The sequence below is a fragment of the Dromaius novaehollandiae genome, chromosome 18 (assembly GCF_036370855.1).
Source record: "Dromaius novaehollandiae isolate bDroNov1 chromosome 18, bDroNov1.hap1, whole genome shotgun sequence".
In the NCBI taxonomy this organism is placed as follows: Eukaryota; Metazoa; Chordata; class Aves; order Casuariiformes; family Dromaiidae; genus Dromaius; species Dromaius novaehollandiae.
In genome coordinates, this window is record NC_088115.1 from 4,973,591 (window position 1) to 5,259,171 (window position 285,581).

The window sequence follows — 285,581 nt, forward strand, 5'->3', positions numbered from 1 at the left end:
GGACCCTCATGAGGTGAAACAACAGCCTCAGTTCAGTGTCTGCCAGCCACATCAACGCTGGACAGCCTTGAGCACTTGGCACCACCAGCCCATTGCTGGCATCCTGGTGGGACAGCTGAAGCAAACAACCCTCCCTCTGCTGCTGCGAGCCACCTCCGTGCTGCTGCGGCTTACACACAGCCTATCACAGGGATGGGGACAGCACGTCCCCACCAAGCAAAGCCAACTCCTTGGAGACCTCCAGGCAGCTGTGGCGATGAGAGCTACACTCTGGCTAAAGAGAAGAGGAAAGAGCTGACATCCTGGTGCCCCTGCCCAGGCACCCTCCCTGGGGCCTGTCCTTCTCAGGCACGTATTCTCCAGTGCTGGGCCCTGACAGAGCCAGGAGGAGGTGGTCATGGTTTGGGATGGTGCTGCTGCTCTTCCCCGTACAGCAGCCGTGAGACCAAGGCAGGCTGTAAAGAGCCTTGGGAGCTGGAGAGGGCAGGGTCTGCTTGGTCTGTGATTGCCCAAGGATGGGAATACACATTTCTGAAGAGCAAGCTGGAAGGGAAGGCCCAAGAATCCCAACCTGGGCATCTGCAGCATGCAGAACCATGGAGCACCCAACCTCCCACATCAAGACAGCTCCCTAACTACAGGCTATGCGCACAAGGACCGGTGCTGCTCAGCACTGTGTCCCACTGTACTTGAGGGGTCTGTCTGGGAGAAACACACAGCAGCAGCAGCCAGAACCTACAAACTGGTCCTTTCCTCTGAGCAAGAGTCCAGCCTGCCTAATAGCCCAGGGCCTGAACTAAGACCCCCTCAAAGCTGACAGTGGGATCTTGAGCTGGTGACAGCTTCTGTGGTTCAGGCATTTGGGCCTCCTATAACTCTCCAGGGTCATTCCCCAACGCATGAGAGATGCTTTAGCCAAGCCACCTTAAGTATGCCAGGACACCTACCTCTGCTGGGTTTCTCAGCTGCCTACAGTTCCTGGCCTCTTTTCTGAAGGGTTAAACATTCACGTCCACAGGGCACCACACTCTCCAGGCTGAAGGTCTGCCCTACTTGAGACAGCCATGCATGGTCAGGGCATGCTAGTCACCACAGCCACAGTAAGCTATAAAGCAATGCGGCTGGAGTTCTGCCTGCCCACCTCTGAAATTCCCAGCCACGAAGGACCTGGTTTGCATTTGCAGCTTTCTTTACTGGGGGACACACACTGGAGTGTGCTGTATTCCTGTTCAGGCTGCCAGCTCCACATCGGCCATGCAGACCATCGCAAGGAGTATGGCAGCCACATGGCTCCCATGCCACATGTCCTGGTACCCTCCTCTGTCCCACCATGCAGAAAATCTCTTGCGAAAAGACTCAGGAAGCAGGCACTTCTTAGAAACTCTGCTCAGGGCCTTGTTTCCCTCTTGCTTCAAGCTGCCAGAATTCTTGTAATAAATCATAGGATTTTCCCAGCACAGCACTCCTGCTGCCAGACCACAGTGCTGTGCTTTTGCCTTTGTTTCTCATTCCCGATTACTTCTCTCCTGTTTGTTTAGCTGTGGCCTTTGCCCTGGAATTACCCCCCTCTTTTTGTCAGGGATACACTGTCAGTGTGTTCTCGCTGCCCTGATCCCCACATCTCCCTTCCTTGCATGTAGATTTGCACAGCTGAGGATGGAAAATGACAGAAGGGAGACAGAAGCTGCACCCATGGGCATGCACATCTGGTTCTTAGTGGCCAGCCTAGGGACAGGCATCAGATGTGCAGGTTCAGCAATGGCAGCTGGAGTATCCACTTTTGATTTCTATTCCCTGGAGTTTTTCACCTCCCTGGATTCGAGGCATTCAGGGTCATCCTGCACATCCAGCTTAGTGTGTCTGACAACACCATGGTGGGATGCCAGGGCTCTGCTCCCACCACTAAGGAATGCTGCTCCAGGCAGGACAGCTGGCCAGCAGAGAGGCCTGGACTTCACAGAGGCTGCCCCACAGCTTGGCAGATAAATGAACCACTGCACTGGGGTGCAATGCTCCTCTTCATCTTCACCTCTGAAAATTATTAGGGAGCATCCAAGTGGCATTTGCAGCTCCAAAGCCCCAGGTATACAGCACAGGTCTACTGCAGTAGTGGAGACAGCACTTCCTTCCCTGATGGGAAGGATCCCATCGGGTTATGTGTCACCCCTGGGCACTAAAGGACAGAGCAGTCTGGGCCATAGCACCTCTGCTGTCCTGCATCCCCAGCCAGGGTCCCAGAGGCAGTGTGGAGACAGAGAGGGACCCAAGAGGTTCGGGAACATCTTCCTCCTTCCAGTTCCAGAGATAAAAAAAGGAGGGCAACTGTGACAAGTTCCTCTGAGATCAGCCATAGCTTGAAACTGTCCAAAATGTACACTAACACTGCTTCTGGGATCCCCTGGGGAGATTTGGCCTGCTCTGAGTATCTATTCGCTTGTCCTCCTGAGGTCTAGAGAGAAGCCAGGCATTTGAGAAGTGGGAGGCCTGGCTCCAGGTGACTCCTCGGTCCATCAGTAACAAGCCAGGCTTTCCTGTGGCCCCCAGACCAGCATGGCCTGGCTGCTAAGAGCTCCTGGCTGGAGGCTCACACTGGCACTGTACAGGGTTGAGGTGACATTTCTGCTCCATAAGCATGGAGGAGGAGACCTATTCACTCATTTCATATGCAGGGGCAGAATTTTTCTCCATGTTTCCATGCTCGTAGGAAGGGAGTTCATCATGAAACATTCCAGGGAGAAATCCTCGCTGTGAGCTGCATGCTTACCCAGAACCTGCTCCAGCATCACAGTGCACAAGACATTAGAGGAAATATTTGCTCCCAGCTTACTGTTACAGCAAGCTTACAAGTCAACCCAGGAGACACTTTGTACACAAGCATTCCCTCCTCCAGAGGTTAACCATTGGAGAGAAAAATCAAAGATTAAGGAAGGAGATCACTATAGCTCCCCCCCCCCCTTTTTTTTTTTTTTTTTTTATGAGGATCTGGGGCATAAGAGGAAAGTTTGGAACAAAACTCTCAATCAGTGCAGAACTGCCATGTCCCTTCCAAAAACCAAACTTCTTTAGCAACAGAGCAATGCAGGTAAGAAAAGATGGGTGGCTCCAGCAGTTCTTCTACAGGAGAATGGCTTTACAAAGTCAAGGGTTTGCCATGAATGGCTGTATTCTGCTCTGATATGCAGCTGTTTCCACTATCTGCCAGGATTTGTGACAAGAGGAGACAAGAAAATCAAGACAGATGGAAAACAATCTGCTGTCCAAGGTTCCTCCCACTAGAGGGGAAGGATAGAGAAGTCTCTTCACCCTTGAGAAGTGCTCTGACACAGCATGACAGAAGCCAGAGCTGCCCTGGATTTTGCATGTGTGGATGGGAACAGGCTTATTCTTCACTCTTCATCTCCAGGCCAGCAAACAGGTACTGCTCTTAGTAGAGGGGAGGATATGGCTCTCCCATCCCTGTGTTCAGTTAATATCCCAGCAGAGGAGGTGGCTCGCAGGTGCCCGGGGCTTGCATGCCTTGTTCTCTTGCAGTGTGTCAACCAAGCCTGGGCAGCCCGATCCAGTCTTTACCAGTTGACGTGTTCATGAGCAGATCTGCTAACCCCTTCCCTTTCCCTGGGCTGGAGGATGCCTGCTCTCACTGCCCAGTGAAATAGTGTTTCTGGGGTGGCTGACAAGACAGGATTCCTGCTCACCCTGACCAGGGCCTCTCCCTTGCTGCTGCTCTGCAATTTTGGCTTGAATAAAGCCCATGTGGCAACATCCCAGGAAACCTAGACACCTCATGGGAGTAACAGAACAAGGGGCCCTGTGCAGCAAGCTGCGTGGACATAGCCATGAGCCCCTTCAGCAGAGAGGAGAAAAAAACACTGCAGGCTCCAAAACAGCTTCAGACTCTTGGAAAGCTGGCAAGATAGAAAAGGAAATAGAGATGCAAGCAAGGAGGGTGTGCTGGATTCTTGCTATTAAATAGCAAAGCAAAGCAAAACAGATAGTGTTTCCATTCCACTCTGTCCTGCTCATTTGGCATTGCTTTTCATCTCAAACTGAGATGAAAACAAGACTTTTTGCTGCAGGACTTCTCAAAGTCTTCTCACAGGAAAACTGTTGAAACTTATCAATGATGAACTGGTTCACAGCAAACCACCCCTGCTGCCCTTCCACAGAGGAGGTGTCTTCTGACACCAGGCCTGTGCCCTGGTCCCCTCTGGACTGATGTCTTTGTTGGCTGATGCCCGCTGTGGTGCTGTGCACTCCCGTGGTTCCCAAGAGACACCATACACACAGCTGAGGAAGACTGGAGGGCATCAAGAGAGGCAGATAATTGTTCCTCTCTGTTTGGCACTTGCGAGGCCACTTCTGAATCACTGTGTTCAGCTCTGGGCCCCTCAGCACAAGAATGACGTTGACAAACAGAAGAAAGTTCAGCAGTGGGCCCCTGAAATGATTAGGGACCTGGAACATAAGACACAGAGGTTCAGAGAGTTGGGTTTGTTCAGCCTGAGGAGGAGAAGACAAAGGGGAATCTTACAGCTGTCTTTAAATACCTAATGGGAGGATATAAAGAACACAGAGATGGTCTCTTCTCAGAGGGGCACTGCAACAGGATAAAAGGCAACAGACACAAGCTACAACCAGGGAAATTACCATGGGACATAATGAAAAAGCCTTTCACTATGAGGGTGGTCAAACCCAGGAACAGGAACACAGAGAAGCTGAGGGATATCTATCTTTGGATATATTCAGAGCTTTCCTGAACATGGTTCTCAGCTGCCTGATCTAGGTTGGCCCTGCCTGGAGTGGAGGATGGGCCAGACACCTCCAGAGGTCCTTCCGGACCTCAAGCTTTTCTTGTTTCAAGTGCACCAGTCGCGGGGCCTGTCTCCTGGAAGGATGTGGCTCTCCCAGCTGCAATCAAGGCCTCTGAATCTCACAGAGCCCAGTCTCCCATAGGGGGGCATGGCAAGGAATCCTGCCTGGGAACTTCTGACCAGCAGTCTTTTGGCGGAAGAGTCCAGACTAATGCCACCTCACCTGGAGATGTCTGAGTCAAGACTCCCAAGTCCTTTGTCTGGCTAGTTAGAACCACAGCTCAAGACAAGATCCTGGCCTTAAGACTGGAAAAACAGTTGAATATGTTCATGTTACTCATCCTAGAGAAAAGGGACCAGAGCCCAGGAGTCCCATTTAGCTAAGTGTCCTAGTTGCTGGACTACAGCCAAGCCCTTCCTCAGTTTCCCAATGGCTTTACCCTGTGTGTTTGCAGCTGCTTTTTTGGTGTCTTTGCTGCCCACTGGCTGGTTCTTACCAGGAGGTTCTCCTCAGGTAGAAAAGGGATTGAACTTGGGTTTTACCTGCTTCCTAATCCCAGTTTTTAACCAGGAGAGATGGCAACACCCGACTCGTTGAGCCTGACTGGAAATTTGACCCAGGCTTTTTCTTAAGATAGTGCCAGCTGGGTTCCTGTTCCCCCCTTACCTCATTCAAAGGATTTGTCTCGGAAAAGACATGACATTCCTTCATTTAGAGGATTTATGGTGTAACATTGTCCCTGCAAAATAGTCCCTTTATGTCCCTTTAGGTGTGACTGCACTCTGCTTTTATTCCCTGTCGGAGGCACTCATGCAGCCAGGGCACCACAGCCAACAGCCAGACAGCACAGCTCATGCACCAGGGCTCCAGGTTTGCAGCTTAATCCTCATGCACAGGCTGAGAAGGGCCTTGAGAGGTCTTCCTGTCTATCCCCGTGCTGGTGCTTGATCCTGCTCTGTCCTCTGGACATTGGGAATCTGACAGTCATTGGCAGGGGTCCGGCTCATGAGGGGAGGGGGATGACAGCCAGGCAAGGAAAAGACAGAGACTCAACAAGGATAAGCTGTAAATAGGGTTATATCCTCCCATCCTGCTCACACCTGGCATCTTCCTGCCTACCTGCAGAGCACCACGTCCTGCACACAGCTGGCCGCTCTCTGCAAGGCCTCATCCCTCCCCAGGAGGGCTTATGTCGTGCCACAAGGTAGCCAAACCTGCTGCGGCCTCAGACGGGCCTTTGAGCTCAGCTTTCCTCCCTGGAGGTACAGCACCAAACAAGCCACAGGAGAGGGTGAGAGTCAATGTCCAGACATGTCCAGCTCACTGGAGGTCAGCCGCTGTCTCCAATTGCAAAAGTGAAGCCCCAATACACAGCGTCATAGTAGGAACCACTTTTAACCGGCAAATGGCTGTTCACAGATGTAGAGAGACAGGAAACATCTGGATTGTCATAGCTGGCAGGTCCTCTATAAACACAGGATACATTCGTTAAACAATTTATTTCCCTTCCCTGCCTGCTGGTAGACACCAAGTCGGCCTTTGACCAGATGGGATGAGCAAAGTGCTGCTCACTGGCTTAGTGTGAGCCCCGGCACTGGCTCTCCTCCACCTTTGCACCGTGGGGTCATGCACGCCTTGGCAAAGAGGGTCAGCCACACGTATGTCCCCACACCAAGACCATCACCCCACCACACAGCTGCAAGGCATCAGAGACCCAGGCACATGGGATGCTCTAAGCGCCCTCATTCTCCGCCCTGGGAGACAAAATTTTGGTAAGGTTGGGCTCTGGAGGTGATGCCCTCCAGTGGGGACATGGTTGCTGATGCATGACGAATGCTTGCCAGCACGCAGAGGGACAGAAGTCCACATCATTCCTACATGCCCAGGCCTCTGCCTGCCTACACTGGCCCACAATATCATGAGCCCAGTGCAGCTCATTCCATACAGTCATTCAGAAAGGAGACAGCAAATGCTGGTACAACCATCTGCAGCTGGGCCTGAAAGAGGCTGTACCAGAAAAAGGCATTGTGTTTACTTTTTTTCCGTGGTCTTGCTTGGTCTTCGGGGGAGCAGAAAATCATTCCAATAAAAAGCACTGAAACAGCTCCTGCAAATGTTTCTTTTTCCGAACAAGGATAGTTATTGCTATCTTTAATACTATCTGGGTGTTTGTCAGACAGGGAGATTTGCTTATAGAAACTCTTTATGGCTAAAAGGAAATGGGACAAGGGAGGTGTACAGGAAAATTTTGCTTAACACTTTACATTTCAGACACTGCTTTCCCCAGTTGTTCCGTCAGTTCAGATAAATGGTTAAGAGGAGTTTTGAAGAAATTATTCACCTCTAGACAAAGCAAGGCCGATGCATGCAGCAAGCAAAAATTGAGCTGACCAGCAGGTCACCATGCAGAATCGTACCAACACTTTGCATCCTCTGGGCTGTGGTTCCCTGTCCCAGCTCAGAGCACTCCCGCTTGGCAGTCCATGAGCATGCGCCAAATTTTAATTCCTCATGCTGGATTGTCTGTCCACAGCGAAGAAATGCAGCAGTGGAATGGCTTTGTGGGGTGTGTGGTTCATGTGTGGTTCACTGTCTTTGGAGGTAAATGGAGAACTCCCAGTGCTAAACGAAATTAACCTTGAAAAATTCATGTCAGAACCGACTGCAGCAATTAGTTGCTTTTAATGAGCTGTTTCACCCAGGCTGATGTGTGAAGGTCCTGGAGGAAATCAGCATGTACCGCACGTGCCCTAGACAACTGATAGCTAATAGGAAATAGGAGCCCCTCTCCCACTGGCTTCCCAGTAAGATATTCCCATATCCAAGGCTCCAGTTCTCTGCACATAGGTTTATAAGCCCAAGTGCTTAAATGAAGGCTCTTGAGCCCATTTGCTTTTGCTGATGTGTCAATGATAAATAGGAGAACAGGGAAAGGCAGTCTTTTTTTTTTTGTTTTTTTACAGATGCTGGGGAAGGACAAAATGAAACAGCATTTTTGTGTCAAATCCCCAGGAAAAGAGCAAAGCAACAGTGTAGCAGCCACAGCCTGATGCAAGGACATGTGACAGCTTCCTGGCTCTGCTGCGGTGCAGACCCTGTCCGAGGAGGGTCAATCACTGAACCAGGGACTCATCCCCATAGCACACAGTGCTGTGACCCTCCATGGGACTTCACCAAGGAAGGAAAGCATAGTCCTGATGGGCCCTGAGGTGGTTTGGCTTGGAGCAGGTTCCTTACCCCTCGCTGCACAGCAGGGCCTGCCACTGCTTTTTTCATCTCTCATTTGATCTGCTGAAGAGCTGACCGAGAGCAGGCAGCTCTGGATATGCTTCTCTCGCCTCATGGCAGGCCCAGTCCACCTCTTCCAAGGCCAACCATGCCTGATCTGCGAGGATCCTATCTGCTTGGTGTATCTGGGTCTAGGTCTCCGTCTTCCAGAGCAGGCTCCTGCTCTGATAGTATCACCAGAAGGACCAGGGCTGTGAAGGCCCTCAGCCCTTTGCAGATCAGGACACCTTAGACCTGGTCAGGAGAAGAACAGAGAGCTGAAAATAGGGGCAGAAATCAGGCAAACTTCCCTCTGTTCCTAGTGCAGCACAAGGCTAATGCACTGCCTAATTACCCACGGGGTTCGAGAGCTCATGAGTGTTGCCAAGGCCCTCCACTGAAGCAGGTTTCCCTCCAGGCACAGAGCAAAGCCCGGGGGAGGAAACCCCTGACGCCCCACAGGCAGCTCCAGGGACAGTCCCCAGCATTACAGGAGGCTGGCTTGGCTGCCGCTCTGGTTTAATATCTTCCTCTGCCCCTCGCTGCCACCGGGTACAGGATGCAGCTGGCCATCCTGGTCCCCAGCAGCAGCCCGAGCGACATGACCTGCTGCGTGAGAGCTCTCGCGGCCACGAGAGGCGCTGGGAAAATCACTCTGGAAAAGCAGAGCCGGGCTGCAATTCTGCAGTGACCCATTAATCCATCCCCAGGGGCAGCTTAAAGTGACATATTTGGAAGCAGGCAAAACTCACAAATGAGCTGCTGTAAGAGCTGACCCCACAGAGGCCCTGGGCAGTCCCATGACACGCTCCTCTGCAAAGAGGATATGATGAGACAGGCTCTGCCCTGACACAGGAGCAAGCTGGGAACATCGGCAAGGGGCTCTGGTCGTGCCTGGGCTACACAGCCTGGGGATAAGCCCCTTCTGGCATGCTGGCTCTCCCCACCCCCTGTGCGTGCTGCATCAGCCATCTCCTCCTTGGTGCCTGCAGTGGCCCAAGCACATTCTTCAGGATTTAATCACCCTGTTGATGGGGGCCAGTTTCCCAGGGCAGTGAGACAGGCCAGCATATGCAGAAGGAGAACAGAACAGAGCAGAACAGAACTGCGCTCTGGGAGCAGGCAAAACAAACTGTTTTAGGTCCTCTACATGGCACTGGTTGGGTTATTTATAAGGTCTGAGGTCAGGATCTCTGGATCTAAACACGCTCATTTCTCTCTCATGTGCTAATGGATCTACGCTCCAGGGCGCTGAGCTAAACTTCCAAATACGCCCTGGTCCCCAGAGGCACTGAGCCACCCCATGAGCCTGGGCTTACCTCCTTCCTGCTCTCTGGGACTCGTACATAAAGGGGCCTTAGAGACAGCCCTGGATTAGACCAGCTCACAGGGCACTGGGATAGAGGCCAGGGTCTTGGCCCTGGCTGCCCTGTTCTCACTACTGACACGATGCTGCCCGCAGGGATGGAAATCCCATTCCCCAAATGATTTTCTCGATGGTTCCCTTCCCTAGCAGGAGAGGCGAAAGGAGATCCAGTGTCCCTTTGACCTATTTGGGACTTGGCCATTCGGTGAGGAGCAGCTATGCCTCACCTCCGCTGCACGATGCGTGTTTGCTGCCCTCCTCCAGGCCAGTCTTCTGGCAATCCCAGCTTTAAGGCACCGGGGCTGGCAACTGAACCAGCCTCCCCCAGCAATGCTGCGGCTCCTCATCACTCTCCCAAATGGATTGCTTCAGTGGCCAAGGTACAGCCCCTATATGCCAGGCAGCGAGACTCCCAGCTCCCACTCACCCATCCGCTTGCTCTGCCCAAGAAAAGGCAGGTGTGGGTGAGACAAAGCAGAGCACAAACACTGTGTTAATACCGGCTGGCGCTAATCAAAAGCTGATGTTGCACAGCCTGGGCAACAAACATTGCTGGGGATCTGTGGGAAAAATGGGATCCACATGGCAACTCACACTCCAGCTGCTGCCTTATCTCCTGGAAATGTTATCTCGTGAAAACTTGGGCTGGAGTTATTTTATTTTCAGCTGAGTAAAAATGTGTCAGTTATACATTTATATATTAAGGCACAATCTCCTGGGAAATTAATTTGCCTAACAGCAGAAATTCTGTCATCACAGACATCAGTAAGTCTGGGAATGGGGATCTCCAGACCAGGGCCCTGAAATCAGGGGAGTGGCTTAAAATAATAATCACAAGAGGATGCACAAGACTGAGCAAATTACCAGAATTTCTTCCCAACTGTAGCTGTATTTAAAGGCATTTCATGGTTGATACATAAATGCAAAGTCAGAATCTTGGCAGGACTCCCATCTCAGTGGATTACCCCACAGAGAGGAATGGGTTCAGCCCACGCATGCAGCGCGCTCCAAGAGTGGGGCTGGCAGCCCAGCCACGTAGCATCCTCCAGGGGCCATGTTCGCTGTGCAGGAATGTGGGATGGGAAGGGACCACTCTGGCCAAGGTGGGTACAGTCCCCTGCTATTGCCCAGGCAGCCCCAGCACAGACTCCATCCTAATGGCAGCGAGCTCTGGCTGCAAGCCCTCATCCTCACTGCTCTGGCTGTGAGGCTGTGCCAGAACCACATGACTGCAGTGGTCAGAAACCTTCTAATTTCCAGCCTAAATGTACCCGGGCTAGTTGTTCCCTTCTGTCCCAGTGCCAACATTGTCTTTTCACTTCATTAGGTCTCCTCTTCCCCGGTCTTTATCCCTGGTGTTTATACATGTGATTTGGGCCCCTTTTGGTCTCCTTTTGCCTAGGCTAACCCATTCCAGTCAGTCTAGTCTCTGTCCTGAATTAGGGTCTCCACCTCCTGCTAGCCCAAAACTCCCAGGGACCTGTGTAACACAAACTGAAGGCTGAATCCTGTCTATCGTTACATCACCACCATTTGGTGAGGCTCAATCCCCTCTGCCACCACCTCTACCACTCTGACTCCAGCACCACGAGGGTATGGGCCCACGAGCTCCAGGGATGTGCTTCTCCCTGCACTGCTGACTCCCTCTGCATCACTCGCCTGCGTATCCTGAGAGTCCTTCTCAGCAGATGGTCCGTGTTTGTGCAGAGAGGGGGATGTGCGTCTCTGCTTCAGCGTGACAGCTCCAGGCATCTATAATAAACAGGAGAGTTCCTTGGGGAGACCCTTCAGTGCTTGGTTTCAGAGCACAATCCCTGGAGCGGCCCGGGAAATGCTCCTCTGCTCCTTGCCTTGGCATCCATGCCGCGTTTCCAAAGCTGACTGCAGACCCCAACCCTGACAATGTGTCATCAAAACACGCAGGAACGTGCCTCGCCTGATCTTCCAGCAGTTCCATTGCTTGCTAGCAGAGCCAAAAGTCCCCCTGACTGCTTGTGTCAGTGTGACCCACCGGTCAACGTGTGTCACAGCATAGGGCTTGGGCTCAAGTCTCGGGGAAGGCCGTGGCTCTGGCTGGAGCCAGTGCAGCTCTCACTGGGTCAGCTGGAGCACTGCACTCCCAGAAGTCACCCTGAGCCTGCCGGCACCTTTGAGCCAGGGGCGCTCATGGCAGGAGGGCGTGAGCAGTCCCTGCAGAAACGGGGCACGGGACAGAAGCAAAGCCTAATCCTCCCCTCTGCAGTGTGGCCTGGCAGGCACACTGAGTGGGAACCACGGGCTCACGCACCTAGGGCACTGCAGAGCCTGGTGAGCCCCAAAAATCCAGCTCCTCTTGTACGTGCTCTACAGAACCAGGTGCAGATCATCTCCCATTTGGCCCAACCAACTGGTTACCACCTTGGATCTACAACATCGTGCCAACCCCAGGCTGGAGGCCGAAAAGCAACTGAGACCTTGATGGGCCCAAGCCCCTCCAAAACTGGGGAGGCCGTACTGGCTCTACGGGCAGGCACAGGGGCGCCTGTCACTCCCCAGCCTGGCTCGCGGCGCCCAGGAATTCCCTGCAGGCCGATTCACGTGTCCGGGGAGCCTGTCCAAGCCAGGGGGGCGTTCAGCGCCTGGCCTCGGAGCTGCCTCTCTGCGATTTGGCAGCCCGGATGGCCTGCCTGATGGCTGCCAAGTCACGTGGTGGCCTTTGCTGCCCAGACGGATATGTTTGCGTGGAGGGAGCAGAGGGGCGTGCAGACTGGGGGTGGCTGAGGAAAGAGCCCAGCAGATCAGCAGGACATTTTAAGGTTTTCTCCCTGATTTTTCTTTCAGAAAGCAGAGAGCACAGGATCTCACTGCAATATTGGCCCTGCTCCCTTCGGGTCTGAGGAAGAGAGGGCAGTTTGGAGCCTGTTTATTGACGCAGGGAGAGCATCAACATGCTTCTCAAGCACCCTGGCCAGCAGGGTTGGAGCTGGGGATGCCCAGGAGCAAAGAGCCAGGCCCAACAGGGATGTGGCAGGGCCACAGACCCCCAGTGCTGCCCAGGGAGACAGAGGCTCCAGTCCCAGCAGTGCCTGGGTGCTGGCACCCATCATCACCGCACTCCCCACAGGCCGCTCCTGGCACCCAGCACCACGCAGCACCCACAGCCGCAAGCACCTGCGCAGGAACCCCTAACGCCTTGCTCAGCACGGGTCACCTTTCTGCAGTGATGGCTCTCGCTCTCGGGCCAGCCTGAGCCAGAGGAGCTGGGCCTGCCTTCACGCCTCACCACCAATAGTAGGAAAGTAGCTCCTATTTATAGGTGCGTTGGAAGGGTGCCAGGAGGAGGATCACGCACTCGGCTTTCTGGTGGACAGGGAGAGGGCTGAGCCCTGTGGGGAGAGAGCGGTGCGGGTGGGGGTGGCCACTCACCGAGGGTGGGTTCCCTGCAGCAGGCCCGGGAAGGGAGTCCCGCCATGGGGCCACTGTTTGCAGTGGCTCTGGTCCAGCGGTGAAGGGCAACACAGAGTGTCCCAGATGCACTGCTGGGAGCAGAGAAGGGCCGAGGCTGCAAGTCAGAAAGTGCACGCACAGTGGTAGGCCCGGTCCTAGGAACGTTTTGCCCTTGTCCCAAAGGGGAACGGTGCCTGTTTCGCCACAGCAGCAGAGCCAGGAGCCTTGGTAGGCCCAGGCGTTTTCCAGGCAGGGCGATGGGGCAGGGCTGGATGACAGGAGGATGCAGCAGCAGAGGGGTGATTTGAGGTGTCCAGGGAGGAACACACAGGGAAGGGTCTGTGGCCTCAAGTAGGTTAGGGAAGCTGCAAAACTCAAAGTACATTGACACATCCCAGGACTGGAAAGGTGGAGCCTTAGGCCAGGAGCAGGTTTAGGGAGCTGCGAAAGATACATGGCAAGGCAAGATGAAGGTGGAAGGGTGTTGCCTGGCCCTGAGCTGCCCCACTGGAGCAGGGGAGACCAGTGCATCTACCCATGCAGGGGAATGGGGCTGCAGCGAGGCCTGCTGCCCAAGTGGGCACTGCGATGCGCCCATGGTTCTGTGAGCAGCAGACGGGTGTTGCAAAATCCATGCAGCTTCAGCTCTGAGTTTCGACTTGCTGGTCTTTCAAGATGGCTTGGGTTTTGCTGAGTGCTGCATTCAGCTTTACCAGGGCTTGTTGCTCAAGTGCTCACAGATTCCTGTGGTTTCTGCCCTCCTCTGTCATTGCCTGCCTCCATCGGGGAGCACAGCCCCGAGCCCTCCGCTTTTCAGCAGGCTAGCACTGCCCCTTGCAGAGCATGGGGCAGCCAGCGGAGCTGGTGGCCCAGCAAAGGGCCAGGGCCTGTCCTGGGAAAGCTGCAGCCCCGAACAGCAGCTCACACCCTGCTGCCCACACAAGCGCTCACCCAGCGATGAATGCCCTGACACAGGCCAGACGCTGGGTGCCGTCACCTGCAATTCGGATTACGACAGCGGCGGAGCTGGCAGGTGCAGGCAGGCCCCGCACACGAGGCTGACACAGGCAGGGAGGGGCAGCTGCACACCGTGCTGGCGACGGTGCTCACCCATCCAAAGCCTTCCACTCCCACCACCTCCCTGCTGAGGGCGGAAAGTCGCCTCAGTGTGACTCACACGGCCAGGGAGCCCACGGCTGCTGTGCGGTCCCCGAAGAAATGATGGGGTCCTCGACTGGGCTAGCATCCCTCGTATCTGCTCCTCCGGCCCCTCTCACACTCTGCAGCTGATGGGGATGCGGCACCAGTCAGAGCAGCAGGGGCTCCATGGGGACTTGTCTGCCTCCTGCATCAGCCAGGGAAAGCTTCTCCCAGCCTCAAACTGTCGGTTTGACACAGCCCCAGTCTTCTCCAAAGCCTCATCCTTCCTCAAGCCAAGCTGGAAAGCAGGGCAAAGCAATTGGTCCTGCATGTCCCCACTGTGCAGTGACCCCTCACAGCCTACGCCCCGCTCCAACCTTGCTACCTGGCATGGTCATGGCCCGGCCAGCATCACAGTGTGGCAGCTTTTGGGGCAAAACTCTAGGCTGGCAGCCTTTCAGCCCTCTCCCATCACATCAGCCCATGGTAGGACTCTGGTGGTGAAGGCATCAGCTGCCCCAAGCAGGAGCTGTCTCCTCGTTATGCTGCATACAGCACCTAGCGCAGTCAGCCCATGAAGTTCAGGACACGGCTGCTGTGCTCCCTGCCGCACTGGCAGGATGGGGCATGGAGGGGCAACGGCAGTGCTTGGGGATGATAGAAACCTGCCTCGCCAGCTCCTTGTCCCCAGGGTGTATAGGAAAAGCACTAGGCAAGTGGAGCGTCGCTATTGCTGTGCTGAGCGGCAGCGGTCATTCGCCAGGACAAACGCTGGGCCTGACTCCGGGCATTAGTCACTGGCCTGCGGAGCCACTGCCCAGCCTTGGGAAGGGACAGATTTCCCAGAGTCATCCCCCAAGGCTTACACCTGCCTGCACAGAGGTGAAGAAGAGGTCAGGGCCTAAATCCCTCCATGGACTGGCCTGAGTCAGAAGGACTCTTTGGTCTCCCAAGCATTCAATGAATTGTCTGCATGCAATTCAGCCTGGCCTGGCTCCACAGAGGCGGCCAGCAGTGGAAATCGAGCATCTGAATGCCTCTCTGCTGGTGTTAAGTGTCAGCATCCCAGCCCCAGCAGCACCTCGGTGCCAGCCACACAACAGCCACGCTGTGCCGCTGGGTGCTGACGGGGCTACAGCCCACTTAGACCCCACATCACCACCAGCTTCCACCCAAGTGACTTTATTTTTCTGTATCTCAGTGTGACACAGGCTCTGATGTCCCTTGGGCAGCAGAGTTCCCCGGGACGGTGTTGTTCTCCCAGGCAGAGGCCGCCAAGGTCCATGGCACGGGGACGCAGGGCTGGCCGCGGTCAGAGTTCAGATTATTTGTGGGCTGTCTGCCAGTCTCCCCGCAATGGCCCAGGTAGGAATCCAGTGGCTGGGTCCCTGCTTGGCTCATGAATTTATGCACCCAGCATCAATGCTTGGGAAAAGACATGGGTGGGAAAAGAGCCTGGACATCTCCCCAGGCCCTCATGCCTTGCCACAGTTTCCCCAGCAAAGCACTTGCTGCCAGGCCAGGCCCTTTAGCCCCAGTCAAAACCATCCTACTCTTTTATCCGACAAGTAACCTCTGAGAGCAAGACCTCCCTTCAGCAGCCATGCTACCCCCAGAAACCTCAGTTGCTCCCTCTCCACCCAGATCTTCCCTTGCAACCCATCCTTAAGCCCAAAACACCCTCCAAAGGAAGAGCAATAGTTCCCACTCCTTATCCAGAGCTCCCACTGCCAGTGCAGCTGGATCTGGTAACCGCAGGGGCCGTCTGGTCCCCAGCCAGGATCAGCTGAACGACAGAACCACCTCCTTTGGAGACAGCTCTCCCGCGGTGCCATCACTGCCTTTCTCTGCTTCCCAGCACTGCAAATAAATTGCACCTCTTTCTCCAAATCTCTAGGCTTCCTTTAAGCCTCCAAATGTTTTTGAGAGTTTTTATCCTTTCCTCTCTGCTCCAGCCCCAATTGCTAGCACGTATTTACAGTGCTCACTGCAGCTGTGCAGAGTGCGCAGGTTGGGTTCGGGCATTATTATCTAGCCGAGTAATAATGCAGCCGAATCCCCCCGGGTTTAACGAATAAATTCAGCCTGTTTTCTCATGGAGACACTCCCACCATTGAAAGCACCCGAACTGAGTTGTTGGCAGCCTGATTTACAGCCAAAAACACCAAGGCCACGCCAGCCTCTTCTCCTTTCCTTAAGTGCAAAACCATTTGGCGGGCTAAAGGAGGATTTACACAGAGGAAGGCTGAGATGGGCAGATGCTGCTGGAAATCACGGGGCTTTGTCGTACCCAGAAGTTCAAGTTTCACACGGTAAATAGAGACTTGCAGAAGCGCGAGGCCCGAGCAGAGCTGGGAAGTGTGCTCCCGAGCAGCTCCAAGGGCTGATGTAATAGCAGCCTTGGAGCTGGCTTGCTTGCCACATACCTAATTTTCCCATATAAGGCCAAGGAGAGCAATAATTCTCCTGGCAAGCAGATCAATAAAAACAGATGGTGGGCTTACAATTAGAGATTAAGCACATACCAATCCAGAACAAACAGGCCATAAATCATACGTGAAGGAGGGTATTTATAGTTTAGATCGCATTCCTTAATTAATTCAAAATGGCCCAGAAAAGAAAATAATATAAAACTGCTCTTTTCTGCTTTGTTCTTGCCTTGATTTTGCAAAGCTGCATTCTTTTCTCAGGACAAGGGAGGAGAGGTGGATGGGGTAGCCACAGGAAATATGCTGGTGAGATGATCCATCCCTGGCTGCTGGGAGAGGAAGGTGAAGGCTGAGGATCTGGAGGGGCTGAGGAAGGAGAGACCTGGAGCAGGCAGAAGAGCCCTGGTGCAGGATGAGAGCTGCGAGATTCAGAACAGTGTGTGGGGAGGGGGATTGGCTGGAGCATCGAATTCATCCACTCGCCTTCGCCTTCGCAACACGCCTTCCTGCAGGCGCGTATCACCCGTGACACGGAGCCGGGGCTGAGCAGTGGGACAGGATGCTTTCACGGGCCCCTGGGATGAGATGCAGGGGCTTCCCGTGCTGTGGCCCTGGGGGTGTCTCCTTGGGGCAGATGCTGTTAGGCCTTGAACGATGATGTCCTGAGCCCAGCTGGGATGATTTGTGCCAGTACCTCCTTGTGTCGGCATCTCCTTGTGCCTCATTAGCTGAAAACGCAGCTCCCTGGTGCCTCAGCGGCTGCAGGCTCTGGTAGTGCATCCCTCACCAGCAGGACTGACCTCCCCCGGGCCCCTGTCCCCTGTCTGCTGGACAGCAAAGAGCTGGCTGGAGATGGCACTGCCTGGGGCACCTCTGGGGCGTCCTGCCTCAGCCCCCAGGGCCTGTTTCCAGCCTGTTTCCACCATCCTCCCCTGCCGCAGCTCAGGCCCTGCCTCGAGGACTTGCCCCACCTCCGCGGTGCTCAGCAGAAACCCCGGGGGCTTGGAGAGCTGTGTGGCCTGGGGAAGGACATCGGCACCTGGCTGCTTGAGTGCGAGGGACAACATGTGCCTGGTGGCCTCACGGTGTCCCCAGGAGACACGTGTGCTGCCTTCCCACGGCTCTCTGGTGTCCGTCACCGGCTGCTTCCCCTCGGGGGAGGACAGGGCTAACAGGGCATTTGACATTTACAGGAATGACCAAGGACATATTTCTCTCAGAAATTACCCCACTAACTTAACCCACTCTGTAAGAATATAACAAACTCCTCCTCTCCTGAGGCTGCCCACAGAAGGTGAATGCAAAATGATGGAGAGAAAGACCAAGGCAAACTGATCACCTCTTAAAAGAGGAAGGGTCCTGTGCTTTTGAAAACACCTCCATGGCTTTAAGCCAAACCTCCAGGATATTTAGAAATTGTCATTAATTTTAATGGCAACAAGGTCCCCAAGGCCCCTGGGAGGCCTGGGCTTTAGGAACACATATGTCACTGCAAGTCTCACTATTCAGTCTCAAAGTTATGTTGAGAGGATGGAGAGAGGCTATTTTTTCGTGAAATTGAAGGACTTCTCTGCCTGGATGTGGAAAGAGTCATGTTGAACAGAGGGTGACATGAGGTGATGGCAGGCTGGGGGAAAGCTGCACAGCTCAGCTGTGCCCAGAGGGGGATGTCTCATCTCCCCTGCCTCCTCTTCCTCTCCTCCGTCCTCCATCCTCTCTCCCAGCATGGCCCCTTCCTCCCTTCCTTCCAGCCCTGGTGATTAGCGCTTTCCACATCCAGTCCTGCTAACTGAACCACCAGAAAACTACCCACATCTGTGTCGGCCAGGTTAGTTTTCTACCAGGTTTCTATTTTGAACAGGCCTGCAGAGGGATCTGATGGGTGCCGGCGCTGATCCAGGCTGCCTCCAGCCACATCCTGAAGCCCTGCTCTGCTTTTTCTCATTGCTTTTTTCAATGCACTGAACTGCTCAGGGCTCTGAGGATCCCATGAAGGCCAGCAGCAGGGGCCAAGCAGCGTCCTCAGCGCGTGGTGCAGCTCAGGGAGAACAGGCGTCCTGGCACCCTGCAGACACAGAGCAGAGAAGGTAACGGTAGCACTGAGCCCTAGGCAGCCCACCAGGAAAGGGATGTCTCATTGCTACAATCTGCTCCACTCTGTCACAGGCAGGGGAGAAGGGAGCCAGGACAGCCATAACTATAAGGCAAGCACTTTGAAGACTGTCCTTCCCTCCCTGTTGTCTGCAGCAGGGCATGAAAGAGATTTCTGAGCTGCTAGAGCTGGAGACCCCAGAGGACAAGGAGCTGAGGAGGAGCCCAGCAACCGAACACGGTGCCAACATGCGGAGGAGCAGAGAGCACCCAACCATCAGCCAGCTGTCCCTCACCTTCGGCATCTCCCTCTCAGCAGCTCCTCTTCCCCGCAAATCGTGAAACAGGGATAAGGGGGCTGTGCTGGCCAGAGCTGAAGGTGGTCACTCACTGACCAGAAGTGATTTGGGAGAAAGGCCTGGAGCTGGAGGAGTGCTGGCTAACTGGTACAGGATGGGAGTCCGTGTTTGTTTGCTTAAACCACTAGTTGCACAAAGCAACCCCATTAGCACTGCATGTACTGGGGATGTCGCAAGCAGACTTTGAGGGTCAGTCCCAGAGGACAAAAGGGGTCTGACACCACCACAGTGCAGTGCAGTGCAGACTGGATGCAAACATTTCTGTGCCATTTAAAATCCCCCACTGAACACTACTATTTTGGAGGCGTTTCCTTTGCACCCTCCTCCCATGTTTTCTCATGTGGGAAGCCTGCTGGCCCCTTCCATAGGGCACCATGCCATCCCATTACACAAATGATAGCATTACAGATTGCCACAGGGTTTTGTTTTACTTCCACACACCTGGATTTGGTGGGTTTGGAGGGGGATTGCAGACTTGAAGAGATGAGAAGTGATCCCAGCCATGAAGCCCATCTCATGATAGTGATCATGCAAGCATTCACTGAAAAGAAAGTACAATCAGCATGCAAAATAGGTTGTTAGCTGCCCTCTATCATAACCAATCTGTTGACAACCTAGGCTCATGTAATAAATCAGAAGTTCAGATTATGAAGCTAAAATAACCATCTCCAAACTGTCTTTCTAGACCTGTACACAAAGACACAGTACTGAGCCTGCTGCAAGAGTGGTGATCAGAGCAGGCTGTGGCAGGCTGAGTGATGGGGTGCCACCAGCTCGTCTTTGGGTTGTGCTCTTCGGTTCTGTGCTGTGTTTCAGAGGGCTGCGAGCTGGAGAGGCTCCATCAGATACAGAGTGGGGTCCCCACACAGGACCTCCACAGTGGCACTGGGGGCCATTCTAGCAGCATTCACATCTAGGCTCAGTAATATCTCTGCTATAAAGGCACTGGTCAGGTCCAAGGTGCATTTGGATCCCAGTTGCCTACAAAGGGTATCTCCTGCATAAGGGCTGCAGAGCATGTGGGCATGGGGAGGGAACAACCCATTTGCAGCCCATTTGCAGATAGATGGGAAGGTTTTTGTGGGAGCTCTGCCATCTCCTTACCACATTTTAAAGGCCCCAAGGATGAGGGAAACATCTGTCAGGGCCTGTGCCAAGGATGTAACATGAGCAACCAAGCTGCAAAGCCCGGGAGCTTTTCCAGGAACTGCTTAGCTTACCAGCAAAGCTGTAACCATATGCCCACCCAGCCTGTATAGAGATGTCATTTGGGGGACTTTCTTCCAGCAGAGATAGGGCCCATAATTGCTACTGCTGTCCTGGTTCAGGCACCATTTGCTGCCTGTAGGACAGCTGCTCCCCAGCTGCTTCGGCTCCCCACCTTGAGCAGCCACCACTGCAACCATGTCACGCACACAAACGTACACACCTGCTCAAATTGTTAGCTTCACAGACGAAATGCACCAAAGGATGCCTCTGTGTTTCTGCTGAATGGAAGTGGAAACGGTTTAACATTGGTTTTTGCCTCTGATCAAAAGTTGGTACATTTTTGCCGCCAGACCAAATCTTTTCTATGCCCTGAACCATTTTACCATCATTTGCATTTTGCTATTCAAAGCAAAAGGGCACTGAAGTCTTTTATGCAAAGTGATCAAAAAAGTTAACACTATCAACGGAGATTTTTCCCAAAGGTAAAATTTCCCCTGATCATCCCTGTGGCTGGGACAAGTCCCTATAAATGAGGAGCCTGCCAGACCAGTTGTTGAGGGGAACATTGGTCTCATAGCCTTGAAGCGAAAACAGTCCAGAATTGTGCTCAGTGCTGTACAGATGCCTGCCCCAAGGAGCCTCTGGTCCAAGGAATACCACGTGCACTTCACAACTGCGAAAGAGATGCCCCAGGTGCTGCCACAGTATCGTGGGGAACCGTTGTCACACGTAGGAATCAAACTGGGCCTGCTGAGACCTGGCAGAGATGTAGCAGCAGAGGGAGGACAGAGCCAGCCCTCCCCACTGGGGCTCTCAAAGCCTCCAAGCTCCCCGCAGGGCCAAGCATATGGGTTCATGCACGCTCAGCAGCAGCTTACAGTGGTCCACGCTCACCTTTCAGCTCTGAGCACCCCAGAGCACACAGAGACGAGTAGGTCAAATACGTCCCAATAAACCAAAATCACAAGTTTGTCTGTGCTCAACTCAAACCACTCCTTTGCTTTTGCTGCTGATGGCTACAACCTGGACACGGAGTCCTTTTTTGATGTAGAAGGATTTTGTTGCACCTTGAGAGCAAATGCCTGGTGCTGGATGTTTCCCCCATGACTTTTTTTCCATGAGCCTCATCCCACCTGTGTGCCATCCCTGAGACCTCACAGGACCCGAAGTATGTTCACAGCCTCGGTAGCAGGGCCGCCAGCAGACTTGGGGCTCTGAATGCCAGCAGGGTCAAGTGTCCTGTCCACTTGCTGGTGGGGAGCCAAGACTACTATCTGACTGCTTTCATCTGATATTAAATCACCCCAGGAATCCTCCTCCAGCAGTTAGTCAGCTTCCTCCTCCCTCCTGGGAAAAAAGCTGTTTTGTCAGTAAATGTGATAAAAATCTCCCCTTTATCTAGATTCAAGGAGAAGCTAAGGAAAATATTTACACAAGCCTCATGATATTGCACTCACTGGGGCTTTCATAGTGTCCTGATTGCAGCAGGTCCCCTTGAGCATCACCCTGGCCCAGAGGGGGAAATCCGCATGCCTGGGAGCCTCTTGTATTCCCCACAGCAGCTGCTTTCCTGGGCTTGCCGTCACTGTCCTACCCTGCGCTACCTGCTGCGAGAAGCCACATCTGCCAAGCAGCCGAAAGCCTTTCACATCTGCAGGAGTGGGGCTGGGAAGTGTGTTCACTCTCTCATCTGGCTGGGTTTGAGCAATTGAAAACAGCACGTTAAAACCTGCTGGTGCGTACAGTCCCAGACAGGCTATAGCATCTCAGACAAAACCCGACTGTGGTCTGCCTGTCCGAATGTGGCCAGCATGGGTCCAAGCTGCCCACTCGGCTGCAGATCTGCTTTTGCACATCCCAAAGCCTGAGGCTGCCTTGCTGTGCTGAACCCCATGCCGTCTTGCTCAGGGCATGTGAATACCCAGCAGCTAGCACCCATCTGGGTGGATGTCAAAATTTTACATTGCAGCTTCCCTTAGGTAGGCACACAGGAGTTTTTTTCCACTTTCGTTCACACTGCAAGATCCAGAGTGATGAAGAGCCATGTTGCTCAGCTAGAGCCATTTAGAGGTAGTGCAGCCCACATCCCTGCTCATGAACAACACTCACGTAACAGAGACTGGCAGTCGTACCAAACCTGGAGAAATGGGCAGTGCCTGAGGGGCCTCCCCATTGCACAGACCTGCTTGTCCTCTCCCAGCCACCAGCCTACCGCAGTCTGACAGATCTCCATCCATCCCACCTGGTCCAACAGATCTCCATCCATCCCACCTGATCCCACCCCACCCAAAGGTTCAGCTGCTTCTGCCAGCTGTGGTTCTTGCCAGAGACCCCCCTGCATAAAATGACTGATGTAACTGCCCCTTCTTCTTGGATTTGCAGAAGCACTTGGTTAGTTTTCCAGGTCGTCCTTCCAGAGGAAGTGAATGCAGGCTGCCCCTTGCAGCACCCTCCAGATGGGCACCGTTGTCCCCACGTAGAATGCCCAGAGAGGTTTTTTGTGAAGCAGTAGCAAATCCTGACTGAGATCAGACTCAGATCTTGGTTTTCATTCATTAATGAATTCACACACCTCCATGCCCCCCACAGCATCCAGTTCTGGTAACATATGTTAACAGATGGCAACTGACTTCGCTGGTACCGGTCTGTGATTTAACCGTGCGGATTGCAGTCTGGCTCCTCATTTTGCATCCGTTTATGAGACTGCGGTAACGGAGATTAGATGTTACATCTCTAATTTCACCTTTCACTGCAATTTGCTTAAATATATTTGCACTGACACGTGGCCCTTCCCCTGCTTGGCCAGGTGAGCCACATGTGCCAGAAATGCATTTCATTTGCATCCTTAGTAGCTGTGGTGGATCTGGGAAGGCTGTTTTAGGCAAGCGAGAATAAATATCTAGAACAAGGACATCTTTTAGTTTTGTTTTTCTAGACAGTATAAAGAAATCTGTGCTACTTTGCTCCAGGAGATAAGCTTTTCCTGTGCCATTGTTACAGGTTTTTTTCCTTGATGTACTCTATTTTTGGCATATTCAATAAGCCTTAACATCCTTCCCTATCTCAGTGTTCACTGCAGGCCAGTTTAAAATACTTTTGGCCTTTATCTTAGCTTTTCCAGTGCTGAAATGATACCATATATCCTTTAGGCCTTATTTTTTCTCTTATGAATCACCAACTTTTAAGCAAGATCCTATTGGGTATAAAGAGCCTCTGTTAAACAACTAACAGTGTTGGGCTAATGACACAGTGACTCCCTGCAGTCTCCTCTCCAGCAGTAGCTCTGGCACTCACAGTTTGCATCCTGTTGGAGTCTAGATGAGACTTTTTTATCGAATGGAGAAGTATTAGTTCAAGCTCCGGACTTTGCTCCCCTGCATTTTTATCAAATGCTCTGGAGGTGGATTTGAAACCACTAAATCTTCCCCTGTTAGCAGCCCATTTGCAGATGCAAAAGGTATTTCTGCAATCTTGTGGGGGTAGTTTGTCATGCAGGTTTCACCAACATTGGTTTCCTGTAAATAAAGACATGAAACATTCATGCTATTTTCTCCTCCTCTGAGGATTTTGGCACCCCAGTGTAAGCCACTGCTCTCTGCTTTTTTACCACGCTGTTGCAGAGAAGGGTATCCATGTCCTCCTGGGGTCTCACTGACTGATTGCTCATGGGGGCATTTGGCCCTGCTGCCAGAAGAACAAATGGGTTTGAACTGGACATGGAAAAATTCCCACTGGGAAGTTAAAGGAGGTCCCAGCTCCCAGGACAGAGTGGATCTGATAAACAGCATAGCAAGACAAAATTATCAAGTACTTGGATGTCTCAGCTCTGCCATCAGTCTTGCTGCAAATTAAGAGCTTTGTCACCAAAGCCTAGTCCGGCACTGGCTGGAGACTGCCTCCCTGCAGACCTACGTCGTGATCCCTGAGCATTGCTCTCGCTGTTGCTTGTGTGCGGCAGCTGTAGTCGATACTCCAAGCTCCTCAGAGTCCCTTTTCCCCAGACCGGATCCTCTGCGTGTGGGATCCCTGCCTCTTTCCAGGCTCTCCATCTCCGACCTCTGCAATGGGGCGGTAGGGACTTCATGGCCCAGGAGGTCTCTTTCAGTCTTACTCTCCTTTGTAGTTTTGTGCTTGTGTCATATCTTCTGGGGAATGAGGCAGCTCTAATTAACTTTTGAGGGAGGCTTGTACCTTGTGCCTGTTGCGCATCTTTGTGTTTCAAACCACTAGACTGGAGATGTGGTTCCCAACACTGCTCACCACACCAAGGCTCTTTGTATCTCTCCCTCATCAGACAGGGCTGCTGCCATACCCTCATCCTTATCCTTTACACCTTCTTGAAATAACTTCTCACTCAGGCACATTATTTCCATTATAGAAGATTTATTCTGTTGTCTTTGTAATTTTGATTTAGCCTTAGCCCAGCAGCTCTGGCTGCTTTAAGGGTGGCTCATACCCATGAATCACACTCTTCTACGGTTTCTTTCCAACTCAAAACATCACCTGTATAAAACCAAGTTCCCCCAACACCATTAGAAACTGTTTTATTTTTCTTTGCCACCCCCAAGTGCTGCCTACCACCCAAATGGCAATGAGGTCAGTGTATCCTATAGGAGATCTCACTGCATAGGGAGGTTGCTGATGTTTTTCCAAGCATACCTGCCAGAGCCCTGCTAATGCATGAAACGTAAAAATACTTGGCATGAGTCACCTCTCCCAGAATTTTTCCCCTTGAAAGCAGTGGAAATATTCCTCCTACATACTTAGTTCTTCAGGTCTGGGTGTGAGTGGAGAGTTGTGTCAGCTGCTTTCCCGTGGTGATCACCGCACACATCCACCCTTGCGTGGGCGTCCACAGCGACAAGTCGCCTGGCTCTTCGCTCAGCCCTTCCTAGGGGGATTGGCTGCGTCACCACTGGGCTATTCTATCTCTTTGCACGAAGCTGGGTGTTCCTCTGTTCTGGGAAAGATGTCTTCAAACTCCTCCTTTACAATTGTGGTATCTTCACTCTCCATCTAGCAAATGCTCTGCTGTGAAATCTTTGCTCTTAACACTTTTAGCTGACTTATAGATACTCTTCTCCCTTATAATACTCTCGGCTGTATATTTTTCAGTGAGAAAAAAAAACACAAAACCCTGAAAGACATCAGGGTCCAGAGTAAGTAATGGCCATCCATATAGGCTTCATTTGTGGTGTCCTGAGGAGCTCAGATTCAGAGATGGCAGAGCTTTCTTCCTTGGGCCTCCTTCCTTGCAGTGGTTCATGATCATTCTCCGTTTAGGAGACCCCCATCCATCCAGAAGGTTCAGTGAGGACTGAAAATATTTGCTTGCCCAAGGACAACTCTGGGGGTTGGATTTTTGCCCCAGTCTCTACCACAGTCTGATTTCATGCTGGGGACTTGCTTTGCTTCCTTGCCAGACTACAAGACTGGCTGTCAGCCCCAGCCTGGTCATTACCTTCTTGCCTTTGCTGTTTTAAAAGAATCTCCCCGAGTTCAGGATACCTGAGACTTCTGCAGGAGTTTCGTTGTTGGCTTTCGCTGAGTTGCATGAAACCTGTTAAGTGTCAGGTGCTGAAATCAGGCTGCCAAAGCCTCTCCCTTCCTGCTGGTCTCCATCACTTGCAGACACAGAAGGAAGCAGTGTTTAAACTTCCCAGTACCCTCTGCACTCACAGATTTTCTCCCCCTGGGCTTTATCTGCTCCATTCTTCCACTCCGAGTATTTTCTTAGCTTGTTTTCTCCTGATCCCATGGGAGGCTCAGCAGCCTCAGAGCCAAGGACTGTGGCAGAGAGCTGCTTTGGCCTGACGGCTCTGCTCTCGTGCATTGGTACCGTGCAACCAGAGAGCATCTTCAGCAGCCCGGAGACTGTGGGCACTGTTTCACCACCGTGCAGGCCTGTGTGAGGAGTGAGGCACCGTGTGTGGGTGCCTCTCCAGCACAACCGCAGCAGGAGCAGCCTGGCAGTGCCCTGGGTGCTCTGATGTGCTGGGCACGTGCAGCTCGGACGTGCTGGCCTTGGGCTGCTTGGGCACCCCGGACCTGCTGGGGGCCAGTAGCCGCATCCCAGCAGCCTTTGTCTGGAGACAGTGCTCAGCAACGTGGACATCCCTACAGCATAATGGCAGGGCCAGTCCAAAAACTCTTGGATACCCATGACACTCTGGCCTCCTCCACTCACCTGGCTCAGACCCAACACCTCCACGTCCCTTGGCCACATCCTGCAGAGCAAAGGGTACAGTCAGACCCTGCCCTACCCTTCCCGCGGACTGGCCCTTTCCCAACACCACCTCTGCCCCTTGGCAGCTGCAGAGTGAGCAGCGGGACTGTCCCCTGCGAGCAGCCTTTGGTCCTAGAAACACCTCAAGCTGGGATCTGGCTAGGAGTCAGCACAGATTCCCAGACAAAATGCTTCCCGCGCCTTCCCATGTTGCGATGAAATCACCCATCAAAAGGCAACAGCAGTGCTTCCACCATCAGCCAGACATCTGCCGTGGGCTGCAGGAGGGGAAAGAGCTGGGAAAATAAACATTTCTTCCTGCGCACATCCCCCAGCTGCCGGGAGGTTGCCGTCCCTCCTAAACCAAACCTATCTTAATGATCCCAGCTGTGAGCTAGGCAAGCTCAGCTCCTGGGCTGTCAAATAAGCCCATGTCCCCAGTTACTAGGTAACAGATTCAGCTCCCAGGTAGTGACTTGGAAGGCTGCGGGCACAACTTGCTTTGCCTAATTCTGAACATACTCGAAATAGGAGTTTGTCAAGGGCTGAGAATGAGGAGAGAGAGAGAAATTCCTGGGAAACCCAAGGAGAGTATGACCAGAAAACCACAGAGCCCAGGAAGATAAATAGGAAAAAGGGAGAAAAAGCACAAAAGAGTTATAAGATTTGGTCCACCAGTACATGGACATCCCTTCCTGGCAAGGCCCAGGGCAAGATAGCACAGAGGAGGCCCTGTCCAGCAAAATGATGAGAAGCAGACGAGGCAGCTCCCCTCCCTGCCCATGCTAAAACTCCTTAGCAAGGAGAGGCCAGAATAGTACCATAACATGGCGGGGAATCACTTCCAAGGACCCTCCTTCCCAAGGACACTTGGGGTCATTGGTCTCATCCAGACACAACCTTTGGATTTCAGCTCTGCCCCTGCCCTCCCATCTGCCCAAAGATCACCCAGCTCCTACCGCCCAGGAAGACCTATCACCTCCCACGTACAATGTCTCTTTGTTTAAGGAACAGTTTCAGCTCCTGGAAGACACAAGTCTGCTCCTTAATATATTACAATTTAACAAGCTTGGACAAAGCAGCTTCAAGTTTCCCTCAGGGGGATTCAGCGAAAGCTGTGATTTATCACGTTCTGCATGTAGCACTTCCTGAGGCCTAACTCGAGTCTTGTGTCAAGTGTCGGCTCCAAACGATGCTAAAAATGTTCCCCTCTCTGTGGTCACTGAACTGAGTGTGACTCACTGAGCAGAGGGAGGGCCGCAGCATTTCACAGGGATTTTATGCCTTCATCCAGGACCCCCAAAGCCCTTTGCAAACATTCATCACCACTCCAAAACACTGCTGCCATTTTAGAGAAGGAGAAAATGAGTCATGGGACAATGAAGTGACTTGTCCATATTCATACCGGAATGGGTCCAGAGCGCCCTATGGTATGGGAATTTTGGGGCCCTCCCCACTTCTGAGGTAGGAGATGAACGGATTTTTCCACAATTTCCAAAGGATTTCCAGTAACGGAGTACTTTTAACAAGGCAGACAGCAATAAACTAATTGCATTTTCAAGCCAGAGAGTTATCTGAAACCCCTACTGCAGCTTCCAGGTATTTTTCTTGCTGATCCTGTACTTGTCTCAGAACTCCCAGGATGAACCAGCGATGCACAGTGAAATACACTAATTACTGACCTGGAACTGGTTATGTTTAGGATCATGAATTTATGCCGCAGGGTCCTTTCAAGTTAACTGTAACAGCCTTGATTAATCCTTTATTTATGGAGAGCAAACCTGGATAGTAACGGAGACGAGGAGGAGTCAGGATTCCTAGGTTCAATTCCTAGCTCTTTAGCTCTGCCATTGACCCTAGACACGACTTAGCAGGAGAAGGCAGGCCTGGTGGTTAAGATATTAAACTGGGAGTTAGGAGATCTACATCCGTTTCCTGGCTTTGTTGCAAATTCCCTGAGTGACTTCAAGTGTCTCAAGCCACCACCCCAGTCCCACAGCAGTCAGCAGGAACAGACGCCTGCTTAAATCTAAACCCACACAGCAGCATTTCCAGGATCAGGGTGATCTCTCTCATCAGAGATGGGGCCACTGCTCTGCCTTCCTAGCATTAGCGTGAGTCTGTTTTGGCTGTGCCAGCGCAGAACCTGAGTCCCAGCTGTGTGCAGAGTGGGCTGAGCATCCTTTGGTTGAGCATCCCGGGCCTCAGTCACTGGAAGCAGAAGAGTGTGGAGCTCTTCCAGGGCTACCACGCACATGAGACAATGCCGTTACAGGGCTACGTGGACCAGGACATTCCCAGTGCTCAAGAAGTGGTTGTTACTGATGAGAAGGCCTTGTCCCTCTCTGGCTGCACGACCACGTAGTTGTGTGAACACAGCAACCCCCCCCAACCACCCCCACCCCCCCGCCCAGTCCCAGGCTGTGTAGTGCTACGATGTACAAGCAGATCAGCCAGCATGCTCATCCCACATTAAAGCTGCTGCAAGTAAAACCAGAAAATACAATTGTCTCACCAGCAACCAGCAAGACAACAGCCAAACCAGCCAAGCTTGATAGAAACCGGTCAGGTAGCACCACTCTCCCCAGTTAGGCTGGGCTGGGAGCGAAGCAACGGGCAGGTTTAGGAACCACCTGTCAAGCTGCTTCCAGACGCCTCCGTTTGTGCATCCAAAAGTCACTTTTGAAGGTGCTGGCTACAGGCTAAGGAACAATGTATGTGACCCCTTGCTCCTGGCTTCCAGCAGGACTGACTGCAGCTCCTTGAGACATTGGAAGTCAAGATTTCTTCAGCTGAGGGATGCCACTTCTTGAGGTGGTGGTTGCTCAGGGGTTCAAAGAAGGTGTAGGAGTTTGGCTGGTAGGGCTGCAGGGTGAGGCACAGCAGGAATCCCCTAGATGCTACAGACAACGACTGAGGAAAACCTACAGCCTCTGTCTTACAGAAGTGTTGGTGTAGAAGCTTTGCTCACAGGGCCTGCTCAAGCACCTCTTGGCTAGACTTCTTCCCATTTTGGTGTATGATGCCTCAGCTTCAGTTATTTGCTCCTTCAGCTCCTCTGAGCTTATTCTGCAATAGGAGCAATGCCAGCTGGAACCACTGAGCCTGGATTAGAGGTGTATCAGAGGTCTGGAGAACCCAGAGGTCCCCCCAAAAAGTGGAGAGGATCTGCTGTTCGCCACCTCCTCCCCTGTAAGACCTTTGGGCTTTTGGAAGGACCTAGCAGAAGCCAAATGTGGGTGTGGGCGAAACGAAGGTGTGGCTCATCCTGCGAGGGCTGGTAGATCTGGGGAACTCCTGGGCAAAGGAAGCTGTAGCTGCAGAAGGGTTTTATGAATTCAAGGAGAAAGTGAATAAATACTTGGAAAAGCGATCTGTTGAGATTTACTAAATAAACAAACCTCATCTGGCTCAGGAAAACCCACATGCCAGAAACAGTTGGAAGCTGGAAAGTATCTAGGGGACAAAATATATCTGATTATCCTAACCTTGCTCTTCCCTTGTCACTTCCAGCCACTGTTTCTACTGCATTTCACCTGAAGGCTGGATGTCAGCCCCTCTCCTGCAGCCATTAATTCCTCCTCTCTTCTCTAAAGCAGATCTTCAGAAAGATAGAAAAACAAACAAACAAAAAAACCCCCCAAACCATGCGATTATGGGAGTTAATAGAGAAAGGGAGAAGCCAATTATCAGAACCGTTAAACTAGGGACCTGGGGTGGAGGGAACTCAAGCTGAGCAGCCTGACAGCACCCACCACTCTCTGAAAGCAGTGAAGGCTCTGCCGGGTGATGTGACAGAGACAGGGATGGAAATAGTCCCCCACAGTCAGCAGGATCAGCCTGCTGAGCTCCCTTCTCCTGCTCCTGGGGGTGGCCAGCGTGGCCAGGGCTTGGAGGAGGCAGAGAAGGAGGATCTCATGGCATGGTGGGGACTTCTACAGGGAAGGTGCAAATGAAAGGGTGGGAAGAGCTGCTAGAACCTCGGCAAGAGGCTCTGGAGGAGCTGTGACACTGCTGGAGACAAGACACAGACAAATGAGACACTTGGTCTGAACCAGCGTAGCTGTTCTCGTGCTCTGTGAGTGCATAAGATGGTGGGAGGAACTCTTCAGGAAGAAAAAAAACATCCCACATCTTCTGTTTGATCAGCAAAAAATAACATCTTGCACCTGCCTTTTCTCAGTGAAAAACATGGCAAGATCATGTTGAAAACAACCTAGTCAACCGGCATGCATCCTCCTGGGGAGATGGGCAAACATGCAGCTCAGGGCAGGTGCCAGCAGCAGCATTCACTGCCAGGCTAGGAGGTGAGTGGCACTGAATGTGCCAGTCCACTTCTGCGCCATGGAGAACAGGGAAAGGCTTGGCTGAGAGCACGCTTGCAGTGGTGGAGGAACCCACCGACCTGGGAAACTCCTGTCCTCTGGCAGGGCACTTGCTGCAGTGCAGATCAGTCGAAGTGGGTCTCCAAGAAAGAGCTGAAATATCAGGCGAGTGTTAGACATGAAGTCTTTCATCTTTAATTTATTTGCTTGTTTTGTCAGTGTGTGACCGTGGCTAATGGGAACCACCCATGAAAACTACTCCTTCCCCCTTTAATCTTTCTTTACTCAAGAAAGTGTTGTGACCTGTAATATATTACAATATGTTACAACAAAAAATGCACATCCGCACACAGCCTTGTACAGCTGGGTGAACTGGTAGAAGCAGAGCCTTCAAGGACGGAGAGTAGGACCCACTCATCCCTGCTCCCCGCAGCAGCAGCAGTGAGAAGGGATTTGGCACAACAAAGGTGCAGAAAGGGCAATTTTCAACCAGCAAGGTTGCTGAACTTCCCTCATATTGTCTGCCAGCTACAGCATAGACAATCGGGGCCACAAAACCAAGTTTTAATCATTTGTTTACTTTCCCTTCAGCAGAAGAAGAGGGCAAATCTGGCAGGTTGCACCCCTGGACCCCCTGCTGCTGCCCTCTGGCTCGTGAGGTTGTCTCTCTTGCAACCGTTACCCCCACCTGAGGTGCAGGAGCTCAGCGTCCCCCTCTAGCTTGAACCTGCCCCTCATTTCCTGACGGCACTAGATGTTCTTCTGGGTCTCCGTGGGACCCAGACAATGAGCTACCTAGCACCGGGGTGTTAGCGGGAGGGGGCAGGAGGCAAGCTGCACGCCCGTACCTCGTGATGCTGAGCCAGGAGGCATGGTCAAAGGCCCCGCACAAGATGCACGTGGAAGCGTGCCCCAGCTGGCAGGAAGCGCAGGGGCCCTGAGCCAGGAGCCAAGCAGCTCAGGAATGATTCTGCTTCTCCTTGAGGGATAATTTTACCTCTTGGTGTTTGTTTTTTACAAAAATCTGAAACCCAGAACATTTTCTGTAAGAGGAAACAAAGGAAAAAATCCCTGTTTTTTGGACAAAACTATTTTCAGTGGAAAAGATTTTGTTCATCTCTGGCCCTGAGGAAACTGGAGACACAGCACAGCTGGAGCAAACACGTTTGATAGGGAGTAACAGGGCACAGAGGGAAGGTGAAAATAAGCAGGCAGCGAAGTCACCATCTAGGGGACAGAGATCTCTGTTCCACCTCGACCTGGTGAGCAAGTCGTAACTCTGGCACTGTAGTCTGGGCTAGCCTGCTCCAGCAGAAGGTGTATAACGTCCACATCCAGGAATCCCAGCTTCTTATCTGTGGCCATGTCAGTCAAGCAGCTGTTTTTCAGCCTGGTAAACGTGGCCAGCTGTGGGGGTCAGACCAGACGGATGCTGGATGAACCATGCTCCTCTGCCGTCCTCCCTTCACGTGGTCCCTGGGGATTCAAACTCCTCACTGCAGCCACAGGCTGTCAGAGCTGGCAAAGTTGTGCTGGTCTTTAGGCCTGCAAATGAAATCAGCTCTGCTCAGTCACCTGTGGCTTGCCTCACAAATGATTCCTATTTCGGACTTGGCTGCAAACTGTGGTTCTTGGGTAGGAGAAGACATCTCATGGCTGCAAAATGAGGGGGGAGGAAAGGGAATGCCGAGCCACCAAGGTGGAGTACAAGGAGCAACACAGGAGGGAGAAAGAAGCATTGACAGGCCAGCGTGAGACTGTCAGACTGCTGAGAAACAGCTGCTCTGCTATATCCTGCTGAAACCTGTCCAGGAGAAGGCCAGAGCCCCTCCCCAGAGCACATTTGAGGGGTGCTAGCTGGCCATGGCTGGACAGTTTGACTGACAGCTGAGAGCCCAAGCCAGGTCTAACCTGGCTGGGCCAGATGCTGCTCAGGTTCCCTCTGTGGAGTCCCGTCCTGGGAGCTGAGCACAGCTCTGAGGTCTCAGTCACGGAGATGGGGTGTGTGGCATGTGGGGGGCCAAACAGCTGGGCTGGAGGAGGCTGGAGACAGCCGCTGGCTGGTGGCCATCGTGACACCGGGAGAGCTCTGACAAGGCTTGAGCACAGGGTATCCGGGACCTCCTGTTGCCAGGGTGGTCTTGCTAACCACAAGCATTCAAATAATCATCAGTTCAGCGTAAAAATAAACAGGAGGATCTTTACTTTCCAAGCCTTTAGGCTGCACCCGCTTCTCATTTTCTAGATGGCAAAGCAAAGGGCTTTTTGTCAGAGAGAGGTGAGAGGCTAGTGTGGTTCCTCTACCGGGACTCAGGACAGTTGGCATCAAGGCTTTTCTCTGCAGGGCACACGGTCCTAGTGGCATAGCTCAGCAGAGCATGGTATTTCACAGCGTGCGTCCTCTGAGCTATCCCATCCCACCCCAGGGATCTGCACGAGCACTGGGATCATCGGAAGGTGGCTGTCTGAGGTCGTCCACCATGGGAGCCCTGCCAGAAAGACGAGTCCTTGGGGCTGGATGCTTGCTGGGGCCAAGCGACGGGGAAGGTTTTACAGGGCAGAATTGGCTGTGGAGGTGGCTGTGGACTGTGGCCACACCAGAAATATCTGATCAACTTTGACCGGCCTGTTTTCAAGGCTGGGCAGAACTTAGCCAAACAAGACCTTGGGCTAATCCTCCCACCCCTCTCCTGTTTGAGTAGTCTCCCAACCTACTCAGGGCCTCTGTTAAGGCCCTTTGGCCATATGTGAAGAAGCTTGGTCCAATTAGCCCATGCAGGGCCTTGGAGGCCCCCCCGCAGGCCTGCCTGCAGGCAAAGACAGTAATAACCAGGTGTGAAGTGGCAGTTGAACGGTATCCATTCGCCAGTGCAGGTCTCTCCCTACACTTCCGTTTGCTCTTCTGCTCCCCTACAGCATGCCTCCAGGATGGGTTTTGTACAAGACTTCTGCATCTGAAGCACACAGGGAAGAGTCACACTTGGTTCTTATCTGCAGCCCTCCACCTAAGGAGGTCAAACACTGCGAGCAAGGATCATGTCTCCCGATGTACCTGCGTTTTTTTATCATTGCCGTGTATCTGGTCTCATGCAGAACCGTACCACAAGCCAAAAATGGAGCCTCACCAGAGCCGGTGAACAGAGAGGATGCTCACACCCTGTGAATTTTGGCTAGCCACCTCGGCCGATCCTCCCTGTAGGCGAAGGCAGTGTGGAGAAAGGGTTGCCCAAGTCTAAAGCCAGCGAGTGCTGGATTAGCAGCCCTGAATCACCCACAGAAGGTGCCCAGGTCTCTGCCGCAGTGAGGCCATGCGCTGGCCGCGCTCGGTCACCTCCTGTCTCCCCGTCGGCCTGGGGAGGTCACCACTGCAGAACGCATCAGCCTTTTCTTTGCCTCCTCGCCATCCTCGCTAGGTGAGGATTATCGCTTGGTTCCCACGTGCTGGTTCCCACCGGGATGTGCCAAAGGAGGGACCTGCCTGCTGTCTTCTAACCAAACCCAGCCTGCCTGCTTTTATTGACCTTCTGGAGCTCCAGTTCAGTAAAACATGACACTTTGGAGAGAGCGGAAGAAGATGAGCTGGAAACAGGCGGCTGGCTGGGTTGCCGGCGGAGGAGCGGCTGCTCAGACTTGCCGTGTGCTGTTTATCTCCAGCAGCTCCCTCAAAGGCGAAGCGATCTTAGGGCAGATAGGAAACCGCTGAGTGTGCAGAGGCAGGGTATGGGGCAGGTAGTACAATGCTGTGACTCAGTCCTGATCTCACTTACATTGGTTTTCCACTCAGTTAACCCAGCTGAGCTCAGTGCGGTTACTCTTGATTTTGGATAAGGGCAGGACTCAGCCCCTCGTTCCTGTCCTGGAGATAAATTGCAGTTTGGCTCCCATGCCGGCAGGCCAGCCCTGGAAAACCCCTCTCTGCTTGGCTGCCTGTGGGGAGAAGAGATGGAAAGCACCTCATTACTGCTCCTCCCCACTGCCTTTTGCCTTCCCCTCCGTGCCTGCAGGCACACAGGCTTCGCGTCCTCCCGCCTCCGTGGGCACTCGTGCAGCCAGCCAGCGAAGAGCCACCAGCACTTCTCCCGGCACGTCCCTGGGAAGGAAGATGAACCACATAGTAAAACACACACACAGACATTTGCCTTCCAGGGCCTTTCAGGCTTTAACCCTTTGCCACCAGCTCTGCAATTATTACCAGGAAAGACAACTTCTTCAGGTTATAAGGGCCAGATTTATAGCTGTTGTAAAGCGATACCCCCCAGGGGAGTCTCTGGAGCTGCACTGATTTACACCAATGGGCAGCGTGGCCCATAAACTGGTATTTTTTGAGGGCGGAAAAGCTCTGCGCTGCAACTCAGCAGTTTAAAAATATTTCGGGAACTTCTTGCTAGCAGTGCTGAGACGGAGATAGCTGATGACTGGGCGTCAGGCCTGGCGGCGCTTGGGGAAAGCAGCAAGCGATGCAAACGGTCCTCCCGCCAGTGCCTGCTCGGCAGGCGCAGGCCGCTGATGCGGGTGCTCAGAGCTGTGGGAGGAGAGGCGCAGGAACGCCGGAGGGCGACGGGAGGATGCTCAGATGCATTTCGAGCCTGAATTCCACCAAGCTTAGAGTGTGTGTGCGAAAGAGAGATTTCTGATGGAGGCCGATCTTTTTAAAGCTACCTCCATCTGGGATATCAGCTCAGTTTTAATAGAAACAGAAACCTGAAATTCTTGAGGCAGCTTTGGCAGGCCTAACAAATATATACATTACATGCACGGAACGATATTAAGCTGGAATTATGGGGGAGCTCAGATATCAGTAGTCTGGGGTGAATAATATTACAAGGTCATTGCTATTAACCTAAAACCAAATGTTATAAATCCAGGAAATTCAGAGCTGAGGTTAAGCGTCAGGGAATCTCAGGCATGTCAAGAATGCAGGGTTCAGGCACAAAACACCTGTAGCGAAACCAGGGAGAGGAAAAATGAAACATGCCTTTAGAAGCGGGTTAAATCTAATTCAGCCCCAAATGAATGTATCATTCCCATGCCACCACTGCCCTGTGTCACTGCTGAGTAAGTAAAAGTACCTTCAGCAATGCAGGAAAAAGGAAGGGGGGGTATGTTCATGAATTAACAAAATACTTTTAAATATAGCTTCTGCACAAGATTTAGTGAGGTTTAGCCCGCTTGCACATGTTCCTCCCACTGCATGTGAAGATTTTGCTTATTCTTAACTGGGAGTGAGGATGTTTTAGAGAACCAGAGACCCAGGGGGCTAAAAAGAGGGAAAAGCTAACCTTTTTGCCTATGAAGGGAAGGCTGAAAATGTGAACGGCTGAGCAGGACTGTCCGAGTTTGCGGAGAGCTGGAGACGGGAGCTCCAGGCGATGGAGTGGCAGCATCCCCTTGACCAGGGGGATATGGAGGGATGGTGGGGGGGGGGGGGAGGTGGGGATGGGGCAGATCTCGATGGTCGGGGGGGTTGCCTCTGCCCCATGGGCCAGGGTGGGTGCACAGAGACTGAGTGCTGGGCTGCAACGTGCCATCACTTTTCAGAGGGGCAGGGAAGCAGGCAGTGGGTCACAGAGCGGTGGCCCCAGCCACTGTACTCCCCATGCCAGGCCAGGACCAAGATCCCCAGAGAGGCTGGTGGCTCATCTGAACCCTTCCTGCTCCAGAGCGATGGGCTTTGCAGGGTGCAAATAAATCTGCTGCATCCATCCACCTCCTCCTCCTGGAGTCCTCCAGGGGCTGCCGGGGCCGGACTCAGCCCTGCATGGAGCAGTAGCAGGGATCTGCGGACAACCAGAGCAAACCCTTGTAGCAAGACCAAACCACGTGGGCTTCAAAGTGACCGGATCCATGCCCTTTCCCATATACCTTTCTGCTAGGGATGCTGCCTAGCATGGGGAGGAGCATTTCTGCAGCAAGAACACATTTGGCCACAGCAGTGCTGGAAAAGTGGGGACCAGCCTGATAACAGCCAGTGGGACCTGGGACCAGGCAGCCTGTTTCGGACACCAAGCCTAGAGAAAATGAATGGGGGTTGGCAGGGCATTACCTGTGCTGATGAGGTGGAGGTGGTATGCGGGTCTGTCTGCAAGCCTTGTGCCCAACCTTTAGGGACATGGGGGCAAGCAAACAGGTTGGGATAGGTGCACAGGAAAGCCAGGCTCTGCTACTGGACTTCTGCTGAACAGCCATTCGGGGGGCATTGCCAACACACGCTGGTGCCCCGGGCAGTGATGCCAGGAGTGAAGGAGTTGGTCCAGGCAACAAGACACAACTTCAGCCCTCTCGGGGCAGGAGACAAAACCAGCAGTTCCCAAACGCTGCCGGGGAAGCAACCAGCCGGCAGCACTCCTGCAAAGGGGCTTCGCTCAAGGACACCTCCCCGCTTCCAGCTGTCACTCACTGTTTGCATTGAGCCGCTGCTGCTAGAGCCCCCCACAATGCTTCTGGACTTGCAATTAATCCCTGGCGACAGTTTGCTCCCTAGACGCACGAGCGTTAACCCCTTCGGCGCTGCCGGCACGGCGCCTGCCGCGCGCGGGAGGCTGCGCGGGCGGGCGGACGCGGAAGGGTTAAGCAGGCAGAGCCGCGCAGCAGTTCATCAGATTGGAATCCGGTTTAATTGCAGGTTGCCTGCGATCCTTGATGCCTGCTCTTACAAAGTGATGGAAAATGACAAATATTTATCCCCACTCTGGCAGCAGCCCTTTATCTTCCCACACTGTCACCAGGCTTTTCCAGCCGGGCTTTCAGTAGGGAGAGTGTAAGCAGATACTATATAAGGGTAAAAGCTGGTTTGGGCAGCTGTCAGCTTTTGCATTTGCAGCATTCCTCGGAGGAGAGGCTGGGGGAGGAGGATCCGAGACGTGGAGGTAGCTCATGTGCGCCCAGGTACTGCAGAAAGGGCTTCCCAGGGACTCCACTGCCCAGGCAGAGAAAGCACCAGGTTGGGTGAACCCAGCAAAACATGGTCCTCTGGCAGGGCCAAGAAGAGGGGCATGTGCTCGCTGTTAGACCCTGCAGGCTGGCCAGGGAGACATGCGTGAACCCCGTATTGCCTGTATTCGGTATGGGATAATCTGTAGTTATCCCTGATCATCTCCTGGCTTTTCTCACTGAAACACAGAGGCCTAAAGGGGTGAAGTGCGATGCTGAGTTGCAGTCGTTCTGGGGGGGACACGGCTCCTTCCCAGACCCCTGACACCCCCTGCGCTGTGCGCCCCGGGAGCAGCACCGCCGACGCTGCCCATGGGCAAGCAGCGCTAGGGAAAACACCTTGAAGGAGATCTGCTGGTGGCATCGGTGGGGGAAAGCGAGGTAGCAAGCATCTGCGGCAGCCACGCAAGGCTGCACTGCTTTGGGTGCAGTTATGTCGTCACCGTGGTGGTGGCTACGGGCTCTGATCGAGGGCTGAGCCCTCACCAAATAAACCAGAATTCCCCCAGAGGATTCACAGTGCTGCAAAGAGGCAGAGCAAGCAACTGCAGCGGGTGAGCGGAGAAGCGCGCTGCCCACTCCTGCACGTGCATCGTGTCCCACGGGTCCGCCGGGTTTCTTCGTGCTCCAGTCCCCGGCGCTCCGGGATGACCATCGCAGCCCAGGCTGCAGTTAAAAGGGGGCCATTTCCGACCTTTGCTGTGGCGCAGAAAGTTTGCCAATCTTGCACAAACGCGTCCTGCAAATATATGGAGGTGAAATATAAATCGATGCGGGTTGCACGGGCCTGGGCATGGTTTTGAATTCAGAGCTGGCTGTGCGTTTCGTCTGGCAGCCGGGAGCCGCGTCCCGGGCTCTCCCTTTGCTGCAGCCTGGTGCTCCGAGCTGCCGGAGACGGCTGGATTTCAAGGACATGCGAGGAGCCGTTCCCGCAAACGCTGGGGGAAACAGGAGCTCAGAGCGGCCGGTGACCTGGCCCCCGCTTCGCAGGCAGGGCAGGCAGGGAGGCCCCGCGATGCGGATCCCTGGGAGCCGTGATTTCGAGGTGGGGGGCCCAACGGGAGCCCTGGGTGCCGGCATTTCCCCCAGCAGCCCCAACACTCCTGAAAGTTGTCTCGTTTTCTCTCCGGCTCCCCAAAACTCGCGTGGTTGAGAGGCCGTGCCCTGACCCCCCTGCAAAGCAGCAACCCTCTGCCCTGCTCCCGGCACCGCCCTTCGGGGACGCAGGAGCCAGGCTTGCACGGCGGCTTGGCTCTGTGGGCACCACGCGAGCGGCGCGAGCCGCTTGGCTGCTGAACTGGGTGCCCGCGGGCCGGCCGGGTCCGGGGACTTGCGCTGGGCTCGGTTGAACCAGCACAGCTAATTCAGCGCACCCACAGCCCACGCGGATGGGTCTCCACATGGATCCAGCTCGAGGGGCCGCTGGAAACCTCCCTTTCCGGCCTTTTTCGCCTCCTGTTTTGGGAAACCTGGGCTGGGAGCGCGGAGCTATAACATTGTCCCCCACCGGCGGGAGCAGGACCTGCCGGCCACAGCCGCAGCCAGCTCGCGGATCCGCTGCCCTGTCTCGGGCTTTCAAGAAAAGGGCTGTTTCCAAAAGAAAAGAGGGAGAGATCTGAGTGTAACTGCTCTCTCCCTTTGCCAGAAGACTTTGGGGCAGGGCATTTTTAAATATTGGAAACAAATAAATGATTTTCCACCTCCTGGGCTGTCAGATGTTCCTTTGGCTACGACGGAGGGTAATTGCTCATCAGCCTCTCGCTGTTTATGGATTACCTTGCTACCGGGGACTGCAATATTATCCTGAACGGGTTTGTCTCCCAGACATCCTGCAATATCTTAACTTCTGTCAAAAGCTGCTTTTTTTTTTTTCCCCTCCGTAGCGAACTCAGTTTGGACAGCCGCCAGGGCCCTTTTTAAACATTACCAGAAGAGCTGGCAGGAATTCAGCACTAACTCATTACAGGTCCTGCGTACGTTCAGCTGGGGGTGATGGTTGGCCTCTTTTGGGACCCTGACAGAAAATTTAAATTAAAAGGGGAGGAGGGAGGGGGAAGAGCCCTACAGGAAAATAAAATTCCTGACAAGGAAATGTATATTAATCCCTCTGCCCCCCCCATCAGCCACATCTCCCGTTGCAAATCGATAGCACCATCCCCTGCAGCATGGGCTGACTCCATTGAAAACGTCTCTGGTAATTGCACAGACATGCTGATGACATGGATATCTCATGTGTGCTCGAGTCAGGGACAGCGGGGTTTTATGCATCCTGAAATAACAGCTTTGCTCCCCCAGCATTGCTCCATCCCCTCCGCTAATGCACCACAGCTGGGAGTGTCCCCTGGGTGCGATGGCCCCAGTATTTATTGCTGGGGAGTCACTTAGCCCTTGCTGCCTGCTGTGGGGCTGAGGTCAGGGGCTTTCCTCAGATCAAAAACTCTGCCCTTCTCTTCTGTGCTGTTTCCTCCCCTCTGCTTTTTTTTTTTTTTTGCTTTTTTTTTTCTTTTCACCATGCAAAGCCATCGCCTCTTGACACTATTTAAACACAGTCCCTGTTTGAGCACTTGCTGCCACAGCTGAGCTTGCATGGCCCCACGCTGATTTCCAGCTGATTTCACACTGAAAAATCTCTCAGCTTCAGCAGAGCCACTGGAGAGGGATGGCAGCCCTTGCAGAAGCTGTCCAGGTGGAAAACAAGGCAAAAAAGGAGGTACTTTATTTTTCTCAGAATCAGGTTTCATTTCTGCCTGGTAATAAGATCTGTTAGTGATCAAATAATAGGTGTAGACAATTACAATCAATAAAGAATAAATTTATAAAAATGACAAAAATTTGAGCTACCATAAGAGCAGAAGATTCTTATCAGGCTCTTAAACCCTCAGATATAAATACATGTGGAGGAAGGATGTTATTTGTTAAATATTCAGCACCCAAAATACCTCAACGGAGGTGGGAGAGGTTGCAGTGGCTTTTTCCAGATTGCATTAAATTCATTTTCCAGGTAGGTTTGTTAAACTGTTGTAGCTGAGCTGTGTGGACTCTGTTCAGTCAGCTTGAGGATGGTTAAGTGAAGGTGGTTGTAATTACTCTTAGGCTGACATGAGAATAGCTGCACCAGGAACTGTACCATGTTAAGTAAACCTGACAGGAGGTCATTTAGAAAGAACAGACCTTCCTACGGTGCCTGCCAGCAAATTCAAAGAATACCAAAGTTAACATTTAGGATAATTAATAATTTGTTTGTTTGCTTTACAAACAATCTCTTCAAAAGCTCAGACCAATCTCACCCATGTTAAATAGCTGACAATTACAAATAAAATCATTTCATTGTTTGCAAATTACTTTTATCTTCATCTGCATCCTAAGGCTCTAAAAAGCATGATCGCTATGGTACTTGGCCCTTCTCTGCATCTGTAAGCTGGGAGCAATTATTGAGGAGCACGCGTTTGTCCCTGGTTTCTCAATGCTGCTGATAAGGGGCTGCCCCGAACCCGAGGTGGGAAGTGTGAAGGGTGATGATCATGGGAATGGAGCGATGGTCATGGAAATGAGGCAGTGATCATGGAAACAGAGTGAGGATCACAGGAATGGGGCAACGATCTCGGAAACAAGGCAATGATCTAAGGAGTGGGGACATGATCAGGGAACAGACCGATAATCCCAGGAATGAGGTGATGATCATGGGAAAGGGGTGATGGTCATGGGAATGGAGAAGTGATCTCAGGAACAGGACAATGATCTTGGGAATGGGGCGATGATCCACTACTGGAGAGGGCACACAAAGTCACTATGCTGCGGCCAAGAGACTACACCGTTCCCTTCTTATCACCTCCAGGTGAAAATGATGCTGGTTGACGGAAATACCCTACTTACCACGATGCTCTGCTGTTTCAGCCCCCAGTGCCATGTGGTATGAGAGAACAGTACTTTTGTACCTCTAGGAGCCTTTTCTATGGTGCTCAAAAGCCTTGTAGTCTTCCCTGTGGTTGCCTCCTACTCTTCCCATGCAGTGCCCATGTTTTCAGCCCACACGACTCACAACAGAGCCTTTCAGAGGGTGTGCAAGCAAGGGAGGTATTTTAAAACTCATCACATGACTGAACACAAGCTGAGTTGTCCCTGGTGAGATTGGCTTGCGCACTCAGTGTGCTGGTCCAGCCCTTTGCAGATGCAGATTGTCAGCAGGGTGTAGGGGAGGCTGAAGCTTTCATTACCCGGTTCAGGTGCTGCTTCAAGCAATGCAGCGCACAAGGGTCCCTGTCGACCAGCTGGGGACAGCCACCCCTCAGTAGGCTTTAGCCACCTCATCATCCTGCTCCCTCATCCTTCGGGGGGTGTGACTTGAGGACAAACTACACCTGTGCAGCACCTGAAGGGGACTAGACTCTGCTTGCAGAATCCCAGCCCTCAGGCCAGCACTAGTGCTGCAAAGGGACAACTGCCCTGTCCCTTTATGAGTCTGGGTGACCTCAGTTTCCCTCTTATATCAAGGACAATGTAGGTGCCCACCTGCCCATGGAGCTGGCCTCCATCATGCTATGCAGGCTGTTCCAGGGGTTAATGGTTCATAACCCTGCTGATCTTCATTTCCCTGAGGGAGTTCAATCGTCAGGCTGGGAAGCAGAGATCAATTCTGCCGTTTCCCTCCCTCCGGCCCAGGGAAGGGGTTAGCACATGAGCTGAACCATTACAAAGTCAGTGACGAGCTGATAGCTGAATATTGGCTTGCTAATTAAACTGGTAGGGTTCAGTCAATCATTAAATTGGATTGAATTAATTTGAATTAAATTGTAGCTGTGGGCTAACATCCCAGGGTGAGCACGGCTGCCAGAACCGTGATCAGAATTCCCTGCACAGTGTCTATGGACAGACCCGGGAGACCAGGAGCCTCATACACTGGAGTGCTGAGATACGCAGGGATATGGATGGATATGAAGTTTATTAACTGCTCCTCCTTGCGGGAACATCCCCCAGGAGTAATTTATCTCCCAGCTCATAGGCACTGGGCTCAGCTGCTGGGTTTTCTAGGGAAGGGGTCTGACTGGCCTGTAACCAGGGTCAGGAAGCTGGTGTCCATGAGACCTGACGTCCCCTGCTTTGAAGTCGAAGATAAAACGCTCATGGAAAAGGACTGCAAAAACCAACCGTGTCCTTTGAATGTAATGTGATAACACATACTGTGCCTGATTATTGATAAAGGCAGGAGAATCCCCTCCCCTTTTAGGCATGCTGTTGTGCCCCTTGCGCAGGGGCACAGAGGAACTGGACCAAGGGCAGGGATCCGTTGTACTTGCAAAACAAACAAGCAAATGTGAGTTAATCATCAGTGTGAACAGAAAGGGCTAGCTGCAGCACAAGAGGTGTATCACACAGTAACTGCATCCCTCACGGTCTCTGCTGGACATGGGAGGGTGGCAGAGGTTGGGACATAGCTGTTCCGCCCTTGTCTCCGCATTGTCCAGAGCCAGTGGGAGACAAGGACACGTCCAAGCCAGTCACCACTTCCACCTTGGACTGTAATCCCTGTTTTGAAGCAGAAGCTGCACTTGCACCCTGGGAGAAGCACTTGCACATCTGTGCCGGAGGAGAACTCCCTTGTTTGGGAGGGGGGTGGCCTCCACGTGGAGAACTCCAGCTGCGAGGCCATCCAGGGACACCTGTGACCACAGTCCAGCCTAGGCTGTCCCTAAACACAGCCCCAGCCTTACGGGACAGTAAAGTCTGTGGCCACCAAGCAAGCCCAAGTCTGCTCTTGCAGCTTAACGGAGACCAGCGGTGTTGGGAAGGATGGTGTTTGAGGAGGCCAGTGGCCATGCAGAAGAGGAACCAAGGCAGGGAATGGTTTTCAAGTTCCCTTGAAATGTGAACAAGACAACAAGTTCACAGGAAGGGAACGTCAGACATGATTAGGGGCTCCTGGGGCCTTTTATTTTTTTACAAGATGGAACATTTGTACTTTGCCAGAGTAAAATAGCTGTGGCTGAACTCCTCCTTCTGCACTATCCCTGAAGATGTTCAAGTCGAAGCTGGGGTGCCAGCTAGCACTTGGGATGCCAAGGGCACATATGTGCTGGTGATGCAGAGGCTCAAGTGGGCAGCAGCTCCCAAACGCCTGCTCCCATCCGTGGGTAGGCTCGGCAAGGAGCTGGAGTGTGGCTGTCCTGTCAGAGCCAGCGACCGGGAACGGCAGCTTCCACCTTCCTGACCTGCCGGGCTCAGAGACCCACATGCCCCAGCATTTGGGTCCTCAGGGATGGCTGGATGGGCTCCCGCCAGCCCAGATGCTGAGAATTATATATCTGAAGACAGGAGAGGGCATAACGTGCGTGCCGGCCTGCTCAAGGGAGCAGGCAGCAACTTCGCTATAAAAAGCATCATAATTGACTTCCAAACGGGTGATTCAATAACAAATGCAAAAGTAATATTAAAGCTGCCTGCTGTGCCAACTGCTGGCTGTCTGCAGCAATAAAAATGCCATAAATCAGCTCCAATTAAAGACTGCACAGAGTCTAACAGGCGGCTCCAGCTGAAGCCGGGAAACTCCTCCATATGCTGAAATTGCCAGGGCAACCCTGCAAGCCGTTACTTGCCACTTGCAGGTGACTGGAGATGGTTGGAGGATGCAGGCGCTGCAGGTTGGCCCCACGCATGCTCGTTTCTGAAGTACAACAGAGTTTTACAGCCAGTGTTAGGAGATTTGGAAGTGCCCATGTCTGATTTTCAAACCCGAGGCCGGATTTGGGAATGCTTTTCGAGGGTTTTCCTGTGAGACGCAAGCTCTTGGGGGTAAGATCTGAAGAAGTGCTGAGGTTGCTGATAGCCCTGGAGACTGCTGACAATCTCGTGATACCTGTCGGCAAGCTTCAGCACGCACATGCTTCCCCAGCCGGCCCCCTGGGCAGCCCACACCTCCTTGCAAGGCAAGAAGACTTACCAAATGCCTTATTAATCTTTAAAAATGGGCCTTAGGCTCCCAAACCACTCAAGAACTCATAAAATCTCTGCTCTTGGCAGAGGGTTCCTCCTCTGTGGTCTGTCAGATCCTATAGAGATGCCATCCTCAGCTCTTTTTTTGGCTGTTGGCTCCTCAGAACGGGCCCTGAAGAGTTTTTCTCCTCCGTGGCATGTTAGGGCATTCGAAAAGCCTAAGCGGGCAAGTGGGAGGCCGACACCAGGAGCTGAGATGTGCGAGTGCAAGCTCCCTTTCCGGTGCCCCTGCCGCGGGCTGGCTGCACGCGGCCATCGAGTGGGTGCTCTGCTGCCTGCCCGCCTGCCCCAGTGGCACTGCCCAGCGCCCGCCCGGCCTGGGGAAGCTCGGCCCGGGCATCACCCCACGTCTCAGCACCTCACCTGCCCCCGCGCAGCCCCAGTGTCACCCCATGCCCCACACAGGCAAGTTTCACCATGGCTTTGCTGCTTGGCTAAAGGGCGCAGTGAGAGCTCTCATCCAGGGCGCTGGTTATGCCCAGATGGGAACTTCTCAACACTGTTTTTTTCCCTGTTGGAATATGCTGATTTGATACTTTTTTTGTAGAAAAGGGATGCTCTTATTTAAAAATCTGCCAGAACAGAGCCTTTCATCTTGGATGGAAGTTCTGGTCCAAGAGAGAAAGGTTTGCCCTGTTCAGACTGGCTGAGACCCCCTGCCAGGGGGTGAGAAACCAGACCTGGGCAGCTGTGCTCTGCCGGCTTTCCGGCCAGGGCGTGAACTCAGTTCTCCCACCCTGTGGGTTTTGATACTGTGAATTAATTCAGGGTCAGCCCCTCAGTTTCTGCCCTGGAGCAGCATTCTGTAGAGACGAGAACTCTAAACTGGTGAGAGATGAGCCACATCCCAGCATGGCAGCCCCTGTGCTCACCCGCAGTGTCTGAATCAGGAGGTGCCACTGCCCCGGTCTCCTACAGCTCTGCAGAGGACTCCAGCCCTCGGGCCACGGCCGGGGACTCACGTTCCTTTGCTGCACTTCTGTATATGACACACGTCAAAAAATTACCAGGCTTGCTCAGCCATGAATGGGGTATTTAGTACAAATTAGAAAATGTTCTATGAGCCTTGACAGTGCGGGGCAGAGGGACAGGCAGGACAGACGACAGACAGTTAGGGGATAAACAGAATTTCCAACCAAGGTAGCGAAGGTGAGTGCTGTATCGGTAGTAATGCATGAGCCATGCCTATAGACTATGCGAATGGGGCATGAGAGAGCATGCTACAAATAAATCCTACATTTGAAACACAGAGGGGAATCTTTCTCATCTAGCGAGGTATGCGTGACGTGCTCATCCTGCCGGCATCTGAGCACCTAATCTTGCAGTTGTGCCGAGTAAAGTCCAGTTCTGGATGAGGTCGAGATCCCCAGGGAAATGTGCCCTTCACAAATGAACCCATGGGAAACCGCCACCGTTTTCTTTATTTTTTTGACGTTTGCAAAATCATAACTGACCCTGCTTTGAGCAGGAGGTTGGATTAGATGATCTCTTGAGGTTCCTTCCAGCCTGAATCACCCTACGATCCCCCAAAAATCTTTTTTCTGGCCTTCCTACTCGCCCACCTGCTAAATTCTGACCTCTTGAAAATGGTTCTGTAAGGGAGAAGTGCCTCTGTAGACCTCATAGCTGTTCCTGCAATGCAAACTGGTGTAAATGGGATAGGAATCCGGCCCAGTGAATCACAAGCTCTTGGCTAGCCAGAAGTAAAGGGGCTGCGCCCCAAACCTGCAGCACACGGTTTTCCCGGGGATGATTTCCGACCTAAGGGTGTGGTGAATGCGGCGGGGGAGGAAAGATCTCGCAGACAAGTTCCTGCTTCGAGGGGAAAGGGAGGTTCAGATTTCTGGCCGTTTTTAACAGAGGCCTGTGGATGAGCCCTCCTTTTCCTTGAGGGAGGAGAAACGTGTGCCAAACCCTGTACTGAGGGTGGAAGGTATGGTTGCAAAAATCCTGTTCTGCCTTCTCAGCCACTGCTTCTTCCAAGCATGACGAAAGGAGGAAAGGGGAAGGAAGGGAGAAAGCACGGAGCGGGCCGGCAAAGGTGGCCCACGCTGCAGCTTGCTCCAGAGGCTGGTGCGGCCGGCTGTCGCTCCTAGCGTGTTTGCAACAGGACGATCTGACCGAGATCTCATCCCAGGTCCTCCACTTTGGTCCTTCACGTTCAAAGGCGGCTAGCTGATGTTCTGCAAAGCGTATCTTCTTCCAGCACAACCTGGTAGCCAGTGGCCACGTGGCTGTCAGAGACTTGCTTGGGGGGAATGCAAACCTTTTACTCCACTGCTCAGATCTTGACTCATTTGCTGAAGAGGTGGCTATTTTTGCTGACCTGACATCAGTCTCACAGCAGCCTATCCAATGAACTATTGTGCAATCCCCCTTTTGTGAGTAAGAAGCAGACTTTCCATTCCTGATTTAGCTAACTTTTTAAACTATCCAGGACTAAAATATATAATGGGTGAGACAATGAAGCTCATATTTGGTGCTGATCCCTGCGAGGCACCCTGGAGAACACCTCCTATTTCAGAACGTTTCCTATTGACATACGAGATAAAATAAACAGTACAGTCCCAGTGGACTGCATGGTTCAAGAAATAAGTGTAACCTCATCTTACTGTAATTCATTATATCTCGGAAAGCTTTGAAACACAAGCATTAGGCACGAGGCTTGAACCTCCAATTCCTTTCAAGCCTCTCCCATAGAAATGTTTACTATAAAGTCATTTTATTGTGGAATGATTTTTCTTCTATTCTTACACTTCTCTGTGTTTTGATTCCATGCAACAAAAATTTTTTTACATGAGCAACTCTGCCTTTTCTTCACACCTTCCTTCTGAAGACACTGAATCATATTATAAATAAAACTTGATATCACCTCTGAAATGGCAAACTGGCATAAGCCTCTTACCTTCTCCCTTAGCAGGATAAGCTAGGGCAGGGGAAGGTACAGTGGCTCACCCAAAGTCACAGCAAGTGGAAACTGAATCCAAGTGAATTTTCTTCACCTGTCCCCTTGTCACCACGAAGCACAGCTGACCTGACCATATTCTCTTTCTGCATATAAAGCTCCTGTGTTTAAATATTTAATTCTAGATCCTGACTCTCAACACTGTTTGGTACTTGAGGTTATAAAGAACAATTTGACCCAGAAATTTGCTAAAATGCCCTGCTTAGCAGAGATGTGGGGCTCCTGAGGGAGGCCAGACCTGGGTCTTTAACTCCTGGAAACGTGCCCAAAGCCTGTCGTGTTCAGAAAGCAGGGCAGGGAGGAAAGGCACGAGTCTCTGCAGGAAGCAAAGATGTCAAATAAGCAAGGAATGGGGGTGTCTGGCTTATTCGTAGATGCCGGTAGGGACATGGGACAGGACAAGCATCTGCTGGATGTTGGTTGTGTGTTTTCCGCTTGCCACAACAACATCCAAAGCAATGCTGGGGATGCAGCTACACAAAGCCCATTAGTGGAAATTAGTTTTCATTAAATGCCAACAGTAGCAAAACCTCTAAATTAAAAGTGAATGAAGCATTTTTTGCCTAAATCCCCCACATTGTTTTGAAAATCTCAAGCACTGCTTTAAGCTTAAGTGGTATTTATTTATCTATCCGTGTTCCAGCTCTGGAAACACCCACGGGGACATGCTCTGCCTTCAGCAGATGAATGCCCTAGCAGGAGGAGTATCATTCATTATAGTTATATCATTATAGTTAATGTTAAGGAAATGATTTTAGGATTAGGGACTAGCTGAATTTTTATTTCAGATAAAAATCTTTAATAGAAGATGTTTCTGCTCTTTCCAGACTTCTGGGGAAGATTTTAAAAAAGTCATCTCTCCTTTTATGGGTTAAAGAGAGTCTGCGGATTTGGGGAATTCCTTCTTAGTACCGGCTTGGATAAAAATAATTGTGCGATAATAATAATAACTTAATGCTATAACCCTGACACGCTCCATGTGGCATCTATGGGATCCTCAAAGATTTTCCATGGAAATCATTTTCTAAAAGAAAGTAAAGTCTCCAGCCGGTTTGTCACTAAAACAATGTTTTCTGTGTGATGCTTCTATTTTTCTTTTAAGGAGCCTGCATGCCTAAAAATGGAAGTATTTTGCCCGGAGCCCGAAGCGGCGTGGAGCGGGAGTGCTGCCCCGGCGTGCGTCGGTGCTGCGGCCCCGATGCCGCGTGTCCCGAGCCGCCCCGAGGGGCAGCGGTGGCTGGCTTTCAGAACTCAGGGACATTTGCCACCATTTGAATACGTGGCTTTTCCACAGGGAGCGAAATCCTCCGCAGGCTGCTCCGCGGCAGAGCTCCGGCGTGCCGCCCCGTGAGCCCGTCCCGAGCACCCTGCGAAGGCCTGGTGGTTGAGCAAGGGAAAGCTGGAAACACCCGGAGGCGCGGCAGGCGGAGCACCCACGTCTAAGCCAGCCGAACCGCACGCCGTGCTGGCCTAGCACCGCTGCCTGCGGCTGCCCGGGAGCGGCCGTCCTCGTCCTCGCAGGGCAAGACCAGCCGGGGAGTAACCGGCCTTTCGGCTTTCATCCGCCTGCGCTTCCGAGTCAACACCCTCATTTCTCTGCGAAACAGGACGTACGAGACCTCCCACTGAAACGGCAATTAGGAGCGAGACTTTCATACGAATCCGGGTGCCAGGGGTTGCGCAGGAGCTGCTTCGTGCGCGCAGCTGAGCAGAGATGACGGAAGGATTTCTAGCTCCTTGCAAGGAGCCCGACTGCCCACGGGGAGGGGGAAGCCCTTAGGGCTCCCCTTTGTGAACACAGCATCGAGTCCAAAAATGATCAAAATCACAGGTGCACCTTCAAAATGCTTGCATGTATGCACTGAGTCTGCAGAAAGTCCTGCTTCCTAAACACGGGGGGGTCGGTAGACGTCAGAGAGAGTCTCCTCACTGCTGTCCCCAAGGGTTTCGGGCCGTGCCTGGCCCCCAGGCCTTGCCGGGCTCCCGGCTGCGGGTTCGTGCAGCTCTGTTTCCTGAGCCGCTCGCATTTGCCTTAGGTTTGGGTGGGGAGTCGAAGCTGCAGGTTGGGCAGTGGAAAGCCCCGGTGCTTTAGCTACCTGCTCCCGTGCAGGGCGCTGTGGCGGCGGTGAGGGGAGGGTTATGCCCGCTCCCAGGAGGTTCAGCGCACTGTGCCCAGTTCCAGGCCAGGGAACTCAACACGGGAAGACTTTGCAAAAAATGAGCAAAGCCCTCATGCTTTTGAAGCTCTTCGTCTCAAAACCTCAGGCCCACTCAAGCAGGAGCAGCAGATGAGTCTGCCGGCCGCAGCCACGGCGACATGTTAAATGTTAAACCCCCCCCCAGCGCTTTGGAAAGCCCACGCGAGCCGGCGGGCACGGAGAGCTGCCTTTGGAGACACTGAAAACGGTTTTTTCTCCCACTGCATGGTTTTTTTTGCCTACCCCCCCGATTCAGAGAAGGTGCTGGTAAATGGGAGAGAGCTCCAGGAAACCACCAGGATTGTGATTAAGGACCTGCAAAACATCCATCGGTTTCCCGTGCGGCCTGGGAAGGAGAAGGCCGCGGCTGCTCGGTCGCCGCCGAGCCGTCGCCGAGCCGTCGCCGAACCGCCCTCGGCCCAGGGGCTGCTGCTCCCGGCGCGGGGGAGCGAGCCAGGACCCGGGGGCTGGAGGTCTGGGTCAGACGCCTTCAGACGCGACATAAGGCGCCTTTTTAAAAAAAACAGCGGGGGTAATTAACCCTGGGAGCAACTACGGAGGTTTGCGGCAGGGTTTCTGGAATTGGGGACTTTGAACGGGGACGGGACGCTTCTCTGGCGACGAAGGGGGCAGCGCCGGCGGGGCGCGGGCCGGCACGCTGCGGCCACAGGGCCCGTCGTCCTCTCCCGATGCCGCTGGGGGCTTCGCCCTCCTCTGCCGCAGCCAGCCCGGCCGGGCCTGGGCCCGCTGCGCCGGCGGGGGTCTCCCCGGACACGGGAGGGTTGGGCACGTTTCTGCGGTAACTCGGGGCGCTGCACAGCCTCCCCGTCGGGCAGACGCCGGGAGGAGCGGGGAGCGCTGCCGGTTTCGGAGGCCCCCACGGGCCACGGCGTCCGTCGCCGGTCGCAGAGGCAGCAGCGGGGTTTTCCTGCAGCCGCGCTCCCCAGGGGGGCTGGGCGCTACTGGTCATGCACGACGTTACAGAGCGGGGCCGGGGCCATTTCTCGGCGTGCGAACGGCGAGCAGCCGCGCACCCCCGCTGCCGCGCACACGGGTGATCGGCGCAGGGCGCGCGGGGGCCCGGCAAGGCCCCGCCAGGGCGCTGCAGGCGGCGGCTGCGTGCGCGCAGCTCCCTGCAAGGACAAAGGCGCTGCGCGGGGCGGGGGGGCCGCGGCTCCCTGCGGGGGGGGGGGGGGGCCGCACCGTGAGGCCCCGCCGCCGCGCGCAGGGCGCGGGGAGCTGCGGGAACCGCGGGCCGCAGCCGCGCGCGCCCCGCGCTGCAGCACCGCGCGCGCCGCCCGCTGCGGCGCCGGGCACGCGCCGCGCCCCCCGCCCGGCGTGCTGCAGCGCGGGGCGGGGCCCGACCTGAGCGGCGCGGCGGCCGCCCACTGAGAGGGGCGCTCGGGGCTGACGGGCGGGCGGAGGCCGCCAATGAGCGCCGACAGGGCGGGGCGAAGGCGGAGGCGGGGTTTGGAGGGTAGCGTGTGGAGGTTGCTATGGCCGTGGCGGGAGAGAGGCCGCGCTGCGGGCCAATGGGCGAGCGCGCGGCGCCGGATGGACGGCGCCTGCGCCCAATGGGAGCGCCGTCGGCGGCGGCGGGGGGCGGGGCCGTCGGCGGCGGCGAGCGGGGGGCGGAGGGCTCGGTGTGGCGCTAAAGGAGCGCGGCGGGAGGGGGGCGGAGCGGCGCGAGTGCGGAGGAGCCGGGCGGGCGGCGCGAGCTCCGGGGCACGGCGGCGACCGGGCGCCACACAGGTGAGGCGGCGGGGGCCCGCGGCGGGCGGCCCTGCGGCGGGGCTTTGCCCCCCTCCTCCTCCCGGCGCGGGGGCGGCGGGCCCGCCACACAAAGACCCCTTGTGCCGCCGGGCCGTTGCGCCCGCCGCGCGCCCCCTCCCCCTGCGCCGCATCGCGCCGCTCCCGGGCGCACCGCGGGGAGAGGTGGCCATTTTCTCCCTCTCCCGCAGCCTCCGTGCGGGCGGGGCGGCGCATCCCGCCGCTCGGCCGGGGGTGTCGCCGCTGCTGCTGCGGCGGCGCGGGGCGGCGGGGGTCGGGCCGCGGCGGGGGCGGGCGGGCGCTGCCGGGCCGGGGGAGGCGGCCCCGGCGCCTCTTTTGTCCCTCGGGCGCGGGCGGCGGGGCCCGCGCGTGTCGGCGGGGCCTCAGGGCAGCGGCGCGGGGCGCGGGGCCGTTGCGGCGGCGGCGGGCTCCTCCGGGTGCCGCCGTCCTTGAGAGCGCCAGGGCTGCATTGAGGGATGCCACTCCCCATCCCTGCTGCTGGGGCTTCTCCCTCTCCTCCCCCTCCCCCTTTCCCCTTTTGTTTGGAAAGGCAGAATATGTGTAGGTTTCCTCTTTTTCTTTTCCTTGATACTAGCTTATTTGGGAGTGCTGGATTCCTGCGTGATGGATGTGCTCATCTGAGTATTTCCTTTAAATGCCATTGTTAGCAGAAGGGCCCTGCGTGGAGCAAAGGGCAACTTGCTTGGCTTTTGTGGAGGGTCTTTTGTGATGGGCTCTGGGGAGTTAAAAGGCGAAGTGGGAAAACGACCCTGTAGCTGTCTGTGGTCCCTCAACGCTAGATGTATTCTCCAGCAACTAATACAAAGTCAGTCCTTGCGTTTATTTCAGACCTCAGCCTTTCATTCTGCTGAGGAACAATGCTGATTAATTTCATTGTGTGAGGTTTTTCTCCTGACCTCCAGCTTTCACTGTATCTCAGTGTGTAAAACTGAGACCAGGCTTGCCATAAATGAGTGCGTTTATATGTTGTAGCTACCCAGGCAGCCTTTGCAGGCTTGACCCTGGGATGCGTTTGCACAGGAGGGAAGCAATGGTATTTCAGGCCTTTGTTGCAACTTAGGTTGCAATCTAGCATAACGGGGACAGCTAGCTTGCTGGACTGTGGTTCAAGGCTCTGATATTAAATTTTTGGGGTTTTATTGAGTTAGATGGCTAGTATTCCTTGAATAACTCTTCTTTCTTCTGGCTGTGGAGTCCAGCTATTATTTAAAGTGCCCCCTCAATATTTTCCTTTTGCTTTAGTGGATTTTTCTCATATAGAAGCTCTTTAGAGATACTTTAAGTGTTGAGTCATCACCTCTTGATTTGAATTGAACAGTCTATAGTAAACGGTCTGCTCCTCAAACCTCTGAAGGATTCGGTGACTTCATGCTTTCTTCTTGCTGAAGTCAGACAGCATAACAAACCCCCATGCTGTAGATGGAGACATAGCTATTGTACTTAATTATATGCTCTTCTGAGGGCGTGTGTGTTGCAAGACTTCCATCAGTGTGAATGCCATAGTATGAAGATGACAAATGCAGTTTGTGAAATCTTTCTTGCTTTTGAAGCTAACCTTTATATTGGGAAATGGTAGCCTCTTCCATGAGGTAATCTAACATTCTTCAGCAGAGAAGATCTAATGAATGAATAAACAAGATATTTAAAGACCTCAGCAGTACGTATTTTGGCTTGACCTTCTGGATATGACAGCATTAGCTGAAGATGCAATAGCCCTTTAGGGGCAAATAGGTAAAATCAGTGTGCAAGAGCTCTTGTCAGCAGGTTCCCCACCTCCCTTCAAATTACCTGTGAAGCTGTTGAAAAAAATATGACTTCAGTGCTTGCTGCATCTTGAACCTCAAGATAAACTTGAGATCTGGAGATGCTTTTCTGGAACATGGTGTAGTGTCAATATTCAAAGCTGAGAACATAAGAGGCCTGTGAAAGTGCTAAGTCTAATATGTTTTCAGGAGGAATAAAAACAAAATTTGGCTCTACAGCCTGCAGAAACTCAAAATGTATAAAGTTCTTGTCTGTAATTGAAAATCCTCTTTTTATTTATTTATTTTTCTTTAACAAATGTTTTGTTCTCAGTTATCTAGTGTTAGCTATGTACTGAACATGGGGGTTTGTTTTTTGTCCCCTTCCCACCCCCCTGTTGTTCAGACTAAATTTAACAAAATCTTGCCAGTGTAATGTAATTGTGACATCTTTCTTATTTAAACACAGAAGACAGATAATTATTTTTCCTGCTAACAATTATCATATTTCTTGCAATGTCTCTTCCTAGTTAGTGCACAATTGGAATCAGTTCAAACTAATGAATTTCCTCTACTGGGTCTATGGTTATAAATGAAACATCACTTTGACTTTTGTACAGCAGTTCCTTTATTCAGAGGGTCATCCTGCAGATTGAGCCTATGAGTTGTATAGCAAACTTTTTTTTTTAATCTATACATGAAATTAACATTACTTCTTCAGTCAAGAGAAGATATTATTGATAAGCCATTTAATTGAAATTAATAGAGCTATGATAAATTACCAATACATTTTTAATCTAACACAGTTCTTGGTTCTCTTCTTCCCAATTTAACAGGGTAACTGTTAGTGGACACCTTCACTTCCTACAATGGCACAGAGATCTGGACAGGAAGATCCAGAGAGATACCTCTTTGTGGACAGGGCTGTAATCTACAACCCTGCCACCCAGGCTGATTGGACTGCTAAAAAGTTGGTGTGGATTCCTTCAGAGCGCCATGGTTTTGAGGCAGCCAGCATCAAGGAGGAAAAAGGGGATGAAGTGTTGGTTGAACTGGCAGAGAATGGAAAGAAAGCACTAGTCAACAAAGATGATATTCAGAAGATGAATCCCCCCAAGTTCTCTAAAGTGGAAGACATGGCAGAATTAACCTGTTTAAATGAAGCTTCTGTATTGCATAATTTAAAGGATCGGTATTACTCTGGGCTCATCTATGTAAGTACTACTAGAGTCTTTCCTGGTGCTAATTCAGCTAAAGCTTATCTGATTCCTGTTCTTTGTCTTATTTGAAATGGAGGAAGTGGGTCTTAGCTTTGTTTTTTGGTAACATAAATACATACATGTTCCCAGCAGTTAGATTAGGCCAGGATCTTTTTCTGTGCTGTGTCCAGGTCAAGAATTCTGTGTTGTCATTATACAAATAATAAAAAATTCTCCTATGGAAATAATTCTGCAAGCATCTTTCAAAAATAGAATGCTAAATGACAACTCTGGGTGCTTAGCTCATGCCACTAGTTAGAGCACTTGCCTCAGACATACTTAACTGATACAGTGAATAGTATGAAATAGCTTGTTTGAGCTGATGAGATATTACAAAATCTAATTTTGCTGAATTACTGTTGTTTAGTTGCTCATATGAATAAGCATGTAACTTGTTTTAACTTGCTGCATCTTAAAAATGGTAATAAGAGGGTATGCTATTATTTAAAAGTTGAAGTTGGAAAATGCTAGGAATGCAAAATGTCTTTTTGGAATCCAGTATCAACCTAGTGGGCCAGGAAAGAATGCATTCAAGTGCTTAAAATAAATCAATAAGATAAAGCTTTCTTTTTTTTCAGTGGTTTGGAAGTGCTAATTGAAACATCTGGCTTATCACCATCTTTCTATGGAGATAGAAATCACAAAGCCATTGATGCTTTTCTTTTGACCCTGTTACTTCCTTGAACAATGTTGAATGAATGTCTGTGGCATACAGTTAAGAGTAGCTCCTTGTTTCTTGGCAATCTGATTGCATAGTCACTTGTTGAGTCAGAGTGTCATTAAGAGCTACAAGTAGACTTTCTGTCTTAAAAGAAACTGTAACATCTGCCTAAATACTTGGCTCATCTTGGTAAACACTTGTTGTAAAGCTTAAATTCGCTTTGTCTGGTTCTGCTAGTTAGTTGGCTCATTTTTCCCTTCTGTCTAAGTATTCATGGGCAACCTTCTTTGTAGATTGGCCAGTGGAGGTATTTGGACTTACTAAAAACTATATGCGACTTCATAATATTCTTCATGCTGGTACTTCTGGGTCAATTTTCTATGTGAGGCCGTATACCTTCCCTCCCCCAGCTTCTGAGGGCTTCCATGAAGACCCTTAAAGTAGAACTCAGCAAAATACTTGTGGAATGCTTTCCACAAGCTTATAAGGAAAGTAGCTGGATAATTAGTAAGGATTGGATTGAAACTTAAAAGTAAACAAGTTGATAAGTCAAAAGTTCTCAGTATATGTATCATTCATAGCATTAGTTAAAAGCTGAAGACCATAAATGTCAAAGCAAGCTCTAATCTAAGGACTCATATGGCAAACATAGCCATGAGTGCTTCCGAGGATCAAGCTGAGAACCTGTCACTTCTCTATATACACAGATGGTACAGCACGTTGAAGCTTTGGACAACTGACAAATGAAGAGAAGGAGGAGGGGGAAAAAAAAAAAAGAAAAACCTCTGTGAAAGGCTGGCTTATCTATATGTAGTTCAAGTGATAATATAAAGCTGACTTACTCCTTCCCCCAAAAGTGCTTTCTTTAATTCTTTACAAACTGTGTCCTCGGCATTGAGATGCTACTGTCACAGAGGAGTATTACTGTATCGGTATATTACTAATGGCCTCCCCCACCCCCAAGCTGGAAAAAGTTTGGGATCAAGAAGCTAATGGATTTGTTGGCCTAAACTGGAGGCCTGAGTTACAGGAGCATTGCTGGAGGATGCTACCGTTACCAAGAATAGCGTCTCTACACAGCTGTATTAATGGCTTCTTAGCTGAAATCAAAATTCTGCTTACTTGGGGTGTAAGGCCACAGCAATTTTAATCAAGAACTGGAGATGACAATTTTTAGTGCAGCTCTGGATAGGGATCTTTGCTAGGGATCCCTAAGCTTCTTCCCAAATTGTGCACTATTGCTGTTGCTGATAGCAGAGCGCAGAGCAATTGCTATTGCTTGCTTAACTTGTTGATGTACACTTTGTGCAAGGGGGGGAAAAAAGGCAAAATTAGCAGAACTCAGTCGGCTAAAGGTGTGTCTTGAGTTCCAGGCAATATTGTCATAATAATTAACCTGAAATCTCTTATTTTGGAGCTGGTCTTGTGTGGTTAAGATAGAGGTGGTGAGTTAGTTAGATTTGGTTTCTCTGATTTACTGTAGACAATATACAGTGTTGCCTGCCTAGGAAATAGGAGGCAAGACTGTCAACTGAGTAGACACATGTTTCCCTTAAACCCCTAGAAAGGACACAACACAAGCTGAGGAATTTGGCCAGAAGGTTTAGTCATCTGTGTATAATCTACTGCCCCAAGAGAAGACTTAGGGGAACAGGGAAGACTAGTCAAAACTAGCTAGTGCCAGCCAGCATGATCTGGGTAGGGTATTCATGTCATCAAGAGGAGATTCATGGAACATCTAAAGAGGGATGATGATGAGTTTCTGGAACTTCTAGCACTTCTAGTATCTGCTAAGTGGCATGACCTCTGTCTCTTGAGTTGCATTGTTATTGTGCAATGAGAGATGAACACAAATGGAGGATCTGGAAGAGCAGTTGCTTGCAAAATTATGATGTCCCTGCTTGGTCCTGTCTGTTTATTACAGAACAAAAGATGAGAGGTAGCAGGGCTCTAAAAGTACTGCTGAGGGGGTGGGGGGTGGGAAAGGTTGGAGTATAGACTCCGAAGTCTCTTGCTTGCTCTGCTTTGGAGTGGCAGACTTTAATGCTAGCTCCATCATGTAGCTAGTAATATTCTTCATAGCTACAGATCAGAAGCTGCAGGAAGTTCAATATAAGGGTACCCAAGAGGAATACTAAAAGATTGGGCTCAATATGACTCTGCTTAGATTGGTGTGTTATGGTGGTTCTTTCATATCTTTAAGCCATGAAGAGTTATTTCTGCATATCTTTTTTTTTTTTAAAGTGCACCCTCCCCTCCTAAAAGACGATCTACTTCTTGTAACAAGTTTTGGATCACTGAGACCTGTAGTTTGAGGAAATGTCCTCATCTTTAAAAGGCATGCATGTAAAATGCCACAATGAAGCCTTCTAGATATAAGCCCTAGATCTTAGTATCTATCTAGTAAGCCTGAAACTTGTTATCAGATCTGTTAAGTCAGCTAGAGGTGGTCTTTATGGAAAAATAGAGAACATTTGAATTGGAACATGAAATGATAAAGAATATGTGAATCAGAATATGCAAAGGAGACCACTGGAAAGAGTGGATTTTAAGGGTCCATCAGTCCTGAATGCTTCAGAGTTCTCCAGATTGCTGTTGTCTTAACTTTTTGTGACGAGCTGTGATAGGAGGGATTACTGCTCTGGCCGTTCGTTTCATGATGCTCCTGGGTTTCTTGTGAACCAGCTTCTGAACATTTACCATCCAATATGGTGTCTTAACATAGAAAATCACTGACTCATTTCTTAAACTGCTGTGCTGTAAGCTGTGGTAGTTCAGAAGCTGTTTTACTAGTGGCTCAGGCATTTGTGGTGTCAGCTTGCTGTTTGTGGCGGGTGTGAAGCCTAGCTGAAGCAGTAACTTTGGCAGTCCGAGCTGTAGCTGTCTCTTTCAATTGGAGCACTAGGAAAAGGCAGACATCTGAAATGGGTCCTTAGTTTTGGTGGGAAGGTATGTGGGTGCTAGGGGAAATGAACGAAGAGGAGGATTTAGTCTGAAAACAAAATAGAAGGAAAGAAGGAGAGACGTAGCACTTAATATGGAGGGGGAAATACTTAGTTTCTGCTTTGATGGAAAGCAACAAATAAGGTCCAAAAGCTGAAATGGAATTTTCTTGTGTAGGAAGAAGTGTTTTGTCCCATCTTGATCTTTCCATGTGTTTCAGTATGGACAACTTACAAGCTTTCTGAATTGACTTTAAGGTTTAACATGTTGGCATGTTGGTTTTGTTTGGAACTAGGCTCCTATTCAAAGTTTACTACCAAGTGTGATGAAACAGCTGATCTGAAGGAAATAGCTGAATCCTGTTGTTTTCCTGTTTTTCCTTTTTTTTTTTTTTTTTTTTTTCCAGTTCAGAACAAGATGACTTAAAAAAATGAAAGTAAAGTTTGAGAACATGTACTATGCTGTCTCTAGAACTGCGAAAGGCAGAGTAATCAAGACTTTTCAAATGTTTTCAATAATGGGTTTCAGCTCTTCATTATGCAGTGTTCTGGATATAATTTTCTGAGTGTTTGGAATTTTAAAGTTGCTTAAAAGCATTTAATGCAGCTAACTACAGATCAAGAATGTATATGCCTTTTTTTCCTAAATGAGAGATAACTGCAATTACAAACATTCTGAGCTGGAACGTGCAGGGTAGTGACTTCCTGCTTCTAGCATAGAACTAGATGAAATTTCTTTCAGTAACTTAAAGCTCTGTTTTTGTCAGTACATCATTTTGATGGGAAATGGAAGGGGATCTTTCCTACTTTTTTTTTTTTTTTTTTTGGTACATTAGAAAAGTTTATATGTTCATACATACTTTAATAATTAAGGTAAAAATACAACCTGCTGCTCATCTTTTTAACAGAAATGTTTTGTTAAACAAAAATGGATCTTTTAAGCACACAAAACCAATCCTGCATATGTTTGACATGTTGTCTTGCTTTTCTGGAAAAGGTAGAAATCTTAGTATACTGTCCGAGTTGCAAGTGGTCGTATTTTAATGGTCTGAATGGTAAGTTCAGACTAGTATCTGAAAAATTTGTGTGTAAATGGCTAGTATTTAATGGCTTCATAAAAGTTACAGGTTTTGATGATCCTGTCTAACTGAAGGAAGATATCCCAGGACCAAAAATACTTAGTTTGTACATTCAACAGTTCCTGTTCCTGTCCCCAATAGTAAGATGGGATGAAGCAACTGAACACTCAAATGTAGGGAGTAATCTAACTCCAGTAAGGCATAGTATAATCAATATTTGATGGGCAAAAAAAAAAAAAAAAAAAAAAAAAAAAAAAAAAAAATCTATTTCAAGACTCGTTGCCCTGTGTCTCCATGTCTCCAGCTCTCCTGGAAGAAGAGTTCATTGCCCACAGTTGATTCTGTTTAGGTTATTGATGCTCACATAATCACTGCAATAACTACTTAACTGCTTCCTGACCTCATTCAGTCAAAAGAATTAAAGCTAATTTAATATTTCTCAAACTCTTGACTTCTAGTTAACCCATGCCATATGGCTTTTTGCACTGATTTGACTTAACATCAATAGAATAACCTATGTAACCTGTTGGCAGAGAGCCCATGACCTAGGTATGTGTGCTCAACTAAAAATTTTTAGCTGGGGACACATAGCCTGAAATGCACATGTACTGTAGTGAAGAGGTGACTGGTTCTGCTATTCCTTGAGATAGAAAAACAGTAAAGCAGTTTTGAGGAAAGGGCTGAATTCAACTCTAGCACTTGAAGGACTCTAATGAACTATGGATTAATTTTTCTCTCCCCTGTGTGTGTTTATTTTTCATTAGCAAAACTTCTTTGAAATGGTAGGAAATAATTTATGGCTATTAGAGCTTGTAGAACCTTACTGCTAATTCTGCTGTCAGCGTACGTGCTTACTTTTTTTAACCAGTAAAGGTAACATATATTGTTTTGCAATTATAAATATTTTTGCAGATTTCTCTGATTACAAATATTACTTCTGTAACTGGTCTGCAGCCCTGTGTTAGTCTCGGTTCTTGCTGTACACCCCACTCTTTTTTGGAGAGAAGAAGGAATGAATGTAGTCCACTCACAGCAGGCTCCAGAACTGGGGGAGGGCTTATAGCCAGCTAAACTGCAGTTTCATAAGCTGTTTCTTCTCTAGGTCTCCTCTAGGCCCTCTGGGGCCAGAGCATAACCTAGAACAATCGGTGTTATTTAATAAGCTTCTATGTTGTTGTTGCTTAGAGGACTATTGGTTTTGGAAGGGAGAGAACTTGTTATAATTTTCACGCTGGTATAGTCTGTGCATGTTCCTAATTCCTACATATAGAAGACAGTTTTTTAGCAGAACCTGTAAGACTCAAATAGGGGTTGTAATTGCCTGCTGCCGCAACCCCCCTGGCCTTGTAACACAAACCATTTGCTGGATCTAGTACCTAATATACAGCTGAAGAAATACTAGGGTTCAAACTGTAAGGGCTGCTTTGGCTGGAGAACTTGCATCTAGACCAACAAGAGTTATAGATGTGATCATCTTGGAAGCGTTCTGTCTGTTCTGCTAGAGAAGTCCCCTAAAACTGTCTTAGGGGTTTTAGGAAAGTGAGTCAATGTCCCCCTTGCCCTTAGACAAAACCAGGTATGATAGTGTGTGTTCTTGTCAGATGTTATCTCTGCTTCTGTTGAAAGTGGCAGCTTAGCAGCCTAAACAGTTGAAAGAATTTGGATTATGGACTCCCATTTAATCTCCTAGTTGAAGGAATGCACTGTATTGCAGGCATAAGGCTTGAAAGGACATCTTGCATCAGAAGTCGCAGGTAGCTTGTTCTAAGTCTTCTGTAGAATGGTCAAGCTCCAATATACAGCTAGACAAGAACCTTGTGAAGGGATATTGATATTTTTCTGGTTCTGGTGCAAATTAAGATCATGTTTTACTGCTTAGCAATGGCTGTGGCTGAAGGAATCGACCTGTGTTAGTGCCTGTGACACTGAGCCTGTCTGCCCCTAGTGAGAGAGATGCTGACTGAGCAGGAATATAACCTCCACTGCTGACTTAATTCTGGTTTTTCTCTCTTTAAACAGATAACTGAGGCTGTACAGTCCTGGGGAACCTCCTGTCTTCATTGATAACTGTAGAGAACATCTATAGCCAAGTCTCTTCTAAAGTTTGGGCTGTGCTTTTTTTAATAGCTTGTGTCCTGTGCTGTCCTGCTTTCCTTTCTCATCTACCTCATGCACAGAAGTTATTCAGCTGCCCTGAGTAGCAGTCAGTGGTGGTTGTCCCCTGCCCATCCTGCTCCAACCTCTGTCAGAGCAGGGTCTTCCACTACCCTGTAGTGGAGCTCTGTACCCTTGTCAACACTCTTGACCAGTACACATAAGGTTGCCACCAGGATTTTTTTATGCAGTTCTGCTAAAACTGTAAAGAGCTGTACTATAAAGCACTGCCTGCATTTCTATGGGACTTGAACTTAGAACTGGGTAACTGCCTCATTTAGGAGTAAAAAAAAAGTAGTACATAAGAAAAACATACTAAGCTCAGAGGCTGTATGTAGTAGGGCTTGGAGTATGGAAGGCAAGTTTATAACCTTGTAAGGTTAAATTAGACAAGAAAATCATGTAATAGTGCGATTTATTATATGGAGAATGTGCTCTACCCCGTACTAGTATACGGAAGACTGCTTAAAACAGGTTTTGTATTCTAGGCTGGAAACTACTTGTTTGTGCTACAGGTAACAATAGATGTCTAGGTGCTACCTCAATTTAATTATATATGTGGTAATAGAATAAATGTCTTTTTCTATTCTATATTTAAAGAACTGGAGATAGCTTACATCACCTGGTTACTGAGGTTCAAAATTATTTGTTACAAATTCCAAAAATTTACCTGCATCTTGCTAGTACACTCTGAAGTGACTCTTGGAGTCCCTTTTGGTGTTGCAGCAGGAGGTATCAACCTAACAGTCCTAACAATATATTCTGTAATGCAAGAACTGTAAAGCTGAACTATTAAACTAAGGAATCCTGCAAGGTTTTGGCACTCTTACCACCATGTGCATATACACAATGAAGGTCTGATATGGCTTTTAAGGGAAGATGAGCCATGGAAACCTTTTATTTTGGAGTGCCCACTCCAGCCAATGTGAATACCCTTGGAAATCTGCAATGTCACCCTAGCTGGAGCTGAGAAACTGAAACGTCAATTCTTTGGTATCTGAAGATTGCAGACATGAAGATAAGATGACTTGGTGTTTTTTCTTCTTATTTTTGTGGCACTAGTGAACTGCACTGTTAGAAACTAAATTCCTATGTGATAGCGCAATGGTATGATGAAATCTGTATTTGTCTGTAGATCACTTAGGTATACCTCTTTCTGGGGCTGTTTACTGCTAGAAATATAATATAGTTTACAAACAGGTCTGCGCCAGGAACCTGAACTCAGCATTCTGAGATAGCTTACCAAAGTCCAAATTACTAAATGATATGCTACTGGATAAAGGCTTGTAAGCATCTGGAAACATTCAGACTCCACAACTGGTGTCCTGAAGAACAGTTTGTTGTAGCTTCACCTAGAGAAGGTATGCTCCAACAATCCCTATTCCTATTGACTGATAATGTCTACATCCTACTCCTCAGTGAAGCAGAAGTGTATGCAGCTTGCACAGCTGGCTTATCTGGAAGCTGAGCACTTGCTCTCAAGGCAAACAAGCATCTTTACTTGACTTTAGCTTCTCAGTATATGTGCTTACCCATGTCAGCTGAAGCTGCAGCTGCTCTTCAGCTTCATGCAGTCTGGTTCCTCATCCAGACTGGCTAGTTACTATAGCTCATAAGATATTTGATCTTCATTCTAATGTAGTTTTGACAGTTTAGGCAGGGTTCATCTACTTAAGAATAGAGAGGCGGCACGGGGTATCACTATGCCCCTCTGCATGTCTGAAAGCTTTGGGCATCTTTAACAGGCCTGTTTTCTGGGCTTGGATTGGTGAGTTATTTAGATACCTCATGCTAGGTAGAGGAATAGTACTTTGCATTGGCAATGTTGAATAGATCTATTTTGGTCTCAGTTAGCAGTGTGCAGTTCAGTGCCCTGTATAGTCCTGAACCAAAACCACCATCTTACTGGAGGAGCACATAGGCTTGAGACTTCAAAGGAAACTCTTTCAGGTAGACAACAGAAACATTGAATAATTCTAATTGCTTTAATTACTGCAAGTGAATATGACAGTTTCACAGTAGTAGTATTTTTTCAGTAGGGTGTCCATTTTGCAGGCTAGTAATGCTGATATAAGCATTCCTGTTAGTATGTTTTATGGCTGGTCACTGAGAATCTTTTCAAGGTGTGTTACACAATCCAAAAGTGCTTTTCATCTCTCCAAGTTGTATGCAGAAAGCCCATACCTCCCTCTTTCTGACATCCTCTAACCTGCTCTCTTAAGTTCAGTAATATAATCACAGATTTTGCAATAGAAGTATAAAACAGCTGTGTAAAAGGCTTTTTTCTGTACTGTTTACGTTCCTCCCACTTAAATTTGACTGAATAAAAACACCTGCCCCTGCCCCATGTTTATATACCTACCAAACCAAAAAGAAAAGAAAAAACTTCAAGTACTACACATGTTGTTTTCCACAATAGATGAGAGTCAGAAAACTTGGAAGCCTCACAGAACTCAGTTTCATCTTCTCTCAAATAAATGAAGACTTTATAGTGTAGAGATATTTTGTGGAAAGTTCAATTTTAAATTTTGCAGGGAAACTGCAGGATGGGCAACTGAGTGAGAAATCTGCAGGAAACAGATGTTGAGGTGTTGCTGCATGTTAAGAGCTCTGCCAAGTTAAAGACTTAATGATCAGTGATTAAATCTAGAAGATATAATTCATTTATTTGAAATAAAAGAAGCCTAACATTAGTGAAATGATAGAAATACAAGGTATGAAACAAGCAATTCTACCTCTTTGACTGTACAGCCTCTTAAATTAACCCTTTGCTCTGCCTGGGACATCTCCTGGTCTTCCCCTAGATTGGCTGGGGTATGTTGGCATCTCTCTGGACTTCATTGATTATTGTCACACCAGTTTCACAGATCTATCGAGTTACTGCATTGGAAGATAGCCTAGAAAGGCTTCCAGCCTCAGGTTAGGTATCATCCATAAAGATCTGAAGCACTGTTAAACTCTTAAAATAAATTACAAATTCTTTGTTTATGTAGTTTATTTATTTCATGTCTATATTGGGGAAATAAACAGCAGATGTTACAGGAACTGGAGGGAAGAATAGCCTTTTAATGGCTGTTCTTTCCTCAGCCCTTAAGATCTTTTTACTGAGCTTATTAAACCAATTTGTTCCCATCTGGGGAGAGCAATGTAGTGATGATGCAGAAACTCTTCTTTTCGAGCCTAAAAGGGCCAAAATACCTGTGAAACTGATATAAGCTTTGGAGGAGTTTGCAGAGAATAGAGGTTGGCCTCAGAAGAGGGTAACTATTTGGAAGCTCCAGTTACATAGCTAGAGTATACACTAATGTCATTGCAGCTTAAATATCAAGCCATTGTTTTGAGAGTCCCATTCTCAGTAAGATGTAGACCAGGAGCCCATGAAGTTAAACTGCAAGTCCTTGGAGGGGAGTGGATAAAAAATAGAGAAGGGCTCAGGAGTGCTGCTGGGTTCATGCTTCTTCCTGAGCAGCCCTATATTGGTGAGAGGAAACGCTGGGACAGAACTGGAAGCTCACTGTAACTGTGTGAATTCCCTTGCTGATAACTGGTTTTCATCCAGTGATATGTTCATCTAGTGATAAACTAGACTTTATTTAATTAGATGTGGTCATAGCAGAGAAATAAGGTGTAGATACTGTTTAGTGATTTGGAGTTGGTGATCAGAAGAAGACTTGGTGAATGTGCGCCTTTCTTCTCATTGTCCTTATTTGAAGACTACAGTGAAAATCAGATTTGTGGTAATTCTTGATGCCTTTATGTCACTGGTACTAATTATAGATGGATGAGGGTGACCTCAGTAGAGGCTAAGACAGCTGGCTAAGAACACAGATCCATTTTTTTCTTAGTTGATTCTTTGGTCCATTGTACCATGCTATTAAAATAATTATCCTGCCTTCCCGCTCCCTTATGATATCACTAGTGACCATGAATAAATTTGATCAGGGAACTGATTCTACTACAAACCAATTCTTTTTTGAAATCTATCTTCAACAGGATCCAGCTTGGTGAGTTATTGCAAGAGCATCAATGCTGATGATAACAGGAATGTGTGGTTGGGCAGGGGGAGGAGCTGCCCCTCTTGCCAACAGTCATGTTAACTCAAAATGAGTACTGTATCTGTTAAGTTACTTTCTATGCTTGGGTCAATTGGCCTGATAACATCTGTTTCCTTTCTATTAAGAGCTAAGTACCTTATTACCAAAGATGTTTGGCTGGATCAGGCACTGAAGTTCTTACCATTCAGGAGACCTGACCAAATCAGACTTCAGATTATTTTCCTGTAAAGAAATCTGTCTTCAGACCAAGTTCTGTCTCTTTACTAATGTGCTCCTAACTCAAATCATGGAAATCATATTCTGCCTGTCTTTTCAGGATTCCTTGTAGGTACAAAAAGAACAGGGCTCCTTTTCTTCCAAATAAATTATTTTATATTTTTTTAAAAAAAGGGTGGCAGATTAGGAGTTCCAGCAGCTCTGTTCATACAAATGTAGCAGAAAGCTTTTTAAGTCAAAAAACAGTGTAAGAATCGTGAATAACCTGCTTACTGCTATTAGGCTCTCAACAGTAAGGAATGATGTTTGCTCACTATCTCCATTCCTTTTCTTCCCTTTGACTTGGAAAGGCAGGGGGAAAAACAGCTTCTTTTATCACATTCAGAAAGATATTCCATGTTTTTGTCAAAAGAAAATTAGTCTGTCTTGCTCGTATTCCTGTGCCAGTACAGGTGGTATACTGTTAATGGCTAAAACAATGCACAGTCAAAGCTTGCTATGAGATGGAGAATGGCAAGATTGTGTTTTGTGAAAATCCATCAGTTAAGGTTGACTGAGGAAAAAGGTGGGAGTCATCCAAATGTCTTGGTCCAGGGAAACACCGTGGATCACCTTAAATGTTTTTTGCATTACACAAGATTGTATTTTTGTGAGTTTAACACTTGATTCATAGTAAACCCTCTGCAGCCAGAGAACGCTAATCCATCCAACCCGATAGACAAAGTATGAGTGAGTGACCATGCATGTCTCTTTTAGTTCCTCCTCATATATATGATAACTTCTTGCCAAATAATTTTTACAGAGGATCGATTCAACTGTTTTGGAGTTGTCTTTGATACTTCATTCATAGAGGACCTATATGCATTGCTTGCGTTGTGTGTTCGATTTTAGAAGACTTGAGTTTTGATTTTTCTGAGTGAGTAAACGGAAGAAATTTCTCAGCAAGAGAGTCAATGAAATGAACACTGTAAAATTCATAATTGGATTTCTAGATACTGTAGTAGTCCTGAAAATTTCTCTTCAGTATCAGCTCTAAAGACAAACTGTGAAACTTTATCTGCAGTGCCAGCTCTCAGACTATTCCTTCACCTGGAACGGGAAAGTGTAGGGAGTGACTGCTACAGGAAGAAGTTGCTCTGGGATTGAGAGAGGCTGATGAGCAGGAAAGACAGGCAAATATAAAAAGAGAAATCAAATTTTCAAGGAGGACTATGGGAGGGGAATACCAGAAATAGCTGTGGCTGGAAATAGGCTTTTCCTTATCCAAAAAGTGACAGTAAATAGGGTTCATTACTTGCACAAAGCCACTGCTCTGTGTGTCTATCAATCATCATTAGTCCCAGCTGAAGAACTTAAATAGAAACAGGACATTATATTCTTTTTATTTTCTATTTTTTCCTTCCTCCTTTTAAAACTCTGGTCTGCCACAGATCATAGTTCAGTGTGGAATATATCCTTCTCTCAATGTGAGAACTCTTAAGCTGTTCAACAGTCTACTTTCATACTGCGTGATACAGAAAATGGCTGGCCCCTATTGTAAGTCTATTAATCTTTTTGTTTAACTTAACACTTTTCAAAAGAAGATTATGAAGATTATTAGATAACTTATCTGTTCACCCAAAAGTGAACAAATAACTTCGAATAGACATTTTAGTGAAGGAGTTAAACATAAAAAGATGCCCAGAATTCTGTAACTTTGTAAATGGAAGGGAAATTTAAATATCTGTGGGAGAGAGATCAGATGCTCCACCTCCTATTTATTCACATTTATTATCTTTAAATTAGTTTTTATGCAAGTAATTAAGGAGCCTTTTAAGAGAGCTGGAAACCAATAATTTGAGTGTAATGTGTACTTTGAGATGCTCAGCAAAAAGGATCTTAATTTATGTCTAAGATAAATGTTGTATAATTTGTGAAGAAACTTTTCTACTTTTTGTGGTTCTATTTCAATACTGTGTATACTGACATAAATCTATAAGGACAGATGGCTAAGAGTGTTAATATGGTGTCTTTGTGGTTTTTGTTTTGTTTTTTTTAGACCTATTCAGGGCTGTTCTGTGTAGTCATAAATCCCTACAAGAACCTCCCGATTTATTCAGAAAACATTATCGAGATGTACAGAGGGAAGAAGCGCCATGAAATGCCACCACACATTTATGCAATATCTGAATCTGCATATAGATGCATGTTACAAGGTAAGAATTTGTTAAATGTTACTTACAGTTAGTAAATGGCTGTACATGTTTAATGTTCCTAAATATAGGGATGTAATTATCCAAATACATGCTTTCTGACATAATCAGAATCTCTTTCTAATACTTTAAGGGGGAAAATGCTTTCTCATTTAGAACCCTAAACTTCAGAGTAGGAATAACTTAGGCTTTCATCCCTGTTGGCTTATTTCTTTCTGACTTGGTGTTAGTTTGCTTTTGTGGCTCAGTAATAGGCAGTATACTGTGCCAGTTGGTGGTACTGAAAGTTGTAGTAGAAATATGTTCTTAAAAAAAAAAAAAAAAAGAGAGAGAGATAAGTTGATGTCTGCAGAACAGAGAGTACTTTATGGTGGGTATGCAGTTGGGGTTTTGGCTGTAAGGCAGGGTTGGACAAATATCGAATTATGAACTTACGTGTTGTATTAAGTACATGCTATTGGATTTGCAAAATTGCACTTTCAACATAACATGTTGGAAACACAGCTGATATTATCCAATATTGGTTCATATTTAGGCAGCTGTTTGCTTTGAGGGTACGTTGTTGATCTAGAAATATCAGCATGCTTTATCTTGAAAAGTGTTTGTAATGAAAAGGCAGATCTGAAAAACTTTCTGTGTTTTCTGTTGTAGAGCTGGCATGGATGTGCTGAAAGTGGGTTAAAAGCTATTTGACCTAGTTCCCACAAACTAAGAAAACATTGTTTGTGCTACCAGGTTAACGAACCATTTAAATGTAAATCTTTTTAAAATGACATTTCTTCTCTTTAAATAAATCACTGTACATCCTTGTCTCTTTAATTATGCTTGTGCTTGTAGGGTTGCTTAATGATAAACTAGCAGGTTGGTTTTAGCTGGATTGCTTTCTGGAGGTTTTTTTACCCCAGAAGCAACTGTAATTGTACTCCCGAGAGGCGTGATGTGGGTACATGCACAAGCAACAAGTGCAGCAAATTGGTGCTACCAGAGTTCTCACATTTCTTAGGGATATTTTGGAGTCTGTTTTACATGATCTTGTGAAAGAAAAACTATGGCCTCTTGACCAGAACAACAGCCTGTAACAGCTCAGATCAAAGTACCCCTAACTGCACGTCTTAGGAAGAATAGAGCAAATTTGACGATTATCTTGAATTGTTCCTGGCAGTCTCTAATGGTTTGCAGATAAGGGCTTCCCACGCCAAAAGCACAATGTCCCTTGAAATTGTAGGTTCTTGAGAGAGAAATGTATTCTAATAAAGTGATTCGATGTCAATAGTTCTCAGACTTCAGATGCTGCGTTTACTTGTTCATGTATTATGCTAGTACTGATTTATGCCTTCAGAGATCCTGCCACATGTACAAATCTTATTGGATTTTTGAAGGTGAGATGGAAGTTTTTCCCAAGATGGTACTTTGATTACTATTTTATTTTCTTTCTACACTGGTATATGATATTTTGTATTTTGTATCAAGTCTTTATTTGTGTCTTTCTGTGCTTGCTTTCTTTTTGATAGTCCAAATTGTTTTTGCTTGAAAGAATGAAACCTTAGATTGGAATAAGAATAGCTGAAAGCCATGCAACAGAATCAATTTATTGTGGAGTAATTTCTTCGGGGTTGACTAAATCTGTGTGTTTCTAGTATCCTTTGCCTGTGTGGAGCTATTCCTTGTTTACTTAAGCAAGAGATTGCAACTGGTGTCAGCTACTGAACTTTCCATTGATGCTTCGCCTTCACAATTACATTGCCAAAGAAAAGTAAGAATTCAAGAACAGGCGTTAGCAGTTCTGCACTTGGCAAATATTTTACTTAGCAAACTGTTTTTGGCTGGATGGGTTAGATCAGAGAAAGGGAACTGCAGAGGAAGGGAAAAACAAGGCTTCCTCTGAATTTTTAATGGACTTCAGGAAAAAAGGCGATATACCGACTTCTTTTGGAGGCATGTTTGTCTGAAGTGTGTGACCCTCTCTGCTGTTATATTGGTTCGTATATTGGTTCGTTTCTCCAGCTTTACATAGTCTTGTGAAGCAGTGATTTGTCACAATGAGAATGACTAGCGAGTGTTTGTATAAGGTAGGGTAAGAGGAAGAGATGCATGGCGCTAACGCTGCTGGTCCTCTCTGCTTACCGAGCTTCTAGATGGGACCTGATGCAGAGAATCAAAAGTGGCATTTGAGGGAACAGTCCAAGTCTTCTGGTGCCCTAGTTGTAACTGCAAGATCTTTTTCCACTCTCTAGAGCATAAAATAGTACTTGTCTTAACAGTAGGAGACTTAAATAGCAGACAATATTCAGCTTGCACTCTAGTTGTCATTGGCAACACAAAGACAAGTAGAGTATGCCTAGAGTTTGGTAGGAAGGGCATCCCTGCCCCCCCTCCCCCCCAATTGCAAGTGCCTCTAAAAGATTGAACCTGGTACACAGAGCATCTCTATGCTGTTGACCAGAAAGCAAGTTTTAAGTATTCTTTATGTACATACTAGAACTTCAATCTTAAACTAGCAAAACTGTGTTAGAAAACTTTGGTTAGTAGAAATAAGTCTCTGTAACCATGAACTAACTGTTTGAATCAAAACATTTTGGATTAAGTCATCGGAGGCTTCTGTTAGCACTGTATTTGAAACACAATCCTCAACCATGATGCTTTTGCTGATAAGTCACTACATATGTAGTTATAATTATGAAATTGTTCTTCTACAGTACACGTCCAAATTCTTGCATGGAATTGCTTTGGGAGGTGAAGATGGAACGGTAGAGAGTAGGGCAGGGATGGAGAGCTGTTTTCCAGTATTACTGCAAAACATGGTTTTACTGTCTTGGTATATTCATAGTTTTCTTTCGATATGAATGGCTTCTGTCTTTTCAGTATTTGACATAAAGAGTTTAAGACTCAAAACTGAAATTGAAGCCATAGGAATGCAATTGCTTTGAATAATGTGATCATGCTCTTATAGAAATATCCTGACCACTAATTTAGGTCAGTGAAAGTGTTTGGCTATGTTTTCCTGACTTGTTCAGTAGTACTTTGTTCAGTTTAGTGGTGTTCGCTTTCTTTGTAGCTAATAGTTAACTGCTAATTTTCTGCATGTTTCAGACTTGCGTTTATTGATTAAAACAGGATACCTGGACCCAAGCCGTGACTCTGAACAATGTGGTTTCTTAAAAGGCAATTTTTCTGTGCTGGTTATCAAGCACAGTGAGTAAACTGTTACTTAGTATTTTAATGCTTTCATGCCTTTAAATCAGAGCACAGATCACTAGAGATCAACTTCAAACATCTGCTAATCTGAAGTTTCAGACATTTGAAAGAATATTTGAGCTTAAACAGATAAGTATAGATTTCTGGTTTAGAGTATAGAAGCAGAAAGGTTTTTTTGGTCAGCAGCAGCAGAATTGACCAATGCATATCTGAATATTATTTATTGTCTTGAATGTTGCTGGAAATACTCCATTTTGTTAAGCCAGTAATATAAACTGAGAACTGCACATCACAATGCTATCTCTGTTATAAGGAGGTTGTATAGAAGCATTGCTAACTGCCAGCAATCAAGCTGCTCCTCTGTTCTTATCCCCTTGATGAATTTCCTGTTTCGGGTGACCTTAAGCACTGCAGTCTTCACAGATCAGCTCTCATCATGCCCTTTAGTGAGAAAGAGAATGGGCTGAAGTCTATTTCAGTACTTGTTAAACATGGAGGAGGAAGGGGAGGGGGAAAAAAAGCCAGAAGAATGCAGAAAATATATTCAAGCAGCCCAGTTTGCCAATTTTGAAAGGAAATAGTATTCTGCAGAGATACGTACTGAATTAATGTAAGCTGTCGCAGCAAGGAGGGAGGTGGAGAATCTCTTAATGGCTAATGTGAATGTTGCTGATGAGCTGCTCAGTGGTGGTGTAGCTGTGATTCACTAAGGATTTGAGAGACAAGGCTGGCAAGGAAAAGCAAACCTCATCGGTTGCTTGATCTCATAAAAACATTGCTTTTTCTGCAAATCTTGCAGTAAAGATACAGTGTAAACACAGACTATTAAAAATGAGCAAGACTTTGGATGCATTGTGATTATGACAGTCTGGATTTCTGTTCCGGAACAGACTCATTACCTGGTGTCTTGACCTCACAAAGTAGTAAAGTGCAACTCAGCTTTGTGTACTGGATATCCTCTCTCTCTCCTGCTAATTTTTTTTCAGACTAATGTGTAGTAGGGTAAGTGTTACCTCACAGTCAGTTTAATGTATTTCTTCTATGCTTTCTCTTCATTCATTACTATATTTTTGAAACTGCAAGTACGTATAACTTGGGTTTCTAGATTTGCTGGAATTAGTTAGTCTAGACAGAAATCAAATGCATGAATACATAGGGTTGGAGTTAGTGTGCTTCGCATGAATCTAGACTGAGCTTCTGAAAGCTGCTGGACAGTTGACATGGTCATAAGAAATTGGTATCCTAATCCCTGTGACAACACTGACCTTAATTCTGTTTACTAATACAATTTGCAAAACTTGCAAAGAAAAAAAACCTGATTTTTTTGTACTCCTTAAAATTATGGTTAATAAGAAGCAAAAATTTTGACAGCGACTAGGATTTTCTTTAGAAAACTAAATCTGAAAGTCAAGTACTTCACGTATGATTAATTGTCTTTATTTTACTTGGGATGGAGTCTTTACCTGATTGTACGAAGGCAGCGCTAGCATGAATGTTTTCTAGTGCTTTTACCCTGCTTTGATTTCTCCTGCCTCCCCCCCTTCCCTTCCTAGTGTCCCACTTTATTTTTAGAGAAAGTATTGTATTGTTTTATTATGTCTCATTATTCATTGACTCTTAAAAATGTGTTAGAGGAAATATTAAGGACAATTTGTTTGCTTTAGGTTGCCAAAGGCCACTTCCCTACTAATATTACTCTAGTATAATGATTCATAGTCTTTCTTTTTTATCCTGTTTCCCTGAGGACATCTTGATGAGCACTAAATTAGCACTGATATTTTAGGACTGTCTTTAATCCTGTTGCAGGGAAGGTTTATCGGAAACAACGTAATACATGAAGTGAACGCTTGGTGTTGAAGAAGCCAGTATTGCCTACAGATCTAATTCTTGTACCTTAGAAGTACCTACATTTCTAGTTAATCTTGATTTGAATCCTTCCTTTAGGGAAGTGTGTTTTGCTGTAAAGGTATGGAAGAAAAGAATTAAAACTAAAATATGGGAACACTTTTCTGTAAAGGACTACTAAATATTCAGATGGAAAGGGTAAGGAGGAAAGCTATGAGACTGAAAAGTCTGGGAGTGATAACTAGCATTTTTTGTGTTATGTAAAGAATATATAAACCTATTTGTGCAATTAATATTCTTGATATTTTCATTATAAATCTTTTGACTTATCAAAAGATTCCCCAAAGCTTTTTAGCTTGGGGAATGTACATGTACCATGTACAGAATGGCAATCTAAGCAGAACCAGCTGCATGGTAAACCTAATGTGAAGGATTTGTAGGTCTCTCTCTCTCTCTCTCTCTCTCTCTCTCTCTCTCTCTCTCTTTTTTTTTTTTTTTGTTGTTGTTACACCAGTCTTTATCAAGCTGGCATAGAGCTAGAATACTTGAGTGGCAATAACATTAAAATCTTTAGTTCGTATACCAATAGGAGTGTGATATACAGCAATCCTAATGGGTGAATGGAGGGAAGGAGAATTTTGATGGAAGAAATGGAGTAGAATAACTGAAATCCATCATGCTGAAACAATCTTCCTCCTATTTTTTTTTTTTTTTGAATTTGAAGTAAAATGTGAAATGCTTGTCAGCTGAATCCATTGAACAATACCCTATTTTCTTCCCTTCACTCTTCAGTACTGTCTCTTGGTATCGAATCCCTCTGCTTCAGTGACTAGTGTGAGGTTATTTTGATGATTTAGATTGTGCTCTACTAGACTGTCTTTGAATGACATTAATAGCAATTATTTGTTCAACTTGCAACAAAACTCAATTGAAATTAGTTTCTAGAAAGAGCTTATTGCATACTACCATGTCTTTTTCCTTGATTTTTTTTGCTTTACTGTTTGAAAAATGTTAGTACTGATTTGACAACAATTCCTAAGCTTTGTCTTTCTCTGTGTCAAAATGTTTGGAACCCTGCACTTACTGGTATCCAAATTCAGGGTTGCAAACTTAATTAGGCGTAATGATATTTACAGTAAACTGTTTTTTTTTTTTTTCTTTTAGCCTGAGTTGCTTAGAAATATTACTTGACGTGGTTGACTTCCATTTTTTTTCTGCATAATTCAAGAAGCAACTTTCACGTACTTTAAAATAGACAGGAAAAGCAAATCTTAAACAGAGTTTTTCTTAGTTTCTTCAGTACCTTGACTTTTCGTCCCACTTCTGAAGTTAAGTGGTACAGCAGATTAGGCAGTTACATGGTCTTTTTAGTTGATATTCTCACCAAATAATGATATTTTTAAAATTAAAGCTTACTGTGCAAACTGGCCTTATAATTAAATTGTGACTGTGCTAACCTACAGACAGGAATTCAAGACTAAGTGCATACAACTTAGGAACTCATTCATGAGATGAATCATTTTGTGCATCTTACCTGACCAGCAGCTGTTTCTCTTGAAACCCTATTCTGAAGTTTGAATTAAACTCCATTTACTTCTATGTAGTTGTGAACTAGGTAATTAATATCTCCTTGCCTTTATCACTTGGCTTTTGTTTCCAGATGCCATAAATTAAGGTATTACTGCTTGTGCAACAAAAACTTCAATATATTCTAATCTTAACAGCATATTGCATTATAACAGGACTGATAGGTGTTGTGCATTCTGCACAACAATTTTTGTTGGTTATGTCTGCATTCCTCCAGACTGCTAAACTAAGCTTAACTATTCTGTAACTGCTATTTATAATGATTACATTAGCTCCTTTTTTCTTCCCCTTCTGCTTTACTAAATTCTCTTGTTGCAGGGGAATAGGAACAAGTGGGAGAGAGTGCTAGCCTTAACAAATGGAGAGAAATGGTGAGGGACTGGTGTTACTCTGCCTTTTGTCGTCTTCCTAACATGACAAAGCTCACAGCACTGATGCAGTTATCAACATGTATATCAGTGTTTTCCTAGCCTCCTATCCAGGAACGGTGGTATCATCTAGTATGCCCATTTAAATGCTCTTGACAGTGTACCTTCCTCATTTGTTCAGAGTTGTGAGCTTTTGTGCACCTCTTGAGTCTGCTTTTTCATAAAGCAAGGTGTTTTGCATGTGAATGGAAGTTCATGGCTTTCAGAATACTCCGAGGCATAAAAAAATCTTTTTTTTCCAGAGCCTTTTCAGAGTGGCTGATGGTGATGTGACAAAGGAAAACTCAGAAGAGAAAGCAGAGAAGAAAAGTGAGACTGACTTTTTCTTTCTGTGTTTGCTATGAAGGAGCTTGGGGAAGTTCTCAGGCTGGGAACACTCCTTTGAGAAAGGCATCAGAGGATCAATCTCAAGCTGAAGAGTTTTGATGCCTTTCTCTTCAGAGTTGTCCTTTGTCACATCACCATCAGTGACTCAGAGGTGGAATAGATGTTCACGTGCACCTGCAGTCAGTAGGTTGTTTTACGCAAGGCTGCCACAGTGCCAAAGGACCCCAAAGTTAGATGGAACCATCTTTTTCTTGATATTTCTTCAGAAATCTAAGAATATGAAGAGCAGTACGCTTGCCATCTATGTCAAATGTGTTGGCAGAAACTGTCTGGAAGTATAAAACCAGTGTCTGCATGAGCAGTTATCTATACAAATACATACTCAGTACTTATTTTCTAAGGAGAGGTCATGTCTCACAAAAACACTGATCTTTGAATAAGTGTGTGTGGACAAGGGAGAGCTAACTGATGTGATCTACATGGCTTTCCAGAAGTAATTTGTCATATTCTTAACCAGAGGCACTTAAGTAACTGCAATAAAAGGAAAGGTCTTCATATAGGTAAATAACGGGTTAAAGATTGACAAATCCTATCCTTTATTTTCTGCTTTTATGGTGTAACGGAGTCGCTGTTGAAAATCCAGTGGAACCTCTACTCATGTTTGTGCTTTTCATTTATAAATTTGTTGGCTAGAAAAATCCATGAAATGGAAGTCTGAGGATGATAGGTCACGAAGTTGCATGGCAGTTTGCTGGCTACCAGGAAAATGTTCTGGGGGAATCATCCTTACTTGCTAATTTTATTCTTTCTACAATGAATTTCAATATTGCATTCCAACTATCTACTGTTGGAACATGATACTGGTTTAGATGGTCTTTGGGCTAATTTGGTATATCAGTAAACTTACTTCATAAACCGCACATAAACGTACATCTAGGTTAAGTTCTAATAGTCTGTGTCTGGATAACACTTCTGGGTGTTATGGAGTGTGATGGATTAGTGGGGTCCTGACTGGATGGGCAGTGGTGGGAGTGCAGGAGTCTACCTAAAGCTGCCTTTGAAGACACTGATGAGACTATTAGTAACCATAGCACAGTTTAGTTTAACATGACTGCATGGAGCGCAGTTTGGTCAATTTAGACCAAATTAGTCTTTATTGTGGCTCTCTCCTTATTTCTTGTTATTCTAAAAAGTTCAAAGCTGTCCAAGAAGATACAATTAGTGAAACATCATTGTATTTTTTTTTTAAGCAGTAATCATTTGATTCATTCATTCAGGATGCATTCAGCATCTTAAATGTATTTGCTCCAGATGCTGGAGTAGATATATTTTTATGCTAAATGCGTTAGGCAAAACAGATCTATTCATGCTTTGGAGAAATAGGGCATTTAATTACTGCTTCTATCCCCTAGCCACTTCTCTCTCCTCCAAAAGACTTGATAAGATGTAAAAAGTTATTGTTCAGCTCAGGTGCCCTTCAACTTGGGAAGAACTAGTTCTTGAGTGTTTCCTCTGTGCCTCCTCTCGTTCTCTGCTGTCTGATCCTGATAGCACGGTAAGTTGCCAGCTGCTTGTAAAGAAGCTCGACTTGCTTGCCTACATCAACAACAGGAATGGACAGATGTTTTTGTTTAAAAACAAGACAATGCCTCTTCCTTCCCCCCCCCCCCCCAAAAAAAAAAATAACCCTAGAAAAACCTGCGCTGCTCTAACCCTATTTGAGAACAATAGACAGTAGCAGCCATTTTATAAGCAGGGATTGTTCATGAGTGTTTCTGATAGGGAAGGCTTGTTTTAAGTATCAGCAGATACAGTAAAATTTTCTCCAGATGAGCAGTAATCCTTTATACTTACAGGAAAAACTGTTTGTGACAGGTGTGTGTGCTCAAGGGAGAAAGGGATCCCCCCCCCCCGGTAAATAGCCTGAGGGCTATAGGATGCCCATGTGTAGAAAAATGACAGAGGGGAGGAGCATGGGAGTGTGTGCTGGTGTCGGGAGAAGTTCTTTTGGCCACAAAGAAATGAACGTTAATATCGTGATGGCTCTTTTATTTGGAGGACAGCAGATTTGAATATACCTGTAGGTCTATAAAAGTTGAAATTTCAGATTGCTATGTTGAAATAGATTTTACTGAGCAGTTATGGGTAACTTACATTAAAAAAGTTGTAGGGAAAGTGTGTTGTTTTTGTTCTGAATTTTCAGATTTCTTTAAAAGCAATTCACAATTAAATGTAAAAGTAATACATTTAAAATATAAGAAGGCAACATGGACTTGGGTCCCTTGAAGAAAGGATTTTAATGTCTGTTTGATAGTCTCTCACATTTAGTTCTTTCTCTTTCCCCTGTAAAATCTTAATCGTAGAGAAATGTTTATCTTACTGATTGCACAACATACAAAGTTGATTGCACCATATATTTTGATACTTGCATGGTATCCCACACAGTTTGCCACTTTTAAGTGGTGGAATGTCATGATTTTTTTTTTGGTCTCCTGAAATCTCTTTATGAGACTTTAAAAGGGGATTGTGTGTATTCTCGTGGGGCAATATCTTAGAATCTGTGCTGCTGTTCAGTGGAGGAAAGAAAGAACAGCTCAGCTTCACTGCTGAAGAACAGTGATGTAATATGTATATAAAGGAAATCTGAGACTAAAAATATTTTGTTTCATATGTACGTATTCATCAAAAGGCTTTTTTGAGGTCTTAAATCTATCAAAAGTGGCCTAACAATCAATAGGGGATGGCTTAAAATGTGTGTGTGGCTGATCTTAATGGGGGTGGGGCGATGTGCCAGATCTGTGTTCCTGTCCAGTTCTATTTGTGATAAACAAAAAATCCCAGACCACTGACCGTGTTGTGCCGAAGTCAGAAAGCCTAGCTGTGTGCTCTGTTACCGTGCTTGCTTTTCTCCAAGCTTACAAAGCTTAGGCATAATGAAATAACTTATGAACAGCCCACTAGAGTGAATATGGGTGCACAGCCGGTTTCATTAAGTGGTTTGTACTTGCTTATTTGCTTAGAAAGGAGAGGAGCTAAAGTAAATCTGTGGGCCTAAATGGCAGATATTGCTGTTGGAAGACCTCCTTGAGTCATTGTTTCGGGCGACAATGTAACCTTTGTCTAGACAAAACTGTACTCCATGGGAAGTGGAACAACGTACGCAGGGTTGATTGGGGTTGGAAATCACTCTTAGGTTGAATACTCTGTAGTCTAAATAAACCTTTTCCAGCCTGTGGCTTGCCAACCACTACTGCTCTTGGATTACTTCTAAGCAGTATGCAAATATAACTGAAAAATAAGCATAGGCACAGGCTATTTGGATTTAGGAGTTGCTCATTTCTACTGGGAAAAATCTTAGGGAGCCACAAATCAGAAAGGCTGTGAACTACCCATCTGTATCGTTTAAGGAACAATGAGCATAAACAAGCAAGTGCTTGCGGCTCTGGCTGGAGCAGTTTAAGAAGTTGCTGCCTTATGGATTGCTTGTTGCTGCCCTTCAGCTAAGTTGCATTAAACAACCGTGTGAGAACTAGTAGTCGGCTTCAACAGTAAATCAGTCTCATGAGTTGTTTGAGCTGGCCTGACTAGGAGCACTTTCACAGCCTAAGTGGTTGCTCTCCTTGGCTGACCTGTAACAGCCATTTGTACATCCTAGCCCTGGCACAAAGAATAGATGAGCTCTCAGACCTATGTGGCTTTTTCTGGTCTTCTTTTCCCCCCAAATTGAAGACTGACTCATATTCTTCATCTCTCAAGCTAGTGCAGTTACCCATTTCAAGAGGCTAAATCAATTTGGAATCAAAACACAGACTTGAGGTGTTTGCAGGTGGTATTATAAAACCATACCTCTTTGAATGAATTTATTAGGGAAGTAATGCATTCCCTATTAACATCTATTCAGAACTGTAGCAAATCTGTTTTAATTTCCAAGTTAGACTTACTGAAACTTCTACTAAGGATAGTTAATAAAGTTATTGAAAGACTGCATAAACCATGAAAAAGAAAAGAGCATAAACCACATTTGTGCTTTTTCAAACTGCATCAAACTTACTAAATGTAATGAGCATTAGAGCAAAAATATCATAGCTTGGCTTATTCCACCAGGTTTTGGTGATACTGTGGTAGGTTAGCCAGTTGTAGTATGTCTACACTCAACTGTACAGCAATTTGAGCTAGCAGCAGTGAGTAATGTATGTGGTCATGAAGTTTGCTGTAGACATGCAAGAAATACTTGTATGCAGTGCTGTGGTTCACCATAAACAAGTTGTAGGATGAATAAGCTGTTGTTTGACCTCTGCTATGCTTCGTTTAATAATAATTAACTGGATGGACTTGGCAGTCAGTCAGCAAGTAAAATCGAAGTATGGCTATTGTGATTTATCTAAAATCTTACACCTTTTAGAGTAAAGGATATAACCACTTTTTATTTTTATTTTTTTTAAGCAACTTCAGAAATAGTAAGAATATCTGTATGGTGTCTTAATCAACACCCCTACCCCCACAGTGAAGAGACACTTCAAAGATTCAGAGATAAACTTGAGCATGTCTTGGAGTAGCTAGATAAGCTACACACAAAAAGCAAGAATGAAATATTGATCTGTCAAAATGGGTTGTGACACTTTAACCTGATAGCTCTCTCAGATTGGGTCCTAGTCAAAGGAAACGTAGAAGACGCTGTCTGTGGGAAACTATTAGGTAAACAAAATCGGGGATTAGTAATTGACTTAAGAGAAAACAGCACTGATTTGTCTTTGAAGTGGATGATATTGGGCTGGAGGGAGACTTCTAATGTACCTCTTCAGGGATTGACATTTGAACTGGTGTTAGTGGCTTTCAGTATTTTGTGTGTGAAAAAGTGAGTGCTGATGGAAGAACACTGATAAGCATTAATATTCTGAAGTGTAAAACCACTGGGTAACCATGAGAAGTGGAGCATGCTTAAATTTGATCTCACTTCTAGCATACATCATAGCGCTATGCGCTTAAGGACAAAGTGAGACTTCCTGCAATTTCATCAGATGACAGTTTCAGAGAAGTAAGTCTTGGATGTAAAAACTGGCCAAAAGTGAATGAACCAATGAGGGCAAAGCCAAGAAGAAAAAGGTAAATGCAGTTTCAAGGTACATCAAGAGAGAAGTTTTCCCTGAAGATAAGAGTGCTGGTGTCCTTAATTATCTCTGACCTCTGGAGATCCCTTGCAGCTTTTAAAAGGATAGTTTCAACTATCCTGCTTGCTCTTCTTGAAGACAGATGTGATGTCTTCCTCATCCCAGTCCTCAGAAACCTCCTGAGGAGAGTAACCTCTCAAGGATGTCATCCAGCTCCCTTAGCACTGTTGGATGTATCTCATCTGATCCTGTGGGCTTGGGTATGTTCAATTTCCATCAGTAGACAGTGATGACTGATTAAATTCAGAAAGTGTTATAACTTGAAACATCAGCTTTATAGTTTTAGCAAATTATGTGCTTTCTGAAAAGTTCACTTAAATGTTTAATTAGTTGTTGCTGGCCAAATGTTGAATGTATTCCTATGAATTGCCTGTGTCCTTGTGAAGTTGCATAGTTTTTTACATTGAAGAATGAGTGACTAAATCATACTTTGCAAGGACTACTGCACAAATAAAGGTGGAGTAAGGGGTGGGATAAACTATGCTATTGTAGAAATCTTATGGTGAGACTATAAGCATATGTAATTGTGTCAGGGTATATTTGGTCTGCAGTAAGGCAGAGGTACTCAGCAAACAAACTTGTGCATGTCAGTCTTCCCATTACGCTTGTTAGAGATGTTTGTTGCAAGTCACTTCATAGTGTTAAGTGTTTGACGATAGTTTGTGGAGTAACTAGGCAACATTTTAAAGACAAACAAAAAAATATAAAGGCATACTTCATCTGTGTAACCAGATCTTTTTCCATGCTTATCAGTCCAGTAAGACTTTTTTTTTTTTTTGAACAATTTATTCAAAGTTTGAAATCATAATGGCAAATTATAAAGCAGACAGGTGTTTTGACAATATTTTGTATGGCCCTCATAACTGAATTCTGTGAATGCACTCTCTGCAGGAAAATCTGTACTCCGTGGGAAGGTTTCTCTGTCCCCTAATGACTGATTTACACAAACCTTGTTAAGAATTCATTTTTTAAATCTCTTTTGAAATTTGAGCCTTTGGTCTAGAGAAGAGAGTAAATATCCACAGATCATGCAAGCCTGGCACCCACAGCAAGCAAGGCTATCAACCCGAGAATTGGGCTTTTTTGTTGTTGTTGTTTTATAGGCTGTGGTACCCGAATATCAAGTACTGCCTAAAAATATAAGGGATTTCTCCTGTTTAAAAAATATCAAATAAGTTCACTACCCTACAAAAAAAACCACAACAAACCCTCCCTCCCACTTCTTGGGTCATGCCTTCTACGGAAACAAGGCTGGCAATTTATCACTGCTGAATAGGAACTTCATGCTGTAGAGAAATAATAGTCAAGGTTATGTCAAACTGGATAATCTGGAAGAGTCTTGCACTCAGCTTTCAGGAAGGGCTGCCCTTGAAATAAAAACCGTTTCCCTTTCAGTAACTGTTCCCCCTAGTTGAGGGTGGGGTGGGTAGTACCCCATAGCTTATCCTTTAACCTGATTTGGGAAAGCAGGTGTGTATTCAGATATGTCCTTTTTCAGTGTTTCTTCTTTTCTTTTTTTTCCTTTTCTTGGCATTAGCCTTTTTATCTTGACACATTTCTTCTGTATTTGTACCTAAATATTGGTACAATAAATGTTTGCATGAATGCTGCTGGCTTTTAACAGCAAGTAAAATTCTTGTCAAAGTAATCAGAGATGCTTTAAATCTGAAAGCAAATAATACAGCTGCGGAATCGTATTAATAAATTTGTATATTTGTTTTAATATAGTAGCTCAAAAATGGTATTCTAGTAGGGAAGTTCACAGGATAGCCACAAATGGCTTCTTTTATTCATTCTGAAGTTAATTGATTTATCAAGTCATTATTAGGGATAAATGCAGATCTGGGCAGCTACTATACTTAAAATGTCAGTGTAGTAAAAGCCAGCTAGAGCAAAGATAGTTGCTGAAGAGGGTGAACATCCAGTTATTTGCCTGCTGTGTTCTGTGATGCAAAAACTTCTGTGCTTACAGCTCTACTGCCTCTGAGTTTTGGTGGGAAACTTTAAGACATTCTGTCTTTTTTGTTTGATTATCTTGTATCAATTTATGAGTGATTATAGTGTGACAGAAGGAAGTTCTGCATTTTAGAAAAGCCGCTTTGTTAAAATACAGTAATTCTTTTGTAGACAGACTATAGCTTTGAGATACAACTTTTCAGAACATCCTGCCTGAACCAATTACCCAACAAATGTTTAATGTACATCTGGAACTTTCACCAGAATTAACGGGGCCTTTGTTGGATCTGCTAGTTTAAAAAAAAAAAAAAAAAAAAAAAACCAACAACAAACAAAAAATACCCTTAAAGCTTGGAGAGAGCCAGGATGGGGAGTAAAACTCTTTGTATTCTAGCGGCTGATCAGAACTTCCTGTGCATATATCTATACACATGTGCACACACAGAGGGATAAAAATATCAGGATGTAGTCTTAGTTTTTTCAGGCAGTAAAATGTGGCAACTATTTAAAAGCTAAGCGACGTGTTTCCTTGAGGAGCTGTTGATTTTTTTGTCCCCATAGGAGAGTCCTCTGGGGAGATGACAGTGAAGTCGGTTTAAGATGGTGTAGGGAAAAACAGCTTTCAGAACTGTGATTCCTCTTGTCCTTGTCTCCGTGTAATTCTTTCCTTCCTCAAGGAGTTTGTATTAGTTAGCACTGGGCCACTGGGTTTCCTAATGGGCACGTAGCTTGCATCAATATGTACTGCTGTAGAGCTGAAAGACATTAAACATAGCAGTTGATTCTTGCCTCAAGATGAGAGTGCTGTCCTTTGGAAGGAAGCAAAGTAAAGAGGAGAGCAGATAAGGAAAGAAATGCTTCAGTGTCTGATATTTCCAGATTCAAGGTGTATACCTTGATATAGCCTAAACCAGTCTAATGTGTAGCTACTGCCAGAAGAGTCAGACCCACTCTGGTTATGTGGTGCCACACCTCTTGTGCTGGCTGCTTTAAAAAAAAAAAAAAATCCCCTATATGTATCAATATCAGTAGGATTACTTTTCTGCCAGTATGACTCCCTGACCAGGCTCGCTGTAGGCTCAGGCGAGTACTGGTGCCAGCGCAAGGGAAGCTGTGGAACCATATGCTGGGGATGGAGGACGAGGCATCTGGTGGTGGTGGTGGCATCTGCTTGGGCATGGTTTGCCGGCTTACCTGAGCCAGTGAGCATGCTCTCACTGTAGCTCTGGGGTGACCAGGGTGGAGGTGGTTGATGCAAGAAGTGATTTTTCTGCTTCCTGTACAGTAATTCCCATGTTTCTGTGGCTATGTTATAAACTGGATCAGGGTGCTGATTGGCTGAAAACTAAATTTTGTTAGTTGGATCATCTTGCTTGAGATAGCATAACATGCATCTGCACAGTTATTTGCTGATGCAAAGGGAGGATTGGGATGGGGAAATTGGGCAGGGGAAGCGGAGACATCAGTTGCAGCTCAAGTTGATCTACAGCGGTGGTAGAACTTCAGCCTAAGGCTAATGTCAAATTGTGTGTATTGCCTTTCTTCTTCCTAATTCTTCCATTCAAAAGGACATATTGCTCTCTAGAAAGCTTATTTCATAAGCAGAAAATCAATTTTTGTTTCTTTATTTTTAAACTGTGTAATGGTGGGATATTCATTTTTTTTTTTTTTTTTATATTGGGAATATTACAGTAAGATCTGTGCAACTTGAGGAACATTATGGTCTGTAGTGTAATATTGAAGACCTTGGGATACATTCAAATCCAAAATGTATCCCTCTAAAGTGAAGTGATACAAATCCAATATAACATTTTTGTTGGCTTAATGTTAAAGGGTGGTCTTACGATAGTTTGAATTAACAGCTTGGTCCTCCTATTTCATCCCTTCCTACTATTTAACTTGATCAGATAAATACAAGCTTCTAGACAAGCTGACTTACTATGTTAAATGAGTGCTTTTGTTTGATCAGTGAGCTGAATTGCCTTAACCGGCAATCAGGCGAGCACCACAATCTGTTCAGAGGACAGGAACTGTGTGGTTGGGTATGACAAAAAGGTGCATGGTGAGGCCTTTCTCTTAGCAACTGAAATCTGCTAATTGGCTCAGGTATATAATGAAACTGTATTGGGTTGTATGGGAGTAACTTGTTAGATATTCATGCTGATTTGAAAAGCTGTGATACCTATACCTTCATGTAGGCGCTCTCCCCTCACCCCCAAACTGTGACCGCTTGCGTGCGGAAGATGTGACTCACCCCAGGTGACTTCGTCCAGAGCATCAACCATTCAAGACCCATACACTTTCTCACACACGGGTATAGAGTAATAGAGACAACAAATGCCGAATAAACTTACATGAATAAGTTATTTTCATGAATAGTATTTCCTATTTCAGTTGCTCTACAGGTTGGAGATGAGGATTATCTGCTAACTTGTTGTTCTGCTTTTTACTGCTGAAATTTGCTTACAAACTCAAAGGATTAAGTTCGTCTAGTCTCTTTATTAAATATTTAGTATATATTCCTGAGAATCTCTGTCATGATGAAGAGTGAGATGTTATCTCACAAAGACATTGCTAGAGAATGTTTTTGGTCTGTTTTTAAGAATCATGAGACTTATGCAGAAGCTTAAGTGTTTTTATAGCGTTTTTAAGTTTCTGTGAACAACTGCCTGAGAATTCTGTGGCTTTAATAAAATTGCTGTAAAATTAATGTGAAGGATAGCAGAGTTTTTATGTTAGGCTCAGAGGTGTTGTCTGTCGTAGAAATCGGTTTTGTGAACGGAATGCTACCCTTCAGGTTGAAGTTGAGAGTTTTTCAAAAGGATCATTCAGATAGATGTCCGTAGGTGAGAAATTTAGCGCTGCTTCTCTGCGCCAAATGACAGATATCCAAACAGCACCAGAAGAAATTGAATTATTTCAAAAATACAGATTAACAGATATGGAAGTAGTTGTCATAAGGAGGTTTCAGGAAAGAGACTAGGTGCTTTGAAATTAAAACTACAGATTTGGATAAACTGTATTATTTGGGGGAGGAGACAATCAAGGCAATCAAGCCATAATAACACTTATGGTAAACCTTTTGTCAGGATCTCTTTTTCAAAATGAATCCACAGAGATCAGCTGTTTTTTCCCTTTGGGACAAAAGACATCCGGCATTTGACAACATACAAAGCAGCATCCTGAGCTTCGAGCTATAACTTTCCGTTACTGTACAGTTGAGTCCTAGATGCTGGAACTGGCCATTAGCATAACTAAGTGAACAGAAGGCACAACTTGAAGCTTGCTGTTGTCTTACTTATTTTCCTTCCCCTTCAGTGTCAGTTTGGGAGGCTCAGAGTCTAGATGGACACAGAGCAATGTAATTGGAGTAACAGACTTGAGTACTTGATAACTTTTTTAAATCTGTGCCAGTTCAGGCTCCTGGACCTAGAAAATTGCCAGAAGCTCCAGCTAGTGCAGCAGAACTTTTTAATGATAAAATATACACAACCGTCTGGACTTGTAGGTTCTCTCTAGGACTAATCGGGTAAGAAAATACGTTCATACAGTGCATTGCATGTTATGGAACACTAACTTTGTGTAGCAAATTGAGATATAAAATATGTAGTGATACTAAACATAAACAAATGTACGTTGCCTTCAAGTAAACTACTTCATTTTCAAAGACTGTCTTTTCTGATTAAATTGAAGTGGCCGAGCTGGAATGCTAAAACTGCAGAGGGAGATGTTATTCTTGGGAAGTAAGAAAGGGAAAAGGGAGCTGCCATTTTAGAAAATGTGTTAATAAATATTAAAGCTATAAAATATTAACTTTCCACTCAACTTGTGGAACCAACTTGGCACTCATTCAGCAGTTTCTTCTAGAAGAACAAATGATTTGTGCTGTCCTATATAATCTTGATTTTTGTGAGCGTATGGAATTGCCTGCTGAAGTGCATGAGTGTCTGTTAGCCACCCCTGGAAACAGGTCAAGGTCAGAAAGTTGTGCTTTTTTTCTAGTTTATGCTCCCAATGGGGTGTAAGGTATGTCTGACTTCTGGAGTTCTGTTTTTTGTCTCCTGCTGGGACCAAAAGTTGTTTCTGATGGGACATTCAAGACCAGCTGCCTTTTCCTCCTACCTGAAAAACAGTGGAATATGGACTTTTTTAGAATATTCTTTTAACATTTGTGCTGTCATACTCCTGCTGCTGTTGGCTACTGCCAGCTTTTATTTTTTTCAATTTCAGGCTTCTCCCTTCCCTTTTTTGGAGTTTCTGTACACCATGCAGGACATAAGAGATGGTTTGTCTGCATTCTTGTCACGAATATCGTCAACTTTCTGATTTTTATTTTCATTCCCACTTTTAATAATTCAGCCAAAAAAATCCTCTGTTCTGCTACAATCATTCCACCCTGTGCAGATGTTTGTTATCCTGTAAGGTGTGTAGCGGATGACTTATGCTCCTTGTGAAGCACAGCCCGATGCAGTTTGAACATTGGTCTGTGTCTGTGCAGTGGGCAAGAGGCTCACTGATGGCGTTCCCGGTTTGGAGTAAGTTAGTACAAGGGGTTCAAAGTACAACTGTCCGCATGTTTTTAACACTTTCAGTATGAAAGCACCTCATACTTTTTTAATATATTATTAAAATGTAGTCTAAAAATTGCTAGCCGTACGGTCCACAAGTCTCTCTGGTTTATCTAGCTGTGGTAATATGCAGTGGCACCTGCCTGCTTTGAAAGACTTGAATTCATGTCCTTCAAACTTTTTATTTATGAGCTAATTAAAATAGCAATATTGTGCCGAGACCAGTGGGTTTTTTTTGTTTACATGTTTTTAGCTCTTTTAGATGCTTTGTGTCTGTACAAACATAGCCTTTTGATCTGATGTGAATTGGGGCTGCTGTGTACAAGAGTGGTCTCAGATCTCCCTTTTGCCAGTGTGAGTCTTTTTTACAGTTATGTAGTGAAAGGTAAGGGGGAGCTGATTCAGCTGAACACAGATCAAAAAACAGTTTGAGCCAGGTCACTTCTGCCTACTCCTTGTCTGCATTACGCTGATGACATTAGAGCCGGCACAGTGAGGGGCAAGGGGACAGGGCGTCATTGCCCCTTCAGCAGCAGCTTGTCTTTATTTTGGCTGTGTACCCAAGTCGTTAGGCTCCTGGCAGCATGCGCTGATCTAAATCCAGACCACTGCATTTCTGTCTCTCTCCTCCCCTCAGCAGTCCTGCCCTGTCTGCACTGAAACTTGTATTTCTGCTGCCGCGCAGCAAGCCTGTTCAGGGATTTGATGTGGGTGACCATGAGCTCTTTTCGAATCTGGGCTGTTCATCCAGGCAATGTAATGGGGAGAACATGGGTCACTGGCTGATTTTTGCATGTTAGCTAGCTAAGGCTTGAAATTCTTCTTCAATATTAATTGTTATGCAAAAGCTTTATGGACCTAGCTCATTACATAGGTAGAGTGACCAGTTTTATGTAGCCTTCAAATCTCTGCTGTAGTTTACGATTCAGTTTAGCAATAGCTTTTCTGGACCCATCTAGAAACCATGCAGAGTATTGCTTACCTTACTGTGCTTCTCAGAAATAGTCATAGTTGCATTGAGGTTGCATGTATGGATACATATCTGCTTCGAACCTATAGAGCATCTTGGGAAACAGTTTTGTAGCAACCTAAAACTGTCCCTTCATCTTGCTGGTACTGAACTCTGTATCCTAGAAAGAAGATCATAACTTTGCCAATGTCTCCCTTTTTCTGGTCCTTCAGAGGCTCGTGTTCAAGGAGAAGCAGTGTGTGCATGTGAGAAGGGTGAATGAAATGGAGTCTAATGTTTAGGTCCAAGCTTTACACTCAAAAAAAATTTTTTTTTTTTTTTTTAATAATGTAATCCCTTAGAAATTACCTATGGTGGAGAGGGGGTACTATTTAAAGTTCTAAATTTTCTAAAGGTGACTGTGTTCTTTTGGAGCAAGTAAGAAATAGATAAAGAATAAATGCCGTTAGTAAGGTTTTTGTGGTGCAAATTTATGAAAAAGATGCTGAATTTGTCAACAGCCCTGGATACAGTAGGGGTTGGAGAACAACTTTAACTGAAATGTTTATAAAAAAAATCACTTTGCACGCATATTTGAATGCTTTGGTTGTATGATTTTGTAATATATAGTGTATGATGTTGAATTATATCTTGTAAAGATCCTGTAAATTATGAAATGCCTCTTGCAGGATGTAATTGTCTTTTCAAAGTCATGAGCGCAGTAGTGGGTGTCACAAAGTGCTGAGCTGCACCGTATTGCGGAGTTCAGCTCTCCAATATTTCCCTGGGCATCCTTTTGGCAAGTCTCTAATGAACAAGCTAAATTATGGAAGTGTTAAGGTTTGCATGTGAAGAAGTAAAGACGACAGCTGCGGAGGAAAGCTCTTGTTTGTTGAGGATGTTCTTGCTGTATCCATGTATCTGGTCACTAGCATTTTGTTCTAGAAACTGTTTTTCTTGCTTAGAACTTAGCAGATACTTTTCACAGATACTTGTTTAAAAGTAGCAAGTATCTGTAAGAATTCTGTATCTGAAGTATCTAGGAAAGGTTTGTTCAGAACATAAGATGTTGGGCCAGCTTCGTCTGAAAATATGGTTAAAATATTACTGTAGGTTGTTATTACATTTAATCAAAATTTTGGTTTCGTTATATGATACGGCAGAACTTTCAGAAATGTCTAAGCTGTTTGCTTAGGAGAGAAAAAGGAGAAACAAAAACAATTAAGGCATCTTATTAAAAATAGTTTGAGACCGCCCTTAGAATTGGTAAGCTGAAAAAAGAAATTTTCTACATATTCTTTTAAAGGAAACTGCCCTCTGAATTGGGGAACAGTAGGAACAAAACTATAACCATGTCCATTTTTCTTTTTCTTTTGCAGACCGTGAGGACCAATCAATTCTCTGCACGTAAGTAAACAAAACCTTTTTTTTTCTCAGTTGGGCATTTTTGGAAGTTTATTGTGTGAAAGGGTAAGGTCTCGGGTTACTGGGGTCTTCAATACAGCTATAGCAGTCAGTTCCCAATATTTAACCTTTAGTAGCTGCCAGTCAAAATTAGAGCATGAAATGCTATTTAATGTGGGGAGATGTTGTCCCTTTAATAGTGTAATTCACCTTATTGAAAGTTTTAGAGGGTATGTGCCACTTAAGAAATGCAGTTTAAAAAGTGTCAGTCAAAAGATCTGAATTAGAAACAAAATTTTTAATATGTGCAGATTGTTCTGAAATGCTCTAATGTAACTACTCAATGTGTAGTGCCTGAGGAGGACACACATCAAAAGCTACAGCCTAGAAACTCTGCTGAGCAACAGCATAACATTGGATCTGCTTCAAACAGGAAAACTCTGAACAGGTTGACACTAAGAACTAGTCATAGAACTAATAATTCTGAAACTGTTTGCTGTTAGCAATCTCGGATAGAGTTTGTGTTCAATTATCCGAGCGAGAGATGGAAAGAAGTGGTAGCTTGAATGTTTTTTCTGACTTGATTGTTTGTGATCAGTTGACCATACTGTATGCCAGTGCATACCAATTGCATTGAGACCATAATTTGTGAGGATGCCTGCTTCCTGAAATAGCTCGATGGTTAGATTAATTGCGGGGAACAGACCTGGGTTTATTTTTCTCCTTGACATGAAGGGTATCAAATCTTCATCTCCAACTTCCTACAAGAGTGCCTTAACTTTCAGACTATAGACTAGACTGAAGAAAGATCCTTTCTAGCTATCCTTTTTTGAACTATGGAAACCATGAATACTAGGTTCACAGGGCCAGAGAACACTAAAGCAGGAAGCAAATACAATTTTGTAGCTTAAAAAAAAGTTTCCCTCAGATAACAGAGGCTTGTTGAGGGCTCTGGTATCTGTTCTTAGCAGGACTTCTGTTTTCATGTGATGACTATTTAATGTGCAATGTACAAAACAGACCTCAGAGCAGGATAGGATCCCAGGACAAAATGAAATGCTTTGTTCTTCATGTGTATGTGGCTGCTTCTATGGTATGTGCCAGCCTCAGGTGAACTGTTTTTTAAGTAGCTTTGTCTTGTGCCCGTACATGTACCTTGCACTCGTTCACTTGTTCATCAGATACCATGAAGGTTGGAATGGCAGTGCTACAGCATTTAGTGAGTGTCTGATCTGTTCATGCTTAAATTGGAAAGCGCTTTTCTCGTGAACTCTGTTATTACTTCACCTGTAAGAACACAATAAACTTTTTTGATCCATCTGGACCAAATACACAATTGAACTCTGATTTATATCTAGTATAGTACATACTTCAACATGAAATGTGTGGAACTTGTGATAGGGTCTGGCTGAGGGGTTGGATTTTTGTTTTGTTTTGTTTTTTCCTTTTCTGTTGAAGATAATGATACTGTCAGTAGCATAGTTCCATGCCTTGGCTGGATACTTAGTGAGTTGCTCGATCTGCATCCTTCTGCAGAGACAAGCTTGCTTCCAGATTGGGAGGGTGAGGGTAGGAGACTGGGGAGTGGATGCAGTTTCTTAAGCTCAGGCCTGAGAAGGACACAACTATATCCAGTACTGAAGTCTGGAAATTCTGGGAACTGCTCTGGATGCAGTCACAAGTTAAGATCCCCAGAACCATCGCTCTGTTGGACATGTAAAAAGTTTGGTGACAAAATCTATTGTTCCCTCTGAAGTTTCAAAACCTAGTACTAAGAAGCAGCGAGCAGTACATCTCAGAAGGACTTCAACACTGTCCTGGCATCGTACCACAAAATGAAGTATTGTAACTATTAATACTATGATACTGGACAAGTTTTACTACGTGTAATTCAGTATCTTGCTTGTACCAATGTTAAAGGCTGTACCTAGCAGAATATGACAAGAGTCTTAATGAAGCTTTGATTCTGAGCAACAGATTCCCAGGTTCTGTTGATCGTTTGCTACTTTAACTTGCATTAAGTAACTACACAGCAGCATAAAGAAAATAAAAATTAAGAAAGGTCAATGGCACTTAAGATGGTTTACAAGCAAGTATGAATCTCTCCAGTATATTGTGGGTGGATCTGTGGCCTCAGCATTATAACGTGTAAGGCTTCGTATCTCCCATCTGGACTTGCGGGGTCAAAAGACATCCAGTCAAGCTCTTACCTTTTGAGATACTTCATGTACTAGATGCTAGACTCCAAGGTGGTTCTGTGCTCTTGAAGTTGAATGCCACAGCTCCATCACAGCCCAGTGGACCTTGCAAATGGTGTCCAACTGCCAGTGCTATTTTGATGCCACCTACAAAACAGACAGTGGGCATTACTAGACTTTTGTTCAGATTATTACTTTTCTTTTGAGATACACTTGTCTTATGCTGCTTTCGAGATCCATGTCCAATTTGGGAAGAAGTACCAGCAGAACTAAGCTCATGTTTCCCTTCACATGTCTTTTGAAGAAATGGATTATAAAGTCAATTGTCTACTGCAGTACTATCCCTGAGGTTATTTTCCCCATGTGCTTTATGGGAGAGCTGTATTCTCTTGTCAGATTTGCATTATAATCTTATTACTTGACATCTGGTCAGCTGGGATGTTAAAGAACCTTCATGAACTTGCCTGTGTAGTAAACCAGAATGAAGTCTAATATATTTTGCTCAAGGGTGGGTCAGTGTCTAGGACTCCTCTCTGTTGCATTTCTGCTTTTGTGGTCAAAAGACCAACTGTATGTGTGTTGTCCTTCCATGCCACTAGTTTTACAGGTCTTAGAATAAGGCAGGAGTAAATAAGGTTGAAGGAGTGTGTCTTAATTGTGCTGGAGGTGGTTTCAGGAACTGCTTTGGCAATTCAGACTTGAGACATTTGTTTCTCCTCCCGGAACTGTCATCTCAGAATCTAGATCACCTGATTAAGCCCGATTTGAAGACTTTCAGCTCTGGATGGTGCTCTATTAAAGGATACTCTTTCTTTGGTATGAGTGATTCTAGTCAGGCAAAAGGAAAATGTCCCTTGACGTGTGCTCTCAAATGAGTGGACAATTGTGGTGTGCCTCTCATTCTGTTCTCTCCTATTGCCTTGATTGTCTTTATGTATGTCTTGGAGAAGGGTCTCTCCCATAGCTTGGTGAAGGTCCACCTGTCTAGCATCTGCGTATCTCTCCCTAGCTCTTGTTGGTCAGGTTTCCCAGGTTTTTACCCTCAACAGCCTTTACGATAGGGGGCCACATCAGCTCTCAAGTAATGGTATTTGAACAATGTATTATCAGGTGTGATTTGAACCTGTGGACTCCAGCCCCCTTTTCTTTACAATAACTGGGAATGCTTCTTTCATTGACATTCTTTGCTGTAAGACTAGCGGTATTTGAAGCCTTTAGGTTTGGTTTCAGTTCTTTCTCTTCAAAGAGTGCCTCTATGCTCTTACTAAATTCCTTCCTTGCTCAAGTTCTAACTTAATCAAGGAACTAACCACCTGATGTTCTTACCCTAGGCGTGAAAGTGCACAACTTGAATCTGGACTTGAGACTGTTCCATTGTCTTCACTGGTCCAGAACTTTGGAAATCTCAACCTTTATTTCCACTGTAAGGAAGTCTAATGATTCCCAAATATCTTCATGCAGTCACTGTTCAAATAAATAGCTAGCTGTGTCAAGATCTGTCATGAAGTTGCAAGGGTGATGTTTAGGGTATTTTCTAACATAGTTCGAACCACTTTGTAGCTTCATTGAAATGTCTTATCTGTCTATGTAGACACTTGGAGATCTGTTCATACTTTGGTTCAGGAATAGCAATGAGAATTCTGCTGGGGAATGACCTGCATTTCATTGAAATTGTCAATATGGCAGATACAGGCATTCAGCTATACTGACAGATGGTTCTCCAAGCATGCTTTCATCATATCTTGCTGTTTTGAAGATGGTGGGATTATTTGAAGGTTTCTTGTCCCAACTTAATCACCAGCTGAGAATCCATGAGAAGTTTGGGGTCTGACATCCACCGAAGAATAGGCGTCTTGTGTAAACTGGTGAGCTGAATTGGTGGTTTTTTCTCAAACTCAGGCTTAACACCAGGAGGGGAAAAAAGCCCTGCTGCTTTCTCTGGATGCTTCTTACCATCTCAGCAGAGCATCATGTCCTTCACCTAATATAAAAGTTGATTCTTCAGGAGAGTATTGCTCAAATGGCCAACTGATCGTGGCTGTCATTCCCTTCTCCAGTGCAGACTTGATGACTTGATGTCATCCATAACTTCCTTCTCTTGGCATAGAAATGAGAGATCTCTCAGAACAAGGAATGATGTGCTCCCCCCCCCCCCCAAACAAACAAACAAAATCAAAAAAGTTTCTGTTCCTTCCCCTCTTTTCTTTCCCCAGTGTTCAGTCTCCATCTTTTAAGGGCTTAGAGACAATTTTATATGTTGAAAGCAGCATTCCAGAGGAGGCTAGTGTTCAGGGCTTTATTCTGAGTCAATGGCATATGATCTTATGAATATTTATGTGCTCACTTCCTTATTTTTATTCTGGTCTGTTTCTTATTTGTTTCATTGCTTCCCTGGCCCCAAACACTTCTTTTCTTAATAAACTGGCTAGTACTTGAAGCCCAGGAACAAAGTTGGTAGGAGCAACTTTGAGTTTTGATGGAATTAGTTATTGCTTTTCTCAGAGTGGACTAAAAGCTGGTTTCCCATGTCCAAAAGGACCCTTATTTTCTCTGTGATTTAATCCTGACCTTCTCAGGAAGTGGTGATTTCTTGTTTCCTTCCCCCCCCCCCCCCTTTGGCCTTTGACTAATTAAATAACTCAAATAGATGCACAGACGCATACCTGCCGAGCACAATTCCTGAACCCATTGGCCAGTTTATCAAACACTGGTAAAGGCCACAGGTCTGAGACGCTATGTTACAATAGGTTTAATAAAAAATAATTATTTGCACTGAAAAGTGATGCCTTAGTAATGCTACCACTGAGGGGAATAGGGTGCAGCGTAAGTTCATGCCTTTCTGGACGAACGAGACTCCACATAGGTGACAGACCTGCCATAAGGCATGCCTGCCAAATAAGAATCACAGTATGTTAGTCGCTAGGAAACTAGACTACTTATTTATTTATTTATTTATTTATTTTATTCCAGTGGTCATGAAATAATTGATCTACTCTCTTTTCCAGCACAATAACTTTTTGGAGATCATTTAGTTACTAATCTAGCTTTGCTTCCTCTACTTCTTTTCTGTTCTGAAAAGTTCTAGAGGGTTTTAGGGAGCAATTGTTGCTTGATTAATGATGAGATGGAATGAGCTGAATGAACAATGATTATAGTCACTTCTTTGCTCTGCAGTTGGATGGTTTATTCTTGGCATGGTAACCACTAACAAAAGGTTAGTAAAGGTGCTAGAGCTCTCTTGCTTTGTAGTTTAGTTCATTAAGTTCTTAAATTTAAACAAACTTGTTTGGCAAGCTACACTTAACTATTTTTCATCTAATCACACCTCCTTGGTTGGAGTGAAAAATATTATTTAGGATTTTCTGACTGTAAATTCCTAGTTTGTTAAACAGCAAGAATGCATTTCCAACAACTGTATCGTTCTTACTAACTTTAAAAGTACACTTTAAGTCTGTGTTGACCCAGTATCCATAAAAAATCGATTACAGAAAAGTGGTGCTAATTTTACAATGTGCACACACTGAAATGAAAAAAAAAATTGTGAGGTAAGGCGTGAGAACTTAATGAGAAGTTCTGCAGACTTTTTTTCCCTCTTAAGTAGCTGCAGCTGCTGGAGCTAGTATGGTAGGTTTTCTTGTTTTTCTTTGATTATTACTGCATATTAATGTTAAATAGGAGAGCGTGCCAGGCTGCTCTAGGCAGATGACCAAGATGAAGAAACTTCTGTTATGGTATACTAGGAATCTGAGAAATATTCAAATCTCTACAGGATTTGTTGTCTTTAGCTGCAAGGCGTCTTTGGAAATTCAAATATGAAAATGTGGTGTACTTCACTATTTTTTTTTAAGGTAATGTTCTAAATTTGAGAATCTTACCACAAGTGTATGCTATTCTCAAAACTGAGACTAGTCTTGATAAACAGTCATTTAGCAGATGCTTGCAGCCATACAAGGATATCTAATCTGAACTGGCTTCAGTAGGAGTGGTGGGGTGTGGAGGGAATAGAGGCTGCTTATGAAAGGACAACAGCAGCAAATACCAAGCATTTTTGTATACAACCTCTGGCTAGGGTCCAACTTCTAACATTCCCTAGACAACTGGTGTGAGAAGACGTGAAGCATCTAAAGTGAAATGAAGGAGCTATAAAGCAGCCTTGTAAACAGTAAATCCAATTAATGACTTTCTATTCTAGTCCAAACTATCAGTTATACTTCTTTGCAGAACATTAGGCAAGTAATTAAGACATCCTTTTAATTACAGGTCTTGAGTCTAAATATCTGTTGTTTGTTTATAATTGGCAGAAGATCTACCCAGTTGCGTCTGAGAATAACTGTTTGTTCTTCGCAACCAGTCTTGTGAGAAGAACAAGAGACTATTGTTGGGGTTGTTACTTATGCAGTTACTTTCTCCTACAAACAATTTAAGCACATACTTTCATATTTTGCTTCCTGATGTGAGGAACCCCTTTGTATGAAACAAGGCATTTCTGGCCACAGGACTTCAGTGTGGTAGGTCGGGATTCCTTTGTCTTGTGAAATCAGTTGCTGAGAATTTGCAAAGGGCAGGTGTCAAGGTGCTGTTGCCGCTCTTCCTTCTGCAGTGTGTTTAGGTGCCAGAAGGACTTTCTGCTTCCAGGTAAACTCATCCCAGGGGATGTTCCTGGTCAGGAGTGACAAAAATAAGTTGACTGAAACCCCTAAGGCAGGGGGAAGGTTCACGTGTCCGATCCAGACTTCCAGCCTGGGAAATATTGGCTTGTATGGTTAGTTTATCAGTATTTTAAATCACTGAAAGATGATCTGCAGTGGGATGGACAAGGCTAACTTCATTTGAAGAACTACACTGACCACCCTAATATATTTCACATGCTTACCTTCACAGCTAACTGTGTGCTTGTAGCAGTTATTCTGTGCATGGGTAGCAAGATGAGGAGGAAAAAAGAAAAAAACTTCATTTGAATTTAAAAGTTTTCTTTGTAGATCTGTGATTTTGTACATCTCTGCCGTATGTGGGTCACAACACTGCATTTTGTAGGTCCTGTATGTCCCTGATCTAAGAGTGAAATTAATGGTTAGCTGGGGTAGCTAGCGGGGCACAAATCCTTGGAGTGGGCTTCAATAAGCAACTTGAAACTAATGTGACTTTTCTGAATGTCAGAAATCCATTTGCCACTTCAGAAAGATGTTGTGTTCTTGACTTTTTCTGCTGTGCTGGCAGTGCCATAAATGTCACAAGAAGATGTGTAGATGCTTCCAAACTGCTTGTCAATAAGACAATAAGCAACTGTTTTGCTCCTGTTTTCCATTAAAATAGTGTCATAGAATGCGTCTTTCGCAGACAGGAGTTTGACCTGGTATGCCATAATGTGGGAAGAGCATGCCGCCTTACTGGAAGTCAAAAGACCTGGCCTCTATTCCTTGTTGTTGTTGTCCATTTGCTCTGTGACCTGCAAGTCACCTCCCACTATGTTGCTTTTGCCTGTTTTCTAGATTATAATCTGCTGAACAGAGGATATAAATCTTACATAGAACTAAAAGGTAAAGTAGCTTGGGGGATAAAAATTGCAACTGGTTGAGAAGTTGATCACTAATTTTATGCTAACCAAATTGTTGCTGAGATAAATTAGCCTGAAGAGGCTTTCCTTTATTGAAAATGGTGCTATAGCTTTACATCCAGTGAGTTTAAAACCAAATAAAAACTTCAGAGTGCTGCTTTGCTAGCTAAGGATTTCCTATTTTAAGTGTTCATACAGAATGTACTTAATTAAGCTAAAGCAGCAGCTTTACTGCTCTATGGAAAAGCACTTTAATTTTAGATATTACATAAATTTACAGGTAATTCTCTGGCTTTCTTTGACCTGTCTTTGTAACAAGGTTTTGCAAGAGACAGATCCTTCAGGTGATGAGATGACTGTCTTGCATCCAGTTTAAGGCTCTTCCTAAAGATACTTTGCCTGCTTGGAAGATTCACCCTGATGTGCTGTTTGCAGAGCCTGTAGCTGGAGTTGCTATAGAATTTGAATTCAGTCTCCTCGAGTTCTGTTTCTGCCAGTAGTGGAATTGAGACTGAAATAGAAGAGGTGAAATTGTGACCCTACTGAAGTCATTAGCAAAGCTGCCATTGACTGAAGTAAGGCTAGGATCCCAGCCAAGGGTTTTAGTTGTTTAATTTATGGTAACACATTAATTGAGTTGTATTAAAACAAGGTTTTTAGAAAAGTTAATCTTCAGCTTCGTGATACCACTTCCATTTCATAAATATTGTACATAGTGTTACTGAAAGTTTACCTTTTTTGGGCAGTTTGATAATGGTAGAAGATTAATTTATTTTTGTAATTCATGTGTTTGCTCTCCTGGAAAAGAGCTAAAGTATGCAGATGTTCTTGTTTCTATAAATGAAAAGGACTTTATCCTAAATCTTCTAATTCTTTTAGAGTATATGGCAGCAGAGCTATCTAACACTGTATCCTGCAGGAAATATTTGGCATACTTGTAAGCTCCAGGGAGAGGAGAACTAGGATGATAACATCCATTAGTATTGCTTTTTGAATGAGAACTTACATAAAGACTTTCTCTTTAAAAAAAAAAAAAAAAAACACCATTAGATTTAAGGGATTTTCTACCGAAAGGAATGTATTGCAGGCTTTTGACCTTCCTGTGCTTTATGAAGCTTTACTGGTGTGTGTTCCTGAAAGGCCTGTTGATTAGTGGATTCTTCTGAAACTGTGTGCTTTCCTTTAGAAAGTTAACATCTGGACTGTATTTGTAGCATTTTCTTTTTGCCAGAAGAGTAGCTTTTCATCCTTAAAATTTAACAAAACTTTGTTTCTGTAATTTGACCAAAAAGATTGATTATTTTGTTTTAAAGGTGCAACTAATGATGTCTACCCGAGCTCTGACAATAAGAACAAACTGCATTGTTTTGTAACTGGGTGTTTTGGTGTTCTTTTTGTTCTCTTCCCTCTTACCTGCTGGAATGGTTTTAGAATTAGGCAGGTTTTAAAATACATTTAGAAACGCGCAAGCCTGCTAGGAAGAAACAAACTGGGAAGCAGGAATTGGCATCTGAGATCTGTTCTCTGCTTAACAATCTTCACCTTTGTTTGTTACAGTCTTCTAAGCTGTGACTCTACCAGGTGGAGAAATGTGATTTTAAGAGTTTGAAAAGTGCACGTTCCACTTGTAGCAATCCCAAAGTACACACAATTTCTGTGTTGCGTATTGATGATGCATCTGATCTTTGCAAAAAGCAAACAGAGTTATCCATTTGCTGATTCTCAAAGTAATCTTCTTTGCAACCAGCTCTTTAGGTAATATCTTTCCAAGTTTTGTGTGGGTTTTTTTTTTGTTTTTTGTTTTTTTTTTCCATGCAGCAAGCCATGCTAGTGTGGTCGACAAGTTTCAAGGCACCTAGCTTCTTTATAATCCTAAATTTTTTAAGAGATGCAGTATAGCGATTTCTAATCTTTCAGACTGTGTATTTTCAGATGATTGATTGTTTTCTGAGAACAGAATTAAAATAGTTCTGGACAGAATAATGCAGTTGTTGCTTCTGAGCAACACACTTCATCAATACCATCAGGGGCCTTGATTAATTCTCTGATATTGCAGACCACAATTTGGTAATTGAGGCCATGGCAAGCATCCCACAGCTTGTCTGCAGAACCATTTTGTTTAGTGTTCTCAATTAAAACTTTTCTTCCATGAAGCCTAGGGGCTAATAGTGTTCTGTCAGGCCAAACAGATCAGCCTTTTCATCTGAAGTGTGTAACCAGCTTTTGTAGACTCTTGTTAATCTTCCATAATGAATTTGCTAAGCTACTATGAATGAGCTTTTTCAGTCCCCATCATTTCTTGTTCATGTGTGTAGAGAGATGCACGTGTATGCACGCACTCCCATCTCTTAGCAAAAGCTCATCTCTTGCCCTGATGTGATTCCCATAACTTTAGGGGTTGGAAGGTAAGAAAAAACAGTGTTTGTTTTTTTTTTTTTTTTTTTTTTTTCTTTCTCAAGATTCCTATATATGCACAGTTCAGCTGCTATACTGTCCTGTTTTAGCAATGTGAAGTGTAATACAAGGATAGAGTTTTCTAAGTTATCTATCTGATCAAGAAGTGTGGGTTTAGAGATGCTAAATACCTAAGCAAATGCAGGGTAGATACAAAACTGGGATATGCAGTGTAGTAGAGGAAGGTATTTATGAAGACTCCAAAAGACAATGAAGAGTCCAAAAGACTGACAAGTATATATTCTAGGTGCTTGCAAACTTTTCCAGTTAAGATATTTGTAATGGAAATGTTAATTCACAGAGGAGAATTTAAGCATAAAGTAGTTGATAGTTTCCAAATCTTAACTTCTAAACAATTGTTGAATGATGGAAGCACTTTCACCCTTTCCCAGCAACTCAAGGTAATAAAAATCCTTTCTAATTTCATACACCTCATAAGTGCTAGTGGCAGTCCGGGTCTCACTTGAAGTGAGATCTTTTTGCAGTAGTTACTGCCATTAAATCATGGATAAGTTGAACTTGATAATCTCTTTGAAATGTGGATTTATTGTAACATTTGACCTAGATTAAAACTGTAGCATCATTTCTGACTGATGTGATGTGAACTTGGTCTGACTTCTTGCCTATACCATCCTTAGTCAGGGTAAGTGAGTCCCTTACTAAGTGTTTAGTGTCTCTCATAGGTAAATATTGCAATAGAGTTCATTTTTAAGACAGAGACAGATGTAAAGCAGAATGTAAGTTATGCATGCACTGTCTTTATTGATCTGTGTACTGTACTGCTTTGCAGTAATAGACATGATTTTCTTAAAATAAACAGAAATATCCCTGTGGTCATATATATATTTAAATCTAGCTAAGAATCTGAGATGAGCAGCATAAAGGATCTGTGTATTTAAAATGTGCTTTACTGTGTTTTGGAACTGACTTCTAAATATACTGCATGTTTCCATCAACTAGGTAGTTCTCATAACTGGGTCCTGGAATATGAAATTTGATAAAATAGTACTACATATATATCTGCACTCTGAAAAACCTGTCCCTGGCCTTGATCAGGACAAAGAGGCAGAGTCCATTTCTCATTACTTAAAGTAGCGTAAGAATTCAGACATACCGTCAAAAGCCTTTAATCCAACTGATGTTACACGTTGTATCAATAGCTAAATGCTAAGGAGATCATCTGGATGAGGAAAATATTTTAAACAAATACCTTTTAGTTCTGTGCAACACTAATACTTTTGGTTTCAGATGGTTAGTGGAGTTCTATTTGTTTAGTCTAAGCTATAAATGGAAAGAAATGAGGTAGTTATAAAGAAATGACTGATATGTTGTTGAAAATTAATTTTGAGGAAAATGTCTGAAATGTTTTGCAGAGGTGAATCTGGTGCTGGGAAGACAGAAAACACTAAGAAGGTTATCCAGTACCTTGCTCATGTTGCTTCCTCCCATAAGGGAAGAAAGGACCATAATATTCCTGTAAGTTGGGATTTTTTTCTTATTGCTTTTTTCTTCTTCTTTTTTTTTTTTTTGAAAAATACTCTCTTTACTAAAAAGTTGTTGCTTTTAACATTTTCTATTAAAGATCAGCTGTAATGTTATTCCTGTAATTTGGCTCAACTATTATCTCTTCTGTAGTGCTTGAAATGAGTAATTGCATCAGATATTCCAGACAGTGTGAGCTGTTTAACTTCCTCTGTGAAATTAAAAATTTTATGTAAAACCTGAAACTAGAAACTGTATCAAAACTTTCTGAAGCTGTAAACCTCAGTTTTCAAGCAAGATTTCACTAATTCAGACCATTCTTTTGCCACTAGATGCAGTTTTTAGTACTGATACTTGTGAACATGCTTTCTGCTCTTTCAAAAATTGAACTGTAGATGGGAAAAAGCATCAAGGTGAAAAACTGCCATATGCTTGCTATATCTAAAAGTCAGCACCTAATAAAGACCTCAGATTTTATCACTTTACAAACAAGAGGATATGAACGTAAATGCATACTTTGTCATATTGGAAAAAATTTATTGATAATTAGTCACTAACTCTGAACTGTTGCACATAGCTTTCTTTAGATTTACTCCTAGACTTCAGAAGAAAATTGACATACTGCAGTGAGTTAATTTTTAGCAATTAGTGCTTCAAAGCTATGAATGGGTTTGGGTGTCTATTACTATGAGCACTTGGAACACTTTACAGTGAAGTATTTATGCAATTTCATTACAAGCAAGTGGCTTGCTGTACTCAGTACTGAGTATGCATGCTTTTCTTCAGTATTACCACAGGCATTTGTGGTGGTTGGAAGCTTTCAAACTTTATCATCCAAATCTGTAGTAGCAGCTTCTGTAATTCATATTGCATGGCACTTAACATTGCTAAGACATGCAGTTGTCCCATAGACTGCTTGAAAGTGTCAGGACTTAAACTGCTGGGAATACAGATGACTTTTGATGAATGTGTGAAGAAAAAAAAGCCAAGGATTTGAAATAGGAGAAGCCCCCAAAAACCCTGATCTAAGGTAGATTTGGAAGGCTGTAAGTGCATGGGGAAACTCGGATCTAATTGAGAGCAAATAACCTGACTCTGTGAAGTGTTACTTGTTCAAACTGTTGTTGGTTTATTACCCCAAAAAGATCAATATAAGTCTCTCTAAATATATATGCTGCGGTCTGAGTGTGCTGCAGGTTGTGCGTGTGTATCAGTTACAGGTCTTCAAAGGAAGTTCTTGAGGTGGAGTGGGTGTAGCAATCCTCCATGGAGGTATTCGGTGCATCTTCACAGCATTGCATCACGTTAGGAAAATATGCGGCTTTGGAGAGTGCTATTTAGAGTGCCATAATCCATTAAACTTGGTTTTCTGTAGTTTTCGATTTATCGATATTCTTGGCTGTACCACTGTGCAGTCTTGAACAAACAACATCTTTTTTGATCCCTACATATGTTAAATTGTTAAATGTTTTTTGAAGGGAGAAGAGGTTAAGTATGCAGTGTGGGTGTGTACCAAATACTCTTAAATATACTATTGATACTTAGGATACTTTAGGTTGAAAGAGACTTCTGGCACAGTTGATCAAAGAAATACCCTGTTTTGAGCTTTGTCAGCATAACAATTCCTGTGGCCACTCGCTGGGCTTGGAAACTGATTAAAACTAGTCATTTAAAAAAGTCATTCTAGCTTTTTCTTGAACAAGCTTCCTCTGTCCTGTTTATCATGTGGCTACATGATTGGCATGAGGGGAGGAGGCAGGAGAAGAAGGGGACAGTGGAGGTGGAAAAAATTGATGAGGCTGAGTTGGATGATTAAAAAGGATGAGTTCTCCTTTTTAATGCAGAGTTGGCTTACTCCATTTAAATCACTGATGGAACTACAGTTTTGTTTTCTTCTCATCAGTGTAACCAAATGGATAGTGGTGGTAATCTCAAGAGTTTTGAAGATGGTTGTAGCCAGCTGATTCGTGAACTATTAATGACTGTCATGACAGATTGTGGAAAAGTTTTTTTTTTTTCTTTGCAAAACATGGCTCACCTTCAGTAAAGATTGGGATGGTGTCCTGAATGAAAGTTAGATACTTTGATCATGTTCTTCATTCACTGCGCTGCCATAATAAGCACTGGATTAAGCAAATATTTATGAAAAATGCAGGATATTTGTGTAACCAAAGTTGCTTTGCAAATAAAATGAGTCTCCCTTTTTCTTTAAAATTCATTTTTACTTATATATTGCAAACAAAGGTGGGTTGAACATTCTAACACTCAAAAGTTAAGGAGTGTCAGAACTGGGGTTATACATGCAACCCTAATTCATTCCTGTGTCCATGTGCATTAAAAAAACTGTAATGGTTTCTGTAGCATTTTTGCTTTATCCTGTGTGTAGACAAGATGCTAAATAGAGTGCTGGTCATGGTTTTATTTTTATCCGTCCTGTTAGAAGTGATAATCAGTCACACGCATATTACTGAAAGTGTTCTGAATGCAGCATGGATTTTTGTTTTACGAAACAGTTTTACACTGATGAATAAATAATAAAAATTTTCACAGTGCTGTTCTGAAGTCTAGAGTAAACTATGCCTGCTATGCCAGAGAGATAAAGACGGCAGTAAAACTATTACAGAAACCTAGTTTGACACCTCGGGCTGTCCCCAAAGTAGCAGTGATACTCTGCCATGTAAGGCAGTTAGTTACAGCTCTTCTGTATGAACGCTCACCAAGTATGTTCCTCAGAAGTACTGACTATGAAACCCTCGGCTCGTGTGAGGAGCATCACATAGGAAAGGAACTCGGTGCACCCCTTGGAGAACGTCATTGTCCTGTTCAGGATTCAGCTACTTTGTCCACGAGACTCTTTCTCAGCAGTCCTCTCTCTCTCTCTTTATTCGTACTAGTTAGTGACTGCATTCCTACAGATGAGTCCTGAGAAATCCCTGGCATGTGACGCTTCTGCAGGGGTCCTGGAGGAAATGTGGTTAATAACACATTGTAGCCACATGGGGTCGAATTACAGTTGAACAACCAGCATTTCTACTACTTCTACTAGCATTTCCTAATTTTCGAGTGTTTGAATCTATAGACACACAGTCTTATTTTCTGTATAATCTGAAAGAATGTTAAAGGTATTGTCTTGGAAACAGCACCAGAAAGTGTTAGGTTTAAAACAAAACAAAAAAAAAGTTTATAAGAAAAGAGAAGCATTATTAATTATGGGACTTGGCAGAGCTAGGTGGGACTGACATAGTCTCTTAAATTAGGAATAGAGACTAGGCTTTCTAAAGCCACATAAGAAAGGGGAGGGAGATGTACCCCACACTTAGTTATAAGCCTAGGCTGATCTGAAGATCTAAGATGGGATGAAAGTGAGACTGACTCCTTGCCTGCAGCATGCTTGGTTGATCTTCAGGACTGGTGCATGTACATTTTTTTGAAAACTTTAGCTTCACATTCAACAAATTTGAGCTCTAAAAATTTTTGAGGGGAGGGGGCACTTGTAACAAAATTTGCAAGTAAATGAGAACATTCTGCCTACACAATTCTTACCTGTTTTTGACTCTGGCATGTGTGGACCACTGTTAGAAGACGATCGACGTGCTTCAGCTCAGGGATCTCCGACCAGAAATGACCTACGCTGCTGCCTGTTGTTCATGTTAATTACCTCATGCTCCTAGGCTGCACGTAGCACCACCTTCACTATCAGCTACCCTTATATTCGCTCAGGAAGTATGGAGAACAAAAATGGATGTTTAGAATAACAGGAGAGCAAGAGAACAACTGATAAGTATACAGGGAGGAGGCTAATGTGGCTGGAGAGGATTTGGGGCGAATTAAATAAGCGGGTGCAGAAGATGAGGAGAATTCTTCCAGACTGTTTAGCTTTGTGCCTCATCAGTCGCCTAGGTACTGAGTGATGTGGGAATGAGAGAAAAGAATGAAATCAGTATGTATTATAATGTGTGTTACAGAGCTGCTTTAATATGGCTGATTAGTGAGCCTGAATTCTGACTCTTGTTCTATTTTACAAACTTAATGTTTTCAGGTGGGGAGAGAAGTTGGTGCAAAGTAAAGAAATAATAATAATTAAAAAAAAAAAATTCACATAATTTTTTCCAAAGAAAAAGTGCCGCTTGTCATTCCTTGCCCAAGAACTGCCAGGAACTTGCAGGTTTTGCAGGCTAAATGAAGTTGGGGGATTATCTTAACTGCAGTTCTAGATTGGATATATCTGGAACCCTATTCATGGTCAAATATATGACATCAGAAGATATTTGCAGCTATGGTCATATATAAAACAATTAAGTTCGTAAATAACTGCATTCATCCGCTACTGCTTGCTCCATGTCCAGTCGTCTGGTACTATCTAGATCTGTTTCAGATGAAAGGAATTAAATTGTTTTTTTTGGTCTTCCTTTCTCCTCTCCCTAATGCTTTCTCCTCTCCCTAATGCTTACCCCTCTCCCTGCCCCCCTCCCCCCAGAAAAAAGGAAAAGGCAAAAGAAATCCCCAAACACTGTTCTGACTAAAATCCAGCTCTTGTGACGGTGGCATTTTAAGCTTCATAAATGACTGTTGGCACTTGAAGGTTGACTGCTTTCAGCATGTGTCTGCATGTGTCTTTGTAGCTGAAATGCTGAACTGCTTAATTCTCTCGATTAATAAATTTCAAACGAAACTTAGCTGAGCTGTGAGTTTTGAGGTACAGGAGCTTGGGTGGGCCAGCCCAGGCTGCAGCTCCCCTTAGGCAGGATTGCCCAGATGGGCTTCAACGGCCCTGACTTAAATGCAGAAAAATTAAATGTCTGTTTATGCTAGGCTCTGTTTCCAGTGAGAATAGAATTAGGCACCCCCAAATGGTGTTTCATCTTGCCTAAAGATAAGCAAATGAAATGCCTTTTAGGTGTACCTATATTGCTCCATTGGTTACAGGAGGGGTGATTAGCTCACACTGAAACATCTAACTTTTTTTAGATGCCTGAGCTGTTTGCCAAGAAGGTATGATTCAGCTGTGCTAAATTCAAATTGCTTAGCTTAATGAGCAAACTTTTACCAGCTGCTTTAAAGATCTGTGTCAAAATCCATAATTCCTCACTGTAAAACTGTTTTAGTGTTTTAGAAATAATAGACATAAACAGAGCAAGCCTGCATTTAGTTTGATATGAAAGTTTCTTGGTGTGCATGTTTTATAGTATGTTCTCCTTAGGCTTTATGATAGGAAGCTTAGAATTAGAAAAAATTGCAGACTGAGTGAAGAATTTAATAATGGAATCGAAAACTTAAGTGTTTCTGCAGACACTGTGCAAAGCTGAATCTTTTTTTTTTTTTTTAATATTACTCATATTTGGTTTTCCTCCTTCCTGGCATAATTTAAATGTCTTCCAGTTTCCTAAGAGTTTGTTTCTTCACATCTGGAAGATCACTCTTAAGGAATAAAACATCTGTCTTCAGACTGTAGGTTTTGTATTTGCTAAACACCTGAAATGTACAGAAAGAAAGCCCTAGGCTCCTTAAGGATTTCTTTCCTTTCAGGTTCTTTCATTAGATTTTTGAGGAATACTGATTGTCTTAGCCATACAAAAACACCTTGCAGTGACTAAGGCTGTGGTGAAAAAAACTATTTAATGGTGGTTTTCTTTCTTTTTTTCTTAATTGCTTGGCAAAACTATGGAAAGCGATGCACAACCAATTATACTATTGCTCTTTTCCCTTGCTGCTCAAGGTCCATCTATCATCTTCTGTTTCATTTGGAATTAGTTCTGTGCATAAACACAGGTTTTAGCATTTTGCGCATGCAATGACAAGTGAATAACCTACAATTAATTTAAACAGTTTCTGTGGAGTAAGTATATAGTTGAACTAAACCTACTGACATTAATAATTTGGGATGTAACTTGCAGCTGGAATGCTTGCTTGCTAACATGTGCGTTTGTTTGTTTGCAATGAACAGCCCGAATCACCTAAACCCGTGAAACATCAGGCAAGTGTTTTTCTTTATGCTTCTAAAGTTATATAGGTGAACTTATATTTTTCTTATTTTCTGTCAGTTTGTCTGTATTTATAGTGTGGCAAGCTCGTACAGGTCTATATAAGTTTAACCGAGTTTGTTGAAGAGAAGGGACTAATGAAGAGATTACGTGTTCCTTAGCATGGCAAAGCACTTACCACGTTGAAGTGGTGTTCCCCTGTCCCGAAGCAAAAGCTTCACCTTCTCGCTAGCCAAGTTCTCCAGCTTGCTGTGTGTACTTGGTTAATGTGCTGCTGAGAGGGTACAAAACATCTTATTAATATTAAACAAAGCACTAAATAAATGATATAGATTAAGGGGAAACTACCACGTTCCTCTGAGTAACATGGTTTTGCCTGGATGTTTTTATAGCTGCTCAGATAACCTGATAAAGACTTTCTTCTCGACTGTGTAAGGCTTGGCACAACCAGTCATCTGAAAGCTATTGTTTCATGTTACTTTCCAAGATAGATGGAATAAACAGCGTGGCATCTATTCAGTTTTGCTGCCTGCATTAATGTTTTCTGATTTGAGCTTCAGCTGCTCTTTTTTCTCCGGCTGGCTGGAGCTGACACGCAGATAACAGTGCCGGTTTCCTGCTCCCCTAATCCTCCTCTTTCCATGGGAAGCAGTAGTTAGTCTGTAGCAGGCGTTGCAGTATTGCCAGCGGGGCTGAGTGCGGAGCCTACTCCGTTCCCGGAGGAGTGTAAAGAGGAGGGTTAGATGGAAGTTGAGGGTAAGACTGTGGAAAGGAACAAACAATTGCTGCCACGTTACACAAGATGCATGTTCCACTGTCTAACCTGAGATGGTAAGTGATGCCTTTTATCATGAGCATGAGCTCTTAAATAAAGAAAAAAAAGTCTCAAGCATACCATATGATGTAGCCAAAGTCTGGTAACTTAAGAAGCTGCCACAAGTTAGCTTAGCCAGTTGTATTCTTTCCCTTACATTTTCTGTGAGCTTGGATGTAATGCAAATTAACTTGCACCGGGGGAGGCTTAAAGTCTGCTTTGTTGGAGGCAGAGAAGTCACAGGGGCAGCTGTGATGCCTCTGCTGATGTGTGGTAACTTATTAAACCGCTGTAACCCAATCATGCGTCTGAGCCCGTGGTCTCGTTTTCAGAATTTACAGACATTCTTAGTGTTTAACCTAATCCTCCCTCCCTGCAAACCTCTGTCAAGTCTAAGGGGTTTTTTAACTCAAGTATTTCTTTGTTCCAAAAATAGATTGACCAGTGTCTAGTTCAACCCTCTTTTTGCTTAGAGTTGGTGCACCAAGGTCGAAATAAACTGTTTGTTAGCAAACACTTTAAATGTATCAGTAGAAATGTGCTAACCCAGAAATGTCGATATTGCACAAACCATAATCATTAACATTTGTTTCGATGTCATTTTGAACTACAGAGTGGATCCCTGTTGTATGTGAGTAGCGTGTAGTTTCCCCCTTGCCTCACACAGACCGCACAACGAACCAAATCACTGGGATGCTGGTTTTTCTGAAACTGAGACGATAATCTGTCCTTATCTTAATGCTGCCCTGCATGACATACTGCATGACTTCACTTTTTCCACAGTATTTAGACACTGCCTTTTCCAAGTTCTGTTTAGATGCCTATGTAGGAGATATGCCTATAAGCCAAATTTACTGTCTTTCCAAAACATTGAACGCTTCTAAAAAGGATAGTTGTTTTTTGAATGTAAAGTAACTTATCTAAAATCAGAACTACTAAATCCATTTTAATACTTACATCAGCTTTTCTTTTTTTCCCCAGAGGCTGTTTTATATTCTGCGAGAGGTTTACTCTCTCTCAGTGATAATTAGTAAAAGTCTCCTTGCTAATGAAGAACAGAGGCTTGCTAGGCTGTGATCACTTTGTTCTATCTCACTGTTTTCACCCCCATCTGAGGACCCAACTGAATATTTTCCTCAGATCCTCTGAGATCTTCATTAAAATGAGCTAGTAAGGACCTTCTGCATTCAGTCAGAGAATTGGAGTAAAATTATTTAAAAATACATGGCAGAAGTTCCAGCACACAAGACCAAATCCGTTCTGTAGCTCCAGTATGCCGAAACGCTTTAAAGCATGGGCAGAGTGCGCCTATGGTGAAATGCTTTCAAGTGGCGCAGTAATGTTCTGCAGTTGAGTCAAATTTTGCAGCCCGTGTGCTTTCTTTTCCAGAATAGCTAGAATTTGAAATGTAAGCTGTGAAATGCTTGCTGTGCTTAGCATACATAATGTGGCTTAGTTCAAGCTGTGCAGAGCATGGTAAGCAAGCTTCTCATTTTTATATCTGGTGTCTTAACAGAAACTGGGATAGCGTGGTCTGGGAGAGGGGAATGGGAAGAATAGTGTATTGGGTGCTTTCCCACTCCCTGATGTGTTTCACAGAAGACTTTTAGAATATGAGTTGCACACATGCATACAGTGGCTATCATGGTGATCTAGTTCTTTTACAATTGTGGATTTTCTTTATTGATTTAAAAGTGCTCCTGAGAACTGTAATGTTGGCAGACCTAACACACGGCGTTTAGGCACTGTGGCCTGAGCAGTGTTTAGTGTGCTCTGGGCTGAGGCTAACATATTTTTTTATTATTATTGTTATTTTTAGTTTAGATTCGGAGAATATGTAGTCCCAAAGGGAGTATATTTGGAACTAAACTATGTTTTCAGCAGATAACTTGAGGTTACATTAGAGAATGAATGACCATTAGTTTCCAGAAGAACTGGAAATATGCTCCAATATACAAATAAAAGCCTCTTTCAGGTGTTAACCGATGAATTTTTAGAATTCCTATGTAATAAGTGAGCTCATGTGGAAGTCTTAAGACTTACGTTTCCTGTTCTTAATTGTTCCTTCCTGGGCCTTTATTCATCTATGCTGTAAATGATTGGAAAAAGCAGATTTATGAACATGACCTTCTAGGTTTTTGTTTGTTTGTTTTGTTTTTTGACTGCATTCCAGAGACATAAAGCTTCTCTCTCGCACGCGCGTGCTCTCTCTCTCTTTCTCTCTCTCTCTCTCTTTTTTTTTTTTCCCCCCCTAAAAACCATCCTTCAGAGCAGGAAAACAGTATCATACTTTCCCATGTACGTACTTGCCTCCTGGGCTCATGGAAGTAGCACAGACTTTTGCATTAGCCAGACCTTCTTTTGAACAGCAATTGTACGAGCTGTTGTGCAATTTCCTTGAGATAAGTGTTTTATTTGATTTCTACATCCATTGGCTTAAACTTAAGGAAGCATTTAAAACAAGGCAATAACCATGCTGAGCTACATGGGCGGACTTGAGCAGTTTGAAAATGAGCTTCCTATTTGATGGCCTTGGTCCGTTTGGTATTCCTCAGTTCCCATTATGCTGTCCTAACATGATTCTCAGATGCATTCACTTCATCTTGGGTATGCTGAAATTATATGAATGTCTGGCTATTTAAAAATTAATATTTCACTGATTTGAAGGTAAATATGAAATAGCCATTCCAAAGTACTACCTTGTCAAATCACTAAAGAGGTAATTTATGAATAACTTTGCACTAAAACCTCAAAACTATACAGTTAAATTTGTTTTTCCCTCTTAAGAACTTGAAATCTGTGCCTAAGTTCATTAGCCCTAAATATGAATTTGCCTTTCCATGTTCGATGATTTTTCAGCACCAGTTCAGTCATATTCAATCACCGCTCTGCATGTGTGCGCGTGTGTTAAAAGTGTGTGTGTGTGTGTGTATATTCTTCACTGGATTGGAAGAAATCAGTGGATTTGACAGTAAGGGGGGGGGAAATGATGAAGCTCTTTGGAGGATAGTATCGCTACCACAACCAGGGTAAAATGACTATCAGGAAAAAGCAGAATATAGGAACCCTTAAGAACATGTGCACTGTGTTTATGTCAATTTGCTTTTCTGTTTTAGGGGGAGCTGGAGCGTCAGCTTCTTCAGGCAAATCCCATTCTGGAATCCTTTGGGAATGCAAAGACAGTGAAAAATGACAACTCTTCCCGTTTTGTGAGTTATTCCTTTTCTCTTTAGAGTCTGTAGATCTGGATTACTGTTTATGAGAAATGCCATTTTTAAGCGTTTAACTGGTATTGGAAGCTTTCTTTGCTCCTTTTCCCCCATGGATTCAGGTTCTCTTATAGTACTTTCTGCATTGTGTTAGAGTCACTGAAGATATGTCCCAAGTGGCTTTTGGCAAAGCTTGCTTTAATTTTGTCTGGTCTCTGACTTCATCCATCTCTGAATTAATAGTAGCATTTGTAGTATACCGTAGATAACTTTGCCACAGAGCTAAACTGGCTTGCATGCGCAAATTACCAGTGAACTATGATAAAGGATGAAAAGTTATGGCATCTAAATGGGGTGTTGTTAAATATGTAGCCTTCCTATCAATAGTTATGACTTTACAAATTGATTGGTTTGGAGAGAACATCCTTAATTTTTTTTTTTTTTAAAGCACAAAGCTTGTAGATAAAAACTGCTCTCTAAATTTACATGATCTTCTGTCTGACAGCTTTACTGAAGGAAAGACGATATGACTTATTAAAGGTGTTGAAAACTCATGTAGTTGGTTGATGTTTCTGTTCGGTCAGTGCCTTCTATTTCATGTACTGTTATAGTAGTAAATAACTGCTTTTTGAAGTGTTCCATTATTTTAAAACTAGTGGTGGAATTCAGGGTGAATACCCATTTACCACTTTTAAAAATATCCTTTAAGAAAAATCTGTCTCCTATTTCAGGGGAAAGATATTTTCAGTGCAACTTTAAAAATGTATAGGAGTTTGTAAATCTTTCCTCTTTTTAAAAAAAAACAAAAACAAAAACAAAAAACCCCCAAACCCCCCAAAAAACAGACAAACAAAAACCTAAACTAAAATTTACAGAAGAAATGAAAGATTTTTGGCTGCCTTGACATTTCAACAATTGCTTGAATTTATATGGATGAACTTAGCTCAGATGGTGACGACTCTGGGAAGCTGTATAGCTAAAACCTGTAGATAGTCCCTGTCAATCAAGAAAGGAAAGCACTGTAGAAACACAAGCTTAATTTTATAGCCATATTATTTACGATAATGATTGATGCTTATATACAGTGATTTATAATGTCAGCAGGTTTCACTGTCCAGTAATTCTACTTCATTCCATTTCTTGAATCAATCAAAGATTGCACTAATTTAGTGAAGATGCTTTTTTCCTGAAAGATGTTAGCATCTGTTCTGTATTATGTTGAAGTCTGCATTGCCATCATGAACATAATCAGTCAGATGGCTCCAGCTCTATTTTTATAAAGGAATATGTATAATGCACTCCAGATGGTGTCGTCTTTATTAAAAAAAAAAAAAAACCCTTTAGTAAGAAGCATTTTAAAATCAGACTAAAAGTTATATCCTCCCACAAATTGAGAAGTGCAGTTATTCAGCACATACAGGCTTTGACAGTCTTTACTACGCAGCATGAAGAGATCAGCCTGTTTGCTACTTGCTAATCATACTAGATAGCACTGTAATAGGTCTAATGTTAAGTCAACTTTTTTTCTACAAAATGCAGTGTTCTTTTTTTATATTTCAGGAAATAAAGACTTTTTAGTTTGCAGCGGATAGGGAAGTGGTCTTGTTGGGTTCATAATCCAAAACTAAATGCCGCTTTCCTTCCTATGCGGTTTTTAAAAAGCCATGTAGTTTAGTGCAATAATGGCAGTGTAGACAAACCTCTGTTAAACAGAGTGGTTGTCTAACTGTGATAATTTAAAGATTCATAGAAAGATTGGCCAGTGCTAGCTAAAAGGATGAATTAACACTTTGCTTTTAAGAAGATGAACTAGATAAATGACCTTTCTAGTTTAGACTTCAATGGTGAAAGAACTTCTAGGCTGAAAGCATGTTTCCCTCTCTTCTTGATGAATCAACTGGTTTAATGACTGCATTTCCTCTCAATTTCGTTCATGGAATTTGTAACTTGATAGCAGAAATTAAACGACTTTTAAGGGTGAAACTGAGTAAAGTGGTTCTGAAATATGTTAGAAAAAGCCACTGACTAGACCTTATGTAATGCTTCAGTTTTCATATGTTAACTGTGGCAAATTCAAGCCATGTCCTTCTAAAAGACGGTGGTGTGTTTTCCATTCTGGGGTAGAGAAAGTTGTCATATGCCGTTCTTGATATGCTAGTGCAGATGCATGCATTATGTATCTATTCTGTTGACTGAACGTTCAAAACATGTCAGTGTGTGCTTTTTAATCAGTGATAAATTTGGGTTTTTTTGGAATTGTTACAGAGCAAGAAAGTATAAAGCTTTAGTTACAAATTGAGGTTAGAGTATTCGGTGTCTTCATACTCAGAAATCTGAGTTCAAGTGCTGATCCCTGACAGTTAATACTTGAAAACAAGCCCTGTTTCTTGTAGTAGTCAGATCGGTGCCATTGGCTTTCCAAATAAACTGTAGATTAAGCAATATTGAACCCCTGAGGCCAGTGTAAAGAATTCCCTTAGTATTCTTAAAAATCAGACAGTTTTTTGCATTGAGGATGTAAAATTGCAGTCTCGGAGTGGTTATTTTGCTCTGAGACCAAGTCCAGGTGAGGCTGGTAGGTTATACCTTTCTCTAGACTCAATGGTATGGTTGGGGAGAGAAGATTGGCAAGTCTTGTGCACATGAACTTTTCTTTGACATAAACGTGCTTTATTGGGGAAGTTGGGGAGAAGAGCAGGGTTTTCTAGTAAGAAGTTAGAATGGCTCAAATGGCTGCAGTAACTTGCTTAAGTGTTGTAATTCTGCAGCGTGACAGTACATGCCAGAAGCTTTTACTAGATCAGACCCACGCTAGAACACATATACTCTACCTGTTTGTAGAGCAAAATATTTAATATGGAGATTAGTAGTTGAGTCCCTGAGCTGAATGGATTTGCCAAACAGGAATTCACTTTAATGTAGTAATAGTGCTAGGCTGCCAGATGTGACATATGAGAGGATGTGATACAGATGTGAGAGGATTTGGATACAGATTGCAAGAACAGCTTTCAGATGACCTCCACAAAACATGTGAGCAGGTGGCTTTTTGTGGATTCCATCAAAACAAGTGTTTAGATAGATGTTGGCAAATTGCTATGAAACTTCCTAATCCCCCAAACCTGTTCATATGTAGATAGAGAAGTAGAGAAACTGGAAGCAATGAAAGCAGAGATCTCGGTGTAGTCACCGGATATTACTACCGGCTCCTTTACACATTTGCAACTGGTGGGAGCACCTATAGTTTCATGAGCACAAACTTGAGATATGGTAGCAGTGCTGTTAGAAGTGCTCCAATTCCAAGCCAGACCATACTGTGCTGTTGTGAGTGTTTGTGACCAAGTGACAAAACAGGTTGGGGAACTGATGTGGCTTAAAATGGGTTTAATTGGTTTCAGCTCTGATACCCAATATAATACATACACTAGCAACTGTTTTCTTTCCAAGACCTGCTCTACATGTGGAAAGTCTGCTCTGTATTTGGTAATTTGTGGGTGAAAGGAGATGTGTGTGGAAGAAAAGTATAGTGGCTGCCTCCCAGTCCTCTTTTTACCAACCGCTAGAAAAAGTCCATGCAGATAGCAGCCATCCTGGTTTTGGAAGTGGGGAAAAAAAAGCATGGTGGTCTAGGCTGGGCAGCACACTGAAATTCAAGATTGCTGCAGATAAAGCAAGTGTACCGATGCCTAAAGATGCTGATATTTTATAGAAATGTGTACATTTAAAATCTAAGGGTTGCTATGCTCTTATCACCCCTAGACAGCACACTCAGTGTGGAAATTTGAGTTTCTCTTTTAAGAAAAAATAATCTTTCATGAGGCTGGATTACAGATATACCTAGAATAAGTATTCTTTGAGCTTTCTAAAGTGTGCATTTGCAGAATAGCATATTGTATTGAAATGATAATTGAATACATTGAATGGAAAAGATTGTATTTGAATGTGAAATATGCAAGCAGCACTGTTTTCATAAAGACAGTTTAATCTTCTCAATCTGAAAAAATACTTAAATGCAAAAAAAAAAAAAAATCTCTTTTCTTTGCAGGGCAAGTTTATTAGGATTAACTTTGATGTTACTGGTTACATTGTTGGGGCCAACATTGAGACATGTATCCTACTTGTGTTTTACACTGAGGTTGCATTGGCTTAAGTTTCCTGACTTTCTTCTTCAGCCTTGAATTCACTGGAACGCTCTGAAAGATGACCACACTTTTTTAGATTCTTTTAAAAACATCTCCCTCTTCCTTGCTTTCAATCAAATATCACAAAGTCAGCATGCTGCCTCATGCTTAGAAATCAGATATCACAAAGCTTAGCACTCCTGAAATCTGCTGAATTTGCTGACTAGCCTTGACAACAGGGTGGGTTCACTAGAGAAACCATTGAAAGTCAATTTGGTCTCTGAAAATTTCTTTAGAAAAGGCACTTTCCTTTTCAGAAGTTGAGCTCTTTTGTTTTTCTCTTGTGCCAAAAATTTGGATTTCCTCTCATCAGCGCTGCATAAGCAACGCTTGTCCTGGGAGGAGGTGGTACTTGCAATAGTGTTAGAAGTGGTAGTGCTGTCAGTGCTGGGTCAGCTGCTGTTCTTGGTTCTTCTAGATCCCAATGTGCATTCAGTATTAATTGCTCATAGATCTTGTGTTGCTGAAGCCTAATTCAGTTTTAGCTTTTATTTTAATAATAAAGGTCTGCTTTTATTTAGAATTGTTTAAGAACAGGAGAAAAAAAAAACCCACTTATATTGAAAACCTTCCTCTAAAGCTGCTTTATTTACATTATACTAGAAATACTGTGTGTGTATATACATATATATGTATATATGCCTATACACACACTTAATTTCTAGTCTTTTTAGCCTGTTTTCTGGGTGAATAGCAGTAGAGTGGTTATAACATTTTTATGAAATCAGAAGTCTTGGTAAACAAAATATCTTGTGAGTATTAATCGTGAACCACTAGTGCTACAATTAAGCTTTTTCATTCTATGCCTATGTCTTAAACTGCTTAATTTAATTTTGAATGCAGTGCTTATTTGGTACTGTCACAAAAGAAAATTTCCCAAAAGGCTGCAGAAGACCTATATTTATTCAAAATATGTTCTAATGTTAAGATATTTTTTCATTAAGTATTCAGCGTAGGAATGAATATACTTTTTGCTTTTATAAAAGTTCAGATGAACTGTTTTCCCAGAGTTTTTACTCTAAGAGGATTTTTTTCTTAAGAACTCACCCTTACCAGTAACCTGTGTCATCTCAAATAGCTATCCCATGTTTATCTTACAGTAGGGCATATCAAGAAATGAAAACATAAACAATGTTATAACTTATGGCAACTTTTTAGAAACTATCTGTTTCACAAATTTTAGAATAGTATGTTAAAATGCAAGGCTTAAAAGAAATGACAAAGGTGAAGTACTTTGGAGTTCAGCTGCTGCTGGGGTTTTGATACTTGAGGGTTCTGCTATGACCTTAACAGAAGTGCTTAGAAAAGAATGACCACCTCCCCCTCTCACTTGGACTTCAGTTGATCCATTGCAGACAATTGTCCACTGTATATTCTAGGGAAGCTCAAACAGCATCCGAGAAGTTAGTGTGCTGGAATTAGAGGTGGGCTTCTGTCTGTCTGATTTTGAAACCTTTCATTTAAGGTTACCAAAAGTTCATGCAAGACCAAATCTTGTCGTTATTATTAAAGTGCCTTTGGTCCTTAAGTGATTATATAGCTTTCTTTGGAATACAGTGGGTTTTTTTGTTTGTTTAAAAAATAAAAAAGTGTAAAATCCTTGACTAGCTATAATCAGACTTGTTGGAGAAGTCGCGTGCCGTTCGTCAGGCTAAAGATGAACGAACATTTCATATCTTCTATCAACTGCTAGCTGGAGCAGGAGAACACCTGAAGTGTAAGTTATCTCATTTTGTAAACCTTTTGCTTCTTCATTCAGGATTTGCTTATTTCAGTACTAATACACTCGAGTTTGAACTATTCTTTGCTCTTGAAATAGTAGGTTTTAAAAGGGGAATAGAAAGCCAGGTCTTCTATATTTTATCAAGTATGTTGTCAGGTAAATGTTGCGTTTCAAGCCAACGCTTCTACGTGGTGGAGTCCAACCTGGGCAGTCTGTAGTGTGTTCAGTCTCTGGGAATCAGTGGATTGAAGCTGCAGGACTCTCAGCTGATCAGTAACAAAGGAGCAACAGCCAGATCCGTTCTGGACCATGCCTTCAAACCGGGTAGAGTAACAGCCCGTTTGCCAAAACGTAATGAAATCCTGAGGCTTTCTTCAGCCTAGCAGGACTGTATTGGTTATCTTCTCCCCTTTTCCTTTGCTAACTAGGAACTCCTGTTAAGTTGTGATAAGTGCAGCTATTTGAAGGTACAGACTTCTGAGAAGCATTTCAGTTTTTCTCCTCCAATATTAGATAAATTTGTGATTAGCATCCTTGATGTGGTCATCATCAATACCCAACTGTCTTCTCCCTATTACCTTACAATATAGATAGTTGTTTAGGTACCCCAAATAGGGATTTGGGATTATGTTAGATCAGAGTCAGGTACTGTTCTGTTCACAAGTGTAATGCATTAAAGAGCTAACGTAGGTTGCTACAGATAGGGATTCTGTGACTCTAGCTTTAACTTTTAAGGTATACTCATATCTTTAGCATTTCAGAAGAAGGAATTACTAAGCTGGTATAATGTCTTGTAGCCTGTTTATTTGAGTAACTGATTTAGTAAACTGTAGTGTGCTTATTTAGTGAAAACTGAATCCAGTTGAGTGTGAACAGTATTTCTTTAGCTTTTTTTCCTTCTTCTCCCCCCTCCTCCCCAACACAGCTGACTTGCTGCTTGAAGGATTTAACAATTACAGATTTTTATCTAATGGTTACATCCCCATTCCTGGGCAACAAGACAAGGACAACTTTCAGGAGACTATGGAAGCCATGCATATCATGGGATTTTCGCATGACGAGATCTTGTGTAAGTTATTAAGCTTTCTGAATTTCTAAAGTGTACTTGCTTGACTCTTGGGCAGCCGCACATGTATGCGCTCGTGCATGCACGCACACTTGCTAATTTAATGCCACCAAATTTAATCTTTTGATGTCTTAGCCTGCGACAGATGCTTGTTTAACATAAAGTAGAGCAAATAAGGCCATTTGCCTACAAAGCACAGTATAAACTTTATTTCCTTTGTGAATTCGTGATTAAGATTTGGAAGGAAAGTGACGCATATAACGGAAGAAAACTTCATTATAACATTTATTTATTCATTTATTTTAAACACAGCCATGCTGAAAGTGGTATCTTCAGTGCTACAATTTGGAAATATTTCCTTTAAGAAGGAGAGAAATACTGATCAAGCTTCTATGCCAGAGAATACTGGTAAGTTGGTCACATTTGCATGGCTTAGTATAACTTGAGTTGTAGCTTTCTTTCTATTGTTTGTTTAGTGCATATCTTTGAAAGTATAGAGCAGTCTTCTGAGCTTCCTTGGTAAAGTTTTGTGCCAAAAAGAGGCCATGATTGTGATGGTAGTAGCCAACAGGCAATTATTAAAGCTCTCTTGTCTTCCCTTCTCTCTTAATGCAGACAGAAATTAAATAGCTATCAACAGAATTTATGCTGTTTGCGTTGCTTCTAAACTTTGAACAAGTATTTCAGCTGTAGTCTTGTTTATCTGCAAAGACTTAAGCACTAGGAAAAAGTGCATGCTTAAATACATTTGTTTTCTTTGGTTCTTGACAGCAGTTTTCTTGCCAATGATAAGAATTCTGAAGCCAAGCACAACTTCCAGAGTGAAATGGCTGAACATAAGCATGCTGTATTTAGAAAATCTGATTTCTGAAGTAGTGGCAGTGTGACTAAGGCTTAATTTATCAGTTAATACCTTAAAGCGCAATCAGCGTTTTGAGGAGTTTGTTCCTTCACAACGAATATGTTCCTTGAAGCAGTTTTCAGATTTTTAATTTAGTATTTCAGTTCCAGCCTTTAAATGCTGTCCTGGAAAAGAAGGTTGTAGAATTGATTTCAGTGCAAGGACCAGTCAAAATCACCATTCACAGAAGCTGCTGCACATACGATTCAATTCTTTTGTCTGTGGCTTGTTTCATATTTTCTTAAATTGCTCTGCAAGTATACTGCTTGCAGTGCCCATGATTTTTGCCATCGCTTACAGTGGTGGCCTTCTGCCCAAAGTGCTCCAGCTAGCAGGTATGGATTAAAGCTTGATAATCATTGACTTGACATTTGGCTGACCTTTGACAGGTTGCGTTTTGCAGGGAGTAAGAAATTTTTGGGGGAGTGGGAGAGGGTTGTTTTTTGGATTTTTTGCCAGCTGGGACAACTGTTGCCCCTTTAAAAGATATGATGGAGAAACCTGTGGCTTCTTCCTACTTTCAGACTGTCTTGACTTTTATTAGTGCAGGGGTTTTTGAATATTAAATTGTGAGTCTTTATGAAGAAAGATACCGAGAAGCTCATATCGTAGTTGAAACATGTTGGTGTTCTCTTGTATTTGAAAGTTACTTTATTTGGCTACCTGTTCTTTGCTCGTATACCCTTCTGAAAACAGAGGGTGACTGATCTCTCTCAGATTGTGTTGTCACATCTCAGTGTAGTGGCTTTCCCTAGCTTTACTCCAGAGAAATAGGTGTGCCTTGGTAGCAGTTCATCCTGTTTGGAGGTAGACGTCTCCAAAATAAGTGTCTCCATAGACTAGAATTTGCATGGGTAGTGAAAGTGTGAACTTAGACAACATGAAATCCAAACAGATGTGGAAAATAAATTCTATGCTGTAGAAGTAATCAACTAGTGCATCTGGCACAAATACCTGTTTCAATTATAGATAGAAGTGATGGCAAGAATCCACCTAGCATTCGAGGATGAAGGAAGGGGGGAGAAGCTGTTTTTACAGAACCGTTCCATAGTTAATACTTATTTTCAAAGCTGAGTAATACTAGATTTGGAAGAAGCCTTTCTGCTGAAAGGGCAGAGGTCTCAAGGCACTGAATTAGTAAGAAAGTTTATTAAAGTGCCTTTCTGAAACATTAGTCAACTTGGAGGGGCCAAATGACCCAGGCAGAATAAATCTTCCAAGTGTTTACAACCACCTCCCTCATGCTGTGTTGTTTTCCCTGCCTCCTCCAAACTTATAAAAAGCTAACAAATAATACAATTCGTAGACAAACAAGATAAATTGTTTTCTTTAGTAGAAGATTCATCAAGCTGAAAGTAGTGTGAAACAGCCCTATCTGTAGAAGTGGTGCACTTCACAAACAGAATTTTGGGCTTTAAATGGTTTCCTTTCCTCACAGTGAAAACTCTGAAATGCTGACTGCAGCTTCCTTTTGCACCTGAATCAGATGCAGTTTTAGTGCTACCTCCAAGTCAGTTGGTTGTTACTGTATTATGTTATATTACAAGCTCAGCAAAAGCCAGGGACAACAAAATCAGCCCTTCTTTCATGAATATGAAACTGTGAATGTGATGTCTGGAGTACTGCATGGGGGAAAAAAATTATCTTATTTCCTAAACTACAGTATCCATAATACGATATTCATTAGGCCATAGTACAAAGTTGATGGGACAGAGCTACTTAGTACTCTCAGCTTTGGTGTGTGTGTTTAAGATCCATAGGACATCTAGTACTAGACACCTAATGTTGTGGGTTTTATCTGATATGCTGATGTGTATGTTTATACTTAAAGCACAGAAGTGCTCCTCTATGTAGCTAAGATGACATCGGTGCTGGGTTTGTGATGGTACCCTAATTTCAATGATTGTGTTTTGATTTGATTCTAATAAATATATGGCCAGAGCGTCTCAGACATTGACAGCAAGTAATAGCGTTTTCAGTGCTAGCGCAGATGCTTCTGTGTGTTGGCATTAGGACCTGTTTTTCAAGGCCAATTTGTGAAAACAGCTTTGTTTCTTTTTGTCAGCAAATGAATGAGCTACCAAATTAGAAGGATACGGAGTTAGAGTGCTTGCAAGATCCAGCATGGAGGGCTTCCTGCTAAAGGGCACCACTTACCCGACCTAAAAATATCTTTAGCGTCATTTTCATTTTTAGAAATCTGAAGTCATAAACACCTTACCTATTGGAAAGTTTCCTTAGGAAAAGGGATTGATGCAGGAAGAATATGTAAAGATAGTGTGCGTAATACGTTGTTTTAAATAACCGTCATGAAACCAGAAAAGTTCATGCTGTCTAAAGAATGTGAGCTACTGTTTGTATTATTATTCTAAACAAAATATTATAAATGCATGCTGTAAATTGTTTAAATAAAGTGATCTGATATCTTCCCTAACAGAAATGTCCGTAACACTATACTGTTATACCTGCCTAAATTAAAACACAGCTTATTAGGCCACTTTAGTTGTAATGAAGTTGACATATGATGTGTTCCTACTGTGCTTTTTTTTCTGAAGATGTTAAAAATGAATGTGCTGTATCAAAATAACAAAATGAGCACTTGTGGCCAATAATCTGTTATGTGACCTCCCTGCAACTTTATGAAATCTAGTGTTTTCCCTGCCTTGTTAAGGAACTTTGATAGTGTATTTCTGTAAACGTTGACGTAGACCTTTGAGAAGAAAGTCTTTCCCAGATGCGGGCTGTATGATAGAGTAGGTCTGTTGTCCACAGGACAGAAATGCGTCTCCCTGACCTTATTTTTTGAATGGCTATTAAACTTTTAAGCTGGCACTTGACTGCCTTTGTTTGTAGCTTGTTTTCACGGATGTTGCTAGTTGCTGTGGAGAGTCGAGGATTTAAGTGCTTACATTTATTACTTTGATCTTCAGTTGCACAGAAACTCTGCCATCTGCTGGGAATGAATGTAATGGAGTTCACCCGAGCCATACTGACACCGCGCATCAAAGTCGGCAGAGACTACGTTCAGAAAGCCCAGACCAAAGAACAAGTAAGCTCTGGGGCTTTAAAGATGAAGTGAAACTATATCTAACTTTTAATAGAGCGAGTTGGGGTTAAATAGGTACTGCCACCAACTTTGTTTAAACTTACTGTCTAAGGTAAATGTTGTTGTATGGTAAAAATCAATAGTAAAGTAGAAGAAACCTTTCCTTTTCCTTGGCCTTCTGCTGGTCTCATCTTTTAATGTAGTTATTGTACATATCAAATGTCCAGAGAGCTTTTATTTTTATCTGACAGTTTAAAAACACATTTTCATAACATTAATCAAACTGCATACTGTTTCTACTGCTTGCTTTTGTTCCTCAGTGGTATTAACTGCCTTAAACTTCTTCTGTTACTTAGTTATTTTTTGATAACATTCATGTCTGTGTTCTTTTGATGACTTCTCCAGAAAAAATAAATTTTATGGGTTTGATTTTCAGGCAGACTTTGCAGTGGAAGCCTTGGCAAAGGCCACCTATGAACGCCTCTTCCGCTGGCTTGTTCACCGCATTAATAAAGCTTTGGACAGGACCAAACGACAGGGAGCATCTTTCATTGGAATTCTGGATATTGCTGGATTTGAAATCTTTGAGGTATTTTAAAAGATTGATAATTAGATATTTTTTCTTTCTTTCTTCTCTCCCTCTTATTGTGCATTCAGCCCTAGCTGTTGATCTAGAACCACTGAATGTGTACGTGTTCCAAGGCTGCAGAAAGGTTTCGTGTTCTGTAGCACATGAATGCTTTGAATACACTTAATTCTAGTGCCAAAAAGTCATACTGTAATCTAAGCCATTTTTTATAAGTGTTGGTTCTGCAACAGTGGGTTTTTTTCCTATTACGTGTCAGTTTACCATATGTAACAGGGAGCATAAGAGATTGAGTAACACGTTTGCCAGTTTTCTTTAAAATACGTGTTGCAGAGTTTGAGGGAATTGCCTTGTAAGGTCAGATTTTTTTGCTTCCACATACGTGATCGATCCTGTCATGGAGTTATTCATGCTTACTAATGTTGTTTTGTAGTTGAACTCCTTCGAGCAACTCTGCATTAACTATACTAATGAGAAGCTTCAGCAGTTATTCAACCACACAATGTTTATCCTGGAGCAAGAGGAGTACCAACGAGAGGGTATAGAGTGGAACTTCATTGACTTTGGACTGGATCTGCAGCCTTGCATTGACTTAATAGAAAGACCTGTAAGTTTGGGAGTTTATAATGCTCAGAGGAGAGGAAATTTGATATATGGGTTTGTCGTTTATTGCTTGCAAATATTAGGACTATGCTCAGATGTCTTATGGAGCTGTCACAAGAAATGACAGCCTAAATCCCAAGTCTAAAATACCGTATATTGGTAAAAGGATTTATCCTCAATGGATTTTATGTCCTGATGCTAGGGTATAAGAATGCCGAGCTAAAGATATTAAGCTACTATTTTTATACTTTTGCCTAGAACTAATGAAGTCTTTAGGCTTGTCACCTTCATATTAAACCATGGCATTGCATTACAGGAGCTTTAGTGTGCTCGCTCAGTTAGAAAGGTTTTCAAGACTTTGAGTAAAACTTCTCATTTGAAATCAATAGCAAAATTCCTGAAACTTAATTTAGAGTAGAATTTTCCCCATAAATCTGCCTTATAAATAGTATCTTAAAAGTTGTGTTATCACTGCACTACTTAATAAATTCTTCTAGTTGCTCGATGTGTGGAAGCCGAAGATGATTTCAAAGAGCAGAAGAGACAGTTAGTTTTTGACTCCTGAAAGAAGCAGCAAAAGTATGCCGTAGTCAAAATTACTTTGTGACCTGCTTTATTAAACCTAAGGTGTTAGTTACTACTGTTGTACATTCAGCTCTAGAATATATGTAAAGTACGTAAAGCGTCTTTGCTGCCTGTGGTGCTTTACATCCTGAAGAGCAGCAAAAGCCAATGAGGCTTTTTTGCCTTTTTTTCCTCTTATTTATTTAATTATTTTTTTTAGAGCAGGAAAAGGGAAATCTTGTTTCACTTGTCAAAGTTCTTCACTTTGTGTGTGGAACTTCAGTAAGTTCTGCCTCCTTTGAAGGTAAAAGTCTTTGCCAAAAAGCCTGAGGGGAGAGTTGTGGATGTTTTCAATATGCAGATGTTCAGATGAATATCCTAAAGTAATTACTTCAGCTTTTTTGAAAAGCAAGTGGCAGTACCTTCGTAATTGTTCTATGAATGAAGTTATAAGGGTATGTGATACCACGTAGTAGGCACATATAATCATCTCTCTTAAAATGTGTAAACTTCACATTCACAAGAAACTTCTGAAGTATAAATCATTCTAAACTATTTTTCTGTTGCTTTACTGTGTACTTCAGTTTGTCTGCCCTGAGGAAAATGATCCTGTCAAACAATTCTGCAGCTGTAAAATGCAGACATTTGTTCCCTACTTCGTTTAAAGAATAAACAAGCCTTCTAATGGAGTGCTTAAATTATATGGAGAGACTGCTGACTGCTCAATTTGAGCCTGCTGAATCTCTCTGGATGCTGCTACTGGATATCAATGCAGGGCTTGGCAAGGGGAGGCTTAGCAGCTGCCACAGGAATAATGAGTGGCTGGGAGGGACGATTGCCTTCAGCTTAGCCCACATTACAGCATAATGTTAGCTACTGTGGAAATGTGGATGAGTTGCTGTGCACGTATGTGTCATAGAAATGTTGGGTTATAGGGAACTCTGGAGGACACCTCTTCCAATCTCTGCTTAAAGCAGGGCTACTGGCAGCAGTAGATCAGGTCAGCTCCAGCTGGGTCCATATATACTGTCATTTATTGGTTTGAACCAGTTATTATGTCCGTCTTTTAACTGGACTCACCTAAAGCTGGTTTTAATTTAGATCAGAATGGAATCGATCTAAATACTATTTGCTTTGGCATTCAATGGTGTCTTGAATGCAATGGTGTTTTTCTTTTTAAATACTAAATATTGAAATACTACGTTTTAAATATTAACACAGATTTAATGCAACTGAATTTCAGGCAAATCCTCCTGGCGTGTTAGCTTTACTGGATGAAGAGTGCTGGTTCCCTAAAGCTACTGACAAAACATTTGTGGAAAAATTGGTCCAAGAGCAAGGAACCCACTCCAAATTCCAAAAGCCAAGACAACTGAAGGACAAAGCGGATTTCTGCATTATTCACTATGCAGGGAAGGTAAGGGTTAAATGTTGAATCCTTGGTTAGAAATGTTGCTTTTGGGAAAGTGTTATGAAGTATTAGCTATGAAATTTATAAGTACTTGTGCAGGAAGGGGGCCTTGTTTTATTTTCTTGGGCATATTCAGGAGTGCTGTGATGGAAAAGACAAAGCTGAAAAAATCTTAATTGGACTCTAAGCAAATACTTGATTTCAGTTTAGTTTTGGTGTCAGATCTTCTGTGTACCTTGCAAGTGAGTTTTTTGGGACTTGCAGTGAAAGAAATCTATCGTGAATTTGTGTGTTTCCAAGTTGATAGCATAACTGGCTACTTGAAGATGTGCTGAGTCAGTACCATCTTCTTTACTTTCATCCCACCAATTCACGTAATGACTTTGTGTATATCCCCTTTCATAGCTAAAGATGATATCTTTTTCTCTTTACTGTTAATTCGGTCTTTTTCTTGCTGAAGGGCTGAGCTCAGATATAGCATTGGACAGGACCATGAAGTAGCTGAAATTCTTGTCAGCCCTTTATGGAAATGTGGGACTGGATAGGACCATTAAGCCCATTCCATAAGGCTGTCCTATAATAAGTTTCATAGGACCAGTTTTTGCCCTGATATATAGAACAAAGTGACTTGCTAATGGTTAAGAGCTATCCTTTAATTTTGATTTAAAGTATTAATGGTCAATTGTTACCTATTCATTAATGTCAGTGGTGGCCACTACATAAGAGAATTGCAGCAAAAAGTGAAGTAAATATTTTGTGATATCAATACTTAAAACAGTAACTTAGGAATAGTAAACTCATCAATGTTACTGCAATTAATAGGTTAGTTGTGAATCAAAGACCTATTAAAACCTTTAGGTGAACAACATGGGGTGAAATAACTTGGTGCCTTACTGCTGAAAAGTAATCGTTTTAAAGAGCAGTTCACTTCTGTCAAACGGAGTGGGCATTTTTGTGATATTGGCATTACGTTGAATATCTTCCTCTGATCAGAAGACATTTTTCAGTTTTCCATCAGAATGTATCTTTCCTTCAAAACTGAAATGCTTTTTTAAAATTGCGTTTCCTGCAGAAGTACTAAGATGATCTGATCTGTTTTTGGATGGTGGAAATGTTTTAAATTTGGCTTTCCTTCCAAAGACAGTATTTAAAAATAAATAGATAACTTTCTGGTTGAAGCAAAAACATGCTAGTCTACACAGGAGAAGTTTTGTTGGACTTGAGAGGTTTTAGGGCTCTGTTTTGGGCTGGGATGAAATCCATGTCGGTAAACTTGTGTTTTCAACTGCTGAGCTGTACTTTTTTTTTTTTGCAAACCACGGTATTGGTTCTGTCAAGATAAGAGCATTGTTTTCGCTATGGAATGAATTTTTTAAGTATAACTGTTAGACTCAAATTAAAAATATTCATATTGCAGCACATTCTTAATTTACTATCCTATGATTTAGATAATTAGGTTCTTGGTACTGGAGCTGTTGTTACATCTCCACAGTGAATCCTCCTTTTTGGCAATAACACTAGATTGAAAATGTATACTAGCTATTAGTAAGAAAAAGGTCAGATTACTGATTTTTAAAAAATAAACTATTTCATTCACTCTTACAAAAGAATTATTTTAGTGGTAATCTGAGCTGTTCTGAGGAGATATAACTAAGAGCAAACAAACATCATGGAGAGAATAGGAGGAAGATTCAAATATTATTTTGAAACTTTTTTAGTTAGTAAATGTAAAACTAAAGATGATAGTCTCTTTAATCATGTCACTTTGCTGCTCTACAGGTAGACTACAAGGCAGATGAGTGGTTGATGAAGAACATGGACCCTCTGAATGACAACGTGGCTACACTCTTGCACCAGTCTTCTGACAAATTTGTTGCAGAGCTTTGGAAGGATGGTAAGAGATCATGCTCTAAGTACACAGGCTGTACAGATTTAACCTTTTTGGATGAGTTACAGTTTTTTGTGCATGTTTCCCACCTCCCTCACCCTTGAGTTGTAAATATCTACAGCATTTTCTCTATTGTTTAGCACCAAAAGTACTACAGGGGAGCTGGGTTGCTCCTGTGGTCCCCTGCACATGTACCATTTCTGATTAGCTGCTTTTCATGTTCATTATTTGAACTAATACTCACTTACTATTTGTTACTCTCTGTCAAATTTCATCTCTAGAATCATGTCCAATACTCTTTGACTTGTTGCAGTAAAGTCTTGAGCATATAAATAGCTGTAGTGATACTGCTGTTAATAAAATGTCATCTAATGTGAGCACCAGCACAATTATTTCTCATAAACAGCTGTACTAGTGCTTACAGGTGTTGCATATTAAAACTGAATCCAACATTACTGCTATTGAAAAGCACGCTACTAGTATCCCTGCACATCAGCTTAAAGTATTTCTCATCATTTTTACCAAAATACTCCAAGAAGCAGAAATTCCCTGATAAGTATTTATTAGGTTCTTTACGACCTTTAGGTTTTTTTTTTCCTTTACAGTATATTCATTGCAGACAGTATATTTACACGTCACACTGTGTTAATCCTGTAGTTTGTTACTCCAGGAGGAAATCAAGCTTATGATATAGATGATGCTGTAGGTTAATACTGAGTTGATAAGAGTTTCCCTCTTATTCTCGGGAATAGTTACTTGGTTCAGCTACAGAGAGCAGCTTTATTAAATATATACAACGAATATATACAATGTTTTGGTTGGGGATCTGCTTCTTTCCTTTTGAGTACAGGCATAGAGGCAAAAGAGTTTCAGTACAAATACTCCAAACCTGCTTCCACAGGTTATTGAAATGTGCATGGAATATGTTGTGGCCTAATTGCTTTTGTAGCACAATATAAAGTCTGCTTGCAATTGATAAACCTGTTCTGTATACTAACTGAAGTGTCTTGTGTATCTGCTCTTCTGTCTTTGTTTTCACTGTTTCTCTGCCTTAGAGATTCAGAATATTCAGAGAGCCTGTTTCTATGACAATATTACTGGTCTTCATGATCCACCAGGTGAATGGATATAAAAATCATAGGTCTCCTAAAGGCAGGGCTGTTGTATCTACAGGAAAACCGTTTTTGCTCGTAGGCTTGCATGAACTTTTCATTTCATGCTAACTTTAGGTATACCTCCACAAGGCAAATGTTTTTGAGTGCATACCTATTCAGTTGCTGCTGCATACATATAGCATTTATATTTTATGCATTGCATTTAAGCATTGCAGATGAAAAGGTCTCTTGCTTCCCAGTTCTATGTTGAGATGCAGAATCGCTTCTTAAATGATAACTCTTACAGCTCCAAGTATTTGAGACAGCGTATAGGCATTTTTAATATTATCAAGCCTCTTTCTGCAGTCCAACATTGACAAAACATTTCAGAGTTTTAGAATGTGGATGTATTTGGGGGGAGAAGACGTGAAGAATGTATTAAAAATTAGAATGAGTGCTACAGTTGCAGGGGAGTAGTAAATGAAATAGATTTCTTCCAGACTTCCTGGAATTGTTTTTATTTAAAAACCTCTTTTCAACATTTATATTTCCCTTTTTAGAAGCTGCACGCTTTTTTTTTTTAAAGGAATTAAGACATCAGCAAAAACATTTCTTATTTGAAATATTTATTTTGAAGACGCTTTAGATATTTTATCCAACCGCTTCCTCTTCCCTCCCTTTGTCCTCTCCCCAAGTTTTGAAATATGCGTTTGTGACCACATGGAGCTTGTACCTTCAAACTTTCCAATTTTTACTTGGGTTTATCCTCCAATACTTATGATACACTGCATACTTGTGGAAACTAGTGGTGTTTCCTAAGACAGTTATTAGAGGGCTTGAGATCAAAGACTTCAGCCAATGGCTGATAGTCCGGTCATACTGCTCAATGGCTGCTCTTAGCCTGTAGGAAAAGGTCATGCTTAACTTTAATATTCCTCATTTAAACGTTAGTAACCTTATTAGAAGTTGGAGGACAGACGGGAGAAGAACAAAAGATGAGCTATTAACTTCGATATCGTCACCAAAAAAAAAAAAAAATGTGGTCTTAGATAGCTGAATGATGTCCAGTCATTGGTGGTGTCTGTTGGATGCATGTTTCTAATACTTACAAAATGTTTTGTTTAACCTCTGTGAAATTCCAAGTAATTTTTATCCCATTTTCTTTAAACTACATTTGTGGGATACAATCTTATGAACCTTTACTATGTCCTTATCATTCTAACTTTAATAAGCAGCTTAGAGTCTTGCACTTAAAACTATGTGTATGTAGGATCTGGGCTCTGTTCTCTACTGCATGAAAGACTGTTACAAATGGCTATTCAAAGTTACTACCCTGTATTTTTCTTGGTTTTAATTTTCCTTTTTGTGTAGACCTATGAAAGACAGTTGGGTGCGAGCATGAAATAGTCACTTAACTCTTAAGTACAAAGCTTATTTTGGCAGTAAAGCTAATTCTGGCAGCAAAGTGTAATTCCCTTTGCTTTGGTTTGAGTGAACCGGAAGATGAATTGAAACTTTCCAAGTTTCAATTGTAGCCTATGTATAGTTGCTTGTTTCTGGCTGGCCAGCTTGGATTTCACGGAGAGCCAATACACGCTGTGTATCTGCTCAGTACTAAGAAATAGCAGCTCTTATGGTTAGGGTGTTAAGCTTTTTTATCTTTTTTTTTATCTTATTTTTCTTTCTCTTTGGAGAACTTTTTAATTGCTAAAATGTACATGGAATCGCATTCACTTTTTTTGGCCTAAAGGTCATATTGATAGCAGTAAGATTTTTCTATTTTGTGCTTGTGAAGAGGAAACCATAGAGGTCCTTACCCAAAATGTTTGCTATGTTCTAAAAATGAGGAGAAAAAAGCAAAAGACAAAAAAAGCCCTTCATCTCCATTCTGATGCTTTATGACAGCTTTGGTCTGCAGTTTTCCTACTTTGAAGCTGTTCTTTTGCCTAGGGAGGCTTTAGAAGTATATACACAATTTGAAAGAATTTTGAAGAATATCAGACTAGCAAGACTCTAGCAAATACTTTTTTTTTTTTTTTACTTGTCACTGAAATAACACTATTTCTAACTTTTCTGTAAATAGCCATGCTCTCAAATGATTTTGAGTATTTGATAAAACTTATTTAATCTATATAGTTATTCACTCCATTTTAATATGTGCAGATATCTAATTCCAAGCTTTCAACCTGGAAATATATGTCATTGTAAGAATTCAAATAATTGCTGGTTTCCAAGTCATTTTCTATCTTTTTAAATTTTACTTAAAACAAGGAAAATGGCTTTACTGGTCATGTAGAACTGCAAGTAAAGAGCTGGATATTTTAGTACGTATCTACTAAAGCTACACTATTCTGCTGTATAAGTTTGTGGCTTTTGGTTCCAATGCTTCTGCACAGTGTCCCTAGTACATGCTGACTGCCTTGCCCTACTGATGGCATCTTCTGTCATTTGTTCCACAAAGCTTCTGCTGCTGCACTATTGCTCCTCTTTCTGTATATCTTTATACCTAAAAAATATTAAGGTCCACTTAAATGTGTTTTTCTCGTCGTTCCCAGTGGATCGTATTGTGGGTCTGGATCAGGTTACTGGAATAACAGAGACAGCTTTTGGCTCTGCATACAAGACGAAGAAGGGCATGTTTCGTACTGTTGGGCAGCTGTACAAGGAATCTCTCACTAAGCTGATGGCAACGCTCCGAAACACTAATCCCAATTTTGTTCGCTGCATCATTCCAAATCATGAAAAGAGGGTATGTACTATAGACCACTTTTCTAAGTCTCTTTCTTTAAAAGAGTCTCTGCATGCATGTTCAGTTATGCATGCTTTTTGTGTCTTTTCAAAATTGGAAGTCGGGTTTTGCAAAGCTTTCACGCTGACCAGTTATCCTCTCAGTATTCCACATGCATCCCCTTGTTTAGACAGTTAACTTTGGAGAGGGCAGCCTGACAAAATAAAATAAAATAAATGGCAGTTTTCCATGCATACAAATTGAGAGTATGAAAATAATGCTTGTTTTGTTTGTTCAGGCTGGAAAACTGGATCCACATCTGGTTCTAGATCAGCTTCGTTGCAATGGTGTTTTGGAAGGAATTAGGATTTGTCGACAAGGATTTCCAAACAGGATAGTGTTCCAGGAATTTAGACAGAGGTAACGGCAATAAGTCTTTTGAATTTTTATTCTGAGATGAAGTTCGTTGTTGAATGATTGAAGATGGGGGGTGGGGTGGGGTGAAGCACACTCAATGCTATTGAGCATCCTTCATTCAGGTCTACAGAATCCGGACTTTGAAAAGTGATAATCAAAAACCACAGGTTTTGCCAAAAGCTCTTTAAAGGTGGGTATGTTTATAATAAGCCATGACAGTAAAAGCCACCAAAGTAAATACTTTGTTTCCTCCCCTTATTCCTTTTTGAGTCTAGAGGAAGAAAGTGAATTGAGGCTGGTCTTTTTTTGAATGACTGCTCTTGAGTTTTGGTGGTGTTCTTGTGTTTTTCCTTTGTATCCTGAAATTTCACCTTATCTGAATGTTTTATGATCAATTGTGTAGAGTTCTCCTTAACCTCAGGACATAGTATCTACGGCTATCACAACCTCTTTTTACTGCTTTGCATTAAAATTTTAAGTCAGAAGCCCCGCCATTCACATGTTTTTATTTAAGCAGTCCAATCTTGCAGGTTACTTAGTTTATAAAACAAAACCTAGTCTTTTAACTCACCCTAGCCTTTTATGAAAATATCACATCTTGGTTGGTCTAACAAAATGTGTAGGTTTAATATTTTTTTTTCTAAAGAGCAAAGAAGGGAAAAAATCTACAATGGACTGCTGGAAAAAACTTTTTCTGGGGAAGCTCCTTAACCATGCTTGGTGACTATAGCTTTATGGGTTTATAAAGATGTAGCTTGAGTGTAAAGATTTTTTTTTTTTTGACTTAAAGGTATGAGATCCTTACTCCCAATGCAATTCCAAAAGGTTTTATGGATGGTAAGCAAGCGTGTGAACGAATGGTAAGTGTTTACCTCTAAGCGTTTTTTAAAACATTAAAAAGAACTGAAGCAGAAAAATATTGTCATTTCTATGTGTGAAAACAATGTGCTTGCCTCCCGTTTAGATCAGAGCCTTAGAGCTGGACCCCAACTTGTACAGAATTGGACAGAGCAAGATCTTCTTCCGAGCTGGTGTCCTGGCACACTTGGAAGAAGAACGCGATCTGAAGATCACAGACATTATTATATTTTTCCAGGCAGTCTGTAGGGGATACCTGGCTAGAAAGTATGTGTGCTCTTATGATTGGTTCCTCTCATTGTCATCTTAAATGTCTTTAATAAGGAGCTATGCATCAAAACTTCCGTTTGAGATGAGTTTTTTTCTTATGAATGTTGTGGGATAAACGGTAGATGTGTCCAACATAAATAGGTAAATTTGCACCTTCATTTCATAATAATATTTCCTTTTCCCAATCTTGCCTTTGACATATGCTGCTATTTGCAGTATAGCTGTTAGCTGCAAAAAAATCTCATCTGCTCTGAGGGTCTTAAAGTTACTCTGTAAAACTGCTTTTCTGAAATGAAAAAGGGTTCAGTAACTGTAATCCATCCTTTTTATGTCTATTTGAGTAAAAAGACTGTTAATAGTAAGAACAAATACCATTTGTTATTATTGCAATGAAAATGGTGACTCCAGCTCTTGCTTTGTTTTCTCATGTAAGGAGTGAGCACTCATAAATCATTCTAGTCACTGAAACTTGAAAATAATTCTACTTATGGTCTGTGAGTTTTGTAGGGTTGGGTAATCTAAAAATTAAAAACAAAAATACACGTATGCACAGCTGTATTTAATATGAAGAAACGTTTTTTGCTGCATCTTCAGGGCCTTTGCAAAGAAACAACAGCAACTGAGCGCACTGAAAATCCTGCAGAGGAATTGTGCTGCATATTTAAAGCTTAGGCACTGGCAATGGTGGAGAGTCTTCACAAAGGTTTGTTATGTTCTGTCACTTTCTTTGACTCCTGCAAGTAGCTAGAATGCGATTTCTTATTCGTCTGTCCCAACTCTTTGCAGGTGAAGCCTCTTCTTCAGGTTACTCGCCAGGAAGAGGAACTTCAGGCCAAGGATGAGGAGCTAATGAAGGTGAAGGAAAAACAAACAAAAGTGGAGGCAGAACTTGAGGAAATGGAAAGGAAACATCAACAGGTTTGTGCCTGAGATCCGCTTTAAACATGTAGAACGTATTTTGCGCTTCATCCTGTGTGAGAACCCCTGTGAGCAAAAGCAGTATGAATCAAGTGAGTTACAAGTGAGTGCACTTGGCTAAAAGCTGAAATAGGAAGATACAACATGAGTCTTCCTCCAGGATCACAGAAACCTTATACTGAAAAATAAGTTTGAATCTGTTGCCCTTTCCTGTTCTCAGGAGAACATCAGTAAAAGCATTGTTTTGCTTTCCAGATGTGTGTTCAAGCTGGAATGCTTATGTGGCATGCCTGTGCTGCGTTTAAGAAATGTGAGGAAACACAGTTATGACAGTTAATGGACAACATTGGAATGCATTTATACTGATAAAGTAGAATCGATGTCAATTTCCAGAATAGCTGATGGACTGTCAATAAAGACAGATGTGTATTTATCACTATGGTGATTATGAGATACAATGAAATGGGGATGCAAATCTAGAAGGGGAAAACATTAATTCCTGTTGTCAAATTTACAAAGCAAGCAATAGTCTGTTTTAGTGCAATATCCCTGCAGTTGCTGTTCCAGTGGTTCTGAGTGGCAGCTTCTGTCCAGTTGCCTATGGCAGCACTCAGTCACTATGCAGGGATGAATGTGAGGGACAGTCTGGGAAACAGCCACTTCCCTCATCTTTTCACTGCTGGGAGAGCTGAGGAGGTGGGGTAGGCACAGTGGGAGCTGTTCTTTAAGGTGTGGGGACAAGTGAGTAAATGCCACTGTAGCCCTTCTCTTAGAGTTGGTGTCTTTTGGACTGCTAATAAAGCTCTCTGGTAAAAGTTTTCACTTTTGGATCCTGACCATGGAGTCTCAAATTGAAGCAGAACTTGGTCTCTTTATAGTTGTCATATGTAATCTCTGAGAGGCTTTGAAAAGTAAAGATTTTACTGTTTTCTTTTTGTGTAATATTTGCAGCTTTTAGAAGAAAAGAACATTCTTGCAGAGCAGTTACAGGCTGAGACAGAGCTCTTTGCAGAAGCTGAGGAGATGAGGGCTCGTCTGGCTGCAAAAAAACAAGAATTGGAAGAAATTCTTCATGACCTGGAGTCGAGAGTTGAGGAGGAAGAGGAGAGAAACCAAATACTGCAGAATGAGAAAAAGAAAATGCAGGGTCATATTCAGGTATGTGTCTTGATATACTGGAAATGGAAAAGTATGCAAACAGAACTGTTAAGGATTGAAAGCTGACTCAGCATCTCCAGAACATGGAGGAAGTTAGTTCCTTAGCATCATGTATGGAATAAAATCAGCTTGAATTCTTTCTCTTTGCTTCCTGTGTTCAGTATGATTAGCACTCTGTGGTCTCCAGTGATATGAGGATGAGGGAAAAAAGCAGAAAAGTCAAAATGGCCTGTTGTGAGCTATAGCATGTAGACAGAGGTTTGATGTCAGCAAGTGCTTTTGAGTAGGCAGGAGCTGGAAATTACTGCATGTGGCTTACCTGTTTTCCTGTAGAAACAGACTGATGGGATGATCTCATTTCTGAGAGAGAAATGTTTCATTTTCACTTAAATTCTGTGAGAATATCATGAAGAATATTCCTTCTTTGACTTCTATGAAACAGAAAGGAAGCTTCATCTGCTCCAAGTTACTAGTTTTCATGAAAATCGGAATTTAAATGTTTCATTTTGAATACATGGGCACCTTGAAAAATCCTTGTTATTTGAGGGAATGCATAAGAACTTAAATGTCTTTCAAAATACTTGAAGTACTTGAAGGAGGGGAAAAAAACCCACATCCCACAGTTTGATGCCTTTTAATAAATGTCTGTTAATAATGCACAGCTGAGAATATTATTGAAGACTGTGAATGAATAGAAGCACAACATACTATTACTTTCCTACTAGTATCTAACTAATTGTGTCAACCTCTGAACCATTCCAGCAGTAGTATTGAGATCTAGATTCATACTGAAATGAGGGGACTTGCTTCCTGTGGCAACTGTTCCCAGTCCCTGACATCTATGACATTCTTTGATCAAATATTGCAATATCTGTTTGCAACAGCTTCCTTCTTTGTCCACAACACTAGTACTTTGACACCTGGTGCCCTGTTCAGATGCACTATGCTAGGAAGCCCAATATAATGTCACTGTGGTTAAGTACAGTTGGGCCTTTTTTCTTCCTGTGGTGTATTTTTATTTTATATTCAAAATTAGGAAGGTGAAAGATTATAGCAGAGTGAGTGTATGTTTCCTAGACAGCAAGTTGTATATGCTTGCCAAAGCTGAAATAGAGTATAAAAAAATTCCATGCGTATCACATGGCTCTAAATCTCATTACCAGATCATTGATACTATAAATGAGTCTAATAAAGTGAAAGCATTTTTAGTGTCATTCAGGACAACTGCCTCTTCAAATAATACTTTCTTTTTCTTTTAATAAGCAAAAGAAAAAACTTAACAAGTGGATAATAAGAAAAATGCGCATATGCAACTATCTTTGTTTCTAGGACCTAGAGGAACAACTTGATGAGGAGGAGGGAGCTCGGCAGAAGTTGCAGCTTGAAAAAGTGACAGCTGAAGCAAAGATCAAGAAGATGGAAGAAGAGATCCTACTGTTGGAGGACCAAAATTCCAAATTTTTGAAGGTGAGATCAGTATGTATGGTGGAGATTCTGCTCATAAGGAATAGTAGTATCAAGTGACAGCTCTCAAAACGTTTAAGACTGGTGCTACCTTGTCTTTAGAGTTTATAACTGAAGACTTCTGACTTCTGGAGATTGTGAACACATTGTAGCTGAGGCACTTAAAACTTCCTTAGAACTAACCTTTGAAAGGGAGGGTTTTGTCCTACATTCTGACCAATTTCATGAGCCTTCCAAATCTAATTGCTGGGGATGGTGTTTGTCATAGCTACCCTGTTCTTTGCAAACTATAAAGATGTCTTTAGGCTTAGATAGTAAGGAAACATGACCTGGTTTTCAAAAAGCGTGGAGCAAATGCTGTCTGAAAATCAGGCCTCCATAACTAGTTTTGGATTAAATACTTATGTGTTAAATTCCAAATCTCAGTCTTAGAAAAGAAATCTTCATTTTTCTGTACTGTTTAAATGGATCCCTTACTATTCAAATAATACGTTGATGGTGACTTGAAATAAAATCTGTGTTAATATGCTGTATGAGGCCTTTATATGGATTTGATATGTTTAGTTATTTATGCTGCTTAGAGAGACTGAATAGTATTTTAACCGTTAGTCTCACCTGTTTTTCTCCTAACTAGGAAAAGAAGCTGATGGAGGATCGAATTGCTGAATGCACTTCTCAGCTGGCTGAGGAAGAAGAAAAGGCCAAAAACTTGGCCAAACTCAAGAATAAGCAAGAAATGATGATCACTGATTTAGAAGGTTTGATCTTACTAAATTTGCCTATTAACAACTTGGAAATCATGCTGGAAAGAAATGGATCACTAATTACAATAAATGCAGTTATCTGGTCTAGTCTGATAGATGAACCCTAATATGTAGATACCTTAATAGCTATTATTTGTTGCTTATCTAGATTTTTGTAAGATATTTGCTTTACTTGCATGACTTTGTTGCATCTGGTTGCTCCATCTCACTCTTCTCTATCTTGTTAGTTTTTCAGTTTTTGAGAATCTATTTCATTTACAAACACATTCAAAAATTCATGATGTTGCATAAATCCCTTAGTAACAAGGAAAAAAACTTGTTGCTACACTTTTCTATTATAACACGTTAGAATGGCATAATTCTGAAAGAATGTTATTAGCTATTTACTAGGCTTCTAAAATTTTTTTGAATAAGCAAATCTGAATCCTTTTGCTTTTCTTAATGCTTTGTTTATCTAAAATAGTTCCATTTCTTTGGCCATGTATTTCAGGCTGTTTTACTTGTAGTGACAGGCTAAATCAGCCCTATATAGAACCCTTCTTGATTTGTTAAAAAAATTACTTATGGCTGTAAAATAGCTGTTGCACAACAATAATAAATTGCCAAGTCAGAGTCGCACAAATATAAGGTGAAGTTGCTCTCTGCACCCTAACTTGGAAATAGTTTTTCACTTACTGTATTATGGCCAGTCTTCCTTCATATTTCAAAACCGACATGCTTATGGAAGAATATCAAAGTTTAATCTTCTTTGTTTTAATCTTCTGTACCTTTTCTTTGAAAGTGATACTCAGAGACCTTAAGATGGGCATAAGTAAACTTTACTAACTGGAAAATAATGCTTGAGTAGTTGTGTGCTTAAGTCAGCATTAGTGTTTTTGAAGATATTTGACAGATGTGTTCAGTTATGGTGCTATTCTGAGACCATGTGATGACCTTAGAAGTGGAAATTAAAGCTTAAATATAAGGCATGCAATTTTTTTGGCTAGTAAAGCACAGTAGAATGATATTTACTCTTGGAGATGGTTCAAGATGCCTTTAAGCTCTCTCTCCTAGGGTCTTGGCACAGTTAGGCACTGAAATTTGAACAATAATCTAGTTCAGTTTGCTATTAGCTTTCTCAGTTGCAAGATAGGCTCTCACGACAATCTTCTAACTTAAACTGCCAAGAAATGTAATGTAAAAACACAGAGAAAAATTGCTATTTTTGAGTGAGGAACTGTTTAGAGAAGAAAACCATTGTTAGTGTAGACTGCCTAGAAAATCCCGGATTGCCCTCAGGTTCTAAGGGGTGATTCTTGAGCATGCCTGTCTTTCCCCATGTAGAGATCTTGATCGAATAGCAGGCTCAAAAAGGGTGTGGGAGAAATCTGTGCATGGGTAACCCACAGAATATTGAATGACAAATCTGATATTTTATGTTTATGCTGATGCACATAGAATTAGCATGGTAGTAATGCTATGCTAAACGCTAGTGGTTTGGCAAAACATTTCTGTGACTGTGCACCTGGCCATTAGCTAACTGCTAAACAATGCAGTTAGTAACTATCTCAATCAGACAACAGTCAGATAAAGTAAACGAATTTGCTGCTATGGCACTGATACTTGGATGCTTTTCACATAAAGAAATGCCTCAGGGCAGGACTATCTCAGCTGCAAAATTAAATTACTGGAAGCTATTGATGTTGCGAGGTCTTCCTAAATCTCAGTGGGTTGTGAGTTCTGAAGTGGCACAGATATTTGCAAAAACATTTTATCCAAGGTTTTTTAAAGCTATATTATTTTCCAGTAGACTCTTGGAGCCTAGCCTAGTCCTTTAAAAACTGTGCAAACGATCATTTTTTCCAGTCCTTAGCTGATCTTAATTTCTGACTCCTGGTGTGTGATCATCTGGCCCAGCAGCTCAAAAACTGCTCTTCTGTTTGATCCCATTCCTTATTTTCCACCAAGATGAGGTTGTCTTTCTGTTACCTTACTTCAAACTGTTTTTCTCCAGCGTCTGTTACTTTTTCTTGACTTTGTCTAAATCATGTTGTTCTGCTTGGCTATTTTATCTTTCCCAGTTGACTTTCCAGCTGCAGACTAGAGAAAGAATAGATGCAGTATAAATTAAACTTCCTACGCTTCTTCCCACCCCACTCCCCTGCCCCCAGATCTTTTGAGGATGATTAGACAAGAAATTGCTTATAAATAAAATGTGTTGTCACTTGCCTAGAGCGATTAAAAAAGGAAGAGAAGACCCGTCAGGAATTAGAAAAAGCTAAGAGAAAACTCGATGGTGAAACAACAGACCTACAGGACCAAATAGCTGAGCTACAAGCCCAGATTGAAGAACTGAAGATCCAGCTGGCCAAGAAAGAGGAAGAGCTGCAGGCTGCTCTTGCTAGGTCAGAGCATGATGGGGCTTATGACTGCATAAATTTTCCCAGACTGAATTTCAGTTGACTACAGACACTATATTGATTAGAGTTGGTAATATTAAAGTAAAAAACCAGCTACTTAAGTTACCTTGAAACTTTTGGTGCCTGCTGTCTCGGGAAATTGCTCCCTTCTTAGGGTGATCGTATACTTTAAAGGTTTTGAAGCCAGTTAATGCTTGTAATGGGGCATCTCTAGAAGTGTGTGCGCTGTGTACTAAGTAGACTTGGCAAAATATGAGTTCGTTTTTTTTATCAGTGTCCTTGCTCTGTAAAGCCACTAAAAAGTTTCACCAGTGTATAAGTGTTTGGGCTCTGGAAGCTTTTTTGCTCTCCAGAGTTCAGCTTCAGAAGGGAAAAGCATGTAACTGTCGTCAGCCTTCTTACTGGTCAGAGTATTTTCAGTGATTGGGTAGAACATGTGTTTTCAAGCTTTGTGCCGTAGTCTTGCTGTCATGTAATATAATACAAATTAAACACTACTTGTATTTTTTGAGTAATTTGTAACTTCGTGGGTGGATAAAATTCTATGGACAGGCTGTGTTTGTGGGGCAGTATCTAATGAGATCTGCAAAATCAGAATACTTGAATACAAACATGAAAACTTGATCATTCTAATGGTATATCTATAGTACCTGTGGCACTGTGCAACTTAGGGTTTAGTAATGTGGGTGTGTGGGTTTTTTATGTATAAAGTTTCAGGAACTCTGTTCTATTCTAGTAGGAAAGCTAATGCCTTTCTTCTACAAGATATCACTTATGTACCTAATTTAAGTAACACTAGACTATTATGAGAATAGGGTTTGAAGCTATAAAGTATAATAGTATCAACTGCTATGTTCCTGTTTAATAGAGGTGATGAAGAAGCAGTTCAGAAAAACAATGCTCTGAAAGTGATAAGAGAGTTGCAAGCTCAAATTGCAGAACTCCAGGAGGATCTTGAATCTGAGAAAGCATCACGCAACAAGGCAGAAAAACAGAAAAGAGATTTAAGTGAGGAGCTGGAGGCTTTAAAAACTGAGCTGGAAGATACCTTGGATACTACTGCAGCACAGCAAGAGCTGAGGTACAGTCCCGTGTCTTTGTAAGAAGGCACTGTTGAAATCCGTCTTTAATTTACAAAAGACTAAAATGTTGATTTTGATAACCCTTGCCACTTTCTCTAGGACAAAGCGTGAACAAGAGGTCGCTGAACTAAAGAAAGCAATTGAAGAAGAAACCAAGAACCATGAAGCGCAGATCCAGGAAATCAGGCAGAGGCATGCTACTGCCCTGGAAGAGCTCTCTGAACAACTTGAACAGGCCAAAAGGGTAAGCAGAAAAAGAATTACAGAAATATATTTCCCTGCTTTAAGGTTTAATGTGAAGTAATATAACTGTTGTGGTTCTTTCCGGTGACATCTGCATGCAGAGCTAAATTGCCCTCCTCTATACATGCGTAACAATTGAGATTGGCTCAAATACATCACACTGATTTGTTGAACCTATGTGTAACTATTAGGCATTCTTGGCAACTGCCTGAAAAGCCTTCGTTAAACTTGGAAATAGTGCACCTAGAGATAAATCACGTAATGTTTTTATGTGAGTCCTTCAGCAGTCCACATGCTCATTTGGAGAAAAGCAGTTCTCATGGGTGAACTGCAGAATGCTTCCAAATAAGGTAATTATAATGTAGCGCTTGAAAAAACTAAGTTAAGAGCAGGTAGTGTAAAAGTTCTTCCAGCCACTCTTAACTTCACGCTTGTAGTATGAACTCCAGTGCTAGATATTTGTGGAACATGTTGCCAATTTGGACAGCTGTATTGAGTTCTGTGATCACCACCACCAGAACAGGTAGGAGGAAGCACACCCTTGTTTATTGTATCTAGGCAGTAATATTCCTTGTAGTGTAGCTTGAGTGTCTTGCTCAAAAGCGGAATTATTCCAACACTCCCACCACCCCATTTCCCCCCCCCAAAAAAAAAAAAATTCATAGTTTGTGAGATTGTAGTCTTGCTCATTCCACCTGCATTTATGGACAGTTAACATACTATAGTAACATTTTTACATTGCCTGTAGGGAATACTTTACAAACTTTCTTAAATTAAAATACTAAGTGAGAAATGTAGCAATTAAAGCTGGTGGAAAATTATAGTTTATTCACCTGAAGATCTTATGCATGTCTTTTGCTTCTTAGTTATTAAATACTCACAATAAAAATATGAAAAGCCTGGAAAAATACCCTGCAATCTTAAAGCTCCTGTTCATATTAAGATGATGTCAGTTTAAATGATACAGTAAGAAAGAATGAGACTTAAACATCACTAATGCTGATTATTACTTTTTAAAAAGATTTTTGGGGGAGGTGGGAAAAATGTGAGTGCAGTGCTGAAAAATGCCTTGTTATGCACTTCCAAGCTGCTATGCCTACTAAAATCAGGGCAGCTTTAGTTGATATCTTTCCTTTTATTTCTGTGAGATGAGCCATGCTGATCTGTTAATGGGCACATTCCTTCCTAATTACAGTGCTGCTCAAACAGTCATTTTACAGCACTGATGTTCCAGATCTTGTTCAAGTCATAGAATGTCTTCTGGTGCTCACTGCTACCTGTGATGTCTCAAAGTGGATCTTGCGTTAATTTATTGGTCTTTGACTAATGCACACAGAACGTTTAATGAAAATGTTTTAAACAATCCGTACTTACAACTTCCCAAGCACTTGTTTTATGCTTGAACTTTAAAGCCTGGTTTGCTGGAGTGAATGTTTTCTAGCAGAAAACTTTATTGATATGTAATGAAGTGTTAAATTTCTATCCTTTTGTGTCTTCTGTAGTTCAAAGCAAACCTTGAAAAGAACAAGCAAGGTCTAGAGTCTGACAACAAGGAGTTAGCCTGTGAAGTGAAGGTATTGCAGCAGGTCAAAGCAGAGTCTGAACATAAGAGGAAGAAGCTTGATGCTCAGGTACAAGAGCTAACTGCTAAAGTTGCAGAAGGCGAAAGATTGAGGGTGGAGCTGGCAGAGAAGGCCAACAAGCTGCAGGTAAGGCTGTATGGACTTGAACTCTTCCAAAGTCCTAAACTCCTGAAAAACAGACAAGAAAATAAAAGCAGTGAACATATGCAGAAACAGTTGGGAGAACTGTTCTTCAAAGATTAGGTCTGCAGGAATTATGCCTGTAGTGGACATGGGAGGTGACCTCAGTCATGCCTTCATGAGTACTTGAAGGGTCTCAAACTGGTGGCATGCCTTGGAAGGAGGTGGTTTGAGAAACCCAGGATTAATGTCATTCCTGCCCAGCTGTGTGAGAATTATAGTGTGGCTCCTAAGTGCATGGCTCCCTATCCTGGGGATCAAACTCTGTGAAGGCTCTACATACTCCAGCTTATGACAACTGGAATTCTGTTTTTTGGCTTGGATATGGGATTGAGTAGATGTGGCTGAACTCATTTGTATGTGTGAGCAAAATGGACTGATGATGGCCATTGGTTTCCTTTGTGCTTCAAAGTTGGGAGCTTGATGGATGGGGCTAGCAAGCAAAAGCCACATTCTTCCTGGATATGGAGCAAATGGGAGCCAGGACTGCCTTTCTAACCACAGCACGAAGTACTTCAAGTGAATCAACCTAAAGTACCTCAGAAAGAGAACAGCCCAGTTCTTTTCAGAGGAAGCTTTCAGGCAATCTCTTACAGTATCCCCAAGTAGCATAGCCTAAAATAGCAAGAGCTGGCACCTGGCAGTAACCTTTTCTGTTGCGGTGATGCTCCAAACCCAGCTGTCACCCTGATACTCCCTGAGTTAATGGGTCCCATAGGATGGCCCTATAATTAAAAATAGCATTTAAATATGAATGCAGATATTGGCATGCAGAGATTGAAATGACATGCTCTGCTAAATAGTGTGCCTGACTCTTGTGATGTTATACTGCTTAAATTGAAGATTGACATCCAACTTGAAAATTTGTAGCCAAACTTTTATATTTTTAGCGCTCTGGCATCTCTGTATTGGGAGCTGTTGTTGTCTTAGTTGCCGTGCCTGGAATTTGCTGAGGTTTTGTGCTCTGCACTTCCAGCCCCCTGTGGGATGTAATCTTTGCCGTGAGCCAGACGCATGATGTTACCTTTAGACTGCTTGCTTTGCAGAACGAGTTGGATAATGTCTCAAGTCTCCTGGAGGAAGCGGAGAAGAAAGGCATCAAGTTTGCCAAGGATGCGGCTAGTTTGGAATCTCAGCTTCAGGATACACAGGTGTGTGTGTGTGCAGTGGAGCCTGAACTTTTCATTGAAGCTTTGTTCCACATGAAAATGCTGACTGCAAACAGAAAATACTTTTTTTTTTTTGTTCATGATTTTGAAAGTCCCTTGGGTAGAAGCTGTACTTCCTGTTGAAGTCTAATGAAATGTGCTGCATAATGACAGCTCAGCTACATGTGGAGCCAGTTTATGGTTAGCTAAGCTTCACTACTTGATGGACTGTACACTCCCATTTCTCTTTTAATACTTATCCCCCACAGAGACTAAGAAATGAGTCAGAAAAAACTTTCCAAGTAGAATATTAATGTAAATAAGACCCTTGGGGTATAAGAAAGGGACAAGGGAGAATATTTTGTTTTACTGACAGCTTAAGTTCCTGAAACTGCCATTGTTTGTTTTTTGAGTTAAGTAATGCCACTATATTCATGTATTCAGTACTTAAATATGCTCTTTTCCCTGTATAAAATTGCTAATGGTAATGATTTGAATAATGTTAATGCTAATCACAATTAGAGCTAGAGGTCTGTGGAGAATAGGATGGAGTAGGAAGGGAGGGAGGCCTAGCTGTTAGAGCTTTCATTAGTTTCCATTATGACAGAAGTTCCCACTGCCAAATCACAGCTATCTTTAAACTGACCTTTATATTTATGCAATGCAGTAAAACTTGGAAACGTGCTGCTGTTGCAGGATTTATTGCCTTATTTTGTTCCCAGGTGGTTTAAAACAGGTACTCTATGCTTGTCTCAAAGAAGGAAAAAAAAAACTTTGAGCCTAACTTCTCTGCTTTTTCCTTTAAGAAAAGTATGATCTGGTAACTTGTAGAACAGATGACGACATGGGTTCCCTAGAAATTTGTTTTGTAAGGTTTAAGCATGCCTAGAATGAATGATCCGTGCTTTCTTGAAAAGCCAAATTACAGATGTTCTCATAACTACATCCCTCTTCAAAAATGCTGTGAGGAAAATTAATCAAATGCCAAAACTGGTGTGGGATCAAGTACTTCTGGGTATGTGTCCACTAGCATTTTTGTTCAAAAGGAAGGAGTATCTGAAACAACTCCCCAAGCTGTTCTTTGGTTCATGTTGGGAGCAGTCTCAAAGCATGTAACTTGAATCTTCTTTGAATGAAGCCTAACTGAAGATGTGTTCCGGACATGCTTAATGTGCGTAACTTGCTAAGTGGTGTTCATCCGACAGACCCAAGAAAAAGCTAATTTAAGATGAGACCCAGTGAAGAGCAAAGTGTGGACATGGTGTCCTCTGCATCAGCTACCGTGCTCTATAGGTCAACTTTTGATGGGTTGTGGAATTTGCTAAGGAGCCATCGCCTCAGATCAAAAATCACTTGAGATAAAATCTGGAAAGGAAAGTCTTTCCTCAGTCTTCACTGTGGCAAAACTGAATGGGGTATGGTCCCTTGTTACAAAACAGTATCAAATATTAAGAGTCTGCAATGGTTCTGAAGAAAAATGAGAGAATCTGCAGATGTTTAAAATAAACCAGGACTACAAAAGGCTTAAGATTTGAAGGACAAGCAAGGTTTGGATTGTCTTCACCAGAACTTAAGAAATGAATTTTTGATCATTGCCAAGAATATGCACTGCTGTCACTCTAATATATGTTCGGTTTATGGGTTTAAAAAAAGTTCCTTGTAGGTAAACGGCTTCCTTTCTCTTCATTGAGGAGGATCTTGCATCTCCCTCTGAAGTAGCTCATACAATTCAAGAGTAGCTCCAAAACTTGATCAGCATCTTCTTATAGGTCCAGGATAGCAATGTACATCAAGACAGACTAGGATTTCTTGTGTTCTCACTGCTGACCCGGAGTTCTGTCTCAGGCTAATAAGAATGCAACTGTCCCATAAAACACAGCTGTCTGTGCTTGGACCATGCTGGGGTGTTTTTCATTTCTTAATGGATTAGTTCCTAAATATCATAATCTCTGGTTCTCAATGGTCCCTTTGGTTTTTAGACTTCAGTGTAATTTCAGAATTATATTCTTGGAGATGTAGGTATGTTTCTAGGAGGAGAAAAGAAGTGGACTCTGACAATTTCTTATAGCTACTGTCAGCTACCAGTGTATCTGCCCCTACTTCAGTTTTTACTCTGGTCCTTAGAGAAACTGCAGTTTGAAAACAATTCTCTAATTCTGCATATGGCTCTCAAATTTGGAGAAATGGCTTACCTATGCTGTACAGTAATAAGCTGTACCTTTGTAATGGATACTTTGGCTTGGTCAAGTCTGAATAGAGAGAATACTTCTGCAAATAGACACAAGTGGGGATCACTGCCTTCACATTGGCCACTGGTGTCAGAGTTTTAGATAGATTTTTGTTTCAAACCTATTTCTTCTATAGGCACCCAAGAGATGTCTATATAGAACAATGGAGGGTGGTAGTCTAAGGCCAAAGTTAACATATTGTCAACCAAACTAACTTTGAATATGTCTGTTTATGTAACAGGAGTTGCTTCAAGAAGAAACCCGCCAGAAACTCAATCTTAGCAGTAGGATTAGGCAGCTGGAAGAGGAGAAGAACAACCTTCAAGAGCAGCAGGAAGAAGAGGAGGAAGCCAGAAAGAACTTGGAGAAACAAATGTTAGCCTTGCAGTCACAGGTAAGCTGTTGTAAATGGCAGGACTTCTATGAGGCCTACAAACTTGAGGTGAGATGAATTGGTACTGGGAACCTTTTGAAAAATTTCATGTAATTGGCATGAATACTGGACTGAATTGCTGGATAAAATTTCCTGTTTTTTCTCTGTAGCACTAGTGATTAGTACAACTAACTGCGATGGACAGGACTTTCTACCATTAAGTATGCTGCTAGCTCGTGTTTGTATTGCCTAAGCTAGTAATAGTGTCCATTTCTGGTTTTGCATTCTAGATGTGATGCCTTCGTTTCATTCTTGTCATGTGCTAAGCAACTTTTTTTTTTTTTTGTAAAATTTCAGTTGGCTGATGCTAAGAAAAAGGTAGATGATGACTTGGGAACCATTGAAGGTTTGGAGGAAAATAAGAAGAAACTGCTGAAGGATATGGAGTCTTTGAGCCAGCGCCTAGAGGAGAAGGCAATGGCTTATGACAAACTGGAAAAGACGAAGAATCGCCTGCAGCAAGAGCTGGATGACTTGATGGTGGATCTAGACCATCAGCGCCAGATTGTTTCTAACTTGGAGAAAAAGCAAAAGAAGTTTGATCAGGTAGTCTAGTTTCCTGTTATCTTCTTGTGTCTTTTAAATGGCAGCTTTAGGTTATGTAGTAACTACTTTTGAAGTCTTGTAAAAAGAAGGGCCTGACTGGAGTACTGTAGCTACTGATAAATGTTGTGAGCAGCTTGGCCTTCATTATGAGTAGTCGCTTAAGATTTCAGTGAGCTAAATGCCAGCACTTTATCTTGTTAGATAAAGTAATAAACTCTTCGTATATAAGAAAGAAATTATATTGGAACAAAAACTTGCCTTAAAAAGCGTTATCATAATCCCTCATGAGAGTCTGAGTGAGGATGTGAAGACTGAAAGATGAAAATAACACAACACCTGTATAATCAAGTAGTGGATTTCTTTCCTCATCTCATCCCAAAATAGCTGTAGCTGTTTTCTCACCAGGATTTTGATCAAGACTTGAGAGGCTAGACAGAACTTCTGAAAGTCAATTAGGCTTAGAGTATTAACCACTTCTTTGACTAAAACACCTTTGACAGGAAAGACTTGGTCATAGAACTCATGAGATATATTAATTATAATTATTTTTTGTGTTCAGATGCTGGCAGAAGAGAAGAACATTTCTGCCAGATACGCAGAGGAGAGAGATCGTGCTGAGGCAGAAGCAAGGGAAAAGGAAACCAAAGCACTCTCTCTGGCTCGGGCTTTGGAAGAAGCACTGGAGGCTAAAGAAGAATTTGAGAGACAGAACAAACAGTTGCGTACAGATATGGAGGACTTAATGAGCTCTAAAGATGATGTGGGCAAAAATGTAAGTATTTTTCCACACCGTATTTTGTTACACAAAACGCTGTATGCTGTCTTCATGTAATGCCTTATTTTGCTTTTAGTAATTGTTGTTGAGGCAACTGAAAGAAGGTCTGATTAATGTTTGTGGTTTAGGTCCATGAGCTGGAGAAATCAAAACGAACTTTAGAGCAACAAGTTGAAGAGATGAGGACTCAACTTGAGGAACTGGAAGATGAACTGCAGGCCACAGAAGATGCTAAGCTTCGTCTGGAGGTGAACATGCAAGCCATGAAAGCCCAGTTTGAGAGAGATCTACAAGCCAGAGATGAGCAGAATGAAGAGAAAAAGAGGATGCTGGTTAAACAAGTATGTCTAATGTACTGTACTTCACAGTGGGAAGGGCGTGAGGCACTCTCACCAAAACTTTGTAGCTTTGGTAATAACTTGCTGCTGAAAATTAAAACTCTTTATTTGCTTGAAGTTCCCATCCTATAGAAACCGTAAGCCCTGATCTTTACAAACAGTAGAATATGTCTTGCTGAGAACTGTGCACTGTCAACTGTTGTTCTCAGGGAATCTACTTCTGCTAGTCCTCCAATTCAGCTGTATTTCAGCCTCCTATCAGAAAACACTCAGCATGCAAGCAGAGATTCTGCTATTGTTGCATGGGCATGTTTCAAGAAGAGTGGTATATTATTTGGAACTCCAAGCTGGTGATGTTTGTTCCACAGGAACAAATCCATGGATGTTGAGATAATTGGCAATCTTTCAGTCCAAGTGAAGTGTTTCCTAAAAGAAAATTGTGGAAAAGACCCCAGATTTTCCAGATTCAAGAATTCTAGAAATAAACAGATCCAAAAAGACTCAAGAGATACCTTTAAAAATTTATACTTTTAAGAGAAGACTTCAGTCTTTGACTTACCCTTGAGTCTGACTTTGAAGTCGCCTTTTAAGTCTTTTTTTACTCCATTTGTGTGTGGACTAAAAACATTTTTGGAAATGATTCTAAAGCTTTGAGGAGGAAAAACAGCAAATATTTCAAGATTTATCATGAGAAAACTGTAAAATTCTCAAATATTGAGCATCACCTTTATAAAAAAATCTCTTGGACAAGAACACAAACAATGGACTTGAAAGGCTTTTCAAGTACAGTACCACGCAAAAGTGCAAGCTGTTATCTTACACTGGACAAGAGCTCTTGATCTAACATGAAGAGGGAAGCTTGATTCAAGCCAGAATACATTTGTCTTTTGTGTCATTTGCCTGTGTAACAGTGGCATTTCTGGCTCCATTTTATTTTTGCATAAGTTTGGCTTAGGTTCATGTTAGTTGGCTGATTAGGTACTTTAATATACTTGTATTGTTTTCCGATTTTGTATTGTTGGGCACAGATTGCTGGTAGCATAGATGTTTCTAGAAAAATTATTTCTTTCTTTTTTTTCCCTTTATAAATTGAGGTCATTCTACTTTTCATTTTCCTCTTAGTGATTCAATCAGAATTACTAATGTGTCCCAGAATGATACCTAAATATAGATAGATGCACTGGACAAAAAGCTGATCACTAAGTAGTTGACTAGGTGAAATGGTTAATTTTCGGAAATGCTTCAGACACTGAGCTGTTTTCTCTGTTTTAACTTTTTTAGTTAATTCACACAGATCTCTGCTTCCCATTTGTAGATTTGCTTTTGCCTTCTACAGTGTCTTCCCTGTAGCTCACATTCTGTAGTCACTTCCAGTCAACTAATGTCAGTTCTGCTCTGCAAAGGCCTTTGGGATTCACTGACCATTTATTAGGATCTCTTGTTTGTTCCATTCCTGGAACTGAGCCTGTCAAATATCTTGATTTCACAGGTGCGAGAGCTGGAGGCAGAACTGGAAGATGAGCGCAAACAGAGGGCTCTTGCTGTGGCAGCCAAGAAGAAAATGGAAATGGATCTGAAAGACCTGGAAGGTCAGATAGAAGCTGCAAACAAGGCTCGAGATGAGGCAATCAAACAGCTACGTAAACTTCAGGTAAGCACAGCTAATGAACTGGACTCCTCTGTCTCATGAGGACAGTCTGTCAAGCGTGTTGCTTCTATTAAATACGCTTGTCATCTGAAGGCAAGAAGGGTATCAGACTCAACTATGCTGATATATGTCATAGTGTATCTGGCCTGAACTGTTCACTTGTTCAAATATCCTCTCATCCTTATATCAGCAAGGAGTTAACATTTTCCCCCAAAATATTTCTATTCAGTTGGCATCTTTTTCAGCACTTTGCATAACAATGGACTGAATATTGCTTTATGAGCTGCCTATTCTAAATTTAATTGTTTGTATCCTTCAATTTACTGGTTTAGCTTCTGCTCTTCCTGACTTTCTTCCTCAACTTGAACTTTCTAAGGTGTTTCTAACCAAAGAAAACTTCAAAGAAAAGGGAGAAGTAAACTGCAGTTGCTTTGGAGAAGCTCCGAGAAACCCCTTCTTTTTAGTCTGGCAAGCAAACCCAGTCCTTGTTTCAAGCATTTGTTTCCCATTCCCAGAAAAATAGTCAACATTTGGCAGAGTTGCAATTTTGCATGAGATTTTTCAGTGCTATGGCCTGAAGCTGCAGGAATATGAGGCCACGACAAGACTATGTAAAGCATATGTGAAAGCAAATTACCTTTCTGTCCTGCCTTCTGTATTGCTTGGTGATCCTACATCAACTGAGTGAAGACAGTTCTGGAACTGAGTCCAGACTCTGGGTGAGGAGGGAAGATAGATTAAAGCAAGAAATGTTGGTATCTCACAGTATCCCAATACTCCATTTCAAGAGGACAGGTCGGCTAGGCAGATCCATACCTGAACATGGTCTCTGTATACTTTTATACAAGTGCCTAAAATAAGTGGTCTTGTAAGTGGTGGTATTCTAAAGGTACAAGTACAAGTCAAATGTAGTTTCCCTTCAGTTTTCTTTATGTTGCTGTTCTAGTGTCTTAAGTCAAACTTGTGCATATTAAGATCTTAGTCTGTGAAAACAATATCTCTTAAGCAAAAGATAAGTACCTGCTTCTAGATTGTGTGTAAAATGGTGGATTGTTACTTCTACACAGAGAACAATTTCTTACATTGCATGCTTGTAAAATTTTTCAGTCAGTTTAAGTAAATGCCTTTTTTCCATGTCAGTCCATGAGCATTATCTCTGCACAACTTTGCTGCTCAAATGTAACTGAGCAGCTCTTCATCAGAGCTTTTTTCCTACAAAAAATGTGAGGTAAATTAGGTAAAGCTCTATAATGGTGTATTTTTGACCAGGAATGAGTGATGGAGGCATTAGAAAATGAAAGTAAGAACTGAAAATTCATTTAAGTGGAATGAAGCCACTTTGGGCAAAGATCTTACCTCATGAGAGCCAAAAAGGGCTTCAGTGCTGCTGCTGATAACTTGTGGTTGCCCTAATGCAGCATGGCTGTGTTTTTTTGTCTTCCCCCGCAACTACAGGCTCAAATGAAAGATTATCAGCGGGAGCTGGAAGAAGCACGTGCATCCAGAGATGAGATTTTTGCACAGTCCAAAGAGAGTGAAAAGAAGCTCAAAGGTCTTGAAGCAGAAATATTGCAGCTCCAAGAGGTGAGATTAAATCCCAAAAAAATCTTTCTTGCTAGAGAAGGGCAAATTCTTTACAGCTTTGTAGGAATCATTCAAGTAGTCTGCACTTGGTTTCTCTGTTTGGGAAGCAGGAAGGCTTTACTACTACTTGAAATGATGCAAGGCCTCATTAAAACTTGCAAGATGGCTAGAGCATCTCTAAAAGGTGTGTATGCTGTGTCAGCACTAAAATTGATTACTAGAAATATATAAGACCCAAGAATCTCTCCAGTGCCTCAGTGGACCATTTAAGTCTGCAGGGGTTCCGCACCTTGCCATCTTTGGTCCTCATCCATTTCTCTTACAGGCCTGTGTTCACTCATTGTTGGCAATTCATATAAGAGCTCTAAGTCTTGCTACGTATTACTTATCCATTGTTATCTCCTTGGTGTGCCACAAGGTCAAATATCAGAAGATTTGCCACGTGCAAGAGACTTGGCAACACTACTTTTGTGCTGCATTAACTGCACATCGAAGTTTAAAGCAGTCACTGAGATTTCATTACATTTTCTAAACTTGAGCTTTTACAGATAACCTACAAGCTACTAGAGCTTCTTCATGTGTCACTCTTGTGGTCCTCAAACTTCTCAGCCTTGTAATTGCAATGTATTTAGAGGTCCTTCTTAGCAAGTGCCTGGGTGTTTACACCATATAAAAGCTATAGTGCAATAGTATAAATAGCACTGAATCTCACATTATAAACTGTATTATTTTGTATACTTTTTCTACATTTACACTATGCACTCCAGAATTGTAAAAACCTAAATAATTTGATTAATTCACTGCCTATTTTGTTGAATGAATATGCTTAGTAGGGCATATGACAGGCTGTATACTTTTTTCTTGCTGTTTAGGGCTTGTGTGTTACTGATATTTAAATTTTTTTTTTTGTAATTTTCTTTGAGGAGGAGACTTGTGCTGTAGTGTAAATAATACTGCAGAGATTCTAGAAAGGATGAACGAGGGATTGTCTTAAATACTTTGAGTGTTTACCATTCAGGGACAGGGAAAAGGAAATCCATTGCAGTCATACAGGAGTTAAGGAGAAGTTTCAAGGTGTTGTGGCTGGGCATTACCTTCTAGGTTCTGCAGCTGTTGCTTTTGCTTATCCTTTACAATACTTAAGAGTTATCACATTTTATAGCATCTCCTGGAAGTACTTGAAGGCTAAATTGTTGGCAATATTTGAGATCCCTAATGCTGTAGCAAATCTGTTCTTAAATCTTTGCAGGAGTTTGCTGCATCTGAAAGAGCCCGTCGCCATGCTGAGCAAGAAAGGGATGAGCTGGCTGATGAGATTGCAAACAGTGCTTCAGGAAAGTGAGTCATCAAATGTATTAACTGTGCATCTGAAATATTTCAGGCAGCAGTACCTGTAGTTCTCAGTAGCAGTCTTATAAATGCTCTGTTGATCTACCTTTATGATAAAAGTTCTTTGCCATCATGAAGGGAATTACTAACACAGCAACCCCTGACAGTTTGCAATGCCTAAGTTTTCAAAAGCAAACTGGCCAGTTGCTTTGTACCAGGTCAGAACATGTCCCAAATACTGCCTTTCTAGGTCAGCGTTGCTGGATGAGAAGCGCCGTCTGGAAGCTCGTATTGCACAGTTGGAAGAAGAGCTTGAGGAAGAACAGAGCAATATGGAGCTTCTCAATGAGCGGTTCCGAAAGACCACGCTGCAGGTAAAGCAGTTCCTGGCAATGCTTCTGTGGCAGTTTGTATTTCAGTGTGTGGTTAAGTGGAGACTTTGAACAGTACCAAATAATCCATTCTCCTCCTCTGAAAGGTTGATACGCTTAATTCTGAGCTGGCTGGTGAGCGGAGTGCTGCCCAGAAGAGTGAAAATGCACGGCAGCAATTGGAAAGGCAGAACAAAGAGCTGAAAGCCAAGCTGCAGGAATTGGAGGGATCTGTGAAGTCTAAGTTCAAGGCCACAATTTCTACTCTAGAAGCCAAGATTGTGCAGCTAGAAGAACAGCTTGAGCAAGAAGCCAAGTAAGGACAATCTGTTTGCTGGTGTTTGCTCTGTCTGTCAGTATTAAATGTCTGAAACTTCAATGCCTTAAGTTTTCACAGGGCAGATGTGAGCTTACAAAACAGACATTAGGTTTTGTTGTCTAGAAACCTAGTGCTGAAGGGACACACTATGACTACACTGTTAAAGTGATTGGAGTTAACTGCAGAATCAGTTTGTTCTGTAACTAAAACTGCTTAATTAAGTCCTGAAGTTAACCAGGTGCATGCTGTGTGTGGTGGTTCCAGGACCCACAGGGTGTTGCAGAAGTTCTTGAGACAGCTTAAAACTTCCCCTTGAGACACTGGTCTCTTTGGTTAGAGGAAGCAAGATGAAGAGCTTAGGCTTGATGGCTCAAGTTAGTGGAGAAAGCAGATGTCTGCAGACCTGCTTCATCATGTCCATCCTTCCTATCTTAGTCCTCAGCTCTATTTTTAAACTAGTTCCTCCCAGAAATCTCTAGGGTAGACAGTCTTGCTGCTATCTCCATTCCTTCAGCGTTTTTGGCTCTGGGAGGGGATTGCGGAATCTCACTGTAAAGAAGCACTTTCCCTCCCCTTCTTTTTAGCCTCAATACCATTGTGATATTCCTCCAGTGCCAATGCTATATGCTGTCAAAATTGCATCTCAACTAACCTCCAGCATACTGAAACTAAGGCAGTGTTGTTGATGGTGGCTGGCATGTTAAGAAAACTCAAGCATCAGTTGTGCAATGGAGCAGGAGCCTTTCTGAAATAACAGATCTTGCTTTCCCAGCCTTTGACTACAGGAGCAAATTATGACTTTTGGTTATTCTAGGGAAAGAGCAGCTGCTAACAAATTGGTGCGTCGTACAGAGAAGAAACTGAAAGAAGTCTTCATGCAGGTGGAAGATGAGCGTCGGCATGCAGACCAGTACAAGGAGCAGGTAGGCAGAGGGGCTTGGCTTTTGAGGCCTGTATCTCAGAAAAGGCAGATTAAACCCAACTTCCAGTAGAGAGGATCTGTTAAGATTTTTTTTTTTTTTTAATTAAAAGATCTAAGAGAATCTCCTTCCTGATATCCAGGGTTCAATGCTGCAAGTCACTATTTTGGTTGCCAGCCTTCTAGCTTCCTGCTGTGCAGCTGGTACAGTTTTTCCCATTGCCACCATGGAAAGGAAATAGCTGAAGCTGTAAATGACTTGCAAACTTGCCAGTGTTCCCAGACAGCAGTTGCTGAGCATTTTAAAGGGCTAAACCATTAGAGTAGTTTTTTGCTAGATCCCAGCAGTCAAAACCTCCCCATGTTAGCTTTGGTGTGATGGTCTGTTACGTACCCTGGTCTCACCTGGACCCAGAAGCTCAGCAGTATTTCCAGGAGTCCAGCCTGGAGTCTAGAGTGAATGCTTGGACCAGACAGTGGTGACAAGGAGGAGTTGTTTTGCACTGGACAGCTAGGACAGATGCAGCAGCTCTTTTGTCCTATTCAAGCCCAGAAAGCTTTGTATTCAAGGCCTTAATCAGGTAAGATAACTGGTCTTTCAGAACAAACAGTGCCTCAGTTAGGCTTTGTGTAGCATGCACCCCTCTATAACGTAATGCCTTAAATGCTCTGATCCACAAGTAGCTCATGAGGAACTTCACTTTCGGTGGAGCCATTGAGTCTGGACAGGCAGTTTCTACACACAACTGTTGTCTACTTGTACACCAGCTCTTCTGACCTCCAGAACCACAGGGTTGCAGCTGCTGAGTTTGATCCTGACAATCTGACTTTGTCTTCTAGATGGAAAAAGCAAATGCCAGAATGAAGCAGCTCAAACGCCAGCTGGAGGAGGCTGAGGAGGAAGCTACACGTGCAAATGCTTCCCGACGTAAACTTCAGCGTGAGCTGGATGATGCCACAGAGGCCAATGAGGGCCTGAGCCGGGAGGTCAGCACGCTGAAAAACAGGCTAAGGTAAGAGGGACCAACAGAAATCAGACTGGGTTTTATCTAGGCCCTTGTGTTTCTGTAGTCTGTCTTCATAATGCTGGCATCTTTGGGGAGCATCTGGCTGTGGGACTGCAGAAGCAGAGCCCCTAATGTCAGGGGGTGGGTCAAGCTGAAGTCTGCTGAGAGCTGTTGAATCAGCCTAATGATGATAAGCAAGCTGCCAGACAAGGAAATTCCTGACAACTCTTGGAGCCTAAACTCCCAGGTTCCCTGAGGTTGATCATCCAAGCCAGTCACAGGTAGAGACGGCATAGAGGAGATAGCAGCTCAGTCTAGCTTTTTCATTGGCAAGTACTGATCCCTTTTTTTCATAGCCCACTCTGTTGGGAGTGCGTGTCAGCACTTTGAGAGCAGCTCTTTTGGAGATCAGGATTTGTATCAAGTACAGAGGGGAGTCGAAGGAAGTGAGGCCACTACAGGACAAACCATCTCGAGGGGCAGAGCAGCTGAGCTAACTGACTTGTAGGAATGGCAGGAGGGTGGAGCACCACTTCACAAATGAGCAGTCAGTGTCTTTCAGAGAACCCCCTCTAAGTACTTGGGCTGTGCTTGTTGCTCAGAAAGAGGTGATATTTTGAGTTACCTGAGACTTCCCAACTTAGAGTGATGGTATGAATTCAGCAAAAGTACCAGAGTGCTAGAACATGTTTGGGCACAGCATGACCCCTTGGTTTTTAAGAGATGGTCTCAAAAGAGGTGGTGGACTTTGCCCTGTGGATGGCCTGGAGCTGAGCTGCTGAATCCCCTTTGCTGTTCAGTAGGACTGTTGTTCAGGGGCGACTGCTAGCACTGAGAGTCAGGTCGTGAGCGAGACAGAACACTTCAGCAATTGCTGTCTGCTTGTTGTTTGCAGGAGGGGGGGGCCCATCACCTTCTCTTCAAGTCGATCTGGGAGACGCCAGCTGCATATCGAAGGGGCCTCCCTAGAGCTCTCCGACGACGACGCGGAGAGCAAAGGCAGTGATGTGAACGAAGCGCAGCCAGCCCCTGCAGAGTAGAGCCCCATCGCACCATTTGCATGCAGAGACCTTTTACATGATAGTCGGCAGAACAAGGAGGACTTACCTGACCACCAAATGCCTTGTGGCCTAAATCTGCCTTATGAAAAGTCGGCATGCTACAAGGTTACTTATCATAGGTCAACTATGTCTTAAGGCTCTCCAGCCTCAACATACTGTACCCTGCTTCAGATATAGGTACAACTGCTTTTTTATATATAGTAAACAAAATGGGATCGTCTCTGTTCAGTGCATCTATTTTCCAGACACTCATTGTAAAGCCATTTTATAAAGCATCATGTGAAGGATAAAACTTTTTTTTTTTTTATCAATACAGAAACTTCATTCCCAGAGGGTAGGTGGTTGGGACAGACCCATTGTCATGACTATGCATGCTTTGTTGTACAGACAACATCCTTCCATTTCTTCTGTGCTCAGACAGCCCTTGGCTGTATTGAGTCTATTGGATCATTGAAGACCAAACTGCACCTCTTTCTTTCTTTTCTCCTAATTGTTGTGATCAGCACACAATCAGCAAGTGAACTGTGAAAAGGCCTTGGGAAGTGTTAGGAGGAAAATGTAGGGATGAACGAGTAGTGTCCCTTTTTAACCTGCAATATCATTTTGAAGTGTTCTCAGCACCTGCTTCATCCATTAGTGTTCATGCAGTACAGGCGAACTGAAATAGCATCACCGTTCTTAATCTGTACAGTACTTTTGCATTTGTAGAGACCTGCTTATTACCACCCCCAACAGATCTGTGTATATATATTAAGGCTAGTATAATGTGAACACCAGTGGAAAATAAACATACAACACAGGCAAAATTAATTTATTAATTTATGGCTGAGTAGTCTTCAGGACATGGAGCCGAGTAGCTGCACCGTGACATAAGGCTTACATGATACCTTAGCCAGCCTAGTGTTACTAACAGAGCTGGTCCACTGGCCAGCAGCAAGCTGAGAGCAGCAGGGCCATCTGTACTGTACAGTGTGTGTGGCTTGTTTGGAGTCTGTGTGGTTTACAGGGGTTCAGAGATGGATGTTGCCTGCCTACGAGTTAACATGCCAGTGGATGTGAATCCTTTTCTGTTTTGTTTTGTTTTTTTTTATTTTGAACAGTATTACAGCAAGTAGTTAGCATTCTTTTTGTTTAAATAGCTGAAAAACTGACATTACAGAAAGTGCCTTAGACACTACAGTACTAAGACAATGTTACATATATAATTTGCCTATATAACAATGATTTAATGTATTAATTTTGACTGTGCTTCATATCATGTACCTCTCTAGTCCAAGTGGTATTATTGATATTAGTGACAATGAATCAGTGTTAACTAGGAAACTTCCTCTGCCACATGCTCAAAAACATGGATTTCCTTTTTTGGTTAAAAGCTTTAACATCTGTCGCAAAGGTTTTGTTGTGTGTGTTTGGATATTTTTAATCAAACTGGCTGTTGACCACCAGGCATCTGACTGCAAATATCTTGTTTTCTTGTATACCCATATTTCTAGACAATGATTTTTGTAAGACAATAAATTTATTCATTATAGATGCGGCCGCCTGCTCTGTTTACTTACAGGAAGAGCTGTCTCCTGAGGCTGGCATAGAACTTAATAAACAAGAGTATGACTGGAAGCTGCCTTTTCCCTTCTTACTGCTTTTGGTTGTTTTTTTTTGTTTGTTTGGGGCTTTTTGCTTTTCTTTTGACCTACGTTCAGTGTAAGTGGCCTTTTGCTAAACTTCATGCTCTACCTACATGTTGCTGTTGAAGGGAGCTCTGAAACCAAATGCTGATATTCTGTACTGTTGTACATGTACAGCCCTCTTATTTGGCCTCTAACATGCTGTTGCCTTTTCTTTTTTCTTTGAGTAGATACAGCAGACACCTGGAATAGAAACTTTACTTTGCAACTGATAGAGGTGAACAAATAGAGCTACAGCCCTGGTTACGGAGAGCATCAGGTTAAGTCAGAGGCTCCTTTGAAGCTACTGGGAAATCAAGTGCAGGCACCAGTGCCCCTCTGCAGCCAGCACTGCTGCAGCCTGCCTTCCCCAGAAGGCTGGAGGTGGGCATGGTTACCCCAAAAGATGGAGCTGGCCCCAGGTGGAGGGCATGGCCCCTTCCAGGGGATAGGTGGGACGTGGGGCTCTGCATAAGCTGGGAGTGAGAGTGTAATCCTGCTGCTCCTGCCTGGCTTGGACACCACCAGCCTGGGGGAGTGCTGCTGGGGGCAGCTGTGCAGGGTAAGTTGCTCCCTGGATGAGTAAATTGGGTGTGGGGGGAGCCCCAGCACTGCTCCTACCTTGTTGGCATTGTTAGCTGAGATGCAAACCACCAAATCCTCATGCTCCTGTACTGGCTCCTGCGAGTGAGGTGCGGGCCCTAGAGGGCGACAGTGAGGGAGGGAAAGGGGGTCCAACATGCAGAGGCAAATGTGCAACTTTGAGCAATCCTGGGGGCTGTTCTGCAGCAGAAGCTCCTCTCAGCAGGCAAAACATCCCACAAATATTTTCCCAAGCTCTTTGCCAAATCAGTCACAAACCCCAGGGCTCAGCCCAGCAGCCAGGATCCCACAACATGAGCCATAAAGGCTAAAATGGAGGAAAGGTGTTCACAGGCCCCATGGTTTCAGTCCTGGGGAACTAGAACCACTCAAAAGAAAGGAGCAGCAGCTTCCTCAGATGCCCAGCCACTGACTTCCTGGACCTACATGACAAAACACAGCCGCGAGCACCTTTTCTGCAAAATCCACTAATTCCACATTAAAAGAACTTTATTTTTGGAAGATTACTCTCTTGGGTTTTTAAACCACATGATCTGTGTCACCACTGTGGTATGGTACACTGTCCTATTGAAACATGCCATATAGATTTTGAATAAATAAACTACAAAGCCCAAGTTATGTACAAAGATCTTAGGCAAAGATATTATGTTTACAAACCTATGTACAATAAAACAAATGTAAACAGTCAAATGCAGCAAAGGATGCACAGGAAAAGAGGAACATACAAAACCCTAATGGTAAGTGGTGACTCTCCCCACCTCCCTTCTGCTGGGGCAGATGTGTTTTTGTTGTTTTTTTCCTCACCAGTTGTAAATAAACCAACTTAGAGCTGCAGAGCCAAATGAATGGGACTGATGGAATAGATTGGGAAGGAAGATTTTTAAACCCACAGACCAAACCACAGCTGGGTTTGCTGGTTCATTTTAAAATCCACCAACTTTGAGGCACATAAAGACAGCGAAATCGCACAAATACATTGCTTGAAAGACCCACAAGGTACACAGTCGCCCAAAACTGTCACAGAAGCCCATAGGTGACACTGTAAAATCCAGTCATATATTACATAGATCTGAACATGGTTTGGATGCCTAAACAGTTTTTGGGGGGGAGGGGGGATATTTTATTGGCAGTGTAGCCACTTGGATTTGCAGCTTTCTAAAGCTCTCCAGGAGTCTCTACTTTGGAGATGTATGAAAGTTTTACTGATAAAGGCAGGTTAAATTTGGGCCCCGGAAAGGTGTGGTACAGACACATGGGAAAGAGGAGCTTGCTACAGCCACTAAATACATTACTGCCCAACAGCTGCTCTGGCTTAGCATGCACAGCCAGGCCTCCCCAGCCACAGGGAAAATGCTTTAGCAAATCTCACTGCTGTTAGTTTGAGCTAAGGCATTTTATGTTGCAACTTGCATCTGCTGAGCACATGATCATCGACTGTGCTGTGCTGCCACCCAGCATCTGGCTCTTTCCACTCCCCTGGCTGTGCTGGCAGTAACCACTGAGCCCCTGCTTTTCACCAGCCCCAGAAGAGCCCAGCACTGATGTGCACGTTCCCCCTCTGCCAGCTGCGATGGGGCTGCAGGAGCAGGTCTGACACACTGGCCAAGGCGAGAGGCAGATCAGCCCGCTGCACTCAGCCACAGTCCCTGGGGCACACGTGCCCTCAGCTACAGCCGCTCACCTGCCAGGCAGTAAGTTATTAAGCTGCAGTAACTCAGTCATGTACCTGGACCTAATTCCCAGGCGCAAATGTCTGAACAAACTCATCTCAGAGCCTTACCGAGCATCAATTTCAAGAAGTTTGAGCTTTACTGTGCAGGCAGCAGCTGCACATCTTAAGGGCCAGGATGCTGGAGCAGGTAGGCAGGGAGAGTGGGGGGGAGGCCTCATTTTAGAGGACCCAGCCAATATTTGTATCATGCTAAACCTACATTAGAGGAGATGTGATGGGTCGAGGCGTTGGCTAGCAAGACTCCTGCATCCTGTGGAACAGAGCACTACAAGTCTCAGCTTGTGCAACACACAGCGTGTGGCCAAGGCAGAGAACATCTGCTACGGCAATAGGAGAAAATAAGTTGTATTAACATGGCATGAAGGGCTGTGGGCGCAGGGCCTCCTCCAGCAGCGGCCGGCCAGGGGACTGCTGTGTGCCACAGCGCGGGCTGTGTTCCGGCTGGGGCAGGAATGGGGAGGAATCAGAAGCACTTCTTCTCTTGGTGGTTTGAGAAAAGCATTTGCAAGTCCAAACACAACCTCGTGGTGGCTCATACGCTCAGGGGGAGCATGCCAGGTGCTGACGATGGTCTGGAGGATCCCAGGCCGGGGGGACCTTGATCAAAGCCGTTTACTGCCCTGAGAAGGAACAAGAGACAAGTCAGTACGTGATGAGCAGCCCCAGAACGGAGCTGCTGCTGCTATTGCTCATCTCTCCCCACCACCCGGAGCTGGAAGACAGCACATTCCTCCCTTTTCACACATCCTAACAGCATCTGTCCCCGGCCTGGGCTCAAAGGCAGCAAGCCTCAGATGCGTGTGGGAGCCAGACACTGCTGCGCAGTTCAGCAGGGACAGAGGAGACCTGACTGTACAGCAGCTGCTCAGCATGTGCTGGAACAGGGCTCATGTAAAACTGGGCTGCCATCTCCAGCTGCAAGAATCACCATCCACCAACAGCCAGGGACAGCACACATACACACCTCTACAGCTGAGTGCCTGAAGCTTTGCCAAGACAGGCACTTGCTGGCCAAGATGACCAGCCAAGGCGGTCCAGGGGCTCTCGTGCATGCTTTGAGCCCTCTGGGGCTACGCAAACAGGTTTGTGTGGCTGAAGGCACCAGGCACAGCTGCCCTGTGCGCTCTGTCCCCACATTTAGCTCCCCTTCCTTCTTAAAAGCTGACTGTTTGCCAGAAAGTGGCTGTTTCAACCTGTCATCTGCATGACCTCTGGGAGTCAGCTCTACCAGAGTCTCCTGGACTGTTCACATGTGGCTCTACTCAGATTTCTCCCAGTAAAGGGGATGGGAATACGTACACCACACACACACACACACACACACACACACACACACACACACACACAGCTACAATGCACTATGCAATGGAGAATGGGGTCTGCTAGAGCAGGCAGGCGCATGTTAAATAAAGCACAGCAGGTTTTGCCTCCATGCTACTCTACACATGGCTGGGGTGCAGTGAGGGCTCCAGGTCCCTCCAGGCCTCGCCATACGCACTTGCCAGCTAATCTTCAAACCTCAAACCTCACACAATCAAGAACCATCAGTTTCTAGGCTACTGCCCTTCCCAGAGCTGCTGAAGGGGGCAGCATGGAGAACCTGGCTTCCTGGTGGCTCGGATGAGTACGTGGGTCTGACAGCTTTTCGGTCTCTGCTTTGTTATGGCTTTGTCAGATCTCCCGCAATTAGGCTCAACGTACAGCTTCTGTCCAGGCTCACCATCCGGTCATCACCATCACAGCCCTGGCAACAAGGGGCAAGTATTTCCCTGTAACAGGACATGTCCATCCCAACTACTGCCACAGAACTAGCACCTTGCCAATGTTATCTATCAATCACATTTATACTACTGAAGGTATGTGCGTATGGGGGGGGTGAGGGGGAACAAAATAAACAAAAAACCACACATATCCCCGCGAGGCAGGACAGGTCCCCTGTCTCGCTGCGCAACTAGTCACAAGAAGCATCTCTGCAACACTTCATCAGCTTTCTCCAAACCACCAGCATCCCAGAGGATGCTGTTCACATCTCTCCTGGCAGAGCTACATTCAGGAAAGGGAAGCTTTTTTAAAGGGCATCTTTGATGCTTAGATCAGTGGCCTGTGGTCTCTGGCCCTCAGTGAGAGCTGACAAGGAAGGCTCTGGCACTTCTTGTAGAAGTTGGAAGTGTTTACAAACCAAGAACGAGTCCAAAACTGCCAACCAGGGAGTTGGCTGCTCAGGCTGTACCTGAGGAAAGGGTCTGGAGAAGCATGACCCGCTGTTGCTGTCACTGCCAAAGGGACTGTGCCAGGAGCTCACACGTGCTCAGCGCCCGGGGCTCTGCGGACGGGCTCACAGCAGCATCCCAAGGACTGAGACCAATCGGTTTCTGCGCTGCCCTTTGCGCGGCGCACAGCTCACGCTCATCTCACGTTCACTGCTTTTGCAGCGGTGACCCTCTACCTGCTGGGTCAGTTAAGTGTAAACCCTGCCAACAAACCCCAGAACAACGCTGCTGTTGCACCGGGCCATTACAAAAACCTTCCAGAAGAGCAGATGAGAGCTGTAACATGAACTCTCACTGGCAAGGACAAATTCCCATGGTAACACTCAGCTCACTGTCTTACGGAGGTGTGCTGTTTAAACATCCTGCTGTTTAAAGATCTACACTTCCGTATCAGCACAGCCTGCTGCACATCCCAGGACCACAGTTAGAGCATCAAGAATCCAAGAATTCCAGCAAGAATAAAGCTTTTAATTTCACCTTTGCATGTTCCTTTGATATATTTAAAAATGCAAGTACCTTCATGGCTGCAGGAAGCAGGCTGCAGTATCTGAGGAGCAGTTAGGGAAAGATGTACTTCGCTATTCTAATTTGCAGGGGTGTGAAGCCAGCCTGATCCTGACATGACTCTGCAAATTGGTCATCAGCTAGAAAGCAACTCTGCCAAGTAGGATAGTAAAAAAGACTAAAATAGGATTAAAATTTGGTAGTTTGCTGTCTGTTAAAAGAGTCAGAAAACGGATGTTCAACATTAGTAGACTGCAAGTCCCAGAGAGATGCCCTGTTCACGTTTGACGAGTAGCATGCAACAGAGCCATGCTCTAGAGATGCCCCCAATGAAGAGCCACTCCTCGTGACCTACAGCCACTGTCACCATGGGATGGCGCCCAGCCTCTGCCTGCACAACGAGGCCTCTCAACAGGCCTGTCAGATTTGCTGCTCCCGAGTTCAGCTGAACTAACACACATCTCCAGCTGAGGATCTCCTGGCTTTACTGCTTCCCAGGAACTGGGATTCCCTCAGCCAGAGCCAAGATCAGCACAGGAACTGCAGGCTGGGGAGATTAACTGACCCCCTTCAAATCCAGAGCAAGTGCCATTACCCCGTACGCAGCCATGTCTTGTGCATGAACTGAAATGACAAACGAGCCTTTGCAACCCACCGATCAGCGGCAGCATTACACAGAGCCAGGCAGGGCAGACATGCAGAAGGGACTACGTCCCCAAGGGGCTCACTGCAGCCTGGCACATTACTCCCCTCTGCACAAAGCCACCTGCATTCCCTGCCACCAGACACTGCAATACTGCAGCATTCCTGCCTTTCTGATGTGACTTCTTTAAATTAAAATGCACTGTGCAGCATTAGCATGTGACAGTGCACCAGGAGCAGCTCTCATCCAAGGCATGTGGGCTAGCGGACCCCTTCCTCTCGCCTTGGTCCAGGTCTCGCAGCAGAATCGGGAAGAAGTCAGCAGCACCCCCTCCACTGCGCCACGCGTGGACACACCATCCCCGAGCTGTGATTCCAGTGAAGCACAGGCTACTCTACTGATTACAGCAACCTGCATCCGAAGAACCGGGTGGCAAGGATCACTTCCCTCGCTGTGCCAGGGTGCCCTGGAGTCACTCTGCACCCCCAGGACCACGAGGGAGTAGCTGCAGCTCCCTGCCTCCCCCACGCCCTGCAGACAGGCAGGTGAAGTGGCCCAACTCAAGCAGCACAAACTGCTCCAGTATCGCTACTTGTGGGGCACTGATCGCTTCTGAATGGGATTGCTAGCACCCAAGTGCCTGCTACAGGGAGAATTCGTCTCTGCAGCCATCCCCATCCTAACAAGTGAACCTGTCTCTACTGGCAGTTTTTGCCTCTAAGGAAAGTGGTGCAAATCCAACACTCCTTAGCTCTTTCTTACTCTGAGTTGCATTTAACAGCTCGGGTGCTCGAGTCTTGGGTGATCTTTTCAATCTCCCAGAGGTGTAGGAACAAGGCCAGAAGCCATGAAACAGTCAGGCAACTCCACACCAATGATACACTGACGTGACAGGGCTCAGCAGCAGGTCACAAGTAATCCAATGTGAGCAACGAAGCCAGAGACAAGCAGGGAGAACAAGCCCCATCTCAGAGCCAGGGGCATCAAGGGGATGAACACTAAAGCCAGGAACTACACGGCATCTCCCCCTTGCCAGCCTCCCTAGCGAAGGGGCAGCATGTCTCTGCCCCAGCCCTGTCAAAACCTCTCCAGGCACCTCAGGCTGCCCAAGGCGCTGCTTGTAACACTGCACGCCAGCGGCTACACGTGCGGTGAGGAGCAGGAACACACCTGCCTTCGCATACAGCCTTCCTGGGCCTCAGGCAAGCATCCCGCCGACAGATCCCCTCCAGCACCGCAGCAGCAGCCCGCCTGCAGGCTTGCCGGCATGCTGGCCGCGGTGTCCCTGGAGGCACCATGCAAATGCTGAGCCCACACAGACTGTTAAGTACATTTACTGGTATCTCTGCAGTGGCCCTTCCATGCTCTTCACCTACATGTGGAGCCAGGGAGCCCATTACTTCACCTTCCGATGTTCTCTGTGACTGGTCTCAGCCCACGGTTCCGCTTTGCAGACCGAGTCCACTGATTGCTCTGGAGGAACCCAGGCACAGACATATCTTTAAAGAAAAGCTCCTGTCTTAGGCAGAGCTGGTTAACAAGTGTAGCACCGATTCACTGGCAAAACAACCAGGAGAAGCGACACACACTGAAGACATCGGTCACGTGAAGAGGCACCAACACTGTGCAAGGTGGGGAGTGCTCACAGCACCGAGATGCACAAGGGACACACAACCAACCAGGCTTTCTGCTCAACACAGAAAAGACTCAAGTCCTGTTTAGAAGACTTTTGAGGTTTCCCCATCATTTGCTATTTAAAAAACAGCGTTAAGACAACACGGAGCACTTACTGTGGTAGCTTTTCCCAGGATTAGTTCCCAGAATCAGTTACCTGCGTTGTTCATAGCACCCTACTCGCCCAAACTTGTCCTCAGTACAGAAATAAAGATAAAGCTGCTGCTTTGATTTGCAGAAAGCCACTTCAGTAAGAGAGGCACAGGAAAAGGCTTCAAATAGTAACAACAAATGGGGGGGTAATGCTGAAAGCTGGAATTTTGCCTGAGCTCTTTGCGATCTTACCCAGCCATGGCTTTGTGCTGTTAACATGAAAATGCACCAAAAAAAAAAAAAAGTTAGCATTATTTCGGTTAAAAATTAAAGGAAAATAGAAAGATTAAGCAGAGCAATTTTAAAAATAAAGGATGCTGGACTCTTCCTGCCTATCCTCTGTGAAGAAAGCTAGAAAGATAAATCCGCGTTTGGTCTCTAAAGTCAAACTTTCCTACTGCACCCTGGGAGCAGTAGTGTCCCCACTCTCTAGGCCAGTCTGCGATGAGCACGCACATCACTCCAGCCTTTAACTGGTCTGGCACACACGAAGGGCCACTGCTCACAGACCGCTGACGTTGCCTGGCAGCCTGGAGATCTGCCCTCAATGATTAATCCAAGCAAGGTCATTTGCTTCCTGCTTTTAGCTCTTTCCTGGATCAGTCAGACCCAACCTGACACGCTCCACAGAGGCCCCTTGCTGTGCCCTTGCTCAGGGCGTCCTGAGAAAACTGACTCTTTCTGGTGCTTCCAACTGAGCTAAAACCATCAGTACCTGCTGGAAATGTCCCCTACAGAGGTTTCCAATGGACATTTCCTACTGCCCATTCCTATACCCTATGGGATAGGCATTTCATGCCCACTTCTAACAACTCCCTCTGACTCATTTGTATTTTGCCAGTTCTCTGCCAAACTTCAGCTCAAATTTGAGTCTTGTGGCCTGTTAAAGATATATTTTCATTCATTAATCTGTATTTCAAGCAGCATTCTGTATTTAACATCTTAACTCTGAGGCTTCCTGAATTCTAAATATTGAGCAAAACCTCAGCAGAAGACCCTTTCTGCAGCTGAACAAGCCAGTCTAAGGACTAAACAGATGTGGTCAAAGCATACATGGAGACTAGCTCAGCAAGAAAGCAAGAGGAAAAGTGAGTTTTCAGGCAGATCAGAGCCTTAAAGCAGGCCACTTAGTCTCCCAAGCAGCAGTAACAGCACAAGGACGTACAGGAATGCCCAGCCTACAGACGTGAGGAAGAGGACAGAGAGAAGGCCGTGGCAGTTCAGGCATGGGTCAGTTTTAAGCTGGTAGGGAACTGCACCTTTTGACATTATGGGAGCCCTCTACATTCCCTCAAGAGGCAGCTAAGTGAGATGAACCCAACCCTTAGGTATTACAGGCTTTGCCTGCACTGTGCGTGGTAGGACTTCCCCTCCCACAGAAGGAGCTGCGTCCTGGTACCTGAACAGCTTTGCTGGCACAACTGTATCCACTGGGTCCTTCCAGCTGGCATGGCCACGTCAGGCAGGGACAGCAATACTGAGCAGAAACACTGCTGCCTCCACGCTTCAGCTGATCTATCCTTTCCCCCTGCTTATAACCTCAGCCGACTCGTTTTACGTCTGTGTCTTTGTTTGCTTTCCCATCAATCAGAACCACGGCTACAGAGCACCAGTGAGCCAGTATGGAACAAAGCACTTAAGAGACCATTGAAGGCAAAACACCACTGAAAGGCAAATCAACTTTTACAATTAAATTAACTGCAGCAGTACTTCATACGGTATCTCTGCTGCACCTGATTTGGTCAGAAATGAATCTATTTGCAGTAGTATTAGATCAAGAAAGCAAGCAGCACTCAGTCTTATGGTTGCAACTGGTCTTAAGACTAGAGAAGCTAATCTAAAGTAAGGAGGAAGAGAGAGATTGTAGCCTCAGGCTTTGATCGTCGCCCGTTAGTTCGTAATGCTAAGAGCACTACCTCATGCAGTTAGCATAACCACCAAGTCTGCACCTCCAAGCACCAGAGTTAAAACGCATGCAGCTTATCATTGCAAATGAATTCATTTACCCATGACCAAGGTGGGAAATATGACCTTTTCACGCCTAGTGGAGAAAAATTGAAACAGTTTATGTACACAATAAAGACATTTTTGGGTACAAGCCTGTATGCAAGAAACAGGGAAAAGCAAAGGTGTTAGATCTCACCAGTCCTTTCCCCTTAGACCTCTGCACACTGAAACTCTGCTGTGCGCAGGCAGGCTACGGGTCCTATTTCAGCGACAACCAACTCTCCCACCACACTTCACTGCTAAGAGTGCATGACCCAAATAAAAGCCCAGGGTTTTTGCAAAGCACATTGCAGGACATGGAATTACTCACCTGTACCCGAGATACCCACAGTGAAGCAGAATCCCCTCTTTCCCCAGGATACTTTTATTTTATTTTCTTAAAGTGAACTAGAGAATGGCAAGAACACTCTGATTTTCTAGTCTGATGTATCACAACCAAGGTTGTGGACAATGGCATCCACCACGTGTATGCACCTACATGTTTGACAGGATTGCCTGAAGCAAGCAAGCAAAGGCGCTTCTCGCATTTAAACTCTAGTTTATGTTTTGAAACACAGCCAAACAAATTCAAAAAATAACCTAAGAGTAAACGTCAACTACAGCAATGACTTTGACATTCAAGAAAGCAGGAAGGCGAGGAGGAGAGAAGTAAAAAAAGGAGTTAATGCCCCAAGGAACAAATGCCAGATCTCGGCTCACATACTGTCGCAGGCCAGCTATTCAGGCACCAAGGCTCTGCAGAGCCCATTGAGGTCAGGGCCATTTTGTTCCCCAGCTGGATAAAAGGTAACAACCACTTAAGAATAATTACAACAGCAAGAAGTGAGCATCTATCTCAGAGCATCCTCAGGTGCTGTTCTGATAGGCCCTGGCATCCGGACAGAAACGTCGTGCTTGTAAAGGAACAAGTCTGCAGGAAACTAATCTTATGTCAGACTTTGCAGAACTAAACAAACAAAAAACACCTTGACTCTTCTGATTCTCCAGCAAAGGTAGTGCACAAGCCCAGCTGTCCTCCAAACCTCCCCTAAATGCTGCTCAGGTAATTGCTCCTACCACTGCTCCAGCTATGCCAGCTCCAGTCTATCACGCTCTTTAGATGCCTGCTCAGCTCCTCTCAGCAAGCAAAGAGCAGGTGTTTGATGAGAGATGGAGACTAGTCAAACATTTTAACCAACAAAATGGCAAAGGAAGGAAAATAAATGGAACTGTAATGATGCGGCTGAGTTACCTCTGTCACAATCCCACCACCCAACAACTGGCTGTTCATAAGGCAGCAGCTGCAGATTGGATCGGGTCTACGAGCACACGTGGCTGATTCAGGCTCCAGCGACAATTGGGGGCAGGGAGAAGAGTACAGGGGCTGGAGAGAAAGGAGGAGAAGAAGGGAGAAGAAAGGGCATGCCTCAACTCAGCCCCTTGTGCCTAGCCACCGCAGCGAGCTCTGGATCCGGTGCTCGCCCGTGACGCGTGCCAGCATGGCTAGAAGCTCGTCTGCTGCCGCACTGTGTAGGCACAACGGGGCTGACCTCATTTATGTAACAGCTCTTATCAGCTTTCATGTGCAGACAGAATTATACAGGTTTTTACATAGCAACCGTGGAGACACGTATGCAGCACAGACACTGCACTCACCCCACAGCGTGCACAGACCTTGAAAGAGGCAGGAACGCACTGTGGGAGCAGACGTGGGCCACCGACCCCAAGGTTAGCAGGATACATGGGTGCAAAGGAGAGGGACAGGACAGCAGGGCCGTACAGAGACCCCTAACATCTTGCGGGCAAGTGCATCAGTCATCTCCACTCACTTTTCTAGCCTGCTAATATTCTCCGAGCCTGCTCTAAAAGTTAGGTATCAGTAGGCTGGGTTTTTAAGCCTTCCTCAGCTACAACCTGCTCCTAATTCCAGGCAGCCAGCCCAGATCAGTGTGATGACAATCTGGATAATTAAAAGTGACCCCCCCCCCACCACCCCACACAGCAATCAGCTTATTTGTCACACCACAACTCAATATAGCAACGCTGCATCCTAAGAACAGCTATAATCACTCCCTAGCAACTACCCTAGCAGCTTGCAGCTGAAATTTTGCCCATGTACTGCACAAGTGAGCATTGCTGTGGTGGTGCGTGGCCCCAAACAGCCTCAAAGTGCACAGACAAACCAAAGGGCTGTCCGATTTGCACATGACACTGATTGTGCTAACTCCTCAAACTCTTCCCCTCCGGAAAACAAAGAGCACTGTTCTAAAACTCTAAAAACTCTGAATGCCACTTTCTAAGATGTGACCTGTCCTGCTACCCACATAGCAAAATGATTCAGCATTCACAGAAGAATGACTCCAGCAAGCCCAGCATGTCTGTTTACTAAATGAACTCTTACCATCCTAAAGAGTACAATTACCCTAAAATAAATTTTGTATTCAGGATGTGCTGAACATTAACATTAAATTGCACTGGCTTGAAGTTTAACATGGAAGATTATCACAGTGCAGGGAGTATGATGCATGCTTTGCTCAGCGACATCAAGCACTGATCTTAATACCACTGTATTAACACTGTGTGTGTGCTTTTCTCTCCGCTCCTCAAGGCTGCTTCCTCCAGCCTTTCATACAACCACAGGGTCCTGCACTAGGAAGGACTGTGGGAAAACCCTCCTGCTGAACTGCAACTGCTTGCATCTCAGTATCAGAGGGGAAGCTCTGAGTACGGGCAAGCCATGTGAGAAACGCATGTCGCTTTTTACCCTGTGGAAGGAGTTTCTGGTTTCAGGGCTGATGCACAGCTCAGCTGATGAGGATAGCTACCCCCTAGATCAGCTAGAACTAGCAGTTAATACCACTTTCTTCTCCCCTAACGGAGGAGGAAGTAAAGCAAACGGACACCACCCTCCAAGTGAGCATTTGCTGCCTACACTAAGCTGTTCTTACTGAGGGAATCTCCAGATTTGCGGTTAATGTACTTGCCTACACACGAGCATACCAGTAACTATGGCAACTCCACCACTATTTACTTGAGATCCTATTGAAGGTCACATTCATCTCATAAGCAGGTTTGCTGTCTGGGTTTTGGTATTACTTGAGGTGCAGAGCCCAAGCGATTAGGCAGCAGAGGTATAGCAAAGGCATGGACATCCTACCAGCTAAGAGTCATAAGCTTTCTTTTCTCTTTACTTTGTAGAATTCAGCACCACAATCTTGCTTCCTCACCCCCTTGGGACTTTGGCTTTCCAAATTATTAGTCTGATTGGATGAAAGCTGTGGTAGGCTAAAAACAAGACAAGAAATGCTTCTCCTTCAGGTAGCATCCCAAAACACACTCCCCCTTTACACTAAAAATACATGCCAACTTACCCTTTGTCAAAGAAAGATGTATGCCCTGAATGAGGGTACTTTGTGCCATTGCTGTTCATCATGCTGCTGTTAACATTCCCTGAAATGTAGGATTTCCGTGATGCCTGGTCCTTTGCAAAATTTCTGCAAGCAGCTAATTTGGATTCTAAGGCCTGTGAAAGGAAAAAAAAATACATATATAGATATATCAAATTAAAACATAACATTATTAGAAGAGTCTTTTTGCTCAAGTTCAGGCCTGACCAAAGATCACCAGGATCAGGACCCCCAGACTGATAAAGTTTAGCGAAATCTGAACTAAATGGGAACAAAGTTTTCTGTGTCATCCAGCTACAAAGTAAAGCCATATAATTAGATGCTGATGCAGGCTGCCAGGCACAATTCACTTCCGTTAGGGCTAGGATTTTAGAACGTATCAGTTCTCATCTAAGCATCTAAAATAAGGAAGCCAAATCTTAGCAGAAGCTACTGAAGTCCAGCCATTTGAGGATCAGACTCAGACAAACGTGTTATCTTCCCAAGGCTGCAGGCACCATATTTCAGCACTCCTGCATCTGCAATAGCTCAGTTTTCAGACATGGCAGCTAAAGAGTCTCTTGCAAGCTTTCCTCATGGATGGTACTCAATGGTGAAACTGGCAAGACTTCACTCTGTTGTCTGAAGTTCTCCCAAACAAAAAGGGGTAGAGGCAGGTCCAGACCTATTTACTGGGTGATGAGTCAGGACTGGAGAGCATAGGATTGCCAATTGCCTTCTGCCAGAGCAGGTAAAGCATTCCTGTTGTAGGGAAGTGTGTGGCGGGGGGAAACCTCTTGCTTCAGAAGCTGGAGTAAGGCTGGCATACGCTAATCAGATGATTTAGAGAAAGCCAAAAGAAGAATCCTTAAGTTTCTAGAAGGACCCTGTAAGTGGAAACTTGGACTCTTCCCCAGGACAACATCTTCTGCCACTTCTTTCTTAATTTTAGTCTGCAAGACATGGCCAGTTTCACAAGCCCTCCTGACACAGTTCAGAAGAGGTACAGCATCAGAAGAAGAAAAAGAGACAGCATCTAAGCCCATCCAGGGTCTGCACAGAACCACACCTCATCTCTACTACTTTCAAAAAAGCCTGGTGAGATCTTTTCTCCCTACACAAGGCAAAAGTCTTTCTACAAACTGCTGGCAAGACGGAGATGCTTTCCACACAGCACCACACTCCTCATTTTCCCCTTCAGTTTATTACATCACCTGCCCTTTCTGCCACCTAGCACATAAACGGAGACTGAACTTGATGAATACCTGTCTACTCCAGCAGAAAATCCTTGCAGCTATTTGTAACATCTAAGATGTGTGCATGGGCATTCACACACTTGCAGACACACGTACAGAAGATAAAAAGCTCATGTCCTTAATAGCACATGGGATTCAGTATTCTTCCACGCAGGAAAACCTCTATTAAAAGGTACTGACATGCAATCAGAAATAAGCCAACTCTACAAAACCTTGTTCTAGCAGCCCATTTAAGCTTCCTTAGTGACTATATATATTTTTGTTTTTGTTTGTTGTTCTCAAAGCATCTTTCAGCTGGAAATAGCAAGTGTGATCTCTGCCAAGTGACTCCCTGTCTCAGATGTAAGTAAGAAAGGCGAGGGGGACTTCTTGGAGAGAAAGGGAATCTAGGGCATAGGCTGAGGCATCCTCCAGGTAGCCAAACCTACAATTAGTGGCTGAACATCCTACAATTATTACTAACAAACCAGTAAATTGTGACTTTGTATCACCAGCAGACCGTGAGTCTAGGAGCAGGCTGGGAAGCAAGCATGCTTATTTGGCATTTCCTGTCCTTGCAGAGTAATCACATGGGATTGTGATTAAGCTCTCTAAATCCCCTACAGACTCTTACTCACAATGATCCCATTTTAAACATGCCACTCTGTAACCCCGAGTCCTCCTGCTGCCCTTTCAAATCAGTTATGCGCTTGACAGCTCCAAACACGAGCAACGATGTAATTTTTAATTTCAAACTTTGCCAGAAAAACTGCCTTGGCTGCAGTTATTGCTGTTCTTAGTGTAAACCACAAGATATGGATGAAAGTCAGCACCAGAGGCTAGACACAAAGGCTATCCATGCTTCCTCTCAAAACACTAACACTATGCATTGAGGCACATGAACAAGCTTCTCATGACTGAAAGCAAAAAGTCATGTCTCCATTCAACTGGAAAGCCTGGCATCCTAAGCAACGCTGTAACAGATGTTTAAATCACTTCTTCCCTGCTTATAGTTGTAATCCCTTTAAAGGCTCACAAATTTCACTTCCCCATCAACTACAGAAGGGAACATTTGGCTTTCTCCTGATTTATTTTTTCACTTTCTTATCAAAGGACTCTACATTTATTCATTTTAAACAAATGTTGCAGATCATGTCAGGCACAAGAAGAGACAGCACTGACTGACTGATCTCATCTCACTTCCCGTGAGAGAGAGCTCGATTGTGCAGCGGACACCCAAAGTCTGAGATTCAGTTCTGAGTCTTGGTCTCGGAGAGAAAGCTGCAAGCCCCATTTTAAGTATGGGCAAGTGGCTGATGGTGCCTAGCCTAATATAGCAAAACTCCTGAAGAGTTTTTTGCTCCATATGTGAATTTCATCACCCAAAGGTGGCATCAGAATCTTAGTAACATGGTTTACAAATCAAGGTAAATTTAATAATAATAATAATAATAATAAAGCATTGTCATATATGAAGCATGCATCATTTGGAAGAAACATCTTGGAAACTACAGCACATACTGAGCATGGGCCAAGTCCTCTTTTTATTCACATACAAGGAGGGAAGCTCAGCAACACAAGAACAGAACTAGTGATTCTTCAGTACAAGGCACTCACCCCTACTTTCCGTAAGAGATCTCCCACAATGTTGAGTGCAGATATTCTAGCTGAAGGAGTAAGAGGGCTGGTACCAAACCCATTTGGTATAGCTGCAAATAAACAGATATTATAAGCACCACAACTCCATAGTAATAAATAAATAAGGCTCAGCTTCTCTATAGAAGGATAAATATACAATCCTACCGCAGATTATTCATACAATTACCCCACAATAACACACAGACTACATGAACAGCAGTCACAGAAAAAAGAAAAAGCTTAATTCCTGCCCACTGCCCTCCTTCCCATTAGACCTACACACAGAGTTTATGTGCTCATCTGCAAGGCTACTGCATGCAATCCATCTAATCCAGCCACGGCTTGCTCTAGAATCCACTCTTTCTAATTTAAAAAAATAATATATTAATCCTTGTGATTGTCCAGAGCCTTCCAGATGGGGATGAGGAGAGAACTAATGGACTGTTGCCTCCCAGAAAAACAAACAAAAGTACCCCTGAACAGCATACGTGGTAACAAAGACATAATCTAGACTGCCAGAGTTGCTACCCACCATTTACCCTCCACTGCTACTGTACATTTAAGCAGAAACATCCAGTCAGTACAATTCTGCAATCCCAAATGTCTTCAGTACTTTACTGCAGGGAGAGCAGACACACAAAAAAAGTCCGGTGTGAGGCCTAGCAATAGCTAAGCCTCACATCAAACATCATCCTCGTTTTCTGTTGTATTTGCTCACCAAAAACCAAGATGCTGGCCCAGGATTTAAACATACCTTATGCAATGCACGTGGGGTCTACAGGCACCCAAGTTTACCCAAGATTTGCTAACAAGAACCTGGTTCGATATTGTTAAGCTGAACATACTCCCAAACAACTAGGCCAAGTTTCTGTGAAGTATACCTTTTGGGGAAGGAAAACTATTTTCTGATCCTTTTCCAACGGGTGTAGCTGGCAAGGAGAGAGACGCCTGGACAGCCGAATCCATCTTTTCACAGTCTAGAGTTGGAGAGCTAGGCGCTGACTTTCGAGTGACTTCCTGTTGCCTTTCCCGTACTGCTAGCTCTTGCCGTAAGTCTGAGGGTTGAAAGAAAAAAATATATTATATTAATGACTGATTTCTCTAACAAGCACACTCTCTCTGTTCACTGGGCAGGAGGAAGGGTGGGAAACATGCACAGTATTCTGCAATAACATTCATTCCACTCAATAAACAGAACTACTTCCTCCATTAGTGAGGACCCCCCATCTCAAAGCAGTCACAACTTACTATCAACATTTTCCATTACAGTTGGGAGTAAAGGTAGCAGACATAGCTCTCCCAGGACCAGAGAGCTGTGTGGCCCCCCAAATGCGTAAGTGACTTGGCCTCAGCATTTTTCCTCCACCTGTAGTTTGAATCCCATGGAAAATGCATTACAAGAATCTCCTGGGATGTCACAAATGCCTGCTGAACTGTGTTCAGCTCCTGCTGAAAGAGGTTGGGAAAAAGGAGGAATGACATATTGTGCTTCCAATTCCCCACGTTACCCTTTCAGTTAATAATCCACAGGACTATAGGAAAAAATCCACAGGACAAGGAAAAGATAGTGAAAGGATTGTTCTCAGAGTTCCTCTATTCTCCAACAAGCTAAAGAGGAGAATGAAAAGACTAGGTGGTCCAAAAGGCAGAGGAAAGGCTGGACATTAGGAAGCCTAGGTTTTAAACCTCACCTCTTCTCCTGACCAACTCTGTTATCCCTACCTTGTGCCCTCCCATTTCCACACACATTCTCTACAAAGACCATCCACCACAATTAGATAATGAATCTATAAAGTCCCTATATGGGGCCAGATGCAAACAAATAATATGTTACAAGTGGTGTACTGCTATTGTTCTGTTGTGGGTAGAGCGACTGACTCTCCCAGATCTCTTATTCCTTGCCTCAATCTGGCAAGATGTGCAAATACAAAATCAGTTTTTATGCTACAGCTTTTAAATTGTTGTGAATTTTTAGAACTCATTTTAAGAAAAACAGCAGAGTTGAAATGAAAGTGTGCTTGGACTCCTAGAAGAGAAGTTGCAACTGTTAACTGGAAATTTTATATTCGAGTTTGACACTGTATGAGTTTTTAATGGCTAATGTTCCTGCATGGCATCACAGGGAATAACATGTAGCTTCGCTATCCTAATAAATGCTAAAAGTTTCCAAATGATTCATCCAAGAAACAGGATGACCTGTTTGCTGATTATTTCAATGTTCTAGAAAACAGTCCCCTAGGTTTCCCTGTTTTTTTTTTTTAGTACTATTGTCCTAATCCCAAATAACAATACACATATTCCTTCAGAAAATAGTCTCCCCTTTTCCCATTTATTATCAGAAACAACTGTATTTACAACAGTAGCTTTTGATTTGTGGGCACACACACATTTCACAAAAAAGAACAACAAAAAACAAAACCACCCCAGCTTGCTGTCAAACATATTGTCTTAAGCTCAGATATATGCCTCATCTGAAGAGATAAAAGAAACAAAAGAAAAATAAAGTTGAAAACCACTAATCTCCAAGCTATACTGACAGCAGGCACAGGTTTATGAACATAGCATCCCCACTGTTCTAGAAATGAGCTTCAACCAAAACAAAAAAACAAATAAGCAAGCAAAAAATTAAAAATGCTTTTTTGTCATCATCAACATGATATCCATTGGGGAATTCCCAACGCTTGATGATATCCGAGAACACACTATCGTGAACCTGATCTCACAGGTCCAGCCACAGTCTTTACTGAAATATCTTCAATAAACCAGGCAATTTCCAAGAGGTTTGGAAGGAAGAGAAAACAGGGGCTTTATTTATTTATTTTAAAGAAGGCTATTTAAGCTTTTATTTCTTTCCCTGTTGTTTATCTTCTCTTCCCACACAACACAAACCCAAGGAATAGGAACCTTTGGGGCACAGTCCTCTACTTTGTTACAGTTGTGGAATGCAATTCTTTTGTACTCACCTTGGCTAAAAATCCAGAGTGAATCCGGTATTATTTTTTCCCCACACAAGGGAATTTTTTCCCTTAACTACATTAGACATACAAAGAATACAGAACATACTGTTTGTAAGTAGTATGCAACACTTAGATTACATATCCAGTTTAAGCCCCATTATGCGAGGCTTTGTATAAACATGAGCTTCGGTTGCTGCACGTCTGTGTTAACAAGCCAACAGTGTACTAAGACATAGAATTAATCAAGCAAGCTTTACCTCTCGCTTCATCCTTTAATCTCTGTACAGAAACTAGTAACGACTCCTTGTCATCCAGTTCACTTTCTAAAAACGCATTTCTCTCAATAGCCTGGTTTAGCCTTTGTTCAAAGTCTTCCAATGAAACTATTGTTGCCCTAGAAACAAAATCCAGAATATTAGGTTCTTCAGCTTCACTAACATAAAAGCGTATTCAAAAACATAATAGAGGAAAAATGTTAGCAGGGTCTACATTCAAGTTAGTCATTTGAAAGCTATGGAAATGCTTCTTAGAAAGGGCTAATAAACTCCAGTGAACCAAAAGAGTGGGATGAGAAGAACATGATAGCATCTGGCTCTCAAAGATGTACCAAAGAGCTGGTAAAGAGCCAGTCAAGCACCCCTAGCTCCATTTTTCCCATGCTATTCTCCAAAGCCATGCTTACTACCAGTGTATCAGCTCAGGAGGTGCTGCACTCTCCAGAGTTCCTAGGCTGTTGCCTGTTCAGAGATCTAGAAAGCACGGCACTGGGATATTACCTAACGCCCGATTTGTTCCCTGATCTAAGTGAGGCAACTCATATGTGTCAAAAGCTAGTCATGTGGTTAAGAGCCTTGTGGAAGCTGGACCTCAGCTCTTAGATCTCTTTTCCACATAGCCAGAGGTTCATTCCTGCTCCCACTGAATCAATGGCAAAATTCCTATTCGGCAAAATGGAAACATGATCTGCTCCAAAACAAGGTGTTTCTAACAGCAGCCTGTTCAATTTATGCACTTAGCCGGGACACATTTGTTCCCTACAGTCATTAAGGCGTTATGCAAGAGAAGAGGAGACTCCTTTGGCCTGTTTTATTTAAAAGGGGCTAAGTAAAACATTAGCTTCTTACTTCAAAGAGGCTTTGAGCTACAGGGATCACAAACACATTATAAGAGTGACCTAGCTGGCAGTATCAAAAACAGTGCACTGGCCTGGCTTGCTCTAAGCCCAATTTTACTGCTCGTTTCTCACAGAAATATGAAGCACTTTAGGTACCCTTTGCCTTCCCTGCTGTAATGTAATGCTACCTGTTGATGAATGTCAATTCTAACGGTAAACTGCACTGTACAACAGAATCATGTGTCTTGGGTTTTAAGTGCACTTTTTTTTCCTTTAAAAGAATAATAAAATGATGAATCTAAGTAACAAAGAAAAGACCCAGTGAAAATCTTAGGGAAATAAGGGGCTTGTGGTCTTCACCTCTTTGCACGTTCCAAGTCATCGTTGGCCTGTTCCAACTCCCTCACATACTTATGCAGCTGATCTTTAATGGCCCGCGTCTGGCTCAGGTCATCCTCTAACAATGACACTTGCTTGTAACTCTGTGCATACTGGTGCTCCAGTTTCTCCTGAAAGAAAGAGAACTAGTGAGATAAACATCAGTAACACACATTCTCCAAGTCATGAGGAGTAAAACAGGGCAAACAAAGTAACACACCAGCTGCAGTCTGCTGACTTGGAATTGCTGGTAACACACAGCAGAAACTGGAGATTTAGTAAGAACATGCTCTGAACATCAGAACTGGACACAATCTACAATTACAAACACAGCATTGTGCACAGAGATCTCATCACAACACAGCTGGCTGTTCAGAGATGCATGCCCGCATCTGTTCCAAACAGTCTGCCCTGACAGCTGCTCTGAAGCCTCAAACATCTAGGATGTCAAAGAGAAATCTAACTGCACTGCCTACCCCTCAGTGCCTCTCTCTAGAGAACAGCCACGCTGTAACGAGAACTTGCCTGACATCTCCATTAGCAAAAAATGGGAGCTGCTGGAATTTGTTATAAAACCTCCTGACTACAAAGAGAAGCTCCACAAGCTCATTTTCCAAAGATTGTAGAATTCACTCCTAAACATGCTATCAACAGCCCTGAAGGTACAGATAGGGGCTAACAGAAAAAAAAACCTACTTATCTTACAAAATACATACTGACCTTAGAGATATAACTAGGACTGGATAAGAGAACAAGTAATCCCATAAAACTTATTTCCACTGTGCAGGTTTCCAACCCTTCTCTTCACTACAGTATCCCAGGGCTACAAGAAATGATACTTTTCCAAGATCCCAGAGCAGATAAGAACTTGCTAACCCAGTGGCATTAAAAGTCATCTTTTGCACATCTGCATAGCTACACCACTCCCATGTCCACATATAGTGCGGTTATGAATGGATTATGAGAAACTCTGAAGGACGTGAACAAATCACCTGTCTTCAGCTTTCTTTCAGGTTCTTTCACAGAACCAAGGAGACAATCTGGCAAAAAAGCAGTTTGCAAAGAAAGATGACAATTCAGTGGTCTGACAAAACATACTTGTGTTGTCTGCCCTGTTGCTATGTTAATGTTGCCTGTGTGAGTAATAAAATAAATACTTGGCAAAGCCTAGAGAATTCAAACAAATGAGCAAACTCACTGACAAGAGTTTAATGACATGATCATGAAAAATTCTTCCAGAATCTTTCCTGGTAAGTTACTGGCCTTATTTGGAGTACATGCCATCCTCAGGACTGGATCCTAAACAGATGACTGCTTTACTCTGTTTGGATACACAGTTAACACTGGTACCAACCAGACAATCTAAAATGAGATCCAAAACATAATACAATGCCATCACAGACAAGACCTACCTTTAATGTTTCCACTTCATATTTCAATCTTTGGTTATCTGCTTGCAAATCTCTATTCCTTTGTTCAGCTTGCACTAGCTGTGCCTCCAACTCAGCTTCTAATTCTCTGCTTCCCTCCTGAAATTCGGCCAGCTCTTCCCGAGCTTCCTGGAAACTGTAAGGTGAGGATATTATCCATTGAAAATCCAGCATCTCTCAAGTTAAAACAAAACATACCGATTTTTAAAAATCAGTATTATCATCAGTATTATTATTATTATTATTAAAAATTAAAAACTGAAAAAGTTTTTACAGGACTTAAGTGTGATAACAATAGACCTACAGGGAGAAGGAAAAATGGTGAGAGAAAGAAATTACACTCTTAGCTATAAAAGGAAATTCATTCCCTTATGTCCAGCAATCAGCTACATTAAATGCATGTTTGAACACAGTCTATATCAAGGCTATTAATGGGATTCAAAGGAGTCTTGCAAATACTTTGTACTCCATTAGCTTTCACTGCTAGCAGACTTCAGCAAGTCAACGAATAAAGTGAATTTTAACCCGATTTTGGTCAGAAATTATAATGGAGAACAACAGTTACTGTATCTCTGTACTACATGGAAATTTAAGGATCTTGAAAAGCGTTAAGATTGAATCTTAAAGTTATTAAGCACTTAGGCAGGAAGCCAGCTCATACTTAAGTTATACCACTGCAAGGTATTAAATTGCTAGAAGTAGCCACTCCACATACTTCACTTATTAATTTGCATCTTTACCATATTTAATAGCTCAGCTCTTAGCAAGCAGCAATGAAAATTAGAAAGGTTTTAGGAAACAACATAGGCATTGATGTCCAAGAGAAAAATCTTCTAACATCAAAGAACACCTTAGTGGATGCGAGGCCCCTCCACATGCCCATCCATGTACCCAAAGGAAATAAATAAATAAATAAATAAATAAATCTTAATACACCCAAAAGAGCTTTAAGCCCAAACAGCTTACAGGAGGTTTAACGGGCTGCACCTCAAATCACATAAGGAAAGCCTCCTAAAGAAAACCAACCCCTCCCAAAAAACAACCAACCAAACAAAAAACAGGCTGGAATAGCAGGTATAATACATTTCAGCAAATTGCAATAGATACGAAATCAGCCACTTTTTATACCAGTAATTCAACCACAAGAAGCCTGAGGGAACAGTTCTCGCCCAAGGCAAGTCCAAAGGAAGCCTTCTCATGATAAAATGTCAAGTTACTACTTAAGGCAGCACTTTAATTATACAAAGATGCATATGATCACAGAAGGGCTCTGTTCTTGCTTGAACATGCTTGAAATATAGTCTAGAGTTCATGGAATGGTAGCACTGTGCAAGAGAGATTCAGCTTCCACAAGCCTGGAAATTTTAAAGCTGAAAATGCAGAGACATATTTAATACTCAAAAAAGCCTGGCAGAGAAACAGATTAAGCCTGGTCATGTAAGTTCCAGTCATTAAGAATCAAACTAAATCTACAAATCCATAATGGTACCTTTGTTTGTACTTCAAGGAAAGCTCTTTCCAATAAGCAGTTTCCTCCTTTGGACTTGAAAAAGTTGGAATTTCTTCACTGTCCATGATCAGTGCAACCTGCAGAAGACAAGCACAAGAATACACTGAGGACAGACAGACAGGTAGGCTGCCCCCGAAACTGCTGCTAAGTATTGAACTTCATCATTGTGGCCTTTCTGATGGCGACATCCGAACTTGGCACTCACAAACAGCATGTTAACCATCCCTAACAACAGTCAATCAGCAGAGACCTGCAATAACCAGAAATGTAATTTTATCCAGCTCCTGGAAATGCTTGTGCAGCAGACTGAAAAGAGACCAAAGAACTACTCGGTACCTATCCCATCACTAAAACAGTAGTTAATGTCAAATGCCCATTTAGGATCACCTTTGGTAAGGATATTAAAATTAACAGCTATCACAGTCCACCTTCATTCATAACATGAATATTCTTAAAAACAGATTTTTATCTGTTGCCAACACTCTGATACATGCTACAATTCCTCTTAGAGTTACGAAGGCACGTAATGAATGGAGACAAATACCCTGAGGTCAACAGCTAGCACACTGTGCTATGGAGATTAACACTCAATTTACTATTCATAAGTTGAGTTTTAGCTAATTTCTGTTTTCCTATAAAACATGCAGGTAATAGAAGTTTTCAAAATTGTTTTGTCCCTCTGCCCTCTCAAATCAGCATAGGAAAAAAAAAAAAAAGTCTTTTTCATATAATTAAGTGGCCCCCATCACACAACAGTGCTTCTAACTTGGAGACATTTCCCATGCCAAGGCAGGCGAAACAAGCTCTCCGTTGGTAAACAGAAGTTAGGTTTTTAAGGCTGCAATTGTGATGACCTGGAAGATGCCAAAGGAGGCCGGGTAGCAGTTGTGGATGTCTATACTGCCCAGTTTCACTGATGGCTAGTTCTGAATCATGACTATTTCACTGTTGATGTTGATGAAAAGGTAGAAGTGGTTCTACCATACAGAGCACAATCAAAAGTGTTCAAATAGAAATGGTTCCCAGTCCCCTCCAGGAGATACTCTGCTCAGGTCTTCTTACCAACGTATCATTTCTGAGCTCTCTCCAAGGCCTCAAATCTGTTATTTGTAGGCAGTTGCTTTCCCTCCTCCCCCGCCAAGACCCATGACTCAAATTCTGTTATTAACTTTCAGAAACAGGAAAAAAAAAAAAAAAAAAAAAAAAAAAAGTGGAAGAATAAGCTGAAATCAACTTCCTCTTTATAGCAGAGGCTTTAAACATCCCTTGCATCAAGCTCATCTTGTAGATCAATCAGTAACAGCTGACCTAAAATTCCTGACTTTCACACTCTGACAGGCATCAATAGCCAATGCTGTCCCTTCAGGCCCAAAACTGTCACACTGATATGTCCTACATCTTAGTGACCTGCATTTTAGACACCTAAAAGTGGGACAAAACAATTCGAGTGTTTTCACCAGAGGGAAAACAGGCTCTTGTCAGAGGCTGGTACTTATCTCACAAATAAAGCAAGGCAAAACTAGCACATTTGCTCTTCAGCTCAGACTGCAGCTGCCATAATTCAGGGCACGAGACCAAATTTATCCAAGAGGTGCTAAGCACCTCAAAAGCACACTGACTCTCTTCCTGTGTTTGGCTTTACAACTTTGTTGGTAGAAGCAAGGTTGTAAAGAAACAGGTCTCCATGCTATTTGAAAGAACTGACAGTCTGTTCCCTTTTCCACATTTCACTATATTGAGAAAACAAAACATACATGTGGAGCCATTATAATTCCTCCCAGCACATATATTTTCAGTCCCACTGTACCTCTGCAGACAAAAATTTATTTGGGGTGTCCTAGCTACAGTTGTCTCACCTGTTTGCAAGGCAGTTTATCACAGGACAGGGACACAACCACAAGTCCTATACAAAGAACCTATCTGCAGTGGATATAAAAGGTCCATGAATCACCTCCTGAACTGTCACAGCTTTGTAGCCTGGTGCAGTGAGGCAAACAGACATCTGTGGTGGCTTGGGCACATGTCAGGCAGCTCATGAACGGCTACTCAAATCTCTGGGAAGAGGAAGAGGTGAACAGCTTGGTTCGGTTACTGCTGCACACTGTAACACCAGTCCTGCGCAGATCACACTGCTTCAGGAAAAGCCTTCTGACTTTTTCCTCTAAGGAAGTTCTAAATTGCCACGCTTGGAAAGGCTTAGATCAGCAAGACGCATATTTTTCTCCAAAATAAGAGATGCATAGCACAGAACAGGGTCAGATCCCGCAGCTCCAGAGTAGCTGATCTCAACGGGTAAACAGCCAGGAAACCACACGTCAGCAGATTCGGGATGCATTCAGAGGAGTTTTTGAACAAGGAAGTATCTTACATCATTTCCTAGAAGGAGCTAAGATAAGGTACAGCTAGGTCCAAGACCCCTTCCTGCCTGCTCACACAGGTTACACCCTTAGAAAGAAACATCGAAGGAATCCCTGAAAAGGTGACAGTCTGTGCGGAGATGGGAAGGGCTGCCCGAGACTCACAGGCATTTACAGATTCACAGACACAAGACGTGTAAGGTATTTTTTTCTTCCCCTGTCAAAGCGTTGTTTCCTTTTAGCGTCCAGAGAGACGAGATTGAGCCCTTTGGTACTTCAAACCCACTGGGCAACAACTCTGTTTTCCCAAACCCACTCAGTAGGATCTATCAGAAAGGAATGAAGTTAACCTTTTATGAGCAAGTCCACCATCCTTTGCCAGACCCGGTTAAGCGGGTGGTATCTCATGATTAGCCATGCTCTGAGTATTTCTACCATCATGCCTAATGGTATCAGCATTAATTTTTTAATCTGACAGCTCCTACATCAGATGCTCATGTCATTGTGCTGTACTGAACTCTAGTATCTATATCCCAGATTTTGTACATGATATCCAGCCATATCGCTTGCCTTCTCTACCACGTACAGGGAACAGGAGAAAGGGATAAAAGCACACATACACACTCCTACGAACAAGGTGATTCAGGGCCAAAATACTGGTTTGAGATCTGGGAAACAGATAACTGCCAAGCCTGCCACCAATACACGCACAGTCTCCAGTAAATCACTTCATTTCTGCCAACCTTTGCTCATTCCCTCTATTTAAGGTGTCAGCTCTTCTACGCAGGCCTATCTAAATAGGCGTATGTGCCTGGCAGGAAAGGACTCCTAGGCCTTATCAGAATATAACTAATTTAAGCATCTAATTTGTGGAACAGTAAACGCCCATGGAATACCAAGAGTTTAAACAAATAATGCTTTGCTTCAGTGCGTTGCTGGTTATTCCTGGTTCTAGGCATTATGTAAGGAGTTGAGAACTAGCATGGCAAACGCTTCCTATTCATGGACTTCTTTGCATACGTGGCATTTGCAGAATCCAGCCTTTGATGAACAACACTGAGGCTTTCAGTATATAGACAAGACAATGCAGCAGCGTCTTCCAGGGAAAATGAGAGCAAGCTTATGTCGAGATACCCACTCAGAATTCATTACAACACAGCTAAGCTTTCACAGAGCACCCTGGGAAAACTTAGCTTCATGGGCATAACTCCAGAATCTAAAGCAGCTCTAAAACAAGAACTATGTTCAAAACGTGATGGCTCCTTTCAAGCCCCTTTTGCACAGTAAGCAGGACAGAGTAACTGGGAGGAGATCCTCTCCACTGTGAAAACAGCACAGTTGCTCCAAGCTGTAATCGTTTTGAAAAACTGCAGCACGTAGATTATGAAATTCTCTAAATGCGGGTCTTTTTGGAAAGGACAGACCCGGTTCCCTGCCATTAAAAAACATCCCTAGAGGTGGGATGCTTAGTATTTTCTGGAGATTACAAGAGCCAAAGGTTGAACCAAGCATATGGCGAAAGTAACTCCATTACAGGAGGATAGTATTTTCCCTCAAGTACCTTAATGAACCTTGCATTCCAGGCCCAACTGAAATCTTTATGAAGCCACTTTTCAGCTAAGTCATTAAAAACACAAACACAGCTTGAAGCATGACAATACCTTAAAAAAGCTTCCCTGGCTCTCCATCATGTGACTGTAGACTGCCGTTAGAGCTTGGATCAAGTATCAGACCAAAATATTAAGCTTGAAATATAACATGATGCTGAGACTTTGACCCAAATCTTCCCAGAATTCAGAATTCACTCCTCTACACCCTACTTCCAAGGGACAATTCAACCCATTGAAACATCGCTGTAAGGATGAGCTACAGAACCATGTCCAAAATGATTCTGAACACTGGTCAGACGCAGCTGCAGTTCACCCAGGATGTAGCTGTAGGCATCTTAAGGTGCCGGGTAAACCACATCCTTCCTGATTTTAATCATATGACATTTTCCCAATTAGAAATAGTTTATAAACATCCATCACTGAAAAAGAATTAATATTATTTAATATTCATGAACAGGTCCTTTTCCTGTGCATAGGATACTTTCTTCCTCACAATCCTGTTTGCCCAACAAAACCAAACATGAAGAATTAAGGAGAAGAGGCAAAGCAAAGCTACTGAAAGGCACTTTTAAGGCAAACACTGAATATACGTGAAAGAGCCTGCCAAGCTAACAAGAGGCTACAAGCTACGGTGCTAAGACTCACCATCCACGGTTTGCTGACCCACCACTTAGGGCAATACAAATGTCAACTGACCTTTGTAATTAAATAAGTAACTACCCAAAATAGGACTTGTTAAGGAAACTCTACCAAGCTCACATCTGGCCTTCAGTTCTCGAGATAACAAAACAGATGTATTCATTCTGGCTGTGAGAGTCCTGATCTCCCTAAAAGTTAAAACTGCCAAGTGCCACGTAATTGCCGCAGTCATTCCCTTCTTGCAGGGAAGGGCTCTGCCATTGAATGCTGGCAAAGTCCCGAATCGCCACAGAGAACAGGGGGGATTGTCAGTTCTAGACTGTCAAAAAGCAGGTCGTCTACCTCTTCCTCTTGTACGCTGATGCACAGATAAAAAAAAACACAAGGGATCCTGCCTCTACCATTCTTTGCCTTCTCAGACCATAACGATCAACAGGTAAGCTCAGAACCCCTACAAATCTTGAGTTTTTGCAAAACCATTTTAGGACTCAAACTATGACTAGGAACCTGAACACTCCAGCCCAAAATAAATAAATAAAAGCACATTTGCATTGTCTTTCACTTATTCAAATATTGAAAACAAACAAACAAAAGCCATGGATTAGATTTCATCAATCAATATGTGCTTGTTTTTCTCATCCTGAAATAGGAACTGGAGGCACTTTCATACGCGTGTTGGAAGGTTGCCTGCTTCCACTGCTGCTTCGAAAAGTGAACCTCTCTCTTTTCCTGCAACACTATTTTTGAACTGAATGTTCTCTGGTGAACCACAACAAATGCCTCATTGCCTCTTACAACAGCAGTACATAGGCTTTCAGGGGGATGGGGGGGAGAAAAAGAGAGAGTCACAAAGCACAGCGTCAGCACAGTGCTCCTTCTTCTGCTGTAATAATAAATCCTGAATTTTCAATTTGGACAACACAGTAGGCAGAAGATAACTAAATCCTACCTGCAGGAACTGCGTGCCAGGTTCAGACCAAAAACCTTTAAGATAACCAAACATCATACAGTAAAGCCTTCTTATCTCAACAGTCTCTTGTGGAATCAGGCATATTAACCAAATAGACCAGGTATGCTCTATGCCACATGGCCAAGACTTGCACATCTGCTAAATTTGGTATCTAGTGTGCCGTCCCCCCACCCCCCCCCCACCAAAAAAACCTTGCAGTGTTAGCCAGCACAGGGATGTAAGCCTTGAAATCAGATAGAAAACACTGATGCAAGAAGCCTCTTTTCAGAAATCAAGCTACGACTACCAAAGGCATCAGAATTGAGTATCAAAAATTTATCCCTCTCACAAACATGAGAAGTTTAAGACATCCAACCTCTATTTGTTCCCAAATAACACCACTAACACCACTAAAGCACTTTCAAAAGGAAAGTCATAAGAGGCTGGTGCACCTGGAAAAGGCTCAGTATCTGCAAAGATGAAGAAAAGGCCCCTGAAGAAGTGCATGTCCAAGAGCAACCTGGGTCTGACCCTGAGAACTGGAGCTCTAGGAAGCAATTTGCTCCCAGCTTTGCATCTGGGAACCCCTGATGACCAAAACCACACAAAGCAGAAAGCTGAAAAGCAGTGTGGAGTAAACAGTAAACCAAGAAGGAAGCTAAGGCTGTGAAAAGGATATGCTTTTCCTTGCCTCAGTCTCCACTCTCTGGAAAACCATCTCTTAAGAAAGCAGGGAAGTTCGTGAGATATGGTAAGCACAATCTGGCCTCACCCACGCTGGTCCCATTGCACATCCCACACCCCAGCACAGCAGGCTAAATGCTCTCAAAAGAGCATGGCAAGCCCATGAACTTCTACCCTTACTAGGTAACTGAGGCCAGCCGCTGGTACAAGCGGCCACATGCCCGTGCACCAACACATATCTAGAACTTCTGGATATTATTCACCCAACTTGTATCTTCTTGAACTCTTACCTGCCTCATTTGTCTTTAAACCCTGAAAAATCACAGGGCATCCCACCCAGAAGCAATGACTTTATCCAAGAGCTCATTACAAGCACAGAAAAGAGCTTGTGACAAAAGATGGCACAACGGTCCCTTTAGCCTCCATATTATCTCAGCAATTAATATCATCCCAGTGATGACATTCCCTGGAAAGGCGGTGGCCAGAGGGCTAAGATGTTTCTGGACACTGGAAAATGACAAGTGACTAAGAAACTTGAAGGGAAAAAGCAAAGTACTTAGCACAGGTTTCTTCTAAGGTGAGTGAATTCTCTGTTGCCTTTTGAGCTTCTGAAGGCACCTACCAGTGCCAAGGAGCAAAACTTATCTGAAAAACACCACCCAAAGCAAGCCAGCCTTCAACAGAAGGGTCCTTACATCTCTTCAGTATACATTTAACAAGATGGAGGGGGAATAATAATAATCGCCAAATTCTACATTGATCAGGAGAGTGAAGAAGTGCCATCTGTGACTTTGCTATATTGACAGAAGACCCCCTCCAGGGAACCAGTTGCAACAAGAAAAGTATGCTTTGACAGACATGTCTTGTTTTGCTCATGGATGTGTACTGTATAGTAGTAAAAATGCAGTATGCTTGCAGATGTGCCCACTGAGGAACACTGCAAATACACAACTTTTTCTGTTCATAATGTATACATAAGTGACTTGGGTATTTTCAACAGGCATCTAAAAGCCACAGATTTTAAGGTCAGGAGAGATTATTTAATCTGACCTCCTGCATAGGTCAATCCCTCCACCGTGTGCTCAAAGGATGTTCTCTCCTCCAACAAGTCGAAATGTTTGGGATCTGAAACTAGGCAGCAAAAATAAGGGCCATGTCTCCTCCTGCTCCACACATCTGCACGCAACTGCAAGCGGCTGTGTGTTTTGTGTATCTGACCCCAAGGCACACCCCAAATTTGGAACCCAGATTTTTCACACTGATCAGGGAACACTACACAGGATCGGCAATACACTTGACTAATGCTACGGTGACACAAATGTCAAAAAAAAAAAAAAAAAGAGAGACTATAAAAAACATATTTCCCTTCTTAAGTTTAAATTCCCCTACTTTTCAAAAATAACTGTAATAGACTGAGGGCATAAATACTACTTTGTTCCTATAGTTTTTGGCAGTCTACTTCCAGACATGTCTCCAGTGACAAGACTCCTTGTGGCACCAAGGTCACAAACATCATGATTAGTCTCTTTTCTCCCCACTTTCTGCCTTTTCTTTCTCTTCTCCTTTCTTCCCCTCCTAACTGAGCCATTATCTCACATATCTGCAACCTCTACATAGTCAGGAAAACCAGGGCTTTACCCTCAAGAGCTGGGAAGGAAACTAAATCAAAATGGCTCTGAACACTTACCTCCACATTTGTAATTCACAACAGCATGCAAGATCGGATCTCTGCACGTGTAAGTCAGAAGGAAAATGCCTGGTATTTGGCTCCACATATAAAACACGAATACATAGCATAGCAAGGTCTAGGTCTAAAAGTAAGAGAAAGCATTTTTCCAAGGCAGGCACAACATTACTAATTCAAAAAACACACTATTTACTCACACCTGCCATACCATGTTCCACCATAGTTATCTGGCACTATCAGGGCAGAACATCTGTGCACAGTCACAACACACGACCGACACATCAAATTTAAAAATAATAATAACAAAAAAACCCTAAAAACTTCAACATCACTTTTCTGCCCTAGTACAACTCCTTCCTAATATAGTTACAAATGCCTCTAACAGAGCACTGACCTTGAAGAGGCCACTTACCTTCATGGCGTTCAAGACTTTTCGCAATCTAAAATTTCCTTAAACGTCCAAGTAACTCTTCTACTGCTGTTTTGCATACTTAACCAGCTCTTTGAGGAATAAATGCCACAGGCCCAAGTAAGCACTATCTGCACTCATGACCAAGTTAAGATAGTTTCACATGGAAGAGAAACCCTGAGTCACTGAACAATCCCAATGCAAACTGATAGAGCACAATGAACCTTGGGTGTGTGTGTGAGGACATCTCTCCTCATCACTAGTAGGGAGGAAGGATATGTTTTAATGAGAAAAGACATAACTGAAAGCCTAACTCTAGTAATGTATTTTCTCTTGTGTCACTGCGTTCATCCTTTATGGCATGTCTGGCGCAATTTGGGTCAAACTCATCAAACTGGGAGGCAGTGACTGTTTGAGTTTGGTTAAGTTTATACAAAATAAAATGGGCCCAGCTAAACTGAGAGAGGAGAATAAAAACCTCAGAAAAACCCTTCACAAAATGACTAAAAAAGTATTTACAGATAAATATCACAGGCAGTGGATCCACCAACTATTTTATGCAATCTTTGCAAAAGCAACTATTCAAATTGACTGCGAGCGAAAAGCCCATGACAGCAAGGTGAAAGCACACTTCTTGCAGCTAACCTAATCACGGGTGAGCATGAATTAGCATTTCCTCAGGCACACTGCCTAAGGGGTCTTCCCAAACCCTGTCCTGTGGGCCACCTGAAGTGCATAGTGAGGCCAGACCCTGCCAGCTCTCACAACTTCCAGTCGTCACCCCGAGCAAGATGACCCTTCACCACAAAGAAGAGAATGGTGACCAACTATATGCCCAGCTATCTGTCTTCTACTGGGGCTGCACAATGAAAAGACACCACCGTACAGGACCAAGCCACCTACAAAATGGGCTTAGGGAGTACAAAGAGAACAGCAGCGATTCCTGTTTACAGCCAGGCAAACCACATCACTTACTCTGCTGCATGCTTTATGCACACATGCACAAAGTCCCTCATCATTCAGAAATTGCTCCAAGGATGGGGTGAAGTCAAAAGCAGACTGTCACCATCAAAGCTGTCCTGGCCGCCCTCTCCTCCAGGGGCAGCATGGGGACAGCCAAGGCGCACAGTCCACTGCGTTTAAGTGGACAGCAGGAAATAAAAGTGTCCTCTCATAACACGCGTCACATGATGCGGAGATTGCCACACAGACCCAAGCAAGACGAGATTTGGGAGCAAGTCACTTAGCCTGCAACTCATTCCCCACTTGCAGAACAGAGGGCAGCCAGGAACAGGTCCTGAGCGGGACAAATTACATGTAGGTTGGGCAATTTTGCCTTAACACATCTGAATTCTGTAGTTTCACTTGTACATTTGCCTCAGAACTGCTGAGTTCAGCTCTAAAAAGCAGCACCTCCAGATTATTATCAAGATTTTCTTCCTTCCCTGTTCAGACACTGGATGATCTGAACGAGGCTTACCATGCTTGAGACTTACAGGCTCCTAGATAACTTTCGAGAGGTGTAACAAGAGGAAGTAAAACGTGATAGCGTAGTAAGAAAAAAGGGTTTCCTTTCAATGAGTGCGAGGAAGCAAACACGCATAAATTAGAAACCACCGCACTGAATTAAGCGGTGGGTAGCTCAAGCAAACGGACAGACAAGGAATAAGAATTTTATAACCCAACTATATTCTGATAAAGAACCTACTAGTAGAAAAGCTGCTTCAAACCAAGCATCGTTCCAGCCATTTTCCCTTCATGCGAAAGCAAAACTGCCTTTTAAACGAGGTGTTTTACTGCCTTTTAAACAAGGTGTTTTTCTTTTCTTTTTTTTCCTCGAAAGGCCACTGCTCCCGGGCAGCCGAAGCGCAAACCGCGGCCTCTCTCCCGCTGAGGAGACACCTCGCCGCCCGAGCCGCGGCGGACGCCCCACCGGCTGGCTCGGGGCGCTCGGCGCTGCCGACGGCGCCGGCAGAAACAGCCCCGCCGCCACCCCGCCGCGCTCCCAGGGCCGCCGCTCCGGCCCGGCCGAGCCCGCGGGGGCGGCCGGAATCTCAGCGCGGTTCCTGCGGCGGGACGCGCCGGGCCGCCCCGCGACGCCCCCCGCCCCGCCGTCGCCACCGCCTCAGACGGCGGCGCCCCGCGGGGGAGGGGGGGGAAACGGCTCGCGCAGGGCGGCGGCCGCGCCGGGCCGGCGAGCGACTGGCACGCGCTGCCGCCAATGGGAGGCCGCGGGGCTGCGCCGCCGGCCAATGCCGCGGAGGGAGGGGCGGGACCTGCCCCGTTGTCAATTTGCAGCCAATCGGCGGAGGGGTGCGGGGCAGCGGCCCCCGGGACCCCGCTGACCAGCCCAGCCCGGCTCGGCTCGGCTCGGCTCGGCTCGGCCCGGCCCGGCCCGGCCCGGCCCGGCCGCCCGCCGCCCCGCGATCGCCGCTGCCGCCCCGCCGCGACGAGGCGCCGCGGCCCCTGCGGCCCCCGTCCCGCCCCGGGCGCGTCGGCACGGTGCGCTGCCGAGCCGCCGCCGCCGCGCGCCGCCGCCGCGGCCCTCACTCACCCGAGCGCATCCCCTGTCACAGCCGCAGCATCCCCGCCGGCTCCCGAACCTGCCTCATCCGGGCACCGCGCGGGGCGGGGCCGCCGCTGTGACGCCACAGAAGGGGCGGGGCCCCGCGCCGCAGAGCGGGGACGCGGGGGCGGGGACGCCGCAGGCCTCTCCCCCTGAGGGCGGGGCCGGGGCTGGCACCCACGTGGGGCAGCGGCGCCGGGACGCCTGGGCCCCTGCCGGGGGGGGAGGGGCTGGGGCATGCCCAGCATGGCAGCGGCCGCGGGACGAGCGCGAGGCCGGCGGGACCGGCCAGCCCCGGCCGTCCCGCTGCCTCCTGCCCCGGGCGGGCTCGGGGACGCGTCTGGGCACGGAAAATCGGCCCGGCATCCCCGCCGCCCCCCGCCGCCGCCGGCGCGTGGAGGAAGGCTCGCGGGGGCCTGGCCGCCGCCCCGGCCGGCTCGGCCTGGGTCTCCTCGCGGGCCTGGGCCGCGCGGCGGCGCGGGTGGAATTTCCTATGTTCAGACGGAGAAATGGCCGCCGGCGAGCGGAGGACGCGGGGAGGTCGGAGCTGGCGCCGGCCTCCGACCCGTCACCGCGGGGCAGACGGGCCCCGTTTCCCCGCCGGCCGGAGGCTCCCTCCGCGCGCTCCTCCCTGCCGGGCCTGGGGCAGTCGCAGCCCCCAGACTCCCGTTCACGTCCCGAGGGCTCTGTCGCGCTCACGCTGGCTCTCGTTTGGAGCGAGAGCCCCAGCCGGTCGCTGGCGGGGTGCCCGTGCCCTGCGCCGGGAGCCTCGGTCCCCAGGGAGGATCTTGGGGTCCCATCTGCTCCTGGGAAACGCAGTGGGTCCTCCAGCATTGGTAGAAGGTCCCAGACCCCCCCACCGCCCGCATCGGTGCACGGGACCGGACGGCGGCTCCCTGAGACCCCCAGTTGCTCCCCTCGACGCTTCCCCATCCCACCCCTTCCTGCTGGCCTCCCCCGAGGACGGCACAACGCGCCGCGCGTCCCGCCCGTCTCCCTTCCTCCCATTGTGGCGCTTCCTATCTCCCGACGTCTTGTTTGGGATCTGTTCCCGTGATGCCTCCCGAGTCCGTATCCTCAGATCCCCCCGGTGAGGCAGGGAACGGGGCACTGAGACCACGGCCAGCGCGTTGGTGACTCGGGCACCGAATGCCCGTGGTACATGTGAGGGGTAGATACACCCGATACCCAGGCAAGTGGTGGGGAAGGGATTGGGCTCTGTTGCTGCAGGGTTGCTCCAACCACTGGGTCACCCTTCCTTTTCACCCCTTGCCTTGCGGTCACTCCGTTATCCTCATGGTGCTGCTGTGTTGTCTGTCCCGTAAGAGCCCCTAGAGAGGGGAAAGCCACCACGTAGGGAGGCTTTTTTAACTATTTAAGTAACCTGCCGGCCCCAAGCCACGCTTGGGGGCAACCACCACCCTCGGAGATGGACTATCACTGCTCACCCCGGGTTTGTATTTCTGGGTGGCTCCTTATTGCAGGTGGCTCCCCCAGCGATACCGGCAAAATGTACCCACAGTGCCTGCCGAACGTGCCCCATGGTGCCTGCAAGACATGTCCCATGGTGCCTGCCAAATGTGCCCCACGGTACCCTCCCAGCGTGCCCCGTGGTGCCTGCTGAACGGCCCTCTGCAGCCCGTGGCTTCAAGGGCACGGGCAGAAAGAGGGCAAGCTGCCCTCCGCGGTGGCTCCCGCGCAGGAGCTGCCCAGCAGCCGGCCTCGCGGCTCCTTTGCGTGGACCTAACACTTAGGTTTCCTTTGCATGTTTAATTTGCTGCCCCTGTAATTAGCCGGATGGCCTGTCATTAGCGGCAGGTGGTGCTTTCGGGAGGCCCCGCGTGCCACCCTTGCTGAGGGCCGTGCCCGGACGCTGCCGGCAGCGTGGGGAAGCTGCGCTTGAACCCGTGGCCGTGCCGGCTGCCAGCTGTGTGACAGCCCGCGTCCTCTGCGGGCACGACGCCTCCGAGACCATCCTCTGTGCAGTGCATCCTGATAACCTCTTCTCTGCCCGTGTCCCGTCTCACCATAGGCTGTGGGTTGTCCAGGGCTGATGGTCCCATGCTCTTCTCTGGTGGAAAAAAATCTGCTTTTACCATGGAGGACGGGGATGGGCATCTTTATACGAGCTGGGGACGGAGTGCACGTGCTGCTGCCTCCCAAGCTCCACAATCCAGCGAGCACCGTGACTCACCGTGACGCCTGTGCAGGACTTTCGGGGTCACCTTGTGTGTCCTGGGCGTTGCACAAGCCTGTGAATGCTGCGCGGTGGCTTCTGCACCGAGCCCAGGACGTGCGGTTGGACCAGAGCGCGGCTCGGAGCCTCGCACTACACCTGACAGCAGGGGAAGCCGCAGTGTCCCGTGGGAAGCTGTCCCGGTGGTTAATTCCAGGCAGGATCTCTGCTTGGACTCACTCCTCCGGGAACCCCCCAGGCCAGAGGCTAAGCGCAAGGGTTGGGGCTGGGGCTGGGGAAATCTGCTCGTCCCCTTTGCCCTGCGTTGGCCTTGGTTTGCAGCCCCCACCAAGGTCCTTGGCTCCGGCGGAGGGGGAGCTCAGGGGGAGGCCTGGCTGGGAGAACGATCCTCTTTCCCGGCTTTCCAGGCACCATGTTGCTCGGATCCAGGAGAAGCTACAGCCAGTGGTTGCTGTACGCACGCGCAGTCCAGCGCTGAAGCAATTCGGGTGCCGGGCCTTTCTTGCTGCGTTGCAAAAGCTGCAGGGGAAGTGACTCGCGCTGTGAGTCACGCTGTGCCCTGTCTGCGTGCATCTTGGCGCAGTGCTTTCCCTCGCCCGTCTGATTGCGGCACGGCGAGATAGGAAGGAGGCAGGACATAATCGTCCACAAGGAAACCCCTGCAGAGTTGCCAGCGCCTAATCGCCAGGTTTTGCAGCAATGCCTGGGTATTATTCCCACAACGGTTCATGGAGAGCAGGATCGAGCTCCCCCAGGGGAGACAAGGCAACGAGAGGTCGTAGCACATCTGTCAGCACATCTGGAAGCTGTCTGCAGAGAGGCAGGGGATCAGTTCGGCTCTGGGCTATGTGCTTGCCTCTGGGCACGCTGCATCGGAGGGCTCAGCGGCACGGCTATGCTTTGGGTTTTAGAAGCAACCTGTCAAAGCGCCGAGCTGCAGAACAGCCTGAGCTGAGCCCAGCCACCCTGCAAGCTCCCGCGGCGGAGGCTGACACGGGCCGCTGCTACCTCGCATTTCCCGAGGATCGCACCCGCGGGCGGTTATCGCTGGGCAGCTGATGGTGGTAACTTATTACACCGGGGAAACCTGAGCCTGCATCAGAGGCTTAATCATTAAGGAGATACTAACTTGCAGGCCCTTTTCAAAAGAGCTGTGTGGGCAGGGGGTTCTCCCCTATAGAGGTGCCCAGTATGGCCTGAGCCTATGTGACTCTCTAACCTTAGCACTGGACTTCCCAAGGGGCATCCACGTAGTGGGGCACCTCTGGTTTCCTTTTTCTTTCCCCAGCCTGTGGGATCCTTTTAACCCTAACGTGAGCGCCGTGGTCCTGCTTTCCCAGGCGTGGTGATTAGGTCGGTAAACGTGCCCTTTGCCTCCCGGCTCTCCCAGCCCATCCTCCCGCGCGTCCTTCCCCCCGCGCCCTGTGGGAACGCCGTCGCGGCCAGCCGCTGACTTTGACGCAGCATCTAAAGGAGCGGTGACGGATGACACACGGCCGGCCGCGACATGAACCCCGCCAGACGCTCGGGCACCTGACGCATCAAAGGCCCCTTTACAAACCCGCGTCTGTCCCAGCCCCGCGGGGCTTTGACTCCGGCAACAAAGGCGCAGTGTTGTGGTCCTGTGTTTCCCAAGATGTCCGGTTTGCCTGCCTGGTTAACACTGATTTTTAAGTCAATGTTTGCTTTGAGGTCGTTCCTGGCTGCACCCCATTGTGCTCCGGAGTTGTTCCCATGCATTCGCCGAGGGGCTCCGCGATTTCGGCCGGACAAAGGAGCAGTCACTTAGCATTAGCGGCCGCACAATGCGGCCGTGTCTCCCGTCGGCCGAGGCAGATTTGTGTTTCGCCAGCAAAGCCCGTCCGTTGAAAGGCGAAGAAGAGAAAAGAGAGCTGTAATGTAGTCGAGCGAAGGGGGTCTCTCACGGGGGGGAGGGCTCGACGGCGAGGGCAGGAGCCCGGGAGAGCCGGGGCGGTCCCACGGTGGGACGTGGCGGGCAGGCGCAGCGCTCCCCGGGGAGGCTGGTGCAGAGGTGCCGGAGGGCTGGGATGGCCCGTGCAGGGAGGTCGTTTTGGCCTGGGGTGGATGTGTCTGAGGACACTGGGCAGGACGGGCTATATGTTTGCAAGGGTTTCTCCTGGAGGCTGTGAGGTGTGTGGGTGCCGGGAACGAGGGGGTCCCAAAGGTGGGAGACTTTAGGAAGAAAACACCTGATCGTTGCTCTGTGAGACTGTTTTTAAAGGATCTAAAGGAGATTTTGGGGGTGGGGGACAAAAGACAGGAGGAGTGTGACGGTTGGAGTGGGCTACGACAGCTCGCAGGGAGGCTGCTGTGGGGGATGTGGGGGGGAGCCCCAAATGCTGGGAGTACCAGGTGGATGTGAGCCCCAGTGAGGCCATTTATGAGCCTGGAAGGATTTAGCCCATGTGCAGGGCTCTCACATACGGCCTTGGTGCAGCCAGCCCTGCAACATGCATTTATTTCTGGTTGTCCCCTCTGCGAGATAGCCTGGGAGCAACCCAGGAACCCCAACCTCGCTGTACCAGGAGCCATCTCCAGAGCTGAGCGTGGTGGGTTTGGTGCTCCCAGGCCACTGGCATTGCTGCTGGGGATGCACCAGCATGCCGAGCTCCCGGCTCCAGGGCATCGTGGCTGGAGCCCAGCCTGCCCTGCCTCCCCCAAGGCACCGGCCCATGGGGTCTCAAACACCTCTCTGCATGAACTGAAGACAAATTGGGCCATGGACTATTGACTCAGGATGAGGGAGCAGCAGCTCTTTGCTGAGGCGCAGAGCAGAGGTGCCATCAAGTGCAACAGGCCATTCAGCAGCTCTGCTCTCCCTCTCCATCCCTCTCCTGCCCTTAGCGCTGAAAGCTGGCTGTTTCTGGGATATTTAGCACCTACTGTCCCCCAGTTTGCAGAAGCCACGTGGCCTCCTCAACACCAAGCAAGAAACCTGGAGGGAGCAGGACTGCAAAGAGCATCATCCGAATAGAGGGGAGACATCCTGCGTGGGACCTGCGGGGCTGTCAACGACTAGAGCATCTCACCCCATCACCTCCCTGACAGCGGCCGCATTAATCCTATTTGTTTTTATGCCTTGAACAGCTGAAGCCGCGGGAGAGGGCTGGATGCTGCGCTGAACAGCCTCTTCGCCGTCCTCGCTGGCAGGGCTAGCGCTGCCTGACTCCGCGGGGGGCAACGAGGGTTAACAAGCGGGAGAGGAAATCGCCGGCGGTAATCCCGGCTCCGCGCACACCCATGCCTGCCCCACAAACGCCGGGGGAGCAGGGGGAATTCCCACGGCCGGCGGCATTTTGTGCCGCCTGATTAACATGAGCAGCTGCTCTGCGGAGGATTTAGTTGAGGAGGAGGCGAAGCACTCGCCAGAGCTGCCTCGGCGGCGAGACGTGCCCGGGCCGGAGGCTGGGACCCTGGCAGAGCTCCAGGTCTGGGCAGCATCCCTCTGAGGAGGGACAGCTTGTTTTGTCTATTTAGGAGAAAGGAGACTTTGGGTGAGAATCGAGGCCCCTTGGGAGGAGCAGTTTTGGGCCCCGTTGTGTAGCACAGGGCTGCAGTCAGTGCCCCATAGTCCTGGGGTGTTTTGGGGAAGAGGATTTTGGAGCAGGGAGGAGAGCCACCACTGTTTGACTCACTCAAGCGTGGGTGGCAGTGATGAAATCTGCTTGTGGCTCTGTCGCTGTGAGCGTTTCCCTGCGGGGACGTGGTCTGAGACCCATCAGCTCATTGCACCTGGAGCCCTCAGATGCTTTGTTGGGCTTGAACTGGCTGAACCTCACAGCCAAGGATGCCTGGTCTCAGCAAAAGCGGGGTGACCCCAGGAGCCCAGTGATTTTGTGACTGCTGGAGAAAGCCCGAGGAGAAGCCCTCGCTGGGCCTCACACGGAGCTCCTGACAAGGACACCAAGTCACGCGTCTGCCAGCCTCAGGGCTGGCAAGTGCTGCCCCCCAGACCAGGGGTATCAGCTTTCCTGCTCAAAAAGTGCAGAATCACCCAAAACAGATGGTTGCCTCCAAACCGTCCCGTTCTCATATCCCTGCCCCAGCGGCTGCCTCCTTCCCCAGCTGATCGAGGGCAGCGTTTCTGGCAGGAACCACCATCCGCAAATGAGAGGTTTCTAAAACGGGAGGTGAGCGCTGTCCTTGGGTTTATTTACTGTCTGCACGGCTGGTGCTGAAGGAGTCACTTAACCTTGGAGGGAGCTGGGACGTGTTTGACGGCCCCCCTTAGGCAAACGGTGGCTTTTATCTGTCTGCACGCTGCCAGGTGAATGCAAAAACCTGCTACACGCACCATGGTTGGGGCTGTGGCTGCTCCCAAGCAGGTTACGTTCCCAAGCGCCCGTCACACGTACGCTCAGGGACCGGGGTGCCTGCGAGCAAGGTGCCGGTGGCTCTGCGGGCACTGCTCCCCGGCTGCCTGAGTTGCCACCTGCCCGCGGTCGGTTGTCACGCAGGTCACACCATCCCCACCCAGGCTCTGGGCTTCGAAACGCTGTGCTGACAGTAACAGCAACAACCTCGCATCCTCTTGGTCCAGTGCGCTGGTTTGTGGTGAGCAGAAGCTATCACAAAACGGTTCGGGAGGGATGCAGGGAGTGCTGGACCTTGGAGGGATTTGGGGATCGTGGGTTTAGGGATGTGGGGAGGAATGGGACTGGGAGGGATGTGGGTCTGGGCAGGATGCGGCCGGGCGATGGGGCTGGGAGGGAAGGGGTGGAGGGACGGGTCTAGGAGACGCTTGGGTCTAGGAGGGATTTGGTGAGTGGGGGGTCTATGAGTGGGGCTGGGAAGGGTGGGTCTGGGCGGGCTGCGGCAGGGCGATGGGACTGGGAGGGATGCTGGAGGGTGGTGGGACTGGGAGGGATGCTGGAGGGTGATGGGACTGGGAGGGATGCTGGAGGGTGGTGGGACTGGGAGGGATGCTGGAGGGACAGACGGGCCGAGGCAGCCCTGCCCAAGCACAGCCCCTCCGTGCTCCCTGCCCCGACCCCTCCGGCGAGGATTTGCAGGTGGGAGCACCCCGCCGGGCCCTTCCTCCCCACCCAGCTCTGCTGTGGGACGGGTGCCGGTGCTGATGGGCAAACGGGGTGGGGGGGGGTGCATGGGGGAGCAGGCTGATGGGGTAAAACTGCTCTGGCGCTGGTCCTTGCGTCTCATTGCCTCCACGTTCAGGCCTGTGACGGTCCCACTGGGAGGACCGCGGGGAGGACAGTGACAACGGGAGCAGCCTTGAGCGTGAAGCAGGGCACAACCCCGGGCAGGACAGAGCCCGGCTCCTTCCCAAGCAGCTCCGGAGTTGCTCAGCACCAGCGTTTCTCAGGAGCGGCTTGCGGCACCGGGCTGGGCGGGGGTTCGCTCTGCGCAGGCGGTTCCCCAGCAGCCTGCCAGGGTGATGCAACAGCCCTGCAAGGCGAGGGGAGAGGCCGGCACCGCGTCACTGCGCGCGGGCCTTTGCGTCACGGCTCTGAGAGCACCCGCGCTGCCAGCTGGCTGGGCTGGGCCGTCACGCGCCCGCGGAGCAAGAGGGACCAGATGAAGCAGAGTGCAGCACACGGCCACAGTTCCTGCTCTTTCAGTGCCTGCTGCAGCCTGGGGCTGATTTTCGGGGGAGGGTGAGGCTGGGGGATGATCGCTTAACCTACTGCCATGTGTCACTGATACCCAGCGGTCTCCTGGGACGTATCCAGATGGCCCGAGCGGGATTGCTATCCAGACAGCTCAGGCAAAGGTGGGTCGGGTGAAAGCTTACCGCAGCTTGCAGACATGCAGGCTAAAGCCCGGGAGCTGCAGCAGCCGCCGTCAGCTGAGGACGCGTCAGCCGGTGTTGCTGAGGGTTCAGCAGATCGCGCCCGCTTGGCCCCGGGCTCTTCCCATGATTCACACTCGCTGGCGAGCCGAGCTTGCTATTTTGGACCAAAGCAGAGGAAAATATTAATAACTGCTGTTTGCAGATTGCTCTGTACTGAGGCGTGTGTGCGTAGAGGCCTTTCGCTGCGGCAACGCCAACCTGAAGCAGAGTTCGGCTTAATTAAGGAAGAGGAGCTGGGCTCCTCTCTGCTGCCGGCTGGATGCCCACGTCCTGCTGTCCGCAGCCAGGCTCGCGCTGGGCACCAGCAGATGCGTGTCCTCCGCGGTCAGTGCAGAGGGAGACCTCGAGCTCCTCAACGCAGGGATCACGGTACCCAGCTAGATGGTCAGGCTGGATCCCAGGCCAGGAGGAAGGGCTGAAGCGTAACAGGATATTCCCTGAAGCACAAAGCCAGACAAACCTCTTTTGTGCTCAGCGATGGAGTCGCTGCATTTATCCTTCCTTTAGCACAGTCTTGCATCCAAAGTGCCCCTCCAAGCTGGCTGCGTTCATCCTTATGGAGGCTTTTTTTGATAAGTGTTGCTGTTGTTATTGACTGGTCTCAGTGCCTTCTTAGGTGGTTGGTAGTATTTGTCAGACTATTTCCTCAGACAGACCTAGCCAGCGATTCCTGAGCAAACTGTTGCAGCTCAGCTTGCCTAGTGAAAGTAAAGCATCCCTAAAATGCTGTTTTTCTTGATTCTTCCCCAAGCATGTTGTTTTACCACCCTGTGCTTAAAATAGCCCCTGCATCATTTCTGTCACAGCCGGGTGCATAATTGAAGTCAGCTCCCTCCTGAAGACCGTGTGAACTGAGCTTCCCATGTGAGATGTGAAAACTCAACAGCCTGAGTGCTGACATGTAGAAAGCACCTTGGTTATCAGACCTCAGTCTTTGGGCTGATAGGACATGGGGAAACCTTGCTTTGTCCCCTGTCCTTGTTGCTTCAGTCTGCAGGAGGGAAATTAGAGGCCTCTCTGTGCTCAGGAAGAGTTTCTGCAGAGAAAGCCTGGCCAGACGTGGCCAGTCTGGAAGACTGGGCTAAAAAAGGAAGACAAGAAGCAAGGACGCAAGCAAAGACCTCAAGATCCATGGGCTGGGGTCTTCTCCGAGCGTCTCTGTGCTGAGGCTGTGCCCACCCAGAGAAGGGGCAGCCGAGGATCAAGGTGGATTGAGGCTATGATATCCTTGGTCCCCTGTTTTCCTCTGCTGAATTTCCCCACGCTCACCAGATAAACCCTTATCCACCCCAGAACTGTTTGCACCAGTTTTCATGGGGGTCCCTGGCACAAAGATGGGCAATGGAGAGGGTCCAGGAGATGCAGGCAACTGCTGCAACAGCAGGCAGCGATCCCGATGTCCTCATTCATGAGCGCATGTTTCCATGCAGGATCCTCCAGCAACATCTTCAACAAACCTATTTCTGCTCCACCAGTGCCACGAGGGTCCAAGAGACCCACAACAGGGCAAAAGCACCATTTCACGCAGGCAAGGGCTCTCTGTGCTCCTCAAGCACCCATCCTCCAGCAAGATGGTCAGATGCAATCATCCCACTGGTACAGGGAGGGGGAAACTGAGGCACAGCATGGTAGCGTGCTTTCCCCTGAGGGGCACAGCAAGCTGCGGCAACGACAGGATTAGGACCTTGTATCTGCCAGCCTACCTCCAGGAGAAGCGGGAAGCTCCAGAGCTCCGTCACAGCCCTTGAAGGACTCCTTGTTTGCCAGGCTGTAGGGGTTGGAGAGGGGGGCAGCCACTGCCAAATGAACACAGAGGCTCTGCATTAACAAGTCAGACAGTGTCAGGCTGTTCCCGGGCACTAACTCCTTTAATTTACTCCTCTAGGCATGGCCAGGGCATGTCACAGTTGCTCCGGCATGTGTGGAGGTGTGTGGATACCGCCCGGGCAGCCTGGACACCCGCAACCCCGCTCACGAGCAGGATGGGCCTGTTGTAGCCCCTGTCATTCCTTCTGAACACTAAATATCACTTTTGCAGGAGATCAAGGCCCTGGGCAAGCAGGATGGGACAAATTTGGGGGTGAGGCCGTTAGCGTGAGGTGCCTCTGCAACAGCCTGTGCCTCTTCCTCCAAACCAAGCTCACATCACTGGCACTGCAAGGGCAAATCTCTGCACCGACTATCTTTCATGGGCGGTTTAATCAATGTGAGAAAGTCCAAGCCTGGCTGTGCTGCTGACCGCCGCTTACAGTTATTAAAGGGGTTCGGGGCCTTTCACTGCGCGGGGCAGCAGCACGCTGGGGCGATGGAGCGCTCCTCCCACCCGAGGAGGAAGGAGAGGAGGCTGGATGCTCTCCCTTCGCAGCACCATGCAACCTGTATCAGGGTATCACAGAGCCCTTGATATGCAAGTCGTAAGATGCTGGAAAAAATCTCCTTTTATTGAGCCTTTCCTTTCAGTGTTACAGCAAGCACTAGAAGGTGATTTTTATTTGTGCCCATTAAAGACAACACCCTTTGGCAATCACATCAGCAGCTGGGGATGGAGGAAAATGCCAAACTACAATACAGCCGCGGCAGCCAGCACGACTGGGAATATCCCATTCTCAGATAAAAAGCCAAAGAGCCCTAACCCCGTGGCTTTTCCTGTTGACATCCCTGGGTTTCTGGGCCACATACCCACGGGGTGGCTCTAGGGAGCAGCCCGGTGAAAGGGACTGGAGGTGAAAGAGCCCGGCAATTCCCCCTTTTGGTAGGGGGACATGGGTGTCAAAATGGGCCTGGTGGGGCATAGATTGTTGCATGGTAGAGATGGGTCGTGAGGACTTCAGAGGATTTACAGCCAGTCTGTGCTTTTGCACATGGGCTGGAGCAGGCACAGGGTGTCTTTTGCCACTGTGGCAACAGCTGGGTCATCTGCCTCCCAGCCTCAGTTTTCCCAGCTGTAAAATGGGTTCGGAGGCCCTGCCACAGCCTCAGAGGATGGGGTGAGACCCTCAGAAGGTTTTAAACCAGCTCTCGTTGGAGGTAGGATGAGCACCCGAACCGCAGTGGCACAGGGGTGTCCCTGTCACCTGGGCCTGGTGCCCCAAGGACACCTGCTCCTTCTTGTGCACTTGGTGATGGCAGGGAGCTAGCATACAAGAGACAACAGTTCAAACCCTGGTTGCGTCCTAGACTGCTTGAATGGCCCTACTCAAGTCCCAAATGCCACCCCTCCTCCAAAAAGCAAGGGGACAATCCACCTTTGTTGGCCACGTTTAACAGCAGGACTTGAAGATAGATCCCTCCTGGGTTTCAACACGCTGCTCTTCATCCCGGGCCCTGTTCCCGGCAGGGATCTGCTGATCAGACGGGCTCACAGTACCCTGCGAAGGCCCTGGCAGGGCCTTGCTGTGCCCTGGCTGCTGTGGGCAAGTGCAACCCCGGAGGCATCCAGCCCTGCGAGAGGCAAGCTGGCAGCTGCCCACCCCCACTGCCGCCAGTGAATAGACCCCTTCTTCTCCCCCGAGCATCTGCCCCCTCGCTTCAAAGCCTTATTGTTTCTCCATGACGCACATGATGCCACGGATTACCATTGCGGCAGCTCCCCTCCTGTTAAACCAGGCTCCCAGGAGGGGGCCAGAGATGGGATTTGAGGTGGGAACAGGGCAGAGGAGGGGATGGCGGGTAGATGGGGGATGGCCTCTCCCCCAGTGTGGGGTATGGGGCCGGGACACACAGGGGATGGACCCCGACCCCCCCATCCAGGCGTGGTCTGACAGCTAAGGCCAGGGAAAGCCAGCCTCTGGCACTCCTGGCTCTGTGCTAGCAAATAAGACAGACTAATGCCTGTTTGAGGGACGACAGTGACACTGCTTGTATCCATGCAGGCATAATCTCCCCCGCGAAACAGGGGGCTGGAACGGAGGCATGGTGGGAATGGTGTCCCTTGTGCTATCCCTCAGCTCGTGCCTGGGCACTGTCTCAGCCCACGCCAGAGCCTTGCCGGGAGCATGCTAACAAGGCTGGACTTATCGTCCAGATGTTCCAAGCACAGATGGAGCTGCTGAGGGTAGGAGAGCCAGGGAGACAGCCCAAGAACAAGGCCCCTGCGAGCCTACCAGGAGCTAGCACAACCCAGGCCTTGGCCAAAAAATCCCTGCCTCGATGCAGCTCAGAATTGCTGCCCCATCCAGTACCCATGGGGTTAGCTCTGTCTTCAGGAAGAGAACCAAAGCGAGTAGCTGGCAGCCTGCTCTTCCCAGGTGTCACTCACTGTCGCTGGGCGTAAACACCAATCCACTCTCTGGCAATTACATTTGGTCCTGGAGCATGCAGAAGGGCTGCTCCCAAACTTGCTGATGCTTGCTGCAGAGCAGCAACAGCCTTTTCGGTCAAAAAAGCCTTGAAGGAGTCCCTGGAGACCGTAGCTGCCCTCCCAGGCAGCATATGTGCACAGCAGGGCTGGGTGGCTCCGCATGGGCTGGAGCCACCTGCATGGGACAAAACGCTGATATTTGGTGTCAGAAGAAGGCTTCAAGAGCTTGTGCCAGGCTTACGGTCATTCACAGGATGGTTTGCTGCCTGCAGCAGGTAGGCAGGGGCAGGATGGAGGCATCATGCTCAGGTAGCATGGGTGCAGGTCCCCTAGCAAAGCAGGTAGCAGCTGCTAAGCAAATCTTGCCTTGGTGAGAACAGGGGGTTGGAGAGGGGTTTCCAGACATACCCCGCTGTTCCTTGGTGTTTGCTAGCATTGGTGACTTTGAACAGCCTGGTCCAAAATTTGGATCTGTGGGAAGATGAGCAGATCCCATCCATCCCGGAACTGCTGGAAAAAAGCCAGCGTCCCAGCTGGTGAGGACAGACCCATGCAGCAGTTTGCTGCAGTCACTCCGAGCACTGGAGAGGCAGGACCAGGGCTCTTCCAGGCTGGCACCTGGACTTGACAGCGTACAAAGCACATCCGAGAGCACCATCTTCTGGGCACGGCAAAAAGTGCCCGGGGTGAAACCCGAAGGAACAGCTTCTGGTACTCATCTTGGGCTGTCTTGGCTAGATTGGCATCCTGATGGTGTGTCTCCATCCTGCTCAGTGACTGAGCATGGTGCAGAGATACCCAGAGGGAAAAGACACTGGTTTTCCCAGTCTGAATTTATGTGAAATTCTAAATTTATCACTGCAGGCACTAAAGCATGCTGCTCCCCTCCTCTTGAGCATCTTCCAGGCAGGACTGAACCTCAGCCACTGCAGGGCCCCAAATCAGGGTGTCCATCTCCCCAGGACAGGTTACGTCCCCTGCTGCTCCTGCCTGGGGGCATGAGCAATTTCTGTTGAGGGCATTCGGCTTAACCTGGCTCCCAGCCAGTGCCAAGGGCACCACGCAAAACATCGTCTTCCAGCCCTGATCGGGGACCAATGGACAGGGTAGGTCCCACACTTGGAGCGGTGTGCGGCTGCTGCTGGCCGTGAGAATGGCAGCACCTCTGATGTTTATACATCAGGATTCAGCAAAAGCTTGGGTCAGACTTTCTGGTTTTATCCCTGCCATCTTTTCACCTTGTTTGAGCCATTTCCAGTGGTGGCTGGGAAGGGCTGGGAGGACAATGGGCCAGAAAGAAACTCCTACAAGATTCAGATTTACAGGTTGGGGAGCTGAAGATAAATCATGAACCTTTTCACAAGAAATAGCAAAACTTTTAGAGTATTGCTGTTGAGTGCTGATCTCCACAACCGGCTGCTTTCTGGTCTCCTCCAGCATCTCTGAGAAGGGCAGGAACATTTGTTCGGCAGGTAGGTACATGCCCAGCATGAGCTGCATCCTCGCTTGTGTGTGTGGAGCATTGCTAAGGAAAAAAACCGACCAGGCCAGTGGGAAGATCTGGGAGGACTAGCTGTGCCCAGGGAGGGGACAGGAGGGCTGGAGCCTTGCTCCCAGTCTATACTCACCCTGACCTGCGACCCAAGGAGGCCCAGCATCCCTGGTGTCCCCTGGCATTTAGTTCCAAGTGTCGCAGCCCTGCAGCTTCTGATCCTGCCCTCTCAGGGTGGACTGACACAGGGGCGAAACCAAAGGCAGGGCCCAGCGGTGGAAGCACAACTTGTCACATGCCGTGGGAAGGAGAGGGCAACCGGACCGAAATGAGGTTGGAGATCTCCATGTGCTTCGTGCCGACAGAGCCTGTCTGCATGTGAGGCATCATTAGTCATGGGAGCCTGGGGAAACCAGGCGAAAACAGATTAATAAACCCAACGCTGGGAGTGGAGGCTACTGACGTCAGGAAGAGGAGCCGGAGCAGAGGCGTGCAGGGGCAGCGTGCCGCAGCCGCACGGCGTGACCCGTGGCCGAGCAGGCCCAACCTGCCCTGCCGGCACCACCGGGCAGCAGTTTCGCCCGCCTCCATCTCAACAGGGCAGGGAGCTGTGTCCGCTGGGAAGGATCTGTGGACACGTGGAGGCCACCAAGGCAGGGACAGCACTGGTCAGACAGCATCACAGCCACTGATTCATGGGCACCTGCATGGAGCCGAAAGGAGCTGCTTAGAGGAGAATATAAGACATGGATGCAGTGATTTCTCCACCAGCTTTTGGCAAGCACTTGTTTAAGGACTTCCGAAGGCAGACGCTTCACTTGGCCCATAATTTTCAGCAGCCACCAACCTTACAGACCGTTGTGTCTAAATGGCAAAGCTCCTTACATGTATCCTGCAAGAGGAGCTGAATGGACCACCAAGAATAAATCTGGTATTTTCCCACCAGGATCCTGGCCACCATTGAGAAAAAGGATGGAAGAATATATTTTTGTCCACTGGAAACATTCCTGCTTCATCTATTAGGATCTGGGGGAGAGTTGGCAAAATGCAGCAGAAAGAAAGCATGTATTTGATATGGAAATACTGAGATCTATGATAAATATTCACTTGGCACCAGACTCACCTATAGATCAATCTACTGGCTTTAAATATGCTTAAAAATGAGCAGCTTTAAAAATCTGTACATTATAGCCTCGTTCCTTCTCTCAGCCTGGTTACTGGAAGTGGAAACTCTGGGTGATGCATTGGAAGATGAGGGCTGTGTCTGCAGATACTCTTGTCCCTGTGAAAGGCTGCAGATATCTTCCCCAAATCTGTCATGATTGCAGGGAAGGGATGCAGGCTTTCCTAACCCTGTGGTGAGAGCTGGGTCCTCTCCTGGCTCAGAAATGCCCCTTTCTCACTGGTTCCCACCAACACTAATGCAGAATGAGTCCGAGATGTGGCCTCGCAGGAGCCCTGAGGAACAGACCAGAGCCCAGCACTGCCTGCTCACTTGGAGTAAGAGATCCTGGAGCGCTTCCCTTGCCCTGTGTTGAGTTTGAGGAGGCTGAAATTCGGGGAATGAGCTGCACCTCTCAAAGACTGAGAAAAAACGTAACCTGTGTTTTGGCAGTTGCTTTGTCCCTGAACCTGGTTCCTTGTCCTTTGGGCACCTGCAGACTAAATCCTATCACACAGGAAAGATGCTGCCTCATGTGAAAGTGGGGCAAGGGCATCGAGAAAAAAGTGGTGCCTAAGAAAGAATGAAACTGCTGACAAAGACGGGGCCGTGATATGTCAAAATCCCTTTGATTTCAGTGTGGTCAAAGCAGCAAAGGGAGGCAGACTTGTTTTTCCAGTGCCTATGTATAGTGCTGTGAGCTCATAGTTTCTGACTATGGAGAGTATTCAAACTATGTGGAACATGAATTTCGACCCCACCTCAGTGCCAGCAGAGAGTAAATTGAAGCTGGGGAGATGCTAGGCTGGCCCAAATTTGATCTCACTGGCCCAAATAACTTGTTCAGTAGTGGAGACCTCACTGAGTGCAAACACAGTCCTAGTGAGTTGGGTCAGAGCTTTTGTGGTTTGGGCACACTGGGATTTGCAGAGCAGGGGGAAGCCACAGGACCTGGAGGCTACAGCCCAATAGTGGCTCTATAAACCTCAGCCTCAGCAAAATCTGTTTGGAGAGTTTTCAAGCTCACCTTCTGAGCACCCCAAGAATACTGGAATAGCAAGTGCAGTGGTTCAGTCCCTCACCCTGAGCAGAGCTGCAGAAGGGGGTGAGGTACTCTGGGTCTCATTAGAGAGAGGAATGGGACTTTATGTCACGAGAGGTCCCTTTGGGGCTCAAGCCCCAAACTGCATTTTGACAGCTCCCCAGAGCATGGTGCAGCCCAACTTCACGGTTGCCCACCCTCCTCCTTCCAGAAACCTGCTCTGTGTTGTAACTGCTGGAACTGCTGTGCCCATGAGGGAGTGATACTCCTGCCCATGCCTGGAGCCCTGCACACTGTCAGGGCACCCAGCCACTTCAAATCACTTGTGCTGCCTACTGAGGGTCTCCAAGGCCCCATCTAATTGGGTTTTGGATGCCAAGCACACATTAGTCTTCTAGTAATGTCCTCTGCTGCCTGCCCCATAGACTCTGGAAAGTCCTGGGCTTTTTTGAGGCTGGAGGATCATAGGGTCAGGAACAAATACGCAAAGCATCTCTCTGCCCCAAGGCAAGACCTCTGCCATGTTCTTCTTGGTTCTTTCTTCATGCCAGGTTCTTCCTGGCACAGTCTCCTAAAGGGTTTTGATGGCGGAGACTCCAGGTTGTCCTGGGCATTCAGGCGCAGTGACAGTGTGGCTCTAGGTCACACCACTGCATGGTTACAGCCAGAGCTGGGGAAGTCACACAGGCAGGATGCCTTGGGGGCTGCTTCTGTAGCCTGCTCTGGTTGTGGCAAACAGCACCCAGATGCCCACTGAGCAGCTAAGCAAACCTCAGTGCAGACCAGTTCTGTGGCCTCTGGAATGGGCTGGGGATTGGCAGGGGATGCTGGAAAGAGCTGAAGTTGTTGTGGGAACAACCTACCCTGCAAAGAGCCTTTTGGAGGGAAAGTCCAGGCAAAATCCCTCTCAGCTTCTTGCTTAGGGATCAGGTAAGGGATGGGCAGCATATCAGGACATGGGATAAGGCAAACCTTTTCTGCCCAGGTCTCCAACCTACACATGGCCAAAATGTGACTCATGAGCCACCCACAGCTCATGAGAGGGCCAAGTGCCGGGTTTCTGGGCTGCCTGGGGGCCACACAGGCTCATGCCACTGCTTAGCCCTGTGTTTCCGGAGCAGCTGAAACCCCCCTGGGCAGACGCAAGGCAGCACTGACCTGAATGCCTGCTCTACTGTGATTATTCTGGACCACGCATGGGAGCATGGCCACCACTGAGACCCAGGTGACCAGCAGCTGATGTAGGAGGGGTTCATGCTTGAAACACGGGGCTGGTGAGAACATGTGTAAGGGGGATGAGGAGGGCAGGGAGCACAGAGATGAAGATCTGGTCAGGGTGAGGGGATGGGGAGCAGAGGTATGTGGTTGGAGAGGCAAGTGTACACAGAAGGAAAGATGCATTTGGGAGAAGTTTGGCCTTGACACATGAAGCACTGGGTATGCAGCCCATCATGCTGGGAAGTTTGGGAAGCCGCACCACGACTGTGGGGTGAGAAGTTCACCATACAGGCCAGGAACTGGAGCTCATTCTGGTTTGTAGTAAAAGGGCAGTTTGATCCCAGCATCCCCTTTGGTGCCTGTGTCAGCATGGCCTGACCTTGGGGACAGGCCCAGCTGTTGTTTCCCATTACGTAAGGGAAAGCAGGCAGGACTGCCCCTGCCGCAAGTGTTTCTCCAGTCCCTCAGACGCCTGACACTAGCTCCTCACCCACTCCCTGGCCAGCAAGGCAAATGTGAAGCCTTTAAAACCCAAACAAGTTCCTCCACATTCACTCCCCGGGAGCTGTCCCTGGCCTCACTTCGGCTTTTGCGCAATGTGCCTGGGATGAAACACAGAGCAAACATCTGCTTGTTATATAGGCGCTGCAGTCCTCTCCTCGGCTGGCGCACAGCTCTGGGGCCACGGCACAGCAGGTCCAGTTCTGCAGACAGCAGCAGAGTGCATGGAGAGTCCCCTGCCCTGGCACCCTGCAGCAGGTAAGTGGTCTCCTGGGCAAGGAGGAGCAGGGTGCTGGGGTTAGGATCTTCTGGGTCAGTTTGGGGAAGCAGCAAATCCCTGATCACTCCTAAATCAAGGCAGCAGCCTGAGTCTTTCTACTCTTGCATGTAGACTGGTTATGGCTCGTTGCATTTCTCTGGCTGGCCTGGAGAAGATATCTCCCAGGCTCGAGGAGATGCCTCCATGCCTTTCTCTCCAGCACTGAGTGCAGCGGCTAGCAGCAAGAGCAAGAGGGAGATGGCAACCAGAAAGCGAATGGCATCACCTTCAGAAATGCCTGTGGGGATTCCCAGGGGTGCACGACCTGGATTGGGGTCCTGCCTGAGACAAGGGTTGCAGACTGAGGCGGGTCTGAAAAAGGCTGTGAGGTCTGGAAAACCAGCTTGTTTTATGAAGCTCAATCTGCTGAACCAAGAGAAGGGTGTTGAATATCCCTTCTCCTGAAGCTACGAACACTCTCTGCTCTGGGAAATGTGCTGGAGAGCTTCAGATCAAGCCCCCCCCCCCCCCCCCCCCGCAGGTTCATGGATCGCCACGGCTATTGTGTTCCTGCACTCCCTCTCGCACCCTGGGCCAGGGTGGGGGCCAGGGAAGCGAGCTGGGCTGAGCTGTGCCCTGCTCATCGTGGCTGACAGAAGACACAGGTTTCTGAGACGTGCGGATAGCACCGTGCTCCAGCTTAGTGAAGAACACAGACCTGCGGAAGCCAGCGGCATGGCCACCAGGCTGGGATGTCCTCCAGCCCCTTGGAAGGAGGCTCGTGTGAGTGCTTGCTGCCCACTCCATGGACAGCATGCTCCCAGCACCATTCCTGTGTGATGGGCACTCCCATCTCTCCCATGGACCTGACCTCCCTCTTCTCTGTTTCCCCTAGGATGCGAGCATCTCCCTTTTCTTGGCAGGTGCCTTTGTGGAACCAAGTGGGGTAGGAGATCCCCTCTTAGCCCACACACCTGGGAGCTTACAGCAGAGTGCAGAAGCACTTGTGACACATGCTGAATTTCCTTGAATACTCCTTTTGCCTGTACCAGGCACTAAGTAGGGAGAGAGAGCTCCACCCAGGGGCTCATGGTTTTCCCATCAAGTTTTGCAGCCAGAGATTGTTGCTCCTAGTGATGCTGGAGTTGAGATCCTCCCACTATAGATCTGTTGCAAGAATGGCCAGGCTGAGAGCCTTAATATTCCTGAAAATGCCCTGCGTCATCGAGACCATATCTAGTAGCCTTCTATCACATCTGTTAGGGCCAAGAGGGAAGGAAGGAGAAGGAGTGATGGTGAAGAGGATATGTATCGTGCCAACCTGTAGGCTCTGCGCTTGTAACTAGGACTCTTATTAAACCACCGTGTCTCTTTCTTACAGCTGGGGAGTGTGTGTGACTGACAGAGCAGGGATGTCTGAGACCTCAGCTAGCAAGGAGAGTCTCCCAGCCGAGTGCCCTGTGTGCTATGAGAAATTTCACCCACTGGAAGCCACACGCCGGAAGCTCAGCTGTGGGCACACCTTCTGCCACGACTGCCTGGTGAAGTGCCTGCTCTCCGCCAAGCTCGATGGCCAGGTCCAGAACAGCATCATCTGCCCTGTCTGTCGTTATGTGACTTTCCTCAGCAAGAAGAAGGCTCTCTGGCCACCCAAGGCAGGGACAAACCCCTGGACACTGGAAATACCTCTATCACCTTCCTCCCTGTCCCATCTGACCAGACTGGAGTCCACCAATACCTTAGTGGTTCCCAGCCATTTTGTGATGCCAGTACAAAACTTGGACCAATGTCGCAGCCCCGGAAATACCCCTCTAGACTCTCGAGGGGTCCCAGGAGAGCTGGCACGGGAAGCCCAGATCTTTGTGATCAGCGACCATGGGATGTCACTGGTAGATGAGGACTGTGGCTCACTGGGGAGGAGAAGCAGAACAGAAACACTGAGCTCAGTGTCGTCCAGCTCTGCACTGGGGGTGAAATGCTGCCAGTCACCCATTGCCTTGGCTGTGCTGCTCATCTTGACTGTGGCACTGCTTGCGGCTGTGCTCCCTTGGCTGCTGCTGGTGAAGAGGGACTCATAGTGGGAGTGGGAGACAGTTCCCACCAGGATATCCCACCAGGTGCTGGCAGAAATAAGCAGCGCTCCCAGGATAAGCAGTCCTGCTCCTGAGCCAGTCGCTCAGGAGGGAGCCTGGCTTGTCTCCAGCTTGTGTCCTGGAGGAGGTCTCACTGATGTTGTGGCACAGCTGGGCTCTTGGACCACTCTCAAAAGACGTCTGGAGAAAGCAACTTCATATGAAGTTCTCCCTTCTGGACAAAGGCTGAATAGTCTCCCCTATCTTTCTGCAGATCTCAGGGACCTCACAGTGTCACTGTCATCATTTTCTGCCTCTTTTGGTTAAAACATGGCCGGTCAAACCCTGCCAGTTGGAATAATTTGGCTGGGATTCCTCCAGTGTTTTAGCAGAGGGTGGTAGCTTCTCCTGGCATCTCGTGACATCCAGGGCCCTTGTAGCTATGCACAGGGATAGTTGACCCCCTGTGCTGACCCCCTCCCTCCATCCTGGATCCCAGGGGATTGTGACTGTGGCACCCACGCACTTGGAGCCTGGGCAGAACCTAGGGCTCTGTACCTGGGAGACGATCATGCGAACAGCTTGTGGGGCTTTTGGAGAACCCCGGTCTCCTGACTGGCTTCCAGGGTAGCGGGAGTACATGGTACAGCCACCTTGGACCAGAAATTCATGCCTTTCCATCCCAGAGGTGTGCAATTAAACCAGAACCTCTAGCTACTGGGCAACAAGGACAGTGAACCCCCTGCACCCATGGCCGAGCTGGCACAAGCGCAGTCCTGCCCATGGACCAGACTTATCTCTGGAAGCAGCCCACCAAGGCAATTTGGCATCAAGACCCACAGGCAGGAGCTCTGAGCCCCAGGCCTTCCAGCACGTCTGCCCGCAAGGGCATATCTGCCTGCAGAGCAGGTTTTCAGGCCGCTTCTGGAGACAGCAGGTTGTTCTCTGCATGGGTGCAACTGGCAGGGTGTTACATGGCCAGGGCTATGCTGGGGTGCAGGGATGCCAGGACACAGCTGTCAGCCATGGGCAGGGCCACCGTGGCAGTGTGGCATGTCTCCACAAGCTGGGAGTTTTCTCCAGGGCATCGCTCCAAAGGGCTGTCCTCCCATGCTGGCTCATCTCCTTGCACACACGAGGCCCTGCTGGGGCGGATTTTGCCAATGTGCAGGGGCAGCAGAACTCAGCCCCAGGCAGCTGTGCCAGGGTGGCAGTGGGAAGGCCCCAGTGGCAATCAGGCAGATGGAAGAAGTGACAAATGCCAGCCTGTGCTTTGGTAAGGGCTGCTCCCTGGGGAGCAAACACATCTGCAAATGTGTTACACATGGGGACTGCCATTGCCAGTTGGAGCATGGAGAGAGCGATCCTTGTCCCTTGTTATCTCACCTTCCCCTCCCTGAGCCTGTGATCCCCTCCATACAGAGAGATGGGATAGGAACAGATGCCAGCTCATTTCTCAGGCAAACCTAGCCTTACCCTCACTCAGCCTTGGTCTCTTGCTCATTTTACTCTTCAGCTTCTTCCCAACGGTCCTCATCATCCTCCCAGTCTCACAGGCCTCCCTGTCCTAGGTATACAGAGAAAGGCAGTGGCACCTAAGCCAAAGGCCTGGAGCATATGAAGTGCCAGATGTGAGAATCCCACACTGCTTTACAGGCTGAGCACTGCTCCTCAGTAGAGTCCCACGTCCAGCAGAATGGCGTTTCCTCGTCCCTTTATCTAGTTCCTGGACGATAAGACCCAGCAGCTCATATTTACCATTGCTAAAGAGGTTTGTCACCCACATGCCTCCTGACCTTGCCCTCTTTGGGACTGGTCCTTCCCCAGGATGTCTTGACCTGTCACCCTGCAGGCCCTGTCTGGGAGTGGAGATGGAGAGTGCTGAGCTGCCCAGTCTGGATTGGGGACCCTTTGTGCCCCACCTCAGGGAGCGGAGGCAGCCAGTCACCCCCTGCCAGAGCCACCCAGAGGTGCTGCAGACCCGCAGGGTAGGCCCTGGTCTCCCGTCATGCTCCCACGAAGGCTGTGTGCCTCCGACACGGTGCCTGCCTGCTCTCTGCCACCTTTGCTCTCCTGACCCAGACTCCAGCCGCATGGGCGCTGCTCTCTGCCCAGTCATTCTGGAATGCACCCCGAGGACTCATCCTGAGCTTTCCGACCCCATCTGGGAGCAGGAACAACATGGCCCCAGCCATAACCACCAAGCTGAGAAGCCCAAGGGGATGAATGGTGGGGGAAGGAGGGCTGGCACATGTTTCCCAGGCTCCCAAAAGGAGATTTCCACTGCCAGGTTGAGTTTCAATTAGGACAAACATGTCCAGCAGTTCCACCAAGCGAGGAGAGTCAATTTTGGGATCAGTCAAAACATTTCATGGGAACAAATAAAAACCACTTGTGACAGGTCAGCTGTCTTAGGCCCTGTTCTGTAGCCAGAAAATGCTCTGTTCTGACCAGGCGACGAGGCCAGGTGAGTTCTCCTGGTGCTGGCTGCTCTTTCGGAGGTAGTAGTTTCTGTGGGTAGTTGTTCAGCTGGAAGATACCCGGGCATCGCAATGGCTCAGGGGTTGTTTGTCTGGGCAAAAGGGGGGAGTCATACAGCCATGCTTTTTGGTGAAGTTTTCTGGGCTCTGGCTGCAGGGGTGGAGCAGGTTGGTAACTGAAAAATGCTGGCATGACTGTGGGTGATGGTGAGTGATGATGGGGTTGGCTTAGCTTTGCAGCATTTCAAAGGCACAGTCTGCATGGCAAGCCAGGCGCGAGGGTACTGGCTCAAGCCAGGCTGGCAGCAACTGCCTCGGGGGCCCATCCACGATTCCCTCGTGTCGGTGCCTGAAGGGTTTATGGCTCAGCCCTTAGTTCTGAAGGACCTCAGTGGGATGGTCACCAGCACAATGCATCTACAAACAGGTCTTGTCCCTGTGAGATGCCGAGCATTGATGCTACTATAAAGTGCACCCAGGCACCACATGTGGGTTCTAGGTGACACTGGTCTTTCCGGGGGATGGTAAAGGAGTCTGTATGTCTCCAGGGATTTGGGGAATGCTGCTTGGAAAGGGGTGAACCATGTGTGGGAGGAGAGCTGATGGTACCAGACTCCTTTCCTCTGGAGTTATAACCAGTGCACAGCACCCTGGCTGGGCTGCTGACTACCCAACTTCTCTTGATGCTTCCAGGGACCCTCTGCAGTCGCACCTTCACCCTGTGCCTCAGTTTCTCCATCCACACAGTGGGTGCAATGGCACTAATTCCTGCCCCCCCCCCCCCCCCGGCCAAACACTGGGAAAGTGTCTGTGGAAAAGTGCTTGAGACACCAGACTGGAATGGAAGTCCTATTTCATAAGAAATAATTACCTGACAATAATGCGTCTATGCTTCATTATTTAATAATAACCCTTAATTTTATTCTAGGAGGAGGAGAATTGCTGGAGAGTGTCAGAGAACCACCACCCTTTGCAGAGAGCTGTTGGGAGGTGGGAGTGGGACCCCCCTCATCATCTGCACCCAGGGCAGCTCCCTGGGGGTCGGGGTGGAGGAACCCACTCCGAGCAGAGGGTTCCTCCCTCTGGAGCAGAGGACAGTCATCCCATTTCTTTTCCTGTTCCTGCCGCTCTGACTTCTTGACTTCTTTCCTCCTTTTCCCTTCTCCTCCCCACTGTGGGCTGGGTTCGAGGTACGTGTGTGATCACGAGGAATTTGGGTTGCACTGGGTGAGGTTTTCCCAGCCCATTATTTGTGAGTGGAGGAAGTCCTTCCAGCTGCTGTTGCTCAGCTGCTGGGGATACTTGGGCAAGGGAAGAAGGAAGGGAAAGCTATTCAGAATTGGGTTGAAATGGGATGTCTCACACTGAGCAGGGGTCGCAGGCACTGTCAGGACCAGTGAAGGGGGGGCCGAGGCTCAGGTTGTTGTTAGTAGGGGCTCCCAGGGTAGGTGACTGCCATGCTAATACCAATAGCTAGAGAAAGGTCCCCAAATGACACCTCCTGGCTGTTTGGCCTGCACCTCATGCTCACTTTCTATCCTGCGTTCTTACCTGCAGGGATGAGCCTGACAAAACCCTCTGCCTCTGGGTTCAAGGGAGAGCAGTCTCAGAGGCACGTGGGGATGGCATGAACATGGCCTTTCAGGCTTCAGGAAAGAGCTTGGATCCCTAAAATATTCCGTATCTTGAAAGTGAGTAAGCGATGAGCTTTACAGCTCTGCAGCGATCAGGGATAAAGAGATGCTCAGACTGGAGGCCTGGGGTAGACATCCAGGGGCATCACCCCTTTGCAGGCAAGGAAGGCGTTTGCCACAGGGTGGCACTGCTTGGCCAGAGAAGGCTGTTGGGCTGAGGCAGCAGCAGGACCAGCCTGGGGAAGGTGTCCCGCTGGGACCAGAGCCCCTGCCTTTGGTCGGTTAGGGTCACTTAGCAAGAGGTTGGAGCTACACTGGAGAAAGCCTGCAATAGGTATTCACTAGTGCTGCTGGGTGGCACACAACTGTACAGGCACTGTGCCCTCAGGGATGTGCCAGGGCTGACACGTTTGTACCCACACCCATTGCAACTGCCCCTCATACACATCTGCTTTTCAGGGTCAGCTGATTGCCCAGCATCCCCATATCTTTTCCAGAGCCACCTCCTCTCTGGGCAGCGCGGTTCTCCTGGAGGATGGGGTGTCATTGCTGGTCTGTTGTTTTGCGTGTGGGCCTGCAAGCACCTGGGAGAGATGTTCAGAGAGGGCCCTGTTTCCTTCCTGTTCAAATGGGACACAAGAGCTGCCATTGCCCTGGTTATTGCCATTTTCTGGTTATTAATGCTGATGGCCAGAGCCAGGCCTTCCTGAACTCTCTCCTGCTGCTAGTCCCTGGGGAAGAGGTTCAGATGTCTAGCAAACCAGGGCTGCCCCAGATGCTGCAGAGCTTGTCCTCCCACCAGACACATGTCCAGGGGCTTTAGAGGATATTGGGGCCATTTCCAGCACAGTCCTGAGTAACGCGGTGCTTTTGTTTATTGTGGTGACCTAAATGGAGAATTCATGCCAACATCTCTGGGATATGTACTAAGTGGTTTTATTTGCTGCAAACTGGGACAAATCAGATCACGATATTTTACACTGATATGGTTCTGATGTCCCAAAGCTGGTCTTCTGATTAAAAGCCAAACCCAGGTGGTGGTGTTTGTCAGTAGGGCTTAACCCACGCATGTGTCTGTCCAGCCCTCCAGCCTGTCTCAGGTGCGTCTAGGAGCGGGGGAGTGAAGGAGACAAGCAGAGAGTGACCCTTTCCCCATGCCCAGCAACCACTCACCATGCCATGAGCAGCCTAGACACTCCTTCACGTATGCCCATGGTGTGGGCACTTGCCTAGTCCTTCTTTGTCCCTGCCACGTCCCTCGGCAGTCAGGCCACAACCGAGCTGTGAGCAGTCTTCTACAGTCACTCACAGAGAGGGTCCGATAAGCTCACATGAACTCGCTTATGGGCAAATTCACTGATAAACAGCCCTGCACGACTCCCTGCACAGTTATTGTTAACTGCAGGCTCCAAGCACACAGATAATATCTGTGATGTAGTCTGCTTCTCTGGCAGGCTGGGCGCTGCCGGTGATCTCCTGTGCACGATCCTGGAGATGTCCACCCCTTGGGTGTCACAGCTCCCTCATGCCTGTACTTCATTGGTATCATATCCAAAGTGCCTTACTGTGAATTTCTGTTGGTGACTCTTGTCTGTGGAGCCCGGGCTGTGCAGGCAGGGGCAGGGCAGGAAGAGAGAGTGTCCAACAGGGAAGAAGGTGACTTGTCTGGGTCTACGCCTTTGCAATGGTTGTTTGATGTCATGGAAGGTGGTTTCCTGTCCATCACTGCAGCATCAGCCCCTCCTGCTTTCAGCAGTTTTTGCCCCTCTGCTGTGTGCATGGAGGGACATGCACACATACCACACTTGGATGCACAAAACACACCCAAATGGACACAAATATGCCAAACTCCATTGGCATATTCCAGCTCTTTCTCCTTAGGGCTGGAAAAGGGAAGACAACGGGAAGCTATTTAGCTTGTAAATAACTATCTCCTTCCCCCATCGTGTACCTATGTCACTCTGACTGCACAGCATCGACACAGGAGATTTTGGAGGCTGTTTCTGGTTGCGACTTTGCCCACATGTGTGTGGAAACTTGGTGTTGCCTTGCTCACACCTCTGCCTGTAACTGTTGCTTCCAGTTCTGGGTTAGTTAGGTGTGTTTTTGCCTCTGGCTGAGGACAGCTGTGCCCCAGGTGGGGTTAGCATACTGGAGGTTGCCTACTAATCCTATTACAGTTTCTCCCTCCCTCCATGGGTCACCATCAGTGCTCTCTCCATGCTAACTGACCTGGCCTGGACTTGCTCCCTCTTTCACCTTTCCATCAGTGGAAAAAGCCAAGATTTTACTGTCTGTCTCTTCCTTCTCCCTCTTCTCCTGTCTTGCAGGATGGTCCCAGCTATGCTGGAGCCATTTCCTCCTGCCTGCCGGTATGAGGCCAGTGGCTGGGCAGTGAGGCCTTTCAGAAACAGCCACAGGCTGCCCAAGGCAGTAACCTGAGGAGCATGCAGGCCAGGCCTGCTGGCAGAGCCCATTAGGGCAATTATTTCCTAATGCGTGTGTGTGAGGAGGAGGCTAATAGCTCTCTTTCCTCCAAATAAGGAAGGCCACAAAAAATTAAGGGTCAATTAACAGCATCAGCATAGCAAAAGGGCCAGAGCCACATCCTCTGGGCTGCTCTGGAGGAGATGACATCTCCCTGGTAGACAGGAACACTGTAGGACCTTGTGCTGTGGAAGAAGGGCTCTCAGCAATGGGGCAGGATGCTGGGAGCCCTGTTGATGGCTCAGGACTGCTCTGCAGGCACCCAGCAAGAAATAATGCATGGTCTGGGCTGGGAGTGAGTGTTTGTGTGCCCTGGCAGCATGCGTGTGTGTATGTGTATACTTGCATGTGTGTCTTCATGCCTAGCAAGCAACCAGATGTGTGTGCATGGGAAGGGTGCGTATGTCTGTAGGTATAAGTGTTGCCCTTCATGCTTTCATTTATGTATATTTTTATTTCAAGCAGTGGCCAGTGACCAGGTGTTCCTTCAGCTAGCAGCTCCCAAAGAGAGGCTTAATCCCAAGTGAACCACTGAGCATCTTTCCTCCTGCCAGCATGGCTTTGGAGCTGTGGCACTAGTTGGTCCCATGGAGGAAGACGGATATCTGGTCCTGGTGGGCAGCACAGCCATGGTACAGTTGCCCATGGAGCCCATCTGTGACTTGTTTTTAGGGTAAAAAGTCCCTCCACACTGTTCCCCTCTGCATGGGTCAGTTTGAGGATGTCTCATCTCTCTGGACTGTTCTCCAGGCCTCCTCCATCAGCATATCTGCCAAACCCCATGGGGAGGCTGGACCTCTCCTCCGTCTTGGCCATGCATAGTGGGGATAGCACAGTCCCAGCAATGAACATCATGGATCATGGCCCAGATGAGGCCAGAGGTGCCAGGGCCTGCAGTGCACATGACATTTTCCCCTTTGCTGTGGTAGGAGAGGTCTCCAGGCGACGTCTCTTCCAGGAGCCCTGTGGCTTGGCTGCTGTCTGAATTAGCGCAGACACATGGCCCCTAACTCAATTGGCTGGTAGGGCAGGTCATCGCTCTCAGGGTAATCACCTGTGTCTCCCAGCACTGACTGAGTTACTGACTCCCACCCTGAGCACACTCTGGGTGAGCATCACCTCCTGATGGGAACTCACAGCCCCGTCTGTGCGGGGGTATCATGCCGTGCCTCTGAGAGCAGCCTTCCCACTCACCCCCTGGCAGGGCATGGGGCTCCTGGGCAAAGGGAGCCATTGGGGTATGTGTGCTCGAACTGGCACCCAGCCTCCCTGCTCCCAGGCAGGCTGCATTGGCACGTACTGCCGGGCATCCCCACCGCCCCAGCCAGGCAGGCTGGCTCAGGGACACTCTCTGTGTGCCATCTGGCTGGAAAAGGGGTCTGGATGTCTATGCTGGCTCAGTGATTTTAGAAACAGGGTCATCTGGAGCAAGCTTGGATCACCCGCTACAGGTTTTGGGAGCCTGTTCAGGGAGGATTCAGACAAGGTGGCAGTCTCCCCGTGCATCCTCTCTGAGGATACTTCTCCTTTTGCAAGAAGAAGCAGGGGGCACAGATCTTTCCCCAGCAAAATGTCCTCTGCCCTCCCAAAACAGAGGTGTCCTGCATTCCTGTAGCCTGTATAGGAATGCGAGCCCAGGCACCATGAATACAAGGGTTTAATACTCTCTCTTTAGAAGACAGCACCAAAACCGCCCCAGATTTGAGTCATTTTTCCCAAGTGCTCAGAGTGGAGTTATCACTGCGTGAAGCACTGCTCTGAGCTAGATAATAGTTGGGTGACGTGTATATGGGGATAGATGAAAGGGTGGATGGATGGGTAAAGCTTCAGATCAGTAAGAGAATGGGTAGTAAATGGAGGTATGCCTGTGTCAGGATAAGAAAAAAAAAGGAGGGGGGATGAATAGATAAATGCATGGATCTTCATAGATCTCCATGTGGGATGGGCAGTAAAGTGGGTATGGGGATGATACACAGGACTATGCAAGGTGAGCTGAGCATCCTTCCCAAGATACAATGGTCCTCATGAACCCCTTCTTTGGTTCCATAGTATCTTGAGCTGTGCCTGTGCCTGGGTCGTATTTCCAGCCCTACCCAGCTGATATGGGATGCTCACATGGACAGAAGGTGAAAGGCCTAGGAAATCCTGGCTAGTGTCTGACGTTGCAAATGGGTTAAAGCAGATAGAATCAGAACACCCAACAGGCTGGCTGGCTTTCCTGATGCAGCATTTAGCACATTCTTCCTGCGCAACAGCCAACCCCTAACTTTGCCATTCCTGTCCCCATCTTCCACCACTGCCTCATTACCTCACCCAGCATCCATAGCATCTTTTGTTCCTGCAGATGGAGATGTCCTACAGGCCATTAACACAGGGTGACATTGACTGGTCTGCGGGACCTGGGGTGCCAGCTCATGCTGTTCCAGTGCCCTCCCCCGGCATGTTCCCTGTCATCCCTTCCCTCCTCTGCCTCAAAACAGCTGAGGAGGGAGAGGCTGCAGGCTATGCTATGCTCTAGCTATGCCTGTTTTTCCTCTTTCTTGTACCTTTTCCCCCTCCCTGTGCAAGCTGCTCTCAGGTGGCCTGTCAACCCTCCATCGGTGCAGGCAGGACCATGGGCCCTGGCAGATCCCAGGCAGCTCCAGCATGTGTGATATCCCTGGTTGGCGAGCACATACTGCCCTTCCCACACTGTTAACCCAAGATCCTTGCATGATGGCAGCAGGACTATGAACCCTGGGTAATGGCTGCATAATGCATCATTAGCAGGAGAAGGTGGCATTTTTATGGTACAGAGATGGGAGAGGTGGGAATTGCTCAGGGCCCAGGAGTGCTTATTGGCTAGACACGTCAGCAGGCTCCATTAGGAATCAGCCTTTGAGAGTCTCAGCTCCATCAGCTGAAATCTCATCATGAATAATTGAGAAGGAGGCTCCTCCAAGCTACCCCCCCTCCCCTGCACCCAGTTTAGGGCTTCTGGAGAGCCAGGGTCAGCTGGAGGCTGGAGTGGGGCCAGTCCAGTTTGTTCCACATGGCTGATATAGGATATGGATAAGGGTTATACTAACCTAGCTGTCTGTCCGCATTCCTGGGTCTCATCAGCTGAGATTTTTTGGCTCCATCTCCTACTCATGGCAGCCACCTTTACACCTTGTCCACTCATGTGAGGTGACAGTGAATGGGGCACGGCCTTGTGCTAGACTGTGCTTCCGCTTCTAGGGCCTTGCAGAAGATTGAAGTCTATCTGAGCCTATGATAAGAGCTGCCAACAGGCACAGGAGGTCTGCCAGTGCATGAGATGCTTAGCTAGTGTCCTCACTGACAAATGAATGCCCACGGCAGGAGTACCTAACAGAGCCAAGGTCCCCGAGTCCTCAGGAGAGGGATCGTGTGGGGATGGGAGCTGGGCTACAGCCAGTAGCAGAGACATGGCACAGAGAAGCAGGAGGCCAGCCCCACGCTCCTTTGCATTGCTTGGCAGCAGCACCATGGGAAACATCCTGCTCGGCCTGCTAGGGAGATATCGCATTTCTCTATGTCGTTTCTTATGGATCCTTTTAGTCAAAAACTCAGTAGCCTGCCACAAAAAAATCCCATGGAACAGCATCAAAAACTCTGCACTGTTTCATTCCAGTAACTGCTGACAAAGATCTGCAATACTTTCTCTCTGAAGAGCTTCTTTTCACAAAGTTTTGCTTAAATGAAGTCACATTTTGCAACAGCAAAATGGACTGGGAAAATGACTTCCCCTGTCTCAAGGGTCACTTCTCTGCTGGTTCCTGGCCAGTGATCCCACTGTCTCCCTGGTTTCCGGCCATGGGAAACAGCCCTGAAGCTGCGGGAGCTGGAGCCGTCATGGGGGTGCCTGGTGCACTGCCTGGGGCCAGCGCATGCTGCCTTGGGTGCAGGTGGATCAGCGATGCTGAGGGAGGCATGCGCAGGGCTGCTGCAGGGTCACTGCTGGGCACAGAACTCTCTGTGCATGGATCCTGGTGCACATGTAAAGGAGCCCTTATACGGCCTGTAGAGCCTCTCTGCCATAAGGCTGAAGATGCAGCGTTCACCATCAGCCAAGAGGTACCGGGGTGTAGGGAAGTCAGGGGTTTAATGAGAAAGCCACATGCTGGGAAACATTTGTGTGTTATGGGAAGGACCAATGTTTACTTTAGTTAACTATATATAAGGCCTGGACGCTCATGGAAAACTCATCCAATCCATTCAGATCCCTTGTGGACTGGAGCTGCTAGGCACTATGATACAAGCCAGGTTTGCAGGTGGCTGCTGTGGGATCTAGGATCTCCAGGGACCTGTGTGAAAACACATCCTTGTAGATAACCAGTGACAGTATTTGCTGGAGTGAGATCCCACCTCCAGTCTAGCCTCAGGCCCTGCCTCACTTCTCTCTACAGTGTAAGAGGTCCCAAAGTTTTCAGTCCCCTGTGAATTGGCTTTATTGGGAGGGGGCAGACAGCAGCTGTGAAGTACTGCTGAACATCAGTGACAGCAGGTCCCAGATTAGCTTGGTGGTCACTTTGGTGAAGGGCTAGCCACAAGACCCGCTTAGATGGCAAAGCAACCTGGAGATACTACTCCAAGGACTGGCAATCCCAGCCATCACCAGGACTTCATCAGCTGTATTTCCTCCCAGCCAGCCTCTGGAGCAGCAATGAGTCCTGGGGGAACACAGGGATGTTGACGTTGCACAAGGTGCGAGTATAATGTTGTACCTAAGTCCCAGGAACCACAAGCCCACCTGAAGGCCAGTCACCAGGAGCTGCTCTTTAGCTTTAGACCTGGAGGCTCCACTTCTTGAGTCCCTGGGCAAGATCCAGCGACTTCTGGTCACACAGTCACTTCCTCTCACCCCTTTTGCTAATGACTGCAGGGCTTGCAGTTACTTTTCAAATGAGCAGCAATTAGCTTCTGGCTAGCACTCCTGGGCTGATCCATTTGGACTTCTGCCAGGGCGAAGAAAGGCATTAATGGAGGTCTGTTCATTAATGGAGGCTGAGAACATCAGCAGGGCTGGGTTCAGCCAGAGGGGCTGGGCTGCCTGCTGATAATGGCAGTGAGACTCCAGAGGATGCACTGCTCTCTGGGCATAACTGTGCCTGCTTCCCCTTCCCCTGTGACCCCTGTGGATGCAGGGATGGGTCTCTGCTTGGGGCTGGTGGGCTGGAAGCAGGTGCCTATGCCCTTCCTAATGAAAGGCAAGCAGGATGATGCTTTTCCTTCCATTCATACCAGCTCAAATACTGCTCTATGGCCTAAATGGCACCTGCTGGGTTTGTTGTCTTAACAGGCAGCTCCATGACTATGTTCTTCCTCTGCTCAGGAGCACAAGGACAGGTCTGGTCTCAGCCAGCTACACACTGTCACCAGCTGTGTGCACCAGGGTGGGGCTGCAAAGCCCTTCAGGCAGGGGACAGCCTCACAGCTGTGTCTCCAGTGTCCCAGAGGATTATCTAATCCTGGGCTGTCTCTTTTCTGGCTGAAACTTCAAATGTGCTGGCTGGCTCAGCCAGACAAGGTGAAGTCCAGTGTCCTGAGAATAGGGAGGGCATCCAGTTCTGGGGTGAGGCCCATGGCAAAACAGTTCCTGACCCATCTCTGCTGAGGACACACTCAAATTGACAATCCAAACACTGATTCTAGGCTGTTTGTGCATGAAGAGACCTCCCGTGAGGCTCAAAGGGAAAGGCCATCTACTGAAGCAGCTCTGACAGCCCATTCTGGATAAGCTGGCTGCTAATACTGAGTTTTAAGATCTGCTCCACTAGACTGCTGGTAACCACTTGGCTGTGGATAGGCAGATGGAGAGCAGGCTGTGTTGGAAAGATTTCTCACTATGGTGTCATGGGCAGTGAGAAGGTGGGGATTACGAAAAAATGCCTAAACTTGTCTTCCTTTCTACTCTGAATCTGAGGAAAGGTTCAGAAGGACTCAGCTGGAGACATGGGTCTGATCTAGAGCACTTCAGTGGACCTTGGTCGTGCTTTCCAGAGACCCTGATTGCAACATGATGTGATTTCTCCCACCCCAGAGGCCCTTGAGGTCCACAAAGCTTCAGTCACTTGGAAGAAGGCTGTGAGGGGATGCAGATGAGCTCTCCATCCATGCTGTGATGGGGAGGGACAGTGGGTTTCTGGGTTACTAGAATTGAAGAGGATTAGGAGACAAGTTCTTGGAAACACACTCTCGGTCTGTGTTCTCCATAACAAAGCCCGCCCAGGACCTTCAGCACTGTTCTCCATGTCCTGAGTCTCTTCCTAAATGCTCTCTATCCTGAGGACTTCTTATACCATTGGGACATTACAAAGCCCCTGGGCTGGGCCTGCCATTCAGACAACCAGAGGATGTGTGAGATGGGAAGGAGCTCTCAGAGGATGCCCGTGGTTGGTGTGGTGCAGAAACTTGCACTCCCACAGCTTTCAAAAGTGTTGAGTGTAAATCATCTACACATTCTGGGGGACTTTCTCTGGGGATCCCTACAGGCATGTGGCAGGGCAGAGGCAGGGCAGGGCAGGGCAGGAGTCAGAAGGGGCTAAGGAGGTTTTAGGTCTAACCTCTGCTCAGAGCAAAGCCAGCTTGTTAGTTAGATGAGGTCTCTCATGACCTTGTCTGTGTGAGTTTAGAAATTCTCCAAGGATGGAGATCCTCCTTCAAATCTTTGCACCCCTGCCCCAGTCTGTGACCGTCACTGGAGTTTCCTTCAGTTCATCTCATGCCTATTGCCTCTTGCCCTTTCACTGTGCACTTCCAAGAATATCTCGGCTCCATCTGCTTTCTATCCCCATTAGTAAGTCCTGCTGCATCACTAAAATCAGGGTATTTCCGGTTGGTTCCCCTTCCTAGCACCTTGGGAGGTGAGGACAGACACAAAAAATCTGAACCACCCCTATGGACTGTTTGTTATTGTCCTGTATCTGAAGCTCAGACCAAGCAGTGACTCCATTTTGGCCCCACTAAAGTAGTGCGGCATCAGCCAAAGCAGCAGGGAACTCAGCAGCAAAGCCAGACCTTAGTTTGCCTTAACACAGCAAAGGATGAGACAGCAGCCTCCAGTCTTGAGTTTCAGTGCCTCCCCCTGAAACAGGCAGGCAGAATGAGATCAGTGCATGAACTCAAGCTCCTCGGTACTTAGGAGAACATCCACAGCACTTCAAAGCAGCCCGCCATGCTCCCTTCAGCCTGAGACATGTTGGAGAGGCCCTTCTTAACACCCAGTGACAGTGAGGGAACAAGCACAGGAGCTCCTGGCTGCACGGGAACCCAAGCCCATCTCTCTGAGGCTCTCTTCGTGGGATTGCCTTTCATTCTGGGTTTATTTCCTGACCTGATAGGGGACATGCTGCTGTCTCCACTGCTCGAATGAGCATTGCTTTGCCAGGACAGCAGAGGGAGGAGGGAAGGCAGCAGGATCCTTTGAGTATGTCATGTTTGTAGGTGCTACACACCCTGAGCGGGACCGATAACAACAACCAAAATGTAGCAGCTTTGGGTGGGGATGGAAAAAATAAACCTCCAAGTGGCAAGGCGGTGCCTGGCCCTGGAGGCTGTAACAGAAAAGCTTGAGGGTGACGTCCTTGTTAGACCAGGAGCAGAGGGTGGATGAGCTGTTCAGCCTGCTGCTTCCCACCTCATCTGTCCTTCAGTACCTCTGCGACTGGGTGGAAGCAGCAGTGAGGGCTGGTGAGAGCTAAATCCCGGCTCAGAGCCCCTCCTGCTCATCTCCCTGAACACAGCTTGCCCGCTGTCCTGGGACCAGCCAGAAACATGTCTGCCGTGGCTAGGCTAGGGAGTGCCTGCAGGATCAGGCATCTTGGTCCCTCCTAACTGTGAACTCTGGGAGAGCGAAGGCAACAGTGCAGGGAGAGAGAGTGATTTCTGCAAATGGGTTTGTGCAGTCTGGGAGAACCAGCTACTAGGGTGTGTAAACACTGCTTGTTGTTCGCCCCACAGCACCCACGTGTTAGGTGCTGTACGGGGGTCCAGAGCGGAGGAGGAGTCTGCGGTCTATGGCCAGGTCCACTGTCAGGTTGAGGAGTGTGGGTCTCTTTTTAAGCCCCATCTCTGGATCTCAGGGCACCCTCAGGCTTTCACCTGCCTCTGCGTAAGGCTGTGCAGTGCCCAAAGGGCTCTGTCCCGTCCCCATTCCCACCATGTGCAGGTCCAGACTGAGAGCTGTGGGTGAAATGCAAAGATTGCCAATAAGCAGTGGGGCCAGTTCAAAACTTCACCAGACCATTTATTCGATAAAATTCCTGGCTTTGGGCTAGCTCCTTCCTTGGTCAGCCATGGATGGATATTTGGCTACTCTCTGGCAGTCTGGCCTGGAGAAGATCAGCTCCCACCCATGGCAGAGGGCAATCATTCACATAGTGCGTTGCCCCTAGGAGTACTTGCCTTGGGGTTATTGCTAGTGATCTCCTGACAACTGCTATTTTCCTAGAAGTCCCTGCTCCTGGAGTCATGAGAATTTGCAAGAACCACAGAGATACTCTTAATATATTTTTATCTTTGGAGGAAAAAGGACGAATTACTGACCTTCAGAGCACCTCCCAATGACTGCAAATGCAGAAAAGCCAACAGTAGTTGTTGTTTTTTGTGTGTGTGTGTCTCCTTTTTTTCAACTTATTTGTATAGGAAGAGGTATCTCTTCACTGCCAGAGAAGGATTAATAATGCTGATTTTTGCCAGTAGTGATCGGACTGTATGATCTGTCCCACACATGCTACCACATTTTGTAATAGCCAGTAACTTTGAATGAATTGACAAAGCCAGAGGCTTCCCCTTCACCCCACCATCTACTGTCAATAAAGCCATGAGCTTTGGAAATGAGGGCAGCAACTATAATAAAAAACATGGAAAAGTGACACCAGCACAGGTCCCCTAAAATAATACACAACACTGCACAACACCCAGGCACATGTTCTGTGCTGCATCTTATCCCCAGGACACAGCCTTATACCCTGTCCGACATGGCATATGGTGTCCCTTAGTGTGATGACTCTCTGGTCGATGTTCTGGGCCACTGGGATGTGATCCCTGTTCTGCTGGGGACAGGATCAGGCAGCAAGTGTGCCCATGTTTCACGTGTCAGTTACTCTGATGTTTGGGGCAGTGGGTCCAGCACAGCACATGTTGGACTTGAGCAAGGAGCCTTCCTTCCCAGGGTGGGAGCACAAGGGTGGTTAGAGGGCTACAAGGGACACCAGTTGCTTCCTCATGGTGAGGGCAGAAATCCCAGCCTTGGCATACAGCGATGGGTCTCCATCGTGCCATAGGGACTAGCAATAGGAAAGAGCTCCTAGATCCTTCCAGGCTAGTAGTTCCCACGATGACAGCTTACCTAAAAATCCCTCCAACATTGCTATTGGCCCAAGGAGCAAAAATTAAGGCCAACAAGGAGGTCAAAGGTCCAGTGTTGACCACAAAGCATTATTTGGTTTGTGGTATTGTCTAGGCACCAGTGAAGGCGGGCATCCCCAGCATAACTCTCCTGGAGGCCTTAGTGTTTTCTCCTCTATGCACTCTCCTTGGGGCCTCTTTAACTCATCATGAGATGTCTGATGGAGCCCTGGATGGGCTTGCCTGAGTGCAAGCAGCATTTGCACGTTGGGCCCAAATCACGTCTCCCTTACCCACAGGGAAGCCTGTAGGTTTCTGAAATGGTGGGGAAGATCTCTCCTATGTTCAGTCAATGCATGTATGCTTTGATACCATTTAGCACAGCATGTCTTGATGAAAAGGGATGTCTCCGAGTGTCAGCACTATCTTGTCAGCTGGTCTCCAGAGAGAAGCACAGAAGTATCAAACTTGTTCTCAGAGGCAGATGCTCAAGGGTGGGAAATCACAGTGGAATAAAGCTTAATAAAGTTTTAAACGATTGAAAACAATTGGCATGTAATGGAAAGTGTTGAACAACCTGATTGACAGGTGTTTTTATGTGCTTCCATCCTACAGAATGTCCTTACGGTAAGCTGAGTGCTGCATCAGGAACACAGGAGAACAGAGACATAGATCTCATTGTTTCCTCTCCTCCCACCTGAAATTTGCATTTTGAATCAGCAGGGAAGTTTATTTCCACGTTGAACCACTATCAGTTTGACAGCTGCAGCACTAAATCCTTTCCTGGGCTTCACAGCTGCCAAAGCCTCCATTAGTTCTTTGTACCAAGATCTCAGTATTTCATTAGATGCCAGTTAGAAAGTGTTTGGGACTTTGGTGAGTCTAAGTAAAAATGTACCTCTGACCTCTATCTAGCCAGGAGTCCACCAGCTGGCCTCTAGGCTTCCCTTAGGAAATCCTCTGTCCTGCACAATTTTGATGTCTCCATCTCCTCTTGAGAGCATTAACGTACAGGCGAGGCCCCCAAGTGGGGTAGTTAGCTTATATCTTGCTGGTACCTCAGACAGCCTCTCCGGCCGGGAGCTCTGTCAAACCCATTCTTATGCACAGCCTGAGGTTTGCAGAACTGGTCCAGCCTGTCTGCTGGGATCCTGCTGATCTGCACCTGGCCCGGATCCAGGACAACCTGCAGCCGCTTTGCTGCTACCAGATTGCCAGTGTCGGGCACGCCGAGGCAATGTCGGTGGGTAGGAGTGAGTGTGATGTGCTTACAGAGGATGTAAAAAGAGTGTCCGCCGTTCTGTGCATGCCTTGAATACTCAGGCACAGACTGGTTACAACGTGCCCAGCAGACCCGTACGACACTGCTCTGTCTGCATATTCAGCGGCAGGTTTTCAAGAGAAGACCTTGTCCAAGATTGGCAGGACACAGGCTACTTGGTGCTACTCCTATTTATCTGCTTGCTCCTTGGATTCATACTCTGGTGATTCTCTGTTTTCCTGTAAATAGAAAATGAAAAGAGATGCTAATAATTTAGAGAACCCTGCTGAGATCTAAAAAGTCAAGGTCTGTCCAATAAAGACACCTGAAATTGAAAGCAAGCATAGGACTTGGGATCACTGACCGTCAACCAGATCAGATACAGAAGCACAAGCAGACTTCTGCCTGGGGTGACAAAGAGGATGTCCCAAGGTCCATGAGTGCAATCCTGTCAGCTTATGGGCTGGGCATTGTGGGCTGCCCAGTGATAGTTAGGATCAACACAGTTCAGTGTACAACTACGATTGGTAATATTTGGTTACAAAATGCGGATTTTTCCTCTTGAAAATCTAGACATATCAGTGAAACCTTGAAATTGTTTGGGTTGGTATTCTCCCCAGAGTTCCAGGATATTTCCTCTGGTGGGAAATACCGTGGCTGTGGTTCTGTGCAGGAGATGGCATGTGGAAGAGAGTCCAGACTCCCAAAAGCATGCATGAGTCATGTGAGAGAGGACCCCCAGCATGCACTTCTGGTGCATTTTGGGGTTAAAATCCTAGGGAAGGAAGAACTGGAGGGTGCTGCTTTTCAATGACAGATGGTTCATGTCAGTGGGGTGACTTGGGGGGCACAGATTGGGAAGGGAGTGGAGGAGGACCACCAGTTCCCAGTGCCCTGCAGTCATGGGCACTGTTCCATAGATAGTGGGCTACACTGTGCCCCCAGGCCATAAAACATCCCCAGCAGCCTGGAACAAACAGACCAAGTACAAAACCACAAAAACCCACCACTGAAAGACAAGATCTTGGGTCAATAATGCCCTGGGTTTGGGCCAGCACTTTCAGCACTGTGCAAGACTGAGCTTCCAAGGGACAGGGACTCACAGAACCGTCACTTGAGCTCTTCCTGCTGCTGGTGAGGCCAACTCAGCCTCAGCTCTATCAGGGGTTTACTCTGCTCCAGCTGGTGTGGTCTGAGGACAGGGGAAGAGGGAGAGACCCCGTGTCCCTGCGATGGAAAGGGAAACTGGAGACCATCAGAGCTAGTGCTGTAGAGGTGCTGGGATGTGCAGGCTTGTGGGTGCCCACCAAAGGGGAAGGTGGGGTACCAAAGGATTCCAAAGATGTGGTGAAGACCTTGGGGGAAGGGTACAGAGAGAAGAGTGCCAGGGCATGAGGAAGAGCAAAGTGGAATATGGAAGGTGGAAGGTGGCACAGGGCAAGAAAGACTGGGAGACACAACCAGTGCACCACAAGGAGAGTGGAAGTGGCGTGATGATGCGAAGGTGGAGCAATCCTGTGGTACGTGGGGAATGAGGAACCTGGGGCTGATCTGCCAATTCTTACCCAAAAAATGAGGCCACATGTTCTCTGCTACAGGCTCAGCACATCCAGCCCTTAGCTGGGCTGAGGCAGATTGTCCTGCTTGGTCCCCTCCCAGCCTCTTCTCTCAGTGTGGCAATGGGGACCCTGTGAAGTCATCCTACTGGCTTCAGGACCACATGTGTCCTAAAAGGATGGAGGACAGGAATGCATGAAGAGACAGCCCATGGTGAGAGAAGTCCCATGGTGCCCTGCAGTGGGCACACAATAGAAGTGGAAGGTTTTCCCCTCTGGGAGTCAGCACTAGTTGATTACTTTGGTTCACATGTGAAAGGGTATTCCTATGCCCATCTGTGCAAGGCACCTGGACGCAAATGGCTGAGCTGGACACGTGTTGCACGGACACACAAAGAAAGAAGTCTTCTGCTTTGACTGTGCATCACCTCTACATGTGCATCAGGCTGGGGAGCAGTGCTAACCCTGGCCGGAGCCACGTGAGTTTTGGGACTATCAGAGAGTGCAGACAAATTGGCAAAGGCAAAATGGGTGAGCAGGCATACCCCGTGGGGAGTGCTTGAGCTAGCACTTTGAATCCCAGAGCCTGCACAACCCTGTCACTGTAATGCTGGGCTCACCCAGAGCTGGTGTGCGGTGTTGGTATGTACCTGTGTGTAATGAAGACCTCTCTCCTTCCATGGACCTGGAGATGGCCCCACTGGTGCATGCCAGGAGGCTGGGGCACAGGGGTGACTGGCCTTTCCTGGCTGTGGGCAGCACCCACCACCCCTCATCAAGAGCAAAGCTGGGCTCCTGGTGATGTGCTGATGTGTGCGCTGGCTCATCGAATGTCAGATGCTGTCAGAGACTTTTCCCTGCAACAAGCACTGTTTCGGTGTGGAGTGGCCTGCTAGCCTGGGAGGCAGATGAGACTGATGGTGACAGGACCTAGCACCCATCTCTCCACCAGACTCCCTGGGTGATGGAGCCAGCTCCCTGCGTGTTTTTGCTGGGTGTTTGTCCCCCCAGCAGGGGACAGACATTGAATGGTGACAAAGCACTCAGCTGGGCTTTATGGGCTGGATTGAACAGGTTGGGCACTAACAATTAAAAACCCCAGAGCAAATAAAGCAGGGTGTTGGTTACTGTTGCCCTTCCTTATGTATAGCTGCAATATCCAACTAATGCTTGTAACAAGCTCTTATCTGGAAGCACATCAAGGAAATACTTAAAAGAGGTAGTTCCAAGGGCACATGGCTGAAAAAGCACCCTGAAACCTAATGGCAGAGGGTAAAAACTGAACTCCTGGTTGGGGCACCCTGCCAAGTTCAGGGCTTTAAAAGTGACTTACGCTGCAGCTACCAGGTTCCTCGGGGAGTGGAGAAAACTTCCTGGATGCTAATCACAGCCACTGCAAACAAGAGAAGAAATATAGGGAAAAAAAGAAAAAAAGTAAATAAAGTGAAAACTTTTCTTACTGGTTATGAGAGGCTTTATCAAAAAACTGTGCAAGGATGGGAGACAGCAGCTGCCTGGAGATATCTGCTGAGTGGTTGATGGGTCAGGATCACAGTGGTTTGGAGATCTTCGTCCTATCTTACACATTGCGGGGTATATGTCTTGGGGCACTGACCTGACCGAGATGCCTGAACTGAAAAGTGTTGGATGTGGTATCAGCTCCGATACTCACCAGCATGTCGGTGGGGAGCATCTTCTCTATCTGCCTTCTCTTTGTTTGGTGTACTGTTGTAAAATTGTTAGTTGCTTCGAGTGAGAGTTGGCTTGTGATATGTGGGTGCTCATCAGGGCCAACAACTGGGACTTCTTGGTATTTCCATTACTTTTTTTCATGTGGCGTACAGCTCCAAGCACAGCAGGGCTGCTCATTAAATTAAGCTAATTGGCTCCACAAGCCTCACCAGAATGCTGATGGGGAGGAACATATCCTTGGGATGTTGTGAAGGATGGAGGATGCTGTCTGTGCAGTGGTGATCACACAACACAGGGACATTTTCACCTCTCTTCACCATCCTTTTGAGTGGTGTTGCTACTCATAAAAAAGGCCAGAAGTGAGCCATTTACAGAAGCTCTCAACTGGCCCTGATGTTTCCACATCACCACAAACCCCTCCATGCAATGCATGTAAAGCAAGGGCTTATCTTCACTGTATGGGACCCTTTTTCACATGTGCTTTAGGGTCAGGCTGTGGTAGCTAACCAGGGTCTGTGTTGCCTGCTCTTTGTGTTTACTGGGCTACTGTCAAATAAATCAAACACTTTCTGGACTAGCCCAAGATTAATAAAGAATAATCTCAGAGAGAGTGTTCAAATATGGTGCTTTTGTACTTATTTTCCATGTATTCAGCATTTGATCCCGGGCTGCATACAGCATAGCAAATAGTTGCATTGGGGACACAAGCTCCACTTGGTTTTTCACTATTTCCCATCACCTTACTGGAAATAGATACCCAGCTGGCAAAGCCTTCTCAAGCATGGCTGCCCAGGAGCTGCACGTTGGTATGATGCGGGTACGTCTCAGGCAAGCGGCCTCAAAGCTGAGCTGAGCATGGAGAAGGTAAGGGCTGTGCTTCTTAGCTGTGTGGTTGCACAGCACCCTGGACCCTGTTTGCTTGCCGAAGTGTACCATTTACACAGAGGTTTTAGTGCTAAGCGACCATACTGGATCTGGACTATTCTTATTGACTTTCTCTATTTGCCCAGGTTGTGAATGCCCCTGGGAGGCTGCTCATGCTCTCTGTGCCTCTGCTACCAAAAGCAGTTAGGAGAGAGCAGCAGTTCTGCAGAACCTGCAATTCACAGTATCATCTAATGGTAAAATCTAAACAAATAAACCCAAGAAATTAGCAACTTCTAATTTCCACCAAGGATTCCCCTCCCCCAGATTCACTCACATCTGGCTCATCTCATCAAAAGCATGTTCTGCCCATAAATAATCCATTCCAGGTCATTTAAAAATCTAACATTTTTCCTGAGGTGTGGCTATCACTAACAGAAAGATCTGGCTGTCCTGCTAAAACCTGATTCTGCTCTTCCCGACTATTGTGAAGCACCTCTGTGCGCGTAGGTGTACGCACCTTTCCCCTGAGGGTCCCTCTGGCTGGGCGATGCTGTAGGGAACAGCAGGCCCTTCCCTGTGATCTTTTGGAGCTCTTCCCCTGAATGCTGCTTTAGCGCTTCCCAGCAGATGATGTTGCTCCTCCAAATGCTAGTTTCCACTTCTGCTTTTCTGGAGCCTTGGGTTAGTTAAAACCTAGTTCTCTAAAGGGGACCTCGATGTTGGATGTGTACCAGGATATCCAGAAGAGGAGGCTGAAGGCGATCAGTACAGCTCCTGAGTAGATGAAGAAGTCCCAGTAGCTTAGTGGAGCAAAAATTCCCAGGAGGAGGATGATCAGTCCAGCCACATCACATAACAGAGCGAGGAGGAGTATCAGAGCACAGCGGCCCATGTATTTGAAGAGGACCATGGTGGAGCCCTCCTAGCAGAGACCCTCAGGGAGGGGACGATGCAGCTGACAGCATCCCGGCACTTGTCTCTTCCTTGCTGCCTTGCGTGCTGCCAGGAGGAAGTACAAATGTCACAACACACCTTGCAGAACAATCGGGAGGGAGCACGCGATATTGCTTTAACCGTTTCATGCCCCTGTCATTGCATTGCCTCTGCCTTTGCTGGAGCAGATCCCATTGCGGGGGACGTCTCTCTCTGCAAGGCATGTATGAAGCCGCTGGGGAAGGGATCTGCCATTGGGGTACCCTGTAATCAGCCTGAGTGGAGGCCAGTTACACCCAGCCTCCCTGAAAGGTGCAAGTCTGATCCTGACTCAGCCCTCGGACAGGCCAAACTCCTTTGATTTGAGAGCAGAGGGGTCTCATGTTGCTTTTGGGTAGCATCTGCCATGCAAGGATCCCAGTGAAGTTTGCAGAACACTGGCTCTACCTTCCCAATGGCAACCTGGGAATATTACAGCATTCCACTTTCTTTGACAGGGAAACTGAGGCACAAGATGTTATCCACAGCATCAAAAAATGCATCTCCCTTCCGATACCTCCAAAATTCAAGTCTTGCTGGATACCCACAAATCCGACAACCTATGTTCACTGCCCATCCCCAAAACTGGAACCAAGCAAGTCAATGGTGAACCACTGAATAGCCCAGGATTTCCCAGACCTCCTGGCTTGTCTCTTAGCCAGTATCATTTCATGGGATCCAGGATTGCTAATTTCTGTTCTTGAGCTGCTGTGTGACACTTGACATATTATTCCTCTCCTGTCTCACCAGTCTGTGCATCACTTGGCCAAAAGGGCCCCTGGGGAAGTCTGAGGGAGGTGGAGTGTCTTGGGAGACCTTGGCACTGGCAGAGCAGCCCAGATCATGAATACTGCACAGCTCATAGGCTGGCTTCTGCCTGTCCCATCTCTTGGCCAAGCAGAGGCTGCCAAATCTTGAGAAAGGGCCACTGAGTGTGAGGTCAGAGTCAGGGAACAGAATGGTCCTTGGGTGCAGCTGAGCTGCTCCAGATGGTCTTAGCTCCACGAATTCCTGGGGTCAATAGTGTGCTCCCTCCTCACCTTGCCAAACCCAGAACATCAAGAGCCTTTCTCCTGCCTGGGCAGCCTCAGCCACTGTTCTGCCAAGGACAGCTTGAGGGCTGGAGGGGAGTGAGGACACTACCTATCTTGACCAAGTGATTTCTCTCCTGCATGGGGAAGCCCAAGCACTAAAAATCTCCATGCTCCTGCCTGCCACTCACAGTATCATCCTACAAAAGGCAAGCACACAGCAGAGGAAGCTGCCCAGCATGGGCCTGTGGTTCTCTCTCCCTTTATCTAGGCTGCCAGCATTGCAAACACACCGCAGGTGTCACTGGGCTGCAAAACCTTTATTCCAGTGTGTGCTATTCCTTCCCCAGTGGCAACAGTCTGTCTGTTCCAGGAGATTTTTTCCCCCAATGTCTGAACAATGAAGGCCTTTAAATAAGCAAATAAATAACTAACCTCTTCTTTGTGCATCATCCCCCTCTGGGGCTAAGAGGGAATCTGTCCTTTGCCAGCCCAGGATTACACCTGGATTAGTTGCCAGAGAGGTGGAGGGAGGTGCCAGGGCCCAGTTTCTTTCCATTCAGGATCTGCTCATCTCATTTGCAGGAAACATGCTCTGAAATTTTCCATCATGGGTGCTCAGCCAATAAAATCCCTCACTCCCAAACCCAGCCTTCCCTTCCTCACGGTCTTCTCAGCACCCCACTGCCTGGGAGTCACCCAGAGCTGAGCGTGAGCTTCGCCAGCTGGCCGGCTGCTGGGGTTCAGGCTGGGCTTGTTCATACATGGATAGTCTCCCCTAACCCCTGCCCCGTGATCGGCAATGGTAGGCTTGGAGCATTGCCCAGCGCCTAGTTTGGTGCTGGGGCAGCCCATTAGGTGGAAGTATGACTCTAGATATCTTTTTCTTTGGTCTTCTTTAAATGGACTGGCATGTTTGCGCAGATGGACAGAAGACAAAAACAGAGGTTTACCCCTCTTTTCTCCCCAGCTCAGCTGCATTTTGGTGAACTGGCCAGAGGTTTAGTGTTGTCAGTGATGGAGCTGCCCTGGTCAAGATTTTCCAGCGAGACTGAGCCCCATCGCCCTCTGGAGTGGGGCATCATTTCTCCTTGCCCTCCTCTCACTCTCACAGCCACATCTAGTTCTTGTTTCTTTTTGCTTTTCCAAGTCTTTATCTGCTGTTCACTGAACTTCAGAGAGTTCTTACAATTGATTAAAAAGCCTGTTGTTTCTGTAGTGGGAGAGCCCCAGAAGATACCCAAAGAGTTTTCTCTCCTTTCCACCCTGGCTTTCTCCTGGTCTCTGATCCTGACAGACATTAGCCTCACGTGGCAGCGTGGCCATCAACCCAGGAAGCCCCACCGCAGACGCAGCCTCAGATCAGAGACACTGTCCACGAGCAAACAGCTTGAATGAAGATGGGTCTGACGGAAGGAGTTCTGGTCAATCCATGCCTGCCCAGACCCACACTGTGAAGGGCTAGTGCCACCATGATCTCACCAGGCCAGACTAAGAGGTCTTCTTGTGGCTGCATCCTATGCCTGGGGCAGACTATCCGTGAAAAAGTTTTCAGGAAAACTCTTGGAGGCTGTCATTGCCCAGAAGCAGAAGGAATTGATGGTCCCACTCCTCATATTGGGAGTAGCTGTGGCAACTTGCAGTCCCTCCGAAGTAGATATTGTGCAGTGTGGGCAGGCTTGTCCTACGCACTTGGTGTCCCTCCAGAAGAACTCCAAGACCTGGGTAGTATTTACCACCACAGCCAAGGCTTCTGTTAGACTCTAAAGCTGCTGGTGATGGGTTGTTTTTAGCTTTTGGAAAAGATTTTTTCACCAGGCACAGAGAAAGATGGAGCTGGCCCTGCTCCAGACTGTTTCCTTCCTGGCACAGTCAGACAAGACTCCTGTTTGCATTTGTCTCAGTGTGAGAAGATGCAGGGAGTGATGAAGGCCACCAATGCACAGCAAAAGGACCTAGAAATACCAGCTCTCCTCTGCCAACACTCCTCTCCTTGCAATCTCCTGTTTTTTTGAACCAAGTGTTTGCAAGGTGAGTGACCTGCATTACACATCTGGAGTATATCAACAACCCAGCTTGAATTTGCTTTGTAGGAGGAAAGATTTTCACCTGAGTGCATTTCAGTGATGCTGAGCTATGCCAGACAGTGGGCAGGAACAGCGATTTGCCTGTGATAGCACTAAAGGAAATACAACACACTAGTAAATTGCTCCTCCAGTTGGAAAGGAATCCAAAGGTTCCCAGAAGTTCACTCACCACCAGTTAAGGGTTCAAAAAATTATAACCATTTGCATTTATCTCCAAAGATATTTTAAAAAAGAGCAAAAATATGCCTACCTCTTCTGCCTTTTTCCAGACCAGTTCTGCCATGACTGGACTGATGATATTAGTGGAAAACGTTTGTCCCCAGAGCTGGTCCAGAACAGGTTTGCAGAAGTATGCGGCAAGAGAGAACCAGTTCTTCAAAGGAAACAACGAATGTTGCTTCCCCAAGTTATATATTAGTCGGGCACAGCAAGCATTTGAGCAGGTAAATGGAAATGGTCTGACAAAATCTTTGGCTAGCAGGAGTTAGTCAATATTTATTTAACTGCAACATTGAGAGATGAACACGAGAATGAGCCTTCAAAAAGTTCATGCCATGTGACAGTAAAATGTGAGGAACTCCCTGTAGCACAGACTGAACTTTTAGGAAACATTTGCCTGAGGATGGGGACAAAACAGATAGGCAGTGCAATGCTGTTTAACCAAGCAGCCCAGGGATGGTTCATGCACTGAACTCTCCAGCCACAGATCCATGGCTTGAGGCTATCTGTGCCTATGATGATGACAGTTCAAGCTGCCATAAATGCAGGGGCAGAGGATGAGCTCAGCTCTGGCAGGGAAGGGAAAATCTGTCTCCCCTCCTGTGGCACACAGGGACTGACTTCTTCAAAGGCTAGCAGCTCTGTGCAGGGTCAGAGCATTTTGGGGCTGGGTCTAACCTGTGGGACTCACAGCTTCAAGACTCAAGCCCAGGTGTAGGAAGTGTCTTCCTTCACCAGATGAAAGCTCAGAGCAATTTATATCAAATTCCCAAGACTTGTCCATGGGGAGGAATGGTAGAAACAGCCCTCTGAAAGACAGATGGTTAGACACTGACCGATTGGATCTCATCGTCTGAGAAATAAGCCCAGATATCAGAGGTGGACAGGAGCAACACTGATTTAGGAAAGCCTCCTGTCCCCATCCGCCTGCCTTGCTTAGCCCTGGCTGACAGCATGAGGGCTGGTGATGCCAACGCTTGGGAAGTCATCCCGCAGGGGACAAGACTTCAAAGCATCCAGAACACGCTGGGTTAGCGCCTGTTCCTCCCTCCTGAGAGAAACTCCCACACTTTGCAGGGTCCTTCACACCCCAGCCCTACTCAGCCTGTCCAGCCCTCCGGTGCCTGCCCCAGCAGGGCAGGACTCAGGGAGGCAGAAGCTCCTGTCCAGTCTCATGGCCTGAACTTCACAAGCCCTGGCTGGGGCACAGTTTCAGTGCTAGCTACAGAGGGTAAAATGGCCACTGAGAGCCTCACAGCAGATCTTCAAATACTCCCCAGGAGTGACCAGCAGCCAGAGACGTTTCTTTGCAAGCTCATCTGCAAAAAAGCTGAGCAGCGGGAGAGGGGAAGAGACAGCGCAGGGGGCTGGACTGCAGGGCAGCAGCCGCTGATGCTGGCAGGCACCACTGTAAAACCATTGCAGCAGACTTAACAGGTGACAGCTGGCTTATACTCGTATTCACGTTGCTAGCAGTTGAAGGGCTAATGAACATTCACAGCAGCAATGCCCCAGGGACAGCTTATTAACTGCTCCTCAATCGATCTGATGCAATCGGCCGTGCACAGCTCTGTTTGCCTTGGGCAGCTGCCTCCTTCCCCGGCACCGAGGGACTGGCAAACAGACCCTGTGCGCTGAGGTCGGTGCTGCTAATGAATACAGAGGCAGGGCTGATTATAGAGGCGTACGATTTCCAGTTCAAAGAGCTCAAAGATCTGCAGTCGGTTGCAGGAAAGATCTGCAAGTCAGGAGTGGAAAGGAAGCAGAGCTGGAATTAAGGTTGCTGGCACATCCCAAATTCAGGCACTGTGCAAAACTCAGCATAATCCCCGGTCCTCTGTCCCCAGAGCCCTTCTGCAGTGCAGATCCGCCTGGGGAAGAGGCAGGGGCAGGTAGTAAGCAGAGCAGAATCTGAAGCACTCACACTGCAGAGATTTCAAACGCTTTCCCTCCTGGGTTGCTGAGCCATAAATGTCCCAAGGAAGTCTGGTCTCCTGTCCCTTGAGATGACTGTAGGTTCCCTTCTCTTCCCATGTCCTTATGCAGGCTGCGGGGACACAGCAGCTAAATGTGGCACCCCAGGGGTTGGAGCAGGGGGGGTCCACGCCCCGTGTTCAATACTCCATGTCCTCAAACCTTGAATTTTACAGCTGGGGCAGCTGGAGCACCTGTACCAGGCAGTCTTGCTACAGCAGAGGCAGTGCCACACACACCTGGGGCCTTTTATACTTGGAGGTTAGTGACCTGCTTCTCATTTTTCTGCAGACACCAAAGGGAGGTTTGTTTGATTGTCGCTGGCCCCCGGAGCCGCAGCTGAGCTGCTTGCCAGCTCGCAGCGCGTCCCGCTGTTCCCAGAAGCAGCCACACTGCCCTCGGAGGCCCAGCTCAGCGGTAATTGCTGATCTTCCCATCAGAGTGGAGAGAGCTGCTTTTAGCAGATGAGCTTGTCGATCATGGGCTGCTCGGGGTTTATTGCTTCTACTGCTCTCGGAGCCGGCAGCAGTGAACCTGTGCAGTAAGCCCAGTCTGCAGGGCCCAAAGCAAGCCCCACTGCAGGTCCCACAGCAGATCTGGGCTGTTGGTCTCTCCTGACCTCGGCCACATACCAAGGGCCCCCAACCCTGAAAAGCTGCCCCCCCGCCCCCCCGCATACTTGTCCTGGAGAGCTTATCCCCAAAACACCAATCGCCCCATGGGGACACACATAAACTTGTGGGATGTCCTTCCTTTGGCCCATCCTGGTTCCCAAATCAGGCAGGACATATTCTGGAGCTATTGTCCCTTAAATCCCCCAGCTTAAGGCTTTCAGCACACAAAGCATGAAAGATCTAAGGTCGCATCTCCCTCCCTCCCTGTTTTGCACCTTGTCCAGGGGCAGCCCTGGGGGCCCACGGCACCGTACCTACTGCCTGCACCCAGCAGGGAATTGCAGAGTGAGTTGCAGCTCTGCAAACATGGTTGGTCTTTCCTATACCTGTGTTCAGACTAATACTTGGCCAGGGGAAGGGAAACTCAACAATCTAAATTCTCTGCACCAAGGGAAGACTGTTCCTAACTCCAGCTCTATCCTGGCAGCAGGATGGGCAGGAGGCAAGGTGAGACTTCTTCCCAGGGGCTTTGCTTGGAGTACCAGACACACGTGCAGATTCTCAGTAGGAGGCAAGAAGGAAGGAGCAGGGGAGGGGGAAGGTTTTTTTTTCCTCCTCCAGCATGAGCCAGGCTGCTTTGCCTCAGCAGGGAGAGGAAGAGCTGTGGATTAGTGGCTGGGTGATGTTGCAGGTAATCTCAGTATGGACCTCTTGGGCTATCTGGCATGGGCTGAAACCGCACAGCGGACATCAGCATCAGGCTGGTTTAACTGCTCAGGAATTAAAACCAACCTTTATCTGTGTGGAGAGAGTATTCATACTTTTTTTTAAATACATACATGTACATATGTACACACACACACACACACGTAGTGAGCAGTGCACAGTTTCCTCTGACAGACTACGCTGCTGCCAGCCCTCTGCCAGTATATAATGCTGACTCACAGTGAATGAGTGATTCTCCAAACAGTATACCATGTTTTCTTGAGAAAATAGTTTAATATTAATCTCCCCACCCCAACAATTCCAATCCTTTGTCAAATGTGTGTCCTTACAGGATGATAGCTACATCAGCCAAGTTGATGAACAGTCTTAAGCATTTTGCTTTAAAACTGGGCAATTATTTCTGGGTCCTGAATCAGGGATAAGAGGGAGAAGTTCTGTAAATAGGACCCCACGTGGACTGGTCAAGTATAAAACAGTTATAAAAAGTTATAAAAACAGAGATAAATAACTATTCAAGAGAACTGGCCCAGGAGATTCTTGACGAAGACGCAGCACCGCAGAGCAGGCAGGAGCAGCAGTCCCCTCCGTGCACGTCACACGAGGCACAGGCACCCACAGCACGTTTCAGGTGGAGAAGGATGCGACGTACCAAGGCCTGGCAGGACAGGCTGGAGGGCACCTCCTCCAGCAGACCCTCTCCAGGGCTCCTCTCCTTCCCTCTGGAGGAGATCTGGCATCCTCAGGAGAGCCACACAAGGGCATCACTTCCCATTGATCTGGAAGAGATTGAACCTTACTGACTTGTGTGCATTCACCCCGGAGCTACGCGGTGCCATCTTACACATGCACTCGGCTTTAATTCCCTTGGCAGAGGGGATCTGTGCAACCAAAGCAAGTGCCCTGATACATCAATCAGTATCTGGGTGCCCCCTCCTCACCCGGCTGACTGCAGGCTCCAGCTGGGACTGCTGGGCACTGGCGGGGCTGCAGAGCACCCCAGCTTTCCGGGCACCAGGCTCATCCTCCTGCTGCCCCGCAGCCACACCAGTGACTACGCACCAGAAAAGTCCAGTTACGCACTCTCCCCGGCACTGGGGGAACAGCCGGGAAGTGCCTCCCCGGACCGGGAGGCCAGAGGAGGCTGCTGAGCTGGGCGAGACAGTGCTGCTGCTGCCACGGAGCAGAGTGTCCCCTTGCAAGAGCCCACTCGGGCAAGGGGGAGGTGGAGGAGCCGAATTTCCCCATCTGCTGTCGAAGAGCCTTGCAGCTGCAGCCCGGCACGCTCTGGAAACGCCGCTGCAGCATCAGAGAGCGGTTGAGCAACCAGGGCGCAGAGTTTGAAGCGGGCAAGCGTGCTTTGAGCCGCTCTTCGCCTGACAGCTGACGAGCCGCGAAGGATGCTCCTAGCCGAGGCAGCACCCGGGGAAGCGCTCACCGCGCAGGCCGGGGCTCTCCCCGGTCCTTCCCACGAGCTAACCGACGGCGAGACGGGGGCTGCTCCCCCCTTCCGGGGCTCTGCCCGAGCAGGCTCTGGCCGTGGCCTGCCATGGCCCCGCGCCCCTCCCGCCCCCCGTCCCGCCCCGTCCCGTCCCGGCAGCCGAGGCGCTTCCAGCGCGGCGGCCCCGGGCAGCCGGGCCGGTACCTGCGCGGGCGCGGGCGGCTCCGCGGCGCTCAGCTCCAGGGCGGCGGGGCCGGGCGCGGCTGCGGGGCGGCCGAGGCGCGCCGAGAGCTTGCGGGCGAGGCGGAGCAGGCCGCGGCGGGGCGGCGGCGGCGGCGGCGGCTCGGCGCGCAGGTTGCCCGTGTGCCACAGCAGCCAGCCCAGCAGCGAGAGGAAGAGCAGCAGCGCCCCGGACAGCACCAGGCAGTCCCCGAAGGGCCGCCCGGCCCGCGCCGGCCGCGCCGCCGCCCCCACCACCACCAGCGCCAGCCCCGCCGCGTCCAGGGCCAGCGCGCCCAGCAGCAGCGGCGCGCAGTGCCCGCAGCCCCGGAGCATGAGGCGCGGCGCGGCGCAGCGCTCCCCGCCGCCCGCCGAGCCACCGGCCCCGGCCCCGGCCCCGCGCCGGCCGCGGCCCTCGGGGAAGCGCAGGCCCCGCCCCCGGACACGCCCCCGGACATGCCCCCGCCGCCCGCGGCGCCCCCGCCTCCGTCCTCCCGGGCGCGGCACAAGCCCCGCCCCCTGGACGGGGACGCCCCGCTCGCACGGCAGCGAACCGGGCCAGCCGCGGCCCCTGGCCACGCCCACCACAGACTCCGCCTCCACGCGCCTGAGCGCGGCGGAGGCCACGCCCACACCTCGGAGGGCGGGGCTCTCCCCTGCGGCCCCGGGCTCAGGCCACGCCCACGTTCCCAGGCGGCCGCGGGCAGCCCCGCCCCGCACGGCCCCAAGCCCCGCCCATGCCGGTAGCCCCGCCCCTCGCCCCGGAGGCGGGGGCGCAGTCCCGTCCCGCCGGAGCCCGCCGGGTGCCTGCGCCGGGGCACCGGGGCCGCGGGTCGACCAGCCCCCCAGCCGCAGGGGCACCCCGGTGCCGGCGCTCACCCCCGCGCATCCCAAACAGGGACCGCTGCTGCGAAAGGATTTTAGCCCCTGTAGTGACAACCCCAAATCTCAGCGCTTGGGAAAGTTTGGGGAGGGCGGGGACCACCGTAAATGGCTTCTTTTGGTGTCTGCGGTCCCAGCTCCGTGGCTTTCCCACCTGCGCCGCGGGAGGCTGAAAGCTTTCGGGAGACCCTTTTATTGCTTTCCCCCTTTGCTCACAGGTCTCTCCCAAGAGCATGGGCAGGAATGCTTCCGTTTTGAATTAACAGCGGAATTTAATTACTGGGCAATTGGGGAGCGAAGGCAGGATTCAGTCCCAACTAGGCAAAACTCCCCGGGGGCGGCGTGGGGCTGCCAGCAGGCCCCGAGGGCAGGAGGGCCCCGTCCCCGCGCTGGGCTTTGCTTTGCTTGTCTCCTTTATCCTGATTTTCAGCCAGGCTGCGGGTATTTCAGACCAGATGAAAACCAGGCTGTGCCAGAAACCTCCGGAGAAAGCCTGTTTTTCTGTGATATTTCCTGCCCAGCTTCTTGACAAAAGAGGTTTGGAGAGAGATTAGCATCTCCAGAGCGCCTGAACTTTTGGCTTCTGCGGCATGCCGAACTGCTGGGCTCCCGATGGCCGGGCTGCAAACCGGATTAACGCAGGAAACCAGATTTCTCCTGTCCTCGATGACTCTGCTTGCGGATGAGCAGAGCTTTAAATATCCTTTGTCAGGGCATTTTAAACAGTTTCCTCTTTGGTGCTGACTTCTGTTGCAATCTGATATTCCTACTGAGCTTTTGAAAAAAAGAAAAAAAGAAAAAAGCTCAGCTACTTCTGCTGCTTTTGTTGCTGCAATACCCAGCTCATGCCAGGGAAATGCCCAGCCCCTGCTAGGACCGACCACATGAGCCCCACAGCCCCGAGCGTCCCTGCACAGCCGGAGGCATTTCCTCACCTGGAAATGCTCAGGTCACAGAAATACCCAAGTCAATCTGAGGAATAACCACATTTACCATCTCAGATGCTGGTCTGGGGTGAAAGTTGGGCTGGAGCGTTCCCGCTCGTCTCTTAGCGAGGTTAAAGCGCAATGCTGGGGTAGGTTTGCTCACTTCTGCGCCTTGCAGTTTTCCTGCGCTCTCTCCAGCAGGGCCCTGGTGCAAATCTGAGCTAATGCGATAGTTTCTGCATTCCTAACATGTAGTGTGAAAGTATGAATTGTGGTTTTTGTGGGGTTTCCAGCTAACTGAGAACTAAACAGTGGCTGACTCCTGCAATTAATCCCGGCCCCTGCTAGGAGCTGGTTAAGGATGGGGAAGGGCTGCTGCCGTGTTCGAGGGAGGCATCGGAGTCCGCGGCTCATCCCTGCGGCAGGCAGTGCAATCCGTGCCCTAGGGTGCCAAGAGGCCAAGACAAAGAAAGGACTAGCAGCTTTTCGGGGTGTGCATCGAACTGGAGGCTGGACTAATGTTGAGACACTGGTGTGAAGCTGATATCCCGGTGGGGACTCGGGAAGGCAAGTCCCCGTGGTCCCGTGGTGCCCAAGGCGGGGTTTCCTGGAAGGAGCAGTGGGTGTGCTCGGGGAATAGCTGTGTGGTTACCGACCCTGGCTGCTACCTGTTTCCTTCTACAATCGAATCATTTAGACTCCCAAATTCTCCAGAGGAGGGGGTTGGTGTAAGCGGCTGTGTAACATCTACAGAAATCTGCAGATTACACCAGGGATGAATACAGCTAATGCAAAATGAGATAAAACACAATTAAACATCCTCAGAGAGAGGTGTGCAGCACAGACATGCGATATCTTTGGGGCTTGTCTCCAAGAAAGCTGGCTGGCTCCAGGTCCCACCGCACAGCTCTGCTTCACAGTGTGGCACAACTCAAGCTCAGGTTTAATTTTCATTAAAACCCAGCAACAAAGCCATCTGAATACACCACTGTAGCAGGGTGTCATCTGGCAGCGGAGCCTGCTCAGTGGGTTTGCTGGTGGGAGGGGTGACCTTTGAGATGCAGAAGAAACATTTCTTCTCTGAACTGCTCTGTGGAGATAATGAATTTTGTAATGGATTTCCTGCTCTTTTTATAGAACAAGGGAAGCTGGCAGATCACAGCTAATCTTGCTTTAGTAAGAGCTGGACATAATCACATTTGCTAGCTAACCTGATACTTATTTAAAGCATCGATTTCTTAGGCCTGATCCCAACTGTTACACCAGGAATCAAATAGGCTACAGTATTACATCAAAGACATAACAGAAGAATTTTGGGAAGCAGTAGAAGAGTGCTTTGCTGGTGCAGGAGAATGACCGTAAGAAATGAGCTGCCTACAGTCAGATCAAAGGTCCTTCTAGCAGGATACTGCCTCCAGCAGTGACAATAGGAGATGCTATTTGGGGACCGCGTGTGAGCCCAGCACTTCCTGCAGTCCACTCCCTATGGACTTCTCCAGCATTCACTGTTGCTCAGTTTTTGATGTCAGAGGGCCTATCCCAGTCTGTTCCCTTACTGTCTCTATGGGTCTGTTGCCCATAACCCCATTTTGAACTCGCTGATACCCATGGGATCTAGAGGTTCACTGATCTCCGAGAAAAGATGCTGAGTGGAACAGTCTAAGCAACAGTCCTTGGGGACCCCAGAGCTTACTGTTCCCCACCCTGGAAGTGATTTTAGCTCTGTGCTTTGCTTCCTGTCCTTTCACCAGGTTTCAGTCCGTAAAAAAGACATTTCTTCCCATCCCGTGGCACTGAGGCAGAATTTCCTTTCACAGAAGCCTCACAGGCTCCTTCTTACACTTTGCTTTTCCATGGCTAAGCAATATTCTTTTTTTTTATTATACACACCACCATTTTTCCAGCCTGTAGGCCGTCTGTAGGCTCCCCAGGCTGAGGCCCCCAGGTCCCCTCCAGAGCCCCTGCTGTAGATGGGAGCTACCCTGCCACCCCGCCAGTCCTGGGCTGCAGTTCCTGTGTGTGGTGCCCATGGCACACCTTGAACAGCAACGGTGATCTCTCACAGCCGAGCTCCTTAGGGCTCCCATGGGGCTGGTCCTGGCGTCCTGCTGACCCCCGTTTAGTCTCCTGCTTCCAGTAGCTTTACCTCAAGCTGGCCTGGCTCCTCTGAGCAGCTGCTATAAAGAATTGGCCAGGGTGGGAATCACAAAGAAACCACTGAGGTTTTTTGTATCCTTATCATCCCCTATTATGTGCTGGCCACCAAGCAGTCCTACCTGGCCTCCTGCTTTTGATGAATTTTAGCATATTACTATCATCCCAAATACCCTTTGAAATGCCTGCTTCCTCTACCTCCTTTAATTTCCTGTTTATATTCCACCTAGGAATAGGTTATGTATTCCTAGCACCTATGCAGCCGCCTTAAGCTTCCCACTGAGCCTTGTGGGGTTTTGCTGGGCCTCATTAGGACATGCCTTTTAGGTCAGCTCCTAACCAAATCCTTGTGAACAGCTTGCGGGCTGCCTATAGGCTGTCTTGCATCTCTGTCTCCTTAAGTTGTTCCAGCTCAGCCTCTCCTCCCTCAAGAGAATGATCCATTTCCCGGTGCTGGGAGCTCTTTGCTGCTCAGGCACAGTTCAAAGCCCATCCAGCCCCTTGGTAGTAATCAGGCATTTGTACCCTGTGCAATGAACTGGGGAGTTCCCACCCTGTTGCTGGACTTCCACCTGCATCTGAAGCTCCAAGCTGTTAATCTAGCTTTTCCTTCAATTAGTAGTTTAATCCCCTTGCCCTACTGTGCAATGAACTGGGGAGTTCCCACCCTGTTGCTGGACTTCCACCTGCATCTTAAGCTTCAAGCTGTTAATCTAGCTTTTCCTTCAATTAGTAGTTTAATCCCCTTGCCCTACTGTCCCCCTAAAGAGATAGGTAGAAATAGGCAAGACATACCTCACAAATCCTGCTCCCCTTCTCAGCAAGCTTTCCTCACCTGGACACGCTCAATCCCCTCATCAGGCTCAAGAAGTCACTTTCCCGTGCTCATGTCGTACCTGTGAGAGGAGTCCACCGAGCAGGGTCCCAGACCTGAGCACGCACGCAGCCAGGACTCCAGAGAGCCCAAACAGACCCCCTCAGTGCCAGCCCCACTCTTCTCCTCTCACCGTCTGAAGCGAACACACCCTGCTTGGTGTCCCCTGGATGCTGCACCATGATGTTTCCCACACACCTTATAACCCAGCTGCCCCTCTCTGGCAGCAGGTAGCCCAGAGAAAGGGGTAGTAACTCCACAAGATGGTGTGGAACAACACATGCGAGACTAGAGCAGGAAGATAAAAGTTCCTCAGGAATTTTTTGCTTTAATTAAATCTAATATTCTTGATATGAATGACCATTCTGGAACCCCACAAAGTTCTTGGTCCCAGTAACTTCTTATCACATCAATGTTTCACTGACTCTCTCCTTGTCCTTGGCCATGAGGCATGGAGAACAGGACCTCCTGCTTCGCCTCTCTGGGCCATTTGATACTTTAAGTGCTCATATCACACCCCTTCAGGTAGCAAGCCCAGGCTGAGCAGTCTTGTGCCACAGCAGAGTTGTCTGCAGCAATGAACATTTTCAGTTGCCTTTTCCAGGCTTTGCAGCTTTTAGGACTCCTGTTTGTGATCTGATGAGCAGTTCTGCATGTTAAAGCCAGCCAGGACCCAGTTCATGTTATTTCATGTTAATCTGTAATTTCTCTCTCACAAGTCCTGATTGTTTTGTCTGCTCTTTTGACTGTAGCTGTGCCTTGAGCAGAAGCTTTAGGTGAGCTTTCTCTGCCCTTTACAACTAGATCAACAGAGACTTCTGCCTAGTGCCAAGTCAGGATTAAAAAAAAAAAAAAAAAAAAACAAAATACTGAGTGGCACAATGAATGGGTAAAGAACAAATGGAGGTTTACTGGATCCAGTGCCAGATCACATGCCTCGTACACGCCATTCACAAACCTGACACCAGCTGGCCAGGGACACACACATCTCTGCACAGCTTAGGAAGTAAAACTCAGGGCCAGGCTAATCCTAGAGCAAAGGAACCTGCGTTGCTCGAGTACTTGTAATCCAGCTGCCGTGCGTCTGCTGCCAATCCAACACTTGTCCACTGGCAGGCTGAGAGCTGCCTTCTCAAGCTCTCTGAGCACTGGTGAAGGGGATATCCAGGTGCGTGTACAGTACGTCCTTGATCACGTACTGTTTGGAGCCTGACAGCAGTGACTAGGTGAGCCTGAGCTCCCTTACTTACCTTGTTAGCAAACTTTCTTGAGACTTTTGTAACACAAATGGTTCCACTTAAAGGCTTTGGGCCATGGGAACCTCAGACCATTTTAGAAGGCAGAGATGCTGATGTGGCACCAATTTCAGTTATGTGGCACCGATTTCAGTTATAAGGGAGTTCAGCCACAGATGGCCAAGAGGAGGTTAAATATTTCATCACAGGGAATCAGCTCTTGGTCCTGAGTACAGTCACCACAGCAACAGCTTCATGATCCTTGATTACCCCAAACAGGTCTCCATTTTCACTGACCCCAAGCTCCTACCTGCCTGGAGCAGCAGGCCTAGCTATCCTCCACTGTTGCTGCATCACCTGAAGCTATCCAGAGCCTTGAGCATCCCTGGCTGCTGTCTTTACCCACTCTGAACCCCCTGCTACACAACATATGTGAAATTATCAAAACTTGTTGCAGACTGTGTTGATGACCAGGATCGTCATTTAGTGCAGAATACTGTAGAGTCTCTGCTCCTCTCCTCTGCCCCATCTTCCTTGGACTTCATGCCCAGGTAACCACTAGATCAGGAAGCTCCCACTGTCTTAATGGGCCTGATCCATGGGCTCAGGTGGGAGTGCTCCTTGGGGATGGGACAGTAGGCACCAGTTGAGCTTTGCTCCCAGGATTAGAAGGTTTGAAAGGATCATTACAGTCTGTTGCACAAAGATGTTGCAGAGCCTGAAAGTACAAACAGGGAGGTCTAACCAGCTGTACAAACTTGCCAAGGGGCTGCTGTGGGATCCAGACTGGATCAGGACTACTGAAAACTCAGACTCTTATCAGTGCCTGAATCCAGAATAGGAGCTGGACATTGAAGACCTATTTATATAAATCCAGGTTTTGCCATCCAGCCCTGCAATGTGTTCTGCAGATTGGGAATTTGTACTTCAAATTTGTCTTTTAAAGTAAGTCATATCTGCTGAAAATACAAAATAAAAGCAAAAATATGTGGGAAGTATTCTTGCTTTCCTTGGTAAGTTGCCTCAGGGCACACATTTATTAAAAAGCAGAAATGGGGAGTATTGGAGATAAAGAACCTGTCTCACTTGCCTGTGTTCCAGTTCTGGCTTTGTGAAATGGCTGATAGTGCAGGTTTATGGGTGGCTGTGGCAGAAAACATCAACACACATGGAGAGATGCTGCAAAACATCTTTGCCTCTGCAGGTCTTGAGGAACAGCCTTTCTTAAACATCATCTGCCCAGGGGATCAAATAAATACTGGTTGTGCTGCTGTTCTTTGCCTTGACTCTGAAAAGGAATAAATACATGCCACTGCTCCACTGTGAGCACCAGTTTACAGCCATGTCCCAGCCAGCCATCATTACAGACCAACAACAGGAAAGTCCTGGTCATGGGCTTCGTGTCTGAATCGCCTAAACTTTGGTGATGTGTGTTCCTCATTCTGGTGGCCTCTGCTGACACAAAGTGGTCCAGAACTGTGCTGTCCTGCTTCCTGTCTCAGCTGACCCTGGGCAAACAATATCTGGCTTCTCATTTTCCAGGTCTGAACTGCTATCTGCAGTCAACAATGTTAAAATCAGGATTTATCTATGCTCTGTAGCTGATAGGTTCCCCTCTGAGAGCTATTCCCCAGCGAACAGGACCTTCTCTGCTGACGCATCTTGCAGAAGCTACTAGGTAGAGACAGGCTTAGTGTTGTTTTTCCCAATACATGATGTAGGGCTGGCAGCTGTAAATGATGGCAATGCAGAGAGCTTGGACCTTCCTTGCTGAGTTCAGCTGGAAAATTTGGCTCTCTTTTTCTGGGATTCCTGGGTAAAACACAAAGTTCACTTTCACACTGGGTACCAGCACAGTGTGTTCACTTGTACGGAAGAGACTGTCTGGGTTGAATTCCTCTAGGAGAGTACAAGACCACTTTTTTTTTTTTTTATGACTAGTCAGCACAGGTGGGTAGAGGGGAGGGGAGCATTCCTGGGAAAGCCCTGCACTGCCCTCAGCGGTTAAAGAAGAAAGACTTGAGGCTCTGCAGAAACTGTGACTTCTGTCTCTGCTTCTGCTTCTTCCGAATGATTGGGATCCAGACAAGGCCACAAACAAGAAGCATCAGTCCTAAGGACAGGAAAGCTGGGCCACACATTTTGTAAATGTCTTTGTTCTTGATTTGGATGCAAGACAGACTGATGATAACCACCCCGAAGAGGAACACAGCTGCTCCAGCAGACATGACGATGATGGGCTTGTGGTATATGTCCCACTTGCTTCTGGATTCACTGGTCCAGACAGACTCGCTCCGAGAGCTGATGCACAGGGTGCTGGCTGTGTTACTAGGCAGCAGCTCCTTGGACTGAGGTGACTTCTCACTCCCATCGGGGCTTTTTGGGGGGATTTCCATGGTGACAGGATCTGAGGAGGAGATCTGAGATGGATGAAAGAGAAAGAACAGAACAGGGCTAGTACTGGATGGACAGATTAAGCATTCTCCATTTTGTTGATTAACCAGTGCATGCACTCTGGCCACTTCAGATGAAGGGTGGAGAAGGGTTTGTGGGTCACTTCAGGGGGAGAAGAGCAGCACATCTATGTGAGCAATGAAATTTAGTGGTTGGGTCCCACTGGTAGGCAGGGACTGAGGAGGCCTGTGGGAGTCTCACTGCCCCTCTCCATGGGCCCCAGGACGGGCTGTGCGCTTAGACCTTCCAGTTCACCAGCTTCCAACCCCCACAGAAATGCAGCGGTGGGATAGCTAGGTGTCCTTTGGGACCCGCTGCCCTGAGCCTCGTAGGGCTCTTGGCTATTTTCAGGGGAGAAGCTGGGTGCTGAACGCTTTCCAATCACCCGTGAGCAAGGCCGGCTGTGCTGCTGCGGGCTGTGGGGAAGAGCTCTGTACCCCTAGACCTGTTTTACATCCTTAACCCCAACTTACACCTCAGCACCTTGTGATACTGTCATATCTCCTCCTTACAGGCAGGGAAACCAAGACACAGGTGTGCCCAAGTCAGGACCACACAGCAGGATAGCTGAGAGCCTCCCAGGCCCTGGGCTGAGTGCCTCCTGAGGGCCTCCTGCGGCTGGGTCTTCCCCATTGCCACATCCAGCTCAGAAGCACGAGCCTCATAGCACCGCAGCACGGGAAATGGGGCTGCCCTGGTAATCGGGATGTGGGTTCCAGTTTCAGGTGCTCTCTAGATCCCCAGGGTGACTCTGGCTCACCTTTGACTCTGTGACTCCATTTCCCATGCTACCAAAATGGGGGGGACAGACCTACTACCTGTGCTGGCACAGACAGGGACTTCTCTTTTCCTATCTGAATGCACAAGGTGGGAGACAGGAAAGTCCTTGTTAGACAGTAAATATTTCTCCAACTGTAAGCTGGGGCAGGCTGCTCTGGGACACTCTTGGACTTGGTAGTGGATGCATAAAGAGATGCTATGCCTTGCAATGGCAGGGTCAGCAGTGTGGCTTCCTCAGGGGCCCTGGAAGTGCATTATTTTTTCACCAGATTAAGAAGGAAATACATTTTCTTAGAAGCTAAGTGCCTTTATCACTTTACATGATGGTAAATGGGAAAGGACGAGCATTATATAAACCACTATTTCCTCAGGGCTCTGCTGAGGAAAAAAGGGCATGAAGATGGGTCAGTGAATACTCCACACCCTGCATGGTCTGACTTGCTGCTGGGAAGCCTGGCAGAGATGAACCTGCCCAGGGCACCAAGAGTGAGGAGAGCAGAAGAGGCCAGACCTACAGGTATTTCACAGCCAGGATTTTATTACAAGGTAAACTCATGCCTGAGCTTCTAGGTTTTCCCCAAGAGGCTCAGCTGTAGGAGGAGGGCTGGGACTGACCCCAGCCTGGAGGCCATGTTCTGTCCGCCGTTCAGGCCCTCTGGTCCTTGGGGATATGGGCCGGAGCAGAAGTGTGACAGTGGTGCCAGCCTGGAGCAGTCCAGGACCTGGCACCAGCCCACTGCCAGCACCAGAAAGAGGAAACACTAGTGATTTCTGCCCAGCCCAATCCTGTAAGCACTCCATCTAGGGCTCCCCCCACCGAGGGCAAGTGGTCAAGCCCCTTGTCATGTCTATGCTGGCCTGGGCACAACCCCCCAAACACCTCAGATGGATGGGCAGAGCCATCAGGGCTCTATGCCCTGTCCATTGCTGACCCGCCAAACATAGCTCTTCCTAAGCACAGCAAAAGCTTTGAGCCTAAGTGGCCTTTGATCCAGAGCAGTTCATTTAGAGCCCCTCTTTTGTCCTTTCTTGACACACACAGCACAACAGACTGTGCATATTTGTTCAGTTCAGCAGTGGCCACACTTAGATCCACTTTTTTGCTGATGAGCCTTTGGGATAGCTCATCAGAAAGCGTGGTGATACCACTCCAGATTTTCATCCTGCGTATGACACAGCCTTTGGTGGCAGCGGGCAGCAACAAGATGTAAATAAGATGAGAATGAAGCCCAGAGGCCCTAGCTCATTTCCTGCTACTGCTAATCCATGCGAGAGCATGTACCACACAGATGGAGCACAGCTGCACAGGGGCTACGAAGCTGGCACAGCTCCAGAGGCACAGTCTTAAGGAAACCCATTGGTATTTGGGTCGTATTGAGCCCAGTGCCCATCTAGGGAAGCCAGTGGCCAGGCGCAGCCAGCACTTCCCTTGTTCTTTCATCTGTGACTCCTGCTCAGGTTTGTAGTTTGTTTTGAATAGAGCCAGATGTCATTTTTCAGCTCTGTCCCCCACTGTTGTTCTGCTGTTGCAGAAATGCAGATGTAGTAGCACCAACATATTTTGTGATGTTTCAGGTTTGCCAAACTTGGGCCAACAAACAAAAAAAGAAAAGCCGAGGGAGTGTGAAGGGTGATGGATACTATCTGCATCCCTCCCCCCAGCAGCTTTCACTCCTCTCTTTTGAACTAGAGGAGATGGGAGCCGGAGAGGGTACACATTTCCTGCTTCTTTCTGCTGCCGTTCTGATTTATCTGCTACAGCCCTTGATCAAGGATGGCAGGCAGGCAAGTTTAGTCATCGTAGCAAGCTCTGGTTTCTCTGTTTCTCTTCCTTTTGAGCTGCTAGTCCTATCTCTGCAAGCTGGCACAAAACTTGGGCATAGAAATCATGGTGGAGTAGGCTGACCCCTTGATCAAAGCCACAAATGGCTTTGTGAAAGCATGAGCTGCCAGGAGATGGTATTTTCAAGGCTACAGCCATGCTAGATGTGCAGGTGGGCAGGATGCAGCTTCCTCCACTGCTAGTTTCTGCGACACAGCTCAGCTCTGCTCCTGTAAGTTGTGGGACCAGGCAGCCACAGGCTCCTGTGACAAAAAAATGCGGACGGCAACGGGGCACATCTTCTCCAGTGTCCAGGGGGCTCAGCGAGGCTGGCTTTGCGTGGACTGAAATGTTTGCTCTACTTCCAGCTACAGCCTTTCCAGGAACCAGCTCAGTCCTCCAAAAACATCCTAAGCTGCCCAGACCCTGGATAACTTCTTGCTTGGCTGGCATGTGTAGCCTGGATACTAGCTGCCTGGCTCATAGTGTTGCTGGGTTGTGATTCCCCCCCGCTGTTCTAACTCAAACCCAAGCTTTCTCACAGTTCTGCCTAAAATTTCACCCTAGGTAGTCATGGGCTTTCCTGACTTTCCCCTTGTAGCATCTTTCTTGGAGAGGTCTTATGATTGGGCCACTGTATAATTTTAATTTGCCTTTGTGATCGGAAATTTGCTTTCTTCTTTGGAATAATGCCCAGATCTCATATCTCAGCGGTCTAATGCAGTCTGTCCTGCCCTGTCTTTCGGGCACCCCACTCCTTGCTCGTCTTTGTGCTGCTGCCCTGCCTCTGCATCTGAGGTACTCTGTGCTCTGCAGAGGACCTTCCTCTTGGTTTTGCAGATCATTAATCTCATACTCATGCAGAAACCTCTCTTCCTTCCAAGCTTGCATCTGCATTAGAGTGGATTTTTTTTTTCTTTTGCTTTCTGGCATAATCATCCCTCTCACCACAATTCCCAGATGGAGGCACTTCCTGGCAGAGCAGTTTGCCTGATCACACTTTTTCCACATTTGCTCCTTTTCCTTTAATTTATGCTCTCGGTTTTGTATTGTTCTCTGTGCTTCTGCTTGAGGCTCAGTATGCTTTCCCTGCCCTTAGCTAGTGAAGGATTTCACTCCCTACAAATTGCTGGGAGTTTGTTTGCTAGCATTGCATGCATCTGCAGCTCTTGGGAGGGTTAACATGATTTCAATTCCTGTTCTGCCCATGCTCCATCCCTAATTCATCACAGATGTGCTCATTTTTGATGATGTGATGGTTGTACTGAACAGCCTGGCAGAATAATGCTATCAGATTCCTCCCAAATTTTTTAATCATTATTGTTGTAAGGAGAGCTCCAGCAGATGACTGTTTGATAGCTTGAAAATGCCTCCAGAGCACATCTCAGATATCATGTTTGGTGGTGTGCCGCTTCTGTGTCTAAAATCTGGGCAGCTGTTGGCAGTGGGGCTAATAGCAGGATATCTCATTTTCTGCTTCATTTCATAAGAGGGAGCCTCATGTGACGATACTTCTCCTCCTTTTGCTCTTCTACTGCTTTGTGTGGTGATGTTCATTTTCCGAGCTGGAGGACCTGTTGGGGCCTGCTTGCTAGTGGTGCTGGGGGGGCCTGGTGCCAAAGCAGTGCCACACGCTGACTCTGTCCCTCCTAGCTGACTGCCCTCTTGAAGAGCACGGCTGGAAAGGTGAGCCCGATCATACTTTGGCTCTTTCTGTCAGGAAAAAATCTGTAGCTGCTGCCACCAGTTTTACAGCCATTTTTGTTTCACGGGAAGCTGTGCAGCCATGGCCACTGTGAGAGCAGCCTCTTCCGAGGATGTGCTTGCATTTCTCCTGGACTGTCCCTCCCAGGTGGGTTTGAGTGTCTCCAAGGATCCTCCATCCTGCTCCATCATCTATTTTTGGGGTACTGCTTGGGTCTTGTGGAGAATAAATGGTTGGTGATGAGGGCAAGATTAGGCCATAGTGGGCAGGGTGTGTGTATCTTAAGGACAGAGCACAGGCTGTGCTTTGAAGTAATCTAACATGCCTTAGACAAACACTGCCTCCACCCCAAAGACCAAGGGAAACTGGCCTTCAAGGTCAGCTGGTGGATGAGCTGCACAGCATCACTGCGTGCCAGTCACAGTGGGGAGGAGATGGCTGGGTAGCACCACCAGGAGACAAACCAGGGGGACAGGAGATGGCCTCAGACCGAGAAGAGTGCAGCTGAGTACTCTGTGCTGGGTCCTTCAGCCTGTTCTCAGCTGTGGCGAGCTGCTTCCTCTCCCACCAGTTCACAGCAGCAGCTGTCAGCTATGAGGCCAATGGGATGTTCCCTGGGGGGAGTCTGGCATCGCCCTGGGGACCTGCAGGCTCCCTTGTCGATACAGGGGGAAGGATCATGATGGGGCAGTGCCCAGGCTATGGGGAATCTCTCCCCCTCAGACTGAGTGCTGCCAACCTCACACAGCCAGAAGCAGGAGGTGGCCTCGTGAAACACTGAGATCTGCGTGGATCTCTGAGGGCCTTGATAAATCATCTCCTTTCAGGTGATTTAATTTCCCTGACAGTCTCTGTGTTCTTACAGGGACATGCATCAGGTCTTTCTGCAACCACAGAGAGTAGAAATCCTTTAGAAACCTTAAAGAGTGAGACCACAATATAAGTACCTGGGATCTGGGATGACACAAACAACCTCCAGATGTGGCAAAAGCTGTGCTAGAAGTGGTGCAAGAGCCCGGTCTGAAAACACTGTTCCTAGGCCTAGGTCTGTGTCCTCCTTGCTGTGCAAGGGCTGGCTTTACTCTCCCAAATCCTGTCCTCTGCCTGTCTGTCTTCTCTTTGCCTGCAGAAGCAGCTCTGATTCTTCAGGAGGTTCTCATAAGCTTCTCCCTAAGACTCTAACTCCTCTCTGCACCTTGTTTCTGCCACTTCCTCCCTCCACGTTGCAAGGCTGGGAACATCAAGTGAGCCTGGAGAGAGACGGTCTGTCCCAGGCTCAGTGTCCATCTCCCTCCAGCTCTTCCTCATGAACAGCTCTCTCAGCATCCTGAAGCTGAAGCTGGGCTCTGCCTTAGGATTAGGTGGATGCCATCCCACAGGAGCACCCATGGTGCAGAGGCAGCATGAGCTTGCCCCAGGAGCAGTGCCTGGGCCACAGGTATTGGTGATGCTGCTGCTGCGTGCAGGATTGTGCAGCAGTCAAGGTCTCTGCCCAGACTTCTACCACACAAATCATTGGGAGAAAAGTTAAGGGTTTTCAAAACCAGCTGCCAAACTTTGGTGTAAATCCAGACCAAGTTTCTTTCAAAATACATTTTCCTTTTCTGTTGTCAAGCTACCTTCCTGAAGAAAGCTGTCCTGCAACACCTCTGGGAAACAACCATCATGGAAAAGGAAGTTTTGAAGAAAAAGCAAAGTGAGCCCTGCACTCCCTGGATGTGGTCTGTTCTGATTTACACCACGGGAGAAGAGAAGGGGACAGCCTGGCTCAAAAGCCAGGCTTCTCCTGAGGGCTCTACCCATCAGCCGTCCTCAAGCAAACTGAGTGAGCACCAGAACCACCATCAGGTTCAGGTGCAGGTTAGCTCTGGTGCTATGGAGCAAGTCAGTGGGAGATCACCTGAACACGGACGTGCTTATGCTTCCCCTGCTAGTACCTGACCTGGCTCCAGGGTTGCTTGCCTGCCACAGCCATACCTCCAACATCAGGTCACATCTCCACCTCTGCACATAGCGGGTCTATGAGGTGCATGTTAGGGGAATATCTGATGACTGAACTTTCCATAAGCTGTGATCTAGATACTGCCTCACAAAATCCACAAACTGTCCCACAGAAAAGGCCTCTCCAAAACTTCTCCACTGCTCCACAGCCTACTGAGGTTTTCCTCAGCTGTCAGACAGCTTGGGATGTTTCCCTGGTAGATCTCAGCATCAGGTGCTCTGCAGAACTTTGAGGTGGGACCCAAAGGGTTCATTTGCCTTTCAGCTGGAGGATGTGTCCTGCCTACCACCCCAAAAGGTGGGCAGCAAAGCCCTCACTGGCGGATCCCAACTGTGAGGAAACCATAACATTGTGGAATATAAGCAAACTGAGACAGCTTTTCCAGCTGCTCTGGGCTGTCTCAATCTAACTCTGTAAGAGGTCCTGCTGTTTAACTTCAGGACAAGACCCTCTCAGATGACAGCTGTGGGTCTATGCTTGTCAGGAACAGAGATTAGCTGCTCCAGTGGACCTGTGTGCGACTGACCCTCTAAACAGGCTGAGGGGTGGGTGGGAAAGGAGACTGCTGGACTGACAGACGTGTATACATGCACTTTTCAGGAACTTAACATCTGTAATGCACCTAACCCTGGCCAAATTTAATTCAAGGTGGCTAGTAGTTCAAAGTCAACAGGCACAAGATGCATGTGCAGTGACACAGCATGCCTGAGTTCCCCAAGAAAGCTGAGCAATGGAGAATTGCTGCTTTCCGAAAGTGTGGGACCTATCCCCCAGCCTATCCCTTGAAGAGCTCAGAGCCCAGCAGCTGCACACCTCCCTCCAGGGACCTGAATGCAGGGAGGCACTGACCTGTGACAGCACCTCTGTTCTTTGTGCCAGAGGTGGCACAGTCCCAAAAGAGGTTAATGAAAGAAGGATTGGTGCTGGCAGTATGGCATTGGCCCCCCTTCCTGGGAACCCCCCAGCCAGACAGTCATGGTCAATGGGGCTTGGAGGGGCGCAAAGGAAGAAGAGAGAAAATGAGAGTTAGGGCAGGAAATGCCTTGAGAAGGGACCGAGTGTTCAGAGAGCTCACTCACCATGCTGTGCTGCTGTTGTCTCCGTGTGTAGCAGCTCACTCCGGGAGATGAGGCAGCCAGTTGCATTAAACATTCCCCGAGTGCTCGGCAGAGGAATCCACCCGCAGGCTCCTGTAAGCACAGAAGGAGCAGCTCAGCCTGTCCAGCTCTCCGTCACCCCTAAGAGGGTCTGATTGTACTGGCCCAAGCAGTCTGTGCTCTGAAAGAAGACAGGGAGAGTTTTGTCAGTGCGAGGCTTGAATGTTACAGCCCCACTGCCCTCTCCTCCCTTCCCCACCCCCCTACTTACCCCCAGAGCGAGGAGGGGGCTGGTGGTGGCTACGTGGGGACATGGGGACATCCCTACAGACAGGCTAACTACGCTTTAAGACTAGGGGTGGAGAAATAGGACAATGTGTCAGGGGATTTTGCATTGCCTACAGGCCCCGCCAGATCTTGGATGTAAATTGAGACGTAGTCAGTGTCCATTTGCTAGTGTGGCAGAGCTGGGTTGGGCCCAGCATCCTGTATCCCTTAGGAGCAGCTTCAGCATCACCCGGAGTTTAGATGTTCCAAGCAACTAGCTCAGAGTTTTCTCCTTGCTGAGCAAGAAACATCTGCAAGTTCCTTTTTAGGGCTCAGTGAGATAATGATCCCCAGCCCTGCCGTGCTGTTTCCCCTCTCCCTTTCCACCACCCCAAGAGCCAGACCCTAGGAAAACAGTCCTACTTACATGGCGAGTGGTGAAGGACGGCTGCCCACCCCGCTGGGGGTGGGACAAGCTGCAGGAGAAGATCCTGCTCTCCTAACCCAGGCTCACCCCAGCCCAGCATCCCTCTGGATGTTGTCTACTGGGCTCTGTTAAGAGTCTAATAAACAATGGAGCATATTCCAGCTCTGATGAGCTCACCAGCATATCAGGATATTGTTTAACTCTTTGTTTCCCAGCCTCAGGTCTCTGCAAGGCTGACTTCTAGGCAGCTTGCCTGTGAGGGCATTACAAAAGGCTGCCGTTTGGGAGCCAGTCCAACTATATAGAAGGAGAAGTGGGGTGTGTCTGTGTTTAGAGCCAGGGATCAGGATTGGGGTAAGTTGCTGATCCTTGTAAGGGTAAGTTGAGGTTCCTTGTTGAGCCATTGGAGGAATGTAAGATATTAGCTATTAGCTAATTAGCTATTAATTAACATCCTGAGTCCATTAGAAGGAAGGAGATGGAATGGGGAGGTGGTACTGGCATGCTGCCATCCTTCGTGAACCCACAGCCAAACTTTAATATTAAACTCTGACATCAGTGCGAATCCACTCGCTGCAGGGAAGGGATCCAGACTGACACAGGCATTACTGAGCTCTGGAGCTGATGTCCAGGGATGGATTCCAGCAACAGTGGGGCCGCTTCAGTCCCTGAAGGCTGTTTGTTGGTTTGGTGCAGTAACTAACTGTATCGAGATGCTGCACCGCAGGCATTGCAAGGGAGTGGGGTGAAATGGGTGAACAGTCATGCTGCTGAGCACATGGGGATGAACAGAGAACCAAGAGGTCTGGGAGCTGGTTGTAAGCATCATGGGATGGAGGGGCACCAGCAGATCTGGTATGAGGAGCTCAGGCAGAAAGAGCAGGGACTATTTGTCAAGATGCGGTATCTCAGCTAGGCTCTGTGTAGACCTTTGATGGTGGCTGGAGATGGGCCAGGTTTTGGACCTCTTCAATAAGGGTCAGCTGGGGCAGCCAGCTTGCAGGCTGGGGCAAGGGCAGAGACGCCTAAGGAGTGGGATGGGCCCAGCATCCTAGCCTGTGGTCTGCTAGGACAGTCCTCACCTCTGGTGTGAGGGGGATGTTAGCTGAGCACAGCAGCTAAGCCCTGGGGAAATAGGGTGGCTCCATTGATCTGGGAACCAGCAGCCAAAGGAGGAATATAGGTGGAATATTTTGGAGATGTTAGGTGAATATTTATTCGATGGGCTGAAAAGATTCTCTAGAATTGGTAGAGCTGGCTGGATCTGGGTTCTCTGGAGTCCAAGTCTGAGGCAATTAATTATTTGCCTAAAAGGGCAGTGGAAAAAAATTTAGGGATGGGAAGGCTACATTTCAGCACCTGCAAAAGGAGGAATTTCACACTGCTTCTCCACCATCTCCAAACTGAACTGAGCTTATTCTCCTCAGCTGAGGAGTGTCCAGCTCTGTGCTTTAGAGAGCTCCCTTCACATGGCTCCTTTCATTTCAGCCCTCCAAAACATTCCTCATACTCCTCTCAGGATGCCTGGCAGCTCCTTTCTGCCCCAGGGACCTGCATGTGGTGACAGAGAGCACCTATGGGCCTGGTCACTGGGCTCTGGCCCCAGTCATGGGCAGAAGTGCCTTTCGAACATGGAGCTCCCTTTGTGCCAGGGTAGACTGACCGAGGTGCCCAGGGCTGCACGTTTCCTGGGGATGGCCTTTGCCTCCACAAAGCTGCAGTATGTTCCATGCGCTGGAGTCTGTCCATGGGGCTGGTTGTGCCCTGGACAGGGTGAAGGAATGGCAAACCCTCCCCAGTTTGTCCCTGACACAGGTTTTGGCTGTGGATGTAATGCAGCCCATGAGCCACCATTGCCCCAGAGCTGCTCCCATGGTACCACCTCCGGGGTTGGCCCTCAAGCATCTCTTGATGCAGGTCTCTGGTCATGCCAAAACCTCTCAGAGCTGGGTCCCCTTGCCCCTCATGACAAGATCCCTTACGAAGGTGCTGTGCTTAGTGCCAAACTCCTTGTCACCTCAAATCGCGACAGACGGTCACTCCTACCATCTCTGGTTTCCCCAGAGATCAACCTGGTGTCACTCTGAGGTGAATTGTCCACTCCAGCCGGGTCCCATCCCACCTTCCCAGGCAAGTGTGATTGTTGCTTTGCTGCTGGCTTATCTCTGCAGCCGGGCAGAGCAGCTTGCAGCCTCCCCAGCATCTCTGCTTCCTCCGCAGGCTCCTGCTGCCACCTCGCGGGGATCTCCACCCTCCCAGGGCATAGTGGGGGGCCGTACTGCTGCCACCCTGCCCGCGGCATTGCGTTCTCCCGGGGAACACTGCACAGTCCTAGGCCCACCAGGCACAGAGCATCCCCCCACCACAACGCCAGACAGCCAAACGCATGCACACACAGTCATTCTTGCAGACATACATACATGCACACAGAGGTCTAAAAACACTGTCCCCCACAGATACAGCACTCCAGACGTCTTCACCCCTCAGCCACCATTGCTGACATTCCTCCAGTTCATTCTGTGTTTCTTCTCTTGACCCTGCGAGGGGAGATGCCCTGGTGTGTCTGCACTTTGCTGGAGTGCAGGGTTGAGAAGTCTGAGGTCCCCAAGGACCTCAGAATCATGGATGGTGTAAAATCCCCAGTGATTTGCCTTGTTGTGAGATCAGGATACAGTGGCGGAGTGACATGACTCCCCATGTATAATCCTGCAGGGCCGTGTCAGTCTTGCAACACTCATGGTGGATTGCCACCTGGTGCCTGGCATTCAACCGCCAAACCCTTTGGACAGTGAGGTAGTCCTCCCCTCACACAGTGACAGCAAATGGAAACATGAATCGCACCTCAGCATGTATTTTCCCTCATTTCCTGGTGAGGACACGCCTCATTCTTTCTCATCCCTCCCTTCAAACTCACTTCGTAGGGCAGGTGTATAGGTCAGGGCTGACCAAACCTACCACAGCTTATTAACCTTTTCCTGGCTGGGGTGGAGGTAATACAAACTGTGCCATCATCGCTACCATGTCCAGAGACCCACAAGCAGTTCAGACAGTATCAGAGATCTATATGAGCATCTGCATTACTCTGTGCTAGAGGGCTCAGCAGAATGGTACTATAAGACCCATCTCTTCTGTGTTCACCTCCAGATGTGACTACACTTTCCTCTGTGGCTCACAAGCCCCTTGTCTGAAGTGCATGGGTTGATCTTGGAGAGAGACCCTAACGCTGTGGGTCCTGGGCTGCCCATCTCTGTGCTGTGGGGATCCAGGCTGGGCTAGGAAAGAGGTGCCTCAGGGAAGTGTGTGGAGACCTCCACTGGGATAGCTGAGGAGCTGCAGATCAGGGTCACAGAGGACCAGAGAACCAGCAGAGCCTCCTGGGTTGTGGAGGTGGCCACAGGCACTACGGCACAAAGCTCCCAACATGTTCTGACCAGGCAGCTCGGGTCTGCTGGATGAGGAGGCTCTTCCAGACCTTCCCATTTCATGGTTTGACTTCTGCCTTTCAAACGGCACGAGCTGACGGGCAGCTCATCCCAACTGTTCTGCTGCCAACACTGCTGCTAGCTGAAGAACTCTGCATTCCGCCTGTATTTGCTCCTTGTGTCCTCATAGAGTCCGTGTTCACCACCAGCTCTGCAATGTGGTCTGGGGAAGGGGGGGAGTCTTCCTTCCCCTCAGCACACACCACCCGCCTCTGCCCCTTTCCATGACCTGTCGTGGTCTCTCCTGAAGGTGACTGGTGGGAGCTGTGTGCTAGGCTCCGGAGGCCTCTGTGGCACTAATGTCCACCTGCTTTGCTACTGCACTGTTACATGGCCCAAGAGTTTGGGGAAAGAGTCTCCCCGTCAGGATGGACCACCATGAGATGCTGGCCTGTCCCCTACCTCCCCAGCCCCATAGCTCTTCCCTGCCCTGCTCTTATTTCCTCCGCCACAACCTTACCCTTTCAGATTCAGATGCCTTGCCCATGCGGTAAAGACTCGCCATTCCGCCAAGCCAAGGGGAGCTTTTTTATGTCTCTCGCAGTTTCCATCTCCAGGGCCATGCTCCTTCCTCATCCAAACACCCATGCATGCCCAAGACAAGGAGGGTTGTGGTGTTGGAAGCAACTGGTGCAGGTCTTTTCCAAGCAGCCTGTTTTAACCACAGCAAGATGAGGAACAGCTCAGGCCTGGGGCTATGTAGCAGAGCTGGGATCTGCCCAATGAGATGTCCTGCCTTTGAACGTGGAGCTTCTCCTGAGACGTCACCCATGAGAACCCTGTCAGTGAATGCCCACATACTAACGAATGCGCCCACATGAATCCATGCCACCATTCTCACACACACACACACACACACACACACACACACACACCACTTTTGGCACACAAATCTCACATATGCAAGTGTTTTTGCACACAGATGTACCAACACACACAACATGGTGCATGAAGCCAGCCATGGTCACACATGCAGATCCATGACCTAGGACATACATTTGTCCCATGTCACATGGGCATGTGTGTGCTTCTGCACGTAAGGTCTAGTCATGTCCCTACATGCTGGCATGTCCTGTTCCCCTCCTACCAGCAATTGCTCCACTCCAGCAATGTTTGGAAACTGGGACTGCTGGACTACTGCTGGCCATAATCAGGTCCTGGTCCTGCAGAGGCCTGGGACCGCATGGAAGATGTCTGTGTTGGGATACACCCTTTTTCCAGTGCAAAGTCTCTTTACTCTTGGTGCATGTTGCAGTTCACAAAGATGCAGGATAACCAGGTCCAGGCATTCAAAAGAGACAATGAAAGAAAATAGTAAATTAAGCTGGCCCTTACATCTACAGTACCACAGTGAGACGTGTGTGACAGGAAACTAGACTTTCTGCTCCAGCCTCAGGGACATGTGTGGGCATGGAGGGTTGTCCACAGATACCCCTGCTTTAAAGCAGAGGTTGCCCCTCTTCCCCCCAAGCTATGTTCATGGGCTCCATGGACCCTAGCAAACCCACACAAGGGTTTGTAAGCCTGCCAAAGAAATAGGCAGGAGGAACTTGTTATCAGGGGTGTGCATGTCTCCATTTACCTCTATCCTTCTGCCCCAAATGACCTTAGAAAATTCCTTCATCTGGGTTAAACAAATAAAAACAAAGCTTTTCCTTCCCAGCATTCCATGGGACAAAGAAGGGACCTGTCTGGGAGGTGTCTGGGCAGGGAGGACAGGAGAGATGCTCTGATCCAGATAGTCCATCACGCAAGAAGGAAGAGTATGTAAGAATCCTGTCTGGAGCGGGAGATGGAGGTACCCCAGCCACTCTCCCCATAGCTCTGTCCTGCATGGGAGCACATTTACACTGCTACCAAAGCATCTGCCTGGCCAGAGTTGTTGCTGGTGGGAGGGGAAGCCACTTATTCCAAGTGCAGAACATGGGCACGGAGTCGTTATGGGCTATGGCCAGGAGAAGGGTAAAATCATCTGGCAGACAGAAAGGTGATGATGTGAGGAGTAAGCCGGGAACTGCTCCTGCGATGCACTGGTCCCTGGAGCAGTAGATGGTGCTGTTGCTCTGCCAGGAGGGTGCTGCTCGCTCTGCAAAGACAGAGTGAAAGCCAAACCAGCATCCCAGAAGTGCTGGGTCCAGCACAGGCCTCTGTCTGGGGAAACTACCCCCAAGAGTCTTGTTCAGCTCCTCTTTCCCCACTCCTCAGTGCTGCTCTCAAAACCTGTGATGCGGCTGGCTTGCATTGCTCTTGAAGTGCTTTGTGGTATGGGGGCCCTGCTGTTCAGGCTGAGCCCAGTGCTGGATGCAGCATCCTCATCCCAAGTGTCCTGCATCCCAGGATGCACAATCCCCATCCTGGATGTATATCTCCTGGTGAGTAGGGCTTACATGGTTCAAAGATATGGTGACCAGGGAGCCTTGGGCAAGCCTGGAGGCAAACAGCATCCCAGCTGCACATCACCTTCCTCCCATGGGATGCAACTGAGACCTAGTCTCCAGCTGTGGCATGGACAGCAGCTGTAAATCATACGCTCAGCAAGGCTGTGGAATTGATTTCATGAGCAATATCACAGCAGGTCACTGATTCCTGGCTGGAGAAGCTCTCTGGGTTGGCACCTGTAGTATACCTCAGCCCAAAAAGCTGAGGCCAGCTTTGGTACCTCTGAGTGAGAAGCTTGGTGTCACAGTCAGTGTGAGGATGGGAGAGAGCAGAGACCCCCTGTGCAGGTCTCCCATCACTGACACAGCTTGGCCTAGAGGTGGCTGGAGGGTTTTCAACTGTGGTGTTTTTTGGCAGTGGAGACGATAATACAGAAATCACATTTTCCTGTTGGGAAATTCCAAACTTGAACAAGGAGATGAAAAGAACCAACGTTTTAAGTGAAACTACAGTGGGAAACTTAAAGGGTCAATTAAAAAATTGGTTTCAAGATAGTAAAGGGACATTTTTCCATAGATCTATTCAACAGAGCAGGAACTGGTGTTCAGCTTCATTCCTTTAAGGATGTTCAGCTATTATTGCAGCAATAGGTACGTGAGAGAGAGAGCTTAGATGGGTCAGTGGTGTGTGTGGCATTTTTGCTTCCCCAGTGGTAAACTTTCCCTGTGGTAAGAACTGATCGAAATACAAGAGAAATTCCCTGAACTGGTGGCAGAATAGTGCAGGACAGGGCTATGCCCAACACTTCGAAGCTGTCCCTGTCCAGGGTAGACAAGATGAACAGACAGTGCAAAGAAGGCTGATCGCAAACAACAGCCCATGTGGGTCTGCCTCAGTTTTACTTTGCTGGTCCTACTATTGGCAAGGTCAAATCCAAAATCGCCAGATTGCAGCTGCTGTAAATCAGCATGTGTGTAATGCATGCATTTCACCGAGCTGTGGCCAGTGACTGCAATGGAACTACACTGTTTTACACCATTTATCCCCAAGCAAGGAACCAGTGACACTGGACTCTGTCCATGACCTCCTGAGCCAGGATAGCAAGTACTGCCTTCCTCTGGGTGATGCTTCTGCTCATCACCAACAGCACAAGCAGAGGAGGGCTTGGAGAAGCTCATAATTGGCTCTATCTGTCAGTTTTAACCTGTGATTAGTGCAATAGTCTGTGCTGGGGTCTCCCTAAATTGCTGACCTGGAAGCCAGCAGCCTCAGAAAGGGCAGCAAGCAAAGTATCTTTTCAAAGCTGTGCTGGCTCCATTCCTAGCATGGTCCATTATAGTGGGCTGGAAGGGACTCCTGGGTCCCTGAAGCAAGGCTCTGCTATCACAGCCATCGTTTCATTTTGTTCTTCAGACACAGATCAAAGCTGCACCTCAGCAAATCCCTTCAGCTTCTTCACAGTTGCTGGAGAAACAGGACTATCCAGCCCAAGTCATTTATTCCCGTCTCCCATTGTAGGCTGAGTCGTGCTCCACGTTCCAGTTTCTCTTCATCAGTGCTAAAAACAGTCTGGGAAAATGCAGGCACAGGTCCCTGAGCTGCAGTATGAACAAGAAGTGCTGGGAAATGAACGTTTCATTCAGTGTTAGTTGCCATTAATGATGCAAAAAGAAAATAAAAATAATAGAGTATTTCTACTGTCATTCCACTCTTACTGTAGTATTTTGTGTGCTATGCCCTGAAATCCTGTAAAATGGGGGGGAAAGAAAATACAAATGAAAACAGCTCCCCCAGAGCTGTCCTGGGAAGCATGCCACTCTGCAATGCCTCTGAAGACTCCCAGACCACTGAACAGAGACTTCAGAGAGGGTTTGCTTGTTAATCTTCTCAAAAACATCAAACCAAGCTGGAGCCCATTTTTTCGGCTCCTTCCTCTGCTCCTAGTGCCATGGCTTTGACCCAGATGCTTAGCCTCTGCACCGATGAAGATCAGTTTTCCTGAAAATCCAGAATGAGAAACATTGGGGTAGAAAGGATCTGGGTGCAAACTATGGCCATGAAACACCTTGGGAGAGGATTTGCTGGAGTCACCATCCTCTGTGGCAGTGTTGCAGAGACATGAGCAGACAGACCTAACACATCCTCACCTCTGAGAAGAAGCACAGTGGAAGGACAGCAGAGCTGAGAGACAGCACTCTGCCAAGGCACTGAGCCAGCTCACCCAAGATGAGCACAGTCCTTTTTTCCCGTGAAATGTTTCTCTCACCACTGGGACCGAAATAGCCCATGGATAGCAAGCCTTGGGAGACCTCGGCCATGCAGGTAATGGGTCTGGTTGCTGTAAGCTTCCCACTGCTGCTCCTCAGCTGGTCTCTGACCCTGGGATGGATGTAGGGGCTGCCAGGCAGGACATTACAGGGGATTTGGTGATGGGATGCTTGATTTTTACTCTTGAAATGCCTGCAGGGTCTTCAGCGGGGCAGAGAGGGAACATTCGTACTTCAAGGGCAGCCCAGGTATTTTTGTCTTCCCTGCTGAGGCAGGGGAGCTCTCAGGGCTCCCGCCCGCCCCAGCTCTGAGCTCAGCAGGGATTGCAGTGGCCCAGCCTCTGGTGGCTCGCGTGGGGCTGCTCTGTGCTGGCAGCTGTAGGAGCATGACAGCAGGCAGAACCACTTCTGATCACAGGCAGGCCAGCAGCAGCTGGCTGGAGGGATAGGTCAGGAGCAGGAAGGTGAGGGCTTTCAGGTAAGCCCCCAGTTCTCAGGATAAGGGTGCTGGTTGCATAACTTGGGTGAGGTTTGGGTTCCTTTGTACAGCATTTGCAGAGCAGCAAGGGGACCTAAAGCACCCCTGCATTGCACACAGCCCGCAGAGGCATTCCAAGGCTTTCACGATAAGACCATCTCCAGGTGTCCCTGCAGGGAGCCATGCACAAGGAGGAGGAGACCAGTGCCATGCTGAGCTGTGCACAGGGGGGAGGAATCCAACCAGAAAGCAAGGCAGAAGGAGACAGCAGGAAGGAAAGACTAGGAGGAGCAGCCCAGCGGCGTAGGACAGAAGTCTGAGAGAGCCATGAGTCAAGCCTGCCACCAGGGTTAGCTTGTGCCCGCCGTTACCAGTCCTTACAGCACTGAATGTGATAGAGGGGTGCAAGGAGAGAGAAGACAAAGGTGTCGTTAACCCACAAGTAAGGAAAAGAGATAACTTGCCAGGAAGGGGATATGAGCCCCAACCCTCTGCTCATGGGAGAATCTGCAGCAGGCCAGGTCGTGCCTTTAGTTTTTGAAGTGAGCAGACTGCGTGTGTGAGTGTGAGCTGATGCTGAGATATAGCAGGATATTGTTTTTTTCAGGTTCAGCATTTCAGTTTTGCAGTATGGTCCCTTACCAGCCTACAGGGAAGTGTTCTTTATGTTTGAATTACTACCGGGGGAGAGATAACAACTCCGTAATTAGGTTTGCACCTTTGAAATCTTATATTTCTTTTGCAGCTTGAATATTTATGCAATCAGAGCTTAGTGTGTCCCAGTTCTCCACGTTATTTATTTATGTTCAACAACGCCTGTAGTTGTTAAATCTCTCTTTTTTTTTTTTTTTTTAAAAAGGACCCCCCCACACACACACACTATGAATGATCTTTTTCTCCTTTCCCGCAAGCTTTGAGCACTTACCTGGGATCCTTTCTAGTTAGAAGCCTAGAGGTGCTGTTATCATCAAATTCATATGTCCTGCAAATTAATGCCATTTGTTTCTCTAAAGGAGCATGAGGCTTGGCCAAAATGGTAACTGGAGATTTCTTTCTCTGAACTGAAGCAATTTCAAACTCAGATTACTTTACTAATAGATTTCAGCTCTGGGCTGAGTGTTACACTCTGTACAGCCACCGGGTTTTGGGATCACTGCTAGGAAAGGCATGTCACACCAGGTCAGTGGGAGGCAAAGTCTTGTCTCACATCCTACAAAGACTTTGGCAACCTCAGTAAGATAACAAATTCCAGCAGCACTAGGTACCACCATAGAAGAGGATTTCAAATCTTGGGCTACAAAGGAGTGAGGGATTGAGTAAATCTGCACTTACCCATGTCCCCAGAATGATAGCATAAATAATGGCAGGATGTTTGATTTGTGAGAGTTGAGATGACAGGCAGTCTTGCACACCAGTTCTCCTCCTCACTGCAATATGGCGAGGTACCTGTGAGAGCAGGTATCCTTTGCAGGCTAAAGGGGATGCACAGTGCAGGGATGGTGTGGTCAAGGAGAAGCAGAACTGGAGGATGATCAGCCATATGGAGACCAAGGCAGGGGAGAGGAATGGGCTCGCTTGGCTTGTCTGCTCTGACTCCAGCAGATGCAGCTTGGACCAGGGCTGAACAGGCCTCTGTCTTCATGGGGACAGAGTGAGACATCAGCTGCTTTTTTTGCAATAATGAAGCTTTAGCTACAGCAGTGAGAAGTTTCTGCAGCTTCCCAAATAGACTTGTTCTTCAGGATTCCTGGGTCCCCCAGCCCTGCTGTCCCTTTGGCAGGAGGCTCAGAGGGGCAGAGGGTGTCCCTTGTTGGCCAAAGTTTCTCTTACATGGATCGTCAATGACTATCATTTCTGCAGGCCATCCATGCATCAAGCAACCAGCAAAAACGGAGTTACTGTTCGGGATGATTTCTGTTTGGAAATACTTTGTACATGGATTAGGGATTAAATAAATTTATGAGACAATTACCCATTTCAATTAGACGAGGACATTAAAGCATATTTACCCACAGCTTGCCCTTAGCTGCTAAGTGGGCTGCAGAAGGACATGGCTTCTTTAAAGTGTCTCATGTATTTATCTTCTTAATCGCTTTTTAAAGCATACATGGTTTATTACTTTATTGATTGAACAAAGCTTTGAATAATCAATATGGCTTTAAGAATTCTCTGGGAATGACAGAATTGCAATTAGGAAGAGTATGTGGAGAGAGTGTTAACCCATCTCATTAATTAATGAGGTCACTTTTTCAAGTGTTTCATAGGAGCCTTTGGGAAGAAGGTAGCAATTTATTGTAATCCCTGGAGATGCTGTTTTTTCTCCTTCCTCCTGCAAAGTTATTTCAGACTCCCTGCCCAGTCCCAGTGACATTCATGTGTCCTCCTACAGCTTCTTTGTGCAATGCAGGACAGGAATAGGACTGAAAGGAATTACACGGTCTGCCTTGGTGGCAGGGAAATTTGCTTTGTACCAGCCAAACCCCTGGCTTTGGGGGAGCTGAAAAGAAGACAGATTAGAGCTGGAGATGAGGTGTGGTCTGGCCTGAGCATGGAGATGCAGAGCTTGCCCAGTTTGGGTGGGAGTGGCACTGGGCTAGTCCTAATTCAACCATATATAGGTTGATATAGGTTGATATAGGATATAGGTTGACCAAGCTGCAGGATCGCTGCCATCTGGTCTCATAGTCCTGGTTTAAATACACTCCTAGGGCTCAGTCTCAGGACTCAGAGCAGCATATAGTCTGTCCAGATATTTAATCACAAGTCTGTTTGCACAGGTGTTTTGGGTAAGACATTCTTCCATGTACAAACAATCTGCCTGGTACCATGGTGTCAGTTACCCATTGGTACTTCAAGCTGGTGGCATCAGCCCCTGTGAGGTACATATAGTCACCTGGGGGTTTTGCAACCAGCAGCCTGCTTCAGTCTGTCCTCACTGCAGAGCTAGACAGCTTCAGCCATGGCATTCAGTGTCCATCCGACGCTGGCACCCCAGCCTCCCGCACACGGCCTCTGGGGCAGGCAGCTCCTCCTGCTACCTGAGGAGAATGGCACTACATCCAGGCTGCCCGCTGGCATCTCTGCATGCTTCCAGTGTGTGATCTGCTGATGATCTAGCCCCATGCATGCAGCTTCCAGTTCTTCAGACCATGCTCCAGTGGACACTCAGGCTCTGCCATCTATTCGTATCCTGGAGGGATATTCCTTCTTATGCCTGGGAGCCACAGCAGTGAGGGGGAAGTGTGCAAGATGTACACGATCTGTGGCCTTGAGAGGACTGAAATATTTCAGCTTATGCAAGTTTATTCACGTGCTTGCTTAAAAAATGTAAAAACCTTCCCAACTAGGTAATTATGGATCCCATAGACCTAGACAGGGATTATATGGAGCAAAATCTGGTGAGAGAACAAAAAGGATGCGTTTTCCTTAACTGGATGTGCTGATGGGTCATGCTGCACTCATCAGGGCTCAACACTTGGCTGGGGATCAAGTCAGAAACAAGCTACAGAGACCATTTCTTGCAGACTGTTAAGAACAACATACTGCAGCTGTTCACAAATCCTTCACAGATGGAAACTAAGGCAAAAGTACATTCGATGGCATCTTGAGCCAGTTGAGCATTTAGGAAAAAAGTGATTCATGATTAAATTTGCAAATAAAAAACACGTTATGTTGCTCTTTTCTTTCATTTTGCAATATGTGCATTGCTCAGGTAGGCAGAAACCAGCTGATAACTCGCAGAAAGGTTTCCAGAGCGTGAACTTTTCACAGATGTTTAGCATTTGCTTGTCCAGATATCTCCATCAGAGGGCCATTATTCATCCTACTCTTATGTACAAAGTTTTGCTCCTGTCCTCCTATTAAGGAACTGAATAAGTACTGTATTAGGCATTCTTAGTGACAGTAGTTGAGAATAGCCTAAGAAGTTGAGAGTGTCTATATTAAATATTGAGCAATGCTTAAGAAAGACAACTGCATTGAGGTATTCATGTCATACTAATGGGATTGATCTAAGAATCACAGTTAAAAGGAGTCAGAGAAAGTAACGGTGTCTGATAATTTGTGAGGAGAAAATGGTAACAGCTGGGTTGGGCTGAGATGGACAAAGTATCAGGCCCAAGCTGGGAAATCCTCTTAATCTGGTGGGGCAGTTCTTAATTGGTGGTGACTGTAGGTAAAAGCCCAAGAATTGCCACTGAACATGTGATGACATGAATTTTAGGATTTTAAAAGAGAAATGTTTTTTTGATGGAAAATGGGTTTTGAATAAACTATTTTGAAATTGTTGCTGAATTAGGGATGTTTCACTGCATGAAATAGGGATGTTTACTGAAATGTCACACTAATGACAAATGACAAATGGAGCTATTTTTCTTATTAAAAATGATGCAATAGTCCTTTGTGCTAGTGTTCATGGCCACATTGCCAGGCTGATAACATTGTGCAATATGAACTCCAGAACAGCAAGCTGAGAGAGACCCACACTTGATCTATAGGTCTGTCAAAGGCAAAGCCCCCTTGTGAGTTGTGCCTGAAGAATCTAATTCCTACTGACACTGCATTTTGGGAGCAATATAAGAAATCCCTTAAAAATATCACGTGTGGAGAAGTTTAACTCAGGCCCTGGTCACTGTCATTCCCCTGCATGCTCCAGGGTTGTCTGAGTATGTCAGGACTGGGACGCAGGAAGCTTGAAATCTTCCTTGCACTAAGACTGCAAGGAGCACCGTGGTACATCAGACCACAGGGACACCTCATTCAGAATCAACAGCAGCCAAAAGCAGATGCTTTTGTAAGTGTAAGAGTGCAGTAAGCACGTAGGGAAACTTCCCCACTCTTCCACAAACCTTAGCTCATCACACATGACTTGGATAGGACCATTTTGGACACGAGTTAGATTTGGCTTGTATTCAAAGGCCAAGCTTTTGTATGGGGAAAATCATCTTCATGAGTGGTATGTCCCTCTTAATCTGATACCTAGTGTGGCATCAGCAAACATGGGACCCTGAGAGTCCTGGCTCAGCTGTGTGTCCAGGCCTACTGTCCACATGTTGTGTGGTGTCTACATAAGGCCTGCGGTGCTTTTCTGCAGAAGTCAGACCCACTGTGCTCCAGCACAGTGCTGATGGCCTGCTCACTGCCAGGTGAAGAACACCAGGACCAGGTTCTACCTTCAGAGTCTCTGACAGCAGGTGGGACCATGTGGAGACCTGCCAGCTCATGGGACAATTGGTGGCAGGACACAGTTATGTCAGAACAAAGATAACTGATATTCCTCTGATGCATTCCCCTTCCCAGGCAGCAGGACTGATGTAACCAGTGGAGTTTGTACTGCTTTGGCAGACTGACATAATTAAAACAAGAGAGCTGCTGTGGGCTGACACACTTTTAAATGGGAAGGGGTGGTGAGAATCTGAGCTACAAAAAAAATTTATGTAAATATGTTATTTATAAATATTCTTCCTGAGTGTCTTCCAAGTCCCTGATATTTATTGATGGCCATCAGAGGATTAACTAAATGCAATGAAGATTTTTGCATATATATTGTGCAGGCACACACTTCTTCCACTTGAATGACAAGATGGGTGATAAATAGCATGTATTAAATCTATAGTGGTTGTAGCAGAATCAATCCATCTCCTCTGGGAAATTAGCTGTGTCAAGAAAGGCAACACCGAGGGAAAGCGAACAGCAGGTGTGCCTGGGGAAGGGCAAGTATTTCTTCCACAGCAGTCTGAAAAAGCCTGTTTGTGGTCGGGGCAGCCTGGCCCAAAGCGAGAGATGGATCTGCTGCAGGTTCTGGATTGGGAAAGGCAATTTCCAAGGAGGAGAGTGATCTTTTTGCATGTGAACATCCTCTGCTGGGAATTTCTATTTGGCATCATAGAAAAAATCAGGTTGGGAGGGACCACTGGAAGTCTTTATTTCCCCCCTGTTACTCCAGGCAGGGTCAGCTTTGATAGTAGATCAACTTGCCCAGGGCCTTGTCCATCCAAGCTTTGAAAATGTGCAAGGATGGAAATTTTCTACTTCTCTGGGCCCTCTTCCAGGGCTGTACTTCTCTCTTTGGGAAGGGCTTCTGCATTATGGCAAATTTGAACTTTTCTTGTTGCGACTTGTGCCTTTCTCTCATTCTTGTATTGTGTGCCTCTAAGAAGACTCCAGTTCTGCCTTCTCTATAAGCCTCTGTTAGATTGTACAAGACTAACTAGATCCTCCTTAGACTTCTTTTCCACAGGCCAAATGAGCCCAGCTCCCTCAGCATGTCCTCTTCTGTTATGTATTCCAGCCCCCTGACCATCGCGGAGGCAGCTACTGGACTTGCTCCAGTATGTCAGCATCTTTGTCATAGTGGGAGCAGGGGCCCAAACTGGACACAATACTCCAGATGAGGTCTCACCAGTGCCAAGGAGACAGGAAAGATCACTTTTTTTTCAATATTCTGGCTCTGCTTCTGGTAATGTTTTGTCAACAGCTAGGATTTTGGTGTGACTGCATCAGGTTTGCTGTTCTGTTCAGATTAAAAAGGAAGAAAAAATGCTGATGTCATGTTTTGCATGAGGTACAGGCCATTGGTATTTTTTTGTGGGGGGGAGTGGAGTTATGCTGTCTGGTCTGTAATTCTCTGGCTGCTACTTTGTGAGCCTGACTCTATCTATACCCTTTCCTGCTTTTCTAGAACATCACCCAAATACCAGCGTGTCTCTAAGATAATTGTGCATGGCTCTGAGATAACACCCTATGTTCTCCATAGTGAAAAGGATCAGGCGGGGGTGATTATCCTATAAGCCCTTCTACCCACATTTAAGCCTGAATTTTTGCCTCTCTGTTACTGGTGTTCACTGTAGAGCCATATGATCTCAGCTAGGATTCGTAATTAAGACTGAAGCAGAGGAATAAATACTTGGTTCTTGGTGTGATGGGTGCTTGTATCCTATCTGTTGTAAAGCTGGACAGGCTAGTGGGATGCATTTCACCCTGCCTTAGTGATAGGACTTCTGATTGAGACGTCAGCTGTAGGAGTCTGCATGTGAGCTGGGTGATCAGAAATTCACCTCTTGTCAGCACAGTCCTTGAGGCTTGGAGAGTGATTCCTCTGATGACATGAGTCTCTTCTTTTACCATGAGCTGGACTGGTCTCCAGGCTCCTTGCAGATCTCTTCTAAGCAAGCTCTGTTCTTCTATAGTAAGGACTGTGGTAATTACAAGAACTGTTTTCCAAGTCCTGGTTCTGCCATGTAAATCACTGTAATCATTATAAATCAGATTCCCACTTTTTCCTGTTTATTCCCCTTAATCCTCACATGTACCAATGAGAACCACGTGAAAACGAAAGCAGGTCAGTAGGACAAATTAATTTTCTCTATCCACTGTGCTAAGACTTTATGACAAGTAGCTAATCATCTTTGATTCCTCTGGTACTCCTGGTAATAACATTAACCACGATCAACTCGTTTAGCTCATCTGTGGATTTAATATCTAATTCAATGGCACACGAGAAGAGAACAGGCAGCAATGTTCAGGGAGCAGTAACCCCTCTTTCCTTTGCTTGCACTTTTTAAAAATAGTTCACAATGACCTTTTGCAATTAATTTATCAGTTGTGAGAATCTCTTAGACCTCAGTCATCAGATTTTTGCCTCAGGGGCATTTTTGCCTGCAGATGAGTAATGGCAACTCCTGCTTTCCAGTAAAGGGCAGGGAAAGGAGCCTTTCTTGCTGCCCCAGAGATGTCTAGCTGGGTTCAGGCAACCTTTTCCCTTCAGTCATCCTACTCGAGCAGGATGAGTTCAGGTATTTGCCCACCATTGCCAAGTACATACCCCTACTCCCCACCCCTGGTGCTGCAAAGCCCCTAATTTCTTGCATTGTTCTACCACTGACACCTCCCTCGAGGGGAGTAACCTGAGCAGGTCATGTCCTGTAGAAGGGTGATACTGTGCCCATCTTTCACTTAGTTTGAGGGGCACATGGTGTGGCTGTGATCTGCAGTCTGCACCAGGCATCCCATGACGAAGGATAACGCTAAGCCTCTCTGAGCTCCAAATGGCTCCATTGTATCTGGTTTACATAAGGAGCTATAAATACGCATCCCTGCTCTCCTGCTTGCTTGGGATGCTGTTTTCCTTGTTTGCATTTTTAATTGTTGTGGCAGCTGCTGCATTTTTAAACTCAATGGTTAGATCTGTGTGGGACTGGAACGTGCTGGGAGGATGTCTGACACAGGCCCCTTCAAGCATGGGCTGACAGCTCTCAATGTAGTCTGATCTCAGCTCGGGCCTTTCAGCTTCAAGATGAGGGAGATTTGAAGGGACAGAAGGAACGGGGTCATCCAGCAGATCCCCTTGATATGCACCGAGCCCTGTCCAGAGAGATGCCCACTATAGTATCTTTCTCCTGTTTGGGTGTAAAGGCCTGAGATGCCTTCCTAGCTGTGTTTCAGAACCGAACACATTTGCAAGCTGGTCTTTGAAAGGATTTTTGTTTGCAGGACAGGTTTGGTCAGTAGCAGGAGTGCTCTACTTCTGGCACTGGGAACTCTACCTTTAAATGGTTTCATTTTGGAATTAGGAAGGGCTGCAGAAGGCCAAGTTCTGCAGAGCTGCAATGTTTCGAAGAGGCACTGCAGACAGAACATGTCTGTAACACCACAGGAGCAAATTGCCCAGACCAATTTGTGGATACTGGAGTGTGGAGGCAGTGGGCAGAAGTAGGGCTGGAGGTGAATTTCTAGTTGAGCTGAAGAGGAGAGGGGTTATGGCCATCCGAGAGGCTGTGCCTTTGCAAAGACGCAAGTGTAACCCCCTTGCCCCCCAGGCATTCTCAGTCTCTGCAGCCCTACACAGAGGACACTTTATGAATTCAGTCCTAGCCAGGAGAGGAGAGTTTAGGTCCGCAGTGCAAAGGATGGAAACGATATTATTCATGTGGCAGCAGATACTGGTTTTGAGATCACTCCAAGTTGCACCTTCCCCAAACCAGCCCTAGACCCATGCCTGGGGACTGCACTGCAGCTTCCAAAGCAGCAGGGAACAGCCCCATGTAAATGAAACACTTCCTCCCTGCATGCTGCTGCTTGATACTCTCCAAACAATGGCAAATAGACTATCTTTTCAAGTTCCCCTAATCCTTCTGCAGAAATATCTGAGCCAGAAGCAATCTACTGCAGCAGCTTGAAGCTCCGGGTGGGCCATGAGGCAAAGTAAACCAGCCTCCACTGGCCCCCTCACCACAGGGATGCTCTGCCCAGCAATATCTGGGCAGGTTACAGTGACACAGTGATGGGAGAGAAAACCTCGTTGAAAGATTTGCCTATCCCATAACACTGGGCTTGTGCTGAGCTTGCGAATCAGATATGCAGCCTTGGAAGGTGGGTGCCTATGCTCTCGTGAACCTTGGACACAGAAAAATTGAGAGCTGGAGCTGGTCAGAAGGTGTTCCTTCCTATTTGGAAAATTTCTATAAAAAACATTTGCAGTTTAAACAAAGCTGAGAAAATCCCCAGTATTTTCACAGCGAAGTATTGCTTCAGGACCTCCTGGAAGATTTTGTTGGAAACCAGGTGCTGCTATTCTCTTTTCTCAGGTCATCTTTCTGGGTGTCTCCAATGATGCATTGTGATCTCTCTTGGGGCAGAGAGCAGTAAACAGTGGCTGTTGTGTGATTCATGAAGATCATGGAAAGAGCAGGCTGGAAGGCAAGCCTGGTTCACAGAAAACATGCTGCTAGTGCTCCAACTCATAAGAGGCAGCAACGTGGCCTTGTATAGTTCATATATCCGAGTGTTCAGGCAGGATTTCTTTCTTCTTCCTTAATGACTGAACTGTCTTCATTTTTAGGATTTTGGGCCATCCCATTCTTCAAAGAACAGAGCATGGGGAAGGTTCCTTCAAGCAAAACCACAGTTACCTGCAACCAATACATGTCATGAGAAACTATGCTCCTTCTGCTCCTCAGAGATGTGAGGGCTGGGGGCACTGGTCTGGCAGGGATGGTTGTTTCCCCCAGTTTGCATGGCAGTCATTTGCCTGTCCTCTGGCCAGTTCTGCTTTGGAGACTGGTGTGCCGTAATGCTTTGACAAGCTGCCAGCACTTCCCCAGTCAGTGTGAGAGAACAGAAAGGTCATTTGAGCGGTATGTAACTCCACAGAAACTTCCCGGAATACTGACGATCACAAAAGCAGCCTTTTTGGCAGTCAGAAGTCATTCCTGCTGTGATATCAAAAGCCTTTTGACAATAAGGAAAGATCATAGGATTCTTTCATAGTGCAACATGTTTAGGCAGTGGTAAATACAGAGACTGATCCTCCTTAACTATAAACGTGTCAGGAAATACAAAGGGCAAAGGCAGTGAGCGTGGAATCAAATTCATGTCTTTAAACAAGAGAACATATTGAAGACGATGGAAGCTTTGTTGGTAACATCAACTACAGCAGAAGTGCTGAGCATCCAGCTCTGACGAGGAAGTCAAGGGAAGAGTGGGATTCAATGATTCTGGGAACTGGGCCATGTCCAGGTAGGAGTTTAGCTTCAAGTGCTGAGTTTGCGAATCAGGCCTTGCTGGTTTCTTTGGAACTGCACCAGCAGTGAGCCTTGGAGCAAGAAGACCTCTACAGGCCTGGTAGACTCTATAATCTGCTGCTATCATGTCCTGAGCAGCAAGAATAAAGGGTTTGTGAGTGCCTCCCTGTACGCTGCATGGGTGATATTCTCTTTAGATACTCTTGGGCTGCCACAGATCCAGCCACACAGTGTGGGTGGCATCCAGCCAGTGTGTGGGGAGAAAGGGATGAAGGGCTCTGGAGCATCCTTGGAGACCTCTCCTGAGACAGTGGGCTCCTGCCCAATGTCTTAGGTCAGACCCTAGTTTGCCTGGGATCTCCAGCTTGGAGACATCCCTGTCCTTGGGCCACCAGTCCCCTGAACTCTGGAGCTGAAATGTGTGCTATAGTCTTGGAAGTTAGAAGCCCAATTTTGAGACAGCAATCCTGGCAAGCTGTGAAAGAGTCAGGAACCTGGTAGAGATGGTGTCCTGGACTTTGAAGAGCCAGGTGCCAGGGTTTCCTGTCCCTGTCACGTGATCTTGTGTGCTGAAAGGGAGCCAACAGCCTGGAGGCTTTGCTGTACAGCACGGGTAAGCTGAAAAGCAGCAGCAGTGCCAGGGCTCATGGGTTCATAGCTCTCCATTAGCTTGGGCTATGGTGGTCTGCTGAGAAGGTGGGCATGTGAGGTGCTGGAAGCCCTAATGGGTCTCACACTGGGATGGGCTTTGTTCAGCTTCATTGAAATCACACACCATTTCAGTACAATAAACAGGTGCTCTCCAGCAGAGAGCATCCTGCTGAAGCTTCGTGAAAGTTTCTGACCACCACTGTGTGACATGATGGTAGTCCTCTGCGGGGTTGGGCTCACAGGGTGGGCGTGATGACTGCCCAAGGACCATTTGGTCCATACTTTACATTTGTTTCCTTTAACTACTTTTAACTTTTAAACTATTCAGAGAACAGCAGGGAACAGCAACCACTGCAGTGCTGTTCACCATCCTCACACCTTCACTACTCTGTGGAGACTGTTTTCCCTTTCAAGGATATCTCTGTTTTCACGGTCAATAGCAGACCTCTGAAGATCAGGCATCTCCTTAGCATGAGTTGTCACAAGCCAGGCATTGTAGAAGCCCAGAGGTGGGAGTTACCAGAGGAAATGTGGGAGGTCAGTGCTGCCTGGGCAGAGAAGAGTGGCCCATGGCAGCAAGGGCCACGCAAGTTCCCCATGAAGCACGGTTGTTAGAAGAAGGGAAGGAGAGAGGCCATCTCAGGATGGACATAGCTCCTTTATACCCATGTTGATGTTCCAGGTATAGCTTTAGTGTGAGCTGGTCACCCTGACCCCCGTCCTGGGGAACCAGACAACGCAGACAAGTTGGACTCAAAGAAAGTGCAAGGTGTGAGTTAACGGGCAAGAGTGGAAGGGTTGTTGAACTGCTGCGGCCTGGTATAGAGCTTCACTTCTGCTCCTGGTGTTTCAAAGGCCCTGAAGAGGAACAGGTTCTTTAGAGATGACTTCCTTCAGTGATGAGCCTCCTTTCGATCCCTCCAGTGCCTAATTTATCCTTTGGTTTTTGCAGTGAAGCAGGAGTGTGGCGGGGTACATCATTAATGAATATTCTCTTGTGACCCCTTGATAATTGCTGTGTTTAATTGGGCTGCTGCTGAGGCTCTATATGCAGGGGAGAGGCTCTGCTCTAGACAGACTTTTCTTGCAGCATGTCCTCTGACTCCCCTGCTCTGAGAGCCCCATGGCTCAGATTCCCAGGGCCTGCCTCTACTGATATTTCAAGATCATCCTGAGGTCATCCTTGAGCATTTGGAGCCATACAAGCTGTCCCTCCCACACATATCACTGACGATACCCCTTCGCCATACCAAATGCCATCAATACCTTTGGGAGGTGGCCTCACATTTGCATGTGCCTTTGTATTAGCCAGCAGTAATGCAAAAAATAATTAAGACTGGCCTCAAGGGCCTAAAAGTGATGCTTGTTCCTCCTTTTCCCTTTAGCACTGCAAAGCTGCCTGTAGTGATGGGTAAGCATCATTGGCTAGATTTTTTTTAGGTGGCCAGCCTTACTCCCACCTCCTTTGAGGTCTATCATTACACCTCTAACTACCCCACCACCATTTGTCCAGTGTAGCTTTGAGCTGTCCCCTGACAGAAATGGAGCTGCAATAGTCTCCTATGTCTGTATCTATGCCTATGGGCAGTGGAGAAGGGAGACACAGAAGGGCTGGGACCTGGGAAGGGGGGATTTCAGGAAGGTTGCAGAGAACATCTGCACTCAGTGCATCCTGGCTGCAGGGCAGAGAGGAGTGGGGAATGCGTGGGAGAGTGGAGAAGAGGACAGTTTGTGGGTAGCAGGGAGCTACACATCTCTGAGGAAGGCTGGACTTTGTCCTGGGAAAAATAAAAGCGGTCCAGATCCTGGCCTTGTCCTGGTCCTCCTCATGGACTTGCACTGCTTTACCCTGCAGCTCTGGCTCTGCAAGTGTGGGCAGAAGCTGTCTCAGGAGGGAAGAGACTGCCATGGAAAGTGGCAATAAGAGGTCCACGTGCCTGTGTAAAATCACAGCACTGATAGGCATTTGTTTCAGAATGGTGTTAATAGCGATATCTTTCATAATTAAGACATCAATTAAACTCTTGAAAATTAGGCGGAAATATCAAATAGCGCATTAACTGGAAAATTTCCAACCAGTGTAATCCTACGGCCTTGTGATGGGTGGGTTAATTATCCCTCATTAAATGGAGCTGAAATCAATCTCAATATGTCTCTATTATTTCAGATTTGGCAAAGGCCATGAGAGTTTACTTCTTTTCCAGTTTTTCTATCTGATGTACTCTGGTGAAGAGGTGAGGTTCCTGGACACTAACCCAGGGAAAGCTGTTGCTATTACTTGCAGTCAGTACTCAGTTGTGTCCAGTGTCCCCCTTTTTCCTCCCCCCATCAACACTGTATTGTGTTAGGAGCTCTCATCCTTTTCCTGGGGGAAAACAGAAAGGCAGGACTAGAGGTCCCATCGCAGACATGGGAAGACTAGGCCTGGAGAAATGGGGTGAGCTGCTCAATGCCTAAGTGTCTGTGGCTTGCCCACAAACAGCACTGAGGTGTGCATCTACATTTCTCCAGTAGTCCCTTGCTACTACCTTTTACATTAGTCCCTGCAAATTACAGTCTTGCTCAAGCATAGACTGGAAGGGACCCCTTCTTTGACGTGAACACCCCAAGTAAGACAGTGTTTAAATATCATTCAAGAAGACTACAGCACCCCCAGGCTGGAGCTGAAGCCTCTTTCTCATGTCTCCAGCCTGACAGTCTCTCTGCCAGCAAAGCAGGGAGTCTCTATTAATCAGCACTCAGCTTTTAGTAATTACATTATTTATTGCAATATGAAAACAGAATAATAATGATAATCACAAAAAAGAATTAGCCTGGCCAAACCGAGGCTGTTAATTTCCCTGTGTTGGGTTTGACAGGATCACTTTCTGGAGCATTTTTCTTGGAATGATTCTGCCTCTGCTAAACTCACTTATTAAAAGCTGGCTGCACTGCCCCTGCTAAGCTATCATCTCAAGGTCAACACCAAACATCCCACTGTAGGGAGTGTAGTAATGCAGGGCCTGAGGTCAATGGATGAATAAACACACCTTTCCCTTATTATAAATCTCTTTTATCCCATGTGCTCTGAATGCAGCCGCCTTCCTTTGGCTCCAATCTGCAATTTATATGCCAGTGTTTTCACTGCTGGAAGAATCAATACACCTGGACAAGACTTGAAATCAGCAGAATCCAGTGCTGGCCAAAGGAGAAGGCTAGAATTTATTTGAAAGGCAAACTCCCAAGTTTTGTCTCCAAATTAAATCATGTTGGAGAGATATTTGGAGAGCATACAGCCCTGAGCCACTCTCTGGGCAAATTCAGTAATTAGCCACTATTCCAGAGGCCATGGGAACCAGCCTTCAAGTCCAGTGGAGCACCAACTCCCATCCCACTTGCCTTTGCCATTTTTCTTGCGGGTTCCCAAAACAAATTCACCCAGGACTCAAATTTTCCCCCATTAGCCTTAAGCAACAGCACCTTTACTTGAACACTATGAGTTGCTAAGTTAGAAAAAAGGCATCTGTGTCTGGAGGAAGGAAAGGTTAGGAAACATAAAGCTTTTTATGTCATTTCAGTCATTTGTTCAGTCCTCTTTAGCTGTGGCTTCCACTGTTTTCAAGCTCTAACTAACCTTTCATTGTGAGTGGAAGGCATTAAAAACAAATCTTAGAAGGCTCGAAGGTGGTTTGATTAGTTTTAAACATTTCCAGTGCTGTCACCTCTAGTGATTTTAATCATAGTTTTAATCTGCTCACCCTGGCAGATGCATGTCTCTGGTCTTTCTCAGTTCTCCCAGCCTGTATCTTACTTTTTTCACCTGAAACCCATTGCTTTGTGTCCGCTCTATGACGGACACGATGAGCCAGCTGTTCTGTTCCTCTCTGCAGTTGTTGTGTCTGTTCCTGGACACAGGCATCATGTCTTCATTCAGTCATCTCTAGATGAAATGAATCCAGTTTATCAAATTGTCCTTCACAGACAATATTTCCTTGCCTTCTTGTCGTCTTCTCTGAACTCTCTCCAATTTCTCCACACCTTTCTACTGCCTCAGACTGGTCCTGCTGCTCCAGTGGGACTTTACCAGGGTTGAGGAGAGAGCCATGATTGCTCCAGGCATCCTGCAGGTGTTGAGGTTGCTGCCTTCACTACATCCCAGGACAGTATTCCTCTTCCTCACAGCAGTGGGACTTTGCATACTCACGTTGCAGATTCCCTGCAATGCTGACTCACTGCAGATGCTGCAACCCAGGATCCATCCTATGCAACTGCTATCGCACCACCTGTAGCCAGGGAGCCACTAGTAAGTGTTGTGTGCATGTTATCTCAGTCACACTTTTCCCAGCCTTTAGTTTCATCTAGACTGAAAAATATTTCTTATCCAAAAAACCCATAAAACACAAAGTTTGGGTGAGCCCTGCTACAAGTCTCGAACCAAGAACATCTGGAGTTTTCTGTTCCTGATTTCATTTTCTCTCTGCTCTGCTGAAAAGGAGCATAAAGGACACATGTACAAACTGATGGAGAAATTCAAAATTGCCAGCTGATTCTGCCTGAGGAGAAGGGAGTAAGTGAAGCCCTTGTCTCCAACTCTGGCCATTTTGTGGAAAGCAGGGCATAGGGTTGTTTGCTTCTTGTAGCAAGCAGGCTGAACTGAGCAGTTCAGTAGGGCTTATCTGAGTGATTAAATCTGATTATCATGTTACACTTTTGTATGTGGGGACATGGGTTGCTTCCTTATTCATGTTATGGTGTCGACTAGGATTTCTTGGCTACTGCCTTGGCCTCTCAGGGCAGGAGAGTTACTCCCCATGAACACACATTTTGGCTGTGCAAGTGTCGCCCTCTTGGACCTCTCCAAGGGCAAGCTTGTTCTCAGCGTGGGTTGCCCTTTTTTCCCACCTGGAGCCTTTTGCTAGAGAAATTCTATTGTATGATCCAACAGCTATGATGCTAGAGAGCCTTCCACATACCAAAAGGCATGTGGAAATTACATGCAAAAATGCTTCCTATTCCATTTTCTTTTTTATCCTCCTTCCTCACTCTCCTGGTTCATAGCATGCAATCAAGTCATTGTTTAGTTGAGAGGCTCTGTTGAAGGAGCTATCAACCTTCAAACAATGACAATTTATCTCCTAAATCAAAAGAAGCCGCATCATAAATCAACTGCAGAGGTCCCTTGCTTGTGAAATTAGTTGTGGAGAGAGTGAAATGTAACCAGCTTTCATTGGGAAATAGAGTCTTTCCCTGAACCTAAGGTACAAAGGAGTCAGCTCTTAGAAAGACAGGTTTTGATACTTTCTCAGTCAGACTCCATCACTTTAGTTCCTCAGTGCTGGGTCCAAGGCACCCCCTGAAAAAGATGCAGGAACATTAGGATGGTAGTGTTGTACCCAGGTAAGACCCTGTTCCCTCCCACCATGCACTGTGGTCTAGTGTCAGGCTTGGTGTCCATGGGAGATCCATTATCTGGGCTGCCCCACCTGCACCTTATATCTCATAAATGGGGACTGAACTGATGTTTTTTCTCCTGCAAAGGATACAGGCATTGACTGTGACCAATGTGGCCTTCGTTTCCAGGGAGAATCAGAGAATAAGACAAGCCATCCATGACCACCCAGCCTGGGCCTCCTGCAGGCAGGGAACCATCAAGCCAAAGCTCTGGCCACGGGAAATGGGTTTCAAATGCAAAAGGATAGTGGGGAAGATTTAATCCTCCTTTATGAGGCACCAGCATGTGTCCCAGCCTTGCTCAAGAAGAATGACGGTCCCCTATGCAGCTCTTAGCTCTTTGGATAATTTAGATAAGCAAAGCCATTTTCCCAAAGCTGAGTACTAGCTCATGTAACTGTGCGAAGCAAAGGAGTCATCATGGGTGCTGAACACCATAGCAAAGTCATGTTTCCAGGGGTTATGAGAGCACGGTGAGATATGCTCACATTTCTAGAAAAAGATTTGGAGAGCAGAGATTTTTCTGTTAAACAAAATCAAATTCATCCTAGCTCAACTTCATTTAGGAGGCATTAATAAATTATATTCCAGTCCCCCAAAATTTTATGTATCCACATGGTAAATAGGAACACACATTGTCTTTGTGATGATGAGTCCCAGACAGACCACAACAAGATTGATTTTTCTTTCATAGCAAACCTCACTTGCAGTAAAGAAAGGTATAGTATACAAATCTTGCTGTTGGCAAAGTAGGGGTCATCATTAGGGTCTGCTATTTGTGATAACTCTTTGGTGTCACAAAGCAAAGGATGAAGGTGGTTGGACAAGACAGATGGACTTCTGGAAGAGCACAGTAGAGTTACTGGATATGGGCTGATTTTATGGATGTTGCCGGTTCTCTAAGAAGACAATCTTCCCTCTTCTGCCCAGAGTTAGGATTCAATAATCAGGTCACATTCTTATCCCAGCCTCCTCACCCTTTACATCTTGCTAGCTACCCATCCCAGTGAGAAGTGGCAAGAGGATATTTTCAAAACTTGAGTAATGACTTCAGTTTCAACCCCATCAGCAGCTTCACACCAATTTCTGTATAGCAGTATTCATCACAGAAAACATAAAATTTAGGGCAAAGCAAAATACTGACCTAAGCTTGGAAATGTGTACTCTGAAAACACAAATATGATCTCTGAGATCACCCTGCCTCCCTGGTACCTTGGGACCAGTGAAAAGGAGTTAGGATCTATTTTAGTCTGTACCCAAATGTAACAGCCCAAGTTCAGAGGTGACAGTGGAGCAAAAGGATTTCTAAATGTCAAGAAAAGTGTAAATGATACTGCTTTTTACAAAATGAGAGAAAGATATTTTCGTAAACTTAGAATACACAGAGATGCACTGTTATCATTGAAGGACTAACTGTGGTTTAATATATTTTAATAGTTGTTAGTTCCATTTAACAGACTGGCCAAGCTATTAACTTCTGGAGAAAACTTGTAACTAGTTATCAGATAATACTTTTG

General features: G+C 46.7%; 5 protein-coding genes and 2 long non-coding RNA genes across 11 annotated transcripts; 2 read left to right on the forward strand and 5 right to left on the reverse strand.

Moving 5' to 3' along the window:
* The first annotated feature begins 51,347 nt into the window (after positions 1–51,347).
* On the forward strand, positions 51,348–157,387 carry MYH10 (myosin heavy chain 10). 2 transcript variants are annotated; one of them, XM_064522485.1, is made up of 42 exons: positions 51,348–51,482; positions 54,100–54,477; positions 67,668–67,824; positions 89,224–89,251; positions 100,828–100,930; positions 106,881–106,910; positions 110,848–110,940; positions 114,983–115,046; positions 116,737–116,835; positions 117,767–117,910; positions 118,220–118,315; positions 121,739–121,857; positions 122,291–122,443; positions 122,874–123,047; positions 124,851–125,024; positions 126,798–126,912; positions 130,556–130,749; positions 131,027–131,148; positions 131,936–132,005; positions 132,110–132,270; positions 132,868–132,976; positions 133,060–133,191; positions 134,143–134,349; positions 135,679–135,816; positions 136,448–136,571; positions 138,790–138,961; positions 139,845–140,057; positions 140,158–140,302; positions 141,804–142,010; positions 143,111–143,215; positions 145,682–145,834; positions 146,171–146,419; positions 146,979–147,191; positions 147,323–147,535; positions 149,022–149,183; positions 150,636–150,764; positions 152,014–152,102; positions 152,344–152,467; positions 152,572–152,780; positions 153,598–153,706; positions 154,543–154,715; positions 155,605–157,387. In XM_064522485.1, the coding sequence occupies exons 2-42, from the start codon at positions 54,133–54,135 to the stop codon at positions 155,747–155,749; spliced, it is 5,961 nt and encodes a 1,986-aa protein (XP_064378555.1). In that variant the 5' UTR covers positions 51,348–51,482; positions 54,100–54,132; the 3' UTR covers positions 155,750–157,387. The 2 variants fall into 2 exon arrangements, with proteins under 2 accessions (XP_064378555.1, XP_064378556.1); XM_064522486.1 differs by lacking the exon at positions 106,881–106,910.
* Positions 157,388–158,508: 1,121 nt separating this feature from the next.
* On the reverse strand, positions 158,509–191,682 carry NDEL1 (nudE neurodevelopment protein 1 like 1). Of its 3 annotated transcripts, none has more exons than XM_064522489.1 (10): positions 191,537–191,682; positions 180,627–180,724; positions 179,120–179,273; positions 177,690–177,838; positions 176,473–176,609; positions 174,140–174,313; positions 173,238–173,329; positions 170,371–170,522; positions 167,020–167,054; positions 158,509–160,389 (listed from the first exon to the last, which is right to left on the reverse strand). In XM_064522489.1, exons 2-10 carry the CDS (start codon positions 180,710–180,712, stop codon positions 160,382–160,384), a joined length of 987 nt encoding a protein of 328 aa, XP_064378559.1. In that variant the 5' UTR covers positions 180,713–180,724; positions 191,537–191,682; the 3' UTR covers positions 158,509–160,381. The 3 variants fall into 3 exon arrangements, with proteins under 3 accessions (XP_064378559.1, XP_064378557.1, XP_064378558.1); XM_064522487.1 differs by lacking the exon at positions 167,020–167,054 and adding an exon at positions 168,252–168,383; XM_064522488.1 differs by lacking the exon at positions 167,020–167,054.
* Positions 191,683–197,897: 6,215 nt separating this feature from the next.
* LOC112995559 (uncharacterized) lies at positions 197,898–200,236 on the reverse strand. Of its 2 annotated transcripts, none has more exons than XR_010392129.1 (2): positions 200,039–200,236; positions 197,898–199,672 (listed from the first exon to the last, which is right to left on the reverse strand). It is a non-coding gene; the product is annotated as an uncharacterized LOC112995559 (long non-coding RNA). The 2 variants fall into 2 exon arrangements; XR_010392130.1 differs by having other exon boundaries at positions 199,777–200,236.
* A 9,124-nt stretch (positions 200,237–209,360) lies between these two features.
* Positions 209,361–214,029, forward strand: RNF222 (ring finger protein 222). Its single transcript, XM_026120549.2, has 2 exons — positions 209,361–209,551; positions 210,934–214,029. The coding sequence occupies exons 1-2, from the start codon at positions 209,400–209,402 to the stop codon at positions 211,628–211,630; spliced, it is 849 nt and encodes a 282-aa protein (XP_025976334.2). The 5' UTR covers positions 209,361–209,399; the 3' UTR covers positions 211,631–214,029.
* A 12,423-nt stretch (positions 214,030–226,452) lies between these two features.
* On the reverse strand, positions 226,453–233,935 carry LOC112995526 (uncharacterized). Its single transcript, XR_003262203.2, has 4 exons — positions 233,470–233,935; positions 231,727–231,786; positions 230,403–230,564; positions 226,453–229,076 (listed from the first exon to the last, which is right to left on the reverse strand). It is a non-coding gene; the product is annotated as an uncharacterized LOC112995526 (long non-coding RNA).
* Positions 233,936–240,828: 6,893 nt separating this feature from the next.
* Positions 240,829–242,668, reverse strand: TMEM238L (transmembrane protein 238 like). The gene is made up of 2 exons (XM_064522483.1): positions 242,218–242,668; positions 240,829–241,351 (listed from the first exon to the last, which is right to left on the reverse strand). The coding sequence occupies exons 1-2, from the start codon at positions 242,566–242,568 to the stop codon at positions 241,337–241,339; spliced, it is 366 nt and encodes a 121-aa protein (XP_064378553.1). The 5' UTR covers positions 242,569–242,668; the 3' UTR covers positions 240,829–241,336.
* A 7,632-nt stretch (positions 242,669–250,300) lies between these two features.
* On the reverse strand, positions 250,301–262,844 carry PIRT (phosphoinositide interacting regulator of transient receptor potential channels). The gene is made up of 2 exons (XM_064522954.1): positions 262,800–262,844; positions 250,301–250,723 (listed from the first exon to the last, which is right to left on the reverse strand). Exons 1-2 carry the CDS (start codon positions 262,842–262,844, stop codon positions 250,301–250,303), a joined length of 468 nt encoding a protein of 155 aa, XP_064379024.1.
* Positions 262,845–285,581: the final 22,737 nt, after the last annotated feature.

Coding starts and splice junctions, on each gene's coding strand:
- MYH10 (XM_064522485.1), top strand. CDS start 54,133: ATGGCACAGAGATCTGGACAGGAAGATCCAGAGAGATACCTCTTTGTG. Junction 142,011..143,110: donor AGAAGGCCAACAAGCTGCAG/GTAAGGCTGTAT, acceptor CTTGCTTTGCAG/AACGAGTTGGATAATGTCTC. Junction 152,103..152,343: donor GCAAACAGTGCTTCAGGAAA/GTGAGTCATCAA, acceptor CTGCCTTTCTAG/GTCAGCGTTGCTGGATGAGA.
- NDEL1 (XM_064522487.1), bottom strand. CDS start 180,712: ATGGACAGTGAAGAAATTCCAACTTTTTCAAGTCCAAAGGAGGAAACT. Junction 177,839..179,119: donor ATGAAGTGGAAACATTAAAG/GTAGGTCTTGTC, acceptor TCTTTCTTTCAG/GAGAAACTGGAGCACCAGTA. Junction 168,384..170,370: donor ACATCTTTCTTTGACAAAGG/GTAAGTTGGCAT, acceptor CTTTCTCTCCAG/CCCCTGTACTCTTCTCCCTG.
- RNF222 (XM_026120549.2), top strand. CDS start 209,400: ATGAAACACAGAGCAAACATCTGCTTGTTATATAGGCGCTGCAGTCCT. Junction 209,552..210,933: donor GCCCTGGCACCCTGCAGCAG/GTAAGTGGTCTC, acceptor TCTTTCTTACAG/CTGGGGAGTGTGTGTGACTG.
- TMEM238L (XM_064522483.1), bottom strand. CDS start 242,568: ATGCTCCGGGGCTGCGGGCACTGCGCGCCGCTGCTGCTGGGCGCGCTG.
- PIRT (XM_064522954.1), bottom strand. CDS start 262,844: ATGGCGAGTCTTTACCGCATGGGCAAGGCATCTGAATCTGAAAGG. Junction 250,724..262,799: donor AGGCATCTGAATCTGAAAGG/GTAAGGTTGTGG, acceptor CATCCATCTCAG/ATCTCCTCCTCAGATCCTGT.